Source organism: Ciconia boyciana, chromosome 21 (assembly GCF_034638445.1).
Source record: "Ciconia boyciana chromosome 21, ASM3463844v1, whole genome shotgun sequence".
NCBI lineage: Eukaryota > Metazoa > Chordata > Aves > Ciconiiformes > Ciconiidae > Ciconia > Ciconia boyciana.
Window position 1 is genome coordinate 6,991,760 of NC_132954.1, and position 273,864 is coordinate 7,265,623.

General features: G+C 52.8%; 12 protein-coding genes across 25 annotated transcripts; 8 read left to right on the forward strand and 4 right to left on the reverse strand.

Annotated features, from left to right (window-relative positions):
- Positions 1-5,232: 5,232 nt before the first annotated feature.
- On the reverse strand, positions 5,233-9,397 carry C21H1orf216 (chromosome 21 C1orf216 homolog). 2 transcript variants are annotated; one of them, XM_072885271.1, is made up of 2 exons: positions 9,265-9,397; positions 5,233-7,887 (listed from the first exon to the last, which is right to left on the reverse strand). In XM_072885271.1, exon 2 carries the CDS (start codon positions 7,869-7,871, stop codon positions 7,029-7,031), a length of 843 nt encoding a protein of 280 aa, XP_072741372.1. In that variant the 5' UTR covers positions 7,872-7,887; positions 9,265-9,397; the 3' UTR covers positions 5,233-7,028. The 2 variants fall into 2 exon arrangements, with proteins under 2 accessions (XP_072741372.1, XP_072741373.1); XM_072885272.1 differs by lacking the exon at positions 9,265-9,397 and adding an exon at positions 7,986-9,166.
- Positions 9,398-26,191: 16,794 nt separating this feature from the next.
- CLSPN (claspin) lies at positions 26,192-43,127 on the reverse strand. Of its 3 annotated transcripts, none has more exons than XM_072885219.1 (25): positions 43,018-43,127; positions 41,779-41,908; positions 40,759-41,213; positions 39,883-40,047; positions 39,428-39,517; positions 39,116-39,188; positions 38,463-38,571; positions 37,231-37,787; positions 36,018-36,209; positions 34,959-35,143; positions 34,206-34,408; positions 33,831-33,895; positions 33,221-33,426; positions 32,574-32,734; positions 32,250-32,476; positions 31,898-32,012; positions 31,097-31,178; positions 30,676-30,770; positions 30,084-30,248; positions 29,868-29,989; positions 29,497-29,624; positions 28,880-28,982; positions 28,132-28,214; positions 27,764-27,925; positions 26,192-27,553 (listed from the first exon to the last, which is right to left on the reverse strand). In XM_072885219.1, exons 1-25 carry the CDS (start codon positions 43,045-43,047, stop codon positions 27,440-27,442), a joined length of 4,017 nt encoding a protein of 1,338 aa, XP_072741320.1. In that variant the 5' UTR covers positions 43,048-43,127; the 3' UTR covers positions 26,192-27,439. The 3 variants fall into 3 exon arrangements, with proteins under 3 accessions (XP_072741320.1, XP_072741322.1, XP_072741319.1); XM_072885221.1 differs by having other exon boundaries at positions 31,898-32,009; positions 39,883-40,050; XM_072885218.1 differs by having other exon boundaries at positions 39,883-40,050.
- Positions 43,128-46,771: 3,644 nt separating this feature from the next.
- Positions 46,772-60,272, forward strand: AGO4 (argonaute RISC component 4). Of its 2 annotated transcripts, none has more exons than XM_072885260.1 (18): positions 46,772-47,184; positions 50,388-50,553; positions 51,256-51,376; positions 52,512-52,693; positions 53,097-53,233; positions 53,313-53,447; positions 53,623-53,710; positions 54,140-54,287; positions 54,368-54,487; positions 54,711-54,839; positions 55,002-55,135; positions 55,892-56,076; positions 56,352-56,511; positions 57,125-57,440; positions 57,683-57,817; positions 58,579-58,680; positions 58,904-59,103; positions 59,235-60,272. In XM_072885260.1, exons 1-18 carry the CDS (start codon positions 47,166-47,168, stop codon positions 59,341-59,343), a joined length of 2,586 nt encoding a protein of 861 aa, XP_072741361.1. In that variant the 5' UTR covers positions 46,772-47,165; the 3' UTR covers positions 59,344-60,272. The 2 variants fall into 2 exon arrangements, with proteins under 2 accessions (XP_072741361.1, XP_072741362.1); XM_072885261.1 differs by lacking the exon at positions 46,772-47,184 and adding an exon at positions 47,632-47,912.
- Positions 60,273-64,573: 4,301 nt separating this feature from the next.
- Positions 64,574-91,782, forward strand: AGO1 (argonaute RISC component 1). 3 transcript variants are annotated; one of them, XR_012045988.1, is made up of 20 exons: positions 64,574-64,726; positions 73,675-73,858; positions 74,616-74,736; positions 74,868-75,049; positions 75,371-75,507; positions 75,782-75,916; positions 76,210-76,297; positions 78,071-78,218; positions 78,556-78,675; positions 79,532-79,654; positions 80,131-80,264; positions 81,543-81,727; positions 81,895-82,054; positions 82,346-82,436; positions 84,629-84,823; positions 84,950-85,084; positions 85,975-86,076; positions 86,922-87,121; positions 87,568-88,050; positions 91,719-91,782. XR_012045988.1 is itself a non-coding variant. In XM_072885263.1 (19 exons), exons 1-19 carry the CDS (start codon positions 64,702-64,704, stop codon positions 87,674-87,676), a joined length of 2,574 nt encoding a protein of 857 aa, XP_072741364.1. In that variant the 5' UTR covers positions 64,574-64,701; the 3' UTR covers positions 87,677-91,782. The 3 variants fall into 3 exon arrangements, 2 of the variants coding, with proteins under 2 accessions (XP_072741364.1, XP_072741365.1); XM_072885263.1 differs by having other exon boundaries at positions 87,568-91,782; XM_072885264.1 differs by lacking the exon at positions 64,574-64,726 and having other exon boundaries at positions 73,701-73,863; positions 87,568-91,782.
- A 2,899-nt stretch (positions 91,783-94,681) lies between these two features.
- Positions 94,682-137,748, forward strand: AGO3 (argonaute RISC catalytic component 3). Of its 3 annotated transcripts, none has more exons than XR_012045989.1 (20): positions 94,682-94,995; positions 104,103-104,274; positions 108,771-108,891; positions 109,444-109,652; positions 110,918-111,054; positions 113,743-113,877; positions 116,142-116,229; positions 116,371-116,518; positions 116,815-116,934; positions 118,200-118,322; positions 118,521-118,654; positions 119,127-119,311; positions 119,593-119,752; positions 120,961-121,051; positions 121,894-122,088; positions 122,447-122,581; positions 123,203-123,304; positions 124,977-125,176; positions 125,808-125,977; positions 137,646-137,748. XR_012045989.1 is itself a non-coding variant. In XM_072885265.1 (19 exons), exons 1-19 carry the CDS (start codon positions 94,977-94,979, stop codon positions 125,914-125,916), a joined length of 2,583 nt encoding a protein of 860 aa, XP_072741366.1. In that variant the 5' UTR covers positions 94,682-94,976; the 3' UTR covers positions 125,917-137,393. The 3 variants fall into 3 exon arrangements, 1 of the variants encoding a protein (XP_072741366.1); XR_012045990.1 differs by lacking the exon at positions 137,646-137,748 and adding an exon at positions 137,467-137,484; XM_072885265.1 differs by lacking the exon at positions 137,646-137,748 and having other exon boundaries at positions 125,808-137,393.
- TEKT2 (tektin 2) lies at positions 137,734-145,137 on the forward strand. 3 transcript variants are annotated; one of them, XR_012045991.1, is made up of 11 exons: positions 137,734-137,849; positions 139,363-139,534; positions 139,923-140,048; positions 140,639-140,844; positions 141,390-141,533; positions 142,089-142,203; positions 142,616-142,723; positions 143,164-143,307; positions 143,567-143,646; positions 144,235-144,701; positions 145,010-145,137. XR_012045991.1 is itself a non-coding variant. In XM_072885267.1 (10 exons), exons 2-10 carry the CDS (start codon positions 139,379-139,381, stop codon positions 144,446-144,448), a joined length of 1,293 nt encoding a protein of 430 aa, XP_072741368.1. In that variant the 5' UTR covers positions 137,734-137,849; positions 139,363-139,378; the 3' UTR covers positions 144,449-145,137. The 3 variants fall into 3 exon arrangements, 2 of the variants coding, with proteins under 2 accessions (XP_072741368.1, XP_072741369.1); XM_072885267.1 differs by having other exon boundaries at positions 144,235-145,137; XM_072885268.1 differs by lacking the exon at positions 142,616-142,723 and having other exon boundaries at positions 144,235-145,137.
- A 267-nt stretch (positions 145,138-145,404) lies between these two features.
- ADPRS (ADP-ribosylserine hydrolase) lies at positions 145,405-152,240 on the forward strand. The gene is made up of 6 exons (XM_072885270.1): positions 145,405-145,654; positions 146,622-146,718; positions 147,564-147,771; positions 147,882-148,066; positions 148,167-148,267; positions 148,827-152,240. Exons 1-6 carry the CDS (start codon positions 145,420-145,422, stop codon positions 149,117-149,119), a joined length of 1,119 nt encoding a protein of 372 aa, XP_072741371.1. The 5' UTR covers positions 145,405-145,419; the 3' UTR covers positions 149,120-152,240.
- Positions 152,241-152,284: 44 nt separating this feature from the next.
- On the reverse strand, positions 152,285-187,998 carry COL8A2 (collagen type VIII alpha 2 chain). The gene is made up of 4 exons (XM_072885266.1): positions 187,719-187,998; positions 162,989-163,171; positions 155,175-157,263; positions 152,285-154,617 (listed from the first exon to the last, which is right to left on the reverse strand). The coding sequence occupies exons 2-3, from the start codon at positions 163,152-163,154 to the stop codon at positions 155,342-155,344; spliced, it is 2,088 nt and encodes a 695-aa protein (XP_072741367.1). The 5' UTR covers positions 163,155-163,171; positions 187,719-187,998; the 3' UTR covers positions 152,285-154,617; positions 155,175-155,341.
- A 17,653-nt stretch (positions 187,999-205,651) lies between these two features.
- Positions 205,652-212,234, reverse strand: TRAPPC3 (trafficking protein particle complex subunit 3). The gene is made up of 5 exons (XM_072884941.1): positions 212,083-212,234; positions 208,893-208,990; positions 208,564-208,663; positions 208,113-208,295; positions 205,652-207,420 (listed from the first exon to the last, which is right to left on the reverse strand). The coding sequence occupies exons 1-5, from the start codon at positions 212,122-212,124 to the stop codon at positions 207,301-207,303; spliced, it is 543 nt and encodes a 180-aa protein (XP_072741042.1). The 5' UTR covers positions 212,125-212,234; the 3' UTR covers positions 205,652-207,300.
- A 2,851-nt stretch (positions 212,235-215,085) lies between these two features.
- LOC140661987 (uncharacterized) lies at positions 215,086-219,100 on the forward strand. 2 transcript variants are annotated; one of them, XM_072884939.1, is made up of 14 exons: positions 215,086-215,319; positions 215,403-215,563; positions 215,640-215,799; positions 215,945-216,115; positions 216,189-216,280; positions 216,372-216,529; positions 216,610-216,713; positions 216,808-217,032; positions 217,188-217,273; positions 217,443-217,579; positions 217,769-217,858; positions 218,082-218,290; positions 218,425-218,631; positions 218,751-219,100. In XM_072884939.1, exons 1-14 carry the CDS (start codon positions 215,116-215,118, stop codon positions 219,036-219,038), a joined length of 2,292 nt encoding a protein of 763 aa, XP_072741040.1. In that variant the 5' UTR covers positions 215,086-215,115; the 3' UTR covers positions 219,039-219,100. The 2 variants fall into 2 exon arrangements, with proteins under 2 accessions (XP_072741040.1, XP_072741041.1); XM_072884940.1 differs by lacking the exon at positions 215,945-216,115.
- A 3,693-nt stretch (positions 219,101-222,793) lies between these two features.
- On the forward strand, positions 222,794-238,703 carry MAP7D1 (MAP7 domain containing 1). Its single transcript, XM_072885132.1, is given in 19 exon segments — positions 222,794-222,952; positions 229,777-230,125; positions 230,127-230,452; positions 230,594-230,662; positions 231,363-231,526; positions 231,851-231,965; positions 233,578-233,688; positions 235,179-235,301; positions 235,443-235,585; positions 235,715-235,848; positions 235,945-236,204; positions 236,281-236,455; positions 236,525-236,684; positions 236,970-237,074; positions 237,200-237,253; positions 237,365-237,422; positions 237,552-237,669; positions 237,742-237,947; positions 238,030-238,703. Coding segments are annotated over 19 exon segments (2,742 nt in total). The 5' UTR covers positions 222,794-222,891; the 3' UTR covers positions 238,041-238,703.
- A 791-nt stretch (positions 238,704-239,494) lies between these two features.
- On the forward strand, positions 239,495-273,114 carry THRAP3 (thyroid hormone receptor associated protein 3). Of its 3 annotated transcripts, none has more exons than XM_072885189.1 (13): positions 239,495-239,582; positions 244,820-244,885; positions 250,628-250,713; positions 257,480-257,641; positions 261,143-262,048; positions 263,511-264,251; positions 265,179-265,351; positions 265,795-265,906; positions 266,148-266,232; positions 268,620-268,804; positions 269,415-269,607; positions 270,249-270,395; positions 271,570-273,114. In XM_072885189.1, exons 4-13 carry the CDS (start codon positions 257,505-257,507, stop codon positions 271,789-271,791), a joined length of 2,901 nt encoding a protein of 966 aa, XP_072741290.1. In that variant the 5' UTR covers positions 239,495-239,582; positions 244,820-244,885; positions 250,628-250,713; positions 257,480-257,504; the 3' UTR covers positions 271,792-273,114. The 3 variants fall into 3 exon arrangements, with proteins under 3 accessions (XP_072741290.1, XP_072741288.1, XP_072741289.1); XM_072885187.1 differs by having other exon boundaries at positions 239,496-239,582; positions 270,246-270,395; XM_072885188.1 differs by lacking the exon at positions 250,628-250,713 and having other exon boundaries at positions 239,519-239,582; positions 270,246-270,395.
- The last annotated feature ends 750 nt before the right edge of the window (positions 273,115-273,864 follow it).

Consider the following 273,864-nt stretch of genomic DNA (forward strand, 5'->3'; position numbering starts at 1 on the left):
TCCCCGGGGCCGGTGCTTCCAGCCCGGCTGAGCCTGGCTCCCGGGGTCTGCAGCCCCGGGGGGTCGTGTCTGCAGAGGGTGGCAGCGGCAATGCCACGGTCCCACACACGTCACGGCTGAGCTGGAGCCCGTCCTCGGCAGCCCCCGGCCCCGTCCTCGTGTGCAGCAGCCCCCGGGGCATCGTCTCCCCCGTCCCAGCCAAAAGGAGCTAGCGGACCTGCGCAGCGAGCCCCGTTTGGGATTGCGTAGGTGTTTCTTGGCTGTCCAAGCAGAACCTTTGTTTTTAAGCCCTTAATCAAACGCTCATAGAAAGCCAGCTTGCGTGGCACTTGGATTATTAGCCCCTCGGAGGAATGAAGTGCAGCATCGAGGCTTCTGGGATTCAAACCGACGGTTCCAGGGCTCTGGATATTTCAGTGCTGATGCTTAAAACCAGGAAGGCATTCCCTCCAGCAAGACAGCCACTACATCATATGGGGAACGCACTATGAAATAATGATGTACAACTGGCCTTGAGGCACTCTTTGCAGCTTGATTGGCCTCAATGGCAGAAGAATAACCGAGAGTTTATTGCTTCTCTTCTAGTGATCTTTACTCCCAGCTGTTTTCTCGGGGAGGCCTGGATCCCTGTACCTCATCCGAAGAGCCATGGGCTGCTGGCGAGGTGCTGAGGGCGGCCGGTTCCCAGGATGGGGCTCTGCCATCGCGGGGTGGATCCCTGCGGGAAAATCCCCCCGACCTCTGCCCAAGGCAGGCGATGAGACCTGGGCATGTCTTGGACCCCTTTCCCCTCCTCCTGTGGGTGCTGCGAGCTCCTGGAGCAGCACCCAGCACCCTTGGCTCCAGCACCCAACCGTACCGAACACAGAGCACCCGGCTGCTCGCCCCTTCGCACCACGTCCCCTTCACCAGCACCCAATCCACCGGCGTGCCCACGCCTCGCTGCTGGCCTGGGCGAAGGCCCGGTGACTGTGGCGATGCCCAAGAGCTGATTTCTGCCCACTGAAATCCCTGCTGCCTGGGCAGGAAAGGGGGCAAAAAGCATTTTCACGCAGAAAGTTGTTGCCGATCCCCAGCTCCTGGTGCCGTTTGCAGAGGGCAAAGGTGAGATGGTTGCAGGTGATTTTTTTTCCCTTTTCTTTTGAGGAGCCGTGCTGCAAATAGCCTGATTTCTAAGATTTCTCTATCATTAAAATGTAAATGAAAACAGACACGAAAACAATCTGAATTTCCAGCCGAGTTGCTCTTGCTTAATATTCTACCCCGAAGGGGGATGTGCGGAAGCAACAACATTTCAAAGGGAATCATTAAAGAAGGCAGGCTCAAACTGCGTTTTCATCAGATACTGTGGCAGAGCCGAGCACTCGGGGTCTTGCCCATCCCGCCGCTGCTGGAAAGGACGAGTGGGAAACAGCTTTGGAAAAAAGAAATGTCCAAATCAGGGAGAGGAGGACCTGGACGCCGAGCCGGGGCTGTGCCGGAGCGTGCGACCGCCTGCCTGGCCGAGGAGGGCTGTGTCCCGGCGCGGTTCGGCTCCGGCTGCGGGCAGGCAGCGCGTGGGGCCGCGGGTGCTGCGGGTGCACGTATGCGGGTGCGTGGCTGCAGGGTGACCTGTGCGAGCCTGCGCGCTCGAGCTGGGCCAATGCCCGGGTTTTAACGCATCCTGAGGTTTTAGAAACGTCCCGGAAGGGCAGCGGGGTTTTGCGATGCGTCCTGACACGTTAGCGGTGCAGGCGGGGGGAAGACCCTGATACTTCCCAAACCTGCCCGCAGTCTCCATCCATCCCGAGCTCTCAGCATCGGCACTGCTTCGTTCTGTTTCAAGCAGGAGGCCAAGGTGACTGTATTTATACTGCCAATGTAATGCATTTAAAATTAAATACAAAATACCAGGGAGTGAGAATAGCCTGAAAAATCGTGTGAATCGTGGTTCAGCCACGCGCCGGAGCACCTGGGGTAGGGAAAGGGCTGAGCGGTTTTGGTTGAATCCCGAACACAGTACTTGCTGCTCGACTAAGCTGAAATGTCAGCAGCGCTCTGGCTCGGCTGGCATGGAATAGCTCAGCGTGCTGCTGGGTTTATATTTAGCTGCTGCAGAGGACACCGAGCAGCGGCTGCGCAGAGGCTCGCAGGGTGCAGCAGTGCCTCAACCAGTGCGGTGCAGGATGCGGCCCCGGTGACGGACCCGGCTCGTTGTCCGGCCAAGGGAGGAAAGGCGACGGCTCCCAGGCAGTGCTGGCGCAGGGCTGCAGGATGGCTTCAGCGTCGCTCTGGGACAGTCCCCAAACGCTGCAGGGAGAGGTCTGGCGACAGGGGGGGTCTGTCCCAGCGGATGCTGCTGGAAGAGGAGGGATGCACTGAGGCTCAGGGCCACGCACGAGCCCCCAGGATCTGCCTCCGGCCCTCGGGTGCCCGCTGCTCAGTGCCACTTACCCGAAGTCGAAAACGAAGCCTGGCTGGGCAAAGAGCATCTCTGCTAAGAGGCAAGAGCAGCAAAGGCATCCCACGCTCAGAGCTCTCTCCACGCTGCCTGTCTGGGCATCCCACGGGTGATGCTCGCCAGGCAGGGGCATCTGATCCCTGCCATGGACCTGGACCCCCTCCTTTTCCCCATCCATGGCTTCCCGGCCGTCTGGAAGGGGCTGCAGGATCCGTGCCGCCCCGTGCCAGATAAGGGGCTGCGTGGAAAAGGCTCTCAGCCGCCTGGCTCAGATGCCCGCAGGCGGGACGGCTGAGCCTGCCCAGGGTGCAGGGAGGACAGAGCCCCTCTGCTCCCCACCGCCCTCCCGGACCTCCCAGGCAGCGGCAGGTGCTCCCGGCATGGCGGCACATATGGATCCTATAAGGGCTGAGATCATCTCTCCGGGCAGCCTCGCTCCTCCGTGCACTGGGGAGCGGTGGGGAGGGATGGCGGCGGTGGGACCCCGGGGCTGCCCGGGGGCACGGAGCCCCTCGCCGTGCTGGGTGCCGCCAGGGTGCGGCGTTTGGGGCGAGGGGAGAGCCCCGGCTGGGCTCGCCCTGCCAGCCGCGAGCAAAGGAAAGCCTTTTCCCGCTGTAAACCGAACATGCGAGATCTGGAAGTCTCCGAGACACAATAAACAGGGGATCCCGGGATGCTTGAAGTATGTCCCAGTCTGGATCTCTGGATGTTAATGGCCCAAGATGATTAATTTTCTTTTGTACTTTCATGGCATCAGTTATCACATCATTTGATTTTATTTTTAAAGACTTTTTTTTAAGCCCACAAAATACTGTAAAGAGTTAGAATGGATTCAAATTACAAGGTAAAATATTTCCCTCCAAAGCTTCATAAATACTTGATTTTTTTTTTTTAATGCTATTATTTTAACTTTCAAAGAAAGGCAGCGTTTGCCAAATCTTGCTTTGTGCAGTAAAACCAGTCCAGTGTTACAGGGATTTAATATAATAATAACAATAAACTTTCAGAGGAGACCTTAAAAACAAAGGGCCCTGTCTGCCGTGCATGGAAATTCAAGCTCACATGCCCCGGGGTCCGTAGCTCGTTTTCCCCGCGTGCCGGGGAAGCGATCACGTGCGAGCCCCAGCCCCGACGTGGCTCCCCGCTTCTGCCCAGCCCCACACAATGGCCTGATCCAGACCCCGCTGGCATCGCTTGGGTCTTCCCACCGACCTGGGCAGGTTTTGAAGCCGGAGCAGCTCCTCCGAGCCCCCGAGCACCACGTTATCCATCCGCGAGCTGAGGATCCAGCCCCTGATTTACCGAAGCCTGGAAATCCCTGAGGATGGAGACGTCCCCGGCGAGGTCCTCGCTGTCCTCAGCCCCGAGCCGGTGCCTGCCCGTTGCACCCATCCTGCGCGGGGCCAGCTCCGCACGCGCAGAGGGAGCTGAGCGCTGGGCGCAGGGGGGTTGCAGGATCAAAGCCTGCGGGCGGGCGAGTGCCCGGGGAGCAGAGCGGGGTCCTGGCTCCCCCCAAGCTGGCACGGGCTCAGCCTTGCAGCTTTTTGTGTCTTTATTGTTTTTCCCCCTGCAGTTGGTTGCGTTTTTAATGAATTTACAAATCTCATTTGGGCACCGGAGCTGGGGGTGGAAAAAAAAACTCTTGTCTGAAGTTGATTTTGCAAATCAGCACTGGCCATCTCAAACCAGCTCTCGGGGCATAAGCATCGGGGCTCCCAATAACCGAGGAGGAAGCCTCTTGCTTGCAGAGCAGATCCACCACTTTGATGTGCTCCCGCAGTTATTCTTTCATTTCTTGAGCAAATAATCTGGATTTTCACAATATTTACCTTGGAAATAATTATTTGTGTAAAGCATTCGACCAAGATAAACAGCGAATCGCTGGGTCTCTCTACGGGGCTGGGAGTGCAGGCAGCCCAGGGTCTCATGTTCCCCAAAACCTGCCGGAGCGTGTGCTCCCCGGGCAGCGGCCGAGGTGGAAAATGGGCCTTAAAGCCGAGCACACACACGTCCTAACGAACCGGCCGAGGGCTGGGGACAACCCTCCTCGCAGCTCCGGCTGCAGGGCACGTATAAGGATAGAAAAATGCAGCCGCTCTGCCCTTCATGAATTGCCAACCCAGCCCCTGTGTCTGTAAAAGGGGCTGTTGCATCCCCGAATTCCCACAGATTCAGAGGCTGTAAAGGAGAAGCAGGAAGGGGGGGGGGAAGGTGAAGGAAGGTTCAAAGGCCTGCTACAGCTTCGGTTTTTCATCTCTAGTTAATCTCTGCAAGGCCTGAGGCAAAGTCACCTTTGGGTCAATACTCAGGTGTTTTTATCTGCCATCCCCATCTGCCCGGAGCTGCCTCCGCAGCCCTCCCGATCAGCCGGGCCGCAGGGCAGGGCGGTTGGGTGCCCGGGGAATCCGGTCCCCCCCGGTTCAAGCCAGGCGCTCCCCGGGCGGAGGGTAAATCCTGCACCCGCGCTGTGCCCCAGCGCCAGCTCCCTGCCACCCACCGCCCCACGGCCGCGGGGAGAGACGGGAGCGGGGTCGCACTTGAGTTTTTAAAAGCAACAAGGCTTTTAAATTGAGCATGCATTAGCTGCCGGCGGTGGTACAGCGCATCGCCGGCCGGCGCGTGCCCAGGGGTGCAGGGACGGGAGGAGGGTGCCAAGACCTGTGCCCTCGACCTGCTGCTCACCCACGCTCCTGCGGCGAGCACGGGGCGGCCGCTCCCAGCACGCACCCGCTGCGCGCCCAGCGGGCTGGTGAAGGGCAATAAAGGAACAAATCCACCCGGGGCTCAGCTCTTTCACCTCCGAGGCTTTTATTAAGGTGTGCAACATGCCCACGATCACACGTCTGGGATATGACACAGGCAGCAGGCGCTGGACAGAAGCGAGCAGGAGGGCGGCGAGGCAGCGCGAGCCTTGCAGGGATGCTGCCAGACTCCTCCGGCCCCCAGTGCCGGGTGCGGAGGCCGGCACAGGTTGCTTTGAGCCGAGTGTGCCCTTCACCACCGAAACGTCCTTTGCAGAAGCAGAGTTTTGCGGATCTCCTCGCTTTACCTATGGGCAGCAGCAGCCCTGGGTGGGAGCAGAGCCCGGCTGTGCCCCGCTGTGTCCGGGAGGAGGCTCGGTGCAGCCCCCGGCCCGTGGGCCGCTGGTGGGCTCAGCCGTGGGTATTTATTTGTAGTGCAGTAGCATCTAGCGGTCGGTGGAAGCCGGGATCTGCCCAGGCTGCCGGCTGTGTCCCGCTGGCCGGGCACTGCACCCCGGCACCAGAGCGGGGTCCCGGCGAAGTCACGGCCACCTCTCAGCTCCGCTCCTCTGACGGAGAGGAGTAGTTGGGCTGGGAGGATACAGCAACTCTGAAATCTCTCATCACCCTCCTTTTGCAGATGAGAAACTAAATTAATGCCTGGCTTTGCAAAGCAACTCCAGGCAGGACGGGAAGCATGGCTCCCTCTCGGCTGAGCTCTCGGCTTACAGCAAAACCGCCCCGCTGCTGCTCCTTCCACATCAGCAACTTGAACAGAATAGATGTCATATTAACACTTAGTAAAACACAGCAAACAAACACAGCGTCTCCTTTTTAATCTCTACTTAAGAAGACTGTTCTTTGCATTCTCTAGGCAGTCCTCACTGGATAAAATGTAGATTAGAAAAAAACACTCTCTTTGCTTTCAAATGATAAATTAATATAAACACCAACAGTACAACTTTGCAAGCAGCTTCCTGATCATGCACCGTGTTAAAGCATCTCCCGCGACAGCCAGATGTGCACATACACACACTGGCTGTAAGGAAAAATCTAAATGAATGCTTCTCTAATACTGAATCTAAAAAAAAATATATTGGATTTGAATCAGTTGACACTTAAATTTATTTTTAAGCATTCTGAGGTCACTTTTCAGAATACTTTTTTTCTCCCTCGACTCTCTGCATGAGTTTAGATCTTATCTGCAAAGCTTTTACACGTGCTTCATTAGGCGGCGCACCGGGGCGAGTCCCAAGGAACAGCTCAGGACACCTTGCTCGCACCGAAAGCACGAGCAACGTTTAACGGTGGCCGGGTTGTTTTCGTATGGGCGCACCGGTGTGGGTGCGATGTGGGGGTGAAGCGAGCTTGTGCTTGTGCCCGAGCACACGCTGAAGTGCTTTGCTCAGGAACGTTTAAAAGCTTCGCTGCCCTGAGGCCCTCGCTGCCAGGCAGCTCCCGCACGGGGAGCTCACCGTAGGGCCTGTCCTGGCACACGCGCGGCTCAGCCGGGCTCATGCAAAGGACCGTAAATTAGATGTAAAAGATGAGCCTCGTCACCCTGGGCTCAGAAAACCCCAAGGTCCTGAGGTCTACCCAGCCCGACACCCCACGGTCCCCAGACCAGTGGGACACAGTGCAGAAGAAAATTAATTCCCATGCAGAGAGAAAATTGAGATGAACGCTTCGGAGACCCTCAGCTATGTTGGAGAGAGATGGGAAGGACAGGGCAGGCACCCAGGCGCCCGGCGAACGCTCTGCACCGGCGTGTGGCACGGAGATGCTGCCAGCCAGCCCCGCGCCAGCCGGGAGGGCGAGGACTGGGACGGGGCAGTGCCGGCGGCACCTCAGGGGCTGGGGGCAGCCGCGCCGGCAGGGCACGCCGGGCCGCGCTGCATGCAGCGGATGAGCTCCTTGCGGTTATCCAGGATGGTGTCAAAACTCTCCTGCAGCCGGTTCTGCTGGTCCACGACTTTCTGCTGGAGGCCGTGGATCCAGCGCAGCAGGGCCAGGCGCCGGTACATCACCAGCTGGATGTGGTGCTTCTCCTTCTCCCGCTCCTTGAAGCGCTCCTTGTCCTGGAGGTGCTGCACGGCCTCTGCCAGCGCCGGGAAGAGGGTCCCTGGTCCGGGCTCGGCCACCCCCAGCTGGGGTGGGCTCCCGGGGAGGGGGGCAGCAGCCAGAGGGTCCCAGGTGCTCCCGCAGGCGCTGTCGGGGCTGTCGATGCTGAGGGAGCTGCTGGCGTAGCCGTTGTCCTCCACGGGGGAGCTCGGGGGCTTGCCGCATCCCCCAGCCGCCTCCTTGGCTGCAGCGTTTTGGCCCCCCGCCCCGCCGACCTCCGCTCCCTCGGGGGGGCTGCGCACCCCCCGCTCGGGGAGACACGGCCCCGTGGCGCCCAGGCTCGGGGCGGCATCCCTAAGCCGGCCCTGCACCATCTGTCTCTGCATTAATAACAGCAGATTATCAGACGGATTTGTCGTGTTTTCGCTCCGGCTGGAGCCCTCCTCTGGCGAGGACCCCGGCGCTGGCCGGCTCCAGTTCTCATTGCTGTCGCACACCTCTCCCACGAAGTTGGAGTTGGAGTCCTGCCCGCACCCGGCCCCCGGGACGGCCGTGCCCAGCGCCGGGCCCCCCCGGCCCTGCCGGAACGGGGCGTTCGCCGGGGCACCGGGCGGGCAGACGGCAAACATCTTGCCGGTCTCCTGCCTGCAAGAGAGATGCAGAGCTGTGAGGCGTCTGCAGGGTATGCGGGCTGGCACAATCAGAACTCTGATCAGCTACAGCGAGATAAAACATTCTCTTACTTCGTTTGCCTCTCCTTAAAACTGCTGAACCCCAGCCACGGGCCAGGCCAAAACCCAACGGCTCAAGGCAGAAGTGCTCGTCCTGTCCTGGCGTTTGGCTGCTGCTCTCGGTGTGTCCCCAGGCAACACCATCCAGGGGCAATTTCTCACCCGATGCAGAAGCTCGGGGCAGGCACCCTCCACCCATCTCTCCTCCCCGTGAGCTCCAGCCCAAAACCATGCTTCCGTGGCTTCCTGACTGTTGGAGGGCATCGCAGGGCGCAGGCACGCAGCCGGCACGCTCTGCTCCAGCAGCGTTTGTGCTTGTGGTAGATGCAATTAATTCAGTGCTGGTAGAGGTTTGCTTGGAAGGAGCTGCTTTTCTAACAGCAATAAAATTTATTTAAGCAGGTGAGGCTGCCTGGGCTCCTCTGCACCAAGTCTGCCGTCTCCCCTGGGCTGGGCTGTGGGTCAGGTCTGGTCTCCGCCAGCGCCCAAACCAGTAACCCCGCTGGGCTGCTTCCTCCTCTGCAGGGCCGCGAGCAGACAGGACCAGAACAGGAAAGGTTAACCCAGCATTTCTTGCCGGGTCATCGGCAGCGAGAGCCCATCTCCGAGCTCTCTCCCACCAAGGACACGCTCCCAAGAATCACATGAAGGAAAACCCATCGAGTGTCCCGGTTTCACCCCTGGAAAGCGGCACAGAGGCAGGACGGGTCTGGGGGGCGGCGTGCCCAGCCCGGGGCGCGGGGCACAGGCTGCAGCCGTAGCGGGGTCCCGGCCAGCAGCGGGGAAGGGCCGCGAAGATGCCCCGGGGCCCGGTACAACCCTGGTCCCGCCGCCTCGGCCCCGTGGCTGCTGCGCGATGCCCGGGGCAGGGGAAGGCGAGCTCAGCCCTAGAAGTGCTGCTCGCAAGGGCAAGGATGGCACCAGGGGGAGGCGGCCGGGGGCTCCCAAAGGCCTGGGGCCGCGCACCGTAGCCCCCCCGCCCCCGGCCCGCTGCCCTTTGCGCTGCCCAGGACCGGGGCACACCGCCACGGAACCGCTCCAGCCCGGGCGCTGGCGGGGCGCGGAGGCCGGGCCGTGGGAGGCTGCGGAGCCCAGGAGCAGCCCTGCCCCTGCAGACCCCCCCCCCCCCACCCCCGGGCCGGGGGGCGGCGGGGAGAGGCGGCACCGGGTCCCCCCGCCCGGCCGCGCCGCAGCCGCACTGCGCCGGGAAGGGGGGGGGGGGGGCTGCGACCCCCGAGCCCGGCCCAGCCCCGCCGCGCCCCGCTCCCCCGCCCCGGCAGCGAGCACTCACCGCCGCACCGCACCGCACCGCTCCGCTCCGCACCGCCCCGCGCTCCCTGCGCCGCCGCCGCCGCCGCGGGTGGGAGCGGAAGCGGCCCCGCGTGGGGAGGCGTCACGGCCGCACTTCCGCGGCCCCCGCGGCCCCGCCGGCCGCGCCCGGGGCTGCTGCGGGGGGAGGCCGGGGCTGCGCGGCCGGGGAGCGGCCGCTCTCGGGGCTGCCCGCCGCCTCTGCGTGCGCGCATACGTGTCTGCCTATATATACCTATAGGTGCCGTGCCTCTGCGTGCGGCCCGAGCATCCCACGGGAAATTCCTCCCCTGTCTGCCTGGCCTGAGGGGGAAAGCGAAAGATTCCCACCCGTGTCAGCCCGGCCAGGGAGAAGGGTGGGAGAGGCTCCGAGGGGACAGGGGGCCGTGGGCTGGAGACCCCGCCACGCACAGCCCCGGCGTGGGGTGGGAGCGGGGCCGAGCGCCGGGCTGGGTGCGTGCGGGTGCATCCCGCCACGGGCAGGGCGGCCGGGTTTCGGACACGCCGACTCCTTCCCAGCCCCTGTCCCGACGGTCCCGTGAGCCTCAGCAGGTCCCCACGGGGACGAGGGGGATGGCGGGACCCACGCTCTCAATGGGGCCTTTATTCCCCTCGCCCAGGGCCGAGGTGTCTGCGTGCTGGGAAAGGAAAAGGCTCAGCAACATCAAACGGCTCCCACGAGCGCCGGGCTGGCACAGGGGGTCACATGAAGCACCATGAGCGTTTCGGGAGATAAAGAGGCTTTGTGGGGCTGGGGGGGAGACGCACCGCGCGGCAGCGAGGCTGGTGGCCTGGGGCTGGGAGCCGGGGCGGGGGCAGCCGGGGTGCTGCAGACCGCCCGTTACCCGCAGAGCTGCCCCGAGCGAGGATGGTGTCATCTCCTGCTGGGTCCCCCTGACGTGGCCTTCACCAGCATCCGGTGGTAGCTCTGGGACAGACGTGGCATGAGCACAGAGCTGTCACCCCAAGGGCTCTGCAGCCCAAGCCCACCCTGACCAAAGTGAGTGTTGCCGGGGGCTCGGCAGCTCCCACCCGCCCCAGAGGAAGAGGAGGGAGGGATGAAGGTGCTTTCAGGGTGGACAAAGATCCTCTCCGAAGCTCTGGACTGTTGGAGGTGGGACGTGGGAGAGAAACGCCGAGAGCAGATGTTCCCCCATGACATTGCAGAGGTTCAGAATAACGCTAATAAGTGATAAATAAGTTATTTTAACTTCCCATCTGCCTGACAGGCCCCTAGGCAGCCTCTCCTGCTCCGGGCTGCTCCGGCCCCAAAGGCTTCGACACCTCCGTCAAGGAGAAATGGGTGGGATAGGACCGAGAGCTGTAACTGGGGCACTTGGGCTGCAGCACTCCTCCTAGGAAAGCCTGAGATTAAAGAAACAAAACCTTCCCGTCACACAGGAAAGGCAGAAACCGACTCAGATGCGTCTGTGAATGGGCAGGAAAGAAAAAAAGAGTTTGGGCAAACAATGGCCTCAGCTCCGCTCTGCTCTGCTCTGCCTTGAGCTGAGTGTTTGCTTGTTAGCGCTGGTTTGTGTTTCGCTCCCATTCGGGGCCTGAACTCAAAGCAAAGCAAAATATTCGTCACTGAGAGCAAAGAGGGAAGTTTCGTCCGTTTGGGGACCTTCTCCAGTTTTCTGAGAGGAGGGACACCTGAAACAGGCATTTTTCATCACCGGTTTAGACTTCAACAAGCAAAAGAAAAATGCAAGTTCAGCTGGCGTTTGGCTCGTGGGGCAGGAGCGGGGTTTGCTCCTCTCTCGGCTTTACTCGTCCCCACCCCAGGAATTCCTGCGGGGCCGGTGGGTGCCGACGTGCCGGAGCCTGCTGCAAACCTGCTGCGTGTCGGCTCCGGCTCCGCTGGCGCTGGCGGGAACCTCCCCACGTTTGGGGGGTTCCTCCCCCAAACGCCAGCCATGGCGGGAGCCGGGTCGGTGCGGGGTTGATGGAGGGGGCCGGGAGCAGCGGTTGCAGGGGTCTGTCTCGCCGGGGCTGGTTTTGCACTGGTGCAGCTCGGGTTCAGCCCAGCACCCCCAGCGCCGGGATTATCTGTGTCTGATGGAGACCAGAGGGGTTTGCTGCCTGCAATGAAAACGGCTCCGTTTCCCTGGGAGCCAGCCGTCCCCTCAGCCCCAGCTGCTCCTCGCCCCAAGGACACTGCCAGCGGGGACGGCTGCGGGGACCCCCAGCTCAGGACGTGGGAGAGAGGGGACATGGGGACACCGGGAGGGCTGGGCCGATCCCTTTGGGGCAGGGGGAAAGGGGAGGTTTGGAGGTGGAGGCGGCTTAGTGATGGATTTCAGAGTCGTCTTCCCCTCCCCTTCCCTCACTTTGTTCCAGAAATAAATTAAAAGCTCTCCCTCCAGGAAATTAAAAATCATTTAAGAAGACTGAGCACAGGACCTGATGCGCTGGGGTTTCAGAGCTAAGGGCAGTGCACTTTGGGGCTCAGAGGGGAGAAGGGTGCTGGGTGACCCCCCGGAGCCGCTCCAGAAGGCACTGGCACCAGATTCCTCCACCGAAGCAGGTCCCTGGGACCTGGATGCAGCACCCTTCCCCTGGGCTCAGCAGGGGTCCTGGCTGCAGGAGCCCCCTTGCACCCAGGGGATTTCCATGACCGCTGGGACCTTGCACCCAGCGCTGCCGCAGGGAAACACTGGAGACGGGAGCCCGGCACTGGCCATGGTGGAAATCGTCCTTCAAACCCAGCACCCGGCTCCCCGCTCCCTGCGCTCGCCCCGTGCGCAGGGCAGGCTGCCGTCTGCTTCTCATCTGCCGTGCGTCCCACTAACCGATGCAACGTGCCACGGGCTTTGAACAAAATTGGTCCCAGAAGGAGCCCTCGCGTTCGGCCCCGTGCCCACGTGACATCGGCCCCGTGTCGCAGACGTGGCGGTGGGTGCCCGACCTCTCTGCCAGGAAGGAGGCACCGGGGAGTTGAAAGCCGCCCAGTGCGGGATGGGTTAGGGGCTACAGCGCCCGCGGGGGACGGCCCCATGCACGGCCGTGTCCAGCCCCGCCAGCGGGGACCGGGGTGGCGGAGGCAGGGGAAGGGGTCTTTGGCATGAGACAGGGTCCCGAGGGCAGGGACCCCGCGGCCTTGCTGGGGAGCTGTGGGGTGCAGGAGCAGGCGAGTGCCAGCGTTGCTGCTGCCCAGGTTCTGCCTGCAGCCCCTCTGCTCAGCGTGCACGTGCAGCGCGTGCCCACGCGCACCCGCTGCGTGCCCACGTGCGTGCACCGCGCGCCCACGCTGTGCACACCGGCGCTCGGGCTGGGAGAGCAAGCGAGCGCTGGTGTGCGGGGAGGCTGCGTGCGGGGGGAGGCGTGTGGGCTGGAGGCTGCAGCGCTAGAAGGAAATGAAACATGGTTTTTTGGAGATTTCCACATTCTTCCTCTCCCCGGGCTGCCGTCAGTTCCCATCTCCCGCCCTGTCCTGCACGGGGCAGTGGCCAGGCTGCGCACGCTGCGGGCGATGGCCACGGTGCGGCCATGCTCAGCCGCGCAACGATGCTCAGATGGGCTCGGCCGGGCGCCTTCGTGGCCAAGAGCACCCAGGCACCAGCCCACCCAGGACACAGGTCACCCAGGAGCCACCGTCCCACCACTGGGCTCAGCCCAGAACCCCGGTGCTGAGACGGGGAACCCGTCCCGAAAGAGTTAAGAGTGAAACATTGCAAAAAAAGAAAAAGAAGAAATTACAAAAGAAAAAAGTGCCCTGAACCACATGCGACCTAACCTCCCCAGCGGCTCATCTGAGTTTAATAACGGAGGAGGGAAATCTCCCAAAAAGCTCTCAGAGAAATTAAAGTAAACAGCGTGCTGACCTCCAACCCTGCGCTGCCCCGCCACTGACTCAGCCCGGCTGCAGCGGCCACCGGTGCCTCGGCATTCGGTGTAATTGTAAACACATTCGGGTAAATAAGAGGGGGGGCGGTGGGGGGGTCCCAGGGGAGCCGGTGGCCGGGCGGGAGCAGCTCTCCCAGCACCTGGCAGAAACCGGGGCCGAGCGCTGGGTCAGCCAGGCAAAGACATGGCCACGGGGGATGCCACGGACCGAGGGCTCCAGGCTGCGCGGCCACGCCGCATCCCTGGCTGCGAGGGGCTTTGCACGGCCAAGGCTTCTGGACCGATGCTGCCGGTGGGGCCAGGAGCCACCAGGACCGTCACGCTGCCCCGAGACTGCGGGGCTGGGGCTGCAAAACCTAACGTCGGGAGCGCTGGCGGGTCCTGCCGATGGAGGGAGGAGGAGGATGCTATAAAGGGCTTGTCCTCTTGGCCTCACAAAATTCAAAAACGACGCTCTTATTTTCATAGATTCTGGTCATTTTTGTAGGCCGAGGGAGAGAAAAGCAACCCCAGGCTGTGCGAGTGCTGGCTCTCCTCTCCGGGGAGGGACCGGCAAAGCCACCGGCCTCCGAGAGGGGAAGCGGGAGCTGAGCATCGCGGCCAGCCTGGCCCCGTCCCTGGCCCTGCTCCATCTGCATCCCTGTCCCCATCTCCATGGCTGTCCCCATCCCCATCCCCACCCCTGTCCTGCGGTGCCCTCACACGCAGCGTCCCATCATCTGCGTTTCCCACGGGGTTTTCTGGGGAAAACACCACTCAAAGGCAGGGGAAGGGGGCAGCGGGGGCTGGATCCGGGCGAGCCCCGCTCCCCTGCCCCGCAGCCCCAGCACCCGGGCTGGTCCCCGCTGCCTGCCATCTACCTGTAAAACAAATTATGTTTCAATCAGAATCAAAGGCAGGGACAGATGCGCTGTATTTGGTGAAAAATGCCAGGAATCCGCAGCCAGATTGGATTTCAGAGGAGCTGGGAGTCCCGCGGAGGCCAGGCCATTTCCACGGGACTGGAGGTCAGAGCTCGCTCCCCCCAACAGCTCCCAGCCCCGAGGATCAGCCCTTGGGGTGCGTCGGGATACTGCGGAGAGGAGGAGGAAGAGGCGGAGGAAGGGGCCGTGGGGCCAGGGAGCCCAGCGGGGATGTGACCCTCCCACCGCAGGGACAAGCCATCGGTGATGGGGACCCAGCTCTGCCCCCGGGACACACAGCCCCGTGACCCGGCGGGGGGAGAGACCCCCCTTGCCAAACCGCCGGTGCCGGGGGAGAAGCCCCCTTCCTCTTTGCTTTCCTAACTGCCCAAATGGGTTTGTCCTGGTCTGGGGAGATGTGCTCTGCCAAGAGAACGAAGCTGGCGTCTCGCAGACGTTTCCGCTGGGGTTTATCCACTGCTAAGCTACAAAAGGGGAATATTGACGCCAGCTCCACCCCTTCCATCAGACCGGGACCCAAAAATCACCATTTCCTCTTGGCCTGTGAATCACTAATAAACTCCAGACAGAAAGGTCTGATTAGGAAATTGTTTGGGAAATGGAGAGGAAGGGGGAGGGACCGGTGCTTGCCACCTCGGCCAGTGGCCCTGGGCGGCTTTGCCCCTCGGCGTCACCTCCCTGTGCCGCGGGTCGGGTCCCTGCCCGGGGTCCCTGCGTCTGCTCCGGCCTCGGGCCGCATCCTGAGCCCAGCCCAGGGGCTCTCCGGGTCTGGCTACAACCAAAGTTCACCAGCGGATGGATTTGGCTGTCTGCGAGGATTTGGGGATGAAAATCCCTGTGTACATTTAAGCATACATTTTTTTCTTTGATCGCTGTCCATCGGCTGTGCCAGGGCAGCGGCGCTAAATGAAATCTTTCCATCATTTGATATCTGCGGCCGGGCACTCGCCAGCCTCTGAGCATGAGAGCCTCGGCTCGTGCCCGAGCACCGCGCGTCCCTGGGCTGTCTGCTGCCCACGCCAGACCCGGCCATCGGCTTCTCGCAGCCCGTGAAACGGGGACACTCCGGGCAGGGGGCTCCCAGCTTGCAAATAATATAATAAAGGCAGCAATGCCTGCGGGTTACGGTCTGAACATGTGGGACGTTTGGAAAAGCGCAGATCACCCTTGCGGGGCCGTGAGCGGCCGGGGGGGCTGCACAAAGCCCTGGCCGAGCCGGGGCGATGCTGGGGGCTGGTACCGGGGTCCGGCCGCGGTCTGGTGTGGCTGCGAGGGCAGCGTGGATCCCTGCGCCCTCCGCTCCGCTGCTCAACGTGTGTTTGGGAACGGCTGTGCTGTTGCCCTCACCAAACACTAAACATTTCCAGCCAAACAAGCCCCTGCAGTAGGGCTCCCCTTAGGAAGGGCTGGGGTAACGGGACCGATGCTGCAAACAGCCCGTGCCGGCGCTCGGGGCAGCACCGTCCCCGGCCCGTGCTGGTCCCTGACCCCCATGTCCGGCAGCGCAGACCTCTCGGCAGCGATGGGACCATCCCCTCCGTCCCGGCAGATGAAACGGTCCCGGCAGCGCAGCTCCCCGCACTCCTCCAACTGCTGCACACTTGTCCTGAAACAGAAAGGCTCAACATTTGGACTTCATAATGCAGAAAACTTCAGGATTTTGAAATTTCAGTCTTGGACACAAATCTGATACATTCCATAAATGCTTTAATTTATCCCTTTGTCACAATATTCGATAAAAGGTTTCATTTCAGCTGCCCTGCTTTGATTAAGAACTGTAACAGATCCTAACCTGAAGGAATCATCTTAATATTGCATTCATGGAAATTAAATGTTTGATTGCACATAGTCAGAATTTTCTGATGTGGAAACTGCTCCACTGGAGAACTTTGAACAGGCTCTAATCAAAAAACACTTTGGTTGTTGTTTTTTTTTTCTCAGCTTCCCCTTCACCTATAACAAGTCAAAACATCTGTTAAAATTCAATCAGAGCAAAACTGTCTGAAAAAATTAAAATTCAGAGTGTACAATTAAATGACCGTGCACATTGCAGCCAGGTGGGACGGCGGCACGTGGGTTCTGCACGCAGGGTGTTGGTCTGGCCAGCACAGGCTGCGAGGGAGCGGGGTCCCATGGGGGCTGTCCCACCGCGCCGTCCCCTCGGCACCGGCACCGGCCGGGTGCTGCCACGCTCGTCCCTGCATTGCTGTGAGCTGCACGGTCCCACCGGCACTGGCCGTGCCATCGCTGGGGTCGATGCTGACGGCCCGTCGAGGCAGCAGGGTGCAGCCCCGGTGTGGCGCGGGGAGCGCTCGGTGTGTGCCGGTGCTGGCCGGGTTCCCCCCAGCAGAAAAGGCCTTTGCGGCAGAAGGCGCCTTTTGAACCAAAAAGGACGTTTTCCTTATGGTTGACATCCTCTACTTTTTAATAAAAATAGAAATGCTGGAATTCCAGAGTTGGGTTCATTTTCCTTCCTCTTCCTTTTCCACGGCAGGGTGAGGGGTTTAAATTTCCCTAAGCCATGAGAAAAGGCAGAGGGATGGAAAGCAAGAGGGAAAACCAAAATCCCGTGGGCATTTGGGAACAGGAGCACTTTTCCGCAGGGACAGCGTGAGCGGGTGGGCAGCAGGCGCTGCTTTTCGGTGCTAATCCTGGCCGCGGCTGTGCTCGGCCGTGCCGCAGGTGCCCCCGTGCCGGATGGGGAGCGCTGGCACGTTTTTGAGGTCGGAAAGCAGAGTTTTCGGCAATTAGAGCAGCATGCCAAGATAAACCCCCGCTTCCTGGTGCGTCCGTTCCCATCAGCCTGTTTGGGTCCTGGCGAGGGGCTCTCCTGGCGGGAACAGCCCGGCAAATTCTCTCTGCATGGGTGAAATTCCCTCCGCTACCGAGGTTATTATCTCCGAACAGGAACCAACAATATCCTTTCATTTAGGCACTAATTTGAACAATGTGCGCCGGCTGGGGGAGGAAGGGCGCTCGCTGCTCCAGAGCCTTTGAAAAATCCAGGCGGGAGCCAAACCAGAGGGAAAACAAAACCCCACTATGATGTGAGCGGCTTGGCGGTGCAGGGATACGTGCCAATGCCAATGCCAATGCCAGTGCCAATGCCAACGCCAGCGCCGGTGCCGGTGCCGCAGGCTCTGCCCGTGACGCCTGTGTAAAGGGCAAAGCCACGTGCGCTTCCATGGACGCGCTGGAAAGAGCCGTGGTGCTGCCAGGCACAGGGACATCCCGGGTACGTCCCGTATCGGGGGAAAATGATCGTTCAGGCCGCCCTGGAGCCGAGAGCCCCGTCCATGCGGGGTGTTTTGCCCACTGGGAAAAATCGCCTCCTTTGCCTAACCAGCCTGTTCAGCCTCATAATTACAATTTCCATAGGGCTGGAGGGTGCAGTAAAACACTTTTTAAACTTGTTCTATCATAAAGCTCACACTAGGCACCAGAAAAAGTCGGAGTGTGTAATTGGTAACTATAAAAACATTTAAATTTCCATTTTTCAGACAAACACAGCAGGGGGAAGGGAGCACCCACCGACAGCACACACGTCCCCTGCAGCTCCCCGCACCACCGCGGCAGCGTCCGATGGGCTGCAGCCGCCTCGCCCCGCGTGCTTTGCAACGGGACCGGCGTGGTTTGCAATTGCTCCTCAACAGGGATCTCTGCTGGCACGTGGCCGGCGGCGGCAGCATCCCCATCCCCGTCCCCGTCCCCGTGCCCGGGGGATGCAGCAGCCCGTTCCCACTGGCTGCCCCAGTGCTGGTCCCTCCTGGGCAAAGCCCGCGGGGGCTGGCAGGGGGAGGTGGGGGGATTTCTACTGTGTTCACTCGCACAGTGCAGCCGTTCTGAATATCGACCCCCGCGTGGGGAGAGCAGGCGCGTTCCCCGACGGGGATATCAGTTGGAACGTCGTCTAATTGATTAGGTGGAAATTGCTCCTGGTGGAAAGGGAAGCCCTCGCCTCACTCTGGGTGAATTAATTTAGCTTGTGCCATTCTTCGCTGTGCTCAATTAATCTTGTTAAAGTGATATAATTTTAGCTCGCACTTCACACACAGGGGTACCGGGGAGGCCCTGGCTGGTAACGGCGGGAGGTTAGTTAATGAGGGGGCAACGGGGGCTCGGTCCCTTCGCGTGGGAGGGACGGTGGTAGGAGAGGGGCTCCTGCCCCGTGCTGCTGGCCCTGGCCCCAATGTGCAGGATCAGCCCCGGGACCGGTGGGACCCCGGGGCGCCGTCCCTGCCGGCGACGCCAGGGCCACCGGGATGCAGGATGCTGGGTGCCACGGCTGGGACGCGCGGTGGGTCGGGTGCCTGGGCTGTCCCCGGCTCCGCAATGAGACAAAGAGCGTCAGCTCCCGTGGTCCCCGGCAGCTGGCGCGGGGGGACGTAATCCCACAAAAGTCCTGCTCCGGGGGGATCAGCGGGAGAGGTGAGGGGCACGCCACCGAGCCCCCGCCATCGCTGCCCCTTTCTATCCCCGCTATTGACTGCCTAAACAGTTCTTTGGTGATTACAATGTAAATATAGCTTTTCATGGAGTAAAGGCCTTTTATGGGATCCACACACACTTAACCACTTAACCCCGGCGACAAAAAGAGCAGTGAATTAGCTGTTTAGAGGCTGCTCGTGCAGAAAAGCGGGCCCTGAATAGGATTTGGGGATCTCTGTGTATCAATTGCTATGCTTCAGGGGCCCTCAATGGGGCTTTCGGCGTTGGAGCATGTGCCAAAGGGCTCGCGTGGGTATGGATGGAGCGTCAAAAAAAAAAAAAGAAGAAGAAAAAAAGCAGCTGCTTCTCTTTAATAAAACAATGATTTATTCATAGCGACTTGGGGAAGGGGCGGGGTGACACGGGGAAGTGCCAAAGTGATGCTCGCCCTGCTCCGTGCCCGTGCCCGGGAGAGGCTCGGGAGCTGAGCTCGCCTGGGGAGCAGGAGGAACGGGGACCCCCGAAACAGCCCCTGGGGACCCCCGAAACGGCCCCTGGGGACCCCCGGAGCAGCCTGTGGGACCCCCAGAGCAGCCCAGGCGCAGAGCTGGGTCCCACTGCAACCCCCGCCAGGTGGCAAAGGGGTCCCTGTGGCTCTGCTCCCTCAGCCCCGGGCACCTTTTGGGGGGTGCACGAGCCAGGGACTGGGGGACACCCCCTCTGCTCTCCCCCTGCCCCACGGGCACCTCTGCAAAGCCGGGTGGCAGCTGGTGCCCCCCCGCCCCGGGCACAGCAGCGGGGCCATGCACAGGCACGGGTGCAGGGGCCAACACGGGGGTCGGTGTGTGGCCCCCCATGCCCAGGACGAGGCATTTTGGGACAGGCACGGAGGAAGGAAGGCCGCGCTTGGTGTCCCGGATTAAACGAGCCCAGGCTGCTGTGGCCGTCCCTGCCGAAGGATGCTGCAGCCGGGACAGGACCCCGGTCCCGCTGGGGTGGGCAGCCCGGGCTGGCGGGGGGTGGCCGAGCATCCCTGGGCCGGCAGCGGGCGGGTGCCGGGCCGGTGGACTCGCGGCGGGGGCACAGGGCTTGGCCACCCCCCCGGCAGCACCCGCCACCGAACAAGAGAAGCCTTCATGGAGCGGGGGCCGGGGGGGAAGCAAACTCAAAGCAGATCTGAAATGAATGGCCTGAAATGAGGAGAGGCGGCCGGACAAAGCTGGGGCTCGGCGTGGCAACGGGGACGGGGTAGGAGGGATGAAAAGGCGGCAGCGCGTGGCCGGGTGCATGGAGGGAGAGCAGCCGACACTGGCACCAGCCGGGCTCCTTCCCGGTGGGACGCGTGTGTCCCCACCACAGCGGCCGGGTGCGCAGGGCCAGGGCTCGGAGCAGGGAACAGCGCCCGTCTGTTCGCTCACGTGGAGCAAAAATCACGGGGTGCGGGGACCCCGGCACGGCTGCTCGGCATCACCGCTCTGCGGCAAGGAAGCGACACCGGAGGGGCACCAGCAGGTCCTGTCCCCTCCTCGCCGGGCCACAAATGGGATATCACTGAAGTCACGAAGGGCTGACGAGGAGCAGATCAAGTCAGGCTACAGCCCTATTTTTAGGCCCGTACAGATGGAAGGATGAAAGAGGAGGGGGGAGGCGGGGTAGGAATGGGAATGAAAGACAAACAAACGCCAAGCAGATGTTGGGAGCGGTGCTCTTCCCCTCGCAGGATGCCTGCGCAGCTCCCGGCAGCGCCGGCTCTGCCGGCCTCGACCCCCAGAACCCGGGGGGCTGCGGGGCCGGGGCAGAGCAGGGAGCAACATCCCCTCCTGCGCGTCCCCCATCGCCAGGGTTCACATCGGCACCCCGGGGCGGTGGCACCGCATCAGCCCCGCGCCCTCGTTAGCGGCCCCAGGCAGCATCCAGGGGGCACGACTGTAATGAGCGCCGGGGGAGGCAGTTGGGTGCCGGGCTCAGGGGGTGCCCCGGGGTGGGGGTGGGCACGCATCCCCCTCCACTCGCCGTCCTCGCCAGTGTCTGGCAGCCGCGGGCTCCGGGAGCTCCGCTGACGCTGCAACCACACGGTGGAGGCCGGCCACTGCTGCGGGATGATCGGGCAACGCCAGCGTGCCCGGTGAAGTTTGGGTGTGGATCTTGCTGTCCAGTTCCTGCACTTTAAATTACAAATACCCCGCGGTCAATGCGGCACAGCTCTAAGGATGAAGCCGTTGCTTTACAGAGCAGATCCAGTGCCCGGCTCGCCCCGGCTCACCCGCCAGCCTGTGGGCACCAGCCTTGGCTGTGCCAACCCCAGCGCGTCCCTGCTGCGCCCTTCTTTGATGCCTGATGGTTTCTCGAGGTCTTGCCAGACCGAGGTCACCACCAGGACCGCGATGGGGTTTGTTTTGACATCTCCAGTTTCCATTCAAGCTGGAGACACCAGCAGCATCGCTCACAGGCTTTTAGCAGGAGCCACGGACAAGACCCAGCCAGTGCATGGACAAACCCCAACCCCTCCAGACTTCAACAGGGTTTGGGGCCTCGGTGTTGGCTGTTGAGTATCAAATTCAGCTCCTCCAGCCCTGCTTTTGCCCCCTGCAGATGTTCGGGGGTCTTTGCCAACTGCGTTGACCCCGTCTAATGTTTTCTTCCTTCCTTTTCTTTTCCCTTTCCAACAGAAGGGGATGGGGACAGGGGTGACCGCGGTGGGTCGGGCCAGGGGCTGTCTGCAGCCCTGCAGCCGGGCAGCGACGCCTCGGGAGCTGTTATCATCCTTTGGGGCTCATGTCATCCCGTCTCCAAAGATCACACACGCTCAGCAAATCCGTAGGTGGAGAGAAGGCTTCCAAAATAAGGCCAGCTCTGCCTGTGAGATCATCCCCCCGGATGCCTTGCTCAGAGCTTTGTACCGAAAGCATCGCCCTCACGTCATGCAAAATAGGGAACACATGGCAGGTATAATTGCCTGTTGCTTTAATTATCTTCTTTACATCAATAGGCTGGCTGGTTTTGCATTACCTTTGGTCGGAGTGTCTGCAGCCGTGGCTGGCGGAGCCGGGATGCGCATCCTGCGGGAGATGCCGGCTGTGGTCGTGACCGCCCTGCTACCAGAGCCGGGATGGGATGGGAAACATCCTGGATGCCAAAACCTCTGCGTGGGTCCTTGACCAAGCTGCTGCTGCGGGGCGGCTCGCCGAGGCACCCCGAGCCCGGGCTCGGGGTGCCTCGGCGAGCCGCCCCGCAGAAGCTTCGAGCAGTGGCACTGTCCCACGCCGGCACCGCACCAGCCTGGAGCCGCGACCAGGAAAAAAGCCAGCTGAAGCGGCAGCACCCGTACGACACATCCTGAGGCAGGGACGGGGGCTGCACGAGGCAGGATCGGGCCCCTGCGCCCCATCCAGGCTGGGGAGCAGGAGGGAGGAAGAAAAAGCCATTTTTTTTCTAATCTGGTGTTTAATTGTGAAAAGTTGGGGATTTTCAAAGCCCTCCTTCAGGCTTCGTGTAAAATAGGAATGTGGAAATACCACCTCAGCATATCCTGAGCAGCCGGGGAGGTGGCGTTAGCACCTCGGTGGTTAATTATGCTTCGAGTCTCCATAAACCGTGGCGGCTGGAAATTAGGCAGTGCAGAAAGATGCTGCCGCACTGGCCCGTGCCGCCCTCCAGCTGGGACCTCGGGGCTGAGCATGGCATGGCACGGCACGGCGGCCACAACCAGCCATGCCAGGATGCAGCGGGATGCCCGGGCTCTGTGCAGCATCCCCCCATGGCAGAGGTGAGGGCTTGGGTGCCGCAGGCGGCTTTCAGGGTGCCGGGTGGGTGCAAGGAGACACGTGAACGCGTTCGCGTCTCACCCTCCGAAGGGAACACGCCTCTCAGATCCTGATCCTCCATCACCGCGTGCGCAAACATCATCAAATATTGAAAATCAATGGGCCACTGTAAGGGAAGCAGCAGAGAGCACGTTGCATGAAAACAGCCTTGAAGAGCAGAGAAAAAAATATTAGCTAAAAATAAAATTAATCTCTTGCAAAGCTGTAAGATTTGCTTCTCACCCCTCCCCCCTGCGCTGCAATCTTTTATGTCATTTTCTTTAATTACAGCTGGTTTAGATCTCTGCTGCCTGGAGAAGCATAGCTGGGGTTAGCCATAAATTGGGCTTCTGGATGATACAAGAGAAAATAATAACCCCCAAGGACTGAACATCTGTCCACACGGAGCACACACAATCTTATAATTAACGTGAATGACTAATAGTTAATATAGAATGGAACTTTTGCTTTATAGGTCACCTAATAAACCCAGCCCCGCTGCCACGCGGACAGAGCTGTTTTCCATGTCACGAGCTCAGCCGGACTCTGCGCAGCCAGGGACCCCCACGGCTCCGCTCCCGGCTGCCGGGCTCCAGCCCCGGGGGCAGCGGGGGGCCGGGGCGCAGGGAAGGCTGGTGAGGGGGGGCTGCTTCAGGCTCAGCTCTTGGTAATAAAGCAGCAACCGGGGCATCCCACCCCTGCACGGCCCCTCCCCGGCAGGTCCCGGGGAGGAAAGGTCTTTGCCAAGTTTCAATTTCCCATTTGATTTCAGATCATTAATTAAGCGAGGGCAGCCAAGGTGTGCTAGGGCTGGTCTCTCGCAAGAGGAACTTCATCAGGACCCCGGTGCTGGCCGAGATGGATGCGGCAGCCCCAAGCTCTGCCCCGGCAGGTTAATGCAGCGGGAGCAATGGTCACAGGGACGGGGCGAGGAGGAGACCCCGCACGGGGCCCGGCTGGCTGTCCTCCCCGCCAGCTCTGCCACCGCCGGCTCGCTCCTACCTGCACAAGGCAACACCTCTGCATCGTCAGTCCTGCAGGGTGGGGTTCGCCCCCACTGTTATCTTTTCCTTCCTAGTGAGGAAAGCACTCGCCTGTTAGTGATAGAGGGCTCTTGGTTCCTTTTACTATATTCTTACATTGTATTTCTTGCATTATCTACTCCATCTCAGTTAGACTATAGCCATTCCTGCCTGCTTCTGCTGCTCTCCGTCTTCTGCGTTTCCTTTTCTAATAATGGAGAACCCAAAGGAAAAGAAACAGATGCTGAAAACATCACCTGCTCCGTTCCAAAACCAAGCACACGCTAAAGACGTTCTCATGGGCCCCAAAACGCGCCCCATTCATCACTCCTGGAGAAAGGATGCACCTGCTAACGAGCAGGTTGAAAGCCAGAGAGGGTAAATAACTGTGACATGGCTGCTCTAGAAGACACCCTCCCGGTCTGCACTTGCTTGGGTGCCTGGGGGCCTTTTTGTCCTTTAACCCTCATATTGTTTCTGGGACAACTGATTAAAGGTCCAGGACAGACGAGGTGCGGAAGCTCATGTGATAAGCGCACACAGAACATGCAGCACGCTTCTTTTCATGTGTCCACTCTGACATAATTTTTCACATGTTGGAAATACAGATGATTTTAGCCTGGGTCCATCTAGTTTCCCAAATAACCTGTCTATTTGATAAATAACATAAATTAAATTAGACAAGACAAACAAATAGTTTTTTTTCTCTCCCCCTTTCAGTCTCTTGGCAAAAAGGAAAAAAAAAGGAAAAGAAAACATAATTCAGTGACTGCCTTGAGCCCCCGAGGAGCCGTGCGGTGGTGAAAGCTATGATTATAAACGTGTCTGCAATGTTAACCTTTAACATGGACGCAAGGCCCTTCCTTCCTCTGCTGGTAAGTTCTTTTTTAATTTCTTCACTATCATTTAGGTTCCTAAGAGCTCATTCTCTCTGCAAACTCAGCGGGTAATACTGCATACTTAGCAGCACCCCTCTCATAAGGCTCCCGCGGTGCAGTCTAGGATCAGGAGCTCAGATCCGAAAGGCTTTATTCCTCCTGTCCCTCATGCGGGTAAGGGAAACTGAGGCACAGAGACGTGTAGTTACTACAGCTGCCTAACTCGGATGAAAACCCTGATGTCCTACCAAGGTGCAACCACTTTTGCATCTCATGCAAAGCCAAAACCGAACATCACCAATCCCACCTCTCAGCTGTGACTGCTAGGAGTTAGCCCAAGATATGATTAGAGGGGAAAAGCAGCGAGCGAAGTGGAAGGAGCTCTTCCTTCAGCCCAGGACGGCCCCGCAGAGACCGCTTCTGTTGCGCAGGACCCTCCTTCCCCCCCCCGTCACCCCTCTCTGCCTCGCCCCTTAGTCAATCCCTCCTCCCCGGGTGCTCTGGCCAGCCCCACACCACTCTTGGCACTTCCAGCAGCAACAGGGGGGGATTTTTCTCCCCGTGGCAGGAGGGGTGAGCTGAATCGATACTTGAAAATGAGAAGCCAAAGCTGAGTTAACGTGCCAGACGGGAGGTGGGGTGGGGGGCAGCCCTGGAAGAGCCAGCCTGAGGGATGAGATGGATGAGAGCAGGTCAGCGGCGTGGGTGGGAGCACAGGCGAGGGTCAGGCCCAAACCCACAGCTCTCGTCCCTGGTGAAGATGGAGTCTGGCACAATAAGCAGCAGCAGCATCTCAGGATGTGCTTCAACCCCTCCAGCAATTGAGATTTCAGCTCCTACAGGACTCGCCCCACATCTCTTACCCCTGCCTGCCCAAAGCCCAGCATGGAATGCACTCCCATGCAAGGAATTTCTGGGGTGCAGCGTCGTGCTTACCAGCAGCAAACCCTGCACTCCTAAAGGTGGCTGTGGGGGAAACGTCTACTCTGAACAGCAGAAATCCTTCCATTCTATGTATCTCAACTTATAAGCTCTTCAGGCCCAACGCTGTGTTTCTACTCTCGGCTCTGGAACAAGCAAAACATATTTTGAAGGGAAAATTCTAAAACAGAAAGCAAAACAAATGCCATCATTGTGGCTAGCATATGCTGAGGATAGGCCAGTAAGACCCCCAGGACAAAGCCAACCCTCTAAAGGTGCTCTTCAAGCCACTACCTTCTAATGCAAAAATGTAGCAATTTTAGGTCTATATAAATTTAATCCTTTGCAATGCCATAGAGCATGGAAAACTGTAAGGATTTCCCCCTGAGTCAGAGTATAGTTTAAGCTTTAATCATTCTTCCTTCCCCTTTTGCTAGAGGAAGAGCATTCTCTTGCTGCTCTCTAGTGGCAGGCATTATTAGCAAAATTAAGAGGAGATGCTGAATTTTGCAGCTTCGAATGTTTTTGCCCGGTAAGCCTGTGCTGAATTAGTACAGCTTACAAACCCGTGCAAACACCGTGAGAGAGAATTAACTGGATATTCAGATATCTTCTTTCAGTCATGTTGTTCTTCAAGAAACATCTGATAAATGACCTTTCCTCCTTCATTCCCTTCCCTAAACCTCCCCTCCCAAATCCAGGTATACCAATTACTAGAATTGCTAGAATGAACTGAAATAGGCACGCCTCAAGCCAAGGATAAAGGAAGTTTTGTCTAGGAACTAACAAAACCAAAACTATTGAAGCAGTGAAAAGAAACATATTCTTAGGGCCAAGAATTTTATGTAAACTTAAGTGGAAGACTTGAGGACTTGAGAATTTACACTCCAGTAAACACAGGGGGGGTTGTTTTTGCTGTATTCCAATATTATTGCAGCTGTTCCTAGTGAAAGGCTTAGTTGTGGCTACAAAAGAAAAGCAGCAACAGAAAAAAAAAAAAAGAGAGATAGACAAATATTTTGGAAAAAACACCCCCGCATACACACAACTGAGTGAAATCCTGTAAATTAATTCCAACTGCCTCCAAAATTAAAAACATGTTTTATTGTAAAATTGCACTCCAATTAGTACCATAATTCTTTATAAACATAATATACAGTAAAATATTTTACATGTAGCACACCAGGCGTATGCTTATGATGTTACAAAATTTACAGTTCAGGATACTTCTCTGACAGAGTCGGCAAGCTAAGTATGTGCCATCAAGTCCTAGAAAGATGTTTAGTCTTACAGAGCAGGCCGCTGTCTTACCATTACCTGGTCTCTACTTTTACACATTCAACATGTAATCAGAAACATCAGAAATGCTGTATATTCTGTCTCAAGTTTCTTTCACACTATTTAAAATAGTTTTGTATGATGGTTCCTTATTATCTCATGACCTCATTCTAGAGAGGGCCTTTCATTGCTAGCTGTTCAGAAATGGATGATTTCTCTTGGATGAATGCAGCTTGCATGCAAACAACAGAATGGATGATTTAAGAGTCTTCCGTTGGGCAAAACAAACCAAACAACTTCCCCTCCCTCCCCCCCCCAAAGCAAATAAACCCCAACACACCTCCTTTTCCTCTCCCACATCTGTTATTCACGTTCTTCCCTCTCCACACACACACACATTCATACATATGTGTAAGAATATAAACAGTAATAAAAACTTGGAAAGAAATCCTTATCATACTGCCTCATAAAAGACTGGGACCTTTTTTAAAAGCATACATTCCAAATATAAATTAGAGCTTCTTAAAATGTCAAGCTAATAAATGCTTAACATTAAATAAAACATCGGAGGAAGCCATAGCTACCTTCGTACTGCAAGTGTAAACATCATGTGTCCTGCCATAGTTAAGACTGCCTTCTTCTTACCCAAAACTGCAGAAATACCTCCTTCATCTGTGCTTTAAGCAAACTGCAGCATTTCTGCGTCATACCTGTCACACGAATGGTATTTTCAGATGAAACTGATATTACTGAAACACGTGAGATTGTACGAGGACGGTTTACAGTAGTGTAAGTTTCCTTAATGCTTGGGAAAGACCAAGTTACCATTTCGTTCCAAACCAAGCATGGATTTTGTGCTCTCATTTGCCACGGAGCAGTGAGAAAAAACAAAGGGGAATAAACAAGACTATTGCCTGGAAATTACTGGACTTGTGAATTAAGCGGCAGCACCAGAATGTACAGCAATGTGTTTACCTCAGATGATTGCTGGCATATTTGCAAAACAAACCGCAACTGGCAAAAAGTCGAGATACAACCTCTGGCCCTAAACAGAAATATTCAGCTCTCCAAGTACTGGAATATGCTTCGGCTTTGGCTTGTTTCCTCTGTGCTCTCTACCCTGGGCCGTTTGGCCAGAGACGTTATTACTGCAGTAGGACCTCTCTTCTTCACCTACAGGGGAGTAGGATACATTAGAGTATACAAAAAACTCCAAAAAGTTTAAATTTTGAATTATGAGATAATTATTTGGTGTGAGAGCATATACTAAGAAATCACAGAGAATATTTAAAACAGCCATGCTCTTAACTACTTGGCAATGCTTAGTGTCTGCACATTTAAATAATCTACACAATTGGCAGCACATTCCACACAAATCTTTACCTGAGGTTTTGATTTCTCCTTTGCCTCTGCACTCTTGTCTGGGGAAAGTGTATGAAAGACAAAATTCCTTGAATTTCGAGGTGCGTTTGGATTAAGATCTGACATCGCTGCTAGTTTCTGAAGGACAGCTTTAGGTCTGTTCAAGAGAGACCCATTTTTTATCTGAAGAACAAAGAAATGCTGTGTTAAAGCACTCACACGAACAAGACAGCTCTTTTAGTAAGTTACTCTTAATAGAAAAGACTACTCCCTACTAAAATGTTACTCACTACCATACAAACCAGAAATGGCCAGGCTCTAGAGTCAGCCAACTTTGCCATGTTCTACACGTGCAGTTTGGAAATACCATTTTCAGAACCATTACCAACCTGGATGTCACCGGCAGGTCTGAATGTTTCAAACGGGTTCCTGGGTAATAGTGTTGTGTCTTGTACCACTGCTGCTGGGCTTGCTAGCAGAGACAGAGGAAAATGTCAGTTTCTGAATTTCATTTGAAAGAATATAATTTTATATCAAACTGAAGAACTTAGAATTGACAACAGACAGTAAATACTGTACGAAAAAAAAGTCTGTGTCAAATGATACATACAAGTGACAGATGACTGGCAATTAGTTCTATCAGTTAGAAGGGAAAATTTGGTTTTGAAACTGCTTTGCACATTTGGAGTTTGCCACAACCAAGGACAACTTAAATTTCTTTTCACTACATTACATAGTTTTCCCTTAAGTCACAGATATTTGGAGAAACTGCTAGGCTGAATGTCACTTACAGTCTTCTACTCTGTGACTTAAAGGCAAGCAACTGAAGAATAAAAGACTAAACAAAGATGTAGAGGAATTTATTTCCACTCTACAACATTTTTTTTCAAGAAGTAACATACTGTTTTATTAAGTAAATACACACAATTATCATCAACCTTGCAGTTGCATATTTTCAAAGCTTTTATACCTTTAGCCTTTCTAGTTCTGGAAGACATAAGCTCAGACTGGGGTAAGAAAACTAGACACTGGAGTTTTCTGATCTGTGGCGTGCTTCACTGGAGACCACCAGTGATGACTGGAATTTAAGCTTTCTTTCTCTTATTTGATTGTCACTTCAATAAAAAGTAAGCTTACCTTTCTTCTGTAGGGACTTAGCAGTTACTTTTTTTGCTAGTTTCATGAATTGGCTGTCTTCACCGATTTCTTCCTCCTCCTCCTGCTCTTTATTTTTTTCCTTCTGTAGCAGAGAGAAGACACTTTGTAAAACTGACAAAGTTATATTAAGAATGAACATTTAATTCAGTATTTTAAGTAGACCAAGTCCTTTCATTATGTAAGTTAATATAGTCTTTTGTTTACTTTCTACTGTAAAAGTTTACTGCAATTTCTTAGATACTTTATCATCCTCGTTCCATTAATGAACAGCAAACCTGTAGTATCACATTCAGCTGACAAAGCTGACCTAATACTGAAACTTCTAAACCTTGAAGTTGTGCTCCGAGCATAAGAGACTTATTCCAGCTTTGAAGCTGACTTGTTTCAGAACACAGTTGTTTTGCCTCTCCCTTCTGCATTAGTTTCTCTCTCTGTACGATACTTGAAGAGAAAGAGCAGAATTCATGGTGAAAAACAAAGATACATTTACAAACGCTATTTGTTCTAGAGTTCAGCTTGAGGAACTAGCAATTTCACATCCAGCAATGGTACAGAGAAAGGCTGAGCAAGATGCCTTTCTTGAAGCTAACTAATACCTGCTCACGAAGCCACTGTTCTCGTTCAAATCGCTCTTTCCTCCATTTTGCTTCTGTCTCATCAAACTGTTCATTTTCATCATCATTATCTGAATCTCTCTGAAACAAGTCAATCTGTGAAGCATAATCTAGACAAAGTAAAAAAAAATAGTTATCGATTTTAAAAGAGGCATAAAATATGCAGACTAGTAAAAAAACCCAAAAAACCCAACCCAACCAACCAAAACCCCCCCAAAACAGAACCCTCCCCAAGCCAATTTATTTCTGAAAGACTTTATTTACTTCTGAAGGACTACCGAGTGCTATTTCATACACACATGCTCTCTTTCCAATCTTTCACCCCATCTATTAACTATGGATCAGAAAGGCACCTATGTTTTTCCATCTGAATCTCCTCATTCTACCAGGGCCATCGCTATGCAGGTCACCATCAATGAGGTATCTCTCCTGGTACAAGCGTAGCTGACGCTTGTCATCATCAAGCATTGCCTTCCTATCAACACAGGAGAAAGGGAGGAGGTTAGTCCAGATTATATCCAAGAGCCATGACTTCACACACAAAAATACATACTAATACTGTCACTGACATGTGTAATTTCTGTATTTGATTTTCTAATTCCACTTCATTAGGAAGTTCCTCATCAATAATCTCTTCTTCATATTCGTTCAGGTCTTCACCATCATATTCATCCTCGCTTCCCACATCACTCCCTGACAGCTCTGCCTCATCTTCCATGAAATCCTGCAGTTTTCTATAAAGGAATGTTAAGAGTTCAGTTTGGTAGACCAATAATCATCACACAAATCTTCTGAAAGCAAGATTTATCTTTTGATGTAAAATTAACACATATCCTAAATGAGAAATTATGATTCATCTTTAATTTCTGAAAAGACTAAGTAATTTTGGTCAAAAAAATGTGGCATTGCTTTCATCGTGACCTTTAGATTTCCATCTATAATGGAAATTATAATGGAAATCCTCTATAGCCCACCAGCAACATAGTTAAACTCATGCAACATGACAGCACCAAAGCAAAAAAAAAACCAACACACAAACCAACCAGAGCCAATGCTATATAAACATTAGCTACTAATGCTGGAGAGGGAATAGACTAAACTTCTAGTGCTGTTAATATTCTATTCTGTCTGGCAGTTAAGATACAAAAAAGATGTACTTACAGTTTTTTCTTCAAGCCCTGTCTATGTCTCAGCAGTTGTTCTTCTTCATCACTAATTTCTGCTTCTTCAGGATCACTGTCTCCACTTTTTTCATCCTGTCAAAGAGAAAGTTTTCAGAAATTAAGGAATTTCTGAAAGCAGATTGCTTTGTAATGACAGCTTCTTCTGTTCTTCAATCCATAAACACAGACCAAAACACCAGATTTTTCAGAGGATTTGCTACGCTAAGATGCTTTATCCAGTATATTATAACATTAAGTGGACATTTTAAATGACCCAAACATTGGTCTTAGAAATGTTTCAGTAACTTGTTCTGGAAGTCACGACACTTTGCATTGATCGTTATATTAAAAAACTAAGTAGATAAATGGAGTTCTCGGTCAGAATGCTGTAGCAGTTGCTTTGCTCCATGAGTTCATACCTCTTCACTATCAAAGGCATTGTCATCTGTTAAAAGCTGAAAATCACCAAGCTCTTCTTGCTCCTCCTCATCTTCCTCTTCCCTAAGGGAAAAGTGAATGAAAGAAACGCATGTTTTCATTTCACCGCCAACGATGGCTTCACAGTAATTCAAGGCAAGATTTCAGCCATCACCTTAGCTGGTCTCAGGCAATTACCTGTGAGTGTTCAAAGAGCTACAGCCTCTCAACAGCATTTAGCTTTAGATGCCCAAAATCCCCATTAGCATTGACATTTTAAGACCTCAGGTCTTCACTTGCAGAAACCAATGGGGGAAGCGTTAAATCCTGCGTTTGTTTCCCTCTAAAATTCCTCTTGGATCTCCCTAACATTCCCATTTGTTAAGCCTCATTATCCTTTTCTCAGGCAGCCATACACCTTTCCAGTTTAACCAATGGAGAAAATGCTAGTATCCAACTTACATTTGGTTATGGTTCCTGTAGTTTGGCAACAGCCCAGAACAGAACCCAGGAGCCCTACATTCTAAGAATTTTTCCTCAGTTTGATGAAAGTTCTTCAACACATCTTTCACTATCAGTGAAAGACAAAGAAGAATTTCCCTTCACAGTAGCTCTGCGAAACAGTATATGCTGCTGATGTAGAGAGTGATTGCTGAGCAATCTGCAATATTCCTCCCCTCCACCTCCAAAACAGACCACGCTTTTGCTTACAGCGTTTTGAATTGATGTCGAACAAGAACACGTTAAGAGTGAAGCAGTTACCACTATAAGCTTTTGTAAATTTTAGGAAGAATAATGCTAACCTGTCTGTGGGAAAGGAGCCTGAACAAAGTGCTAGAGCTTCTGCCATTGGATCTTCTATGTCACTGTCTTTTTCTGCCTTGGAAGATACTGAAGATGCCCATGTTGGAGAACCTGCTACAAGAAGTAGTAAGATGGCAACTTATTAGACAGATACATTTCTACTCTTAAAATGTCAGAGAGCATCCTAGAAATGATAGTTAGCGTGCTCCCACAAAGGCAGCAAATTGTTAGAGCTCTCTGAAGTCTCAGAAGTTCCATGTTCTGCATTAGTGCCCAGAACTAAAGGGCACCTTTGTGTAAAGCTTATAAATCAAGTAACCAGCAAAGCTGAAAACAGAATTCAGGACATACTCTGAGACACGAATTTTCCTGAGCAAAGATTGAGCAATTCTTCCATATTCTGCTTTTTGTTGCTGCTGGTATTTGGCACATGTTCAGCTTGACTGCTAAACTGTCCAGAACACAAGTCCAGTAATTCATCCATATTGGCATCCATTGCATTCTCATCCATACTAGCCAGAGTCAGCTGATGCTTTGAGGACTGGTATTTATTCCTATGCTGTCCCACATTCAAGAACCTGAAAGAAAGTCTGTAGTTAGAAAAAATCTGGCTGTTCTGTATGTCCCATTTCTGTTAAAGGGCACAAAATGTCATCCTTTACACCTATTACTTACCCATCTGCATCAAGCAGCTGGCTCTGAGTGTCATCTTCCAGAGAAAATTGAAACTGTGACTCCCCAGCCCCTGGAAATAAACTCTTAGGCTCAGGAGAGGCATTATACAGGTCCTGGGAATCTTCTATGGGAAGAGAGGGCTCAGACGTCTTTCCTGAGCTCTAGTCAAAGGAATGTAAAAATATACAAGTTATTTGTTTTGCAATCCTAGAAGTCAAAAGCAAGAATGGCATAAAACATTTAAGGTATTTTAAAGGATTAACACCATGCAAGAGTCAAGTATGTCCACACTGCTCTGACAAGTCATAGGAGTTCACTGACATCAGATGTTGTGTAGCCCATGTAAGTACGCTTAAAAAAATATTTACGATGTATATATTTTAGATACCAAAAACAGATTATAGCATCTTTTCTTTGATGTTTCAGTATATAAGTTTTTGTAATGTCATTTTTATCCATTCCAGTGCGGAGACATTTTAAACTCCAGGGACAGTTTGCTTTTCTGAACTCTTACTCATATAAAAGCATTTCGCTAGATACCTTCTTCTGGTATTATTTTTTTTGATAGATATAACAGTCAGGATAAAACACATTTATTCACTACCCGTTGTGTTAATATACGATGGGAATAGGACCAAGAACCTTACCTTGGAAGCAGAGCTGATAAAGCTTGTTTTGAAAAACCCTGGGGAAGGTGACCTGAAACCTCCTGCCGCAGATAAAAAGTTCCCTCCACGTGACATCTGTTTGTTACAGGGCTGATACGATGGAATCATGGAGCCAATCAACTCAAAGCTGCTGTTATGGCTATTCTCTTTTGCTAGTGTTGGCAGAGAAAATGAATCATCGTCCTCTGAAAAGAAAATAAATATTTTAATACAGTGCTTAACTTTTTTTTTGTGATCCAGTAAAACCTCAAGACATTATTTTGCAACACCAACACCTTGCTAAAAATTCATTATTCTGTGGTCATGTCGGATTTCTTTCTTCATAGAGAATGCATATATTGCACTTTTTTACTGAATTTCATCTTGATTTCCAACTGTTTCAATATTTTTTCCAGTATAATTTTGAACTTTATTTTCCTCTCGTTTTTGCAAGCCCTCCCATTTTTTTCATCAGTCTAAACTTTTATAATCATACTGTGTAACTATACGGGTGATAAAATACCAAAGATATTGAATACCAATCCCAAAGAGAAACTTCTGCACGTGCCATGTGAAAAAAATGCTAGCTACAATAATAGTTCTACTTTACCTAACTTGGTAGGTCCTTTGTCTGCAGCTTCTTCCATTTCAAGTTTCTCATCAGGAAGAGAATATCTGCAATTCATTAAATAAAATGTATTTGCTAATATATACAAGATGAATTGCTATTGTCTGCAAACCTAACCGCAAAAAGCAAGGTAACACACAAAAATACATCTAGTACGCTTCGATTAAGAAACAGATTATTCCACTAAACAATTACAGTCATTGAGTTTTTTAAATAAAATATATATGAAGGCACATATAACTACTGGAACAAGACAGAAAAAAATTCCTATAAAAAGTACTTCAAATCAAAACATCTATGTGTGTTGATCAAATTTAAAATTGCTCAGGCACCATTTTTAAAGCTTGGTTTATCTACCCCATTTTGGAGGAGCTGTCCTTAAAAAGCATCAGTGTAGACTCTGTTGAAGGTGGTTTGGGAACAGAATCACAATGCACAGATTTCTCCAGCTTTTCTCCATCAATTGATTCTTTGTCGGTTTCTTTATCACCATCTTCAACTTGTTTCTCTTCTATATCTTCATTGTCTTCCTCTGCTTCGCAAAGCAGAAATTCCACGTTCTAAAAAAGCATCCCCAGACATAGCAGAGATATGGTGATTATTGCTTTGATCTGTCAACTTCCTTGCATACTTTTCAAGAAAAGGTTTTAAGGCATGGAGGGTGAAGCAGAGTGACATTCACAGTTCTTATATGCATCTATTCCACTCCAAGACAACTGATATAGAGGTGCTTGAAAGAGCCAAGCTATCCTGATCCTTTTTAAAAAGGAAAGGCCATGGCAAACCCCTACCCCACATCAGGCAGGCGACCCCAGTTTGTCCCCTGCTAGCAACGAGCCAAGGGTATATAAAAAGAGAAAATGGCACCAGAGTCTTTTATACACTTATATTTGATTTTAATACTGTTTAGACAAATAAAAGAAAATACTAATAAATTCCATTTTAGACAATCCAAACCCTGAATGTGGTAACTGTAGCAATTTTTTATCTTCTAGGAAGAATTCTTGGCAATTTCCCTAATATTAATAGCGTACAAAAGTCTCTGTTAGTTGGGGAGAGGCAGCAGAATTGAGAAGCTGACTAGGTTATGGAAAAGTGTTGCATACAGACCTCATGATCGCCTTCTTCCTCTTCCTCAGACTCATCTGTCATCTCTTCCTCCTCCTCCTCCTCCTCCTCCTCCAACATTTCCTCATTATCCAGTTTAAACAATGCTTGCCGCTTTTGGCGTTCCTCAGTCCTGCGGAGTTTCATGGCCTCCTGGAGTTTAGCCTTCAGCGCTTGTAGCTTTTCACCTGGATAGAAATGAATAAATTAATATATTAGATGTACTACAGTAAATCCTTAACTGCATTGCCTTCAAGCATCCAATCTAATGTAACTACACACATAAACAGGGAATTAAAAAAATTACTTGTTTTTAAATGTTTTTATGAATTGATCTGCCAGCTATAAGAGCTAGAGCAGTTAGTTTCAATGAGCTCAATATAGAGAGACCACACAATCTCATGAATTATCAAGATTCCTCATTATCCGTAAATGCCACCGGTGTAGCTCTCTGAATGAGAATAGGGTCTGTCTCTCCACTGCGTCTTTTGGGAACAGAGCATCCAATTGCCATGGGCAGATGTGCTATAGGACATGAAATAATTACGGGCAGCTAAAAATAACGTGTGCCCATAGAACCAGCCAAATAATCTATTTCTTTTAATAGATACTATGGGAGAGTCACATTCCACGCATATTTTTGTTTGCAAATACCTACAATTCTATTAGAAACTGCAGTATAGCAATAAGGAAGCATGAGAGAGCTACTAAATGGTAATAGTTCACAAGAAGTCTGAGAGCTACATTTAGAGGACTGATGGAAAACAACAGTGCAGATATAGGTTTATATAGATTTTGGTACAGACGGGGAGAAATCCAGAGAACCAGTTGTAAAGATCTGACTGAGGCTGTTCTACACTGGCCAGGGCTATTTAAGAGGCCTGTCAAGATTCTTTTTTAAAAACAGGGCTATCCATTAGAGGAAACGTACATATTAATTTTAGAGATGACGATCCCTTCATCTGTATTTTATGGGCCAGTGTTGGGAAAGGGGGAAATGAGAGAGAAAAAAGGCAAAGTGTTTTCCAATTCAACCATCATCACTTCTCCTCACAAACCGACCTGGCTTTGTGTGGACTGTTTCATCCAGGCTCTCTGTTGCTAATACTGCTGGTACCACGTCTGCTTTCAGTTCCTCTTTTCCTTCAGATGTAGTCTCCTTACGAATAATGTTCATGTTTATGGTCCGTTCAACTTTGGATTTTGATGTTCGAAGAGTGTGCTTCAAGAAACGTGCTTTCAAGGCTTCTAATTCTTTAAATACATATTAATTACATTTCAACATGCAAATTAAATTAATTTGATAGCATTTAAAAGCATTGAGTGTTAAAGTTATATCAAGAGTAGGTCTTGAGAAATTTTTTTTTTCCAAAGGAAGTTAGTTAAAAACTCTAAATCTTTAATATTAAAATATTTGCAAAACCATTCTATTTGACTAATAAAACAATAAACCATTACAGAATATTTTTGCTGTAACTTATACTTAATTGGTATTAGCTAATATTAAATTACCTTACCATTGACTATGATTTATCCACAAGACTTCAATTCACTTCCAGTCTAGCCTTCCAGCCACCAAAATTTCTGGTAACATATTATCTAAACCCAGACTGATGGCTGACAAAAACACAGTTTCTTGGCAGAGATCAGTTTCCTGCATGCACAGAAGTAGCATCCAATCCAGACATCCTCTTAATATCTTCTAATACACAACAGATTTAATGGAATTATAAAATTCCCTAATCTTTTGCAATCTTTCCCTGAAACAAGGTCAACTATTTAATATTGATGAATAAATGCTCAGATTCCAGTACCTAAAAGACATTCAAAACATTCTTGCTACAGAAGTAAATTTTTGCTTGCTATCCAGCCTTGCCTTTTAACAAAATCAGTGGTAAACACTGGAACACAGGCCAGTTTTGTTTCCAGACAATTACTGCATGCCTTGTTTTGAATCAACCTGAAAAAAGTGCTCCCATGTGCTTTAAGTGCCAACATAATTCACTACAGCAAAATGGAAATAAATAATTCATCATTAAATAGTTTTCACTGAGCATTCCTTCAGGCTTTCAAATATTAAGGGCTCAGAACTTCCCTCATAAACATCAGCTGAAAGAAAATGGATATCGACATTAAGCAAAGAGTCCGTACTCATAAGAGACCGTGCCTGACTGTTCTATCACCTAAATATTTCTCCGAGATTTTTCCAGTTAAAGTCAGATTAAATCTACTTACTTGGAGAGATCTGACAGGATTACAACAATGAAAGTGATACCTTTATTTGAATCAGATTCATCGAGGTTTATAAAGGATTCATTGCCAGAGCAGATTCTTGGCTTGATGGACAGGTCTATTCCCAGTTCACGAAGTTTATCCAACTTGGACTTCCGCACTTTTTCAGGTTGGGCCACCAATCCAGGCCCCACTTGTTGGTTGCTTTTTTCACATTCTACGTCTGGTGCTGTTTCATCTCTTTGCTCAAGGGCATCTCCTCCAACTGCCAGAGGAATTTCATCCTCTTTTTGTTCACTACAATCAGTGCTTAGGAAGTTGGAGTGCTGCGGTTCTCCTGTATTATTATCAGTTGTTACAGTCCTAATTGCATGAGAATCATCACTGTCCTGCCTGGGCTTTTCAGCACAGTCCTCTGTCAAGTTCTTCCCTACATCAGCAAGAGGCTTGTTCACAGTAGTATCAACATCTCCGCCAAGGCTTGCTTCTGGTTCATTAGCTGCTGATTGATCACCTTCGATTCGCCCATCTTTGCAATCCGTGTTCAAGTTCTCAGTGTCTGCAGATTCTTCATTTAGGGATAGCTGGTATTTAGCGGACCTAATGAAGGCAGAAAAGAAATACATCACCCACAGCTATTGCGAAAGGGGAGAAGAGGTTGAGAACAAACTCCAAGAGAGAGAAATCATTTTCTAATTATTGTCACTAATGTGTAGGAAGAGGTGAAGGACAGAAGGCTGCAAAACTTCGTTTTGAGGACATAAGGAAGTGTAGAGCAGTGTAAAGAGTTTGTACCAGTTAGTTACATTATCACAGTATAAAATTCCTGAGAGATTTTGTGACAACAGTAGCTGAAGTATTTTACTACACATTACTCAAAAGAAGAAATAGTCCAAGTAAAATGTTGGGGTCCAGTCTAAACCACATTAAAGTAACTTTGCACAAGCTCGTTACTTCATCTGGAGTTACTACTAGGCCCTGATTACTTCAATAGTAAAACTGTGTTAGAGTGCAGCATTGCCTTATGTTGACAGTGACATACTCCTAATTTCCAGCTGTTCACAGAATTAAAGGAGCCTAAGAAAGTTTCTTAATAAAACTTCCCAGGCAAAGCAACAGCTAAAATTAAACCAGAAAAAAAGCTGTGACTGTACACAGAGCAGGTGTGTACATCATACAATGCCTACAGCATGCAAAAGCCTGGTTATCCTCAAAAGCAAAGCTGGGATATCCTCAAAATTTATGAAAAATTATGAGGAAGGTTTAAGTCCTTACTTCAGCAATGCCATGGCATTTCCTTGACATACTGGTCGAGGTCTACGCTTGAAGAAGTCATGAATGCTTTTGGTCTCAGGCACGTGATACGGGAGAGACACAGACGATTCTACCAGAGAAAGGAGGTGAAACAAAATTTAAAACATCATCCGAGGCATTTATTTGATATCTCTGAAATTCAAAGAAGCTCAACACAAGCATTGTGCAGCAAAGACAGCTGACTGGGCACAAACACCACAGTTAAACTTGAATACAGCAAACGCCGCTGTTTGGGAAAGCGTTCCAATGGCAACAGTCCTTAAGACCAAATTTGCAACATGTCCATGCATTCATTAGGAAATGAACTGTGATGTTAATATCAGCATGGCAGGACCAGTTTCAGTTTTATTACATGCCTACCAAGCTCTCTAAATATTGCACTAACTTTACACAAGTTTACAGGCTCAAGTGTTTGCACAATGATTTTTTTTTTCATTAGTTACAAAGATATCTTTTAACAGTTCCTTGAATAAAAATGGTCTTGCACCCTTCAACCCTAAATAACTCATGCTAGGTGAAAGAAGGCTCTAACCTTCCAGGTAAACTCTTTCAATTTCTCCCCTGAATTTCTTAATAGTTTATACCCCTCTACATACAAAGAATTTAAGTTTTACCTCTAATAAGTCGTTGGGTCTCACTATGGAGTTGTTTAATGGCTTCTTTACTTAACCTTGCTGCTTTCCGCTCCTTAAGGAAAGAAAAGAAAGGTTTCTGAAATCAGAAATCAAAATATGGGACTCTTCATCTATACTTTCTAAATCGCTTATTTTTCCCTTTCAAACAGAAAGGAGTCAGAATAAAGCAGCCAGTTAAAAAAAAAAGATTAAAAATAGCAAATCAGCAAAAACATTGGACAGCATGCATACAAAAAACATTTGAGTCACTATGGCAAACAACAGAGAGCTTTAAAGAGAAGACGACTTCACCTTCCTTTTTGGTTCTTTTAATACAGGTTCCTCGTTCTCATCATCAAATACATGTTTGTAGCCTTCACCCTCAGAAAACTGTTCTTTGTTCTACAGTGCATAAAAAGAGATGCATTTATTTGTCTAAATACACAGGCACTACCAAGGGCAAACAAGTCAAAAGTGAAAAATAATTGTACAGAATCATCACTGGTCAGCAAAATCAGCAAGTGTTCTCATAAACCAACACAAATTCCACATAATACTTATGGTAGATTTCCAAAGCTCCTACTGTAGCATTATCTGTATAACTCTGCAGGACAACGTCCCTCCACCTTTAAGAACAAAAAGCAGAGGACTATTCTCTCCTCTGTCCTAGCAGTAGAAGTGCACCATTGTCAAGGATTTTTAATACATGCACAAGTACAATACTTCCCACTAATAACCAATAATTTCGTACCACTATCAAATATTACCTTATATTTTTTCATTTTGTTTTTCACTGCCGCTCGTATTGATTCTATCGACTCTTCATCCTCTGGGGGGTAATCGTTTTCCTCTTCTAAGCCATTATCAAAAAGTTCTTTGTCATCAAGAAGACATCCACTGTCATTGAAAGGATACCTCTCACTGCTGTCTACCTGCTTGCCATAAGAATAAAGTGTAATTCATCGTGTAATTCATTTCAGAAGGTCCCCCTCAGTTCTTTGACATTAAGATTACTGTCAAAAGGTCTTGATGGAAGAAGTTAGAAAAAGTACGTGCCATCTTTAATCTAGCATCTTGTGTGTCCTGTAAGCCAGTCATATTCACTTTATGGCACTGCAAAGCTGATTCATGGAGCAGTGTTCCCTACCTCTATGGTAAGTAGGGAATTTCAATAATTACTGAAGACCAAAATGGCTCAGAGAGAATAACTTAACACTTGAAATATGCATTTTATAAATAGCAACAATACACAACCCCGCAAGCAGCCTTTTATTTAGACCAGAATTACAATTTGAAAGTAGTGCAAAGCTTCCTCCAGAAACGAGCACAGCAATGTAGAGAAAAGCTGAAATACCAATCAAAGCCGTTTGTGCACGTAATGAACCCCCAACGAACCCAAAGAACTCAGAGACTTTCTGCCCGGCTTAACACGCACTGATGTTAAGTCATCAAGCGTTCGGGTTTGTACTTTGCAGATGAAACTGGCAGACTGACACGGCGTGCAGCGGATCCCTGTGGTTACCACTCCTGCTGTAGGAATGTGGACCCTAGCAATGCTGAAGCATTGAAACACAATAACCAAATGCAGTAATAAATTTAACTTAGTTGAGAAAATATCTGAGATTTTCTGCCAAAATACATACCTCTGCTCTGGGCTTCTTTTCTTTTTTCAGCTGTTTAGTGGACTCAATTCTTCTCTGCTTCTCCTTTCTTCTTCTTGATTTTCCAACAGCTTTTTTTGCTGTCTCTCCTTCAGAATCATGTTTATGTTTTCTGTACTTCTTCCCAGATTTTAGGGGTCTCTCCTCTTCCAGCTCATTCTCAGGCAAGCCAGACTTTCTGCTTGTTTCAAGGTTTCCAATCTGCAATTGGTCACCAGTGTCACTGTCATCGCTGTCTAGCGGACCTTGGCGAATCCGATGAGATTTCTTGTTCCTCTGGGCAGTAATGCTCTCTTTTTCCTCTCCATTTTCCTTGTCTCCACCCGGAGTATCGTTCTGCACAAAAGAGCCACCATCCTCTCCATCTTCGCTCTCACTCTCCTGAAGCAGCTTCTTGCTTTTTGCTTTTTTACGTACAAAAATCTCTTCCTCTGAATCTGATAAAAATATATTAAAGAAAAAGAAATGATGCACACTACGGAGAGGAAAATTGCACAAGTTAATTAACAATCAATCAGTTAAAGTTATACATGTGTTAAATTTCACACGTCAACATCTAGAGCAAATCGGCTTGAACTGTTTTCAAAACCCAGTTCTCCCTGCAGTACAGTATATAATTGACCCAAATTGATGTTATAGGTTTTTAACCTTTAAAAAAAGGTAAAGCTGAAAATCCTTCACTGATACATTAGTGACTTGCCTTGAGACAGTAATAAAACCCACAGTAAGTAACTAAATAAGTACATAGGTTAAGCAAATCATAAAAAGAAAGGAAATAAGCAATTAAGAAACTCGCATCCCATTTAGTATTTCCCTTTCTATACCTCAAAAAATGCTTTTCAGAGATTTACAGACACCTGCCCACATTCTGAGCAACAAAAAAGGCAGTTTGGATTCATACCGGTCAAGCAATGAAAACTTCCTAAAAAGGCATTTATAAAACAAAAAATGCACCGTTGAAGGCAACGACCACCAGGCAGAATTCATGGAAATATTACAGACCTCTGTCATCAAGAGACGCTATCCCCTTGCTGAAGTGACCGGGAGAGGCTGTCTCACAGCTGCCCTGTCCGCTGTCAGAGTCACTATCAAGGGTTTTCTGCAAGTCTGAATTCAAATCTTCTAATGGAAACTATGAAGCAAAATAAAATTGTCCTTACTATGATAAATGTTGTTTATGTAGTAACGACTTTTGGTGTCTAACTTCATTCCAAAACCTTGGCTGACCCCTTACATACAATTATATACACATACATTATCGTTACATTTTAAGAATTAATCAGTATTTACATGAAGGGAGATTACACTACATCAACTTTTATTAGTATTTAACTATGCTTAAGGTGAGCTTGCACAAAAAAAAAAAAAAGAGAGAATCAACATACTGGCTGATGTCCACTGATTATTATCCAAAACCATTAGAATGCAAAGCATAATGAGAAAGGTAAAACTTTATTCTCCCGCATCCGCACTTCACCGAAATTAATTAAATAGGGACCAGAAGACACCTGTGGGAATTCTTTAGGAAGGATCGCCCACGACAAGGTGCCCAGGCCTGGTGCGCAGTGCAGGCACGCTGCGGTAGCGGGGCCCCTCCCGTGTCCCAGGACCCCCCCTCAGGGCTGACGCCCCCGGGCCGCCACAGGCCGGGCGCCACAGCAGCGCTGCAGGGGCAGCAGGCCAGCACGGCCGCCAGGACGCGGCCCGGTGCCGCAGAGGTGGCCCATGGCGGGCGGGCGACCGGCCGGGGAGGGACCACGGACACCCGTGGCGGGCGGGCGACCGGCCGGGGGTCACGGACACCGTCCCCGAGGTACGGCCCCGGGCAGAGCACCCCTCCCAGCATGCACCGCGCCCGCCCGGGGCCGGCACCGCCTTCCCCGCATGCACCGCGCCCACGGCCGGTCCCCACACCCCCCAGCATGCACCGCGCCCACGGGGATAGGCCGAGTACGGCCTTCCCAGCGCGCACCGCGGGCGGCAAGGCGGAAGGGCGAGCCGCCGGCTATGCTGGGAAGTGTAGTCCGCCAAGAGAAGGGCGAGCGCGCTGAGGGCGCGGTGCCACCCGAGCTCAAAGGCAGCCGAGGAGACGCCGCCGCCACCACCACCTCGCTCGCTGCCCCTCCCAGCCTTCCACCGCGCCACAGCCAGAGGAGCTCCACAGACCGCTGGCAGGCCGCGGGCTGTCACCGCCACCAGCAGCAGCCAGCCGGTTGTGCAGAGCGGAGCGGCAGGACTCACCTCAGCGGGGGCCGCCGCCGCCGCCGCCATGGCCTCAGCCTGAGACAGCCCCAGCGCTCCCGCCGCACGGCCGCGTAGGAAACCGCTTCGAGTCTTCGCGCGCTGCCCCAGTCCCGCCCAGCGCCGGAAACAGCCAACAGTTGCCCAGAACTTCCCCGGAAGCCCCACCCCTCGCCGCTTTATTGGGCGTTTTCTCCGCGTAGCCCCGCCCTCTCCGTCTGGCCCAATCATTGCTCGCGCTTCGAGGCCACCCGCACGCCTTATAAGCCCGCCCTGTGGCGGCGCCGTCGCTGCGGGCGGGCGCAGCGCTGCGGTGGCGGCTGAGGGAGGCCTGGGGCGCCGGGCCTGTCTGCGGCCGAGCGCCCAGGGAGCTGGGCAGGTGCGCACGGCCCTCCCGGTGCGGCACTAGGCTGCGTGGGTGCCCCAGGGGTCTGCGGCCCCAGCCCGGCCCCCTGAGGTCGGGCCAGGCCGTGTCCCAGAAGGGGCGGTCACTGTGAGGGCAGCCCGGCCCTGTCTCCAGAGTCAGCGTGAGCTAACACCAGCCTCTGGTGCTGGGTCAGCGGGGGAGCCCGCAGGCCTGCTCCCGTGCATCTCGCAGGCGTTTGCTAGTCGGAGTGCAAAAGCCTTCCCCTTGTGATCGGGACCGGTGAGCACAGACAAGTCTGAGCAGAGATAACTCGCACCTCAACTCGTTCCTCTACGTCTGCTCCATCTAAAGTGCCACCGCCACGTAACGCCACCAAGCCTGCAGTGTGTAGGGCCCCAGTTCTGCCAAAGAGGGAAAGGATGGCAGGTTGGGCTCAGCCCTCATGGGCGAGAGGCTTTGCCAGATCTGTAGGAAGTAACGGAAAAACACAGAACGGTTTGATCTGGCTTAAGCGGCTGCGATGTGTGTCCCCTCTCTTTTCCCTCCCCAGAACTTGGAATTTCTAGGGGTGTTTGCAACCCGCTTCCTGCTGCTGACAGCTGGAGGGAGAGCAGCGAGCTGGGGCGAGCGTCGGCGACCTTGTTCTGGACTAGAGTGACGGAGTTTGGCACTTTTTCATCATGAGGTTTGTTCTGTAGAACACAGTGCTACAGTCATGTTTTCTTCTTCCAAGTCAAACAGCAGTCACCTGCTGTCACTGAAGGCAAGCCCAGAAAAAAAGTATGTGTTCTGGAGCGTTTGGTACCAGTCACAGCGTTGTGGGGGATACAGAGCAGGTGGACTCGTCGTTCCGCTCTAGCCGACAAGTCTGAGAATGGGGGAAGTGAGGAAAGCAAATGTCCACGAAACACACTGCAAACATCACAACGCAATCCTGGTTTCCTGTAGCTGCTACAGGAGCTACAGTAATTTAATAATTACTATTTAGTAACAGGAGAGACATGCTGGCTCTACAAAAACACCATTAATCCATATAATTAAGATATTGTCTCTAACCTACTAGATAGAGTCAGAGAAAAGAGAAAAAACAATCCTAAATTTTAGTAACAAATGAAATTACCTGCTTTTAAAAAAGGGTATTCGCTTTTGTGAATAAAGAAAACCTCGGAGTCGTTAGACCGCTGTGCCAACATAAACAAAACGTATTCAGCGAGTATTTCAGGCCGTCTGCCCTTTTTCTGCAGAACACTGCGTTCTTTGCTGAAGAAGCACTTAACTGTGCAGACCTTTGCTTCCTGACGCTGTTCTCCAACTGGTAGCTGGCAATGCGAAAAGGGCGGTGGCATCGCGCTATAAATTCCTGGAATTTGGGGACCTTTCTAGGTAGTCTGCCAGTAAAAAAAAAAAGCTAGCAAAGAGTTTATTGGACTTACTTAAGGCTGTAATCTTATTGCTATGTTAGGAATAGTTTTGAGAGGCAGGTGGCAAGAAAAAGGTGGCAAAAAGATTAGCGACTTGCCATACTGGGTTTTTTCTGACCAGAGTTCTGTTACTCGGACCTGGCACACAAAGGCAGTCTCAGGGAACAGGTAACTCCTGGTAGATGCTTGCTGTCAAGGAGATTCTAAACTAAATTCAAACTTTTTTTAGCACTTGAGAAGTATCATATTAAAACATTCATTTTTTTAAAATAAAAAGCCAGTTTATGAATCTCTTTTTTACAAAATAACATACTCCTTCCACAACTTCTGGCAGGTGAGGTGTTTAGAAGCAAATCTTCAGAACTACGCATTTCATAACTGTTGTCTGTCATAACCAAATTAGGTCTTCCCCCTGGAAACACGTACCTGTTTTCAATATATGGGAGGGCTAACGTATAGAAATAAGGTTCTGACCGCTTTGGCAGTCAGGATGCCTCCATGTGTACGTAATGTTTATCAAGTTAATTGCTCTGCTGACTTTTTTGAATGTAAAATGCATTAAGTATAGGCTTGAGTTGTCATACTCAGCATCTTACAGGACCAAGCCTTTGTATTGCAGATTTCTCGAGGCAGAGATTGTATCTTTGTTTTTTTTAAAGTACTATTTGCGTAGCCCTACATATATGTTTTTTTATACATAGATATGCTGAATAATAGCATGGAAATGTTGCCCAACATCATGGGGTTTTGTTACTGGTCTTGTAAAACTGGTGTTTCCCTTAAGTACTCATCAGCTGGTGTCAGGCAATTATATGAGAATCTCCGATTTAATTTCATTTTAAAATAGGTTTTTGATGTTTCAACTTGGCAAATATCAATCACGCAGGTTAAAAAAGGCAAATAAAATGGACTCAGCATTTATTATTTATAAAATGTTTTGACTTCTGCCCTTCTTGTGAGTCAGCTGAGAATTGTTGGCTAAACAGAACCCGAGGGGCGTGCAAGGGAGCAGCTCGCCAAAATAGCATAAGCTGCTTAAAAAGGCAAAAAGTCAGTACGCCCCTTATTTAAGGGCACTCAGCCTGAAACGTTGGCTTTTTTAAAAAAGGCAAATTTATTGTCTGTCAGCCCATTCCCTTGCCGGTGCTGGTTGAAACCCAGCCCAGGGGACCCTCTCTGACAAGAGGGGAACGAGGGGGAGCGACCGAAGCGGGCGCAGGGGCTGTGGCGAGGTGCGCCCCAAGAGCCAAATGCCCCGACCGGTGGGGCACCAGCCGGTTCCCTGCCGCCGGTGCTTTCCAGGCAGCTGGTGGGTGCTGTCCCACGATGGCTATCGATCTCCCTGCCACCTACCCGCTGCTGGGCGGTCAGCGATCGCTGCCCCTCGCAAGCCAGGCCCCGCTGCCTTGTGCCCGGGCTGCCTTGTGCCCACAGAACGTCTCAGGGGACGTGCTGGTCCTGGTTACGGCCCTGAGGTGTTCCATGTCCGCTGGTTCACCTGGCTTTTACAAATGCTGTTTTTTCAGGTGTTTTCAATCGCATTAGGGCTGTTTAGCTGGTACAGGAAGTCATTCAGGCTTTAATTAATTAAGCTGGGCAAGTTCCCCATTTCGGGGCGCTACCGAGGGTGGAAACTGGAGCGGCGTGGCTGCGGGCCGGCCCCGCGGCGGAAGGCGCCCGCGGAGCCGCTGTCTCGGAGCGTGCCCGAGCTTTCGGTCCCCGCTCGGTTAATTATTAAACCTGCGCAGAGATGCCGGGTTGTGGGAGGGGGGTAAAAAACGAGGGCCGCTCCCCCGGGCACGGGAACCGGGGCAGCCCCTCCCGCCGCCCCTGAGGCGGCTCCCTGAGGCGAGGGGCGGGGCGGGGCCGCGCGCGGGAAGCCGCTGCCGTCACCTGTTGCCGCCGCGGGGCCGCGCCGGCGTCGAAAGGGTGCGAGCGGCGTGCGCGCCCCCGCCGGTAGGGGGCGGCGCGCGTGCGCGAGCCGGCGGTGCCGGGCAGCGTGGAGGGGCCTCTTCCTCCTCCTCCTCCTCCTCCTCCTCGCCCGGGCGGCCGGGGGCGCGCGCGGGGGGAGGCGGCGCGTGCTGGCGGCGGCGGGGGCGCGCTCGGGCTCGGCGGCGGCGCAGCGGGGGGATTGTTTGCGCCGCCGCTCGGGGAAGCGGAGCGCGGGGACCGCTCCCCGCCGCGCCCCCCCCTCCTCCTCCTCCCCGCGCCCCGCCGCCGCCCCGGTTCCCGCGCCGGGCCCCCACCCCGGAGCCAATATTCCCGAGATCAAGCGTTACGCGGCGGCGGCGGGGCCGGCGGCGGGGCCCGGGGCGGTCGTCGGGGCCGGGGGGGACCGCAGCGAGGCCGCCGCCGCCGCCATGGAAGCGCTGGGACCCGGTGAGAGCCGCGGGGGCGCGGGGAGGGGGGGGCAGCCCGGGGCGCGGGGAGGAGGGGAGAGGGGGGGGCAGCCCGCGGCGCGGGGGCCCGACCGGCCGCGGCCTGGCGGGTGGCGGTCAGCGCCGGCCCTGTCAGGCGCGGGCCCGGCTCCGGGCGCGGTGGAGCCGTGTCAGCGGGGGGAGAGAGGCCGCGGGCCCGGCCCGGCCGCGGCGGGGGCTGCCCCCGCCGTCCTCGGGCGTTCGCGGCCGGGCCGGGCCGGCAGCCACCGCGGCCTGGGGCGGGCGGTCCGGTCTGTGCCGCAGGCCGGGCCCGGCGGGCCCCGGGGCCGCTGGTGACCCCGCAGCAGGCCTCCGGCGGCGGGCTGACACGCGAGCGGGCTCGGAGGCGTCTTGGCAGCCGCCGGGCGCTTTCCTTTAAAGAGGAACTGCAGCAGGGCGCTAAACTTTCCGAGGAGACTCGCGTGTGCCCTTGCAGGCCCTGCTGAACAGGGTGCTGACCGCGGTGGAAGTTTTCTGCCGGGGCTGTCGGGTGCCTTGACCCTCCCGAGAGGAAACAGGACATGGGCACGGCTGGGCTCTGGCTGGCGAGTGAACAGCGGTAGCGAGGCGATGGGGAAGCGGCCGTAGGGCTCTAGATGTGCCCGGGAATGTGCTCCCTGCACACGAGTCCTGTGAGCTGTACAGTAAGAAGTTGTATTTTTGACAAGAAGCCATTACTAAAAATTTAAGGTGATACTTTCTGAAAATACGGATGTTATTTATTTTTTTAACAAACTTCGGTTAAATATTAGTGGTATTTTGCAAGTGGCGTTTTCCTACTTGTGTCTTATTCTATGATTATTCTTCTGTCAAATGTCTGCAAGATGTATTTCTTGACTGAAGTGGTCTGCGCATCTTACCCATCAAGTTCCTGTTCAAACTATTGGTATAATCAAAGTAGCGTTAATTTTGGTGTGATAGGAAATGTTTATTGACGCAAAGGTGCAATTCCAGAAGAATCCAGATTTTAAGATAGGGGAGGACTGACTTGGAGAGCCTGCTGTATGTATATGTGATGTAGCGCGTCCTCTCTGACTTCCAACTGTAGAAGTAGATCCTCTTTTAGTTTTGTAAAACTGCTTCCTGTCTGAAGTAACTTGGCTGAGGGCGCTTAGTACGTGAGCGACACGGAGTAGAAGAAATTAAAAGACTAACAGCACATACAACCCGAGTCAGGCCGATCAGGTAAAAATCCTGATAAAATCAGTGTGACTTGCAGGGCAGCCTGGCTTCCACTGGGAAAACAGTTTTTAGCTTATTCTCTGCAATCCTTTGAGAAATAACTTTAGAAAGGAGAAGATAGAAGTTTTATCTCCTTTGATCAAAACCGACTGAGGTCAGCGTTGCCATGCCTCTTTACAAAACTTGTCAATACTGAGGGAGGAAAATGGGTAAATATAGTTGTCATTTAATCTCTTGAGGGAGGTCAGTGCCTGCACTTACTTCAGACTAATTAGCACGGGATTAATGGATCATCTCTAGTATCCAAATAAGCACAGCAAATTTTGATTGCCCTTGGTGATTCATGCTTGTCAAGACAGCTGTAGTTTTTTAAAGTACTAACTGTACCCCACAACCGGTTCAACTACGGCATTGCGAGCTCCTCCTGGACGCATCGCGATTAGTCAGGCGGGGGCAGAGCCAGCGATGTGTTGCGTGGGATGTCTGTGGCCCCGGCAGCCACCCTGCTACTGCAGCTTTGGGGAGCTGGTGTGTCAAGTGGGCTACAGCTGCTTACATGCTCAAAGTGTTACTTCTGCTTAAAAATATCCCGGGGTTAGTGTCCTCAGATTGGTGCTTTTAATTGGTAATGTAATAGCCATTGGATGGCTTATAAACCTGGTGTAGAAGGCTCCTTAGATTTGGTCCTGGGTTTAGGTTATGATTGTGTTAAAGTTTATTGCTGCACCCTGAAGTGTACCCAAGTATGAGCTTCATCCTCCCACAGCTTATCTACTTCTCTTACGTCCTGGTATAAACTGTGAGCCTTTGACTTAAATGGATGCTGGCAGGTTGACACAGTCTTATGATACTAAATTTGCCCGAAGTTTTACGATTGCTTTATTGTTGCGTTCTTGCATTGTAGTACTTTTCCCCCCCTCTCCTTTGCTACTCTACAACAGAGGGAAGAAACTCTGATCACACTAAGCACTGGCAGATATAGACAAAACCCATGAAAATACACCAATTCAATTTGCTTTATGTGTAGTGTCAACTGAGGCTGTGATAGATTTAAAAAAAAGTCTGTTTAATCTTGTTAACATGGTATCTCAGATCTTAACACTTTGAGGAAGTTAACTAAAGACTTAACTAGAGACTAGCTTGCATGTAAGTACTCTAATAATTTCCTCCTTAGAACTGTTCCTGGAGCTCTTAGTTTTGTCCAAGTAAATTATCTTCTCCACATCTGTTAGGAGTCTATACCTGTCTTTATGCTTTCTCCTTTACTCTTCTTCTTAGAAGAAAGCCTAAACCTTTTCTCATTCCTTTCTTCATGTTGGAATTTTAAATTGGCTGAGATTGTGCTCTAGGGGAAAAGTGTTTCACTATTAACAGAAGTGATGTGTTCGTGATGTAAAGGAAACGATTAAACTGTTTTAGCTTAGATCCAACACAGAAATATGTTTTTAGTTTAGTTTAGAATAAAAATATCCCTTACCCTTTTCCAGATAATAACAATTTTCAGATAAAAATTGGGGATGTATGTCCTAAGTTATGCCAAGAGTGACAATCATTAACATCTGAACTTTAAGCCTATAGTGCAAATAATGAGAAAGTGTGGCTTGTGTGGCTGTTGGCTAGTTCTAGAAATGGTGGTAGGAATGTATTTAACTTTACATTATATAAAAATACATAATAAGTAGATGGTTGCATTCCATCTCAGGACTCTGTCAAGTTCATCACCACAGTCATGAATAAATGTCACTACAACTTTGAGAAGGGATTGTGGCACTAACCTATATATGCTTTAGGGAATGCTTTTTTTACCTGGGAGTTCCGAGCAGCTGGAAGGCTGTGAGCCACTTGGAACACCTCCATTTGCAACCTCAGAAAGCTGCTTAAGATTTCTTTCTGCCCTGTCAGAAAGTCAGCTAAAGTACACCTGAAAGGCTACTGCGCTGAGTGATCAGTTACGTCTCATACATATTTATTTGACTTCCCTAGGGCCCCCGGCAAGCCTTTTCCAGCCACCCCGTCGCCCAGGCCTAGGAACTGTTGGGAAACCTATCCGCCTCCTAGCCAATCATTTTCAGGTTCAGATCCCCAAGATTGATGTTTATCACTATGATGTAGATATCAAACCAGAAAAACGCCCCCGAAGAGTGAACAGGTAAGAGTTGCTTAATAAAAAAAATTTAAAAGTGTATATGCCTCAATTTAAGGAAACTACATCCTAGAAATTCTTCATCTGCTAAAGGCCAGTGTATGTTTGTACTATGGTTAGCACTTGCTTTTCAGTGAACTATAATATAATATTCTCCTTATTTTTATTAAGATGTTTTGCAATTGGCCTGTACTCTGGAAGGCTCTAGGAAATGTACTAAGCATTAAACTACAGCTGTTTTTATTTTCCAGTCTACAAGTGAATGTCCCTGGTAATTGTTCCATAGTCTATATTACAAAGGTGTGTTAGCAGCCAAGGGGAGGGAATTCAGCTTGCAGACTGACACCAACGTTTTAGGGTCTGTGTGTGGATGCTTTGTCAGTAGAATCAATCCACAGAGCACCCCCACTCGCCCTAACGTAGATGCTTGCATTTGCTCCGGTGTTTGAACAGCTCTTCAGATTCTGCCGCCTGTTTTGGCTGTGTCTCTGCTGACAGTACGGATACCTGCCTTGTGTGTAGACACCTCTATGCTGAAACTTAGGTGTCTCAGTCTGGAGGTGACTTGGGTATACTCTGGTGCATTGTTGTTTCTCCTACCTTGCTCGCTTAAGAAAATGTGAAAAAGGAACTTTAAACTGTAATCCACTGTAAAATCCACTGCTGGATTTTCTGTTCTTCAACCTGACTCGATAAATCCATCTGTAGAGAGGTGGTGGATACTATGGTGAGACACTTCAAGATGCAGATATTTGGTGATCGGCAGCCTGGATACGATGGGAAACGGAACATGTATACTGCTCACCCATTACCTATTGGCCGGGATAGGGTAAGTGTACTATAAGCAGTTTTAAGTTTCAGTGGGACAACTGTTACAGTGTCATTTGAAACGTGTTCTTTTATTGACATAAACCCAAAATACTGTCTCACATATTAGTATAGTGTTGGAAATGACAGGCAGTGCTAGTCAGGGATCTCTAGGAATTTATTGGTATTTTACTGAAGTTTGTCTTCTCTGGGTTTCTAATTCCCAGCTCTTTAGTTGGAGAATTTGTCAGTGATGGTGTGAATTAGTATGTTGTGCCCTTTCAGCTGCAAGTAGTTGTTTTTTTTTTTCCCCACCCTGATAGAAACTTCCTTTTTCTCTGTTCTAACCCTTGTTCTGTTGCTAAATGATAAAGTAGTTGTAGATGACAAATACACTGTTTTGGTTTGGCTGCATTGTTGAGATACGTCCTCCTGTTCCGTAAGAACGTGTGGCACGAGTACTGTCAACAACTGGATCAGCTGCACTGGCCCGTTGCGTCCTGGGCCGTGCTCACCAGCACCCTGGCTCTAACAAATTGCCATCTCTATTAACCAGTCCTGATACAAAACGTAACCCCTGTCTACTCTTCTCCCCAGGGACCTGGTTATTGCTGGTACAGTGCCATGAGGAATATGTAAAATGAGTTCACATTTATGCTTTGGACTGATGGTGTGTGAGAATAATCATAGAATCATAGAATAGTTTGGGTTGGAACGGACCTTTAAAGGTCACCTAGTCCAACCCCCCTGCAATGATCTCAAGTACCGTGCTAGACCTCTGAGATTTGTGTTTCCCAGTGAGTCTTCTTTTTGACCAAAAGGGGTTTTTTTGCCATCCTGTTTGATTCACAAGACATCTTGCTATTAATTGGCTGACAAAAAAAAACCTCTCAGTTTTCCAGAGCTTTGATGTCACCATACTAATTACTACTTAAAATTTAGACTTAAAGATACCTCACACTAGTTTCTCAGATGAATAAATTACAAGCTTTCAAAATCCTAGGGAAACCAATTGTAGTATTTTAAGAGAATTACTCAAACTAATCGTCAAAAATATAGATTCAAAGGATACCTAGGAGAAAAATGTAACGTTGCTCAGTGTTGTGATAGTCTGCAATCCATAACAAAAGTGTGTGCTTAATTCTCTTCTGTGCCAGGTGGATATGGAGGTGACACTTCCAGGAGAGGGGAAGGACCAGACATTTAAAGTATCCATTCAGTGGGTGTCAGTCGTCAGCCTTCAGTTGCTGCTGGAAGCTCTGGCAGGGCACTTGAATGAAGTTCCCGAAGATTCTGTACAGGCACTTGATGTAATCACACGGCACCTTCCCTCCATGAGGTGGGTACTTTCGGTGCCTTCCTGACTGGCTTAATCTTGTATCTGTCTTCACGTTTATATTAGTTATTACTTGCTGCTATTCTACTGCTATTACACTTGCCTATGGTAGAAGGGATGAGGGATGCAGTTGTGTAATTCAATGCCTGCCTTACAAATTTGCACTAGAATAGGGAAATCCGATCCGAACTGAGGACTTGTATCTGCTGGTCATGTTTCTAACAGGAATTTGCTATAGCCTTTCCAACTGCACTGTTGGTAAAGGCTTTGTATGCTTGCCATAAGTTAGCTCTAACAGTTCTAACGTACTGTAGAAATTTACTGTACTTTTAAACACTATAAGCATGAATGTAAAAAGGTGCATCAGAAAGGAATGATCAAAGTATTAATTTTTTATTTTCTTCAGGTACACTCCTGTGGGTCGCTCCTTTTTCTCCCCCCCTGAAGGCTATTACCACCCCCTGGGAGGCGGCAGGGAGGTCTGGTTCGGTTTCCACCAGTCGGTCAGGCCTGCCATGTGGAACATGATGCTCAACATTGATGGTACGGAGGAAATTCTGTCTCACTAATGAAACGGAGTTCTGGCTGCTTCTAAATTAAATGTCCTAATTTTTTATCTTAGTGTCAGCAACTGCTTTCTATCGTGCCCAGCCTATCATTGAGTTCATGTGCGAGGTCTTGGACATTCAGAACATCAACGAACAAACCAAGCCTCTTACGGACTCCCAGCGTGTCAAATTTACCAAAGAAATCAGAGGTAAAGGCTTGTTCTAGAGCTGCTGCAACAAAATATGGAAACCTGCTCATATTACGTTGTAATGAAAATGTGCAAGGCACTTGGGAAGCTGGCCTGTTCCTTTTTGCCCTCATCTTTCTCAAAGGTGACTCCTATGTCTGAATTTATTTAGATGACTTTTGTGTTGGGTTTTCAGGTCTAAAAGTAGAGGTTACCCATTGTGGCCAGATGAAGAGAAAATACCGAGTTTGCAATGTTACTCGGCGACCAGCCAGTCATCAGACGTATGTATACAAGCACTTTCTGACAATTTTTAGAATCTTGAACCTATTAGATATACTAGCTGTATTGTTTATGCAAGAATAGTTGAATCTGGAGGTGAAGCAGCTGTGTGGCTTTACAAGACTGTTTAGTCTTAGTGGAGTAGAGGACTAGTGCGGGTTTAGACCACTGCTTTATTTCCTTCAACACAGGAAAATGGAAGCTGTAGCCTGACTTTTAAATATAGTTATCAAAGGCTATAATTTTTAAAATAGCTATGAAAAATTCAGTATATAGTCTATAAAATCTTTCCATAAAGAAGAGATCCAGTAGCTAAGGAAAATAAATGTTTCCAGAATTTCTAGTCTGGAATAGATTTTTCCATACCATTTTTTCCTTTTTAAAAAAAAAAAATCTTGAAAAGTCTAACCAGAACAAATGTCCTTTTATAGGTTTCCTCTGCAGCTGGAAAATGGGCAGGCTATGGAGTGTACAGTAGCTCAGTATTTTAAGCAGAAGTACAGTCTGCAGCTAAAATATCCTCACCTTCCCTGTCTCCAAGTAGGACAGGAACAGAAACACACATACTTACCGCTTGAGGTAAGAATCTAACTTTCTCTTGAATTGCGGCACATCCTCTGTTAAACGGTGTCACGCCACCTCCCGCTGTTCCTGTGTAGGTGTGTAACATAGTGGCAGGCCAGAGATGTATAAAGAAGCTAACAGACAATCAGACGTCGACTATGATAAAAGCAACTGCAAGATCTGCACCAGACCGACAGGAAGAAATCAGCAGATTAGTAAGTGTTTTTTCCAGCTAAACAGTCTGCGTTTGTCACTTCTTACGGCTCTTCCAGAGGCATTGTAGCATATGTAATATCTGCAGTTCTTGGTCATTCTGCTTAAGTTAAATCCGACTTCTTTAAAACAAATCCTTTTAAACAGAAAACCTATTCATGGCAAAGAGGACAGAGCCACCTGAAGCATTAGGTGTAGTTGCATAAATACTTTTTTTGTCACCAGGTGAAAAGTAACAGTATGGTTGGTGGACCTGATCCATATCTGAAGGAGTTTGGTATTGTTGTCCATAATGAAATGACAGAGTTGACAGGCAGAGTTTTGCCAGCACCAATGCTGCAATATGGAGGCAGGGTGAGTTTTCCACATCTTGTAAAATACCTTGTCCTGAGGTTATTTAAATGCATTAAGTGTTCCCTGTGTCTTCTCATAAGGCTTCCTTTGTATGAGCACTGTTTGGCTATGGTCAAAACAAAGCAGCATTTTATTTTTAATTTGCTTTTGGTTTTTACCTAGAACAAGACTGTGGCCACGCCAAACCAAGGTGTGTGGGACATGAGAGGGAAACAGTTCTATGCTGGCATTGAGATTAAAGTTTGGGCTGTTGCCTGTTTTGCTCCTCAAAAACAATGCAGGGAAGACTTACTAAAGTAAGTATAGTCAGGATACTTATTTAAAGGGTTTTTTTCCTCATATTTCTGAAAGGTGATATGCCATATAAGTTGATTTTAACGCATCTAATAGTAAAAAGAGGAAATGACAGTTCTGCAGTGTCTTAAATATTTACGGTTTGGGAGGAGGCTGTGACAAAGTTCATAACCTAATTGGCCAGCTAGGAAAAGCATTAATTCCCTTACCGCTGAGGCTGTGTTTCCTGCTCTGGAGACTGCATTCCGCTTGTGTTCTGTTGTTTTTACAAATAACTGATGGTGGTTGTTCATTCTAAAGCCTGAACTGTTTTTTTTTCTGAAGCTTTACTGCCTCCCAGGCAACATAACGCCACATTTTTTCCCCTGTCCTTCAAATTACTCTACAGAATCCTAAAGGTAGAGGTTGAAACGTTTGGCAAAAATCATGGCTGCAATAATGCTCAGATAAGTTTGGTGGATGAGTAAGAATCTACCAGAGCATCAGTATTAGTATGGGAATCTGCCTTAGAATGTTCAACTCAAATATATGTTTGTTTCCCCAAGACTTCTAAAATTACAGAAACAGAGGCTTATGAAATGTCCTCAAATAGGATTAGAATCCTATTAGTTTCTTGTAGTGATAGAATTGCTAAAAAAGAATTACTGTAGTGCCAAATTGGAAGTGCTGTGAAATAGCTGCAATAGCTTAGATCTTGTTGATAAAATTAACGGCAAAGTGAAACAGCCAGGACAAATCCATTTATATTTCATTTACAGGAGTTTTACAGATCAGCTGCGCAAGATCTCCAAGGATGCGGGGATGCCGATCCAAGGCCAGCCCTGTTTCTGCAAATACGCCCAGGGTGCAGACAGTGTGGAGCCCATGTTTAAACACTTAAAACTGACTTATGTTGGTCTGCAGCTGATCGTGGTGATTCTACCCGGAAAGACGCCTGTGTACGGTATGGAGAAGAGGCTGTAAAGCATTAATTAGTTGTACGGCAAGTGGGCATCTTATTGTGCGCTTCAGTGGTAGGAAGGAGACAGAGCAGGCAGTATCTTCCATTTAAAAGGTGGTTTTGGAGATGGGTTTATCAGGCCTGATTAGAGTACTTGTGTATGATCAAAGAGCAAACTGAATTAGGATAACATTTGGGAAAAAAAAAAAAAAGAGAAAGCAGATGGAACTACTGACTGGTCAGGTAATTGGAACCACTAACTTATTTTTCTGTCACAGCTGAAGTAAAGCGGGTTGGTGACACTCTTCTAGGAATGGCCACTCAGTGTGTTCAGGTAAAGAATGTGGTAAAAACCTCACCACAAACGCTGTCCAACCTGTGTCTGAAGATAAATGCAAAGCTTGGAGGAATCAACAATGTGCTTGTACCTCATCAAAGGTGAGATTAAATCTAAAGCTCTCCTTGAAGTCTGGATTGTCAAGCAAAACGACGTCATTTTGTTTTGTTTGCTAAAATGATACTTTTCAAAATATTACATGCTTTAGAGATACCCACAGTCTGAAGTGGACAGAGAAGGATGCTTCTGCTTTCAGAATCTGCCTAGTAAGCCCTGTGCCGAGGATCTTCTCTAGTGTTAGAGCCATCCAGCAGTGTGTGTGAAAACAAGCTCACAAAGGCTTTTTTTCCTCCCCATGTCTCTTTTTCCTGCCTTTGGGTTTGCTCAGTCTACCTTTTCCTCTTGCCACCTCCTTAAGCATACTGTATTTCCTTCCAAATTGAAAGAAAAGGAGTGAGGACGAGTGACTTGTGATAAATGCTTGTACCTTTGTCTGCCTTTGGTCCTTTCCTTTTCACTTTCTGTTCTCTCTGGACTGTAAGAGCTTGAGGCAGAGAACTTCATCCTTAAAGATTCTGACAGGGTTTTAGTCCTGTTGAATGGTTTGGATATACCTTCCTCAGTTGTAATGTGTTGGGTTTTTTTTCCCTCCTCACCCCCCTTCTTTGTACTGTTATTATTTATTATTTAATAAACCTTAATCGTATTAAACAGGCCCTCGGTGTTCCAGCAGCCAGTGATCTTTTTGGGAGCAGATGTCACTCACCCTCCTGCTGGGGATGGAAAGAAGCCTTCCATAGCTGCTGTGGTAGGCAGCATGGATGGCCATCCTAGCCGCTACTGTGCTACGGTGCGCGTGCAGACCTCCCGTCAGGAGACCTCCCAGGAGCTGCTGTACAGTCAGGAGGTGATACAGGACCTGACCAATATGGTGCGAGAACTATTGATCCAATTTTACAAATCCACTCGTTTCAAGCCCACAAGGATCATTTACTACAGAGGGGGAGTATCAGAAGGACAGATGAAGCAGGTATTGTCTAATGATTTCTTGTGGCTTGTGAAAAGGGATTGGCCCTTGAAAATATATGTATTTATGTGGATTGCATTTGTTAAGGGGACGATTAATAGTTTCTTTGAGTTTTTGTGGGCAAGCGCAATGTACGGTTACCCTGTCTGATCAGGTTCCTTACGAAGTGGCATTTGTACATGAAAAAAATGAAAATATTATAGGTACTGAATTCAGCACCTAATAGTTAAATCTTCTACTTCTAGGTAGCTTGGCCAGAACTGATAGCAATCCGGAAGGCCTGTATTAGTTTGGAAGAAGATTATAGACCAGGAATAACCTACATTGTTGTGCAGAAAAGGCATCACACCAGACTATTCTGTGCTGACAAAACTGAAAGGGCAAGTAATGTTGACTACATAAGAAGGCGGTGATGGCAGCAGGAAAGTAAGATTGTTTGGTTAGGTGGGGTGGTATCCATCTTGCCCACTAAAACTGAATTAATCTGTACGAGCAGTAGCAGTTCTGTGCAGTAGCATGCTTTCTCTACCAAAATAACCAGTTCCTCCCCTTTTTTATTGCTCTAGGAACAGCTTGTTCCCAGCCCCTTTTGCAGTAGGCGTACTCTATATCCCTGTATTTGTGTATCTGGAGCTATAGTCTGGGATTCCTGACTATAAACTGAACTAGTTGTTCAGTTTGTTGCCTGTTCTGTCTCTAGATGCATCTGTGAGATTTGCCTATGGCACAAATCCACAAGCCAGCTAAGGAACCTTCTTTAGGAAAGTCCTTGATGTCAGGTTTGCTTGAAAAATACAGATCTCTGGGGTGTGAGTGCAAACAAGGGTGTGAAAGAAATCTATTTCAGCAAACCTGCGTTTTCAGATCCGGAATGACTTGTGTAGGCTTGATCCCACTCTGCAATTTTAATGCTACTGGCAAGTATTTTATTTGTCTCTGACACACCAGTTGGATTTGGTGAAATTTCTAAAAATGAACTCACAGAGAACATTTTCATTCCTCCTGTGTAAATGACCTGAGTATTTTTCCACCTTTTTGAGCAGTAAATTCCCAAACAGCTTTGAGTAGAACCTACCTTAGGAGGTATTTTTGGGTCACTTCCAACAAAACCCATGGGCTAATAATAAACTTTCCTCAATAGGTGGGTAAGAGCGGCAACGTACCAGCAGGCACTACTGTGGACAGCACGATCACACATCCTTCTGAATTTGACTTTTACCTCTGTAGCCATGCAGGAATTCAGGTAACGTTTCAGCTCTGCTGTGCTCAGGCTACGGGACTGAATCCTTACAGTTGTCCTGATGAGTAATGTCGCTTCTATTTATAGCTTGGCAGACTTAGAGTTGCGTCAGTTCAGTGCCCGTTTGGCACTTACCTTCTATCAGTGCATTGAGGAGTACAGCCTTCGGGTACCACCTCTGTTTTTGTTGATGCTCTCCAGCTGACTGCTCATCTGTTCTCCACAGGGAACCAGCCGGCCCTCCCACTATCAGGTCTTGTGGGACGACAACTGTTTTACTGCAGACGAACTACAGCTGTTGACGTATCAGCTGTGTCACACGTATGTCCGGTGTACGCGATCTGTCTCTATTCCAGCTCCTGCATACTATGCCAGGCTGGTGGCGTTTAGGGCCAGATACCATCTTGTGGACAAGGATCATGACAGGTAAGGAACTGTGCCTCGTCGTCTTCGTAACCAGATAACGGACCTGAATGATACGCTGCTTGGCCCAATCGTTCATGGTTCTCTGCATGGTTCTGCACCGTGGTTCACGGTATGTGTCTGCGTTTTTACAGTGCTGAAGGCAGCCATGTGTCAGGACAGAGCAATGGCCGCGATCCTCAGGCGCTGGCAAAGGCGGTGCAGATCCACCACGATACTCAGCATACGATGTATTTTGCTTGAGAGCATCTGGGAAGATGAGGCAAAACCAACAACCCATGCAGTCCTGAAATGTTTTGAATGCCTACTGCTATGGCTAGGGCCCAGTTTATTTCAGACTGCCCACTACCAGCAGCTCTGAACAGTCGCACTGAATCTGTACTTCACAGCAATGTCTGATGCACCAACACAATTGAGCCATTTGTTTCATTATTTTATGTAATAGAAATTCATAGACTGTCTTTTCTGATGCATTGGACTGAATTTTTACCTCAAAGCGCAAAAGGCTGATCATCCTGAAATTTTTAAAGGACTTGGCATGAAAGGTTTCTATTGAATCTTTTGCTAGCTATCATTTTTAAGTTATCTTCTCATCCCATTAGTTTATCATGACGACTGATTCCCTGTCTTCATGCACTGCTTAGTGAGTATGCATATTATGGCAAAATGTTTTACTCCAGTTAAATGTAATTGTTCTATTGTGTGGGGCCATAGATTTTTTAATGGAGATTTTAGACTTCACTACTGTAAATGCCTTTTAACAAACATAACTTTCACAGGTATTGCAGTTTTTTGTCAGTTTTACTAATTATCTTTTTAATCTCTGCAGACTTCGGCTGCAAAGCAATTGCACTATACTGCGAGTTCAATAGGTGGTTCTTGTTCTGTGAATGTGTAATATAACCAGATAGTGATGCCTGTCAGTAGATTTTAATTGTAATGGTTACAAATAATACTGCCATGGTATCGTAACAAGTACTGAACCATCATTTCCCCCCTCTAAAAATGATAAAAACAAAAAAAAAAATTAGCTTTTAGGTATTTTGCAAACTTTTACAAAAGTGCCCACTTTATGCTGCTGTGTGGTTTGATAAATCTAAGTGATTTTAAAACTTTTTTCTCATAGAAGGTTTAACTTTGGCAATAAATATTTGTTTTTTAAGCCCCCCTAACAGTGTAATTTTCTAGCTGAGGATTGTGCATGAGTTTAACCAACATTCTCGTGTCGTTTTCTGAACACACAATTTGGCAGTTTCTGAAACGAATTAGAAAAGACGCACTTCCATGCTTTTTTTAAGGATTATTTTTAACTGTTTTATATTCACTGTTGGTGTCCTGTCTACAACATTTTTTATAAGCTCGGAAACTGGGCGTTACGTGTAGGAAAGGCTTGCCAATCTGTACAGTCTAAATGTATTGTGTGACAGGCAACCTAAGGACTTGTACCAGCATTTTAAACTTTTTTTCCCTGGGAATCTAGGTTGCGCACACAACTGCATTCAACAGCACGTTTAACCAATGTAAGTCTCATACTCTGATTCTGTCCCAGCCTAGAAATTAGGGTTTTTTAACCTGCTTGGCTTTTTTCAGCTGCAACCTGTAATAAGGAAGAGGGGCTTGGTTTCACTGCTTACTCTTGGAATCCGCAACCATAGTACGTTACGACTAGATTCCTCTTGGTGTTAACATGAGTTAGCGCAGATTAAAAGCTTATTCCTAAACTGAGTAAAGCCAACACCACTACTTTGATAACAGAAGTTTGAGAAGCCCAACGATTGCACTGTGGTCTCTGATACTCGTGTGGGGTTTGCTGCTAAGTTGTCTGCTGTTCCAAAGCTTAGGAACCAGCCCCCTCCACATTTCAGCAATATGAAATGCTGTTTCCTTCAGTCTTTAAGCTTGTAAATAAATTAAAGTTTACATTTCTAAATGCTGTTTTTTTCAGTTGTACCAGAGTACGCTGAACTTAGTCTTCAAACAGTTTTATAACCTTCTTTCAAGTAGTACGTCTCATTAAATTAGGTTTAAACTTTTTTCATTTCTGTTGAAAATGGGGCTGAAGCGAACTCTGCTCCTGGCACGTACAGTGTGCAGGTTTAGATTGAAAAGAAAAAAAAAAAGATTCTTTTTAGTTTTTTAAATTTTTTTTTAAAGAATACCTCACTTGTGTAATAAAATCAGGACATGTGGGTGGGAGACTGACCGCTGCTTCAGCTAGATGGCTGCTTTTCTCAGTACTCGTTCAGGGAGAATACAAAAACCCCTTTTTAGAATGAACTCTGACTGACCCAACACAGATGGAGAACCTTGGCACCTTGAAAACAAACGGAGCACCCTTCTTAGGTTATAGGATCAAAGATCGCTATTTTGAGTTTGTGCACTAGGCAAGAATGTGACCGGTTTAATCAAGGGTGCATAAGAAATACTTAATTTTATCACCAGTTAGTTAGTTGTCCAGTGCCAAGCACTCCTAGTTCAGATTGAGTGAAGTGAGAGCCTCTCCTTTGTTTGCCTGTGACTGGACTGAATATTTAACCTCAGACTACGCGGATTGTTAGACCTCGGCTAGCCCTGGGACGCAGGGCGAGAACCTTAACTCAGTCTCGTGCTGAAGCACCACTGTAGAGAAACACCGCTAAGGGTGCAGTGCTGTCGCTTGGGAGAAGAGCGCTGACGTTCGGGGCCGTTGCGTGGCGGTAACGGTAAGATCCAAGTTTCGGCAATGCTGTCCTACACAGGTCTGAGTCCAAGTCTGGAGGTTGGGCTTGACGATCTGGATTAACCCCTTGGGACTGTCTGAATCGTTATGCATGTGTCAATCAATGGGAAGATGTGCATTCTGTAGCTGTAGTTCTTAGGGTGTTTTGTTTTGGTTTTGGGTTTTTTTTTTTTTTATAAATAAAGCCTGTTGGCCACTGTTTAGCTATGTGGTGTGAAAGATTTTAAATGTAGCAAAGTTTAAAGAGTTGGGGAAGGGGGTGGTTGACATTTCAAAACAAAACGGGGGCAGAAATCCCATTTTCAAACCAGTTCTGCTTGCTTTGTGAACGGCTGAATTCTGAACAAGCTCTGGCAATCACTAGTTAGCCTGTCTCCAGCGTCTGAACAGCCTGGCTTACTTATTCTTGTTGTGAGTACCACAGTTCAGTGTAGTGCCCGTAGCCGCATCCAAGGGGCGTCGGAGGTGGCGATGTACAGGCAAACCTGCTTCCCGCAGTCCGTCTCTCGTCCCAGACACAAGCGTCGGAGCGATTTAACCTCTGCCAACAGCTTTGCTCTCCCGATGGGGAAGGGCACCTTTGTTCAGATCCCGTGTTTAACAAAACCTACCCCCCAAACTACCTTCGTGGATGTGCTGTAGGATTTTTCTTGCTCAATAGCAAGGGAGTAACTCTGCTTTCATTTTAAGAAAGCAGGGTTTGGAGGGCATTGTATCAATACTGTTTCAACTACAAGGTTTTTTCCTTGTGCATTGGAGGAAAGATCTTGTAATATCACTTACAGATTTTCTTATACCTTGCTATTGACATTTTCATATTTCTATGTCTAGAGGCTGAAACTTCAATGTAAAATGTTTGCATTTGTTCATTTTGACTTATGATGTAATTTTTGTTTCTATATTGTTAGACTTGTAATGTTTAAAACTGTATTTTATTAAATTTGGACTGGATGTATGTCTATAGCAATACGAGGTACTCTTTCTAAACTGTTATGGGTGGGTTAGCAGCCCCATGTTGCGGTAAGATGCTGGTCGTGTACAACTTGCAATGTATTTTTTTTTTTTTTAGCCTGCAGGGATATTTTGTGTTCATGTGTCCAAAAATAATAATAATAAAAAAAATTGGCATTCTTGTGCCAAATGTTCTGTTTTTCCTTGTTGATGTCTAATAAATGCAATGTACAGAGTGAGCAACCGACACTGTTGCCTGTAAACAAATGTCTTAAATTATTTAACTTTTAATTAAAACTTGTACACAATGTGTAACCTGTGGAACTCATTGCCACAACATATTTATTGCTGATGTGCTAGGATTTAGAAAGCGATAGAGATATACCTGGGTAACATCTTTAGTGATACTAAAAGGAGGGCTTGGATTCCCTGTGTTCCCGAGCCTGTGCTAGCCACAGGGGCGATGGTGACAACGGGCGTTATTTTTTTAATGTTCTCGGAAATGCTGTAGCAATGTCTAGAGAAAATATGGTGTCAATAGACTCTGTATCTGCCTGGAGAAGTGATTCTATATTAGAGAGTCGCAAATTAATAAATGAAAGAGCTGTTTGCTTATTCATCTTCTCTATTTCAGGTGAGGGTTTGTTGTTTCTTCAGATAACTGTACTTGACTAAAAATACTATGGTAAAGACAGAAAAAGCTTTTGGACGAGGCCAAAACATGACGGCTATAAATGAACTCGGGACGCATGACTGCTTAAAATAACCTGTGTCTTCAGCAAACCCCTGCTTCTGGGTTTTAATATTTTTTTTTTTTTTGCAGTGGAGATCCTGTGGGTTTGGGAACTGAGATTGTTCAGCCTCAGGCACGCCTGAGGAGCCTGAAAGCAAAGGATGACGTTATCCTGATGTAAAGGTCACTCGGATCGAACCTTGGAACGTGGGGCCGGAGCTGCACAATGCCTTCCAGTGCTCCTGCGCTCGGCTGCGTGCGGCCCGGGCAGCTTTCGGCCTCAAAAAAACCAACCCCCCCCCTTGTCTTTGCTCCAGCGCTGTCCCTCGGGACACCGGGAGCGCCTCGTGCTCGCTCCCGTGCGCGGCCGCGACGACACGGCGCAGCGAGAAGGGCGAACGCTTGGTTGTTCAAAATAGTTGGAATTTCTGTGGTTTGGTTCCGTAACCTCACCCCATCCAGGCTGGGATTAAAAGCCTGGTCTCGCTTAGCGTTGTCGTGAACCAGCGCTCCTGGGGCTTCTGACTTTATCGTCAAAGCCGTGCCACGGAGTGGGCGTTCTCGCTCCCGAGCGCTCTTTGGGGAGGGGAACTCCAACCAATATGGTGAAAAACGGGGCCTTTCTGCCCAGTTTTGCCGGGTTTTGGTGGAGCGGGGCCACGGGGGGCTCCTGGCCGGCGAGGCCCGGAGCACCGGAGGAGTAACGCGAAAGCCGCCAACACAAGAACCGGTTCCCCCGCCGCTTCCTGCTCCGCCTGGCACCACAAAATGCGTCGAAACAAGGGAAAAAAACCGAACAAATGTCTCTGGCGCCGGAGCGGCGGGCAGGCCCGAGCGCGGCGGCCGGTGCTGCGCCGCTGCCGGCTCCCGGGCGGCCCCGCGGCACCGGCTCGGGCACGGGCTCGGGGCCGCCCCCCGGGGCCGCCCGGTTCCCGCTCGCCGCTGCCCCTCGCCCGCCGGGAGCGGCCCCGGGGCGGCCGCGCAGCCTCGCGCGGGCCCAAGATGGCGGCGGGGCCGCCGGGCGCCGCCTTTGTTGGGCGCGGGGCCGGGCGGCGGCGGCGGCGCGTGCGCGCTGGGGCGCGGCGAGAGGCGGCTGCGGCGGGCGGCGGTGAAGCACCGGCCCCGGCCCTGCCCGGCCCTGCCCGGCCCCGGCCCCTGCCCGCGGCCCCCGGCTCGGAGCGGCGCCCGCGTGGATGGGATGGAAGCGGGACCCTCGGGAGCAGGTACCGGCGGCCTGCGGGGGCCCGGGGCGCTGCGCCCCGGGGGGGGCGAGGAGCGTGCAACGGGGGCGAGGAGCGTGCGGCGGGGAGTGAGCTCCGTGCCACGGGGAGGCTGCAGCGGGTGATGAGGGCGCGGCGGGGGCTGCACGACGGGGGCCGGGGAGCCCCGCTGTGGGGGTCTGTCACGGCGGGGCTACAGAGCTGGGGGCGCGGGGGCGCAGGGCGGGGCCGCGCAACGGAGGGATGTGCGGCGGGGACCCCGCAGTGGGGGGCGAGAGGGATGTGCAACGGCGGGCCGCGCCGTGGAACGCAGGGGGCCCTGCCGTGGGGTATCGGGGTGCGCGGGGGGGCTGAGCAGCGGTGGGTGAGGGGCGGGCGGGGCGGGGGGTGCAGGGGCCGCTCCTGTCTGGGCCTGCAGCCCGCCCGGGGGGGCTGGGGGTGCGGGGGGGGCTGCAGGGCCGCCCCGCTCCGGGGGGAGCGCAGCGAGGGGCCTCGGGCCTGTGCCCGGGTGCCCTGGGGAGCAGCAGCGGTGCGAGGGGACGGGGCGGCGGAGGGGCCCGTGCGGGACAGAGCACCGCAGGATTGGGGTGCGGGGTCGGGGGGACCTGTCTGGCAGCAGGGCTGGGAGCGTGGGGGCCCCCCCAAAGCGCGGTGCGAGCCCTGCGCAAAAGGGCCTGTTTTGCAGGGAGCGGCAGCGGCGGCCCCCCGGCTCCCCGGCCCCCTGGTTGCGGTGTTTCGGGGAGCGGGGCGCAGGCTGGGAGCTGGCGCGAAGCCGGCGATGCTGCGCGCCGTGACAGCACGAAGCGGCTCCTCGCCCCACGGCGGGGCATGCGCGGAGCCGGGGCTGTGCACGGCCGGCCGCTGGCGAGGGGCCGTGGGGACTGAGCTCCAGAGTCACCCCCGTGTCCCCCCACCCCTACCTCCGCACACCCGGCTGGGGACGGGAGCAGCTGGCGGTGCTTTCGGTCCCGGCCCCTTCGCCCCGGGCTGCTCCGTGGGGGTTTGGAGAGCCGTTCCCCAAAACTCGCCCGCCCGGCCGTCGCATCGGCAGACACTCGCTCCCGCGCCCAGCGTGAGCATCGCGAACTTGTGCTGCTCTAATTTGCACAATTTTGGTGCCTCAAATAAGGCAGGGTGAGAGGAGGGAGCGATGGGCACCACTGGCCTTTTGTGGGTCTCGTGCCGGCAAGTTTGCTGCCCGCTGTAATGCGGTGGCGTGGCGAGATTTTGACATAAAACTGCTGCACGTTTACAATCAAACTTTGGTCCTTCCTGACGGTATTTAATTTTAAGTGTGGCACGGACATCTCTTCATGTCTGCGTTACCTTCTGGCTGCTGGCGCTTTGTGTTTGGGGCTGATTTATTGGCCTCTGGAAGCCGTGATTTGGCGGCTGCGCAGGGGCGTCATGGGCTTTGCCGGCGCCTTGGGGCGATAGCGGTGCTGCGGCCTCGGGGCGACACAGATAATGCTGCCGGCAAGCCTGCACCCTCCTACCGCCAGCCTTAACTAGTTCTGTTAAGGTGCTTTAAAAGAATCTCTTGGATGGGATGGGGCCACGCTCAGGGGGGGACAGGTTTGGGTTTGGGTCCCGCTGACGGCACAGGGGTCCCCGGCGAGGTGGGGGCTGCGCTGGGAGCAGGGCTCTGATGCTGCGCTCTTGGGAGTTTCCCCTTTTCTCCCCAAATCTGGCTGGGGGGCGTCTGCTCCAGCCTGGGTCACCCTGCGTGCAGGGGAGACATTCACCCACGTCGCAGGAGCCACCGCAGATCCCACCCTGCTTTAGCATCCCTTTGCCTGCCGACAGACCCCAGGCACGGCTGAGCCTCGCGTACGAGCCTTGACGATGCCGGGCTGCGACCTGTCAGGGTAATAAAGCAGAAACCCGGCGCGTGCCTGGATGTGCCCAACGTGAAGGCGCCTGGAAAGGCGGCGGGGGATCCTGGAACATCTTCTGACCTGCAGGCGCTGCTCGGGGAGGCACACGCGCACTAGTGTTAAAAACTGAAGTCGGTTTCCCCCCAACTTTTAGTTTTCTTTATCCCTCACAAACTTCCTAAATGCTGTTAATCTTAACTGTTGTCTTCCTGTGCAAAAAACCCCAAAGCTGTTCCATCTGTTGGATCTCTTTATCTTCAGGAAACATGAAATCACACGTGCCTGTTTCAGGGACGGGATTATATCAAGAAACAAAGCTGGGAGAAGCACCTAGCCTGGAGTCACGGGACGTATGATTTATCTCTAACCACTTTCTGCAGCCTCTCTCTAAACCCAGGGAAGAACAAAACAAGAGACAAGTTATTAAGATGGCAGACATTAAAAGGAAGCCAAATCAGGCAGAAAAGCGCCGCTCTTTCGGCAGGGTGATCTGTGGCGGAGCTGCGTGCAGGTTTTAACCTCCTCACCGGCAGCCCCCGGCCAACGGCTCTGCGGGGTGCCCGTGGGGCGGCGCACCCAGCGCGGGGCCGCGGTGGGATGCGGAGAGGAGCCGGCGTCGCCTTTGTCCTGTCCCCTCCGGCGCTGGGGGCTGCCTTTGTCTGCTGCTCCCAGCTCTGCACATCCCTGGCTGCTGCCTGGAAAGTCTGCGGGAGCGGCAGGAGACCCTGCGGGGCAGGCAGGAGGGGGTTCGGCCTTTGCCCGGTCCAGGTGCCGTGAGCGGGGAGCCCGGGCTCGCAGTGCGGGGTCACGCGGTCCGGACGAGCCACCCCATGCGCTCAGGTGGTGGCACTCACGGTGCCGGGTGCTCCTCACGCCCCGTCAGGGGGACCAAAAAGGGGGACGTGGAGCCGCTGGGCAGCCAGGGCTGGCTCAGCAAGACCCTCGCGGGTCGGCTCATGCCACCGCGGCTCAAGCCGCGTCCGTGCCGCTGGCACCGCCGCGCCGCTCTCCCTGGAGCCAAAGCAGCTGGTTTGCAATCCCTGTGAACGGGTGCGATGGAGGTGGTGATGCTCTTGCTGCTGTCTGTTATGCTCCATCGTAGTGTCTGCAGGTTCGCTCTCTGGCCCAGCCCGGACTGCGGGACTGCGCGCGCCAGGGTGCGGGGGCACCGGCCTCGGCGAGGCAGATTTTAACTTAACACCTTCGAGTTCGTCGCCTGTGATTTCCAAGTGGAAAGCTCAGGTTTGACACAGCACAACAATGCCCTTTGCAACGCTTGGTGCTCAGTATTGAGGATACAAAGAACTAAACTGCTTTCAGAAGTAAATACCGTAGTAAAACAGATTAGAGCCTGTTTTGGCACATTTCTTGGCCACAGCCACCACAACGCGGGGCAGGAGCAGTGCTTGGGCAGCTCAGACTTTCCCTCGGAAGACGGGCTCTGGTCCACGGGATGGGTTTAATGCTGCGCATCGACGGCTGCAGCCGGAGCCCTCTGCCCCGCGTGGGCATGATCTACTTAAACTCAGTTTAGTGTCAAACCGAAAAGCGCCTGCAATTGCGTGAACCTGGTTGCGGTCACGGCGACTCAGGAAGGAGCAGGCGGTGGGTGCGATGTCTGGGTTGGCAGAGATAAGACGGTGCTTTTTGAAGTCTGGGCTTTGTGGGACAGCGTCGGTCGCTGCTTAGAGCCAGCGGTTTTGAAGACGTTGAGCCTGGAGATTGGGAAAGCCAATTGCTCGCCCCTCCAGCAGTTGCCTTTCCTGCTGGTTCTGCCGCTTGCTTTGCCTCCCGATGGGTGGGTTTCACTTCCCCGAGGGGTTTCTGGGGCGGGTTTAGGGTGGGAGATGGCTCAGGGCGAGGATGGGCCGTGCTGCGTGCCCGGCCGTGTTTGGTGTGCCGTGGCCCCGCTTGCCCCTCTCCGATTCCCGGCTGTATTTTGGCGGGGCTGGGTGTGCGGGGAGGGGGCTGTCACGGACCCGCCGCCGCCGCAATAAAACTCCCTTTTGTCTCGGCCCCGTTCCCGTGGCCCCTCGGCTGAATGCGGCGCTGGAGAGGATTTAAATGACATGGTAATTTCATGCCGTCCCACCGGCGGCTTTGCCCGGGTGCAGGCAGCTGTTGGGCAGCGGGTCGTGTTCCCCAGCTGTTACAATAAATAACAGAAACAAAGCATATTCCAGCGCTAATTACCCCAAACGGACTTTCACCTTGGTGGCGCTGCCCTCGCCGCCCGTCTCTGCCCGCCGGTGCTTCACGCGCACCCGGTGAAGCGGCGGCAGTGACGGCGATGCTCCCGGTGACGGCGATGCTCCCACCACCGGCGCGTCCCCGGGGCACGGCTTTTGTGTGCGAAAGTCTGTGATTCCTCCCGGGCCGCTGAATTTATAATGGCAGGCGGATTTCATCCCGCTCACTGGCCGCATTGTGCTGCAGGAACAACACTCGCCCTCCAGCCCCCGGCCCCGGGCGCTCACATTTACATGACAAAGTGGGAGCCTGGGCAGCTTCACCATGGAGAGTCGAGGTATGCAGAAGCCCCCCTGTCTTGGGGCGGTTTGGGGAGCTTTTTAACGAGGCTCCTACCGAAGGGGGACCGGCACGTTTCGCCGCTGGCCCCTTTTCTGCTGCTCCAAGCTGCAGCCGGGGGCTGCGGGCACGAGCTGCCCTGGGATGCCACGTCGTGCTGCCCGGGGTTCCCTGGCACAGCGTCCTCCAAGCCAGGTGGAGGGCGGCTTTCGGGAGGATTTGCGCCAAGGCAAAGCGGGGGAGGACCCTGAGTGGTGCGGGAAGGGGTGAGCCCAGCCTGTGTGTTCACCAAAGGGCTTCGGGGTCTCTCCCACCTGGGCCGAAGCAGCCGAGGCCAGGCGAGAGCCCATCTCGCACGCCGGAGGTGCTGGATGTTGCCGCTGTTATAAATAGCCACATCCCAGGTAGGCACCGCTGTGCCAGGCCGCGCACAGGCACTGAGTGATAATGGCTTTTAAAAAATCTTTGGATCTCAAAGTAATTTAGAAAGGAAAAGTCATTATCACTCCCCTCTTTGCTGGGCGAGCTCCGGGTGGGTGGCACGACCCCTGCAGCCTGGGGCTGGGCTGCCAGGGCGGCTGCTCTGGCTCGTTGTGTTCGAGGACCATGTGTTTGCGGTCACCAAAATAAAACCCTCTGAGTCGGCCCAGGGGTGAATTTTCCCATCCTCAGTGCTTGTGTCCTGCCCTGGTCTCTGCAGAGCACCTCCCTGCCGTCACGGTACTGCTCCCTCCAGCCGGGCTGCCTGGTTACGTTATCTTGTGTTTGCAGTATCTCGTGGCTCGTATCAAGTCCTGAGCCAACTTTTGTGTTGCTGGAGGCTGAATCCTTCATCTGTGATTCATGATCTTAATTGCAAAGGTTCGCATTCATAAAGCATCTGGTGATCCTCCGGCGAGAGGGTTTGTACAGCAAAGCGTTATTTTTGGGCCGGCTGGTGCAGCGCCAGGGTTGTGGGATGGGTGCGGGACCGTTTGGTCGCCCCTCTGCAGCACAGCTCCTGCCTACCCCAAACCTGCTTCAGCTCCTCTCCGGCACCGAAGTGCTGCCGGGCGGCTGCCGAGCTGTGGCTGCTGCCCTGCGTCCCCTGCGTCTGCGGGGACGCCGTGGGGACGTGGAGATGCTGTCCTGCTCACGCACAGCTGCTGGGATCGTCTCGGGGGTGAGAAGGTCCAGAAGAGGAGAAACTGCGGGTGCTGGCCTTGATGTGGTTGCAGGGAAGGCAGCGGAGAGCTGCTGTCCTCCGGCAGGTCTTACAAGTGGGCTGAGTGGTTTCTTGCTCGAAAGGCAAAGCAGGGACCGGAGGCTCCAGCAGCGCTGGCAAATACCTCTTTGATTGCAAACCATGATTTAAAAATGCATCAGCTTGCAGCCAGGGAGCTGGTGATTGCCAAGAAATGTTCGTCATGTGGAGACATGAATTACACCACGAGTAGCTCATCTGAAAATCAGTTTCTTAAAAGGAGCTGCTCCTGGAGCACGGCGCAGCCATTTGTCTCGGGGGTGCTGGTGGCCGCCCTGCCCCAGAGCAGCTGCGAGTGCCTGCGGGGGTCCGAGCCCCGCATCGGCCTCGGAGATCCCCGTCTTGCTCACCGGACTGCTTAGTCCCATGCTGCCTCGCCTGAGGAGGCACTAGGGCTGGGTTAGCCCCAGGCTTGGGGCTCCGGGCAGATTTTGGAGCTCCCAGGCTCCTGCCGCAGGGCAGAAGCAAGAGCAGAGGTTGGCTTTGCAGAAGTTAACGCCGCAGTTTGGTCCCTGGACGCTCGCAAGGGTTGTCCTGTCCCCTCGGTGTCCTGCGGTGCTGCGGCCTTCCGTCGGCAGGAAAAGTCTTGCGGAGATCAGGCGCGAAACTGAACGGCAAATCTGAAGTTTGCTGGTCTTCTATTTTTCTGCTTCTGATATTTTTAGCCTGGAATTGAAATTCAGATTTAAAAAGAAAGGGAATGGGAGCAAGGGGTGCTGAGAGCACCATGTGTTCAGGAGCCGAAATTGGAGCCGGGATGCTGTTTGGGGGCTGACTTGGACAGTTGGCCACCCAGATGGAGCGCTCCGAATATCCACGCGCTGCGCGCCCCGCACCCGGCCCAGCTGGGCGAGACCTCGCGGGGTCTGAGAAACAGATAGAAGATGCAAACTGGGATAGGTAGAGATGGGCAAAGTGGGAACGGGGCAGGAAGGGCAGATCTCGCCTTGGAGAGCAGCGGTGTTGAATGCTTCTTTGGCAATATTTTAAGATACCTTTGAGTCCAAGGGTGCTGTCAGTTTAGAAACGCAGTTCGGTGCTGTGGTACCCATCCCTCCATCTCCAGAACTTCACTAGTAAGTCTGTGTAATGGGCTTTGTGGAAAAACTGGTACTTCCTTCTTTACGATTTTGGGGCCCAGGCTGCCTGAAGTGGGGATTTGGGATTGAATTTTTTCACTACCTCCCATAATTCATAGGAGGTCTTCATCAAACTGTTTTTAATTTTCTCTGGTTTTTATCAGCAACTTCCCTGGACTTAGCCTTCCTCATTGATACGACTTTTTTTTGCTGAACAGCAGTTGAGAATTACATTGTGGAGGGGTTAAGGATAAAAGAAAAGTTCAGATACTGGGACTTGAGTTATTCTGCGACCTGGAGTTTGAAACGCAATCATTAATAACCGGTATAAAACCAAAATGAGCTGTTATCCTGCGAAATCTAGCAGTTAAATAATCGTGTAGTGCAGATGCAATAACATGTTTCCTGTTTCTTGTGGCATCCTCCCTCCGGCAGTGAGTCGGAATTTGCTGGAGGATGGAGGGGAAAACACGTGTGTCTGCGGGTCCCCGCCGGCAGAGTCTCCGGGGAATTGCATCCCCCTGGGGAGGTTGCAGACCTGCAGCTCTGCGCCAGTGGAGCCGGTGCTGCTCTCCCATCGGAGGCGGCAGATGCCGTCACCTGCGCCAGCAGCCCCGGCTACGCCACGCAAGCCAGCGGGGAGGGAGGCGGTGAGGCCGCTGCCGGCTCCTCGGCCCCTCGCTTTGCCTCCTGGGCGTCCCAGCGGGGCCGTATTTCTCTCCCCGGCGCAGATGCGGTCCCTCGCCTCCTCCCGCCGGGCAGAGCCTCCCCATTGTGCCGGCGCTGGCTTGTAAATCAGCGGGGCAGGGGCTGGCCTGGCTGCGGGACAAAGGCTGCCTGCGCTGCTGGGGCATCCTGGCTGAGCTCCCCACGGCAGGACCACCCCAGCCCCGGCACGGGGCAGAGGGTGCCTGCAAACCCCTTCCCTGCTGGAACCGACCCCGAGCGTTCCATGGGTGATGTATTTGGAGGAAAATGCCTGGAGGCAGTGGTAGAGTGTATCCACCAGCCACAACCGGCAGATGGAACTGGGCGAGACCACTCTGTTCGTGGCAAAGCCCCTTGGCAGCATTAGATGGGTGCTTTCTTCTTTGGGGTTTGAAACAGTGTCCCGTTTCTCCTCACCCCGCAACCCAGCAAGTCCGGTGCCGCCTCCCGCTCGGCGCTGGGGAGCTGTCAGACCTGGGCTATTTTTGGAGCTGCCCTTACAACAAAGCGCTCTGTGCGCTGGAGCCCAGCGTGGGTCGGCTTTGATGTCGCCGTCGCTGCTGTGCGGCAGGGCAGGCGATGCTTGGCCCTCTCTGCGCTTGTTGGTTGGCAAACGCCGTCCTGCGGGATGGGACGCTGGGGATGCCTGGAGAGGTGCCACGGAGAGGGATTCCTCCCACAGGAGCTGGGGAAGGGACGGGCAATAAAAGCACGCCACAGCCCTGGGAGGACTGGCCTTGGTCTAAGTATATCTTCACTAATTCAATGTGCCAATGTCTCCCAGACCCTTCAGGCGAAGGTTGCTGCTGCTGCTGCAGACCCGTGGCAAGCTCTCGGCACAGATACGAGGCTCTACTTGCTTTTTAAAGCCAGGGCTGGAGAGTTTCTTGCCGCTGTTCTGGTTGTTTGCATATTGTGACATTTCTTGCACGAAACAGAAGTTGAAGTGCAGCTTGGAGGCGGCGTACTGGGTGCTTTCAAAGTTCTTTTAATGTGAACATTCGGTACAACCTGTCCTTCGGTGTCAGAAAAAGTGAACGTGGCCTTCTGTCCCTGCATCTGGTCAGGGAATTGAGTTACTGGTATCGTGGTGTATGCCAGGACGCGGGTGTGCCCGTGGTCAGGACGGGCAATTGGGAGTTCCACGGTCTGTGCTGCTGCCACGCATGGCCCCAGATGAGTTCCTTTCCCTAAGGCAAAGCAGGGATTATTTATCTGCTGGTGGGTGGTTTGACATCTGCACAGCTGGTGGCGGCACAGCAGGGCGGAGGGCTCGGCACTGGCCTTTGATGGCTCGGCTGGCGCCGGCGCTTGCTGGACGGTGCCCGGGGAAGCTGCTTCCAGCTGTGCTGCTCTGAATTCTGCCACCGCCATCTCCTGCCAGGAGCGTGAGTAGTGGGATACCTCCCGGTTCGGGATGTGGTGACGGGGAGTGCCGTGGCTCTGTGTTGTCTGTCTGTCTGTCTGGGCATGGGGTTTCTCCCAGCCCTCCTGACCCGTTTTCTCTCCCCGCAGCTGCAGGCGCATACCTGCCACCATTGCAGCAGGTATTTCAAGCGCCGCGTCGGCCCGGGATAGGAACCGTTGGGAAGCCCATCAAGCTCTTGGCCAACTACTTTGAAGTGGACATTCCCAAGATTGATGTGTATCATTATGAAGTGGATATCAAGCCCGACAAATGTCCACGCAGAGTCAACAGGTAAGGCAAGTATTAGAGGTTTTGGCGCTTGTTCCCCGCTTCCAGTTTCCTTGTGGAGGCTCTGTAAGTGCCTGTCTCCAGCTTCACCGGTGGAAGCCATCAGGGTGACATTGTGACAGGGGTCACAGTGCAGCCCAGCGCCCACGGGTGGCTGGACCCACCAGCTGTGTTTGTGCAGCAGCACTGGTTCCTGCCCCTCACAGCCTCGGAGGTCCTGAACCCCAGCACAGTCCCCTGCTTCTTCAAAGCAGCTGTGCTATTTTGGCAACAATCCCGTATTTAAAAATAGCAAGCCCCAGACCTTGGGCCATTGCGTACTTTTCTGTGTTTTTCTTTTTGGCATCCTACTCGCTGCCCGTCCCCTCCTGCCCCGGCAGCCTGGGTAGCTCTGCACCCTGATGGCCGTTGAGCAGATGCTGCAGATGCTCCCGGCGGCCGCAGGCAGCGAGTCGCTCCCTCTCGCCCTCCCGGCACGTGTGGTGGGTTTGCAGCCAGCTTCGGTGGGTAAACCGTGTAAACTCGTTCTGCCGAAGCTGATGTACCGAGCTGCAGGGCGAGTGGCTGTTTGTCCGGGGACCCTCCTGCCCGGGAGGGACTCGGCCCTGCTCTCTGGTGCCCTGCGGCTCGGAAGTGCCCCGGGTAGGGAGGCTGGGGACCAGGCAGGTCGCAGAAGGTGTCAGGCTGTAAAGAAACCGGCAAAATGAACTTTGCCCTTCTCTCCCCCTGCCCCTCTTTCTTGCCCCGCTCACCTGCGTAGGGAAGTCGTGGAGTACATGGTACAGCACTTCAAACCGCAGATCTTCGGTGACCGAAAGCCAGTCTATGATGGGAAGAAGAACATCTACACTGTCACGGCCTTGCCCATTGGAAACGAGCGGGTAAGAGGGGGCGGCGAGCCCCGTGCAGGCACTGTGAGCTGCCTCCTGCCGGGGAAGGCCCAGCTAAAAACGACCTCCTCCCTTTGCGCCTACGGGGATGCCATGATTGCTTCCCTCCCTTCTGCACCCAGGTTGACTTTGAGGTGACGATCCCAGGGGAAGGCAAGGACAGGATATTTAAGGTCTCCATCAAATGGATGGCCATCGTGAGCTGGCGCATGCTGCACGAGGCCCTGGTCAGCGGGCAGATCCCCGTCCCCTTGGAGTCCGTCCAGGCGCTGGATGTTGCCATGAGGCACCTGGCTTCCATGAGGTACCTGCGCCAAGGGGCGGCCTGGCGGGTGGGTGCCGGGGGCGGCAGGGACCGTGCCGCGAGCACCGAGCGTGCCGGGGAGGGGACTGGCTGTCCTTGGCAGGCTGTTGTGGCTGGGGCTGGCCTTGATGGTCTTTGGGAGGAGGCAGCCGTGCCTGCCGCACGGCTTGGTGCTATCGCTCTGGATGCTACTGCAATAGAAATAAATGGGGTGACGCAGCCGGTGGGGCGAGCGACGGCTCGGAGGGGCTGAGGGTGCTTCACGGGCGCTGCCAGTGGGGCTGGCGTGTGCTGTTTGACACGGTTTGCCCTGGTTTGTAGGTACACTCCCGTCGGCCGCTCCTTCTTCTCCCCCCCCGAAGGCTACTACCACCCCCTGGGAGGCGGCAGGGAGGTCTGGTTCGGTTTCCACCAGTCGGTCAGGCCTGCCATGTGGAAGATGATGCTCAACATTGATGGTGATGTATTTTTTTATGCTGGCAAAACCACTTTGCTCTCCAGCATGCCCAGCGCAGCACGGTCCCACTCACTCACGGCGAGGTCCCAGCACTGTGCTTCGGGCTGGGGGCTTTGTGCACGGGGTCTGGCCACCCAGCGCTGGTTGCAGTGGGGTGGGAGTCTGCAGTGGGGAACTGCAGCAGTGGGGCTGGGCGTGTTTGGATCCGACCAGCTCTTGGGCCAGGTCCGTCTTCTGGGAGAGAGCAGAGACACATCATGGTATCTGTCCCGCAGTGTCGGCCACCGCCTTCTACAAAGCCCAGCCCGTAATCGAGTTCATGTGCGAGGTGCTGGACATACGGAACATCGACGAGCAGCCGAAGCCCCTGACGGACTCGCAGAGAGTGCGTTTCACCAAGGAAATCAAAGGTAGAGCCCCCGGGGAGCGCTGGGGACCTGTCCCCAGCCGGGTGCTACCCCGGACACCGTGGCTCATCTGCTGCCCAGTCCCTGCAGCGAGGTGGGGGTGCAGGGGGGATGCACATTTAAAATGTCTCCTGGGGCACCGTTGCCTCCCTCGTGCACTTCACAGGGCATCTGCAAGCGTACTTGCTCTGCAAATGGCTAATTATTTAAGGCGGGTGTTGGCGGTGTCCTGGGGAAATTGGGCGAAGGGGAATCCCTCCTGCCTTTACCGGTGACTCTGCTGTGTCTTGCATCAGGTCTGAAAGTCGAGGTTACCCACTGCGGGCAGATGAAGAGGAAATACCGTGTCTGTAACGTTACCAGGCGGCCGGCCAGCCACCAGACGTAAGGCGGGTGGGAAGATGCCCTTGGAAAAATCTGAGCTGTTCTCCATTTTAGCAGCTGCTGGTGTCATTAGGGAGAGCTGGACGGGAAACTCCAGCCTGCGATGGCAAAAGGAGATGTGTTCGGTGCTCTGCAGCGGTTTTGGGCGCAGCAGCTCGCGCAGCTCCGTGTCGTGCACGGTGAAGACGAGCGGGATGCAGGGGAGGGTGGGAGTGCAGAGGATGCTTTGTCTGGCAGGCGGCGCGCTGCAGCGGGCGGGAGCTAACATGCCAGGAATTGTCCTAGTTTTTACCTCCGAGTTTGGTTTTCTTCTTTCTTAAAATAGACACTGCCAAAGCAGAAGTTTTGTCAGGGGATAAAGTGATTCCCTGCCTTGAAATTATTTGCATGTGCCTGGGAGCAGGCTGGGCCTGGGCACCCCTCCGTGCCAGGGGGCTGCCCTCCTCCCCGCAGCCCCTCATGGATGGGGACGGCAGCACCACAGAGTGCCCTCAGCGCCAAGCTGTCGGGTGCCACAGCCCACGGGTGTTTCCAGGGCTCATCACTGGGGTTTGCCCTGGGAATTGCCCCTGGAAAGGCTTGGAAGCAAAACAGGGTTCGAGGCAGAGGCTGGAGGGAAGGGCAGGCGGACCCTCCAGACCTCCCCGTCAGGCAGCGGTGGGGACAGTGCTGGGGCAGGAGGGGCTGTACTTGTGCTCTCTGCTGGGTGCTCGCTGAGTGGAGCTGGAGGGTAGGGGGGGATGTTTTTCAGGCTGTCCGCCCCCCAGGTTTCTGCAATTTTTCCAGAAATTTTGCCAACAGTAAAAAAAAAAAAAAAAAACCACAAGAAGTTTTGGCTGTACAAACCCAAGCGCTGGCAGAAAACCTCTCCTCCCCGTTCTTGCCCGATACCAAACCAGCAGTGCCCGCTCAGGCTGGCGCTGTCAGGCTTCAGAGCCCCTGCCGAGGGGGGCACCTCCCTCGCCACAGCCGTGCTTCCTCCTCGCACAACCCCGTCTCCGGGTGCACCTCGCTGGGGCTCACGCGCCTGTCACCGTGTACACCCCGCTGCCCCTCTGCTCCAGCATCCTTGGGTCCCAGCCCTCGGCCTTGGCGAGTGCAGGAGGAATGCGACGCCTCGCCAGGGCATTCGGGCTGGCTCGCCTGTCTAATTTTGGCTCCATAAAGAATATCGGCTCAATGCTTCATTTTCACACAGCTCTTTATGGAGCCAGGAACAGCTGGTGCTGGGTGAGGCTGGGGTATCATGCGCTCCGGCTATGGACGGTGCGGCACCCCTCAGCCCTGCCACCTGGAAATTTGATATTTTTTTTTTCCCCCCTGTGGTTTTGAAGGGAGATGCACCCCTCCTGCCCCCCATGCTCTGCCCACCCCAGAGCCGCTGCCCCATACTGGGAGAGGCCGGATAACCTTTGCCTGGAGCTCAGCTCGGCTCCCAGGGTGGGCACCAAGCACAGAAGTCCTCCTGAGTGCCAGCGTGCTGTATTTCTGTACCTGACAGTGGCATGCGTGGCATGTCCTGCAGTAAACATTTGCCCTGATTAGCTGGATTAGTGAGGGAGAGCTTTATTTAGGGACCTCAGTCCCACACTGGGATCAGAGTATTCCTGACTCGATTTCTGAAAATACCACTGTTGTGCTTTTTATTTTCTTTTATGGTAGCTTGGAGTGGGAGCCTGCCAGTTCCCTCTCTTCCCAGCCAGAGTAAGTAGTGGTGAGGTCTGGAAGTGTCTGTTTTGAGTAGGTGCATCCTTCGTGTCCTGCCTCTGCCAGGTTTCCCCTGCAGCTGGAGAGCGGTCAGACAGTGGAGTGCACAGTGGCTCAGTACTTTAAGCAGAAATACAACCTGCAGCTGAAATACCCCCACCTGCCCTGTCTCCAGGTTGGCCAGGAGCAGAAGCACACGTACCTGCCCTTGGAGGTGAGTGCCGGCTCTGCACCGTTGGGCGCCCCGGCTTTTGGGCACCGTGCAAAGCAAAGCCGAGTGGCCTTTGCTGGCAGATGCATGCCAATATTCTGCAGCTGATGTGTCGTGGGCACTAGTTGCCTCAATGTTGACCTGGCAAGAGCCACTTCTAGTAAGTGAGGGAGGAGACCATGCTGTAAAAATGCCATTTTCCTGCAGCTGCAGGCTCGGCACCTCTGATTTGGGGCTGGCTGCGGGGCCCGAGTGCCGTACCCGCAGGGCAGCTCAGCCGTGGTCTCCCGTGTCTCGCCTGTCCCTAACGCGTGGCTGCTGTCTCTCCTCTGCCGTGCAGGTGTGCAACATCGTGGCAGGCCAGCGGTGCATCAAGAAGCTCACAGACAATCAAACGTCAACCATGATAAAAGCAACAGCCAGGTCTGCCCCAGACAGGCAGGAGGAAATTAGTCGCCTGGTACGTGGCGCGAGTCCCTGCGAGGGATGGTGTCGGGGCCGGGGCTCTGATGGCAGGCTACGGTGTCATGTCCGTGATGAACCTTGTTGTGGTCCTGCTCCTCAGCTGCTCTGCGCTGGAGAGCTGTGACCCGCTCAGAAGATGCTGGTGGGGTTAATGGCTTGGTTTTATCCCCTTCTTCTCACTGAATCCCTGGTCAGAGATGCCTGCATGTGTGTAATGGACACTTGCATAGAGGAGCCCAGCTCAGAGTGACTGTGGAAACTCGTGTGCAGTAAATTCCGGTCCTCGCACTGATGGAACCTGACCCAAAGGGAGCTGGAACTAAAAATAGGAAAACAAATTAGAGAAATGACCCCGGCTCTGGGTGTACATGGGGACTGTGCGTTGTGGGGCTGCGGTACGGGTACTCTGACTGCAGGTCAGCCTGGGGCAAGCCAGGGGAACGGCAAACGTGGCTCTGGCAGCGGCCGGGCAGGAGCTGGTTAAAGATGCTGTTGTTACCCAAACCGATGTCTCTGGGCTTTCGAAGCTGGGGACATTTGATATTCCTTCTGGGACTCTTGATAACAGTCTCTTGCCAGTCTGAATCTTCCTGCTGGAGCCTTAGATCTCAGGAGCAGGCTCTGCTCTTGCTTGCATTGGTCAGTGCATTCAAAAACCAGGTCCCCCGTGGGTCAGTTTGGAGGACAGGGTTTGGCCCTTTGTGTTAAACCGCTTGCCCTCCCCTTACAGAGGGGACTTCAGCTCTGTAGAGAACATGACCTTAGGTGCCCGTGTTTCCTGGCCAGCTGAAGCTGTGTGGGATGCAGCAGTTGGTCTCGCTCCCTCCCATGGCTCTTCCTTCCCTCTGCAGATGAAGAACGCCAGCTACAACCTGGATCCGTACATTCAGGAGTTTGGGATCAAGGTGAAAGATGACATGACGGAGGTGACGGGGAGGGTCCTGCCGGCGCCCATCCTGCAGTACGGAGGCAGGGTAAGCAGGGCTGCACTGCCCGGGTGTTGGGCTGTGTTGTGCAGAGCGATGCTTTCACACCAGAAAAAGCTGTTTCTGAGCAAAACTTGTGCTGCCTTCAGGTTTGTAGGTTAGAGCTGGAATTTTTTTATCAGGGCACCTTGGGTTTGGGTTTTTTTGGTTTTTTTGCGATATAATTGTTCTGAAAGTGTAGCCAGGGGTCATTCAGAGACAAAAGAGTGAGCTGAAGGGGAGAGGGATGCTCAGGGTAAGGCAGCTCGGGTGAATTTTCCATCACCTTTGAGGAGCTGAGATTCTGAATTGCCCATCGCCACGCGCCGCGGCAGACCTTGGCAGTGCAGGGAGCTGGCTCCGGCGAGTGTGTCTGGCTTTGTGATGGGGAGCACAACCACGGCACGTGCGGGCGCTCCCCAGGGGCTGCCGGCGTGGGGCCGGGCAGGACACGGCAGCGCTCTGACTGTCTGTTTGCCTTGCAGAACCGGGCCATTGCAACTCCCAACCAAGGCGTGTGGGACATGCGAGGGAAGCAGTTCTACAACGGCATTGAGATAAAAGTCTGGGCGATTGCTTGCTTTGCCCCGCAGAAGCAGTGTCGAGAGGAGGTGCTGAAGTAAGGAAAGGGGCAGCCCGCGCGGGTGGGATGACGTGGGGGAGCCGTGGCTCGTGGTGCGGCCACCCTGCTGCTCCCAGCCTGGGTCTGCACATCCTTCGTCATTAACACCGGATCTGAATTGCTCATGGTACAAATTTGATCTGGGTTCAGACTGGGTGTTCAGTCTTGTTTCTGTTAGTTTATCCAGAGTGCCTGACTGTTTATCCTGGCTGCAAACAGTCCCTGAGCCATCGCAAAACCTGCCAGGTTGGAGTGAGCGCATCAGCACTCCAGCACACGTGAGCTGAAAGTCAGGCTCTCCTCCATCTGCTCTTTGCATCAGGTAGCTGCAGTGTTGTGATCTGATACTGTCAGCCCTAAAGCTGTACTGAACTCTTCTCAGCTGAATCTCCTCAGAGAGATGGGCTTGTGAGGATATTTAATTAAAAGTTTCCGCAATACCCTTTCTGAAATAATACAATTCGTGTAGGAAGCATCCTAACTTGCCATGGGTTTTTATTACAGAGAAGTCTTAGGCTTTCTGAAAAGCTTTGGTAGCTTAGAGATTCTCTGCTTGGGTAGCAAAGTGACACAGAGCAGGGACAGTTTATTTGATTTAGGGAAATGGTCACCTTGGTTTTGGATTCTGCTGGGGACTCAGGTTCCTCCTGACCGAGGATGGATGCATCGAGGCGAGCATTTTGTGTGCCTCTTCTGGGTGTTTGGCACAGTTAACGTTTGGGATGGTTTGGAGCAGCTCAAAGTCTCTACGTCTGCAGTAACTGGGTGGAGGTGGGAGTGACACCGCACTCCTCTTGTGACCCCTCTGCGGCAGAGCTGGGAGCCCCGCGCTCTCTCTGGCTCTCCCTGCATCAAATTTATCCTTGGCAATCCAAAAATCCACAGTGCGGCCGAGGTGCTTTGTCTGGTTTGGTAAGTGAAGGCTTGCATCAGCTTTGCAAATCATCTGGAAATCAAGCAGGTCTCCCCCCCTCTTCTCCAGCTTTCTAACAGAGAATCGCTCACAGCTCCATCACTCTTCAGGAAGAGTCAGTACCTGGGTAAGAGAGTACCAAGAGGGGATGGTTCAGCTCTAACACGTGCTGGTCTTGTGTTTCCCGTGCCGTGCACTTGCTGGATGCTGTAAAACCACAGACGTGGTGATGTGATGTCTCCATCTCTGTCCTGTGCTGCAGCACTCCAGCCGCGGGTCCCTTCTCGCTCGGTGGCCGGGACGCGCGGCGGAGCTGCCGTGCAGAAGGGCTCAGGGCTGAATGCTTCTCCTCCCGGGCACAGGAACTTTACGGACCAGCTGCGCAAGATCTCCAAAGATGCAGGGATGCCGATCCAAGGCCAGCCCTGTTTCTGTAAATACGCCCAGGGTGCAGACAGTGTGGAGCCCATGTTTCGACACCTCAAGAACACCTATTCGGGGCTTCAGCTCATCATTGTCATCCTGCCAGGGAAAACTCCAGTGTATGGTGCGTCTGGGGCAGGGGTGAGCGGGGAGAGGAGAGGGGCTTTGCTCTCACTCAGCAGGGCTGGCTCTGCTCCTCCTGCGGTGGTTTCTCTTCCCATTTCCGAGGACGCTGCTGGAAGCAGTGCGTTGCTGATTGCCTGTCTGTTCACTTGCTTCCTCTGCCCGCAGCCGAGGTGAAGCGCGTTGGGGACACCCTCCTGGGAATGGCCACGCAGTGTGTCCAGGTCAAGAACGTGGTGAAAACCTCCCCACAGACCCTTTCCAACCTCTGCCTCAAGATCAACGTCAAGCTTGGCGGGATCAACAACATCCTTGTGCCTCACCAACGGTTTGTACGGCTCCTGCCTCTCGTGTTTTTGGGGGTTTCCCAAGTTCCTCGTGGTGCTGCCTGCCTGGCTTTACCTGGGGAAGAGGGGGCCTGTGGGCGGCTGCATAAAGTAACTGTTTGAAATGGGGGTTTGCAACCTGTCTCGCCTTGTAATGAGCTGTTGATGTGCCCAGGCCAGAGCCCGGAGGTCAGGAGATGTCCTCTGTGTGATCTGCTCGCCTCCGTTGGGCTGTGCATCACCCTGCGATGGCCCCGAAAGGCTGACTGCTGCTTTCTCTTCTCTCCCACCAGCTCTGCCGTCTTTCAGCAGCCGGTGATCTTCCTCGGGGCCGATGTCACTCACCCGCCGGCAGGAGATGGGAAGAAACCCTCCATAACGGCTGTAAGTTCCCTTTCCAGGGCCAGGCTTGGTGCCCGAGAGTCCTGCAGGGATGCAGGAGCTGGAACAGGACTCGTGTGTCCATAAAGGGGCTGTGTCACTACTGTCCCCATAGTGACACTTCTCAGGGTGGCCGCATGCCCTATCGGGTGTTTCAGTCCCACTCCCGGGGTGGTGGGTCCCCAGTCCCCTCCTGCCTCTCCGCAGAGGAGCTGCAGTTTTGGGGAGCCACGGGGAGAGCTGGCAGGGGCCAGGAGAGCTGGCCGCTGCCAGCAGATGGGGCTCGTGATGTGCTGGAACCCACGAGTGCTGTCGGACAGGGTGCGCGGGGAGCTCGGCGCGGCCGCTGTGCTCGCCGCAGTCCTCGCCGGGCGTCCCGGCCCTGCAGTGCAGCCCTAGGAGGGCCCTTCCCCAGGCGGGAGAGCTGGGGAGAACTGGGGTGATGGGGCTGCTTCAGAGCCTTTTGGGGAGGAGGATTTCCCTTCACCCCAAATGAATAATGAGCATCCATCGAGTGAGGTGCCGCTCGCACGCTGGCGAGGCTGGGTGGCAGCTCGCGCCCTTCGTGGGGCTCTGAGACGTTGCCTTGTGCTCGTTGCACCGAAGGAGAGTGTCAGGTTCTTGTAGCATCTGTTTTAATTAAGCACGTCAGCATTTTCCTATTAAGTTCTTAACTTTCCAGGACTCATAGCTCAGGTTTTCCTTGGCATGCAGATGCATCTTTGGAGGAGTGTTTTTTTTCTTAATTAGAAGGGGTTGGGAAGTGCTTTTGGCTGTTTGCTGTAGGTGTGGGTGGGACAGAATAGTCTGTTTCCTGGCGGCGGCGCTTCCACTCCAAAAACATTTTCTGTGTTTTTTTGTACAGGACCACTGTGGGTTTTGGTGTTTTGGTTTTTTTTTAATTTTTATAAAAGCTTTTTTGAAGCTGCAGGGGAGGAGAAAGGTCGAGCCTTCAGATGGCCTTGATCTTGTCCTTGGTCCGTCGTTAATTAGACAATAGAAGGGGGTCCATGGCTGAGGCCAAAGGAAACATTCCTGTTGAGCACATCGGCTCCGCTGGTGCAGCCCAGACCCTAGAGCTCCCTTTGCGAAGCAAAAGTGAAACCGACACTGAGGGCAGGGGCAGCTGCTCGACGCTGCTGAGGATGTGGGGTCTGCGGTGCCTTCCCTCCGCTCGGGGGGACATGGACCGCGTGGTGCAGCGAAGCAGCCGGGCGTTTGTCTCCCAGCATGGGCCAGCACTTGCTTTGACGCCCGTGACTCACGCTGCACCCCCAGCCCTGCGTCACGGCCGAGCCCGGCTGCTCTCGGCATCTTTGCCCTGACGTCTTTGAGGTCTCCCCTCCAGAGCACTCGGCTGCGATGGGAACTCCCTGCTCGACGGCTGCTGTGCAGTGATTCAACCCTGCTGTGTCCTCAGGAGGCGGCAGCACCGGCGGGGCAGATCGTGGCTGTCTGGGGCAGCTCCGCTGCCTGCGGCTGAGCGAGGGCAGGCGCAGGGATGTGGTGCCGGCAGATGGTCTGTGCAAACATTGACCTGATTCAGTCGCCTTTTGGGCAGAGGGTCTCTGGGCAGCCCGGGGCGGGCAGGGCAGTTGTGCAGCAGTCAGAAGGGTGAGGACCGGCCGATAGCAGAGCTCCCTGGTGTTGCTGTGATATAGACCTCACCTGCTGTGATACAGAGCATTGCAGGGAGGGGTTTGTACTCTGGGGGTGTCATTGCCCTGGTGAAACAGCAGAGCAGAGTTTGGGGTCACACAGTCCTTCATGGAAGCCAGAAACCTCTGGAGTGAGGGACAGAGGGAGAAGGGCTTAGGCAGGTGTAAAGGGCAGCCCCACTCCCCCCTCGCCCTCCACTTTTGGGCAGGACGGGGTGAAGCTGGGGCAGAGCAGCAACAGCCCCCACAGCCATGTCGCTCAGGGACACCAGCAGAGTTGTCTCGCTGGAAATTCCCGTAAACACCACAAAGGGCATGGCAGAATGTGAAACCAGGACGTGGCCACGACTAGGGATGTCCTTTTTGGACACTAGTTGCCTGCACAGTATTTGCTGTCCCATCTCCTGATCTGTGAGCTCAGGTGCTCTGCCCGCTGCCAGCTGTGGGTGCTGGAAGCAGGTAGAGGCTGGGACTGTCCCACGTCCCCTCCATCCTTCCGTTGTAACGCGTGGGCCTGGCCTGTCTCTGTTGCTGCAGGTTGTGGGCAGCATGGATGCCCACCCCAGCCGGTACTGTGCCACGGTGCGCGTGCAGCGTCCTCGCCAGGAAATCATCGAGGACTTGTCCTACATGGTGAGGGAGCTCCTCATCCAGTTCTACAAATCCACCCGCTTCAAACCCACCAGGATCATCTTCTACCGCGACGGCGTTCCCGAGGGGCAGCTCCCACAGGTGAGGACCCCTCGGATGCCCGTCGGCCAGCGGGGCTGCACCAGCTCCCGCGGGGTTCCCTAAGGGTGCACAGGGATGGCTGGGTGCCGGCGTGTCCCCTCACTCTGCATGAGCTTGTCTCTCCAGATCCTTCACTATGAGCTCCTAGCGATCCGAGACGCCTGCATCAAACTGGAAAAGGATTACCAGCCTGGCATCACCTACATCGTCGTCCAGAAAAGGCATCACACCCGTCTCTTTTGTGCAGACAAGAACGAGAGGGTGAGCGCCACGGGGTACCGGGGCCGGAGGCGGCTGATTCATCCCCGGCCTTTGGGAAAAGCCAGCCCTGACTTTGCCAAGGGGAAAGCTCACCGCTGGCAGGCAGAGAGCTCGCTCTTGAATGAAACGTGCTGCTTGGTTGACTCCCGCATCCATGCGGATTAGGCTGCTTCTAGAAACCCAGACAGCTGTTTGCCGTTATTATGAGTTACTGGGTGCTGATGATCCTGGTGACTCTCTTGAAATAGCCTCTGTCAGCTTGAAAACATCTGTTGTTTTGGTGATAGCTGTAGCCGCTGACGTGACAGGATGAATAACCCCTTGCTTGCTCGCAGCTTGTTCATGTGTGCTGTGCAGTAACATTGATTGCTGTAGCTTTTCCTAGATTTGATATAAATGTAGAGGTTAGATCTAATCTAACCAGGCTCTGGATCTACCTGAGCATGAAGATTTAATCTTGGGAACTGAGGACAGTTTTTGATCAGGGTGCAGAAGTCCCAGTATCTTGTGGCAGAGAGTCTAGCTTACACTCTCCACAGAGATCCCTGGAGTTTTGCTCACTTAATCCTCATTTCTGCAGTAGGATGGGCCAGTGCCCAGCCCTCACCCTGCCTGCTTTCCTTCTGATGCCGTTTGCTCTATCTCCATGTCATGCCTGGTGTTGATGCTAGCAGAAAATGCCAGCAAGCGTGTTCAGGCAGAGAGCAGAGCGGGATGAGCTGCTTCTGTCCCCCCTTAATGGGCACCTGGGGAGCAGCTCTGCACGGTGCTCTCAAACTCAGACGCTGAACTGGAGACCCTGCGCAGGGCAGGTGTGTTACAGACGGTGCTCTGAGCAGCTGGAAGTAACCAAACTGCAGTGTTTGGGTCTCTCTTTCTATTCCCTGTAGATTGGGAAGAGCGGGAACATCCCAGCAGGAACAACAGTGGATACAAATATCACCCACCCCTTTGAGTTCGACTTCTACCTGTGCAGTCATGCAGGCATTCAGGTACTGCGCTGCAGAGCTGGCTGTTGTGATGCTGCTGGTTTTCTTCGGCTGTTGTTGCAGGTTGCACTCTCGTACATCCAACCCAGCCCTGTCACAGCCTCCCTCCGGCACCGGGGACGTGGGCAGTTCGGTCCAAGCTGCCGTTGTGGTGGTTTGGCAAGCAGGTGCTGGGACGGCACTGCTGCTGCGTTATGTGGCACGTACTCGATTTCTCTCCTGGAGCCAAGGATCTGTCCTATGAGATTTTTCCTCCTTCAGAGTGGCCAATTCAGCAGCTTGTCAGCTGGCGTCTGAGCATGCCAGGCTCGCTGGGGTGCCTGGTCGTCAGCAGGGACCTGTTGTCTGGCCGTGGGCGGGAGAGCTGGGGCCAGCTGTCCCTGGAGCAGGCGGCTTGATTTGCAGCTGCCTTTCTTCAGGCAGCCAAGATTAGTCAGAAACTGTACTGAAAAAATTGCACTCATTTAATCTACAGCTGCTTCTGCAAGGGAGGTTTTTTGGCTTCCTCTCCCCCCGCAAGGACAGCGGGGAGCTGGCCCGGTTTGGCGGGGAGCTGGTGCGATACGGGCTGTGCAGCATCAGTAGCTGGGGGCGGCAGCGCAGAAGCACCGGCAGTGCCTGGGCACGGCGCAGCTGCGTTAATGGTTTGCACCTCGGTGCTAAGGGCTTTCCTGCCTCATGGTGCCTGTGCACGTGTGTGGTTCTCAAATTAGGGAAGCACGGGCATCTCTCCTGGCCAGGCTGTCTGCCGAGTTGTTTTGATCAGGGAGGGGGTGATGAGGATGCGAGGCAGCTGCCTGTGTCCGGGTGCAGGCAGCACCTCTCACACTTCCCCCTCTCCTTCCCAGGGTACGAGCCGGCCATCCCATTACTACGTACTCTGGGATGACAACCGGTTCACCGCGGATGAGCTGCAGATCCTCACGTACCAGCTGTGCCATACCTATGTGCGCTGCACCCGCTCGGTCTCCATCCCGGCCCCGGCGTACTACGCTCGACTGGTGGCGTTCAGAGCGCGGTACCATCTCGTGGACAAGGAGCACGACAGGTGAGGGGGCTCTGCCCGCGGTCCCGGGAGGGCAGACCCCGGGGATGGGCAGGGGGCGTGAGCACCCTGCCTCGGGGTTTGAAAGTGCCGCTGTCAGAGCAGTGCTGCAGCAGACCCGTTTTGGGGGGGAGATCCACACGTAGCTGCATCCTCTTAGGTCCCAGCCTAGGAGGAGCTGGGGGTAAAGGAGGATTAAATCCCATCCTGGGCTCATCCCGGGCCTGGAGGAGCATCCCTGGGGTGTCTGATTGTTACCAGCCACCTCGAGGTGCCAGAATCTCCGCGGTGCCAGGCACGATCACCGGCACGCACAGCATCCCCGTACGCTGCGGTGAGATGCTGTCCTGTGCTGCCAGCGCTCATGAACTCTGATCTCCAAGGGGGTTTCTCAGTGTTCCTGGGAGGGAAATATGAAATAATTATGCAGTGATTTCCTTGATTTTCAGTGGCGAGGGCAGCCATATATCTGGACAGAGCAACGGCAGAGACCCCCAGGCCTTGGCAAAGGCTGTGCAGGTTCATCAGGACACTTTACGTACCATGTACTTTGCTTGAAAGCCTAACTTTTGTTACCTCACTCAAGAAAGCTTTCAGATTTGTAGGAGCCATACAAAAAAGGAAGCATTGGGACACCTTGTTTTTTTTCCAATGAGAAATCACTGCAGGGCAGGCAGCGTCGATTCGAGGCAGGAGACCAGCACCACGGGACAGAAAGATCCAACACCTTTGTAGGATTGGAAGAGACCGATGATTATTTTTTTAATTTTTCTGGCTTTGCAAAATTTTGACCTGACCAAACACATGAAGGCATTCAAGGAAGGGATAAAACTCCCAGGAGGCGGAAGCAGGTTTTCATTTTTAAGATGCAATACTATAGACTCCTGACTGTGAAATGGCGGATTTGGTCCTCCGTTGCCCACCAGGCGCTGGTAGGTATTTTTTGTGGGGGTTGGGGGGAGGGGATTTTTAGAGCCTTAAAACAGAAGACTAGATTTATAAAACTAATATTTTAGAATATGAGATGCTTTAATGGGTTAAGGGGAAAAACAACTAGTTTATAGGAGAATTCTAACACTAACAGTTCCCCACCCCCGAATAATTCCCCCCATATAATGTAAGGCACCCTAGCACTTAGCTCAGAACTGAAAACTGTCTTCCTTGTGTTAAAAGCTAGTTAGCTGCTGCCATTTGAAGCAACAGTCACAGACTTTTCCATGGGTGAGTGCCTTACTATGATGCTGCAAAATTTCAATGTTTTTAATCTTGTAAGGAAAATAGTAATCTTGTCTTGATGGTGGTCCATATTTCCATCGGAAGGAGTTAATTTCTATGGTCCTAAGTTGCAGTTTGTGTTAGATCACGACCTCATGGTGGTTAAACTCCATTGAAAGATGTGCACTTTCATATAGGACACGTTTGATGGCTGCTGACCCATTTTTGTTTCCAGTGTACTACTTGTTATTTAAAACTGTTTCTGACAAATGGGGGCATCTTCATCCCATGAGGACAGAAATCGCTATCGATTTTTTTCTTTTTTTTTCCTGAATTTTTATGATGGACACCGGGATTTTTTTACTAAACATTATTTTTATATGATACCGAGTCTGTTGCCAAAATACACAAGTCATTAACATTCTCAGAGTTTACATCACCGCACTTCCTTGAGGCTGTGCGCTCACGCCAGAGTTTTCTAACGTTTCCTGTCCGATGAGTGTTACCAACTGCAGTCCGTGCAGCGCCGGGTACTCCTCAGCGCCCGTCTCCCGTGTGCGTTCGGCACACGTCTGCCCGGGTCGGCTGCTTTCTGAAGTACCGCGTACCCCAACTCCAGCACCTCCAAACTGTCACCCTCTCTGCTGCTAGGTTTTGCTGCTCTTTGTGTCATGGTATCACTGATCTCATGCACAGGGTTTTTTATTCTGAAAGCACACCAGATTTTGTTCCTTAGTCAGAATGATGAAATCCTTGTTATTGTCATGGGGGAAACTCCTACTGATTTGTGTTTGTAACAGGAAAAAAGCCTTTTTCCCAACAGTAACGTAGTGACTGCTTTTCAGACTCATTTTGCTGCACAGAATGACCGTTATGCACAGCGGGGCAGTAGTAGCAACTCATTACCAGTATCATGTGGGCAGATTATCTGGGATTTTTTATTTATATGAAAGTGTGCACAGCGCTTCCTTCAAGAGAAAAAATGGCACGCACACTCCTACCAAGCTCTTAAAGGGAAGAGCTCTGTTGTCATTTCACTGCCAAACATGAACGCGTTTCCAAGGCAGACCCACCAAAAGCACTGCCCCTTGTCCGTACGCGTGGACAGAAGCACACCTTTTTGTTTTGTACTTTCTGACATTTAAACTTGCCTTGCCTTCATGAAAACCACATTGGTCATGTTGGCCCATTGATCTGTCCTAACACCAGGAATTCACTCTACCCGTTTTCTTTTTGGGCAACGTGTTTGTGAAAAACGAAGACATCAATATGCTATGCAAACTAAGTGCTGAGCCCACTGATGTCATGTTTTGTGAAGATCCTACGTTTAGCACAGTCCTATTTTTCCTCAAGACTACAGTATTTGGTTCATATTCTCCTTTGCACCTTGTGTCAACCTCCACTGCTGTATATCTGCAAGGTGACAGGGAGGAGACCAGGAACTATTCATGGTCAGTAGGGTAGTGAACTCTTAGGAAGGCTTTTAGAGAGTAGGGAATGCAACACTAAGTGTCAACATGAGAAGCCTACATTCCTATACACAAGTGCCTGCATAGTGACACAAATTCAGCACCTCTCCATCTCATCCTCAGAACTCTGGCTTGTGTTCATTGAAAGCAAAATGATCTCAGAGGGGCTGTACCCGCTCACCTTGTGTTAGAAAGCCCCTCGTTAAGAATAAAATCGGGTTAAGGTCAAGGTTCTCTCTGCAAATCAGTTTGTTCACCAGCATTACAACGGAAAGCGCCTGGCTGCTGTTCTGCAGCGAGGGGCAAAGGTATTTTGGTTTCTAGTTTTTATTTTAGTGTTTTAGTTGGGTCTAGAATTCTGAAATGTCTTTTAGTAGCTGTGGCATGGCACGTGCCATTTTTAACCATTTGAAAAGAGATAGTGTGGGCATTTACAGAAACAGCTTGTTGCTCTGTAACAATTTTTTTTAACCTTGAGACTTGAAATGTAAAATGGACCTTTAAGATTTGCACTCATTTGTAAGGTGGCTGTTCATAGAAAACTATGAATGAAGACTTGCTGATGTAGCACCTACTTTTAACAGCAATTTTAACTACACAAAAGCTTCACAGCTTCTGAAACTCTCAGCTGTTGACTTGCAGATCGTGTTCTGCCCTTATTTCACCCTCTGCGTTGGGTTTTCATGGTTTTGAATAAATAAAAAAGCCAAACTCAGTAGCTGCTGTGCCCTTTAAACCCTATTTCCATTTTGAAGAAATTTAGAAGGGGTTTGAGTTACCCGCATGTTTTGTATAATGGACTATGCACTGTACCTTCTACGCGGCTCCAGCATTCAGCATTTCTACCCTTTTCTTGTCCAAGATGCAAACGAGTAACTGCATGTTGAGGTGCTGTGCATTTTGCTACCCATAGCGGATAGGTGTTAACCCAGATACATATCGGGATTTGTAGTTAGCCACAAACCCCACACGGACATCCCGAATGGCTCCCGAGTCTCTGCCTTCTCCATGCGCACGTGTTCCTTCTGCAACTGGAAACATCGCCAGGTGCATGCAGTTTTGTGGGAAGAGGAGTAACTTTCATTTACCTGTCAGTTGTTGAATGCTGTTTGTTTCTCTTATCTCATACCTGAGCAAAACGGGGGCGAGAGGGCAGAGCAGCCCTCTCCCCAGAGCTTCCAGGGGCGGTCGGGGTGTTCTGGTATTCGCAAGCGTACGACCTGATGTCTTAGTGTCAAAGAGCCCAAGCATTCAACGTTGCCTCGCGGAAGGTTTTCTTCTTGGAAAATTAGTGTGAAACAAAAGAATGTGATCCTTTCAGGAAGGGGAAGCCAGACAGCAGGACAGCAATAAACAAGTGAAATTCATATCTTGCCTGAGTGATTTGCACTTCAATAGTTGTGAAAGAAAATTTACGGGACTCCAGTGCTTTTGTGTTCAATTTCTAGCCCCTTTCGTACCTCCTTTATATGAGCAAGTGTTGAACTGTACATAGGGTGTTTACAAGACACTCTGTTTGGGTTGTTATTTTTCTTGTGGGTTTTTTTTTTTGCTTTAGCTTGAACTCTGTATGGTCCATTTGTTAAATAGACGTGAACAGTTGATGTACAGTGCTTACTAAACAAGCAGCAGCACAAAACTTATTTTATTAAGAAAATATGGCTTATATTTTAAAGGTTGAATATCAATTTTTTTTTGTATGCGTGGAATTAAGACTGGTAAAGAGTAACAAAATCCTTGGATTAGGCCAAAAGAAGATACTGTAAGATCATAACCACCTCTTTATTAAAGAAAACGGTATGATTAAAGAGCTCCAGAACATTGTATTTATATTTGATTTGATTTGATTGCCTTTGTGGATTTTTTTTTTTTTTTTGCCTTGGTCCTGATTTTTGCTTGCAACTTTGACTTTGCAGTCCCAAGTGTCTGTTACCCTGTAACTGTTGGCAGAAGACCTAAATAAAAGCAATGTGAATATGTTGGGGTGACACTCCTGAGTCAGATTGCGTGGGGAAGGTACATGCGCAGTCCTGGCCCTTCACTCGAGAAGGGCTTGGGGACAGCCACTGAAGTGCTGACTGTAGCTGAATGGCATCAGATCCTGTGGAAGATCCAATAACCCCTCGCTTTCCAGATTTCAATTTAATGAAACGTTTCAGCAAACAAGTATGTGCTTAAAACTTCTTGGAATATGGTAGCCAATTCCACTTTTTATTAAATGGCATCCGTCTGAGAACTGACGTCATTTGAGCTCCTTGGGTTATTAGATATGAGAAGTGTACGTCAGAATACGCTGCTTCTCCAGCTACGTTGTGTGCTTTGGGGGCTGTAAAAGGCCGTTGGCTCCAAGGTGCTTTAAGGACAGATTTTGGACTCCTTTTGGATCGGGGTTAAACTTGATCCTCTGGATTCCTGTACTGCGTCATGTTTTACATTTCCCAGCTTTGGAATTCCTTGTAAACGTCCTAGTCCTCTCCAACGCCAACAGCTTATGGTTGTGTCTTAGGGTCCAACGCTGGAGGTTGTCTGCCGTCCTCTGAATTCTTTGGATCTGCTTGTGCTTTACCTTGCAAACGTGTATTGACATACCTTTAGACGATGAATTATTTAGCGGTCGAGCTGTAACTGTGGGTTTTTGAATAATGCTAAGCAGTTTTAAGGAAGCGCTTGCTAATGGCATGCACGTACTCACTAGCTAATTTACTTGAACCGTAGCATGCAGAATGTATTATACTGAAGTGAGCACCTGTACAGATTCTGCGCACGTCCTCCTGCTGGTTTTCATGTTATATCACCTTTCCTTTAAATCCTACTATATAATAGAAATCTTTTGCCGTTTCAAGGGGACTGTTTCTGTGAGAGAGGTATAACAGAAAATTGTGCCTTGTGCAGCTGGGTCTGAAGTCCTGGAAAACAGATCCGACTCCTCGGTTTCAAATGTTAGATTGGCATTTGAGCCCTGGCCCTTGGTTCTGATTACAGCGTCCTAAGCTGCCGAAACAGAAGTGCTTGCGTGCCTCTAAAGGATGTGCATTTTGCAGAGATGTCTCCCTCCACCATATCCGCTTGATCTTGGTGATCACATTTCCCCTTCACTCTCAGGATTTCAGTTAAGGAAGTATTCTAGTACTTGACTTTTAATTTGCATGGTTTTACAATCCTTACTGTGTAGCTTACCTGACAACTAAATTTACACTTTTAAAGACTAATTTAGCTGGCAGTCTCCAGGATGGTTGCTTTTAACGATGGTTCTGAAATCTGGATTGTGAATCTCAAATTGGATGTGAGATTCTGTGAATGTGAGATTCAAATTGGATGTGAATCTCTTCTGCTGGCCCAAAGTTCCAGTTCTTCAATACCTCCCCAGTTGCTTAGCTGGGGAAGTGCCTCTCTCACCACCAGGAAAGGTGACATCGTTTTTTTGTAACGACTAGCAGGTTCAAACCTGCTGGGACAAGTCTCAATATACTGTTCTTGCCAAAAAACGGTCTTTTGGGGGAAGAGGAAATAGAGATAAGGGTGCCACTGCCTGACCCAGCGCCGAGCCTGGTACATCTGCATCGCTTCCCCACGTGCACACAGTTGCTTTGCTCGTTTCACCCCCTGCTTGTTTGGTGACGGTTTGTGTACCCAATCTATAACAAAGTGATACTAAACGTTGTTAAAAACACTGCCAAAAAGTGAAAAAAGGGCAGACGTATGCCCTGAATTTATGCTGATCTAGTGAATCAGTCTTTATTCTTCTCATCAACCCTAGTTACTTAAGAGTCTCATAGTTCCTCTGCAAATTGGAAAAATAAACAGAAGCCCGATGTCAATCCTTTGGTTGTTATGGGAATATCAAAGGATAATGCGCATTTATCAGGCTTTTTAGTCAGTTGAGCGTACGCTTGTCAGATGTCTTTACACCTCACTCCCTGAGAAGGCTGTTTTAAAGCCTTGCGGGAAGAAGGCTGTGTATTCACACGTGCGCCCTCGTTATCCGCAGCAGCGTTTAATATCTTAGCCTTGCCTACAGTTGCCTCGCTTTGTGCTTCGCCCTCCCAGGCCTCCCGTCAGCCCAGTCTGCAGCTCTCCCCCCACGTCCTCGCAGTGCTGTTTCGCAGGATCCCCTCCAGTCCTCGCAGCACCGCAGTCACCCACGATACGCCTATTAACAGGTTTTTCAGCACAGGGAAAAAAGTCAGCGTTCCTGGCGGCGCGTGCGGAACGTGCCAGCAGCCGTCAGCTCCCGTCCAGCGCGTTGCTGCGTCCCATGAACAGGGCAATGCTCGGCGTGCTACATTCTTGAGCGTGACTAAGGCCGAGGCGTGGGTTTTCTTCTGGTAGATTTAGCGAGGATTAAACAAACAGCAAGGTAATTCATTTGGAACTGGGCTGGAAGTCCTACAAGCCGTTGTACGCTGCAACCGCCGCGGCGCCTGTTCGGTAGGGTGGAAGGAAGAGAGAGAACGCTGCGGTTCGGTCGCGGTTTGTAGCTGTAGTTTAAAATCCTCCTCTCTGAGGTAACGGGACAAACGCCCACCCCGCGTTTCCACGTGTGACTCCTGAGGACGCCCACGTTCAGCCCCAACGCTGAGGAGCGCGGGTGCGGGCCCGCTGCGGGGCTGGGGCACGGCCAGCCCCGCGTCTTCCCGCACGGACCCGCTCCGCGGGAGCCGTCGGCGACGGGCGGGCTGGCCGCGCTCCTCGGCCCGGCCCTGAGGCGGCCCCGGCCGCTCCCGCCGCCTTTCCCGCCCCCCGCTCCGTTGCCGAGCGACCGCGCCGGCTCCCGCCTTCGCCGCGCGGCACCGGCCGCTTCCGGCCCCGCCTCCCTCCCGCGCGCGCCCGGAAGCACCGCCCCCGGAAGGGCGCGCGGCCCGGCGCGCGGGGGCGGGATTTCCGGCGGTTGGGGCGCGCGCGGCGGGGCCAGAGCGGCAGCGCGAGCCGGGGCTGCGGGCGGCCACGCAACTTCCGCCCGGGGGTCTCCGGTCGCCGCGCGCCGCCACCGCCTGAGGGGACGGGAGCTCCGGGCGGCCGAGGCGACGCGCCGGGCCGCGGCCTTGTGGGGAGCGGAGCGGGGCGGGCCGCCGCCCAGCGCAGCCCAGCGCAGCCCAGCGCAGCCCCGAGCCGGCCGCCGGGCCCGGCTCAGCGGCGGAGCCCGCAGCCCCGAGCGGCTGCGCCCAGCTCCATGAATGGAAATCGGCAGCGCAGGTGAGCGCGGGCGGCGGCGGGGCGGCCTGGCGGGGCTCGGCCGCGGGCCCTGCGGCGGGGTGGGGGGAACGGGCACCGGCCCTGCCCCGCGCCGCCGCCGCCGCTTGGCCGGGGCCGGGGTGGGGGGGGGCACCGCGCGTTTCACCCCCCGGTTCCCGCCCCAGCGGCGGCGGAGCGGCGCGTGCTGAAGGGCAGGAGCGTGGCTGGGCTGCGTGCGGGAGCGGTGGGTCCGGGCCGTGCGGGTTTCGCCTCGTGGGTGAACCGGGCGGGGAGGAGTTCTGCCCCGCCGGCCGGGCGGGGGGAGCCGCGGAAGCCCTTGCGGTGCAGCTCCGGTAACCGGGGAGAGCCGGGCACCGTGTCCTGCTCTGCTGCCCCTTTTCCTGTGCCGAAGACAGCGGAGAATTAATTTTTTTGTATTTCATAACGAGTGTTTCCCAGGCAGCGGCTGTAGGCCAGCTTGCATAATCTCGTAACTGTGCTGATGTCGTTGAGATCCCGCCTGGAGAACTGCAGCTTTACCTGCGGAACGGACGGTTCCCGTCAGCGCTCGCTTCAGCGTCTTCTGCCAGGCAGCGTATGATTTAGCCGTTGTGCAGCTAGTCGCTGGACCCCAGAAATTTAAGGCTGCTTGCGTGTGCCTTTGGGAGTGCTGCTACACAGCAGCCAAGCCAGGATCTGTACGGTTTTGCCTTCAGTCATTTCATCCTTTTATATTGGAAGTACGCGCTTAGTATTTGTAAAGTGTGCGTTTAAAGTGTATTTTGAGAGTTGGAGAAGGAAGTTCTACTTCAAAAGAATTTATCTTCTGGCAGAAAAGTAGAAAGAGGGTTCAGATTTGGGCTGTGTTTAATTCGTGATGTAGCTGGGTGGCAAAGGGAATGGCAAAACTACTTGGAGTTCCCTTTCTGTCACTTCAAGAGGTGCCACAGCTGGGGAAAATGAGTGTGAGGCTGAAGGTGTCAATGCAAAATGTGCGTTTTCATCTCTTCATGCGTAGATACCTTTGTAACTTATATGCAGAGGTAAGTTAATGGTGGATTTGGCTGGAAAAACTTGCTACCTAAGCTATGCCCTTGCTTAACGAGGTATGTGGTGGAGTCAAAACCATTTTGGGAAGATGCTGGATTTTAGCAATCTGGTAGAATTCAGATGGTATGCTCATAATCTGTATGTGTTAAATAACCTTTAATTATAACCTATTATAATTCTGGTTGTCTCATAATAAGAAATGGATTTGCAAGAGTAGCATGTAAACCTTTGGTATGAGTTTACCTGTTGTTAGGCTGTAGTACGTTAGGTTTCAGCAACGCGTGCCATGAGACAGTGCTCCTGATGGGCTCAGCCCACTACGCGCTGTGTTCAGCACGATGGATGTCTCTTTCCACATCTGCTGTGTAACGAGGGAAATGTTACAAGTGATACTAATGTTCCGTGTTTCAGAGAACCTTCTGGCCGTCAGACACCAGTATTGGTGCAGGAGGACACAAACCATCCTTGGCAGAGCAAATAAGGGTTAAAGTTCTGTTGTAAAAGGGAGAAGGACGTCAAGATGTGCTTCCTTTTCTGTGTGCAAAGGGAAAATACGGGATAGAACGAGCAGAGTCTCCGACATAAAGCAGGGAAACAAAGATAGGATTGTGAATATACCTGGAGTAAAGGATGGAAGCGTGTGCCAGGACGATTTAGGTGAAGCAGTGCTGTAGGTGTCTTCCTATTTGTGTGATAAGCTTAGCCTGTGAAACCTAGCAAGTATGCCTCTTCTAGTCCAAATAATTTGAACAGTCTAAAGTAGAAGGATGTGGAGCTGGCTGTTCGGGGTGCAGGTTATGGTGAAATCAAGTAAACTGAGGAATAGCAATAAAATGCTCACTGTAAAAAGGTGAAGCAAAGTAAAAGCAGCCCTTGGTAAAAGACCGAATTCTGTGTCGAGCGTCCATCATGCTTCCACCAGGAGAGTGTTAAGTAAACTTCCAAAAGGCAGGTATATTAAAATAGTGCTACCGAGGATGCTCTGTGGTATAACTGAGTCAAATCAGTGTGCCGTGTATGTCTTCATTTACATTTCATAAATTGTTCCTTCAGAGTTCACAGCTTTTTGTGTTAAGTGTCCAGTTGGGTTTTCTTGACTCTAGCATGGTGGTTTTTTAATGGAGCACTACAGACATCTAGAATCTTCTGTTCGCTTTCCTATACAAACTTTGGGCAGATAAGATTCTGAGAATTTGCTTTTCTCTTTCTGTGTTGGGAGTGGTGATTTGGGAGGACCATGAAAAGTTACATTTTTGTGGGTGGGGTAGAGAGGGAAGGGGAATGAATCATAAGTGCCTTCAAAAGTTATTCTATTCCAGAACATGTGTGATGGGAGTGACAGGGGGACTTTTCCTCTGGAGTTGCAATGGAAGATGTTTGACTCACAATATGTACTTTACAAATTGTTTCATCCTCATAGCTTTACTTCCTCGGTGGTAAAGGTGTCGGATATTTCCTGAGCTAATTTCCAGTAGAAATTTAAAGAAATGACGGGAATATACAGCTTATAGGCCTTTCGACACATCTAGTATGCGTTTAAACAATATGCTACTCAAAGCACAGTCTCCCACTGTATCTAGCTCCAACCGATTCCTCCAGCGAAGAGCTGGGAGTCAGCCTGCAATTGATGTTGTGCAGTCTTACTGGAGAGTCTGAAAATTCAGCTGATAGTCCTGAGACTTGTGTTGAATTTGGAGTGAGAAGTAGCAGCAAACAGGGTGACTTGCCAAGTGATCAGGGATACCTTGATAACTGAAGTAATTCTTCTCTCTCATTAGACTAGACTGTATCACCGAGCTGTCATGCAAAGTGTTTACCTCTTAATTAAAGAACAGGCTATAGCTGGCTACAAGGCGGTTTTGTTCTTAATGATCTTCAGTCATAGTTTCTCATTTCTTTGTGCTCTAATGCATTTTTCTGAAAACGATGACATGCATCAAATTCATTGCTTTTAATTTTGTTCACGTGCAAACTTGTTAGGATGTAAAGTAAATTTTAGTATTATGTTTAGAGAACTTTTGTTTAGTTACTGTTAAAACTGTATTTTATTTTGCAAGGGGCTTTCTGATATCATTGTCCTAAATTGAGTAATATGACCGTGTGTCTCATATCTTACTGTTCTGCACTTAGATATTTTTCAGGCAGTAAATTGGAAAAAGGGGAGCTGCTTGCATCTTAATTGTGAAACCTAAACAGCAGTAGACGGACAGCACATTTCACTCTCTCCATAACAGCAATTCAAAGTCAGTGAGTTTAAGGGGGAAGAATTCTGTAGTTTTCAAAACAGTTAATATGAAACCCAGAAAACAAAAATGAGGGCATTAAGAATTGCTTATTTTCTTACAAAGTGGGTTTTTTAGCATAAATGCAAGTACATGTTGGTAAAGGTTTCTTTTTGTGGCAAAACGTGGTATACCTACACTCAACAAGAAAGATTGTGTCAGTTTACCTTCCTGATTTTGGTCTGGGGAAATACCTTCAAGGGAAAAGTATAGCTGTGTTTGTGTGGGTTGTCACGTTCTCGTCTCCTAGAGTAGTTAGGTATTAACTTTACAATGTGCATATAAGCTACTTTTTTGAGCTTAAAGCTCTTTATTATTAGATTTTTTTAATGGTTCAGAAGCATTTATTATCTTGTAAATGCTTCCAAAATGCTTCACTGTATTTTCTGTAACTTCGTTAGGGTAGAACAAGTTAGCATACTAGTATTTACTTGTGCAGTTGGCTGTCACTGAGCATGGCATCAAAACGTTGGCTTTTGATGAGTTTTAACATGACTTATTATCTGAAATCTTTTTTAAAAAAAAAAAAGGCCTAAATTGAGAGTAGGAATGTTTAGAAAATGTGGATTGCATTACTCATAAATAATGTAATGCCACCCAGCGAGGCTGCGGCTACAGAAATAAGGCAATTCATGATTTCTGGCATAAGGAGCTCGATTATTGAAACCAACATTCAAATATAGTCTTCCCTATCTATTTTTTTTTTAACTAGAATTAACTTATTTTTCAGTAGTGATAGGATTTTCTTTGAGCTCCACAGGCTGGGCCTCTGAGTCCAAGCAGAGGCCAGGGGCCCTCTGAAAGGGAATCTTTTTTTATCCCTCCATCCTCTCCCCCTCCATGGAGAGCTTTCTCCCGTGTGCAGGCTCCAGCCTGAGGATAGGATCTGTTAGACAAATCTGCCTTGTGTTACTGAGCCAGAGTTTAAATAATATTTTACCTGTTAAGCCCTCCATCGTGTGTCTAAGGCTGTTCAGTCACCCATTCAATTAGAGATTTAGAACTGTCTTATAAACAAAAATGACACTCTTAAGTAATCATCTGTTAATATTTTTTTGGTTTTATCATGCTGAAGCCACAGTAGGAAAGAGGATGATTTTTTGCTGGAAGCTTGGTACTGATGTCTCTTTCTGTAAGGAAAGGATCGTGTAAGGAAATCTGTATTTTCTATTAGCATCTTGCTAGAAATCAGTATTTTGCTTCGTGCTGTAAAACTGTCTTGCGTGCCAAAAGCTTCAGTTTGCCATAAAATGGTTTGTTGAAAGTATTTGCAGGTTTCTGTGCTTGTGCTCTTTCTGTTCAGGCTTTATTCCGATTAGGGCTTCGCTTGGTTGCTAGGTAGACTCAAGCCTGTGTTTTGGATGCACGCCAGATGTGTTCTATACTGCTGGCTGTATTGCCATAGAAATTACAGTCAATTTTTGTTGTGTTTAATCTTTATTATAACATCTATAATTCCCCAGAAGAAAAGATTCTGATTCAGAGCTCGTTTAAACCATTAGAGGGACTTCCATATTGGCCTGGAGTATGATCTGACTTCAATGGGAATTTTCGGATTGTGGATCTGAATATACTGACAACTGCCAATTTCCACTCTTTTCAAGTTCTGTTGGAGTAAATGGTTCTGTTGGCGGAGGTGCCACATAATTGCACTTGAAATTAATTTCATTGTCCATGTATTTTTAATGTTACTCCAAACTTCAGCTTTTTGAAAAGGTAGTATTGGTATGAGTTTTTTCTTCAGAATGTATTTCATAAACAATACACTTATTCAATTTTAGAATTTTTTAAAAAATGTTTTAAAATATTAGTTTCCTCATTAAGCCCTCTAAAAGTGACAGTTCCTTTTTCATCTTTTTTGGGGTTTTATTGAAATATTGGATTAAATATCAGCAAAGCTCTTCAAAATACTGTCCATCAGTGAGCTACATGTTAAGGGACGTAGGTTACGTGACCTGTTACCCAGCCGAGCACGGCAGGCACAGATAACCACCTTACGTTCCTGTGCCCCTTGGGCTGGAACAGTAATGGCCCCATATGCCCCTGGAAAACAGCGGTGTAAATCCCCTGTGAAATGCAACGGGGATGCAAGATACCTTCTTCTAAACGTGGCGGTGGTGGTAGGGAGCAAACCACGGGCTCTGGGCACTGCTGGTGACCTTTCCTGGTTTAGCATTTGCCTGTTTTGCAGGTATATTGTCAGGGCTTCTGCCTCTACTTGTTTTATTGAGCATCCACTTGTGAGAAAAAAAGTCTTTCGACATTGCTGAAGGATATTCATATAAAGACTTCAGCAAATGCTACGATTGGTACTTTATAAATCGATATACCTTTAGGTCCTGAAGAGGATTTTATTTTCTAGCTTGTGTTATTGCTGATTTAAATGCATAGTTAAATATTTTCTCTGCAGATTTTTCCTGTATGTTTTCTAATGAGTAACCATACGTTCAGAAGGTCCAAGTTATTTGGTGGTGGACCTTAGACCTTCTTGAAACGTACTCCCTTGCCGTATAAAAGCCTTCCAAGAACCTGTCTGAAGCGTCAGTTTTAGTTCCTATCTGTGTATGCATTGTTCCATGTTATAAATCAGTTGGCTGTCAATGTTGGGGACTTTCCTTAACTGGTTTTATGAATTGAGTACTACTCTGGCACGCGCAACAGACTTGATTTATGTTTTTTCTTGGATTTTTAAGGGCATACTAGGCACATGTACATATCTGATGCTCTGATGGCAGAGTAGTAATAGTTTCTTAAATGCAGAGAAGTTTCTCCTCTAAAACTTCTCTTGTGGGCAACTGAATAGTGCAGAGTTCTCCTCTTCTGGAGGCACTGACAGACTGCACGTTCCTCCATCTGCTGCAGTCAGGCTGTGCTGCAGTAATGCTTTTGCAAAGATTTTTGAAACTTTAACAACTTTGTTTTCACGGTGGTTAAATAACGTGAAGGAATCGGTCTGACAATCATAGTCATTCTGTGCTATTTAGAATAATACTACTTTTAGTATTTTTGGTTTGTATGTTTGTTTCCATTAGCTTGACACAGGACTTAGGCATGAGGTTGCGTGAGTCATTGATGTGATACGGGAGCAGTAGCTGTCCTCAGAGAGCGTCGCTTGTTATTTATGTTTTATTGGGTTTTGAGTCACAGGTTTGAAGCCAGTGACACAGACTTTCACAACATGCAATCTGGCAATTTAGTGTATTTTGAAAGCAGGATATTCTGAGTGAGTGCTAGTGTATTTGGACAGTGATAGCAGAATTGAATTACAACCTGCTCGTGTTTTCAAGTTAACTTGTCCAAGGAGCATGTGTATCGCACAAAATGATAGCAAAAGCAGCTGAGCTTCTTAAAATGATTCCTGAATAGTGTGTAGACCTGCGATTCTTATTCATTTGTTGGTTACTTAATTCCTCTTTGCCAAAATCTGGGTTCTAACTTCTTCCAGGGTGAGCTTTTTCCTGAGGAGCCGTGTGTGTGCAGCTGAACAAGTGAGGCTAAAGAAAGCCTTTGTCTAACAACTGGTATTTTCTTGTTTTGTTCACCACTGTTTTCCAAGGAGCAGAGGTTGGAGGCCTGCTTGCATACTTGGCATTGGGTAGAGCATTTCTTTTATGACCCAGGATTTTGAAGTGCACCCTGCCTCATATTAGTAACTGAATAGCGTTTCTCTGTTTCAGTTTTTTTGCCCCTGTGCAGTTGATCACCAGGATTCTGTTAATCTAAGCGAAGGGCTAAACAACAGGATAGCGTTCCCATAAAGGGGTTTGTCTCTTCTCCAGCATTCTCCAGCAGCTGAGTGCTCAGTTAAAAAGTTCAGCTTAGTGCAACTTCCAGAGGAGATGGTGACAAAGATTTCAGCCATACTGTATTTCCCTGTTCCATGTGCTTCAACTTCTTCACCTAACCTTCATGAAGATTGTCTGCACACTGGCTGTTTGTTCTGTGCTTACAGATTTTATCAACTGTTTTTACATGTTACATGATTTTAACAAATGGGGTGGGAGGAGACAGGGCAGACCAGACTATAACAAACTTTTAAATGTTGTCTTTATTTCAGCAGTTATTTTAACATCTTTATTTCATTTCCTACAGATATGAGCTAATTATAAACTATGGCATAGATGTCTTCGTAATATTAAAATAAGCTACTGAGTCACTTATGTCACTCAAATGTTTAGTAGTAACTTTTTGCATATGCTTATATTCTGAAAATATATCTGGAGTAAATTGTCGAGCTGCTTTTATTCGTGTGACAGTATTAAAACGAAGAAAAAGTTGAAGAGAACAGATGCTTGGAACGAGTTTTGCATAAGCATAGTCTGTGAGGGTGTTTTAAATGATGCTTCTTGTTTTATGTTTTTGTTTTATCTTATGGCTTGAAGCCAAGCTCACTCAGAATTTATTGGTAGGTTTCTGGGTAAAGCCAGACAAATGTTACAGTGGAACTTAGCTTTGATGTTCACCTATTCTCAGTACAGGGTTTCCTTCAAGATAATGCGATTTTTTTCCAGGAATGGTGGAGATTAATCAAAAGGCAAATAAGACATTTTTACCAGCACTTGACATTTTAACTCTTCTATGAAAATGAGTGGGCTGGAATTGCTATCTGTGTCACTGAGTAGGAGTAGAGGGGAGAACTTTTAACTAACTTAATCGAATGCTCTGTAAATCATGACATTTGTACGATGAGTAATTTTTAAAACTTGGGCTACAAAGCATGTTGGTTTCTTTGTTGTTTCTTGACTGGAAAGAGGTATTTTTAAGTGGAAATACCAGTAGAAATTCTTGAAAGTGGACTGTGTTTCCTACTGTGTTTGGTTTTGTAAGGCATGAGTAACCCAGATCTTGAGCTGAGGGTTCTCATCTAAATGATGCAAAGTGAATTAAATAGATAACCAGATGAGAATGTAACATATATTACTAGACAGGCATTTTTAGCTGACTTTCAAAATACCCATCTCTTATTGCAGATTTTGATGGTTTCTCTGAGCAGCTATGGGTATTCTTCTCTAATGTATAAGTAATTGAGAGTTTTACAATCCTGTGTCTTAAAGCCGATGGGCCAGAATAGGAAAGACTCAGATTATCGGTGCCGTTAGGCAGGAGGTAATGGTTTTACTCTTCATCCATTTTCAGCCAGCAAAGGTCAAGAATAATCTGTCTTCCAAGACTAAGCTAATAATGGCAATGAAATTATGAGTTTATCGCAAACAACGTACATCAGTTCAGAAGTGCTTCCATATTTTTGTATTCTCCGGCGACTTTGTTATTACTAGGGTGTTCAGAAAAGACTTGTAAAACTCTTTGTGTTTTAATGGCAGACAGGCTTTCCACAATAGTAAAGTGTTACAAGGAAAAGCACACTTTGTTTGTTTGTTTGTTTAGGAAATCTCCTGATTTTATTCATGCTAATCACAGAAGCTGGAACTCATCAGTAAGAAAATAGTCTAGATGTGGGTGGAGGCTCATGGAGGAAAAATGGGCAACTGTTCGTTTGGGACTTAATAGGCTATCATGCTGTTTGATGTGTGCTGTTTGATACAGCTAATTTTCCCTTCTTGTAGTCTGCTGGCTCTGGTACTGCCTGGTTGTCCTACGAGTTGGTTTGGGTAATTGCCTAAGACTGGAAAAGGGGAGTGCATTAGTAAGTCTCAATGGGAGACAAGTATGCATACCTGCAAATGCAAGGAGCCTTATGTGTTTTTAAACTGCTGAAACATAAGCCAGTAGTACCTTTGTGACACAGCTTGTCTGCTGTGCTTGTCTTCTAATCTGTGATATTTTTTCCTTTCGCAGGACCCGTCGGGGCACAGCCCCTACTCATGGTGCCCAGACGTCCTGGCTATGGCACCATGGGCAAACCCATTAAACTGCTGGCCAACTGCTTCCAAGTTGAAATCCCAAAGATTGATGTCTACCTCTATGAGGTGGATATCAAACCAGATAAGTGTCCTCGGAGAGTGAACAGGTAAGAAGGTGAAATTTGTCTCATACGTTATACTGATAGTGCAATTTTTAAGCAACAGCGGGACCTACTGAAGTAAATATAGTCTCTATGTAGCTTAAAATCTGAGCATTGTGCTATGGAGACCTGTGTGCAAGTTCTCTTAAACATCCGTGAGATGGGTATAAAGCCTTTTCCAGGTTCTCTTCAGTTTGGTTGTGTCCAGATGCTATGAAGTGGGCCAGCCATTAGTGGTCATAGTACTTTGAGAGCTGTTTGGCAGCAACCCCTGTTCTTCAGGGCAGCATAAATGTGGTATAGCTGTAGGCAGTTACCTTTTTGGTTGCAATACTGGCTGTTGAATCATTTGAGTTAGCAGGAATCTGCTCCTATGGGTGTTTTTATCCTCAGTTGATACTGAGATACATTGCGGCATTGGTTTATCTGAAAGGTTCCCCAACCTAATTCACTTGGGTACTGTGATCAGAAGCTAGTGACTAAAAGCCATCGCTGTAGGTACAGGAGGAGACAGCCTTCAGCTGGAAAGCTTCCATTAGGAGTAGTGGTATGAAAGCACTGCAAACAAACTAGTTTTCCCCTTGTTAATAGATACTTCATGCAATCAGCTTAGTGTATTTGAAATGGTCAGATTTGGTCTGAGCTCCACCTGTGTCCTTTCTCTCTTGTTACAGCATTTTGTATAGGACATTGTATCTCATCTTATTTTCATGTCTGCTATGTATTAGGGTCAGTTAAATCCCTTGCTAGGCTACTTTATTTCTAGATTGCTGGTTAAATGGAGAGAATATTTTCATATTCTGTTATCCCTGTTCATTTGGTGATCCAACAAACTGTACATACTGAGTGCTGGATTCTTCAGCTTTAACAGATTGCCGGTACAGCTTTTTATATATGGTCTTTGTGTACTTTGTCCTAAACCTCTGGAATTTTGGGAGCCAGCAAAGCCTCCTCAGAAAGAGTAGTTAATTGAAAACCTGACATTAGAGCTACAATAATTTTTGCTTTTTAAAGATTACAGCATTTCGTATTTCCTGTATTTCTTCTCTGCATTGAATAATTTTTTTAGGAGGACTGACTTGTTAGTCTCTTGTGAAATCTGTTTCATCAGTTAAAGTTCAGGGTGGCTGAAAAGCAATTTCTTCCCCTTTCATCTGCAACTCTGTTTTTTTACGTTTTAACAATAACATATTGCTAGGGCCTGATTCTGGCTGGTGATGTTTTCCCCTGCTAGTTGCATACTGCAGTTCTGAAGGCTATGTAAATACCTATGTTAAGTATTAGTTAAAAGGAAACTAATAAATTGCTAAAATTGGGATGCAATAGTTCTGTATGAATTAATATTTAATATAATCTTACTGTTAGAAAGGTTAGTTTACTACCATATTGTTAAATGAAGAATGCTTGTGAAGCCGTGCTCGTAGGGATACAAGGAGAATATAAACTGCTCTAAACTGACCTACTGTTCTATATGTCTGATTCTTTTCTACTGTGATCTTGTAATGAAGATAAATGTCATTTTACTTAAAATCTGTTGACTAAAAATGCTTTTTTTGTCTGTTGTATGGCAGTGCTTGATTAAAATAGACTAAGGGAGACAAAGCTGTAAGAGCTCTGGTTGCTCCAGCAATTGCAATCTGTGATTCTGTGTAGTTAGTTGTTTCCATAACAGTGGGAGAAACTACAGATGTTTGAAAATAGTGCATTTGAAATAAGTTGCTTTAAAATAGCAACTAAATTTTATTTAAAATTTAAAAGAAAAAAAAAAATCCCTTTCGTGGTCCTGTTGGTAGGGTAATTTCAAGCCTGCTTCCAAAGCCAAAATCGATGTTTGTCACAGCTTGTTTCAGTTGGTTGTGCCTTAGAGAAATGCTGTGTCTTCTGAAGCTTTCAGTTCATGTGGAGAGAGGCAAAAGTATTTGGTTTGAGTTTCTAAAGTAACTTTGTGAAATTGTCAATATTTTTGCTTACCTAAATAATGATTTGCTGAAGAGTGTATTTGCAGCTGATAGAACTTTGCATACCTTTGCGAGTCTCAGATTGAGTATCTAAGTGTTGCTTCTGACCTTTGTTAGGTTGTGTGAGGGCTGGTTGTTTCCCAGAAGTGCTTTTTGTAGACTGGAGTTAACTTTAAATGCTTTTGGAGGTTTCTCATTCATAAATTCAGTTGTGGTATAGGTGTAGTTCAGATGCATGTGTAACTTTGCCCAGAAGCTTGTCAACTCTATTCTACCGGTAAAGGCACTGTCTTGCTTTTCCTTCTTTGTGTTACCAACTGGTAGAAGCAGTTGTCTGGTTTTTGTCAAGGTAAACTGAGAAGACTAATTGAACACAGGCAGCAAACCTAACGAGTTGCTTTAATAGTAATATATTTTCAAATCAGAGACCATATTTGTTTTCAAGTTTGACAGCAAATACAGGTTGTAAATTATGAATCCTAATATAAGCTGTAGTTTAGAATCTGAAAGCTGAGGGTGAATCTTGCATGCATATTGGTTTTTTCAAAGTAAGGAACCGTGAAATTGGTTATTTAAAATTACTACTGCTTTACCAGCTTTCATGGGTGTAAAAATGTGGCAGATGTTAGTTAAAAACTGCAAGAGCTTGTATAAATGAGCCCAATAAAAGAATATAGTATCTGCTGAATAAATGACTTTGGATAGTGTGCTGTGGATTACGCAGAGAAGAATGGCTTTCATTAGCCTAAGTTGAAATCAGTATACTGAAATACCCGCTTTGAAGAATTTTCCTTAGAAATATATTTTTCCCTTTCTCCTGCATGCTGTGACAGTTATTTCTAAGAAGTCACTGGATTTGCATAGACTCAGCTATTCTGAAATAGTTTCTGACTAACATCCTGTCTGCATGCTTGCATTTGGAATAAATAGGGTTTTTAGTTCCTGAATAGTTGCTAAGTTTTTTTTAAATTCACCTGCACCTTTATTAGCCTTTAGCTGTAGGGAGGCTTTAAAATCTAGACTGTCTTCTGTTTCCTTTTCACTTTCCCTTATAGGGTTTCTGCTGTGTTGTGAACTGGAAGGCGGATGGTAAATAACGCTGTGCTTTGAAGCGGGCTGTAGGTGTGAGATCAGTAGCAGAGCTACAGCTGAGAACTGTTTTGTTTTACAGAGCCTCTTGCTTGCTCCCTCCTGCTCCTACTCTTCATTGCTAACTTTTATCCCTCTGCTTTTGTCACAGGTTATGTGACAATAAGCTGGCACTTCAGGAAATAGGGTTTTTTGGACGCTTATCCCTGTGCATAGTGTTAGAGGGAGCAGTGTACCACTGCAGAATGGGGTTTTCAGATAAGATGGACTTGTGCAGGAGCACAGTTGGGTACTAAGTAGATGTTTTGAAGTTGCTTAAGTATATTGATGTGCTTTTAGCCAGTGAGAGAATTCGGATTCTGAGAGTTTAGTAACATAAAGAACTGTGAAATGGAGAATTTCTCTTCCCTTTCCCCAAGTCCCAGCTGAGAGGTGAAAGTACTGCTACTCATTTTGCTTGAAGAGGAAGTCAGTATTTATCGTCTTCCTGAGGTGCTGTAGGTTAATGTTGCCTGGTCAGGAAATGGTATACTAGTAAGCTGCTGCTGTGCAAGAATGCTAGTTTGCATATGCTTAAGTAAAGTGTTTAATTTCTCTAGAATAAGGGAGTTATGTTGTATCAAATAAGATACAGTTGTTGTGCCACTGAAACACAAAGAATCCCCAAAGAATTCAAATCCTGAAGGCATGTTTCAGTTAGAGGTATTGCAAAAGTCTCTTTGGACCTGATATATCTCCTGCTTGTATCAAGAAGCCTTCTTTTATATAAGATTAAAATTTTATGGTGGTTTTTAAAGTGTAATTTCAGTGCTTGTATCAGGTTACTATTTTCTTTATTGCTATCAACTCATAATAAAGTTAGGATAATCTATAATTGTGTGCAAATTCCATCAGGCTTTTACTTGATTTTATTGTAAAAACTCAGATTATTAAGGACTTAAAGCTAAGACTTTTTTGTTAGGGTACCTCATTTTCATATACAATTTAGGCAGAATTCCAAACTCTTGTTAATTGAAGAGCAGATGAAGGTTACTAGGTAGACAGTACAATTAACTACTGCTTCCATGAGCTAGCATAGCTTTCGCTTGTGAGTTTGTACTAGTTTTTCGTAATACTGGCTTGTGGGTTTCTTCCAAGGTAAGTGTGTCCTTGCTTTGTATAATAAAGGTTATACAAAGACCTTGGTCATTTCTGGGACTTTCTGATATTATTTCAGTAACAATATTTTCCAGTATTTGAGCATTTGCGTTGATTCTGATTTTATTCTTTAGTGTTTATCTGTTATTTTAGTTGAAGTATGTGAAGCACCTTTTTGGAATATCAGTGGGTGTTCTATAATTCACTTGACTAATACGTTTGTTGAAACTGCTTCAGCAAAACACAGGGTGTGTGGGAGCCAGTTCCAGTCTGATACTTCTTTGAAAACATCTTCAATGTAAATATCAACTTTTCTAGGGAGGTGGTGGACTCAATGGTGCAGCATTTTAAAGTGACAATATTTGGGGACCGTAGACCAGTTTATGATGGGAAAAGAAGCCTCTATACAGCCAATCCGCTTCCTGTGGCCACTACTGGGGTAAGATAACTGGGAAAAAAATGATGTTTGTAACAGCTTCTTGGGAAAGAAAAAGAAACAAGCCCAACTTCTAATATTGCTGAGTTCAGAAAAACTGGAAGTACCTTACAGGGTCTGTATTGAAGTGGAATCCTTCTAATGTATTTTCTGCAAATTCCAATGTACATAAATGTGTGTGTAATAGTTGCATTCAGAACCTCCCCTAGAATTTAGTAGCCTCTTTCTACAGCAAAATCTATTAAATACTCAGTTCTACAGACTGTAATACATTATCTTATAATGAAGTACTATTAAAAAATCAAACCACAGTTTCTCTGGAATGAAGAGTTTTCTGATTCAAGATGACAAGAGTTACATGATCCTCTTCTACTTGGTGAGGACCCAGTTCTCTGTTTTGTGCATTTGATAATGTACTTTTATCAAATGTGCTGTGTCCTAAATATCTGAGTTTTTGAGTCTCTGGCCCAGTTATGGGAAGGAGTGAAAACTCAAGGCTACCAGACTTGAGATTAAACAGCTACTTTTTTTATTTTTTCCTCCTCCCCCACCCAGGTGGATTTGGATGTGACATTACCAGGAGAAGGTGGAAAAGATCGTCCCTTCAAAGTGTCAATAAAGTTTGTTTCTCGGGTGAGCTGGCACTTGCTGCATGAAGTTTTGACAGGAAGAACCTTGCCTGAGCCTCTGGAACTAGACAAACCTATCAGCACTAACCCTGTTCATGCTGTCGATGTGGTGCTACGACACCTACCCTCCATGAAGTAGGTTCACTGTCTTCCTGCAGTCTGTCTTTACCTGAAGTATCCCCATTGGGAGACCTTCATCCCTGTGTCTTCCCAGGTGAAAAGAAAAAATGATCGTTCCCCTTATGCAGCACAGCTGGTTAGCTGAACTGGGGAGATTGGAGCTAATTATATAGAAGTGTGTATTTCTGTAGACATTTAAACTCAGAGCAGGTGATGTATTTGTTTGAAAAGATCAAGAAACAGCAGACATGTATAATAGGCCTTAATTGAAATAATACTGAGAGATTACAGTATGCTGTAGCACTGCTTTCATGTTTTCTGCTCAAGTTGAGCCGTGTATCGTGCACTTGATGGCGGTGACTGTCTAAAAGCACGAGTCTTTTTAATTCATTGATATACCCATCAGTGATGCATGCTTCTCACGTTTTAAATACACAGTTGAGAGTAGATACCTGTCCTAACAAAGTCTGTTATTATTTATCTCAGAACCCTGAAACATTAGAGAAGGCCAAATTAATTTTGCTTTATTTGGTCAATGAAAGTTACTTTTCAAGTTTGATTGCTGGGTTAGGCAGTAGGATGGCTTTGCACTGGTGTTTTTTGTTGGGTGTAACTGACTCTTTAAAAAAAAAAAAAACAAACCAAACAACTTTTGGTTTTATGGAAACCGGTGTTCCTTAGCTACCCTGGATCCTAAGGAAACATGAAAGATGTTAACTGCTGTACCGATGTCTGTCCATTACAAATGTGAGGAGGTGTGGAGGTTTGTGAACGGCTGTTTTCTACCTCAGAGAGAAACTTGAGTTTCTCTAGTTCTTTGTTTCCACCATAGCCATTCCACCTCTCGGTGTAGATGGTATTCAGATGTTCCCTAGTAAAACATGCAAAATTATCTTTGAGGGTCAGTCCAGTATATACGATGCTGTTGTACAGAATCTGCTGTGATGGAGATTATACTTTCTTGAAGTGGAAGATCAGAAAGGGTAAATTAACTTAGTCCTTGATTTGTAGTAAAAACTGAAAGTGGTTGTGCATTGCTAAAACTGGTAAATGTTTTGTCTAAATTTAAAATGGGAACTGCATGGGAACACTGCAATGGGAACAGAAGCATTCAGAGTGTATTGTTTAAACCCGATTCTAGGCACAGATTCCTGGTGCGCAAAATTCCAAAAAACAATAATGCTGTGTGTTATAATCTTGATTATAGAGTTCTTATTTGGAAAGCAATATTTTATATTTGGAAAACAATAGCATAAACATGCAGTCATCTTTTTCACTAGGTATACGCCTGTGGGCCGCTCCTTTTTCTCAGCTCCAGAAGGGTATGATCACCCCTTGGGTGGAGGTAGGGAGGTCTGGTTTGGATTCCATCAGTCTGTTCGGCCTGCCATGTGGAAGATGATGCTCAATATTGATGGTAAGTTGGGACTGAGGGTTAAGAATAAAGGTAGTAGTGAAAATGCCTCAAAGAATAAAAATGACCTTGCCGTTCCATCATTTTACTGTCACGTGCTTGAGTTTGTGGTACCACATTTCTGTGTGATAATAACTTGGTGCCATCTGTGCAGAGGGATTTAGTAACCAGAAGCCATCTTCTACATTGATTTCTTAATTCATATTGTAAATATAAAGACTTAAAGTAGCTTGGGGTATTTTGCTAGAATTTATATCAGAATAAGAAAACTTTAAAACTTGAAGTGCTTTATAGACAAGGGGTTTTCACCTGAAAAATACTTGGGTCTCATTGCTCGGTTTGAAGATTTAGTAGTTGTCTCTTGTAACACCCTTATGAAACACATTAGTTGTGAAGTCAGCCTACTGCAGAAGTTGTAATGATAATAGTACAGTGAGATTGTGATACTGTATATAATAATGTATATATGCATACATTAGCTTCCTGTTCAGCCAGTTCAGACCAGACCTGTATGGCAAAGGCTACCTAGAAATCCTAGTCTTTTTTCTGGGTTTGTCATAATGCCAGTGTTTTGGCAGAAATTTACCTGCCATGTTAAAAAAAAAAAAAATCCTATATAGGAAGGAAAAGCCTAGCATAGCTTGTTTTCCTACTTAATCTCTGTACTAATATATCCACAGTAATACAGGCAAATTACTTAAGATGTGTCTCCGTGCAGCTGTCCACAGTAGGTGTTGTTCAATACTTCCACAAAAACTCTGTAAGATATATCACAAACACTTCTGTGAATAGGGCTAATTGGGATGGGCTTTCTTATGCAAAATCAGATCTGCTTTGCACCACTTTATTAAGTCCCAGATGAATGCATCTGAGATCAACTGGTGCATGTGTCAGACTCCTTGGTGCTGTAAGCACTCTGAGTCTATTTAGTTGTTAAACCCCTATTGAAAAATGTCAGTGTTTGAGATGCAGGTGCTGCCTAAAGTTTTCTCTAATTCACATTCTGTTCTCACTGTGTTTGAAATGCTTTATAAAACCAAGGTAAATAGCCTGTCTTTTTTGCACTAGGTTGAGCACTCTAAGTCAGGTTGTGCTTAGTGTCTGTCTTGGAGCATAATAAAATGTTGCAGGTGATACTGAGCTTTCACGATGAAAATTTGCAAGTCCATGTGTTCTGGTTTACCTAAATTGTGGATGATACTGATGTGACTTTGGATGGGTTTGTTCTTGTAAAATTGCCTTTCAAACAGCAGCCATGGTGTAGCTGTTTGAAAAATGAATGTAAAAATCTTACCAGTCTGAGAAATAACCAATACTGGTATCTACATGCTAGGTACCAAGATAATACTCTTGTCCTACCTGAATTGTAGTTAATTTCCACCAATTTATGATGTACTGCACTATTACTTTCTGTGAAGCAAGCTTTTCTTATCAGCTTTAGAAAGCGTAGTAGTTACTCTTGCAGTAGAAATTTTTCAGTCCTTTCTGTGAATGAGAAACTGAAGAACTTTGTAAGCTGCAGTTTATGGGGCCATCACTTTATGTTGTGGTTTGAGGCTGCGAAGATTACTTTCAAATCCCATCGCTTGATTTTGGTTTAGTTGTTTAACTTGTACGAGGTTCTCTGCAAAATCTGTTTCTCTCTGTGTCGCCTGTGTTGCTGTGGGAGACAAACCGCATGCTGCCAGTCGCTGGGGGTGTAAGCTATTTGTGTTCATTCAGTAATCGACATCCGGAGGTGTTGGCCGGAGTGCGTCATGTGAAGTTGGCAGCCTCCTAAAGTGACGCATGTCTGAAGAATGTTTCGTTGCATTAGCACAGAGATGTGGTGGGTTTGGTACACGAGATCTGGAAAACTAATGAAATGCTTGCCAAGTATTTATTTTCTGTTGTTGCCCTTTAAAGTTTTAAATTTATGGAGTACTTTGCTTGTGTTTGACCTGTATCTAGTGCCACCTTGCCTTTCTTACTAAAAGGTATTGTTTCAATTGCTTATAACTTTGTCAAGCAGATTGTTTATGGTCTTCTTTCCATGGAATGAGTCAACTGTCCTGTTTAAAAACAGTATATTGTCACTTAATGTGATTGTGTCATTAGTATGCAGGGAGGGTAAGAGATTTTGGTAAATCGAGGGTTGCTCTCACCACTACACTAACATAATTTGTGTACAGTCAAAATAGCGCTCATATTTCTACGAAATATTGTTTCAGTAATTGAGCAGATCGTATCATTGACAAAATTATATTGCATGTTGAATAATATTATATTGCATGTTATATGGCAAAATTATATTGCATGTTGAATAATTTAGCTTTTCATGTTAAAAAGTCTTCAGTAGAGAGATATCAATACTGTCTCTGCTTGCAGCTCCATACAGAGTCGAAAGAGAATGTCTCTCTGGGACATTACCGCTCTCTAGAAATAAATGTTATCTGGGGAAAAACCCTTTCAAAACCCTGAAAAGCAAGGTAGTTGCAGGATGACTGTGCTGGAGACTGACGTGTCACTGTGGGCCCTACACTGGCTTTTGTGTACTTAGTTGTTGCAAGGCTTGCTAATCTGTTTTTAAAAATGTGTGCTGCACAACATTTACTTGAGGGTTACGTGGAATTTTAAAAAGCATTCATTTATGTACTGCTTCAAAACATTCTGCCTTGGGTTTTTTTACACTTAATATTTTGCTCTTTTTAGTTTCTGCCACTGCCTTCTACAAAGCACAACCTGTAATTCAGTTTATGTGTGAAGTTCTTGACATTCATAATATTGATGAACAACCAAGACCTCTGACTGATTCTCATCGGGTAAAATTCACCAAAGAGATAAAGGGTAAGTGGAAATGTATCTGTTCTGCCCCAGGTAACACAATCAAGCTAATTCTAAGGGACTTGTTTTAACTGAAAACCTCCTGGTTAACGTGCATGAGAAGGGCCCTGGAGCTGCCAAGAGAATTGCAGTATGCAATTGTAGTTTGTAGTTCTAGTCCTGAATAAAACAATGCAGCTCTACAGAAATGAAAGATGAAAAATGAGGCATGTTCCTAGTGGCTTAAAGATGGAAAGTGTGTTGTTTATTGCCTGGATAGAGGTAAGTGGCTGTTGCCTTGCTGGATAGCTAAGCTTTTATAAGCAAGGGTCACGGAGGCCATAGTGGTATTGTGCTGTAGGTCTCCAGCTGTTTAAATGCTGAGGCAAAGTGAAAATTGATTTCAAAGCTAACATCATTGATTCTTTGAAAGTGTGCTGTTGCAGTGACTTCTAATAACTGATTGCCTTATGGAAAAACAAGTACCACTTGCTAACTTGCAGCTGAAGGCCAAATTCCATTCCAAAGGAATTGCATAAGCTGCTGGTTTGAGTGGTTTCACTCCATATATGCTACTTTGCTTTGCATTTTCCCATATCCTTTTATTCCAGTTTAATTTGCAGAGAGAGAAGCCTTGAAAGAGCTTAGCTCTTCAAAGCTCTGCTCTTAAACGCTTGTGTTACTTGATGCAAGATTAGACTCTGAAATACTCTGAAAGACTCTGAAATACAGCAAAAAAGTAAACTTGAACTATAGTCGTAAGCTGATGTGTTCATAGAATAATCATTAGTGGGAAAAAAACTTAAAGGAATTATTTTGTAGTAGTCCTAACATGCCTCCTTTTTACATCTACCTATCTGTCTTCGTTCTGGAAGACTGGTAACTGGAGAATGAGAGCTGTCTCTGCTTGATCTTGGATGCCTCAGAGACTTTGTTACTATAGTTGGAAAATATTGAAAGGTTACCTTTCCTGTCAATATTTGTTTTTACTACTGTAGTATCTGGGAACTCCAGCCAAGATGCGATCGTGTATAGTGAAACAAACCCTGCGTTAAAGAATTGGCAGTCTGTGAGCAGCTCTGTAGGAGGGTAGTGCCTGCTGTAGTGTCACAGCAGATTAATGACAAAGCAGTGAATGGGTTCCAGATACCTCTGTATTCACAACCCTTTTCTGCTTGGCCACAGTGCTTCATGGTTTCTTTTTTGTATTTTCTCTTAATGCTATATCAGGGCAGTGGTAGTTTATTTTTGATTATGCCATCCTCTAAGTAATGCTGATGTTAAGGTTGCAATTAGTGTTGTCAGGAATCAATGAAGTACAGTTGTTACTTCTTTGGGATGTCTGTGTCCCTAGTAAACTATACACGGTATCTGCTATCTGGTACTAAGGGACCTGATTTGATGTGAGGTATTCAGTCTGTGGTCCACAATCCACATGAGCCTCAACAGGAGAAGTCATCCAACTGCTTTCTCAAAAGGCTTTCCTGGAGGTTGAATCTTTTGGGTAACAAGGCTCTGTTTTCAACTGCCTTCTTTTCCATGGGGCTGGGGAAAGACATAACAGCATGTCGATGCTATGCAGCACTTGTGTGATAAGCTCAGTACTTCCAGCAGATGTTGAGTCTACTCTCTGTGTACAGTACAGACAGTGCATGCACAGTTAACAGAAATAGCCACTGAAAGGCTCTGGAAGCTGCTGTTGTTGCTGTCATTATTACTGTGGATAGAGAGTCAAGTCTAGTGAGCCTCTGGTGTGTAGGCTGCGTGCTTTTAGACAGGATCTTCAGCTGCTCAAAATCTAAAGTTAAATTTGGTCAGTGAAATTAAAGAAAATTACAGGCTGAATGTGGACACAAAGCTAGGGGGGAAAATGAACAATAAGGTAGAAATCTGGTTTTGCCCTTTTAAATATCAGTTATATTGGAACTGTTAGTTTTAAGAGGTATACAGGATTGAGAATGAGAACAAAAGAAAATGGTGAAAACAGCCGTCTGTGTCTGAGATTAGTCACATGCCTGTTAAATGAAACTGCTACAAGAAATTCAGATGACACTGAACATTAAATATTATACATTATGATTTGTTTTTGAGGATAATGCCTGATTAGTCAGAAATCAAATTATAATGAAAGCAGAATGTTTAGAGAACAATAATTTCTTGTGTTGTGCTGTCTGATGCTGACCATCAAAGCTGTTGGATTAGAACATGTTCTATTATATGAAACCTTGTGTCTCCTGTGCAAATTTTTGCGTAGCTATGGCATCAATTGTTTTGGTACTTTTGTGCAGGTCTAAAGGTAGAAGTGACTCACTGTGGAACGATGAGAAGGAAATACCGTGTTTGCAACGTAACAAGAAGGCCTGCAAGTCATCAAACGTAAGATGCTTTTTGTCGGAGCGTGAGATGTGTGATAGCTTAACACTGTGTAACAGGACCTAATATTTTACTAGTTTTGGGGGTGCTGATACTTGCCAACTAAGATTTCTGTACGTTTTATTAAAATGTATGTCTTTTCAGCTTTCCTTTACAGTTAGAAAATGGCCAGACTGTGGAGAGAACAGTAGCACAGTATTTCAGAGAGAAATACAACCTCCAGCTGAAATACCCTCATCTTCCTTGCCTACAAGTGGGACAAGAACAGAAACACACCTACCTGCCTTTAGAAGTAATGAACTCGTTCTGATAAATCAGCTTGTTCTTGGCAGACATTTTGGAAAACGTTTAGTAGTGCGCTTTGCAGTACCAGCATGTTTACATATTTACGTGTTTGTTGTTCTTTTATTTCACTAAAGACTATCTACATTTTAAAAAGTGCTTTAAAGTTTAGAACTACGAGAAGTATGCAGTTGCTTCAACACATTGGGGGTGTGTTTTGTAGTGATAGCACAGTATTGTGTACGTACGGTATGTTGGGATCTAAGTGCTCCTATTGTGTATTGACGCTTCTGATTTTCCTTTAAGGTATGTAACATTGTAGCTGGCCAGCGGTGTATCAAGAAGCTAACGGACAATCAGACATCAACTATGATAAAGGCCACAGCGAGATCTGCTCCAGATAGGCAAGAGGAAATAAGCAGATTGGTTAGTTCTTTAATTTCAGTTTGGTGTGATACTACTCACTGAATGATGCTGGACTAGATTACATTAATGCAAAAACTTCTTACATGACCAGCCTTGTCTTTTCATTCCTTCCTTCTAGCCTGTTAACTTAATAGATTTTAACTACTGTTTTTAATAGGATTTATTTAAAATAGCTTGCAACAATAGCATGAGTCTAGCAGTATAGGCTCTTGTGTTCTAATCTTTACAATTACTCCCAAGTGGGTATTGGAACTACTCAGGACTAATAGTTCAGTGTTTTGCTGTATTTGGCCCTCAGGGTTTTTGAACAAAGTTGTGAAATGGACTTGGGTTTTAGTACCCAAACTCATGAAAGTAAGATTTTGTTCTAGGTACCTTTCTTTTCCTGATTCCTGCTGATATTTGAACACCATACTTTTTTTGGTTGGTATAGGATGCTTATATTTGTAGCGGTGCTAAATACTTGTAAAATCATGAGCTGGACTCTGAAGACTTGGGTCTTGAGAATTTCCCTTTTTTTTTCTGTTAGTAGTTTGAAGATGGTAGCATCACTCTAACACTACTTAATTTTAATAGGCACTGAAAACAAACTGGAGCAGCTTGATTTGTCCAGAATCATACAAGGAATCTGTAACAGGGTAGAAAAATGATTCTAGGTCTCCTGAACCTCAGTCTTGTTATTGAGGTGTTTGACTGCTTTCCTTAGTACACACTGAATGTTTCCACCTGATAACTCCGGTATCTTTTCTTGGTGCTGAATCCAGACACTCTAAACATCACTGTTTTTTCTGACTTGAAATATTATAAAACTTGAATATTTTTAGTTGAATGTTCTTATAAACAGATAGCTCTTATTTGAAACTGGGTTTTGAGCTGACAAGTTAGCCAAAATTTTTAAATTAAAATAAGGCTGGTCTGGAAAATACAGAAGACATGTACGTGCAGTAATAAAATGAATTAATTTGTTTAATCTTGGGTGTGCATGTCTCTAAAGGAGAATGCTTTTTGATCTATCCTGTGAGTAAATAAAATGCTATTAAACAAGCATACTACAAATGAACGCTTGAGTAACTAAGGGAACAAAAGAGATCTCAGCCAATATTTTCACTGGGGATAGGCTGATAGTGTTGAGCAGTTAAATCTGAGCCTTTTTCAATGACAAGGGGAATTGTTGTAGAACACTTTGCAGCATTCCTGTTAGTCTTTTGTTTGTTATATGAATTATAATTAGATACTTCTGTAATATGGAAAAACTCTTCTCCTAGGTGAGAAGTGCAAATTATGATGCAGATCCATTTGTTCAAGAGTTCCAATTCAAAGTCCGGGATGAGATGGCCCACGTGACGGGGCGCGTGCTCCCAGCTCCAATGTTGCAGTATGGAGGACGGGTGAGCTTTTTGCTTTTTCTTTTGTTTCTCTTTTAAAGAGTGATTTCCTGCACACGTCTACTATTTCAGTCAGTTCAGTTGCATTGTGCAATACAGGGATTGGAGTTTGAATGGTAAACTTTTTTTGTTATCTTGAAACTGTAAATAGCATAGACTTTTTCTTTTGCTTGAATATCTGTGTTGGTTTTGTTTCCACAGAATCGAACAGTGGCAACCCCAAGCCATGGAGTATGGGACATGCGAGGGAAGCAGTTTCACACTGGTGTTGAGATCAAAATGTGGGCTATAGCTTGCTTTGCAACACAGAGACAATGCAGAGAAGAAATACTGAAGTAAGGCATGTCATGGTTCAGGCTTTGGACTGTTCTCTTAATGAAGCATCTTAGTGAAAACATGAACACAGGACTTCTAATGAGCGTTTTAACTGGTTTTAATTATCTAAGATGTTAGGGAGAGAATCCAAGCTGTTGTGCTTCCTTGCTGGAAGCTACAGTCAAAACACTGTACCTGGGTTACACCGTGGGGTTTTGGTCCTGTAACACTGCTGCTTTGTATATAGTTCCTTCTGGCATCTTGAATGAAGTACTAAAGGTGTCTAAACTTGTTTGTTGGGGTTTTTTTTCCATTTTGGCCTATGGTGTTTCAAAGCTGTACGGCCTCCACATAATGAACGTTTTCAAAATACTGCTTTAAAAGCTATTTGGAATTGTCTTTGTTTGAGTAACACACTTCTTCTGTCCCCCTTCTGCTTTGGTTGCTGTTGCTATTGCTACTATGAAAATTCAAAAAACTTCTCATCTTTAGGGGTTTTACAGATCAGCTGCGCAAGATCTCCAAAGATGCGGGGATGCCGATCCAAGGCCAGCCCTGTTTCTGTAAATACGCCCAGGGTGCAGACAGTGTGGAGCCCATGTTTCGACACCTCAAGAACACCTATTCGGGGCTTCAGCTCATCATTGTCATCCTGCCAGGGAAAACTCCAGTGTATGGTAAGGGAATACTTCTGTCTTTACCTGTTTGGTCAAGTATTGTTCTGAGAAATTTGCTGCCCAGCATACGTTAGAAAATTCTTCAGGACCATTCTTTAGACATTAGAAACCAATGTTTTGTCTGAAGTTGAAATGAATTGGAAGCAGGTCTGAGCATGCAGGTAAGTTGGAAGTTATTTTGCAGAGTGCATATATTTTAAATTGTTGTGACTTAAGCCAAGATCAAAACATAGCAATAACTTCAAATGGACTCAAGTTGTAATCTAATATTTGCTTCTCAGCGGAGGTGAAGCGTGTGGGAGATACGCTGTTGGGAATGGCCACACAGTGTGTTCAAGTCAAGAACGTCATTAAAACATCTCCACAGACCTTATCAAATCTGTGCCTGAAGATTAATGTTAAACTAGGAGGAATCAACAACATCCTTGTACCTCATCAACGGTAAGGATCTTTGTGGAGGCTGGTTTGGGTTTTGTTTTAACAGATGTGGTTAAGTTTGATACTTAGCACCCAAAATTTAAATGCGGCCAAGTTTTCAGTTGAAATATTCTTCTGGTTATAGTATGTGATATTTGAGGTAGAATTACATTTCTTATAGCATGGGCTCTGAGTGGTTGTTGGCCCGTGAGTTAGGTCTCAAGGCAAGGTTCTTTCCAAATGTTTCATCAGTATCAAAACATTTGAAGAGAAACTGCAGATCTAGAGATTTTGAAATATTAATATAATCAGAATTTTTCTGCAGGTTTAGGAGCACACAACACATCACAGAAGAATGTAACTCTTGGTTAACCTATTGATGTGCTGTTAATAAGGGTAGAAGAATACTGGAGACATCTTACTTCTCTCACTTTTATAAGCTGGGTAATTCAGCTCACGCTTGTTCTTTGCGTGGCTATTCTCCATGTTCTATTTCTGTGCGTGTTCCAATTGCTTTGATGCCTTCAGTGAGAAGGTTTGACAAGTCCAACCCATGTGTGCTCCCATCTTTCTGGAGAAGCACAAGTCTTTCAGTCCTGAAGACTAGAAATTCTGGTTGGCTCTAACCTTTAGTAGAGCATACCTATTCTTTGAGTGGAAATATGCATAATGCAAGGTAGCAAGCCAGAAAAACTTTTGGAGTGCAAATCTTAAGAATTCTTTCCTGAGACTTCCTGAGAGCTTGGAATCAAAGTTTGAATGTGAAACAATGGCGTGTGGAAGAGTATTTTGAAGGCACTGGGAGACCATCCTGCTGCTTAAATCCTGAAAGCCAGAATAATCTGTGTGGTACTGTGCTCAGCCATTTGTCGCATGGCTGGTGCAGTACCAAAGTGGTGCTTAGCTGACCTCCAAGCACTGGTGTAATCAACCTGTAGAATGATAGCTTCTGTAAGAAGCTGTCTGTACTGTTCAGGTGTAGTTCAACAGCTTTTCTCCACTAGAATCATGCCACGGTTAAATGGCAGTGTATTTTGGAATGACTCCTATGGTGGTTTTGAAGTTCACATCTTGTGCACAAAGATTGCATTGTTTAGGTTTGGCCAGAGTACCTGATAAGAAGGCTTCTCTGTGCAGCTTAGCTGAAATAGGAACAAAGCCCCATATTGAGCAATAACCTTGCGCCGACTGTTCATCTGCAAGTGTGACTTAGCACTTTTTTCTTTTTGAAGACCTTCTGTGTTCCAGCAGCCAGTGATCTTTTTGGGAGCCGATGTCACTCACCCTCCTGCTGGAGATGGAAAGAAGCCTTCCATAGCTGCTGTAAGTTTTATTAAATCAGCGTTGTTTTTTTCATCTTAGGTAAATGTTAGAATTGTAAATGCAACTCATGGACTATGTCTATGTCAAGTATCTTTCAGGGCTCATGCCAGTTCTTTTTACACATTTCCAATGTTATTAAAAATAATGTCTTTAAAAGAAAAACACTGCTCGATACTTCAAACTGTTTTCTTAGCTTATTAATTTTTAAATCAAGGTAAAACGGCAATCACATTAATATATTTCTGCAAAAATATTCAAAAGGAAATAATGCAGCTTTGTGATGTTAGTTAATAACATTTTTGTATTTTTAAAGGAGAAAAATGTACCTAAAGGCCTGGTTTGGCAGGAATGTTTTTGATACTTCTTGCCTTTTGTGTTGGTACAGTCCAGGAGATCAAGGTGGTGGTTGGATGCTTGGTCAGTCCCTTCCTATTTTGTCCCCTTGGTATTTTACTTGCATTCATTGCAGTTATGGAAGCTGCGTCCTTGTTTAAAGTAACTAAGGCCAGCTGAAGTGTTTCTCTGTGTAAAAGGTGAGAAAACTTCAAAGGAAAAAAAGTCTGTGTCTGGATTATAAGAATATGCATTAGTGTGCTGTCAACAGAGGGGAAGACTCCAATCCTGCAGATGCATTTTGGCATGCTTGGAGGGCAAGTTTTATACCCCTTTTCAAAAGGTGTTAAACTTGTACCTAGTACAAGTTCTGGTTAATGTTACTGTGGTGGTTGTTTTAACGTAAGCATCTTCTACATGAAAAGTGGTCTTGGCTTTTTTGCTATTTTAATTTTTTTTTTGTATAGATCTGATCTTGAAGCCTTTACTCATGTAATCTTCCCCTGAAGGTTGTAGGTAGTATGGATGCTCATCCAAGCCGGTACTGTGCCACAGTGAGAGTTCAGCGGCCCCGGCAGGAAATCATCCAAGATTTAGCCTCCATGGTGAGAGAGCTTCTCATCCAGTTCTACAAGTCAACACGGTTCAAGCCCACACGTATCATCTTCTATAGGGACGGGGTCTCTGAAGGACAGTTTCGACAGGTTGGTTCATTTGTGAGTTTCTTGAAGGACTGTGTTACTACATAATAACTCCAGTTCTCATATTTGAATAGCTGTACTGTTTGAGTTGCTTACATTTACGCCAAGAAACCACAAAATAATTGAGACTTTTAAGGAGAGAATTTCTTAAGTGTGTTGGGTAAGAAAAGTTGCAACTTCTTTCCTGTCTGGGAAGGAGAGGTCTTAGAACTTGGGAAACAATATATTTCTAAGTACTTCCTAAGATTACTAATTGTGTGGCAAAGTTGCACTTAGCATTAACTACAAACCATTTGTTAGGTGTTGTGTGTAGAATACAATGGAAGGAAAACCTAAACTATTCTTCTTCTTGTGCTTGTAGGTTTTGTATTATGAACTGCTAGCCATTAGAGAAGCCTGCATCAGTTTGGAGAAAGATTACCAGCCTGGAATAACCTATATTGTGGTGCAGAAGCGACATCATACACGATTGTTCTGTGCTGACAGAACAGAAAGGGTAATCATTGCCCTCTCTCACCGTAGCCTCATGCGAAAAACTTGATGTCAAGCACTTACGCTGCTGGAGAAAATATTAGCATGGGCTTCTATGTCAATCTGATTGTCTTTGCATTCAGGGAAGATGTTGAATTGATAGGCACAAAATGTGTCCCCAAATTGAAAAAATCCCCATCAGGCTTTGTCATGTTGCACATTGGCACTAGTCTGTGTCAGTGAACTATAGCTAATATTCGTGTAACTAACTAGAACCAAGTCTACGGCAGTCGTAATAGAAGAAAATACAAAATGATGGAACCCTTAACTTTTCTGTCCTTCTGAGTGAGTCCATCCAAACTCAAGCTGACAATTCTAAATACAAATGTACATGCAGCTCTTCTGGCTTTCTGAGGTTGAAAGTTCTGAAGTGCTGTGGGTGCAGTGTTCTGTTTTGAGATGGTAGGGAGCCATTCGGTGTCTGTGTCAAACATCCTAGGCTGCTGTATTGACAGCTTCCAAATGGTACTGAGGCAGTTCATTCACTGAAACCTTGCATGTGTTGAATAGAAACCTGTATTTTTAATTACAGTTGAGATGCATAAACAGTCTTTAGCTGCACTTTTTAACAAAACCTTTTCTCTAGGTTGGACGAAGTGGCAATATTCCAGCTGGAACAACTGTAGATACAGACATTACACATCCATATGAGTTTGATTTTTACCTCTGTAGCCATGCTGGAATACAGGTACGATTGTTTCTTTGTAAGTAAATGTGAATTTAGAACATGTTGTCTTTCTCCTTTTTGTGATGCTTGTGTTTACAAACAGTTATTTAGTAGGGAAATATCATTTAGCTCAGTTTTATCTGAGATAGCACGTTATTGTGGGACTAATAGTATTATTTGCTTAAGAGGTGGCCTCTGCTACACCTTTAAAACTTGCATTGATGGTAAGTCATGCTTTTTTAAGTTTATTTTAAAGAGGTCACTGTATTTTGTAACTTTGTTATTTCTGAAAATAAAACTTGCTAGTTTTATGATTTATAGCCACAATGAAATGAACATTGAATCAAGTTTTCAAATGTAAACAGTTTGAAAGGCTGAAGGCAATGTTTGATTATTTGCTGACTAAATGCAGACTAGTGAATTACAGGCTGTGGAAATTAAATCCAACGATGTGGTGGTATTGCCAGCAATATGGTGGAGAGTCAACTTAATGACAAAAATTGTGTCAGGATATTGCTTAAAAATGGAAAAAAATTAACTCTTGAAATTTTTATCATGTGAGTCTGACTGCATTGTCCTAAGTTTTGTTTGGGGTGGGTAGGCATGTTTTCTTTTCCAGTTTTGAATCATTGCAATGTGTTTTATTCAGGAGTTCAGCACTTCTGCTTTTCTCCACTTACGTGTCTGTCTATATGCTAGGTCTGGGCAAGCTAGTTTTTGGCCCCTTGGAAAAAAAAAAATAGTATCAGTCTAAGTTGAAGCAGAAATGCCAGATGTAGTTGCAGCTCATTGTTTTTAATATAGCAAGCCACAAAGAAGTCTCAACTACATTGATATTTTATATATATTTTTTTTTTAAAAAAGAGAGACTTCTATCCTGGCTAAAATACAGCTATTGTCCTAATTCAGTTCCACTGTAAGATTTAACTCTAGCGTATCACACCCTTTGTGGGGGGAAGCAGAAGGGGAGAGGAGTGTTCACTCCAAAAGTGTCTTTCAAAGTAAGTGCAAGTCAATTAATAGAGAACTTCTGAGAGTTCCTAAGAACCGTACTCAGTATTTGGTACTTGTTAGTCGTCTATAAGGAAACGTTAAAGTACTGATGGTGAAAGCATCTATCTGGGGGGAACCTTGACACATGACTGACATGTAAAAATCTGATTCAGCATAATGCCAAAGAGCAACGCAACTCTGGAACCTGTTGGAAAGGTGACATTGTGTGGAAGTAAGGAAGTGTATGTTTTTGTGTAGAACTCTATAGGTAACTTCTGAAATACTGGAGCGGTTTCTAGTGTTTGTACTTTAAGGTAGGGTGCTAAGGAATTGGAAGGAGTTAAAAGCAGCAGTTGTTTCTCTGGAAAATGTGTCTTGGTGAGAAACAGTTTTAATTGAAGGTAGTTAGGAGGTGGTATAATCATGCTTCAGTCATGTTTGGAGCAGGTTTTGATCATTGAGGGTTATCTAGAAGGCATGTGGGTTTTTTTCCAAGCAAGAATAATTAGAGTAACATAATCATGTAAATGGTAGACCTCTTATTCATCTTTAAATACATTTAGGGCTGACATAAGACTGAATTTGCTTTGGCTGCTGTTACATAGGAGTTTAGACTAGGTAGTCTGGCCCTTTCTGAACTTAATCTGACTTGATTGTATGGAAAAGCCAGATAAGTGAATTGATGTTCCCTTCTTCTTAGGGTACCAGCCGTCCCTCACACTATCATGTTTTGTGGGATGATAACTGTTTTACTGCAGATGAACTTCAGCTGCTGACTTACCAGCTCTGCCACACATACGTGCGCTGTACACGATCGGTTTCTATACCTGCACCAGCGTATTATGCTCACCTGGTAGCATTCAGAGCACGATACCATCTTGTGGACAAAGAACATGACAGGTAAATGAAAATGTGCGCTTAAGTTTTTGTCCCCATTGGTCTTTGCTCCATTGTCAGGCATAAAGCCATCTGACTGTAGATAATTACTGCTCATTTTGCAGCTAATTTTTGTTACCTCTGGGACTAGTCTTAAGATAATCATTCCTGACAGCTGCTGCTCAGTTTCAGACAAGAGTGGGTTGGTGGATTCTACTGCATAACACTCAGATTAAAAGAATTAAATTTAGTTTAATAAAGTATTCTGTTATTACTTTGATGTGGTCTGAGGGAATCAAGCCACACATTTAGTTTTTTGCATTAGAATTAGAGTAGTCATGAATGAAGCAAATGTTAAGTGCCTTCCACTTACCTAACTCTGCTTTGTATGTCAGAAGTATTTTGTAACCTTCAAGCCATCAATATATTTGTAACAGGCTTATTTTTAGATGAACAAACTGAGCAGCTAAGGTAAAGGGATTTGTCAAAAGCCTTGAGGTTGCTGGGTGAACAGACAAGTAGATTTTTCTCCGTATCCAGTTCTATTACTGTTGCCATGTTGCTCTCCTAAATGTTGAAGAGATGCGAAGGTGGCTTTTTGATCCGAATTCATATGATTTACAGCCCTGCTTGCCTTTTTCTCGTCTTCTTGCAGTGCTGAAGGAAGCCATGTTTCAGGACAAAGCAATGGGAGAGATCCACAGGCCCTCGCGAAGGCTGTACAAATTCACCAAGACACCTTACGCACGATGTACTTCGCTTAAGTCAATAAAATGGGAGCATACTCACTGAAAGGAAGAACTGAAAAATTAAGCCACATACAATGTATGTTTCCAGTGGGGTTGGTTTATGGGGTGTGCCTCTGATCATGCTGAAGTTGACACTGTGCAGGGGCGAGAGGCTAACCCTTAAATTGACACAAGGAAGATTGTTTACTTCATCGAGGAACACAGCACTATTATGCAATATGAAACCAGCCAACTGCTTTTTTGGCGCGGTCTCCTGTAGGAAGCACCGCCATCATTTTTTTTTTTTAATTTCTCGTAGTTTAACCCTCTTATGCCTTTACCTCAAGTTGCTCGGCAGCACAACTATCTTTGCAAAAAAAATAATAATAAAATAAAAAAATTAATGGTGTAATTTAAAAAAAAAGCAAACCACCTTTATAGGAACAATCACAATGATTGTTTGGGGGAGGGAAGTGTGCAAAAAAAAGAAAAAATTAAGTTTTTTACCCCACTGCATTGAGGAATCTTTCTCTCAATATTGCCATCAAGCATTCGAATGTGAACATATCCAAGTACATTTGAATGTACAGCACTAACTCAAAAAAAATTGAGGGGGGAAGATGTTTTGCACACTAATCCAATAATTTGAACATAATTTAGCCAACTGCTGCCTTTGTGTCTTTCTTCACAGCTTTGGAGTTCTCAGCTCCAATAGTTCCCTTTTAAAAAGCAAAGAAGCTAGTGGTATTATGTGCAGGCAGTAGTGATCCAAACTCTTCTTGCTCCCTGGTGAATTTACTAAAGCTGCTGTTTTACCTAGTCCAAAAGTTTCAATTATTTTCTATCTGGCAAGTCAAATATGTCGAAGCTTCACGTGAGATCAGATGTCCCAAGTTTTATGGGATTACATATAGTAAACACCAGAACTGAAACTTTAGAGCTAAGGTCTTTTTGGAAAAAAGAAAAATGCTAGTTTACTTGCTGCCTCTCACACCTTAATGTGATTTCATATGTATGTGTTTTTGAAGTTTAGCTTCCTTTTGTTTCTTTTATATTTATTAGAGTAATAATAATGCTTTAATTTAATTATTACAGAACATATGGTCAACATCAACTTTTATTTTTTAGAAATGTAACCATGTTTATTTTTAAAAAAACTGACAACTTGTTTTGCTATCTTTTAGTGCAATAAGCGTTCTAAAGGAAAACTGTGTCCATTGAGCTGTGCTAAAGCAGTGTTTGTACCACTAACTGTGGAAGAATGGACACCTCCATGATTTTAAAAGGACAAAGTAAAAGCCTTAATTTTGAAAGGAAAGTTTTATAGTCAGAAGGAATCTTGAATTTTCCTTTTTTAAATCAAAAAATAGCAAAAATGCTTCTAGAATTCTGCAAGCTTTACTCGTCACTGCAGTATTTTGATTTAACAAAGGAATTGGCCATATTTTTGGCTTTGAAATGTGGAGGATATTTGAATTAAACGGAAAGGGTTTTTTATTAAGATCTAAGTTTTTACATGCTTAGTTAAATCTATTTGACATCAGTAAAATGTCTGGAATTAATAAAAGTTTTTAGGCTTTTTTCCTCTTTGATAATGACTTTCCTTTTAAAATTAAGTTATTGGTAACTTCATTTCACTTTGCAAATAAAGAGGGCTGGGATAGTTCTAACATGTTAAATCACTGAAATGTGAAACAAATTAATGGGACTCTTTCATTCCACTTTAAAGGTAAAACAATATTTAAGATGTCAGAGACGAGCATTTATTCAATGAGGGGACTGGGGAGTTTTGCACTTTGTAAACTCGTGAACTGCATTTTTGACTGTTTTTATTTGCACTGGTTCATAGTATATATACTGCAGATCGTTTGTATGGGCATTGCTGTTATCCCAGCCCTTCTGAACTCCACCTGCTCTCCACATGAAAACCAGTGGGTTGGTATAAGTAGCTTATCTCCTGTCATTCTCATGAAATCCGCTGTTTGCCAATATACTGTATTTTGAGCCTAAAATCTGAGCCCGTTTTGCTTCAACAGGCATGAATCTCCCCCATTTTTTCTGCCAGAAAACAAAGTACTGTATTTTGTGCATTTGTATATTGTATTGAAATGTATGTAGTGCTGTTCACAACACTGTCTCCAAGAGCTTTACTAAACAGTTAGTGTATATACCTATTTTATCTCCCAATATCAAGGAAGATAATGTAAAAGGACTAACTCTGCAAAGTTAAAATTGCACTGGAACTAGTTGTGACGGTGGGCAGTTGGCTAGTGGCTTGGGGGTCCCCGGAGAGGAGGTGGGAGGGTGACGAAGGGAGGCTCGGCAGACCCGGACGTGTCGGAGAGTCTCTGGGGTCCCGGGAGCCGCGTGCCTTCGTCAGCTGCACCCGCAGAGCCGGGACCGGCCCAGCCACGCTCTTTGACTTCTTAATGCACTTACCTTTCAGCGCCTTCAAATAAACCTGCTGCAGGGAGGTTGGTGTAACTACATAATCTGAGTGAGATGGTTTCCGAATAAGTATCTCAAATGTTTTTCTTGGTCTGTGACCTGACAGGTTTCTCTCAGAAGCACTCTAGCTAGTAGTTCTGTTTATAAAAGGTTCAGGTTAGGCTTTTTACAGAAAATTGTTTTAAAATAGAGAATTTTTTTAAAAATAAATATTTTACAAAGACTTCTCATGGATTTCTGGCGTTTAGATGAAAATTGCTTTTTAAAAAAGTCTTTTAACACTCCTTTCAGAGACGCTGTACGCTTCTCATCCTGCCCACGCTCAGTGACTATGATTTGAGAAGCTTTTTTGCTTGCTACTTTCACCAAAATAAATTAAAGAAACTTCATTGGGAAAGTGACTTAAATTACTTGTCGAGCTAGCATTTTACCTGGTTTTCATGTGAAGAGTATTTGGAAGTTTTAATCTCTATTCTTGGTTTTGCAAATATCTACGTAAAGTGCCGATACCTATTTGTATTACAATATCAAGTTACTGGCGTTGTGAGGGCCACACATTTATGATGCTGTAGCTGCTATATTTATTTAAATGGAGATGGACAATTACTGCACTAAGGAATGAGGAGATAAGCAAGGAATCAAGGTTAGTTAGATATCTTGTTTTTTTCAAAAGAGAATTAATGGTGTGAAATATCAAGTGTAACAAAGGGTGCTGTCATTTTAACTGAGATTAAATAGCCAGATATTCTTCCTTTGTTTAAAAACATATATATTTTGATGTTTGCAGTTTGGGGGTGGGGGGTCGGGATAAATGGTACCTCATCTGTGGTGGCAGTTTCCAGTATATTTTCAGAGTATATGGATTTCTTTTATTTTTGTACCTGCTCTCCTTTAAAAAGAAAAAAAATCTCAAATTTTATGTGCTGTTTGGGGAAATCTTGAGTGGCATACCAGATCCCCTCTCTTGCTGGGAGCTGTCTGTATATAGTCCAAAGAGGGACGTGGGCAAAGGCTGACGGTTCTACTTACTTTGCAGACATACTGGCCTCGTTCATACGCCTATCTAGAAAAATGGTTCCTGTCTCCTACGACACTGTACCAGTTGACTGCACCGAGACCTCGCTTGTACTTAACAAGTGCCACTAATTGCTTCCGTGGTGGGAGCACGCACAAGGGCCCCAGCGCTGGGCTGGGGAAGGAGCAGCCTTAGGGTATCGGCCACACGAACCTGCGGCTGCAGCGCTGGTACAGTGCCAACAGCGGGAACCGCTCCCCGGGGCTGGCGGCAGCGCTTCTCCTAAGCTAGCAGAAAGCCTTGCCGAAACCTGCGGTCTAGCGACTGGTAGACCCGGATTTGGAGAGAAGTGGAGTGTTTTGTAGTTGAGGCGCTAAACTTGCAACATCTGCTAACAGAATGACTGACTCCACTGTAAGTAGCTTTTTTTTTTGTAGGGCACTTCAGCTGTGGCCATTTTACTCAGGATCGCTGTATTACTGTTCGGTGTGTAATCTGGTTAAACACGTCCAAAAGCTATTTTTATAGGGTTCATTCTGGCATCCTTTTGGAAGTTTGTTTGGCCACAGAAATGGTTTTCAGGAGTAAAATGGGTTTCTGGAAGTTGTCAGTCAAGTTATTTCAAGATGCTGTTGGTCCTAAACTATTTTCACTTTTTCACGTACGAATTTTTGTCCTATAAAATGCTTAACATAAGATACCAGATAGTCATCTTCTGTACAAATTCCAGCTACGAATACTGGTTTTCTACTAGTCTTGAAGTCCACTCTGGTGAAATTCCAAGCTCAGCCTACACTTAAAGCTTGAGGCCTTTTTTTTTTTTTACACTTTCTTCATATCTTGTCCTCTTTTGATATTTTCCCCGTTTTTGTGAACTGAGGGTTTAGAACCTTACTCAAAGCACTTTTATAACCAAGGACTCAAAAGCTCAGATGATGTACATTGAAACTATAAATCCAGTTTTCAGAGATCGTTATTTCTAAATGGCCATCTTGGTCTCTGGGCACGCCAGGCAGATACTCTGACCCTTGCAGTGCTGTGGAGTTTCGTGGCTGCTCCTGGCAGGTTGATTGGATCCAGTGAAAAAATCCATAGGGATGTCAAAGGGAAAGATTCCTGTCTTTTCTACCCAAAGATGGTACTTTGGATCGATGTGGGGTATTAGGATATAATTTTTCTTTCGGCACATGTTTAAATAAAACTTCACTTAGCCATTTCACTTAGTGATTTTTGTAAACCTGAAAAAATAGTGGTTAGAGCTTGAGCTAATTGATGCTTTCTGCTAGTAGAAGACTTTGTACTTTCAGTAGTTGAGGTATGAACGAGATGGGTACAGGATCCTACGCTTTACCTCCCTAGCAGAGTCTCAAGAATCCTGATCTCTAGAACACTAAAACAAAACCGAATTGTTGTCCCCGAGTAGGCAAAGGTGCGTATGGAGGGGAAGGAATCGCAAGGGAGAGGCTCGTGAGGGAAAATACCGAAGCATCAGTTTTACAGAAACAAGGGTGTTGATGGAGAGGCTCCATCCGCTCTCCATCCCACGTGCCCTGGCCTTCTCAAATCTGTCTGAGGTACCCCTCACCTAACACGGGTAGTTACCGTAGGGTCCTTTTAAAACAAAGCAGTTCCGCTGTTTAAAACTCGAAGTGATTTTTATTTTTTTTAAGCAAGACAGTCCTCAGAAAGTGCCTTTTTAGAAGATGGTGCTGTAGATTTTTATTTTCCAGTTGTACGTGGCTGAAAAATTAAGATAAATTATTGAAAATGCCAAGTGTTTGATGGTATCTTTTAGGTACTTTCAAGCATCAGCTTCTCTGAGTCAGGACCAAGAATAACCAGGAAGGTGTTTTCATTTGGAGGGAGAGGCATTGAGGAGCGATCACCAAATTCGGCTGGTAGGCTAGGATCGGTTTTGATTTAGTCAATGCAATTTACCTCTTCACATTGAGGGGGTGTGGGGTGGGGGGGGTGGTGTAGGAGGAGCAACAGCATGGGACTCTTGGGGCGATGTAATTAGTGCTGGAAGGGAATCCATAGCTATTGAAGGATGTTGTCTCTTAGATGTAGCAAGCTCCCAAAGATGAAGTAGACAAAGCAAGCTGTCTGAAGACTTAGGAGATGGTCAGTCCTGCTGCGAGCAGGCCTCACGCGGCGTGTGTGTTTGAAGGAGCGGTGTGCGTGTACCAGCGGGCTTCTAGCTGGGAGTTTGGATACTCTGGATGAGAACAGCCTGGGGGGGTGATGCTGCCCCGCTCCAAGGGGGGAAGAGGGTGTGGGTCCATGGTGAGTTTGGTGAGCATTCCTCCCGTCGGGAAAAGCTGTAGACTAGACTATTAAACACTGCACCTCAGTAACCTTGTAATGCTGCATAAAGTAATAATAATAGCAAAGTTCTGCTTTGATTACACTACAATGTGCTTGCACATGCCTGCAAAAAATACACACTTAACTTTCATTTTTGTAATGGTCTTAATAGCAGTTATCAGACTTTTTCTTTTATGATTAACCTTGTCCTTTATTGTGGTGTTCCTGTATATTTATTGGTAATCTGTGTGCAGCTCATAGGTCTGTGTGTCTGGCCTGTATGTTGCTTTTAACGCTTATTTTTAGGTGGGAGAAGTTCCTGAATGTTTTGGTTTTCTTCTCCGAAGTCAGCTTAACTAGTCACGTTTGAGAGGAGACTTAATAAAACAGCTTGACAGACAGACTACTTTAATTGGTACCTTGTTTCTTTAAGTTTAAAACTAAAATGACTTTGTGTTCATTTTATTACTGTTCATACAGTATTGGGCATTTCAGATGTAGAATAACTTGATGTCAGGATATTTTTGAATATCAGGAGCTTAAGCGCAAAACTCCCACTTTAATCGCAAGTGGTATCTTTGCAGGAATATGTTCGTGTCCAGCCTTTTTCTAGGAGTAAGCAGAGCTTTTCGACATCTATTAATTTGGACACGATCAACGAAATATTTAGGGTGTACAGTCCCAGAGCGGGGCGGTGACCCCTGTTTGGAGCTGCCCGCACCTCTTTGTCGGAAGGGACGGTCAGATGGATGCGCAATATAGCACTCCCGCTTACGCTAACCCACGGAGACTATGAATCAAGGATCTTTTTGCTGTGTAGATTTCTTCTGATTCAAGTTAGAGAAATGAACTGATGTTTCTTGTAGTTTGTTACCAACTTTTTTTTGTCTTACTACAGTGCCCAATGCCACTTTGCTGGTATTGAAGCTTGCAATGATGTTAAATTATTTTGTATTCCCAATTTCTTAATGTTATTAGGGTAGGATTTAGAAAGCATTTTTTTCAGTCTAAATTCTGAGCCAAAACTGTGTCTTCTATCCCTTTTAGTAGTAGGCGTTTTTATCTTTTAGACTAAAAAGGGCCAAAAATCTTGCACCATCAGCTTGTTTGCAGCAATACTCTCCATCTCTTCTCTTGCCTATCAACCAGCTTATTTTCTATCTGCATTTAGCTCGTACTGAAGCTGTTGACATTTAGAAGGAAGTTGCTGCCTCTTTCTGTCAAAAGAAATTAAATGGACTTGCATCTGACGATGCTGGTTTCTGTTGGGCACAGATCTCTTCCTAGAAGTCTCGCCTTGGGGATGATGAAGCGTAGCACACATGGGTTTAATTACAGTAGAAATGTTCTGTATGTTTCTGTTGCATTCATTGGAGGGTGCGTGACGTTTTAAAGTATCCAATTTAAATACAAGCTAATAAGCCGCTGAAGATGTAGACACTCTAAAATACTTCAAATCTAAAAAAAAAAACCAAAACAAACCAAACAGGAAAAAAAAAAAACAACAAAAAACCAAACAAGAAAACCAAACCAAAAAAACCCAACAACCTAGTGTGCATGGATAGCTTTAATTCATCCTCCTTCCTGGCAAAGTTTGAGACTGAGGATTTGCTGTAATTGATGCTACTCGTAGTAAATTGTGCTGGGATTAATCCTAAAACTGAACTGACTCAGCTATATGTTTTATGAAGAGAAGTGGTAGTGGTGACTGTGCCATTAAACTGGTAGTAGAAAGCTCTCAAAAATGCAAGGAGGAAACTTGTCTTCATATTGAAAAAGCTGAATATACTGAAACAAATCTTATGCTGCTAGAGCCTTGTGAACCTGTATCTCTGCATCCACAGTTGACCCAAAAAGACCCCACATGACTGCTTCAAAAACTAATACCTGAGGGGAAAAGCATTTTCCTGTATTTTTTAAGAGTGCCTGTTCACCTCCTAAAGGGACTGTGCTGAGAAGCAGGTGGCAGTGCCTGTAACAGCTCTGTAGTTACATCAGACTAACCGTGTTTTGTATCTAAACCTTGAAGCTACCTGCCTTGGTTCAACACAGATACAAGTTCCAGTAGATCGGTGCTATTTGAAACAACGGAGCCAAGGGGTTTTGCGAGCAATATCCGACCCCTCCATAAAACATAGATGCTCTGATAGATTTCTGGTTGCAGTTTTCACGCAGTTCACGCTGAAGTGTGCCTGGCTACCAAGAAAAACAGCTGGAGGCAGTTGTAGAGTTAATTTTGCTGTAGCACTACAGTTGCTCTGCTCTTCCTCACTCTTACCTACCTCCCTGTTCCCTTACGCAGGATCACTCTCCCTCCACTGCCTATATAGAATTAGCCGTGTCGAGGACGCTGTAGCTGGAAGGTGAATCGGCTCTGGACGTGAGGGGTGGTGGTAGCGTGACGGCGATGAAAGCAGCTGCCTGTAGAAATAAAGCACTGGGTAGGAGCTGGGTGATGTCAGGAGAGCTGTGGTCAGCTCGAGCCCTTCAGGGAGATGGATGGGAACGTCAAACATTAGCTTAGGTGTCCTGAACTGTCTGTGTGGGACTTGAACTCATTGACAGCAAGCATGTGCCTTTTTCTGATCGAGAATAGAAGCTGGAAAAACTTGTGTTTGCATTGGTAGTATGGTTAGCATTTTTCTTGAACTGTTTTTAAAGCTTGAAGTCCTTGGTCAGAATGGAGTTGGTTTTGCATTGAGTTACTTAATCAGCGAGCCCTGAATTATTTGTGAATCGGAACTACCCAGAGAGGAGAAGCTTTTAAAAGAAGTGGTTTCTGGAGAGTAATGTCATCAAATAAACATACTTCCTGGTAGACTTGCAATTTTTTAAATAAAATTTAACCTTGATATGTTTCTCTATCTAATGAGAATCATTAATTCTGCCTTTATTTGAATGTTGCCTGTCCAGTAATGTCTTCACTCTTCACTGTGCTCCTGCAGCTTCCCACACGCTCCATTGCTTCTTCCCCCTTACCCCCTTTGGTGGCTGTAAGGATATGAAGAATGTGTCCAGTGAATGTCGGGGAGCAGTGCAGAGGTCTGATTAAGTGGGAACGTGGAGGTGAGGATTAAACATCACAGGTAGTCCTTCAAGAACCAGTTTGCCAGCAGCTGAGGGTAGCGATGTCTACGTACAAAATCGTGTGGTCTCTTGGGTATGGAGTGAGTTAGCAAAGTGGAACGAGGGGAGAAAAGATCCCCCTTCCTCTGATGCCGAGGTACTCGTGGAGGGAGGGCTGTTGTAGACAGTGTGCTGCGCAATAGTAGGCGCCTGTGTCCTTAGATGCTAGTTTGGGCTTAAAGCTGCTAAAAAACTGGATTTTCAGACCGAAATGAAGAGCTTTTCTGATAGGTTATATTTGATGGAGTTTTGAGATATTGATGAGTTATCCAGCCAGGAGCTCTGGTATCAGCGCTGGCTCTGACATGGGTTCCCCCTCTGACCTTGGGTAAATGATTCTGCCTCACTTTTCACCCTATCTAGAAAACGATGATGATTCACATCGCCTTACGAGCGCTAACTATTAGGTGTTCTGAGGATGAACCATGTTGTGGAAGTGCTGAATTCTTGATACAAACCTGTGCACCTTCTTGTAAGTTTGCATCTTCAATTAATACAGCTCTGTTTGGAGTCTGTGCGACGGGAGCCGGTGCTCTTTACGTACATCTCATCGCAGCTCTGCCCGAGGAAGGCCGTTGGCATTGGTCCCGCGATGTTTACCTGTTGCTTTCTTTTAAGATCATCCATTTGTTGCAAAACAGACTGTCAGAGGGCAAGTTTATTTAAATGAAAGGTTTTTTTCATTGCTGAGAATTATATATAGGTCTTTCAAACACATTTGGCGGGTGGAAAATTAATACCTACTGTAATACTATCTAGCAACACAGAAAAATATGACTATATGTTGAGTTTAGGGCTATGCTAGCCCATAAATCGTAGGTCCACAACCCATTTTGAGTACAGGTGTGCAAAAATTAGCTATTACAATAGTTACTAATAAACTTTCATTATGCTTACACTTGCAAATCTCTTACATGTATTCAAGACCAGTTTCTTTGATAGAAAATCCATGCCTTGCCGGTTAGTGTTCGCTCAGACACATTAGCAAAGTAATACCCACTGGAGCAATGCTACGTGTAAAGAACCTTTTGAAGTTTTTGAACCTGATGGTGTGCCAGCAAAGTGGAAACTTGAGTAGTGCTCTTCAGCTGGTGAGGAGAATTGAACGCCAAGAAAACTTGGTGAGAGGAAGACTGCTAGAGATGAAGTTTGTCTTCGGACTTCTGGCAACTTTGCAGTGAAGAAGGGCTTCTTCTGGGTACTCGGTTTTGTAAATCACTTTCCTCCTGTGGCTATAGTTTTTAGTTTTCTTTGGACTTGATTTCTATTCATCGAAATGTTCTCATTTCTGCAGTTTTCAGTGTTGAATCTAGCCTTGAGACAACTTAATGTTGATTTCCTGTAGAAAAACCTGCTTCTAGAAAGTTGCATTTTGTGTCTGTTTTGCAGGCAGTTTTGAAAAGCTAGCCTCGGCACAGCAATAGAGTTGGCAGGACGCATTTTTGGTCCGAAATGTTGATTTTACAGGCTCGTTGCCCAGCCCCTATTGCCATGGCCAGCGACACTGGTGTACAGACCTGCGTTTCACGGGTTAGGTGACACGCTTTGGGCTCGCAGGGTACAGATCCTCCTGTCTGTTATATTCCTGTTTCTTCCCTCGGTGTAAGCAGTTAAGCTTCCCCAGGTAGCCTATTGGTGGATAAATAGTGTTGTCGCTTGTCATGGGGAAAAACTAGGCTGTTGACGTGTCCTGGAGGCGTCTGATCGTAGATAAGAACATTGTCTATCAGCAGGTGTTACTTCAAAGCTTTCACGGTAATTGGTAGCATTCGGTTATGAGCCGATATGGGTATTAAAGTATCTTCAGGAGAATGTGGCTCAGGTGGCATAGTGTGTGCCATAAACATTGCTAGTGATCAAGCTGTATTTGTTTAGGAGACTGCTGGAAGCAATGTCATGCATATAAATTTGCGTATTTAATACCATATGTTTAAATTGAAAAAAAAATATTGTGCTGTTTGGGATTCCTTTTCAGAATAAAATTCTAATAAACCAGTCCGGTGGATTGAGATTCCCTTCTATGTGTACGTCTTGCTCTTTCTCATATGCTGGTAACTGCTCCCCTCTCGTTTCGGTGTTACCATTGCTTAAGCAGGAACGGGAATGTGTTCCCACCGTGAAGGTACTGGGGGTTTTCAAAGCAAGAGGGAATTGTTTCAAGAATAAAGTAGAGCTGTGACTTGAGACATTGCACAAATAGATTGTAGACGGATGGCAAACAAACTGGTAAAAGCCTTTATTTTTACTTAACCATCTTGACCATGTGTGCCTATTTGTATCGCGGATGTGGGCTGCAACCATGTGGGGTGGGAGGGAAACCATGTGTCGGCGTGTTTTGAGATGTACTTGCTAAGCAGAAGCGGTGTCCTCTGCCCGTTCTCCCTTTCCGGACGAACTGTTCTTGCCAAAATTTTCTACCTGTTGCAAGAGTTGCTTTCTTTCCAGCACAGTAAAATGTCAACTTCTTTCACTGTTCCTTCCCTCTCGTAGGCATCTGTAACCTCTGTACGACTGTGTATAGTACACACAACAGTCATCAGATCTCTGCTGGCTTTAGATACCATCAAGTTGGGTGTATTGTAAACGAACCGTATTCATTTGAAAAATAAATTTTTTTGAAATGCATGTGATGCTTTTAATTTTTTCTTTTTTTTTTTTTATACTTGCATCATTTTAATTCATTCACAAAGCCGTCTCCGCAGGAGTGGGTAGAGACAGAGGCGTTGATCCGAGCTGCGGTGTCAGGAGCCGGGTGGCATCTGGAGGGAGGTACCGGGCACGGCTGCCAGCCCTTTGCCAGAAAACAATTTTACTTTCAGCCTTTTCTGTTTGATTTCATTAATGCCATTTAATTTTTTTAAAAAAACAGGGAAGAACTCCTTGAAGCGCTCAGATCAGCACTGTAAATCCTCCTGCCCTCCGCAGCACTAGAGCTGTCGTGGGAACACGATGGCCTCTGCGGGCTAGGCCGTGTCACGCCATGTCACGCCGTGTCACGCCGTGTCGGGGCTGGGGGGTTGCGGTACTGCTGTTGTGATGGGGTTGGACCCCCCAGCCTGCCCTGTCTGCTCGGGTGCGTTGGTTTATTTTCTTGGGGTTTTTTTAAATAACAACAACACTAATAACAGTAACAACAACAACTGCGTCTGCTGTCGCTTTGCAGTGTAACTCCCGCTAATAGCCGCAATAGAAAGCGACAAGCTGTGCCGCAGCCCCGCTGGCCCCGTCACCCGCCCGGACCCGGGCACCCCCCCCCCGCTGCCGCCGCCTCGCAACGGGCCCGCGCGTGCCTGGCAACCGGCCCGGCGGCGGGACCGGGACCGGGGCCTGAGGCGGGGACGGGAGCGGGACCGGGCCCCGGGGCCTGAGGCGGGGACGGGAGCGGGACCGGGGCTTGCGGCCTGAGGCGGGGACGGGAGCGGGACCGGGGCTTGCGGCCTGAGGCGGGGACGGGAGCGGGAGCGGGGCTTGGGGCCTGAGGCGGGGACGGGAGCGGGAGCGGGGCTTGGGGCCTGAGGCGGGGAGGGGAGCGGCGGGACCGGCCCTGAGGCGGGGAGGGGAGCGGCGGGACCGGCCCTGAGGCGGGGACGGGAGCGGGGCTTGGGGCCTGAGGCAGGGAGGGGAGCGGGGCCGGGGCGGGCGGGGAGGGGACCCGGAGCAGGGTCGGGCCCGTGATGGGCCCCGAGGGAGCAGCAGGGCGGGGCTGGGGCACCCTGCTCAGGGCTGCCAGCGCCCAGCCAGGCTGAGGGCCCCTCCTAGCTGGGGGCTGAGCCCCGTCCCTGTTTCCACCTGGGGGGTCGAGCCTTCCCCTCTGCCCGGCAGCGCTTTGTGCCTTCTCTCCCGCTGGCTCTGCAGCCCCGGTGCCTGCCCGCAGGGCCTCCTTCCCCGTGGCAGTTCCCCCGCGGCCTCTGGTGCAGGTGGCTGTGCTCAAGGGGCTCTGTCCCTTGCAGGTGGCTGTGCTCAAGGGGCTCTGTCCCAACTACCTGTGCTCAAGAGGACTGGGGGACCGGCACGGGGTGTACCGGAGCCTGGGAAACTGCCTGCCCCAGAACTCCACCTGACTGTGGGTTTTTTTGTAACCTGCAGTCTCCTCAGGAGCTGCTCTGATCTGTTGAGTGGTCTCTCTGATTCCTGCTGTTTTTGCTGGGATGTGGTAGGTAGCAAGGAAGATGGCTGCAAACTAAACCGTTCCTGCAAAGCCTTCGAGTCCCCTGGGACTGCAACCCTGGGCTGAGCCTCTGCAGCTGTAACAAAGGCAGAATCAGTAACGTGATCAGCCATTTTGTCCAAGCTCAATGAATACCATGTGGGAGATGGTGCTGTGAGCGGCTCCTTGTCTCTCTGCAAATAGCGCCGTTCTCCAGGGAGAGACAGGTGGACAGGGCTTTCCCCCGGCCCAGGGGCAGAGGGTGGCTCCGATCGCCCCTTCTAGTGCTTCCCCTAAGACATGTGCGTCTGCATTAGGCAAGATGCCAGGTCAGAGCTTGCTGCTGCTTTTCTCTTGAAGAGCTTTCCAATTTGTGGATGCGTCTCCATTTCTGGTGTATTTCCATGAATAAACACAAAAATCTTCCGCTCCCTTTTAGTCACCTGTTTAGCGAGATGGCCATGCTGAGCGTAAAGCGAGGACAGCGGTTCACCTTGCCGGACTGGCACACCAACTCCCATCTCATCTCGGCTGATGCTGAACGCCAGCGTTCTGCTTCCCACCAAGTCCGGCAGGAAGCCCGAGCTCTCCGCAACGAAACCACCAACCAGGTGGGCCTTCTGGCAGCTGGGCTGCTCCCGGGTTTGTCAGAATAGCGAGCTGAGGCGTATGGGAGAGTGTCTAGATCTGGTGTATGGACGAGGGAATAGGAGAAGGCTTTATCTCTACAGAACCTGCTAAATATGTACATCTACTTCCTGTAAACCCATGTGCAATGACGCGTGCGTACTGTCATGAAAACCCTGGGTGCGATTCTCGTGTCCTTTGCAACTTGTATTGTTTTCTGTGCTCTCCGTTTGTGTAGACGACTATTAGACCAAATGGCAACATGTTGTACTCCTGTGAGGGGTCAGTCAATCCTGAAAACAGGGAAAGGCTTCAGCAAGATTCACAATTGCAATTTAAAAAAGAGTAATGGCATTTCTCCTCTAATTCCAGACGAAATGGGATGAGCATGACAACCGCACCCGCCTGGCTGAACGTATCAGCAGCGTGAACAGATGGAAAGAGACCCTGGACAAATGCCTTGCAGACATAGATGCGGAAATCGATGCCTTAGCCAAAGTATGTTGGGAAGACAGATGGCTGGAAATCAGCTTACACTCTCAACATGGGATGTTAAATAATTGAGGCTTGTCTTCTGCAATGGGCAAGCCCATATGGAGTTTAAGGGGGGCTTATCACAGGTATACTGAGATCCATACCTGACGAAATGACTTCCTGGAAGGCAAGCCACTGTGTTCTTGGCTGAGCCCATGCTCACATTTGGGTTTGGGGTTGTGTTTTTTGTGGTTTTTTTAAAGCTCTGAAGGATAATGAGAAATATGTTAACACTATCATTCAAAAATGTTTGATTTTAAATAGAGAATAGCAGTGGGACATCTCTCTGGTTCTTTTAGTTCTAAACCCAGAGGCTGCTGCTCCTGGAGTTGTTAGCCCCCAGCAAGGTCTGATTCCCAATGCAAATAGCAGATGTAGAGGACTAATGTGTTTGGCTCTCACAATTTTCATTCCAGCCTTGTTAAAAGGTTTCAGAACTGCAAAGACAGGCAGTGCGAGGCCCTCTTAATGAGGGTATCAGTGGGTTCCCCTTCCTTTCTTCCTCCCATCCCTGAAGGATACCCCACACACACCCAGCTGGCTTCTTCCTCCAGGTGAAGGAAGCAGCAGAATGTGCCCTCCAGGCAAAGAACTTGCCTTTGGACGTTTCCATTGAGTGCCTGACGCTCCGCGAGAGCCGCTGCGCCATCGATGTGGTGAGGGACCCTGTGGAGGAGGAGCTGCACAAGGAGGTGAAGGTGATAGACAAAGCCAAGAGAGAACTGCAGCAGAGAGTGAACGAAGCCTTCGAACAGCTCTGGTGAGGCGAATGACACAGCTTTTGACCGGACTCTGCCCTCCTTGCTTGGCCCCAGCAGTTTAACGTGCCTCTGATGCCATGCTGAGATGGGCAAGCAGGCCAGGCGTAGTCGCCCTGGGAGAGCGAGCCACGCAGAGGAGCCTTTGATGATTATTGTCAAGGTCTATGGAGTCGGGGGGTTGGCAGCGGAGAGCATGCCAAGGGAGACTTCATGAGCATCCTTGGAAAATTGTGGCCTGAGCAGATATCTTGTGCCACCTGCCTTGGTTCATGAACCAGTGACCTGGAAGTGTTAAAGCTGCCAGGCCCTAATCCCTTGTGGGTCACTGCCCCGCTGCGGGAGGGCGGGCAGCTGAGTTCGCCAGGGCCAGGCAGGCAGCAAAGCAGGCGTGCTGCTTTACCACGTTGGGCCCAGTTCACTGGGAGGGCAGGGGCTCATCACTCGTTTTAAAAAGATGACTGAGGTGGTGATGAAAGCTTTGGAAGTTGTGAGCTGCCTCTCCCGTCTGCGTGCTGCCTGCTTACTCCAGCCCTGCTTTCTGCAGCCTCTTGCAGGAAGCTCGGCAGCAGCTGAGCTGCGACCACCGGCGCAAGATGGAAGCATTGGAAATAGATCGCGTGTGCTTATCCCTCAACGTGAGCTCTCCCAACATCTCCTTCAAGGTCAACCCAACACGGGTCCCAGACGGGTAAGGAAAGAGCCTGCCCTTGTGTGGCCAAATCCATGCTGGTGCCCTGGGGTGCTTTTTCCTCCCATGCCGTATCCTGGCTTGATGGGTGCAGTCACAGAGAGAGCTCAGAACAGGAGGCGGCTGCTGGGATTTCTTGTGGCTGTTGAATTGTAAAGCCACAGACTTTTGGGAGTTACCTAAATTGTCACCGCAAAAACAGTGGAGGTAGCTGCCCTGCCTCCCTGGTGCTTGGCCATAGGTGACGCTCAGTAAGTAGTGCGGTATCAGCCTTTGGCACAGCTTACGGGGGAGCTGCTGCACGTTTTCACTTGCTTGGCATTTCATAGCATGGTTTGGATGCGTCCCCGGTTTGCGCAGATGTTGGGTTTGGTGCAAGAGCCATGGGGTAGCGATCTCCAGCTGGTGCAGTGAAGAGATCAGACAGGATGTGACCTCCAGAATTCCTGAATCATTTTGCACTGCACAAAGCCTTCTTGGCCTGCAGCAGGTGGTTCCTTTTGAACTGTCTTGCAAACACGCAACTTATTTTCATAACTGCTGATTTGTTCACAGATCAACTGCACTTGATGAGTGGGAACAGAATAGCCAACGTAACAAGGAGCATGCCGAGGCAGAAATGAAAGCCTCAGCTGAGCTCCGAGAAGCAACAGTGCTTGCCATTGCACAGGTAAATCAGTCCCTCGGCTGTGAATCGGTGGGGCAGAAGTTGTGGATCCAGTGTGGGAGAATGGGCTGGCATGCGCTGCGGCCAGGGGAAGGGAGTCTTTGAAAAGACAGCACTGGCCCAGCTCTGTGCCAGCAGCTGCCCTCCTGGTTTAAAAGGGGAGCTTGGTTGCGCTGCGGAGCTTGCGGCAGTCTCGGCAACCTGGAGGACATGTACCTGCCCATCGTTCCCTGCCTTTTGGCTACAGGGGGGTGCACGACCTGCACACGCATGGCAGCTGCCAGAACCCAGCTGGTTTTGCTCATAGGCTTGTCCCAGCCTCACAGGAGGTCGTCTCAAGTGATGGTTGTAGTGGCAGCTGCTGGGAGGGAGGCACCTCCTAGACGTGTGTGACTGGAGCCTGTTCTCTCTTCAGACAAACAACGAGCTGGAGGCTCAGCGTGTAGCTGCAGAGTTTGCCTTGCGCAAGAGGATTAGAGACCTGGAAAGAGCCTATGATGAGCTGAAATGGCAGGAGCAGAATGTAAATGTTGCTGCTTTGGTTATCAAACGCAACCTTGGGTGGGAATTGAATCCAAAAGGATGTTTGTTATGTGGAAAGCTGCTTGGCCTGAGCATGGTTTCCACATGAGAGCTGTTAAGTGGCACATGTATGATCCCTGCAACGTCCTACCTCCTTCTACCATCACAGTTGCTGCTCTGGCATTTCCCAGCAGCAGTGCCAGGTTTTGGCCTTTTTATTTCACCCCTGCTCTCAACTGCTGGGGCCATAGAACACCAGCAGCACCATGCCTGCTCTGTGTGAAAAGCCCGATCTATGAGCAGAGGGGGTCAGTACTCAGAAGCCCACCAGCCCCTGTTTAAAAATCCATTCCCAGCACAGTAAAATCCCAGGACGCATGGGTGCTTTTTTCCAGTCTGTATCCCTGGCTGTCCCTCATGATATGTGTCTTTTATCCGTAGACCTTGGAGGAAATTGCTGAGATGGAGGAGGACATCCGACGCTTGGAGGAAGATCTTCGAAGGAAAACGCAAGATCTGAAAGTGGCACACACCCGCCTGGAGACCCGCACGTATCGGCCCAATATGGAGCGCTGTCGGGATCAGGTACCAGCCTCGCCTGGCACGGTCCCTGCCAGGGGGACTGGGGGGAAGCGGCCAGGATGGGGGCTTGCGTGGGTCTGAAGAACGTGGATGCACTTTGGAGAAAACTACAGAGGGGCTGAGCAATGGATCCTACAGTCACATAGCAAAGCAAGGAAATAAATGTCATAGCTGGGCTAGAACGGGAATGAGAGCGCCGTGGCCTTTGTAAAACAACACTTCAGCCCCGTTAACTGCCGTCACCTCCCTCCCCACCTCACAGGTCCAGTACGGGCTAACAGATGAGGTCCACCAGCTGGAGGGGACGATCCGTGCGCTCAGACAGAAGCTAGCAGAGTCACGGTAAGTCTCCTGCTCTGGGGCAGAGCAGTGGCCCAGCATTGCCGGTGCGAGGGACGTGGCTATGTGCAGCCCTGGGCCTGGCACACTTCCAGAAGCTGCATTTTGGAGCTCGTGTCTGCTCAGATCAGGAGTGGAAATAGTCTTTGGGCTTCATGGGGAGCTGGACCCGGCAGCAGGGTGCAGGCAAGGTATGAGAGGTCTGTGCAGTGGGAGGGTGAGTGGGGTTCCCACGGTCCCTGCTTGACTCTGACTTCAACCAGGCACAGACAGTTCTAAAAGGGGGAAAAAAAAAAAAAAGGGTGAAAAGCAAAGGAAGAAACAGAAGTGCTGCTCTGGGCTGGCGTGGGCTCCAGGGTGCACATCTCTGCGCTGCGCTCCAGGAGCAGCATGTGGGCTTGCTATTCACAGACCCAAACAATGCTGCTGCTGTGCCCCAAGAAATATCTGCTGCATTCGTTCTTCGCACAAAGGCAAATGCTGCGCAGATATTTCTGCTGCCAGAAAGTGGGAAGTTAGGTGTTTCCTGTCCAACTTGGGAAGTGAATGCAGTGCTTGAACCCAACTCCTGTCACTTCTGCTTGTTCCCAGGGATGCCTTGGATGCTCTTTACCGACAACTTCACCGCATTCAGACGGATACTGGCTACAAAGCCAATTCCCTGGTGCTGGACAACAAGTGCATGGACAGCCGGAGAAAGCTCATGGTCCCTGCCGAGAAATTCGTGCCAGAGGTCGACGCTTTCAACCGGACCACGAACCCTGCGCTCTCCCTGCTGAAGAACGGGCAGCTGGAGTTGGCGTAGTGCACCGGGGAGTGTTGTGCAACGAGCCGCACCGAGGAGAAAGCTACCAGTGACTCAGTTCCGTAGCAAGGAAAGCAGACATCTGTGTCGTGTTAGGATAATGCAATTCTCCTCCCTCCTCCTAGTTTGTTATATAACTGTCTGTCCCCTTCTATGATGTTTATCGCCTCTTGCACTCCACGGAGCATTATGAACAATAAAGAGTCTGTCCCCAAGAGCAGTTGTCATCCGACAGCGTTGGAAGCATTGCGTGGTGATTGAATCCATCTGGGCTCTTTAGTGTTTTAAGTCCTTTAAAGTGCAAGGCTGCCCTCTGAAAAGGGACTCTGTAATGGTGGCAGCGTGCCAGATCTGCGCTGTGGGTGTACTGACTCAAATCTGCTCGCTTTAATGATTAAAGTAAAGTTTGGGTTGGGATTTCCCCTTGCCTGCTAGCCCTGCGGAGCTAACGCAGCTACAAAAGCAAGAGCTGGAGTCCGTTCTGGCTCTTGTGGCCACAGACTTGTTAAAATTGAATTGCAGCGCTTGCGTTCTGCCGTGAGTTTATTGTTTCTATTCCAGGCACGCTCCCAACGTGCTGAGGACTGCACGCTCTCCCTGGGAGACGGCGTCCTTGCAAACCCGGATTATTGCATCTGCAACGGGACCAGAACTTGGCCTGCTCTTCCTCCCGGAGGTGGGAGACGATGCTCGGTAAGCGCCCCGGTGGAAAGCAAGCTTGGATTTGACTCCTGGCTCTCCGACTAAATTTTGATAATGAGAAATTGAGGGGAAAAAAAATAATAATAAAAAAAAAATCAACGCTTTCCCTTCCTGGAAGTAGGGAAATGGGGCGACAACCTCCCAGCAGCTTTTTCCTGCCCCCGCCGCCGCCGCTGTCCTCCGGGCCGCCAGGGGGCGGTGTCCGCGGCGGCTGCCGCGGACACCGCCCCCTGGCGGCCCGGAGGACAGCGGCAGCGGCGCTGGAGAAGATGGCGGCGGCGGCGGGTTCGGGCTCAGGCAGCGGGCGGGCGGCGGTGCGGCCTCGGCCGGGAGCCGCCCGGTTCCGGGGCTGCTTGGCCGGGGCGTTGTTGGGTGACTGCCTGGGCGCCGTCTTCGAAGGCAGGAGCGTCGTGAAGCTGCCCGACCTGCTACGTTTCCTCCGAGGCCTGGAACCGGCGCCCGGGCTGCCTGAGGCGGGGGAGCCGGCCGGCAGCGCCCGCAGAGGTGGGCGGGAACCCCGGGAGCGGAACGGGCGTCGGGCCCGGAGCACATCCCCTTCCCCGTACCCACCGGCTCGGGCCCGGCCCCCAACACCCCCAGGATCGGGCTTTGGGGTGCGTTCGCCCCCTGTCCTCGCACCCCCAGGCCCACTGCCCCGCCGAAGCGTGGGTGCTCCCTGTCCTGCCCCTCGCCTCAGCCGTGGCTGTCCCCAGCCCTGCTTTGGCGTGTGTCCCCGGCGCTGTGGGGTTTGGGCCCCCCGGGGTGAGGGTGACCTTGCTGGGGCAGGTCCCCCAGGGCAGGTCCTGGTCCCTTAAGCACATGGCCGGTGTGGAGGGATGTGTGGTTTGCTGTGCTCAGCCGGTGCTGCTCGTACCAGAGCGAAGCTGGGGTGTGTAGCGTGCTGGGAACCGGAGTATCGCAGCGCAGGGGTGTCAGCAAGGAACAGATATACCAAAAATAGATAAGGAGTAGTGTAAGAGAAGCACAAGAAGGGTTATTTAACTCTTAGCAAGTGATGATGGATTTGTGTTGTGGTTCTGAGCAGCGTGGCAAGCCCTGTAAACCCGTCCAGTGGGATCTTAAAGGCACCTGATTTTGTTGTGGTCTTGTCCAGAAATGCAGCTGTGCTTGCTCTTCTCTGCTTGTCAGCGTACGCTGTAAACTCCTTGAGAAAGAGGCTTGTCTCTCGCTTGTCCATGTGCACTTCTGGATAGCAAACATTTTTTCTTGGCTCTTATTAATCTTGAAACGCTTTCTGTCTCACTTTTGCTGTGGATGCATCTCTCTGTGCCTTTTTGCTCTGATGACCATGGCTAGTGATGAGCTCAAAGTGCTGGGGAACGTCTGGTGATGCATTAACTCCAGCTATACAGATAATTAGTCCCTGGAGAGTAGGAAAGTGCTGAGAGTTGAGGACAGGAGGAGAATTTGTCCCTGGATGGTCACGTTATGTTTTGACCTTCTGTTTTAGAGACGCTTTCGTACACGGACGACACGGCCATGAGCAGGTCGGTGGTGCAGTCCCTGCTAGCCAAGCGAGAGTTTGATGAAGTTGATATGGCCAAGAGGTAAGGACTGCAGCCAGCTTCGGAGGCCAGGGCGTTGACATTTACTAGTGAAGACAAAACTTTCTTAAGATTTAGCAATCACTGTAATTTTCTGTGAAAGGGGACAGGGGCGACAGCAAAGTGGTTGTTAATTTGTGGAGGAAAAAAATTAGAAAAGCGATGGCTAATCCTGTGATTTATTGTGTGCTTTGCACTGTCCTGGAACATGCAGCAGCGTTAGCTTTAGCGTGGGTTCAGAGCCTGCTTTAAAATGAAGCAGGATGGGACATGCTGTATTGCAGCCACGTATGGATATTCACCTTTGTGGAAGACAATGCTTAGAAATTCCAGAAGCATTTCCTTTTGTGTGTGTTTGTTGCTATTTATGTTTGTACTTCCCTTAATTTAGTTGGTGAATATTAGTGAGGTCAGCTTCAGTTTATTTATGATCCATTTCCCTTTTGAATCCACACCCCTGGTAGCATTTGGTTCCACTTAAGGGAGAACATTTATTTGTTTAGAAAACTCTTCCATTGAACTCGAACAAAAGACTTTCTTTGTGGTTGTGACCCACGGAAATGTTTCCAGTTTGCTTCTATTTCAAGGCAAAGCTGAGAGGGAAACAAATGGGCTGTGAAAGGTGATGTTTATACACCCTTTCCTCCTTTCACACCAGTTTTTGGGAATCGGATTCTTTCCCTACAGAACTGAATCACTTGAACCCTGACTGTCACTGAATTATCCATGTGCTATTAATTCACTTATCAAGTGGCTTTATACAACCTCTTTACAAACTTCACTAACAGACCAAATATCCCATGTATTTTTTCTCACCTGCATAACTGCTGCTCTCTTGCCCACACCAGGTTTGCTGAGGAGTACAAGAAGGAACCCAACAGGGGCTATGGGATGGCTGTTGTCAATGTCTTCAAGAAGCTCCTGAGCCCCAAGTGTAATGATGTGTTTGAACCAGCGAGAGCCCAGTTTAATGGGAAAGGCTCCTATGGCAATGGCGGTGCCATGAGGGTGGCAGGCATCTCGCTCGTGTATTCTGATGTCCAGGATGTTAAGAAGGTACCGTTCTTGGCTCCCTTGGGCACCTCGGCTCTGGGAGTCCCTGCTGTCAGGCAGGTCTCACTGTCATCTCTCAGGTAGGTTTGCTAACGATGTGTTTTCATTTGCAGTTTGCGAAGCTGAGTGCTGAGTTAACCCATGCCAACTCCCTGGGCTACAACGGGGCCATCCTGCAGGCCCTGGCCGTGCATCTCGCCCTGCAGGGAGAACTCAGCAAGGAGACCTTCCTGGAGCAGCTCATTAGCCACATGGAAGATGTAGAGGCAGATGACAAGTCTCTTACTGACGCCCGAGCGTAAGTAGCTGTGAGGAGCACTAACTCTGCTGTGTACGGTTTATTCTGGCTCTTTGCATTCTCTCTTCTTCATTGTACTCTCTTTCCCCCCCCCCCTCAGGCTGGGATTTGAGGATTTGCCATTTTCAAGGCGTCTAAAGAAAATAAAGGAATTTTTGGAGCTCAGCAGTGTTCCCAAAGCAGATGTATTGTTTGAATTAGGTAAGTACCTTTCTTACTACAAGCATTAGGAAAGAGCTGGAAGCAGGACTAACTCAGCAAGCCTAGTTCATGTGTCCTCCCCCAGATTGCCACTTCGGCCTCTGCTGCCTGTCAGGCACAGAATGTGCTGGAAAGGCTGCCTGTGCTCGCCAGTCAGTAATTCTCTGAGTCTTGACCCAGTGACTCCCTCTCTGTATTGGTGGGAAAAAAATGTCTTTCTAAGAAAAGCTTGTAACGAATAACGTTTCTTAATATTCTAAGACCTCTTGTCTTAATGGCTATCAGATCTTCATGTTGGGTGGGAACGGGTAGATGAGTATTGCCAGACTATACTGGTGTGGCTGGGAGCTGGTCTCCAGGATGTGAGTAGTGCTGGGGAACTATGGGGAGATTTCTCTTCTGAGACGCAAACTTTTGCACCTTGTCATGATGAAATCAGTGATACTGGTATTGAAAGTAACTGGCAATGGGGAGTTGCAGTTAGAAGGGAAAAGGTACTTCTGCGGGAAGCAAGAAACAAGTGTTCTGCAGCACTGAAGATGATTGGTTTTGTTAACAGGCAATGGCATTGCCGCTTTGCGGTCTGTCCCTACTGCAATTTACTCCTTCTTGCGCTGCATGGAAGCTGACCCAGATATTCCTGATCACTACAGCAACCTGCAGAGGACCATCATCTACTGTATCTCTCTGGGTGGAGACACAGACACCATTGCTACCATGGCAGGAGCCATTGCAGGGGCTTATTACGGGGAGGAACAGATACCCCCAAGTTGGGAGCAGAGCTGTGAAGCTTTTCAAGAGACACAGAAGCTGGCAAATAGCTTGTATGAACTCTACTGCCAGCGGCTCTGAGCTCCAAGGGGAGCATGTTTTCTGAAGGCAAGGCAGGTGGTCACCTCTGCTTTTCTGGTCAGAAATCTGGTGGTGGGTCCGTGCCATCTGCAGACGCCAGTGAGCCTCCACCTGAGAAAGACGCCTGCTGCTGTGAGTTGAGAGCTGGAAGCACGAGCTGGTTTGGAAGAGAGGGGACATACCCTCCAGTTACGGTTCAGCTGGGAAGTGGCTGCATGTGGCGCCTTGGACAGTGGGTGCATCTCCTCTGAAGTATACAGGGGCGTTTAGTTTTTCATAAGGTTTCTGCTTCTTGCTTTGTCCCACGCTTATGCCATTACTTTGTCATTACAGTTACTAGGTGGGTGTCTGAATCCACTTACTTTCTTGCTGTGTTCCTCTGCTCCTGCGTGCCGTGGCCTTTGTTTCAGTTGTTAGTGACCTGTCCTGCAGTGTCTTTGGTAGGCTCCACACCCCAGTTCACACTCAGCTGACCACCTAAAGGATGTCGATGGGAGTCATCAGAGAGGCGCGTCCCTGGAGAGCCTGGAGGGTGTCCTGCGTGGTGGCAGGGGTTACCACCTGCGTGTGGAGCGAGGATGCTGGAGGGTAGACATCCCGGGAGGTTCACTTCCGTAAAGGCAGAATGAAAAGTGCCAGAGATTGGGGAAGGGATTTCTTTCTTTGCATTGCTAGTGGCACTGTGACAAATGCCTTTGGTGCATGCAGACAGAATCCCCGTTGGCTCATTGTTACTGCTGGGAGAGGGCGTAACTAATTACTGCTCCTTTGGTGTCCTTTGCTCTGCGATCCACCTGGCACCATCCTGATCTATTGCATTTTGTGTTCCCTTACGTAGCTGGCTTTGGCATTGCTGCAGATACGCAGCAACAAAGGAAATGGCTAGAGTTTTTTGCACCCTGCGTTTTTAATCCTGTCCTACGTATGTCCAGAGCACCAAGTGAGATTGCTGCTTAAATCTGTGAGTGGAGATGGTTGTGACACCTAGTGTTACACAAGGATTGAAGTCCTGGTTCTGCTGCAGTCAGTGACAAAAAATGACTTCAGCTGGAAGCAAGAGTTACTTCTCACAGTTTTAAAACTCTGTACTTGGTAAGAATCATCTGGAAATAAAGGGAAAGGTAGGTTAATTGGGGGAGAATTTATGAGAGTTTAAAAGAATTTGTGCATTTGAAGCTGGTGCTGCTGGCCAAGAATATTCTAGCAAAGCTGTGTTGTTCCAGAGTTTCATGTTTGAAACCTTTCTCCAATGGAGCTGGTCAAAAAGGAAGTAACAGCTTGGGTATGGCATGTCTAAAAAGGGTTAAAAGCTTTTTAATAGTTGAAAACAAAAAGAGAGAGCAAGGCAAGCAGTCATCATATAGAAATGTTTATAAATTTGAATGTGACGATGTTATTCTCTATAATCTCTAGTATTTCTTGCGGCACCGGGAAGTGACGGTTCTGCTGAGAGCTCACTCCCTGTTGGTATCAGCACGTGGTGGTTGTGTGTGTCAGGCTGCATGCACACATGGAAAACCTGGCTGCGATGGGTCGCTCCAGTTTTTCCTGTACTCTCCTTCCTTCAAGTGCCAGTCTTCTGTGTGATGCTTTAATGGGTTTTCCTTGTATAAATGGATTCCTGTCCTGAGAACATGTGGAATTTTGGTCTATTGTATATTTATTACGTATTGTGCTGCAGATCTGAGATGTAAAATGTCAGGTTTTTCACATTATTCTGCCAGAGGTGTGAAACACATTCACGGAATTATTTAAAATATATTTTCCGTTTAAAGGAGATTTATAATTTTAAATGTTTGGAACTCATGAAGAGCAGAAAAGCTCCTGTTTAAAAAATATAGCTCATTTTAGGCCAGAATTTAAATGTGCACTGAAACATTTAGCTCTGACTTCCTTGGAAAGAAATAAAATCACTTAGTTATCTTTGTTAATTAGCCACTGCTCCTGTCTTTTCATTCAAGTCACAAAGTTGTGCTTCCATACTAAATGACGAGGAGTTGTATGAAAACCTCTGGGCTATTTCTCCCCACCCCATACTTCCCTTTAAGACTCAACCTGAAACTACTTTGTTACGGCTTCTTGAAATCTTTCTGTAGAAAGCAGAATGGAAGTTGATCGGTGCTGGTTAGAGACATCTTGCGTGTAGCCAAGACTTGTGCGTCATTTGGGGTGAGTTTTAGCACTGGAAATCTGCTGTAAAAACTACTTTCAGGCGGCCGCTCTTGCCTGTGAGCGGTACGGGCTAGCTGAAGTGTGTAAAAGCCCAGGAGCAGTGGTTCTTGTTAACAGCAGGGTGAGTCGGCAGCATCGATCATGTGCGTTGCAGGGAGGTTTGCTGGAGAGGCCCTTTTCCTCTGCTGGCTGCGGCTTGTAGGCTGTGTTTGCAGTGAGGAGCAGTGCGTGGAAGGAGTTCACTGCTGGAGTCCAGCATGCGGTGAGCGTGCCGAGACCAGGGAGTGTGCTGGGTCCCCCCGTGACTTGTGGCAGGAGAATCGCTTGTTCTTCATAGTCAGCTTTTGAAGGAGTCTGCCCGTGTGGCAGCCTGGCTTCTCTGGAAGTGTTTCACCTGTAACAAGTAACGTCTCCTCTTCCAGGTAAGAGATCAGGTGGGAAAACATATTTTCTTCCCTTTATTCTTTGTACTTTTAGCCTCCGAAAGTGATTTGCTTGCAGATGATTCACCATTTCTGTGTGCTGCTGAACTGACTGCTTCTGCTGCTCGGGATGCGGAGGCTGGCTGTAGATGAGGTTGTGTAACGTAGCAAAAAAAAGTGTCGTGAAAAAAACACAGAAGGGAAAGGGAATCCCCAACACTTTGACTTAAATGCCTGAAATTAAAAATTGCCAGTCTGGAAGGGGCTGGATTTCATGCTTTTGTAAAAATGAACTTCTGGAGACAGGAATCTTTCCCTTAATCGCAAGAAACACGCAATACCTTCTTACATAAGAATATTCATTAGCAAGCAGATCTGCTGGACTGCTGGGAACGAGTGAGCTGGATTTGAGAAGGAAACACAGCACCAGAGGTCTGCGTGAATGGTCTTACTATCGAGGCTGAGCAAGCCCATTAATAGCAGGACAAAGGCACAGCTGAGCCCACCTTTTATACAATAAGTTTTATTGATGTTTTGTCAATACAATCAAGTACTGTAGTTCTAGTTCTGAAGAGAAGGCCAGTTTCTGATCACAAAAAGAGTGCATTTTAAACCAACTTTTACTATGACAGACAGTGCATGTAATAAGTATTTACAAAACTAAAAACCTCTATATACTAGGTTAGAAATTAAGATACTAGAGGCAAATTTAAAAAAAATAGTAAGAATTTGTATATAAAAATGCACATTGTAATGCAGTTTTCATAATTAAAAATAGACATACTTCATCCAACCCAACCTTTTTTATTATTGTGATTGAAACCAAAATCCCATGCGCTCACACACACGACAGAAAATAATCCTTTCTGCTGGCGAATATCACGTACTCAGTACTCCAGAAAAAAAATTCTTCCTGACAGTGTCCGGTTTGGTGAACAGCCTCCCTCATCCTGTGCATCATTGTTTTCCTAGCCTAACTCTATGTGTGTGTAATATCTTAGCCTTTCCATTACTGTGTAAATGTAACAGGTTATATAGCTGCAGAAGGTTGATTATGGTTTATGCTCTGCACATGAAGGGAAAGTGAAATTGCAAAACAGTATCTACAGCACTGAACGAGTTAATGTCTCGGTGCGGTTATAGTGAGTATTGTCATCATCGCTCTTTGCCAGCTAGAACAAGAAGTTTCGAATGAAGCAAAACAGATCAAAAAGAGATGGAATGTAGGTTAGGACACAGTATAAATAAGTCGCTTTGTTGAGTAACGGGATGAAGCTTCCACCCCGGTGCGTGGCTGGGGCGCAAGAAGCTCCTGGCCCCGCTGCAGGTAGCGTGCACACGTTGCCGGCAGTGCCGGCGGTGGAAGGAGCCAGACCCCACTGCTGGCCGGGGCTTTGCGTGGCACCAGCTCGAGTTCATTGCTGCTCTCCACAGGAAAGACGCTTCAGTAAAGGAGACACGGGCCCCATCCTAGCACCCTCCTCCCAAGCCTGGGCTTGAGGAAAACATCTGAGCTTCCACTTTTAATTTTAGGGACTCTTTTTGTATGGCTCCTGCTGGGAAGTAACCTGTTCCGATGAAAACCCAAATTGTCCTGACACCCCCCTGCCTTCAGGAGTTAAAAATGTCCAGCGGGATCAGACACTGGGGCAGCCTTTCAGCTTGAGAAGGTTCATCTTTACCTGAAACTCGCAGCTTTATGTGGAGTAAAACCCCCGGGAGGGGGACAGGCCAGCCCCAGCCGGGCAGGAGCTGAAGCGCTGGCCTTTCAACTGTAATTTCCTTTTTGTGTTTCTTAATTTCAGGGATAGGTGTGTTGTAAAAAGGAAGCCCTGGATAGCAAGAGGCAGAAACACAGGACAGGCTTAAGGAGAAAAACAAACCAACCAGAAATAGAAAAAGAAAAGTTGTTTAAATATCTTGTACAGTCCATCTGGAGAACAATCCCAAGTCCCATTCTTCCCACATTTCTTTTCTTTGGCCATAGAACAGGCTTTAGGAAAATTTAAGGGTAATAGTCGCTCAGCTGGTGACCAAATTGTTGCTGTTTTCTCTGGGATGTGCCTTTGCAGAGGGACATGCAGCGTAACGCATGTGGATTAACTTCAGCAGCGTGCTACTTGCCTGGGATGAGCAGAATCGCTTTACTGTAAGTCAAGTGGCAGTGACTATTCTACCGTGAGAAAATCTGCAAAGCAACAGGGTTCAGTTGCTCCCTTTAGCAAAGGACAGAGCAGCCAAGTGGTCAGTATCCGTGCATACCTTTCCCAGAACCTTGTAGTTCATATTCAGGTCGGTAACATTTCAAGCATTAGTAAGACAAAGTGGTAACAACAGACAAATGTGGTTTTTTGTTTTTTTTTTTTAACCTAAGTCACAGACTGGCACCTGGAATGGTGCACTTTTACAGGTACATATTGCACTAGACTTGTCAATAACATTGTTAAGTAGATAATAGCACCGTGGTAAAATGACTGAATGGAAAGTTAGAACGAACACTATTTTTTCGTAATTAAAAGGTCCCCAGAGAAAGGGGGGATATCAATGCAAAAGTTTACACATCCCGAAATAGTGAGACAGTAAAAGCAAGTTGTCCGTAAGTGGCACTTTCAAGAAAGCATAACTAAACCTTCTGTCAAACCAGGCTAGAAGCACCGTAAGCCGGGCTTGCAGCGCCATCCTTGTGTTGTCAAGGAGTAAGATGCTCACAAGGCCAAGCAAGTCTTTGGGCTGCAAAGAAGCAGACAGGACAGAACCAGCCCTCGGACTTGCCGAGTGGATGAATTAACGAGAGGGAGGATCGTTGTTCGTCACAGGGGTCCCAGCTTCCCTCAACGGCTTTGGAATAGGTCGTCTGTCATCCTCCCAGATACCGATGCCTGGACGTTTTTATTCCTAAAGGTGCTGGGGGGAGGGTTAAAAATAATATTTACTTCTTACAAGAAGGTGCTTATGCAAAGTGTTCCACTTTTTGTGATTATAAATCCAACCACACTGAATCCGGAGTGAATCAGAGAGACTGCCTCAAAGCACAGTCTGACAAAATAGGCATCAGCGAGACTGAAACTTGGGCGTCTGATGGTTTGGGAAGGAACTTTCTCAATCCATCATGGATCTCTGCTGCTGTAGAGGTTTGTGTTAAGTGCCTAGGACCCCTGTGCTGGTTAGCAAATACACCATCCATGACAACAGCTGTATTCATTTAACTAGTACTCAAAATGGGAAAGAAGGGCGCTTGATTACAGACCAGAAGGGTCTGGTCTTCCAGACGACCTCTCTGGATCACAGAGCAGATAACTGCAGCGCCAGATCCTTGCCATCCCAAGCACGTTCTTGTGTTGGATGTACAGTCACTAGGGTAAAATTGATTCCAGATATGCTTTGCTGAGGAAGTCACTCCCCTCCCTCCCTTCTCCCTCCCCCCAAAAAGAAAGATAGATAGATGCCTCCTTTCCGATTACCCTCTTGACTCATGGATCAAACAGCGTGAAGCAAGGTCCCACGACAACGGCTTGCGCGTTCTTCCCAGTGATTTTTCTTTTTTGTATTAATTTTTTAAAACTTTTTTATCAAAAAAAAAAAAAGTTTATGGCTAAAGTGGGTGAAAAGGAAACGTGCCCAACAGCCGTTATGTGGGGCAAAGCAGGAACCCGGAGAAGGAGGAGTGGATGTATTCCGTGGAGTACAACCCGTTGGCCTGGTCCGAGGGCATTTGTACCCAGACTTGGTCATTCTCCTTGAGTTCAAGCACGGCACTGCCCGAGGCCTGGTCCAGGTAGCCCTTTTTGTACTCGTCGTAGGTGTAGGTGGCGGGCACGTTGTTCTTATAAAGCGCCACCCAAACGTTAGTCCCTTTGACATGCACATGGTAGGCAAAATAGTAGATGCCAGATACGGGGCAGGTGAATATCCCGGTGACCGGGTTGTAGCCGTTGTGCCCGTTATACAAAGTCCGGTCAAACTTAACCGGCATGCCCGACGCCGGGAAGGGGGAGGTGAGGATGGCGGTGAAGGCTGGTGCGATCCGGGCGGAGAGCTCTCCTCGGCCGTACTGCGGCTTCCCCGGCTTGCCGTTCCCCAGCACGGCTCCCTCCACGCCTCCGTCGGGCAGGTGCAGCCCCGCGATGCCCGTCTCGTCGAACACCCCGGGCGCTCCTGGCGGCCCAGGCGGCCCCGGTGGGCCCGGCGGTCCGTTCAGCCCTGGCGTTCCCGGCATTCCCGGGGGACCGATGGGTCCAGCCATGCCGGGCTCACCGGTCTTCCCCTCACCGGGAACTCCAGGGAGCCCGGGCTCCCCTTTCAGCCCCGGTAACCCCTGAGGCCCCATGGGACCTGCAGGTCCTTGCAAGCCCGGGATGCCAGAGGGGCCCCTCAGCCCTGGCTGCCCCGGGATCCCGCCATCCCCTTTCGGCCCGGGGCCGCCCGTTAATCCTGGCACCCCTGGGAGGCCGATGAACCCTGGTTCTCCTTTGGGGCCCGTTGGGCCGGGGGGTCCCTGTGACCCGGGCAGGCCCCTTTCCCCTGGCACCCCTGGCTTCCCCGCGAAGCCGTTCGGGCCCTGGTCGCCGCGCATCCCCGGCATTCCTGGGGGCCCACTCGGCCCCACATCACCTTTGGAGCCGGGCAGCCCGTGCTTGCCTGGCAGGCCCATGGACCCTGGTGGACCTGGCGGCCCGATGATGCCGGGAGGGCCCGGCTCACCCGGCTCCCCGTCAACGCCAGGTTCCCCCTTATCGCCGATGGCTCCCGGCACCCCGGGCTGCCCACGGTCTCCTTTTAGGCCAGGCAAGCCCGGCTTCCCATAGCCCGTCGGGCCCGGCAAGCCAGGGAGGCCGCGGATCCCAGGCTCTCCCTTCGGTCCCATGGGGCCCTGTATCCCCGGCACCCCCGCGGCACCCGGGACGCCGATCCCGTCGATGCCGGGGGGGCCCCGGGGCCCCATGGGGCCAGGCTCCCCATTGATGCCAGGCCCGCCCGGAGGGCCCATGTCGCCCTTCTCCCCCGGCGCGCCTGGCAGGCCGTCGAGGCCGGGTTTTCCAATGCCAGCAGGCCCTGGGGGCCCCGCGGGGCCAGGAGGGCCCCCATTGCCCCGGGGCCCCGGTAACCCTGGCTTCCCCACGCCGTTTTCACCCTTCATCCCTCGCTCTCCACGGGGACCTGGCTCTCCTTTTGGGCCAGGCTCACCCCGAAACCCGGGCAGGCCGGGGCCACCCTGGGGGCCTGGCTTCCCGTTGACCGAGATGCCGGCCGGCCCCGGCAGCCCCGGGGGGCCGGGCAGTCCTCTTGGCCCTTGCTCTCCTCGCATGCCGGGCTCGCCCTTGGCTCCGGGCATCCCTTTCATACCCGCCTTTCCAGGGAGTCCTGGGATGCCGGGTTTCCCAATGCCCGAGAAGCCGGGGGGCCCAGCAGGCCCGGGCTGGCCGTGCATTCCCGGCTTCCCTGTGCCCGGCTTTCCGGGGTAGCCGGGCGGCCCCGGGGGTCCGCGTGGGCCGGGCTTCCCTGGCGGTCCTGGCTCCCCTTTGAGGTCCATCGGCAGCAGCGGCGGCATGTCTGTGGAGAGAGCAGACACGGAGCTTTACCGGGGCCGGCGGTGGGCGGAGGAGCGTGCCTGGTGCGTGATGCCCTCAGGGTGTCGAAGCCAGGGGCTTCAGCGCTGCCTGGGTCTGTACTTGCAAGAGTGCCCTTCTCTAGAAATGGTTTTATTTAAGCATGGCCACAGTGGCTTCCTGGGCCACCACATCAGCAGGACTGTCTTGAGGCAAGACCTTGGCCAGAGCCCAGGGTGCTAATTCAAGCCTTACTCCATCCATCCCTCCACAGAGGGTGTCAATAAGCCCAGCAGTCGCCGTCGGCTCTGGCAGTGTCGTTTTGTGATGACCTACTGTGGGGTTTTTTTTAGGAGCTGGATTCAAACCTCCTGCTGCCTCGCTTCCCAGCGGCCTTGAAAGCACCGTGGGATTCAGTCGCTCCTGCCTGGGCTCAGCCGAGAGGATGGCGAGAGAGCGAGCCAAGGCTGAGGATAATCCCTCCGCCCCATCCCTCAAGTCCAGGGCCTCGGGAGACCTTTAATCCTTTTGGATTAAAAAGAAAACTCTTGGACATGTACTTGAGAGACCGAAGAGGTGATTCATGTATGGGTTAAGACATGCCCGTGGTGCTCACTGGCTCAGCTCCCGTGTCCAGCAAGGCAGAGAAAAACTCACCAAAAAGAAAAAAAAGCGCTGAGGATGGAGGAAAAGCCAATAGCTGCAAGGGAAACGCAACCTCGGTTACATCCAAATGAGTCAGCCCAGCTGGGAATAGGCCGTAACCACTTGACATTTAAAGAATTTATAGAGGTCTTTTGCAAACGGATATAAGAAAGAAACTAATGGGCTGAGAGACTACAAAGCTGAGGAGAGCCAGATTACATGCCCACCGCAGCTCGGTACTTAAAGCACAGACGTGAGCATAAATAACTCCTTGAGGCCGGCCCAGGCAGGCTGTCACTCCCCACGTGACACCGGGAATGGGTGAGAAAGAATAAAGCTGACAAACTCTTTTTTTTTTGTGGGGGGGGGGAAGCTTGAAATGAAGGAAATAAATACTTGGCAGTCACACGTACATGGGACTATGATGAGAAATGCGAAGGGCAGAGGAAAGGGCCTTGACACCTTGGGCAAATTTTAACCAAATCTGCCCGAAGTTGCACATTCCAGTCAGGAACAGGTCTGTACGGGCAAGTTCCCGGGATGGGTGGATCCCGTCTGGGACGGGAGCAGAACTGGCCATGGCGCGAGGCTGTGTGCCCCGGCAGGCGCTGAGGGGGGGTCCCCGAGGCCTGGGCAGTCAGCGAGCTGAGCCGGGCCCTGGGAGCACGGACACCCGTAGCACCAGGATCTGCCAACACAAGAGATTTTCTCAGTCAACGGGAAAAGATTAGGGGAGATTTGAGACATGTGAAAGGAATAACTTCGGCAGCAGCAGGCACGGTTCCCGGTGCATCGGGGCAGCTTTACCTTTCCTAAGCACAGCAATTAGCTCTGGCCATTTCCAAGCCTGGTGCCTGCTTGTATTTCTTTTGGTAATGGAAACATTTTCAGAGCTTATCTACATATCAAAGCCTGGCCCACATCCTAGGCTGTAACAGAGGTCACTTGGCTGTGGAAATTAAGGAAATACTTGTCTGTCATGACATTGCCACTGGATTTCTGCAAACCTCCTGCTCCTCACCCCAGAAAATGGTGTGGGAAAGAAGGCAAGGGAGATGTGAAGTGTTGCACTAAAGCAGATTTCTGGGGTTTGAATTCTGGAAAAATTTTTCTCCAGAAAATTATTTCAATGTGTTTTCTCCCCCCCCCCCCCCTTTTTTTTTTCTTCTTGCGATGGTTTGAAAAGAATTAGTTTTCTAGGTCATTTTGCATGGAATCAGAACAAGGATCTACAGCTGAGCCCACGAAGGAAGGAAAAAGCACACACACACTCTCACACAAGGCAGCGAAGAGAAACGCCAGGCAAGAGCTGCCAACTTGCAGGCGGCCAAAAAAGCAGACAGGAAAACCAAACCGGGGACGTTAGCGGAGAGAAACTGGGACATTGCAGCCCCAGTGATATCCAATTTCAAAAGACCATGTCTTACCACAGACGCATGTCTCGGAGCTCTGCATTTCACAGCAGCAGCATGGGGTTATGCGTTCCCCTCGAAGCATGAACAAAGCTGCCATGAATGCTAATGCAAAGAGCCAGCTGGGGGCAGCGGGAAGGGGAAGGAGCAGGCACGGCCCCTGCGAGCTCTCGCCTGGGCACCACAGAGCTTTTCACCTCCTGAGGGGCATGGACACGTCCAGGCGGATCCTGCAGCCCCTCTGGAGCTGCCTTCGTCCCGGTAAGGACCCCTGCACGCCTGGAAGAGGGACCCAGCAGCGCGGGCTGGCCGGCAGAGGAATGATCCAGCAAGATGGGAAGTGGTTCCCAGCCACGAGCAGTCAGCAGCGGGTCTGGCCAGCGCGGCCAGATGACACTGCAGGAAGGAGAGGTTGGCTGCTCCATGGCAGAGCCCGGCCGAGCTCATTCCAGCACTGCTGCCAAGCCCTGTCTTGTGAGAGCGAGTTTCACAGGCTCATGCGGACATTGCATGGGACCAGTGTTACTGCGTCTCTCATCCCATCTTCCATTGCAGCGGGTGCCCCGAGCCGCGCGGGGAGGCTCAGCGCAGGAGGGGCTCGAGGACACAGCCACAGCCCTCGCAGATGGAGCTGCCGTGCCAGGGGATGGCAGTGAGATGAGAGCAGACTGCAGAAAGAAGCATGGAAGTGGCAAGTGAAGTTTCCCCATTAGCAGGAGCTAAGGGGCCTGGAGGCCTCTTGGCCACGTGCAGCAAGCAGCAGCTCCACGGCGATCGCAGGGCTCTCTAAAAGTGGCAGGGGACACTGCTCTGGGGACGCTGGGCAGCAGCAGCCCAGGCACTGCCCAGCACCTGCCTGCTCCCACCTCCTGCGCAGCGCAGCCCCGACGGCAGAGCTTGGGCCTTGGCTCCCCGCTGAGTTGCCCAAGCCTGGGGAGGTGAAAAGCGCTCCTTTGACTCGGCAGCGGAGGCTGCTGCCCCGGCGTGAACCCTCCGTACGGTCGCTGGAGGGGAACTCCCCTGCTTGCCTGGCACAAACCGCCGCCCCGGGCATCGCCTGTGCCTTATCGGTGCCCGGAGCTGGGGTGCCGCTGGCTTGGCTCCCCGCGTGCACAGGGCAGTGCTGAGCTCCCTGAGCCCCGGCCAGCACCCAGCGGCAGTTTTACCCGTCTGCAAGCTGCCCAGACGTGGTTTTAACCAAGCCAAAACAAAACCCAACTGTGCAAACAGCTGCTTAAATGCATTTAGCATTTAGCAGCATCTCCTGCCCAGAGCTGCCTCTGTGCTCCTGGGGAGTTTATTTTTGGGTCAGAAAAGGTGTCTGGCACCCTGGGGAAACCAGCCCTGTCTCTCTAGATGGCACCCGCAGGCCGGCGAGAGCCCCCGGGGCCTGGCCTGGCCCCTCAGGCGGGGGTCCCAGCCCCAGGGCCAGGCTGGGGCAGCACGGGGGAGGCCCCGCACAGCTCCCCGCCGCCCCGGGGGTAACCTGCAGGGGCACGGCACGGCCCTGTGCCGTCGCGGCGAGTCAGCTGAGCTCCCCGAGCAGGGCAGAAGGCCAGCAGGGATTTTCCTTGCCAAATTAGAGGTTAAGCAGAGATGGGAGCTCGGTGGGATCCAGGAGGCACCAGCTTCCCCAGCTGCCTCTGTGCGGCCCCAGAGCTGGTGGCTCAGGCTGCAGCTGCCCCCCTGCCCGCATCCCCCTGCCCACATCCCCCTGCCCGCATCCCCCTGCTCATCTTCTCTTTCGCAGGGGTTTTTAGGAGAGTAATGTCCAGGGGACCCCTGTACTCTGCCCTGCCTCGGTGTCTCCTCTAATCCATGCTGGGTGTAACCTGGAAAACCTCGCACCCAAACCGCACCTTGCAAAGAGCCCGGCACGCTCACTCCTCTCTCCGCCACGCTTAGCAGGCAGCGCTGCTCAGAGGCAGTGCAAGCCACTCTGATGCATAGGAAGAAGGGAAAAAAGAAGGAAAAACAGCAGGGAGATATTTGAATCCAGTCCCACCAGCAGCTGAAACGTTCCTGTGCTACGCTGGAAGGTTTTGTCTCTGGCTGGGATTCAGGGAGCAGCTTTAGAACAGCTGGGAAGAGGGCAGGGAGGTGGGGGGGCTTGTAGCACAATTTGGCTCCAGGTTTTGCTGTGTGTTTTCTGACATATGTGCTGAGCTGAACTCCTGATAAGCCATTCAGCCCAGCAGTAAATCAGCCACCGGCAGCCGAGCCTTCTCCAGTTTCTCCTCCCAGAGCCAAGACTTCGGCTCCCCGGAGGGTCCAGGTCTGCGCAAACCCACGGGGAGGGCTCCGGCGGCTCTCCTCTCCTCCCGAGGGCCAAGAACCGACCCGGCGGGTCCGGGCACCCGAGCCCCAGCACTGCCCCGTCCCGCAGTGCTGCCAGCAGCGGCTGACTCTGGGAAGAGCACTGGGGACCACTGTGTTTGGTCCCAAGGAAAGGGCTCAGACCCTCCCCTCCCTCCTCTCTTGAGCTGAAGACACTGTGCTGCTGCTGCTGCTGCTGCTGCTGCTGCTGCTACCCTGGGTGCAGCCATGGTCGCCTGCCCCTTGGGGAGGTGCTGGGGGCTCGCTTGGCAGGGGATGCCCTGAGGAGCCAAGAGGTGCCGGAGAAACTCAGTCACGCTCAACTCGCTGTTTGCAAAGACCCCAAGTTCCTGAGCAGTTCCCCAGGGTGTGTGTGATTACCACACGCTAATAACGCCCCGGTGGGGGACGGATGGACCCTCCTGTGCCTTCCAACCTGCGGCACCCACGGCCAGGGCTGGGCATAAAAGGAGCCCTGGGCAGGCACTGGGGGCCTCCAGCAAGGGCAGGGGCTGGCGCGCGGGCAGGGGATGGTGCATGGGCAGGGGGATAGTGTGGGGCAGGGGATGGCGTGTGGGCAGGGCAGTGTGGGGCAGGCGGTCACGAAAGGCTGGGGCTGGGCTGGAAGCGGTGCAGGAGGCCTGGCTGCACGGAGCAACGACCTCAGCACCTCTGCCCCTCCGCACGGCACACGTCGCTCAGTGGGGAGTGATTTAACGCGTGTGGAGTTTCTGGTCGCTGCTTTCCGAGGGAGGAAATGTCTCTCTCCTGCTCTCCCCTCACTAGGCTGAGTCTCAGCTCCGGCCTTGGCCCTCTTTCCTTTCCCAGCTGGTGTAAAATGCAGACAGGGAAAACGGAATAGGTGGAGGAGTGGAAAAAGCCTCGCGGGGACGGCTCAGGTTTAACAGCAGCGAGAGGGAGAGATGGCGAGCGCCAGGGCTCCTGGGGCTGAGCCTCAAAGCTACCAGGAAATGCGCGGGGAGGAGGAGGAGGAGGGGAGCGAAGGGCTCGTGGGTCCCCTTTGTGCACCAGCTCCCAGATGAGCACCCGAGGGTGCTCACCCAGCCTGAGCAAAGGGCTCTGCTTCTCTGCTGAGCCTCTCTGTGCCCGTCCTTTTCTTTCTGCAATGGGTTAAGGAGACCTAAACAGCCCCTCTGTGCTTGGCCGAAGATGCTTTGGACAGCAGCACCCTTGGCCGCGCCAGGCTGCTCCCCGGGAGCACCGACCCCAAGGGTGAGGGGACGATGAGTGCCTGACGGCTGCAGGATGCTACAGCCCCTTCCCACCATGCCAGCAGGTCTCCCGGGCAGCCGTGGCCCCGTGTCCTCCCACACCCCCGCAGAGCGCATCCCTTACCCAGGTACTGCCCTTTGCCTTCACGGAAGGGGGGTCCCAGGGGTCCCTTCACCATGGGCTGCATGTACTTCACTTGGGCATAGCCCGCCGCGCCTCCTCCCGCTGCCGAGCGAAGGCCGACCACCATCACCACCACCACCAGCAGCGCCACGGCGTCCGGCAGCATCCTGGTCCCCACTGCTCCTGCGGACAAAGCGACAGTGAGAGCGGGCACCCACGACCCCCACCTGCACCCTCCGTCCCGCGAGGATCAGCTGGGGACTCGGGAAGGATCCCGCTGGGAGTGGGACTCCCTCAAATTTGCCTTTTTCTGGACCACGGTTGCCCTGAACACGTTATCCTTCCCAACACGCACCGGCTGGGAGATGCACAATAAATACACGGTTTATGAGCAATAACTAACCAGGGGCACCCTGCAGAGCCTTTCAGAGGCTGCCCCAGTACCTCTTTGTCTGGAGTTATGCCTACGTCAGGCTTCCCTTATATATTTTTAACATATCTAAGAAGAGGGGGAAAAAAAAGGCAGGATGAAAACCACAGCCTGCCGAGCCGAGTGCTGCTGTCGCATCTCTCAAGCGAGCAGGGTCTCCTCGAACCAAAGCCGTGTGTGCTCTGGCCGTGGCTCCCGCAGGTGGCCCGGGCTGCCACCGCCGAGCCCTGCCTGCCCCAGGAGCGGCTGGGTGGGTGCTGCGTCTCCCGGTGGGTGCTGGACCAAAATCACGATGTTGAAGCCCGAGACTCGCTGCATTTGTGGCTCAACTGCGGCGCTTTGTGAGCAGAGACGGGAGCTCGCTCGGAGGGCGCAGGGCGGGAGCCCTCGGCCGGGAAAGCCCAGGGGAGGGCTGCGGCACTTGGGAGCAGCAGCCTCTGCCTTAAGTGCCTGTTTATTTCAAATAAACACCCTCTATAAATATACCTTTCCTCTAGCAACTTCTTCTGTGCCAGCTCCACATGCAGAGCTGCAAACAGATTGATTTGCAAAGAACATTTATTTTCGGAAGCTTAAATAACACGTGATGCCAAAGAGCTTTCCTAGTTTTCCTCCTTCTCGCAATAATTGACCCGTGGTGGTTATTAATGAGAATTAAGCTCTCTGCCTCTCCGGCCGGGGAGCAGGGGCAGGGCTGCTGCGTGCTGGGATTTGATTGGAATTTCCTGAATCGCTTTTGCTGAAGCAGCAGTGAAAAAAAAAAAGCTGCAGCCTGAAGAAAAAACAACCCCAAAAAGCCCCCAAATTAAAACAAAATTAAAGCAAACGAAGTAAAAGGAGGGGGGAGCCCTGCCATGGGATTGTTCCTGACGCTACAAGCGCTTGGCAGGCTGTCGGAGGTCTCCGGTGACGAGGCAGCCTTGACCGCGGCTCTCCTGCCCGGTAAATGCCCACCGAGCCGGGCCCCTTCTGCTCCCCGCGCCGGGCTGTGCTCGGGGCTGTGCATGAGCTCGCCGGCCCTGGCTGCAGCCCCAGGCTGGAGGGGACCGAGACGGCTCTGCTGCCAGCGGCACGACGGAACCCGGACCCTGTGAGGATGCAGGCGGCCGTGGCAGACACTGGGAGAGGAGCTCTGCTCTGCCCATCGCACCGGAGCTGGCGGTACCGGCGCTGTGCCGTACCCACCACGGCACCCGCAGGGAGGCCGCGGCCAGGCTCCTGCCGCACAGCCGGGGACACGGGCGGCAGCCGCTATCAGCCTCCTCGGCGGCACGGAGAGGGCCTTGCCGGCATTATTGTTTTTCTGTCTTCGGGGTCGAGAAGAGGAACGCTTATTTTTATGAAGCATTATTTTACAAGGATTTGTTTAAGGGAAAAAGAATCCCATTTTAAGGGATTGCAGCTGTAAAAATATGGTTTCTGCTAAATAAAAGAGGAGAACAAACCCCTGAATCAGCTATTTATTTGTTTTCCTTACCTGGAATGACCCCTGTGCCTCCATCGCTAACTCCCTCCATTCCCAGCTCTCTTTTCTCCCACCTGGGCTTCATTCACCCCCGCTCCTCCCCTCGACGGGGTCGTTTTCATGGGATGCTGCTCATTGCTCCAACAAGCCCATGGCACAGGAGCAGCGCCCTGGGGTGGCTCAGCCCCTCGCTGCTGGGCGCTGCTGCGGAGCATTTGCAAATGTCCCCCCGTCCTTCTGCGAGACCTCAGCCCTTGGAGAGACACGGGACTGGGGGGAAACCAGAGCCAGAGGGAAGGGAGAGGGAGGACAAGGTGATCCCTCTGCTTTGGCTCCGGCCGCCGTTTTGCTATGGCCGGATGCGAAATCGAGTCCCCCGGCTCTGCGCCGAGGTGGCCGTCTGTAACCCGGCGTCTCCAGAGAGGGGCTTAGCTCCCGCAGGTTCTGCCTTGGTCCGGACGGGTCGCTCCATCTGCCCCCGCTCTCCCAGGGGAGTCTGGCTGAGACCCCCAGGCACACGTCTCCGTCCCTTGAGGAAAAGGGGTCTCTGGTGCTTCGCTGTCCGCCGCGGCACTGCCTGGCACCGGGGCAGGAGGCCTCACGTTACCCAGGCTCTCCAGGCGGTGATTTAATAAGAATAAAATGGAAACATCTGGAGTCTCATATGATGGATAAAGTGTGCACAACGTGTCTGTGAAGAGGCTCTTTCATGCCTGAAATCTCCTGAGTTATGAAATGATAAGTAATCACAAGAAGCAGCCGTGCAACGTTCTCGTCTCCCAGGGCAGGTTGCAAACACCAGCCGGTTCATGGCACAGGCAGGGCCGCTGCGCCCGTGACGGCTACGGCCCGGTGCCGCCTGCCCATCCTCCCGCGAGCTGCTCCGGTAGGGCCAGCTGAAATCCCACGAGGAGACGCTTTTTTCCTGCCCGGAGCGGGGAAGATGCTCTGGGGGCTCCCGAGCGCAGCCCCTCCTGCCCCCAGCCCTGCGGGACGGGGCTCGTCCCGCTCTGCCGCCTGGGCACCGCGCCGGCTCCTGGGCACGGCGACGCAACTCTGGGACGGGCACTGCGGCCAGCCGGGCTGCCGTCCTTCGGGTGCACCTCCAGCCCCCCCGGCACGGTACGGAGTGCGACCACAGCCGCTCCTTGCAGAAAAGCCAAGCTGTCGTGGTTTAACCCCAGCCGGCAGCTCAGCCCCCCCAGCCGCTCGCTCACCCCCCCCCCAGTGGGATGGAGGAGAGAATCGGAAGGGTAAAAGGGAGAAAACTCGTGGGTTGAGATAAAGACAGTTTAATAATAAAGCAAAAGCCACGTGCGTAAGCAAAGCAAACCAAGGCATTCCTGCACTCCTTCCCATGGCAGGCAGGCATTCAGCCATCGCCAGGACAGCAGGGCTCCAGCACGCGTAACGGTGACTTGGGCAGACAAACGCCATCGCTCCCAACGTCCCCCCCTTCCCTCTCCTTCCCCAGCTTTACATGCTGAGCATGACGCCATATGGGGTGGAATGTCCCTTTGGGCAGCTGGGGTCAGCTGTCCCAGCCCTGTCCCCTCCCAACCCCTTGTGCCCCCCCAGCCCCCTCGCTGCTGGGGGGGTGAGAGGCAGAACAGGCCTTGACTGGGTGTCAGCACTGCTCAGCAGTGACGAAAACATCCCTGGGTTATCAACGCTGTTTCCAGCACAAATCCAAAACACAGCCCCATACCAGCGACTATGAAGAAAATTAACTGTACCCCAGCCAAAACCAGCACACAAGCCCAGCAGGAGCAGCTGGGCCAGGAGAGGTCATACAGGGGGAGCGCTCGAGGGGTCCGGTGACACGGTGCCGTTCCCCCGAGGTGCTGGAGCGGGGACAGGGCTCGGCAGCACCACGCTTCTCGGCTCCGGGGGGAGCGGGGGCCCGACCTGGCTGCAGCCGGTGCGGCGGCACAGCACGGAGACCGCTGGCACGGCTTCAAAGCGCGGCCGCCGCCGCGCAAACTGTGCAAGTGTCTGCTCCCCTGGCAGTCGGTGAGCAGACGTGTTAAAAACCCCTGGCACGCAATGAAAGCTCCGGGAAAAGGAAAAAAAATCTCACACTTAAAGCATGAGAAAGGAGACAAGAAATGTCACCTTGTTCTCGCAGGAGTGCGGGGGCTCAGGCAGCCGGAGCCCGTGCCGCCCCCGTCGCTCCAGAAACAGTCTGTGGTTTGTGCCGGTCGGCCTGGCAAGCTCCCGGCACGCTCCAGGCGCGTTCCCGGCTCGCAGCTCCCGGTCGTTCCCAGCGGAAGGGGGCTGCTGCCACCCCGCACTGTCCCCCTCTCCCCACAGCATCCATGTCAACGCTCCAGGCACGGCCCTGCCCGCAGACTGGGCGACTTCCCTGCGAGCAACACAGCCACGCGCTTCCCCCATGCACACAACTGGGGGCTTGTTCACTGAGCTGCAGCTGATTTATGGCCCCTGTTATTTAAATATTAATTATGGGCCTGGCAGGCAGGCACCGCGCCTGCTCCCTTCAAGGCTAATTATTTTTTAAGTCAATATATGTGATCCACGGGGGATCTGCGACTGCGGTTGAAGGTCAGTAAAATGGAGAACTTGTTTAAACCCAGCAGTAAAAGCACGATCAGCGCGGGGTGCGGCGTGCCGCTTGCTGGCCCTCGCCCCGGCTCCGTCCCCGCATCAAACCCGGGGCCACGCCAGCCCCCGCGGAGGTTTGCTGGGGCATGGGGATGAGCCAGGATGGGGCCCTCGATGCGCTTCAACCGCACGCCCAGGCTCACTGGCGTGGCCCCATTCCGGTCCCCGTCCCCATGCCGCACACCGGGAGCACGGGGCACGGGCACCACCTCTGCAAACTGCGGCAGAAGCCGGCCCCGGGCCGCTGGCGAGCAGCGGTGAGCACCTCGTGCGCTCGCCCGACCCGGGTGGACGCTGCAAAGAGAAAGCACCGAGACAGCAGCCGGCGCGTGTGGGTGGGCTGGAGCGGCGCAGGTTTGGACGCCGCTGTGTCCCATCGAGCCACTCCATCCTCCGGTCATTTACAATAAAAAATAAAGCAGGGAGGTTTTCCAAGCCCAACACGGGGCTGGACTGACTCCAGCGGGAGGTAGATGATTTGGTTTGTGCTACACATGCTTTAAAAATAATAATAAAACCAGTCAAAAACGAAAAGTGAGCTATTGAAACGGAGAGTGAGCACGTTGTTTCCGTAGGCCAGGCTGCGAAAGCCAAAGGCATCAGGCAGCAGCTCAGCCGAGAACGCCGGAGCGCACGGGGAGAGTCTTGGCACGAGCCGGTCCTTAAATGTATGACACCTGATCCGATCCAAAAGCTGCTCTACGCGCCGCACGGACCCGGAGCCTCGCCCGTCCGTCAGCAGAGGGAACAAGAAAACATTTTCCTTGACAAAAGAAAAACACCCCACCCCATCTGCAGGCAGCCTCCTGCCACCCCTGCAGCGCCCGTGCCTGGCCCCCGCGCAGAGCGGGCTGGGCACGGCACGGCATGGCACGGCACGGCACGGCATGGCACAGCATGGCACACCATGGCACAGCATAGCACGGCACAGCATGGCATGGCATGGCACGGCATGGCATGGCACAGCATGGCACGGCACAGCATGGCATGGCATGGCACGGCATGGCACGGCATGGCACGGCACAGCATGGCACGGCACAGCATGGCACAGCGTGGTGCGTTGCCCTGCGGCACAGCCCCGCGGTGCCTTCAGCCTGGCTTGCTGCGGGCGGTGGCTGCGTCCATCTGTATTGCTCCGGTCCAGGCAGGAGCTGCAGCCAAATTCACTCCAAGCTGGAGGGCTGAAGGAAAGGCCACGGGCCGAGCCGCCCTTGGTAGCCACAGGCCAGCCAGCGTGCGTGCAGCTCGGGGCGGCCGTGCCGGGGCGCAGGAGAGGAGCCGGTGCTGGGGGGACTGCGGCGGGGCGGCTGCTGCGGCGGGAGGAGCCTGGGGACGGGTGTGCAACACGAGGCGGTGGGACGCCAGGCTCTGCTCGCTCCGCCGGTCGTAAAACAGCTGGCTCGCAGGCAGCTGCTAAAGAGCTTGCTGCAAAACCGACCTGGGTATTTCTCCCTGTCTTGACTCGCCTCCCGACACGCCTGAGCCATCTGCGATGTGTGGGGAGCACGCGGGAACTGCAGCCTGCCCCACCGCGCCGGCCGGGCGATGCCCTGCATGGGTGCCAGGCTGGTGCTTGGCCATGGAGGGGGCCTACGCGGTGCACGCTGCCCATGGTGCATGCTCCCTATGGTGCACGCTGCCTATGGTGCATACTGCCCATGGTGCGTGCTGCCCGTGGTGCACGCTGCCCGCGGTGCACGCTGCCCGTGGTGCACGCTGCCCGGAACTGAGGAGCCCGGGGTCCGGTGGTGGCACTGACAACAAGGTCGGTGCCGCTGCTTGATCCCGCAGCCGCCGGGTCAGGGATCAGCTAAGGCGGATTAATGACCCTCTGCGTGTGTGTGCCGGGAGCGCAGCAAGGCGTGAGCCTGCCGCAGGTCACAGCTCAGGGCTTAATCCCTCACCTCCAGCTGTCAAAACTCCTCCGCTGAGCACGGGAGAGCCCCGGGCTGATCGCTGCCGACGCACCCGGCCGTGGCCGGAGCCGAGGGTGACCACGGGGGCGAAGCCATCCCCAGGGAACAGCGAGCACCGCGGCGTTTGGGGACGTGGACAGAGACCTCTGGGTCTGCACTGGTTTGGACCCGGGTCTGGGTGGAAAACCCTGGCCCGAAGCAGCAGAAACGCCAGGTTTCTGCCCCGGACACGGGGCTCAGCTGGCTCACCGATCCCCAGGGCACCGTGGTCCCCTCGCCGAAACACAGTTGGGCTGTCTCCCCCAGGCGCACACGGAGGCGAGCGAGACCCAAGGGACATGTTCCGCCCCTCGCCCCAGCCCCGACGGAGGGTTTCTGCGCCCCGAACTCCCCGGTCCCGTCCTCCTCCCCCCGCCAGCCTCGGCTCCACCGAAATACCAGACTGTGCGCAGCATTAATAGCAGGGTTGCCTGCCAGGTGCATAGTTTGACCAGTCGGATCATACATGCCAAACCACAGGTATTTTATGAGACGTTTCCTGTTATGAAGACATTTTTGTGGGGATTCATTTTTTTCTTCCCCTCTTCTTCCCCTCTCCTCCTCCTCCTCCTCCTCCCGGTGGGACAGTGGCCTGCCTGGGGGGCAGCGGCAATGCCGTCCCTGATAGCCAAAAGATGGAGCAGAGGTGGAGGGCCAGAGCTGGAGCGTACGGCGAGGATGGCAGTGCCGGAGAGTCCCGTCCCCTTCACCACCCCGGCAGCCGCCAGGCAGGGTCTGGACCCCTCTCCTGGGGTCTGTGCAGGCGCAGCGGCAGGGGTCCGAATTGCCGCCTGAGCCCCGGCCTGTGCCACGACCTGAGCGCAGCCTCTCAGTCCTGGTGCGGGGTGCGGAGCATCTGCCCAGACACCCTGGGGAGGGACGCGGGCTGCGAGCCCCAGCAAGCTGCAGCAGCTTCAGGGCATCGCTCCCCACGGGACGCGTGTCGGCTCCGTCAGCCAAAGCAGCCCTGCCCCAGGGACGCATCAGCTCTGGTGGGAAGCGGACGGTGTTTGCCCGGGGTCCGTGGGTCAGACGCCGCTTTGCCCTCGCAGCTCCTGCGCAGAAACAACGTTTTCTAATGCAATGGGTATTTTGCAAAGAAATCTGCTAAGCCGGGAGGGACCCGCAGAGAGCGATTCCCATCTCAGGGAATTTGCAGGCAAGTGGCCATCAACCGCAGACATTTAAACTTCCAGCCTCGTGCTGGGGTCACCGGCTTAATTATAATGAGCTGTGGTCCAGGCCAGAGCCTTCTGGGGCAGGGGTGCTCAGAGGGGCTGGGGCAGCTCGCCTGGGGGGCTGCTGCCCGTGCCGCGGGCCGGGACGTGTGGGGCAGGGATGCCCCAGAGACCTCCCGGGTCCCCATCCACGCTGTCCCCGCCGAGAGCCGGGGCGACGGCGCAGCACAGAGCAGCCTGGCGCTGCTGGAGCCCGTTGCACCCGCGCCAGCACCACGGGGGATGCGATTCCTGCGCCCGAGTGAAGGCAGCGGCACTACGGCTGCTCCAGCCCCGGTCCACGCGCCCCGTGGGAAGGGAACCCCCGTGAAGGGGGCTGTGGGCAATCGAGGAGCAGTGGGAGCCCATAACAGCATTAGGGGAGCCGCTGCCGTGGGGAGCCGCTGGCGGGGCCAGGAGCCCTGCGGTGGCTTCAAAGCTCGCTTGGGAGGACCTTGCCCTAAGCCGGGCATCTCTTCCCTTCTTTCCAAGGCACCCATGGCAAGTGCAGCAGCATTTTCAGCCACTTCCTCGGCACCTAACGAACCACCATCGGAGAGAAATTTGGGGAAGGGGATGGAGTGGGCCAGAAATGCCTGAGCTGCCGAGAGCGAACAGGGGGAGAGGTCTGAACCCGGGGACGTTCATGCCTCAGTGGATTAGGTTTTAAGCGGCGAGCGGCCGCTCTGCAGGACCGATCCATGTGACCGTGTCCAGGAGCTTCTCCTGCCCCAGACCCCAACGCCACCGTCCCAGCCCCTCCGTTCATCAGCCCCGACGCCCGGCCCTCCTCTCGCCACCTGCAAGAACCCCCACAGCAGCTCCGGTCACAACAAGGAGCCTCGACGGCAGCGCCTGCCCTCCCGCAGGACGGACACGCTTCGTCCATCGTGGCCTCGTGCCACAGGCTCCTGAGCAGCGGGAGCGTGCGGGTTCAGCAGCTCCCAAGCTGGCTCCCGGTGTCCCCGGGAGAGCTGGTGCCGCTGGTCGGCAGCTCGTTCCCCGGCACAGCGTTACCACCGCAGCGTCCCCTGCACCGTTGTTTTCCCGGGCTGAGCACCGCTGCTCCTCACCAGCGCCGCCCTCCGCCGCTCTCCCAGCTGCCCAGATACGACGGCAAATTTGTGAGCTGCCACGAAAACTTCTCGTGTGCGAAACGCCAAGGAACATAACCCCGGCCTCCGCCCCCGCCAGCGAGCCTGGCTGCCCGGGATGGGAAACTGCCTTGCAGTGTTTATCCTAACAGTCATTTTATTTTAATGTCAGGGGTTGAAATCCTGTCTCCCTGGTTTTGCTGGGTCCTTTGATCTCCGTTTCCTCTCCTCTTCCAGCTTTTTAGCAACACCCCCAGGTGAGCCTGCGTGCGCCCGGCTGGTGCCCGCGCTCCCACTCGCCCTCGCTGTGCACGTCCTCCGCAAAACCCCTCTGCGACAACGCGCCTGTGAAACCAGCTTCGCCCGCAGAGCAGCATTTCCTTGGGGTTTCAGCATTTGGGGGGCAACCCCAGAGGCCGGTTCCCGGCCCTCAACAGGGCAAGACGCCGGAGGGGGCACCCCTGGCTGCACCAGCCTCCCCCCCATCCCCTGCAAACCCTCCCGGCGTGACCGCTCCTCGGCCGCCACCGCTCCCCATCCCAGCAGGTCGGTCCCAGCCCTTGGGGACCGGGTCGCCCGCGTGCCTCTGCACAACGTGGCCGCAGGTGACGGGGACCTGCCCGGCCCCGCCTGCCAACGGTCAACCCGGGCAGGTACGGTGCTGCCAGTGGGGTCCGGGCACAGGGTCCCCGCACCGCCGCGTCCCCGAGCTGGCTGCTGCGCCGCTTCTGGGGTTAGCAGGGGGAGAATATTGTTTGTGCTTCTCTAATATCTGCCTTCTGTTTTGCATTTGCTGTTTCTTCAAAGATAGGGAGCCGCCTCTGCCAAGATTCCTGAGGAGATATCCTCAGCAATGCTGACCATGCTCCCCACCGCACTCAAAGAAAACAAATGTCAGGCCAAGGATTGATATGAAATAGTTTAAAAATGAGAAAAAGCTGCCTTAGAGCTAGGTTTACATTAAAATAAATTTCAGGAGCGGGAGCCTCGGCTGCATCCCTCCCCGGCGGGCGGGTGGTGCGGGGGGATAGGGTTACCTGCCAGGGCGGTGCCGCGGCCCTGCCCGCTCCGAAAGCTGCCCTCGCCTCGGCGGCATGCGGCCCGGCACCGGCTGCTGCCTGCCTGCGCCACGGGGGCTCGCTGGGGCGAGATGTCGCTCCCCGGGCACAGCGGGGCGGCACAGGGGTCCCGGTCCCCGGTGCTTCCCACCGACACCCCTTCGGGCAGCGCGGGCACCGTGACCCTCCTCCCCCCATTTGCTCAGCAAATCCCCCCCACAGGGTGGTCGCTAGCCCCCGTGCCATCCCCCACCTTGCCTGGGTCCCTTCCCGGGGTCTCCCCGGCGCAGTGCCCAGGGCAGAGCATCCCACCGGGGACCGGTACCTGCTGGGCACGGGTGCAGCGTCAGGGCGGGCAGCAGCAGAACCAGGCGAGCTGGCGTGGCACAGCGGGAGGAGGCCTGGGGGCTGCACCCCTCTAGCTGGTGGGGCCCCTGGCCCGCCCTGCCCTTGCCGTGCCCCAGGAGGTGGCTGACAAGCCCAGCCTTGGCTCGGGGCTCTCAGGGGGTTAAAGCGTGTGACTTCGCTGCGCTCTCAATTAAGCCAGTAAAGAAAATGAGCGGCAGCTTCTCTCTGGACAGTGGGGGCTCCCGGCAGGACCCGCATCCCCAGCTGCTGCAGCCTGAACCTTCTCCATCCGCTGCCCCAAGCACCCCATCCCTGTCCCCGTCCCCGTCCCCATCCCATCCCATCCCTGTCCCTGTCCCTGTCCCCGTCCCCATCCTGTCCCATCCCATCCCATCCCATCCCATCCCACCCCATCCCCATCCCCATCCCCTGCTGCCCCTGGGGCCATGCACCATAAAGGAGCTTTTTCTGGCACGGCAGCATATTCACACCCCGGCGAGGGGACGGAGCATGCGCTTTTCAGGCAGTATTTATGTTATTTTATTTAATTTAATTTATGTGAGCTGATGCGAGATCCCTGCAAGCCTGAGGTGTTCAGTGGAAACTCTGACAAGACGCTACCATAAGCTGTGCTCCTGCCGCCCGGCCAGCGCTGGCCCCGCACTGCCGGCTTGGATTTCAGATTTTCCTCCGCGCTCTGTAATGACCGTTTCGGCGGGGCCGGCACAACGGTGGGTGCAGAGCCTCTGCAGGCTGCGCTCCCGGGGCTCTGCAGCACCCCGAGGCTCCACGCACCGATCCCAGCGCCGCTCCGGCTGTGGGCAGCCCCCACGCCGCCCCCCAGCACGTGCCTCTCCCTCAGGATGGACATGGGTTGTGTAAAATCAGGCTGATTTTTTCCCAGAATTTTGTTTGGAAAAAATTTGTCCAACGCTGTCACAAGATGTTTCAACATCGCTGAATCAGCTGCTTTGATTTTTCAATTTGAAATTTTTATTTTTTTTTTTAGTTCCCACATTTCCTTTGTCTTGGAGCCGAAAGCCTCACAGGGAACTCTAGCGGCCCCGTTTTCCTGGGGATTATGCCAAAACCCCCGTTCCCCACCAAGCCCCGTGGCCGAGGCGGCAGCAAGTCCCATGGGGCAGCCCCGCTCCCCTCCTCGCCCAGGGTTCCCAGGGCTCGGCCAGCCGGGTGCCGTGTCCCGGGGGACACGGGGCCGCTCACCGTTCCCACGTCCACCATCTGTATTTGCCATAAACAATGAGCTTTCAACCTCAAGTAATGCCAATGTGCCGCTACCCCAAGCCACAATCTTATTACCAGGCTCCTAATTTCTAGTGCAATCGAGTATCTCGTTTAAGCTGCTTTAAAGGGTTCCAGATCCCCCCTGCCTGCTCCTGGCTGGACCCCTGCACCCACAAACATGTTCGCCTCCTGCTGCCTCTGCTTCTCCTGACGCGGCACCATCCAGCAGAGCTGCCCTGCCCGGGGGCACACGGTGCCCTGCGGAGCAGCCGGAGGTGGCTGGACCCGGACTGCACCGAGGCACCTGCCTGGAGGAAAATGGGATGGATTTCGGGTGCCCCAGACCGTCCCAGGGGAAAAACCGCTTCTGGACCCCGGTCAGGGGAAGGAGCGGCAGGAGCAGCCGGGACAGCACCGGGAGCGAGCCGGCTGGGAAAGGCACCGAGGAGCCAGTGACCTTCGCAGGCCCCGGGGCTCGGGAGCACCAGGGCCAGCCCTGCGTCCCCGCAGGGCGCAGAGCACTTGCCTGGGGTCTCTCTGTCACCATCGGCCCTTTGCCAAGCAAAACTGGGGACCTGGAGTTCAAGCACCAGTGGAAATCAGTGCAGAATATACAGAATACCTTCTGAGTGCAACTTATTTATTTCTGTTAGAGATGCCAGCCCTCAGACAGACACGCAGCCGGAGGCGCTCCAGGCTGTCCCCGCGTCCCCGTGTCCCTGCAGTCTCCTGGGGACACGTTTTGCTGGAGGAAGGGACGGAGCCTGCAGTGGTGACGGTGCAAGGGCCGTGCCCCACGGCCCCGTCCCGGGAGCACCGGGGTGCGAAGCCGGGGACCGACTCGGGGGGGACGGGGAGGGCTGTGCCAGCCACCACGGCTGGCCGAGCTGGGTGCCGAGCCAAGGCCAGGGGACGCACTTATTACAAAATCTTTTGTTTAGGCTTCAAGCTGGAAAAACCTCCAGCTCCTCTTTTCCAGGCAGTTTTCCTCCAGGCTGGGTCATGTGGGAACCCACCTCCATCCCTGCTCGGGACCCGCCGCCCGAAGAGGGGCTCATCCTGCCCGAGGCCACGTGGGCCAGCGGCGGCACGGTGCTGAGCCTGGCAAGGAACCCCCCGCCTCTGCATGGGGGCACCCGCTCGTTTGGGCAGCGGCGCCGGGAGGCTGCCGTGGCACTCGGGAGGGGACTGGTTCCCAAGGGACCCCAGTGCCGATCCCGATTGTCCCCCGCGCCAGGGAGCAGACCCAGACCCGGGGAGCAGATCCCAAGCAGGGGAGCAGATCCCAAGCAGGGGAGCAGCCCTGACCCGGGGCAGGCGGGGGCACGTTGCTGCCTTCTAGGAAATGGTGGGCGCGTGGCAGCCCCGGCTCGGGCGAGCGCTGGGCGTCTGCTGCGGGTGCCGTGCTGCCACGCTCGCCTGGCATTTATGAGCGATGAAACATGGGGAAAAAATTAAATCGACCTATTCATCCCATTTTTCTAGAGCACAATTATTAAAAAAAAAAAAACAAACAACAAAAAGAGAAAAAAAACCCAAGAAACTCTTCAGCCTTCAACCCGGGAGCTATTGTGTGGGAACGGAGCAGGGAAAGGCTCTTGGAGGTGCTGGCCGGGCTGGGGCCAGCGCAGGGACGGAAGCGGGTAATGCCCCCCGATCCCTGCCCAGGGAGGGGTGACAGCCCCCCGGCCATGCCCACCGCGGGGGGCTCAGGGTGCACCCCAAATCTGCGCACCGAGAGGCTGGCAGGACCCACCCCGGGGACAGGCAGCACCAGCCTCGCTGCTGCAACGGAAATCACTGGAGCAAGCAGAGCTGGCTTGCAACCGCATGGAAGTCCTGGAGAGGCACGGGGCTCCGGAGGATCCCACCCCATCCCCAGCCGCCTGGCCAGGGCTCAGCCAGCCCCCGGCACGCCTACGGCGTGGCCGGGCTCCCGGGAGCCTTCCTGCACAAGCCCACGGACATTTTCCACCTCATTTACAGCAAAAGCATTAAAATGCTGTTTTCCGAAGGCACGGCACATTGAAATGCCAGGCCCTGGGTGGAATTTGGCAGGGGCCCAGTGGGATGACGGCTCCGGCCGCGGCTGGGTGCCGGGAACCCCCCAGTCCATGCTGGCCCTTGGCACGCCGCAGCCGGACCCCGAGGGAGGCACCGGGGTCTGCAAGGCCACTGCCGCCTCCGTCCGTCCCGGCACCCTGCGGGCAGGGCAGGCAGCGTCGAGCGGAGGCGGCTGGCGCGAGGAGCCCCGGACGGGGCCCTGCCCCTGCTCCTGGCTCCCGGCGCCGTCTCCTGCCCGCGCCGGGCTCCTTTTGTCGGGATGTTACGGCTGCTCCCTCCCACGGCCCCCGCTGGGCTCTGCCAGGGTCAGACCACGGCCCCGGCGAGCCGGGCTTCCTCCGCCAGCAGAAAGCAAACACCGCGCAAGGCCAACGTCCCACGGCCTCCAACCATCCCAGCCCGGGCCGGGCCAGCGCCGCTGTGAAAATGCGGCGTGCGGCCAGGCAGCACCGGGCACAGGGGATGAAGCTGTAAAGCCGGCGCTCTCCTCCCAGCTCTTCTCCATCAACTGGAGCCGGCCAAGGGGATGTTTTGCCACAGGCGATGTCCCCTCCGTGCAGTGCCCGGCACACGCCGTGCCCCGAGGCCGCTCCGCTCCTCTCGCAGGAGCGCGGCATCAGGTCCCCACCAGCGCTGGACCCCCTTCTCCACGACACACCGCATGCCTGCGCTGCCAGGGAGGTTTCCGCAGGCAAACCCAGCCCCGGGCGCAGCTGGTGCTGGCTCCTGGGGCATCCCTCCTCGCTGGGGGACGGCCAGTCCTGGGGCACACGTCCCACGGGGAGGCTGGTGGGAGCGGGGACACAGCCCGGCTGGCTGGGGCAGCCCGTCCCGGTGCTGCAGGAGCGGGGGGTGCCCGCCTGGCCACGGAGAGAGGCCCAGGGGCTGCTGTGCGAGGGCGGCCGGGATGGGAGTCGGGGAGAGGGGGAGCCCCGCTCCCACACCCAGCCCCAGGGCTGCCCCAGCGGACATCCCGGCCACGCGCGCCTTGGCGGGGCGGCAAGGCTATTTTGGGAGCTTTCAGCACCACCCAGAGAGGTGTCCGATGCTTTTATTTATAAACCCACTGGCTCCTGCCCAGCTCCAGCCAGCTCGCATGCAGGAAAAAGCCCAACGGAGCCAAGACAAACAGAGCCAGCAGCATCCCCGCATGGTAGGAGGTAACGCCGAGCGGGCCAAGGATGCTCCGGCTGAACCGCCCGGCCTCGGGCTGCCCGGCGGGACGGACATGCCTTGGCACCGCAGCCCCAGGGACGGGCTTCAACAGGGCCAAGGCTGCAGCTACGTCTGCGCAGCCGCCCTGGGCAGACCCGGATGGGCCAGGGCTGCCGTGGAGCAGGCGGGAGGCTGCCGGCAGGACCCCCACGTGCTGCCGCCAGCACAGGTCCTGGTCTCAGTGCCAGGGACCCGCGTGTGGGGCACAGAAGCGCCCATGCCCCACTCAGGGTGCTGCAGAGCTGCCGTGGGTGACTGCAGAACTGCAGCCGCCGTGGGACCCCTGATGCTGCGGCTGCCCCCTGCTTCCCCCCCTGCTCCCCAGGCACTTCGCCGGGACAGTCGGCCCCGCTCGCAGTCAGCGCTGAGGGATGCGGGGGGGAAGTACCTTAAATAGCGGCTGGGGCTGGGGCCAGAGCCCTCCTGCCCAAGGGCAGAGAGGGATGCAAGCTCCTGCAGCTCCCGCCAAGCTGCCGAGCTCCGGTGGCCGGAGGTGAGGGTAAGGGTCCAGGCCCGTCTGAGGGGGAAAAGGGGCTGCCCACGGATGGGGTCCCCCCGGCACTGGCTCCCCTGGCAGCGCAGCAACAGTCAGGTTATTGTCAGCATGCCGCCGGGGACACGAATGTGCCGGGAATTCAACAAACCCGGCGCTTTCTGCCTGTCCCACTGGCTTTCCCAGCCCAGGCTAATCCCGTAAGATGCCCTGTCAGCACAGCCGCAGCCCCGCAGCCTGCAAGGAGGGATGGCGGCTCCCGGCCCCCCCATCTCCCCCGGGCACGGTCCAGGGACAAAGGCGCTGCGGTGACACGGCCCCAGCGGCTCCCATCGGGCCCAAGGTGGGCGCAGACAAAGGCGCCGCGAGCGCCAGCTCCTGCCGCTTCAGCGACTTGGCTAATGGGGTCCATTTGCTGGGTAGTTCTTGGAATAACAAATTGTATCATCCAAAAAAGCAAAACCACAAAAGAGGATCGGCTTGCAGCCCAGCTCACAAAAGCCCCTTGTCTGGAGGCCCCCCGCGCCCCCCAATCTCCCGGAGAAAACTCGATTTAACCAAAATAAACAGCGCGCCCGGCCCTGCGCTCTCACGCTCTCCCCAGCAAACCGCGAGCGACACCGGTTCAACCTGATACCACGGCTGGCAAATTCGATTGCCCGGCTCACCGGGCACCGGGGCATCCCTGCCGGCCCCGGCTGTTCGGCTGTGCCATGCCATGCAGTGCCGGAGAGCTGCTGACCTCTCCTTCGCAGGTGCTTCATCTCGCCAGCACAAATGTACGGCTCAAAGCTGGATGGCTCCGGGGGGGCTCTGGGCACGGTGCAGACCGTCTGCCGCAGCCCGGGGGGCCGTCAGCTCCCCCTGCACTGTTGCAAACCCCATCTCCCGCTCCCTCCAGGTCAGCGGCAAACACGAAGAAGGAAAGGGCAGCCCTGGCTCCGGCATGGCTTGCGCAGGAGCAGGGAAGAGCGAGCCACGGACTGGCCTGCGGTGGGATGAAAGATGAGGCTTGACACCTGCTAAACCCTCTAATCCTCCTCTTGTTCACCACTATCGGCTCTCCAGCAGGCTTGGAGCCCACCAGCCGGGTGGGAGGCAGAGATTTATAGCAAGCGAGCCTCTCCGGAAGCGCCGGGGAGTGCGGCAGGGAGCGATCCCAGCCCGGCAGCAGGACCAGCAGGACAGACCCATTGGCTGCCTCCAGTTTCTAACTCCCGTGGGCCACGTCCCACGCCCGCACTCACGGCCGGACCCCGAGGTTGCCGGGGAAGCGTGCCCAGGGTCACAAGTGCCCGTTTGCATCCTAAGAGGACACGTTACAGGAGGTGCCCATCTGGGTCCTGTCCTGGGAGGCTGCGAGAGGGGGAAATGGCTGAAGGGAGGAGAGTTAAACCCCTTCCCAGTGGGGCTGCCCTCCAGATGGGATTTGGGGCTGTTCCACCAATTGGGATCAGACCCCAGGGAGCAAACCCCATCCCATGCCAAGAGCCCCCATGGCAGCCGGCCCCGCAGGGGTCTTGCTGTTGGACAGGTGCCCCCTGCCATGCCTCCAGCAGCCCCGCAACGAGGCGGACAGAGGTTTGCTTCTCCCACAGCCCTGGTCTTCACACCTTCACGTGCAGGGCAGGAGCACCGGCTGCCAGCCCCTGTCCAGGAGCTCCGCTCCAGCCCTGGCCTCCAGTGCTGGTCAGGTACCCCCAGCCCCAAAACTCACATGAATTATTTGCAACCTGTCACCTGAGCAAGTCTGCTTGGGTTTCAGGCCAGGTTTCACCCCTGAACCAGCTGCCACCAGCCAGGGGACTCAAACAGACGATTTGTGCCGCCCCATCCCACCCGTGCAGGATGCCACAGCCCACAGGCGCTGGGCTGGGAAACAGCCCGGCTGGCATTTGCCTGACCTTTGGGGATAAACACGCCTGAACTCCCACGGCCCCTGGGACTATCGGAGTCCCGTACCCAGCTGCGTCCAAGACGGTCGCTCCAGCATCTCCCTTCTTCCCAGCCGGATGCCCGGAGAAAGCCGAGGCCAGCAAGCTCTGGACCACGGGCGACCCCGCTGTCACGGCTCATCTGCCGCGGGTAATTCGCTGCCTGCCCGGCAGCGCTCTCGCTGCATTCCTGCCCTAAGTACCGCGGATTTGCTGCGCTTTATGAAAAACAAAAAGAATGTTTTAAATGAAATTAATTCTTACCAACCCAAGATTTCATAAAAGCGCTGCCCGGGCACGGTTTGGCACGGGCCCGCTCTTGTTCACTGTATTGGCCTTCCCCTGGGGGGGAGGAAAATACCAGACTTGGTATAAAATAATTACAAACTCATTGTATAGCTCTGCTTCTAACTGCTCGGAGGAGCTCTGGGGTCTCATCCTAGCTCATAGTTTATGTTCGGCAATAACATCACACGTGGTCTTTAAGAAAGAGCTATAGGAGAACACGTAATGGAAAAAAGCATCAGCGGACGTGCTGAGCAGCACCAAACGTGCCCCGGCTGGAGGAGCGGTGCCGGACACGTGAGCATCTCACATCGGGGCCGTGCCATCTGAGCCAGCACTTCCTAGCTGGCGTGGCACGGCACGGCACAGTGTTTGGCACGGACAAGGTCTGGTTGTGGCGCAGACGTTTCTGTGCCAGCGGTGGGAAGGGGCGAGCAGAGGTTTGGGAAGCGGGCACGGAGCCGCTGGTGCTCACTGCGGCCCCACCAGCTTCGTTTGGAGGCAGACGGGGGAACTGATGTGACGCTGCCTGGCTCTCTCTTTCATCTTTACTTTAAAAAGCCACTAAATTAAAACCACAAAGCCACCCAAGCCCCGAAGCAACTCTCTGCTGTCCCGCCGGCCCCCGCGCCGGGGATGCTCAGCAAGACGCAGCACTCACTCATGGCCAGAGCAGCTCGCAGCCGCCCTGACCTTGTTATTTATGTAACATAAAGCACTATTTTCATCTGTTCATGCATCGTCCACGAGCCGGCAGCCAAGACTCCCAACGTGACTCTCAGAGGTCCGTGGGCACGCAGCAGTCACTGGGCTCCAGGACCCTCGTGCCACCGTGGCGAGGGGGACACCCCAGCCCCAGCCCCAGCTGCACCCGAGGTGCCCGGGCACGGCCCTGCATCGCTCACGCTGGCCTGGTTCGTGGTCTGCTCTCAGTGCCCGGGCTGCTCACCCCGGGGGCTGCGGGCTCTGCCCGCCCGGCTGCAGCGGCTGGGTTTATCAGCCTGACCCCTTCGGGGCCCAAGGGACCTGAAATTAAAGGCAAAGAAAAGAGGAAAGTATCGCCGCTGTAATCCAAACCCAGGACCTTTGGGGATCTGCCTGTGGGTTGTGAGCGCCAGACTGGCAATATCAGGAAATATGAAGAAATAGCAATAAAAGTAGGCTTGTTTCTCTCCGCTGGCTGGCTGGCTTACAGGACACTGGAGCAGCTGAGAAATACCTTTCTGCAGTCATTGACAATGCATGTTTGAGGCTGAAAATATGCTTCTCTGGCAAAAGCCCACATATTTAACCCCGGTGGGCACCAGCAGCTCACCCCGCGGGTCCGGGACCAGGGCACCGAGGAGAGCAGCGGGATTTCACAACCTCCCTGGGCACGCCGGGGGACGTTGCTCTCGGCCGCTGACATCGAGCCGCTGAACAGTGAGCAGGATGCAAGGGCGATAAGCGGCAAGTGTTGAAATTAAAGCCACGCTGAAAGCAAAGGAACTGTTGCAGCTCCCCTCCGTGCCAAGCCTCCCACTGCCTTATCAGTGCTTCCCTGAAAAAGATGGCTGTGTTGTCCTGACATTAAATATTCTCTTTGCAGTGATCCATATCTCCTCCATTTCACTTGCAGCACCCAAATGCTCCAGCCCCGATGCACACCCTGGATTCACACTCTCGCCCCTCGGAGCTGAGCCTGGAGCAAAGCCAAAATCTCCAAAGAAAAAATGCAGCCAGAGCTTCCAAGTTTCGTGGTAAAACCACATGATTTTGATGGGAAGCCATAAATCAGTCCCAGGCTCTCTCAGCCTCCGGTAACTTCTTAAAACAAACCTGGGCTAAATTTTAGGGCTTGTAATGAAATCTGAAAGCAGGTGAATTGGCCGCAGGCTTTAAGCATCGCTGTAAGCGTTGTGCACAGAGCAGACTCAGCAGCTCTGGACGGCCCCGATCCTTGGCTGAATGGGCTCAGCTCTCCCTTAAAGACCAAAGCAACTTCCACCTTCTGCAGGTGTGAGGTTCACGTCTCTTTGCCTGAGAGCAGAAGAGCCCCGAGCACTGCTCCATCCCTGCAGCAGCACGGAGACCTGCCCGGCCCCACAGACGACACCCCGAGAGCGGGAGCAGGAAAGGAAACAGCCTCATAATGCAACGGGCAGGACCCATCTGCCCTGCCCTGCCCGCAACTCAGGCGCAGGGGATTTTGCAGCGAAAGGGGTAAATCCTCGCATGGCTGCAGGGATGAGGGCAGCTACGTGAGGTGGTCTGGCCACAGGGTCTTGGGTTTCGGTACAAAACAAAGAGAAGGCTCTTACTTGGCTAATGTGCCTCTGAAGAAAGGCTGTATCCTTGTTTGTTCCCACTGCTGCATTGTCTGCGGATAAAGACAGGGGACAGATCTCATCTGATACCAGCAATATCATCTCATCCATCTGGACAGGGCTCTTTACAAGACCCTGCTTTAGAATTTAGATCCCTGGGAACTTGGAAGGCAGCAGTGAAACAAAACCCTCCGCAAGAACAATAAAGAGGCTCTCGGCGACAGCCAGAGAGATCTGCAGGGCAGGCACAGGCAGCGCTGCGAGATCCCAGGGGTCCGGCATTGCTGGGCCGCTTGGGTTTGCCGCAGGTTTGCAGAACTCTGCTGGTTTGGGGGATTCCTGAGGCCGCATCCCATGCAGGGAAGGCAGAGCTTGTGCTGGGAGCACAGCACTTCAATGCCAAGAAACAGGGACTCAGTTTTTTGGTGCAAAGTATCCAAGCTGGGAAAACCCTCGCCTCCGCTTCTCTGCATCCACAGCAGGTGGACACCGAGACCATCGCCTTCCTCCCTGGCTGCTCCTCGCCAAGCCCTGTCCTGGACCGAGGCGCCTGGAAGAGCCTCTGAGGACAACCATCTCCAGATGGGCCAGAGGGACGGGCCCGGCCCCAGGGAAGGTCGCGGAGATGGGACCCGGCTGCTCTGCAGATTTTGGCTGCAGTTTCTGCCTGTGATCTGCAGCTTTGCTCCATGAACTCGGCTGACACCGGGACCGGGGGCCATAGGAGCGCTCCGCATTAACAGGCTGAGGGTACAGTAGAAACCCTCACGTAGCCGCCTTCGGCTCCTTTTTCCTCCCACCTCATTTTTAATGGCACCCATCTCCCACCTGCAGCACCGGGGCCAAGCTCGGGAGCTCTGCAGGGAGGCAGCAGCCAGCGGGGGCTGCGGAGTCCCCGGTGGGATGCTCCTGCGAGGACAGGGGGTACAGGGCAGAAGGTGGCCCTGGCAAAGGGTCTGGCTCCTGCAGCTCCTTGGGAGCAGCTGAGCGATGCCCGTGGGTGAGCCGGGCTTTGCAGAGCAGAGCAGAGCATCCCACCCCGCCGGCCGCGCCGGCCCCTGCGCCCCCCCGACCCCGCGCAGATGTTTCCCGGTGCGCTGCCAGCCAGCCAGCCAGGAGGGCCCTTCTCGGCCGGACTGGATCTCATCGCTTTGAAGTTCAGAGCCGACGCGCGGGGTTACACAGCCAGCCCAGACAGCCCTGGGGAAGAGGCCAGGCGGCCAGGGATGTGACTCAGGAACGGCTCCGGCGACAAGGGGAAAAGGAAAACTGGTTTATTATGTCTGTGCCGGCATCCAAGTCGCCACGCAAGGGAAGCAGTGTGCGGCTAAGCCCTGACCGAGAGCCCGGGAGAGGCCGGGGCAGCCAGCGGCGTGGGGTGTCACCCCGGCTTCGCCTGCTGCTCCCGCGGGCTCCGCTCCCACGGGATTGCGGCAGGACGCAGCCAAGTTTCCAGCAGCACCCAGCCCCTCTCCCCAAAATGTCCAGGACAGAGAGCAATGGTAGAGGCACGGGGAACCCCTGGGTGCAAAGGAGGGAGTGGGTGCAAGTCAATGCCCCCCTCCACCTTTGTTAAGGCAGTTAATTTGCCTCTCTAATTAGCCGGTGGCTGAGCGCAGGGGGGAGTGGGGAGGCTCAGAGCCCTGCCTGTGCCCAACAGAGCCGACAGCCTGCACCCCCTCCCAGAGGGAAGGAGCTGGGAGGGAGAAACTGGGGGAAGACAAATGCAATTCAGCGTCTTTTTATCCCTCCCCCTCCTGAACTATTAGGTTTTATTGTCACAGACGTTTTCTTTAGCACCGGGGAATGGAAACTCTGCTGCTTCCCAGGCTGCGGACAAGCTGAAACAAGAGAGAATGACAGAGGGAGTGTGTGCGGATGGGAAGGGACCGGCCCCACGTGCCCTCTCCACCGGGGTTAATGCCTTTTGCAGGTGCCGTTGCCCAAATCCCCTCGATCTAGCATTCCCCCGGCTCGCAAGGAGCCCGGCTGCTGCACGGGCAGAGGGGAGACGCGTGGGGCCCGGGGCCCACGGAGGCAGTTTTATTGCTCACATCTCAGATCCCAAGAGGAGACAGAACATTAAAACCAGGCGTTTTTATCTAAACTTCACAGGAAAGGCTGTGCTGCCCGCCAGCAGCCGAGCGCTCGGATGCACCACACAGCGCCTGCGTCCCGTGATGGATCAGCTCTGAAAACAACACCCTGCTAATCTTCCTCCCCAGCAGCCATAAAACTGTCTTCCCAGTTCCTTCGGAGAGGATTTACAGCGGCTCAAAGCATCCCGGAGCGGCTGGCAGAGGCGAGAGCCCCCCACGGGTGCTGGCCCCACACCTGAGGTGCATCCTGGCAGCGGGGCGATGCCCCCGTGCCTCTCGGCTGCCGGCTGCTCCGCCTTATTTCCCCCCAAACTAACGCTCCCCAGCAGGGACTTGGCAGCCCCCCCACAGCACGTCAGTGCCCCCAGGGCCATGCCTGGCCCCCGGAGCCTCTCGCCAGGGTCCCAGCCCGGCTGCCCCGGGCAGCACCCTCCAAAAGGCCCAGGAGGGGAAGGGGTTTCTCGGCGCTGAAACAGGCACAGCCGCTGCGGAGCAGCTGATGGAGGGGCACCCGCTGGTGCCAGGCACGTGAAGTCTTCCCGCAGCTCCTGCGAGGCAGGGATGCTCGCACGGCCCGTCCCTTCGCTGGGCTGGCGTGCGGCCCCCGTGATGGGGAGCGGACGGGGCAGGGCTCTGCCCCGAAAGGCACAGCCTGCAGTTTTGGTCACAGCCTTGGTGACCGTCCCACGAGCGGTGAAACGCGAGGGGCAGCATCTCACCCAGCCACGGGCTCCTTGAGACGGGGCTGCTTCCAGCCCCAGGGGCTTTCTGGGCGCATGACCCACGGGGGTCCAAACCCCTGTGGGGCCAAGCGCTGGGGGCCACCCCGCGACCCCCGGGCACAGCCCGCGCCGGGCCCCTCCGGCCGCTGAGAAAACACCGAGCAACGCTTACAGCGCTGGGCAGTGGGAGCGAGAGGGCTGCCCCCGCGCTCCCCCCGCACTGTATCCGAGTGGGAAACCAAAAACCCGACACAAGGCGAGCTGTGCTGAGCCCCTGCCAAGAGCCATGGACAGAAATATCCTTGATTTCACCAAGGTGTGAATAACTTTTGACACTTCTAGGGCTTATTGCCTTAAAAAAATCCCCCAGCAGTCCCCATTCACACTCCACAGGACTGTGTTTCATATGAATGGAATATATGAATCACTGTAAAGAATTTAAATGCTTCCCCGTACAAAGAAAAGCTCTCTCCCCGCCTCTGCTATTGCGGCCGGGCTCCGCGCAGCCTAAAACAAAGGCATGGCAGGAGATGGGGACAAATCCCTATCACCAAACCGCTGCTTCTGCAGGGCAGCTCGGCGGCCAGGGACAGACTGGGCTTTTGGTTCGAGCCAGGCAGCGGGGGCAGAGCCGGGTGCCCTCCACCACTTCAACCCCTAACCAACTCCTGTGGCTACAGCACTCGTGTTTTCCGAAATCCCAATGGGCTCCTGACAGCTCCCGGGTTCACGTCTTCCGTGCACCTTTCACGTTTTGGCTCAGCACCCACCCTGAAACCCCAACTTTCAGATTGGAACAAATAAAGAAAATCGCTTTATTTCCATTCCTCTGCCCAAACACGCCGGAGCAATCCGCTGTCCCGCTGTCAGGGGGGATCGGGTCAGCCTGGCTGATGGAAACCGGGTGATTCCTCCTGCGAGAATCTCTCCTGTTTTTTTAGCAGTTTGGTTTTTGCTGCTTCTTTTCCCCCCTGGGCAACGGGGCGAGGAGGAAAAATGTAATTCAAAGCCTGGCGCAGCCTCGCTGGGTTTCCAGCTGTGATGTTTCCCCTGGCATCGCTGCCTCAGCTCTGTGCACGCGGTCGCGTCCGCAGCCCCGGCAGCGCGAGGGAAGCCAAGACGGGGCTCCAGGCACCCGGTTTGTGTTCGGTCCCTCAAAGAGCAGAGACAGAGGCAGAAAACCCAAGCGTGGCCAGGGACAGCCCCGGGAGCCCCCAACTCCCACCGCCCACCGCGGCACTGCCCCTGCCCGGGGGCTCACAGCCACCGGCCTCGCCGCCAGCTCAGTGTCCTAAATTCGTAGGATCCGGCTCTGAAAGGAGCAGCTTTGTTTCCCAGTGTCCCTCACAGACGGATCAGAACTGCATTTTTACAGAAGCAATAAAAATCCCAGGAATTCACCGGCCTTATGATTTATTAAACATGTTCCTTATAGCAAAGCTGCCCATAGATGAGAAAATATCTCCGGTAGGTTATTGCCTCGCCTGGGGCTACCGTACAGGGGGGATCTTTCCTGGCTTATTGGGAACGTTCAAAGCTGGGGAACCTGGTAGATCAGGAGCCAATTAACAGCAACGCTCTTAAAAAAAACAAATAAAATAAGCACCTTGTATTTCCCAAGGTGTTTGTGGAAGGAGCCGCGGCGACCTGCCCTGATCCTGCCGGTACCCGGGAACCGGTGGGTGCAGATGTTTGCAGCCGCGGGAGGGGACAACCTCCCAGCGGGACCAGGGCGTCGAGCTGCGCCGACGTGCCAGCAGCAGCGATCCCAAAGGTCACGGCACTGTCCCCAAAACACTTTTGTTCTCACAACCGTATTTTGTAACAGCAGAAAGAAAGGTCTGAATGTTAGGAGACGGCTCAGCCTGATTCCCGAACGCGGCAAAGCCTCTGGGTACGACTCACTGGAAAAGGCGCGGGATTAAAGTGGGTCAGGGGAAAAAGAGGGGATGACAAAAGGGAAAAAGAAATAAAGACAAGCATGCGGGCGAGGACCTCGCCTGGAGAGAGGCGTGTGGAAGCGTCCTTGCCGGACTCCTCTCTGCACGGGGAAAAGCAATCGGCACCGCAGGGACTCCCGGCTGGACGTTAAAGCGGTTTCCTCCCGTCCCAGCCCGGCGCGACCCGCGCGGTTCGCCCAGGGGAGCGGGGAGCGGGGGCCCGCGGAGCCCTTACCTCGGCGGAGCGCGGGCAGGCGGCCGGGGCTGGCGCCGGCGGGCAGCGGGCGAGGCGGGACGGGACGGGCCGGGCCGGGCCGGGCCGGGACGGGCCGGGCACCCCCGCGGCGGGGCGGAGCGGGCGGGCGGGCCGGTGCGGGGCGGAGCGGAGCGGAGCGGAGCCGGGAGGTGCGGAGCGGAGCGGAGCGGAGCGGAGCGGGGCGGGCAGCGCGGGGCCGGGCCGGGTCCCGCTGGCTGCTGCGATTTCTTCCTTTTCCCTCTTTTTTTTTTTTTTTTTCCCCTTGTTTTCTCCCCCCCCCGCCCCTCGGAGGTCGCAGCCCGGCAGCGCTTCTCCGCTTCTCCGCGCAGGAGGGAGACTGCCCGCAAAATGAATCAATGCAAGCGCGGCCCCCCGGCAGCGAGGGGGGAGCAGGGGGCCCCCTCCTCGCCAGCCCCGGGACCCGCTCTGCCCTCGCCTGGCGCAGGGATGCCCGGAGCCCTGGGGATGCCGATCGCAGCGAGAGCGGTCGCAGCGGTGGGAAAAGGGGCCCCTTCATGGCAAAGCACCCGGGGACCCTGCCTGCCCCTGCCTGGGAGCTGCCTGCCCCGACACTGCCCTGGGGTGGGGCAGGTTGGGGTTCAGTCCCTGTGACACTGCCCTGGGGTGGGGCAGGTTGGGGTTCAGTCCCTGTGACACTGCCCTGGGATGGGGCAGGTTGGGGTTCAGTCCCTGTGACACTGCCCTGGGATGGGGCAGGTTGGGGTTCAGCCCCTGTGACACTGCCCTGGGGTGGGGCAGGTTGGGGTTCAGCTCTCATTCCCCCTCTTTACCTGTCTGCCAGCCCCACACTTACTCCCACGCTCCCCCAAACCCACCGCCCGTTCCCTTTGCGGGCACAGGGCCAGTGCGAGCCAGAGGTGCTCCCCCCACTTTGCTGTGGCAGGGGGACTTCACCACCCCAAAAATCCTGCTGCCCTGAGTGGAAAAGTAGGGAAATGTGGTGCGGGTGCTGCCAGGTCCTGCTGCCTCTTGGTTCGGCAGTTTCAAATCATGCACCGGGACAGAGGTGCCCCGATCCTGGGGGAGCGGGGTGCCCGCAGCCCCCGCCTCCAGCCTTTCCCAGCCACCGTGTGCTGCCCGTTCCCGAGGCGGAGGAGTCATGGCGTCCCGCTGGCAGCCGCGTGCCAGGCACAGCCGGGACACCGCCGGCACTGCCGCAGCTGCTGGGGTGCACGGGCCCAGGGGGTGCGGGGCCCCGGTGTGCCCCGGGAGGCAGATTAGGGTTGCTCAGGCAACGGGCACAGAGAAAGCCCGTCTGGATCGAGGCCGCCCGGGCGCACAAGGGTGTTTGTTTTCTGTATTAAGCGCCTGAGCAAGGGGGGGCATCAGACGGCTAATCCCCCCTCAATGCCTTCCCCCGGCGAGCGGCCGCCGCGGGGCCAGACCCTGCTCCCAGGAATGCTGATGTGCTCTGCCCCGCGTGGGCGGCTGGGGCTGGGGCTGGGCTGGGGGTCCCCTCCGTGCCCCGAGCAGGCAGGGCTGGGGGTCCACTCAGAGCTGGTCCCTACCGCAGGCTGTGGCGAGCAGCTTAGAGCAGCCCCGAGGCTGCTCCTGGCCACGGCAGAGCCCGGCTGACCCACGGTGCACCATCACCTGCTGCTCGGGGAGCGCAGCCCCAGCGGGACGGCTGCCGGCAGAAACTGCTCTGCTGCCGTCTTGGCCCCGCGGCTGCCGTGCCCTGGCAGTGCCGGCTCTCCTGCCCTCGCCCTCGTCCCACCTGCAGCCCCCAGTGCCGGGGAGCTCGGGTGCAAGGCAGAGCACGGAGGGGCCTCTGCCGGCGCGGCAGCTCCCGCAGAAACGGACCAGGCTTGTTTAACCGGAGCTCTCACTGGCAAAGCATTTCCTCTGCACGCAGACTCATTAGCCAGCACAGACATTCCTCTGTCCCACAGAGCAAACTATCGGCTGCAGCCTCGCTCTGTGCCGGCCTCTCCCACCTGTCATCGCCCCCACGCCGGCTCGCTCCTCCACGGCCCCCACGCCTGCCCCTTCACCAGGACGGAGCCTGGGGTGCAGCCGTGCCACCCTGGCAGTGCCGCCCTGGCTACCATGCCCCACCTGGCCAATGCACCGGCTCCTTCCCTCTGCCCGGCTGCGCCGGCGCACTGGGGCACTCGCTCCATGCTTAGCGGTGTCCCCACGGTGCCATCCCAAATGGTGCATGTGGGGCACCAAGGACAAGCGTGTCTGCAAGGGCACGCACAGCCACGGCTGCTGGCGGCACTGCCGCCCTGGACGTGGCTCATCCCCGGACACGGCTCATCCTGGGACACGGCTCAGCCTGGGCGCAGCAGCGCGGGGCCGGGTGCCGGCTGTGCCGAGCGGCTGCTGAAGGCTCTCCTTCCCGGCGGGAGAGGGAAGCCGGGCTTAGCGCAGGATTTAGCGGCTCTGCTGCCTCTAACCTCTGGCAGCTCCGCACCCGCTTGCTGTGCCAGGGCTCCGTGGTGGCCCCAGCCTCCCAGGGGGGCAAGAGACGCCGCCTCGAAGACCGGCATTGAGCTTGCCGTGCCAGCGGCTGTGAGCGAGCCGGTGAGGGCACCGGCACTGAGGCCTGGGTGCGCGGGCACTGCTGCACCCAGGGGCCGCTCACGGGGTCCTGGGTTTGCTCCCCCCCAAAGCCCCGTCCCAGCCATCCTCCTGCTCTGCACAGGAGGAACGGAAGAGAGGGAGGAGAAATAATTCAATCTAGGGCTGAAAAATGCCTTAACTTCATTTTGGTGGGTCACGGATGTAATCAAATCAGCCCTGCGCATTGGAATATCGTTTCCATGTTTCCACAAGACGGATAATTGTGCTCTGAAAACCAGCCCTTGGTGCTCAGCAGGAAAATCTGCCGTGGGGGTGGGAGGGGGCCAGGGGCTGGGCTGGCAGCCGGGGGCCTGTAGCACTTCTGGTGCTGGTGGCCACGCACCGCGGTGTCCCCATGGCAGGGGATGCTGAGCCCCGCTGTCGGCGCGTGCCGGGGTGCACTGCCGTGCTCGCTTGGCTTGCTGGCAGGGCTGCACCGGGCTGCGCCGAGGGCAGGGCCGGGGGCCCGGGGCGCATGGCCCCAGCTTTGCAGGCGGTGACAAGCAGGTGAGAGATGCCCCGGGCGGGAGGAGGCCGGGCAGCGAGCGGCTGTGCCGGCACAGCGCGGGGTGAGCCGCGGCTCCGTGTGGAGCGCGGTGCCAGATCCCAGCCTTTGGGAACATTCAGTGATGGATTAAATGCAATCTGACTACCACTGTGGGAGGTTGGAGAGAATTACTTCATACAAATGCACTTCGGAAAGTATTTAGAGTCAAATTTTCAAAAGCCCCTGAACGATTTAAGGGCCAAAATCCCATTTTCCAAAGTCACTTAAATTAGCAAGAAAAGATCAGTAAAGAAAACACGCCGGCCAGCCGGGGCCTGGCGGGGAGCGGCTGCAGCAGCCGCGGGCGCAGCACCTCAGAGCAGCCGCTCTGCCGGCGAGTCGCGAGGCGCCGGTTCGAGCAGCAGCAGCAATTGGCCACCGCAGCCTTCGCCCTGGGAGACACAAGGATGCATCGGCCCCCGAAAACATCCCCTGCATTTCTGCCCTGGGGGTTCAGCCTGGGCTGGGGATGGTTCCAGCAGGTCGGCTTGCAGGGGACGGTCCTGTCGGGCTCGGGGACAGCGCCTGGCTCTGCACCCACAGCAGCCGTGGGGACGCTGTGGCCGCAGCTGCCACCGCCAGCTCCGAGCACAGACCCCGCCGGGGCAGGAAGGGTCCCCGGCTGTAACGGGAGAAGGCAGGGCTGCAGCTGGGAACCGCATGGCTCCTTCCCTTACCCCATAACCGCTGCAGCCTCCTAAAAGCATCTCTCGTTCCCTGTTCAGCATCCTAATGAACCGCAAGGGCAGCTGGGACCCTCTGAGGCAGCAACCACGGAGACTCGACCCCCCCAAAGAGTAAATCCCAAAGCAATTAGCTTTGCAAGCTTCGGCTGGGCTGGTGGAGGTTCCACATTCCTCGGTGGCTATAAAGCTCTTTACTGGGATTGTTTTTCTGTGTAAGCCCTGCCCGGGGTACACATGGCCATGGCTCCAGCTCCCAGCGCCTTTGGTGCATGTCATAAAAAAAAAAACACTCTCAGCACGTTGACTTTGCTACAGCTAAAAAGAAGCGGGTTTATATGCTTCCCCCGATAGAAAGCATAAAGGATCTGAGACAGAATTCTTGCTCCAGGATCCTTTACAATTCCTGGAGGACATTTTTGGAAAGGGAAGGGTTGTATTTACTTTGGCAGCTGACTCCGCTCCTATATACATATGCATGGAAAAACTGCACTCACCTAACATTTCCACGGCTCCCTTTTCTGCAGAGAGCCAGCCCAGGTGGGAGCTGGCGGCCCGAGACCTCTGTTTGGAAATGGGACGTTGAATTGAAAGCCACAGAGGAGCTGAAGGTTCAATCTCTCCCCTCGGCGGCCCCGGAGGCTGCTGGCCCTTCCCGGGCAAGTGCTTGCCCAGAGCCAGCGGGCAGGCACGGCCGAGCCCTGAACAGAGTGGTGGGGAAAATGCTGCTGCAGTTTAGGGGGGGAGGAGAAGGAAGAGGAGGAGGAGGAAGGCTGCAGGGCACCGCTGGTGGAGGGGGAGCAGGAGCAGGAGCAGGAGCAGGAGCAGGAGCAAGTGATGTCTCCAGCCCCATGCTGCCACGGGGGTCACAGGGAGAGGAGGGCCGTGGCCCCAGCGCCAGCACCGGGGCACCCCTGGGCTCGGCCGTGCCCCGGCTCGCACAGGCAGCTGGCGCGGGGCAGCACCTTGCTTGCCGAGGCGTCGGGATGGGAGCGAGGGGTGAAGTGACCCACGTCGCTGTTAAACACAGCAAATGCAAAACAGACACGCAAACGCTGCCGCAGGGTCTTGCTTGAAATAGCTCAGCACGGGCCCAGAGACACGGCGTTCGCGCGAACAGCGGCGGCATCTGCTCCTGCGCTGGCTGCTCTCGTCCCTCGCCCACCGCGACAGCAGCTGAGGGCAATGGGGAAACCTGCCCGCCGTCCCTGCAGCGGCGCGCTCGGCCCTGCCAGCGGTGCTGGGGTAGCAACCGGGGAGATTCCCGGTGAATAACACCCCGGGCAGTATTTTTCCTGCACACATTAATTCTCAGCTGCCTTCCGGGGGAGGTGTTGCAGCACTGCACTCCTCGCCCGTGGCCGTGGTCCCCCGAGGGCAGCTGGGAGCCGCGGCGAGAGCAGCCCTACTGCTGGATGCCCTCTTACATCGGGCTCCGTGTCCATTCGGGGCAGGTGGGGAGGAGGCAAAACGCGGCTCCCTGGGGACCAGCAGCGTTGGCGCGAGTGTGAAATCAGCTGGAAAACGGGCTCCTCTCCTGTCTTCTCCAGCTTCACCTAACCCAAACCAGCTCCCCCAGACGGCAGCTCGGCAGGAGCGCTGGAGGGGACGCGGCAGCCCTGGAGCTCGCCACGGCTCAAGGCGATGGGGCTGGCACCGTCCCCACGATGCCCCGTGCCCGATGTGCCCCATGTGCCCTCTGCCGCCCTCCTCTCCGGGCGCCTCTCCCCGCCCTGCGCCTCCAGCCTTTCCGTGGCTGCTGTGATTAATTCACTGACAGTGGGGTAGGAATAAATCCACTCGTTGGCACGTTGTAAATTCATCACGTGCTGGGGGCGCGCATTCCAGCCCACCATAAACACCCCTGGATACGAGCTAGTAAATCTGCCTCCAGAGCCGGCGGGGGAACAGAGTCCCAGGGTCCCAGGGGCTGTTCCATCCCGGGGCCGGGTGACGCCGCAGCACCCAGCCGTCCCTGGAGGGGGGGGCTCAGGAGCGGAGCTGTCAGGAGCAGACTCACCCAGCTGCTGTCACCCTCCCGGTTTGCATCCCTCCTCCCCACGCCATTCCTGCACCAGTGACCGGGGTGGGTGCTGCCATCTGCACGCTGTTCCCATCTGCACGCTGCTCCCATGGGTGCTGGGGACCCATCCCACGGGACGAGGGCAGGGTCCTGCAGCCCATCCAGGAGCTGCCTTGGGGGTCCCGCGACCCACCTGGAGCACGCAGCAGCATGAGAGGAGGTTTGCTGCTCCCGGTGCTCTGCTGTGCTGCTGAAACGTTTATGCAGTAAACTAGTTGTAAAAGAGAAAAAAAAAAAAAAGTTTTATTATCCACCAAACAGCTGCTGCTTCGTTTTATGGGGGTCATTCTCCGAGGAGGTCCAGCCGGCAGAAGCACAGGCACAAGGCCCAGGTCCTGGTGGGCTCCAGGCTCCTGGCACTCCCCGGCTTGTCCCCCCCGTCCCCCACCCACCCCGCAGCACCAGGCTGGGCACTCAGGGACGGGCAGCCACGGCGGGGCACGGCCCGGGGAAGTGCACTTGTTGCTTTATGATTTTTATCAGCCGGGCTATTGTTGGGGCTGTCAGCAGGTCGCCTTGGGGAAGCAGCGCGGGGACCCTGCTCAATGGGCGCTGGCGCGGGGCTGCGTCCTGCAGCACCCGGAGAGGTGGCTGCGAGGCCAGACGGTGCGTGGGCAGCTCCGGAAGGCAGGGCAGGGGAGCGGGGGCCTGGGCTGGTTCCCATCGCCTTCCTCGGGAGAGGAAGCTGGGGCACAGCACAGCCTCCCGTTCCCAGGGGAAGCCGAGTGCTCGGGGAGCTGGCATCGCCGGTGCCCAGAGCCACCGGGCAGGGCTGCAGGATGCAGATGCCAGCCCGGCATGCCAGGGGCCAGGGCTGCCGCAGCCCCCAGCACTGCATGAACCCTGTACCCCCCCGGGGGAGTCGGCTGCGGGGCTGGGGGTCCCTGGGCATTGCCAGGGGATGGGGTCCCCGTGGGGGTTGAGCATCAACGGGGACAGGCAACTGTGGGGACATGTCAGCCCTTGCCCCTGGTGCTCCCCTTCCTCCTTCTCCATCACTTGTGTCCCCTTTGCCCGTGCTGGTGGGAGCCATGCGGGCACGGCTTGGGCGGCCCTGGGCCACAGCTTGTGCCAGCACCGGGGAGGGGGCACGGGGGGCTGTGCCCCTTGTGCCGGCGCTGCACCGCGGCTGGCCCGAGAGCTCCTGGCAGCTCCAGCCCTCTATGAAATAATTTGTTATTTTAGTTGTAAAACAGTAAGTGGCCCCTTTCCAGGCAGCGCAAGGGAAAAGCCAAACGAGCCCCACTCCTGTTAATGACTGAACCATTCAGTCAGCACCGGCAGGGACTGGCAGAGGAGCGGGTGCCCGCCTCCTCCTTGCCCCCTCTGCCACCCCAGCCGTGAGGACGGAGGTAATGATTAATTACTGGGGCTGACACCTCTCTGAGCAGCTTTTGTGCAGAAGCGAGCATGCCAGGGCCGTGCATACGTGTGGAGGGCAGTGCCAGCGTGTCCGGGTGCTGGGACTGGCACCTTTGCCGTGCCTGGCGTGCCAAGGGGACCCATGTGGCTCAGCGCACGCCGGCACGGCACTGCTCCAACCGAGCCGGCTGCTCTCGCTGCCCACCCAGACCATGTCCGGCTTGGCCAGTATGAGAGCAGCCAGACCCAAGCCCAGTGCCACGGTGCTGCGGTGCCATGCTGCTGCAGTGCCACGGTGCCACGGTGCCACGGTGCCACGGTGCCCGGTGCAGGGCTGGCTGCTGCTGGAAGGTCAGACTGGGAATGCGCAGCACCACGGGCAATCCCAGAGGGGAGCACTGGGCACCCCACTGGGGAGGAAGAGGAGGAGGTTTAACCCTTGCCACGCCCAGGGATAAAATCTCCCTCCCCTACATTCGGTGCATGAAGTCTGGTATCGGGGCCGGGTGGGCAGCAGGGCTACGTGCCGGGTGAGGTGGGAAGGCTCCCGCGGTGCAGCGCTGCCCGGCCAGGGCAGGGTGCGGGCAGGGCTAGCCCCAGCTGGGCAGCGGGACGGGCACACCTGGGGCTGATGACCCCCAGGTGGGGGCTGCCTGCCCAGGCCCTATATAAGGGGCCAAAAGCCCAGCCTAGAGCTGGCTGTGTGGCTGGGGCTGCTGGGTTTGGGCTGCTCTCTCTGGGTAAGGTGGGGGCATTGCTGCTGGGGGCTCTCCTTGGGCTGGTGGGGGCTTCTTCGCCTCTTTCTCCACAGGGCTTTTGTGAAGCTACCTTCTAGCCCAGCTCAGAGCCGGTGGCCTGCGCAGGAGCAGCCCCCAGGCTCTTCTGGGCAGATGGGGCTGAGCCTGGGCTGGGTGGCTCTGCTGATGGCTGGGGACCCAGCCTGCTGGAAAACCCTCGGGGGCCATCTCCCCACAGGGATAAGAGGTCACAACTTGTGCATCAGCAGAGCAGTGCACATGGCACCTGCCCTGCTGTAGCCCCAGCTTGGCTGTGCTCGCCCGGTGGTGGGTGCGGAGGTGGCCGGAGCGAGCACTGGGGTGGGGAGCAGCCAGCACGGAGCTGGGACAGGCACTGCCCGGGGGAGTGTTTGGGTGGAGACCACAGCTGGGTGCCAGGCTGCTGAGAAGGACTAGCTGGGCTCCTGGGTGTGGGGTTCCACCTGATCCCTCTAAAGCACAGCCCAGGGCAGGAGCTGAGGACCCTCCCTTGCAGGGAGCTGTGCCCAGGCAGGGATAAAGCCCAGTGCTGCCTGCCCCCAGATGCCCCAGTCCTGGCCATGCAGCACCCACCACCCAGTTCACAAACATGGGTGACCTTCCCGAGCACCAGCCTTGAGTGGGGCAGCTCGACAGCCAGCGTAGCTTGACTTTTATCACAGCCTAAAATCAACATGGAGACTTTTCTGCAGACACTTGGGGCTGAGTGGGGGAGCTGTGGGGTGGAGAAGGGTCTTTTCCTTGGTCTGCTCTTACAATAATAAAGTTGAGAGCCTGCTGGCTTGTTTGGGCGTAGGCTGCGGTGAGCAGTGCACCCGTGCCGGCTGGGGCTCAGCTACGTGCGGCTGCCTGTGCCTGGTGTGGGATGTGCCTAGCTGAGCCTTGCTCAATTAATATGGGTCGGTAACGACCTTCTGCTGATACAGGTGTAAGGTTCTTTTGCAGCCGGCACCCTGATGTGTGTCTTTTCTTCTTCCTGGTGCAGATGCAGGGACATGGCTGCTGCAGCCCTCGGCCCCGGTGCTGGATGTACCCCACGGACACAGGTGGGTGCCTATGGCGGCTCCTGGGTGTGTTTGCTTTGTCCTCCCTTTGCTGAGAGGGGCTGGGGGGGACCGGAGCAGCTGGAAACTTCAGGCCAGGGTGAGTTGGAACTACCCGAGATGCAGGGATGGGCGAACGGCTCTGTGGGAGCAGGGCCGGGACCAGGCGCAGCCTGGGCGGGATCCAGCTGTGCCACGGGGTGCCTGAAGCCCAGATGTCCAAACCTCAGCACTCGCCAGTGCAGGCGGAGGTGGCACGCGGCCAGTAAATCAGCGTTGCTTTGCCTCCGTGCCGGGATAACCTCCTCCCAGCCAGGCAGGGCTGCGCGGGTGCTGGGACACGTTTCCCCCAGCTGAGCTTCAAAGGGGGTTAGCAGCCCTGGGAGGGAGGTGCGGCTGTTGGGAGCAGGGGCTTTGCTGGGGGCAGGCGTGGGTGTTGACTGCTTCTTGGCGTCTTCCCTGGCCTTACGGATGGGGAGACCTGATGTGCCTCCTCCTGTCGCTGCGAGTGGGAGCCCCACGGGTGCCGCAGGTCTCAGCAGGGCCCTGCTCGGGGATCTTGACCCCCTAGCAGAAACGGTGCTGGCTCCACATGCCGGTACGGACAAAGGGCCCAGCAGAGCATTTCCTCGGGATCGTTCCCCGGGATCCCGTGGGGTCTTGCGGCGATGCCAGGGCAGCCCAGCAGTCACTCCCGGAGTCTGGCAGCGCCATGCCAAGTGCTCCTGGGCTGTGCAGGCAACACCCCTCCCCGCTGTCAGGTTTTAGACTCGAGTCCTCAAAAATGCAAAAAATTCAATGGGAATCAAGGTTGGCCTGAAGATTTTTGATCTTTTTGCAATTGCTGCAGTATTGCTGTAAGTACATCCAGATGGCTGCAGACCACACAGAGGCAGTGCGCCCTGCCGGCACGGCCACCTTCGGGCCACCCAGTCCCACCTCGGCTGTGATGCTCGGGGACCTCGGGGGCCTTTGGGACGCACCAAGGGGCAGCGCTCGAGGATGCAGCAGGCTGAGCTGTGTGTCATTAAGGTTAATCCTAATGGGTGGCTGCAGGGTGACCTGTCCCCGGGGCTGGTGGCTTGTCACATGGCTCTGAGGGATGCTGCGGCAGAGCCATCACCCCAGCTTGTACCTGGGGCAAGGATACGACCTCCGGCAAAGCCTTGCTAAATGTAACGGGGAGTTGAGCATCGTGTAGCTGAAACCACAGATCAGCTGCTGAGAAGTGATGCTAAACTGTGTCTCCAAACTGCTGGCTCCGTCCCCTTGGCTCCCTGGCGTGATCCCTGCCGCTGGCTGCGATGGGCTCCTCGGTACGACAAGTCGCTGCCTGGCTCGGTGAGCTAGTTCACTATTTATTTAGCCTGAGTGTTGCTGTTGCTGAAACTTCAAACGGGAGGGAGAATGGTTGGTGTAATTTATTACAGGTTAGCTGCTGCGTCTGCAGAAAGCCGGGGCAGGGCAGACCTGGGCTTGTTTTGGTGCTTTTACTGTGGCTCGGAACTGAGGGAGGAGGGGAGGGAGGCAATGGCTGCCCCCCAGCATGTGCCCAGGAGGCTGGCGGATGCCCCGGCCTCGGGGTGCTCTCCCGAGGGGTGCCCAGGGATCCTTTGGATCCCATGCCCGGGGTCCTTTGCTTCCTGCCTGGGGCAGCGCAGTGGGGCACGGCAGAGCCGTGCTCGGTGCATGTCCTGGCCCCACTGCAGGCGCTGCTGCCTGTCCTCCCCTCCCGGCTCCCCGAGACCTGATGGGCAAGTGATGCTAAATTAGCTGGGAGGCTGGTGTTAACCCACCACTCGCTTCACCCGTGCTCAGAGCCGTGGTGGGAGCGGAGCTGGCAGGAAAGTGCGGGTGCCCGGAGCTGGCCGGGGGTGCCGGAGCAGGCAGAGGGGCAAGGGCAGGGCTGGGGGTCCCTCCCGCCCACGTGGGCTCCTCCGGAGCACCCGGGCGCTGCCAGTTCTGACTCCCGGTCTCGTTCCTCGCAGGAGTGGGAACGTGTTTACCCAAAGCTTGCTCCTCGGAACAAACCCATGGTGGCTTTTGTCGAAAAGCAAGAGCATTTCTAGGGAGATCACAATTTCCTTTTCTGAAAGCCAGTTCCCATTAAGGAAAACGTGTTTTGACCAAAAACTGACACCCAGTTCTCTTCTCTGTGGTCTAGCCAAGAGCAGAAGATAAAGTGACGGTGGGGTGAGGTGGGTGCCTTGCCCGGCTCTGGTTCTCCCTGGCAGCAGCCGTGCAGACCAGGGTCCCCTGGTGCAGGGGGGCGAGGGGCTGCCCCCGCCTGCCAGCCCAGCTGCTGGCATGGGGCTCACGTGGTACCCGGCGGGGATGCTCCCAGCACCTGACATGTTCCTCCTGCTCATCTCCCATCACCCAGGGGAAGGTCCTCGTCCTGTCCCTGCTCACCTCCGGTCTTGGCCGAGCACCCGCAGGCCGGTGGCCGTGCTCTCCCTCCCCTCCACTGCCCACCAAACTGAGGAAGTTGCAACCGCAGAGCTCTTGAAAGCATTTTTTTGGTGGAGACCACCGGTACTGAGAGATTAAAATTGCTGTTGTTTCTTCCATTACTCAGCTTTCCTGAATTATGGGGTGTAATACTCAGGGAGTGGGAATAATTAGGGGAGAACAATGGCAGGCTTGAAGGCTTAAATATGCCTGTGTGGTACTCCCAGCCAGTCCAGCCTGCTGTCACATTTCTCTAGGCCTCCATTTTCCACAGCCCGTGCCAAGCCGTTTCCACTACGGGTACCCGCTCCTCAGCTTCCTCATTCCTTGGGCTCTGCTCCCCAGCCCGGCTGCCCTGGTTAACGCTCTGCTCCCCAGCTCCCGGCCAGCCAGCACCCATGGCATGGCTCCCTGCACCCTGCCGGGATGCGGGAGCCCAGGGCAGCCCCTGTTGCCTCTTTGCTCCCTCCAGGCTCCTCTGCACCGGGCAGGCAGAGGTCCCGCCGGGTTGTTTCGCTGCTCCGTGCTCGAGGAAGCCGCTGGGTTTCTCCCCTCTGTGGGGGTTGCCCCTCCGGCTCCTCGGTCGCATCTTGCTCAAGGACCTTCCCAGCAATGGCTCGCTGCTCCAAGACCTGGGGGAGCAATAATGGCTGTGGCCAGGGAGCTTGGGCAAGAGGCCACGATGCCAGCACCGGCCCCAGGGCAAGTCACCAGCTCCAGCCGGGGCAGGGGGTGGCTGTGGGGAGCTCCTGCCCGCAGGGGGATGGGGATGTGGAGCCGCAGCCTGGGGCAGAGCCGGCAACTTCTCCTCAAGCTCTTGGATGTCAGCGCTAGCACTAACTGAAAGAAAATCAATATTTTTTTGCTGGAAAAAGAGACGTTCTGGCGAGCACTTTCCCCAAGTGAGCTGCCATGTCTCGGCTGGCTGCGCGTGATGGGCAGGGAGAAGCCAACGGCATCCCAGGGCCGAGATGAAAGTCTGGAGCTTTGCTTTGTTCGGGGAGGGGATTGGCTTTAAATTTTCAAAACATTTTGCTCCTCTCTCTAACTTAACCGCTTGGAAGCTTTGACCACAGCCTGTTGCCTGCCGTCCAGGCATCTGGTCTGGTCCTGCTCGTGGCGAGCAGCTCGCCACGGTGGGGATGGGATGGGGGTGGGCTGTGTCCTGGGGGGCTCCTGCGTGGCCCCCAATCGGTGCCGTCTGTGCCGCTGCAGTGCCGGTGGTGGCAGGGCTGGTGCGGGGGCTGGCACAAAGTCCTTTAAAAACAACCCCCAAAACCCAGCGGTGCCAGGCTCCGCAGGGCTCGGGGAAGGTCACCTGCAGGCGGCGGGACTCAAGCAGGGGTGAGAAGCTGAGCACGCGCCTGCGTGATGTGCTGACCCCGTGCCGGCGGTTGAGCAACCTTTAGCATCCCACAGCCCGGAGCCAGGGCTGCCTGGGCGCTGGGGGCTTCAGCAAACCCTGCAAGGGCAGCCAGCGGCCGTGCCGGGCAGTACCCGTGCCGGAGGACCGGGGAGGCAGGAGAGAAGCGGGTCCCCAGGGCTGCCCCTCACAACCTGTCCTTAGGAGCAGCCAAGGGGACATCCCAAGTGTGTCCTCCGAGAGCTGTGCCCCTGCACGTGCCTGCCCCCAGCTGCCGCCCAGATGTGCAGGAGCAGGAGGTGGCTTCTGCAGCCGGCTGGCACCCCGGCACACGCTGGCAGGGCCCAGGCTGGCCACTGGATGAACGGATGGACTACTGACAACCAGGAGAGGAGGGCCGGGCAACTGAGCCGCTCTCCCCGGGCACTGCTGCAGGGCAGGACATCGCAGGTTTGAACTGCTGCAGGGAAGATTTAATCTAGGAAGAGGCAGCTGAGCAGGGTGGGGTTGCCTGCGGCAAGGAGGGAAGCCCGTCGTTGGTTCATAAGCCTGGGTCAGCCCAAGCGCAGCGGGGATGGGCTGAGAGCAGCTCCTGCCCTGGGATGGGTTAGACACCCTTTGAAAACCCAGCTTGCTGCAGCTTGGGGAAACATGGACCGTTTCAGCAGCTCCCTCCCTTGGAAGCCACAATTAAAACTATTTTAAAAGAAAACAAACATTTCTCATCAAAATGCCTGTCTGTTCCTGGCCTGCAGCTGAAGGTCTTGTCACAGGCCAAGGCTGCTCAGCGCCAGCAGCTTCCTGAGCCGCCTTTGGGCAAGTCCACCCGAGCTGGACTCTCGGAGTTTCGGTTGCGTTTGGTAATCGGCCCTTGGAAATTTTGCACCTTTTGCAGACAGTTGGAAAGGCTGGAGCGGTGCTCCCCTGCTCTCCCCAGGGTCTTTGTTTCTGGGGTGGCAGCGAGCTTCTGGCTTCGGTGTTTGTTGTGCAAAACGACTGCATGGGCTGTACCCCATGCGGTGTCCTGTGGGTGCTCCTGCACCTTTTTCGGATGCAGCCCGGTCCCGCGGGGCCAGGGTGCTGTTCCCCCATGCCGCATCCTGCACCGCCGGGTGGCGGAGGACAGCTTCCGGAGGGGAATGGTGCTGCTGCCAGCAGGACAATAGCGGCTGTGGTTTTAATTATTGGGGTTTAGTTGTGTGGAGTGGAACGAGAAACTGAGAGCAGTGAAACCGCAGGAAGAAAGGATGGTCTTTGGCCGGCTGCCTCATGGGAGGCGTGGTGGGGGTGGCTGGACCATCCCGCGACTGGGAGAGCACCGGCGTCCTCGCTGCGTCGCGGCACGAGGGCAGGAAAGGCGGCACGGCTCAGCTGATGTCAATATGTTTCCCTGCGACTGTCACGCCGTCACCCGAGGCTGTCCCTTCCCATCATAGCTTGGCACGAGCTGCCGCTGCCTAAACTGCCGCATACGGGAACAAAGCACTGCGCGGTGACTTGGGAGCACGGACCCGACTGGGTGCAGGGGGAAGGGGGACGCTGAGACAAATCAAGTCCCTGCCCCGGGTGCCCCTCATCCCTGCATGTGCTGCTGGTGCCAGTCCGTGCCTGGGAGCGGGCACGTTTCTCACTGTGTTTCTGTTCGCCCAGCACTTTAACGGACGCCTTTGCTGCAGTGTTGACTTTCAAAGGGCTGGACCAGCTCTGCAGCCGGGCAGAGCGTGGGAGGAGGGTGCCTGTCCCGCTTAGGAAACACAAAACAATACAAGAGGAACAATGGAGCCTCCTTCCCTTCACCCGAAATACCAAACGCCACCAAACTGTGGCAGAGCTCCGCGCGGTGCTGCTGGGGTGGCTCTCGCATCCCCTGGCCCGAGGGGAGCTCAAGGCAGGGAGCGGCGGACGCCTCCTCCTATTCCTCAGCCCTGGCAAGGGATGCTGCAGGAGGACGGGTGCCAAGGAGCATCGCCCAAGGGCTGCTCTGACCCGGCGCTGCTGCCGGTGGGCATTCCCAGCTTTGGAAGCTGTGTTTGGGCCAGGGCAGTGGTTTTGCAGCATGGCTGTGCCTTGGGGAAGGGTTTTGCAAGCTGCCTGGGTCAGCGGAACATGCTTTGCAGCCAGCACAGGGACCGGGGAAGGCTTATAAAAGCATCCACGTACCCAAACTTGTCAGATTGTTACCAGGCAGAGAACACGTTCATGAGGTGCCGAGCATGGGGAGATGCTCAGCCGGGGCGGCCGGAGAGTCCTGGGGTGGGGACAGCTCCGTGCCCCAGCAGGAACCTGCACCCGAGCATCCTCTCGCCTGGCCCTGGTGCTGCCAGCGGCCAACAGTTCTTCAACGCGTGGCTGCAGGGTGCTTGGGGACGCGGGGCTGGAGCACCCGGGGGGCTGGGGCACCCGGGGGGCTGGGGCTGAGCATCCTGCGCGTGTGGGGCTCAAGGGGGCCATTTGTTGAGCTGTGAGCGGATGGTGCCAGCCCATCCCCGCCGGCACTGCCCGCACCTTGGCTGCCTGGGGCTGCCGGTACTGTGCCAGCCCTGTCGAGGAGCTGCTGTCCCCAGCGCACAAGCCCTTGCGGGTGAAATATCCTTTGCACGGCCCCAGCGAGCACCCAGCACCCCGGCCAAGCACATCTGGCTGAAAGCTGTGGGAGCTGCCCCAGCAATGAGGACACCAGTCCGGAAACGCTTCCCTCCCAGAGAGATTCCCCCGTCCCATCCAGGCTCCTCTCCCAGCACCATCCCTGCCCCACAGCAGGTGCTGGGTCGTGGGGTCTGCAAAGGGACAGTGGCCCCGGCTGCTGCCCACCCCGGTTTAGGCGGCAGGAGCGGGGCTGGGAGCTCTGCTTCCCACCAGTGAGGGGACAAGGGACCGCCCGGCTCCAGGCCGGCGTGAGGGTGGGATGAAGGTGCTGTCGGCACGAGGCGGCGTGGAGCGTGGCTGGGCTTGCCGCCAGCTCCACTGCCCCGTACCATGCAGCCAGAGCAGGGCGGCAGCAAACAGCCCTCCCCGGCTGCTTGCAGAAAAGCAGGCGACAAACCCCAGGCAAGCTGGGAGCGGTAGCCGGGGTGTCCCCACGCTGGGGAGGTGAACTGGTTTAAGCTCTCAAGCTAGACCCTGGTAAGTCACACACAGGACTTCAGCTCCCGCCAGTGTGCACCGTCAGGACGCCAGCCAAAGTCCCACTTGCCCGCGGGAGGAAACAGTGCTGGAGGAGGGCAAGGGCTGGAAAAGCTCCTTCCGTCGCAACTAAAGCTCCTGTAACCCACCGCTCTGGGAGCCCAGGCCTGGGGTGGGGGTGGGACGCGGCACTGTGGCTGGGACCCGGGGTCTGGGCGATGCAGAGTCCGTCTGCTGCCATCACGGGGTGGCCAGGCGGGGGCCGGGCACGCCTGGGGGGCTCACCCCACGCACCGCCATCCACCGGCATCCTGCAGCATCGCTCTCCGGCAGCGCTCCCGCCGCGTGTCCCGCGTCCCCCCCTCAGCTTGTTGCTATTGTCATCTCTAATACCATGCAGAGATATGAAAGGCTGAAAGTTGCCTCTTTTCCTGCCAGGTTAAATTGTTCACCAGGAATGTCTATTATTCCCACAAGTCAACTTTCCCCTTTGCGGTACGTGTCCAGGGGTCAGGCCTGGCACTACATGAAAGTGAAGGGTATTCAATAACCTAGAGCCGTGGAAAGGCTTTAGTCCAACTCCAACCATCTTCAGGGTTTTATTGATGCAGCATGCCTTTCCCCATTTGTTTCCTATAAACAGCACATGGTAATATTTAGTAGGTTTCAAACAGAGCTTTTTGCATATTCTCCCTTGTCTACAATGAGCTACTCGGTAGTAGACAGTTTTAATTTACTTAATGCAATTTTTGCTTTTTGTTCTTCCAGAGGGTCTGGGCTGGTTTTGACCCAGTCGCCCCAGCAAATTACTGCACAACTCTGTAATTCCCAGGGGACCGGCAATGGGACCCCAGGACCCGCTCCCTGCGGGGGCAAGCACGTTCCCTTGCTTGCCGAAGGAGGGAAAAGGACACGGCACAACCTCGCTGTTGCAAAATAACCCCCCTTTTAGCTACGACGTCAGCAAGGACACGGGGCCTCCCTCCCTCCGGACCCCCAAGGACACAGTCCCCGGAGGCAGCCGCTGCTCAGAGGTTATTTTAGGAGCTGGGTGCGTGTCGGGGCTGTTTGGGGCCGTTCTGGCTGGCGAGGCTTGGCTCTTGCTGCCAGCCGGGCAGGCGACACGTGATGCTTGCCAGCTCCAGCCAAAGAGAAAAGCCACTTCATTGCAAAAGCTGCCGCTTTCCTGTCCTCAGGGCTGCCAGCGGCTGGGTGAAGTTCCTTCACCAGCGGCTGGGGTGCAGCCCCGGGTGCCCGGGGCCAAGCGAGGCTGCAGGGTGGTCCCCGGAGCAGGGGTGATGCCCGCTGGCACGCTGCGGGGCAGCTCCCTCACGCCACAGGCTCTTGGGGAGCCTTTACACAGTTTATACCAGCAAGGAGGGCACGAATTCCTGCTCCTGGAGAGCCAGCAGTTGCTATTCCTCGCCCGCATGCTCCCGGCCGCAGGACCGCACGGCCAACGGCAGCCGTGGAGCAGCCCCTGCGCGGAGCTGGCACGGGGGGGGCACAGATGCCTCCCGAGGTGATTTTTTTGCCACTATGAACGACCGCAAACAGCATGTCTCAGCTCTCAGCACAGCGGGCTGCCTTGGGCCGGCAGGAACGCGCAGGTATTCACGGGGCAGGAAAAGGCCAGTCCTCAAACAAGCAAACATTGACCGTCTGGTTTCCCAGCGCTGCCCGTCAGCCCCCGAGTCCCAGCCCCAGCCGCAATCCCTCCGTGCGCTGAATATTGGGCAGGATTCCTTCAGGCAGCAGCTTTCACATGCCCCGGCAGCCAGACATTCTTGGTGCGGCGCTGCCGTCACCCTGCCAGCCCCACACAGCCGCTGCTCCACACCGGCACCCACGTCACCAAAAAAAAAAAAAAAAGGCAAGAGGAAACCAAAGAGTTGACACCGGGATTCTTTTAATGCAATTGCTTTTAAAATGCAGCCTTAAAATGACTTCTAATGGTCAACGATGAGAAATGACGCATCTTTTTCATCTCTGCAACATGACTGGGCAGCACCTCTGCCTCCAAAACCCACCAGCCACTGCTGCTCCTCGATGTCATTCTCCGACTGCTTTTACAGCGACTCACTGCCCCTTCGCAGGGCACACGTCACACGGGGCACCCAAACCCTCCCACCAAAGGGACTCGCTTGGGAAGAAAAAGGGATGGGGTGAACCGTCCAGAGTCCAGCAACCCAACGTTCATCCGGAGAACCTAACCGAACGGCAGCAGAAGCGGCAGCTTTCTCTCTCTCACCTTACACTCAGGCATAAACCTACAAAGGTATTTGAGCCGCCAGCTCCTGCGGAAGTGAGTAAGAGCTATCAACTTTAAGTTCCTAATTATCTCTGTGGCTCTGTGCCTTCATGCTACGTAAAGTGATTTGAGAACTGAACGTCTGACTGCATTTTTCTGGCTGAACGGGATGGCAGAGAAAGTTGATTTTCCAATATCTTGCTTTTTGAGATAGAACGCTACTTTGTGTATTTATTTTACAGAACAGCAGGTGCTACAGACTGCCAAAGCTTGCCAATTTAACTAACAGGGGAAATTCTGTTGTAGCCTAAACATCTGTGAGAATATACCCCAGCACCACCTCCACGCTGCGCAGTGTTTATAGACTGTAACAGGAGAACAGACTCTACGTGCTGAAATGCATTTAATACCTCCCAGGCGTTAGCCTGAGTTTTGTTTTTCGTTCCGTGGACTTGCCCCGCGGCCCCTGGGCTGTACGCACTGTAGAACAACCGATGGCCTTTTAGCCACTCTTTCCTCTTCTCCATTTAAACATTTCACTGCTGCTCCGTTGCAATTTAATGGTTCTCCCCTTCCAAAAGGGGAGTCATGAGTGCTGGGGGAGAGAAACTGCAGAAGGGCCCAGGCCACACGGACCCCCCGAATCTGCCGGTGCTGCCTGATGCCACTGCTCTCCAAGAAAAGCAGCCTCCCCGACCGGGTGCCAGCACTCAAACGGCTTCTCCCAAATCACCCCTTTGTATCAAGCTTGCATTTTACTAATAACTTCAGAATCAAATGCAGGAAGCCAGTGTCATCTACAGAAATACTATGCGCTCATCTCCGAATGAATTTTAAACACCTCTTTTTAAGGACAGCATTTAACTAAATCAGTGGGCTCTCATAGCTTGGTCTCCAATTCTGGCAACAAAACACAGATTCAGATTTGAACAGACTGGAGCTCTCCTAGAGTTTGAGCAGTAGTTCTCGTGCAACCGAATGTCACAATTAGAAACTGAGTGTAGAAAGGGTCCCCAGGGGAATACAAAAAAGACATCACCTTATGAAAAAGCTTCAGAATGAACCTGTGAAATAAACAGCAACCAGACAATCGTCTTCTACAGAAGATGGAAGTAACAGTAGAAGAATATAACAACATCTTAAGTAGTCAGTGAGTCAGTCTGAATGTACAGGGGCACTAGATCCCTACAGATCTGTGATGAAAGCGCTATATCCCTACAGATCTGTGACGAAAGCTAATGGCCGAAACCAGCTGGTCCCCTCCAGTCCCAAAGGAGACTGGGTTGCGATTCACTCTTCACCAGCTGGAAGATTGTCTTCAATCCGCCTGATGAACTTCATTCTTATTTCTGTGACGCTGTCACCCTTCAGCGTGTCCTGGACAAATTTTACATCTACGGCCATCTGAACCTAGGTGATGGAAGAGGAAAAAGAAGAGCTGTTATCTCCCTTAAAACAGCAGCTTCTCGAGGAACCGTCTGATCACGAAGTGCCAGCTTAAGGGCTCTGAGGGCGTGACATGCAATGCAGAGCTCTAGGGAAGCACTCGTTATTTTTCAAGATCACATCCTCCTTGACAATTGCGGGCTACATGGTGGACAGTGGGCACCATACCTCGGCAAATGTACTTCCTACAGCGTAACGGGGACTCCCTGCAGAGATCAGAGCCCACTTAACCCTGTCGCTCAGGGCTACACGTCCTGCTGCTCCATGTATGTTCCTCAAAAATTTCAGCTAAGCAAGATAATCAAGCCTAAATACAGACTGCTAAATTTGAGACAGCTGCTCTCTTGTTCCAGCCAATTCCCAACTAGGGCTCATAGCAGTTCCAAAGTGAGGATTTTGAAGCTTCATAAAAATTCAAGGAGATACTAGTGCTTGTACTTGGGTCATCAGATGAAGGGGCTCGGTCAGCACCTCTGGGACTCAGCTGCCACACGCAACGGCAGCCGAGCGCTCCTGCAGCTCTGCGCTTCTCCTGGGAATGAATTTCAAGTCCAAAGCCAACACAGAAGTCACAAACACAGACCAGACACTAAACTATCTGCTGATACCTTGGTTATTCATATACCTATCTCACCGGAAGAGAGACATTGGCTCACCATTTCCAGGGCACCTCGCAGCACTCCACACAACAGGTTGGAATAGATGAGTGATGAGTGGTTGTCAGGGAGCTCAACAAAGTCCACCAAGGGGTTATTTTCCAAGATCAGGGAGAACTCATCGCCTCCAGGACTCCAGTTGGTGATGCTCGGAGTGATGCCCAGGTACATTTTAAATGCTATCTGTTGTGTCAAACAGGGTATGAACAAGAAGGTGTCCCATGAAGCAACAGCACAGCTTTGATCTTTGCCAAATTACTAAAGGGTTTTGAAAACACCACGCCTTTCTCTCAATTCCCACCAGTCAGCAGCAGTCAGGGATCTAATTATCTCTTTTCCCCCCCCCAAAATCTCAGTCAAACTCTCAGAACAGTCCCGTGAGTAGCAAATACTCTATCCTCACATGCAAAACCATGACAAAAACCTGATGAAGCTGTGCTTTGACAATCACCTTCGCAATAACATCTGCAGTTTCACGGAAATCATGGCATCTTCCGACATTGGACCGGGCCAGAAAGTCTTCTATTAGCCGAACACCTATGTTGTAACCCCTGTGAATGTACCAAAGAGCAACAGCTACGGAGTGGGAAGAGCGCAGCTTTAGAAAGACAGCCAACGTTTATAAAAGAAGGTAGCAGAGGAAAAAAAAATTAAATCTGAGAAGTATTAGTTATTAAATAAAACTCAGTCTGCCAGGCTTTTATTCTTAGTGCAGCACACAGACGTGCCATACTGTGAACCCGAGCTCCTACAAGGCTCCGCTGCAGCAGATCTGCTTACATTTTGTCAAGCTGCTTGTTGACATCCTCGTCATTCTCGTAGTCCTTGCACAGCTGGGTGACCAGGGCGCCGTACGTCAGCGTGAAGAGCTCCGAGTTCTAGACAGAGGCAAAAGGGATTTAGCAGAAGCCAAAGAGAAAACTGACTGAGCACTGCTGCATCTGTGTCCAGCGCTGCTTCCGTTGGCCCGGAGAGGGAGAACAGAAACCTGCTGTCTCAAAGGAATCTGCTGCTTAATAAGGAGAGAACCCAGTTCATGTTTTGGCAAGGCAACTTCAGTCTCCTTGGAAAGAAAAATCCTCTTTGACTAGGAACGACCGAGCACTTTCTTTCTCTCCCTCTCTCCACACACGCAGCCCTTCCCATTAAGGTGTCCTGAATCTGACCTGAAGAGGCAAGCCAGGAGGCTGCTCACACTCTCTGTAGCCATTCTCAGCAGCTCTCGTCAGCTGCCAATTAGCATCTCTCTCTGCTTTAACGAGCACATCCCCAGATAACTGGAATGACACCTCCAGGTCATTTCGTGTGCTGCTGGCCACCTCCTGGATGGTTAAACTTGCAGTGGCCAGGGACCTGAATTTATTTCAACCACTGACCCAGAGGTGAAAACTGGCTCAAACTGCCGTCTGTTATCTGTGTTTCATGAAGGTGCTGCACATGGGCAACACTCGTTAAGCTCCCTTTCTGGTCCTTTCAACAGGACAAAAAATGCTCGTCCATTCACAGATTTATTACCCTGTGCTACCAAGAGAAAGCAATACTCATCTGGTCCCTAAAAAGTTATCTAGGCACATAATTTGCTTCGTACATTAAAATCAGCTCCTCAGACCCAGAGGAGGAACAGCAAGGACAATTTCAGGTCAGCTCAGCAGATCTGTGTTGTGCACATCCGCTTTCTGTGCCTGGCTAGAATCAAAGTTACTCGGGCTTTCTTTGCACAGTTGCCAGATTTGCAGAAAACACCACGGGAAGAGCTCTCCTCTCCCAGCCACCACCGCCACCGACCCTCAACCAGAAGCAACTGTGTCAAAGTGCATTTTCTTGGGAGCCGTTAAGCCGGACCAGTGATTGCACGGTCATTAAAGGCTGCAAAACAAAAAGCTACAATAGGCTTTAGCTTTTCACAGAACCTGAAGGAAGTGTTTTCAGGAACAAATAAACCACCGTAATTTATTTCTGCTTTCAGTTTTAGCATTCAGAAACATTACAGAGAGTCTAATCTCAGATTAAAAGCCTATCACCTACCATGAGATGCATAGATGCAGAAGGTGAAATGAATGGCAAATACCAATACTACAGAATGAAAGCAGCAGGCAGGCAGAAAGGAAGGGAAAAGAGACAACATCAGAGTTAAGTGACAACACTGATCGCACTTCGTTCTCAACAGGTTTACACAAAGCCAAGACAAACAGAAGGAGGAATCACTCCCAAACGGCAACATTCAACAAATAGAAATTGGGTTTGTTAGAAGACACAGGGAATTCCACCTTGTCATTGTAAATCACGAGGTCAACAGCCACGAGCTGCCAAAAGGCTTTAAGCACGTGAAAAGAACCAGTCAGGCCCCTTGGAAGACTTTTGCCCAATTTTAGATCTAAAGAATTGATGCATTCTTTGGGTTTTTGCTCACAATTCTGCTTTTGTCTTGGAAAGATAAAGGTTGCGCAGGTTCGCATCACTCAAGAGCGACCAACAAGGTGGAAGTCTCCTTCAGCTCAACCGGCAGAGTCAGACATTTGGCAGAGAATTTAACAAACATGCAAAAGAGGTTACGCTGTTTTTAAGGATTTCAGTAATTTTAGTAAAGACAGGGCTTGGCAGCTGGAGAGAGGAGGGGGTGAATGGATGGAGGAAATCCAGCTGTTACCAGTCCAAGACGCTGTCGTTTACTGCGTAAAGCCATGAAGCCGTCACCCACTGTTATCAGCCCCAAAGTGTGCGAACCCAGTGCCGGTCATGGTTATCGCCTGCAACGCTGCCATTCAGGTAACTTCAAAGTGTTATAACAAGGCAAACTTCTGAATTCATATTTGTAAACGAACTCTTCATTTTCAGTCCATCTCATGGAATTAAAGTGCTTAATACTTTTTCCATTATTTATATTTTTTGGTATTGCAGACTAGCATATAGTCTCAACACTATAAACCGTTCTGTGGCTATAAAAATGTCAGAATCCAAATGACGTAGCTCCAATTCCTTAAATAAAACCCATTGTATTTAAGGAGTTGAATCCCTAGAAGACAATCCCTCGTGGTGCGGAGGGGACAGGAGCGGGCAGCTGCCTGGCCTCCGCTGAGCCTGAGCCAGCCGTCAGCACGGCCAAAGAGGGAGAAAAAACAGATTTCGTTTTTATTACTTGTTTTCAAATACTGACTTTGATTTAAAATTAATGAATTCCGTCTGTTTTGACCCAGAATGGGACCTTGGCTCTGTAGCTTTGTTCGCCATCTCCTCGCTCCTCGGCGCAGCGGGACTGGTAACACGGGCTGGGGTTAGAGAGGAGGGAAGCGGCTGCGCTCTGACTGCCCCGTTAACGACAGCGTTTCCGTCACCAGCGGTGTCCCGCTCCTGTCCCACCTCCCATCCCGACACGGCACTCGGCTCTCCGGCTCCGCAGCACCGGACGCTCCCTGCCCTGCGGTGCAGGTGACAGGAGCCCCCGTTACGAACGGCTGCGGGTACCGGACGCTTCAGGCCGAGCCCGTTCAAGGGCCGTGCCGGGCTCCCGAGCTCCCGCGGCGCGGGTCGCGCAGCGCCCTCCGCTCCGCTCCGCTGAGGAGCGCCTCGGGCCTCCGGGGCGGGCGGGAAAGGCGGAGGAAGGGGGCAGCCGGTGCCCGCCCTGCAGCCGCCCGCCCGCCCGCAGGCGGCGGCCCGGAGAGGGGCGGGCGGTGCTGGCGGAGGGGCAGGTCCCGCCGAGCCCACCCCGCGAACCGAGGCGGGCAGCGCGGCCCAGCGGCGGGCGGGCAGAGCCGGGCCCTGCCGCGGGCCCTCGACCTGACGGCCGGGCCGGGCCGGGCCTCCGCCTCCTCCGCCACCCCCCTGCCCCGGGCCCGCGCCCTGCGATCGCCGCCGGCGAGGCGCCCCGCGGCCGACCCGCCCCGGGCCCGCCGGGCCTGACCCCGCGGGCGGGCGGCGGCGGGGGCCCGCCGGGGCCCGCCCGGCCCCTCAGGCGCCGCGGCCCCGCCGTTACCATTTTCTTGCTCTCGGTGCCGCGGCCGGCCTGGCGCGACATCCTGCCCGGCCCGCTGCGTCCCCGGCCCGGCCCGGCCCGGCCGCCTCCCGCACAGCACCGCGCCGCGCCGCGGGGCACGACGGGACTCGCAGTCCCCGCCGCGCTGCCGGCCCGGCCACGCCCGCGCCGCCGAACTACGAGCCCCAGAGTGCAACGCGGCCGGCCCGTGCGCATGCGTGCCAGCCCTGCGGACGGAGGCGGGGCTACCCTTCCCGGCGTGCCCTGGCTCACGTGACGGAGAGGCGCCTACAAATCCCGGCAGGCTCTAGGGTGGGCGAGGTGCCTCCGCGCCGCCAGGGGGCGCTTTCGCGGGCCGGGGCCGGGGCCGGGGCCGGGGCCGGGGCCGGGGCCGGGGCCGGGGCCGGGGCCGGGGCCGGGGCCGGGGCCGGGGCCGGGGCCGGGGCGAGCGTTTCACCCGGCCGTCGGTTCCGTGGGTGTCTGCCGGGAGCGGGTGACCCCTGCCCGGCGGGGAGGGTGGGGCGGTGGCTGCGGTGCTGCTCCCTGCGAGCCGTCCCAGGTGAAGGCGGGATGGCGGCCCTCCGCTCCCCGGCCCCCGGCAGGGCCCGCGGGTGCCTGGCGGCCCTGCGGAGGGTCCCCAGCCCCGCTGAGGGCAGCGAGGGTTTTTGCTGGACGAGTGACCCCTCACGGAATGGGCCGTCCGCACAGCAAGGGCCCGTCCAGGGCAGAGGCCCCCTGGGCCGGCGGGTCCTGCCGTCGCTTCGCCCCTGCCCCCGGCCCTGCCCTGTCTTGGCAGAAACCGGTTCCTGGGCGAGGGCAGCCGGCGTCCCCGGGGATGGACGGAGCGAGCCCTGGGCTGGCGGGGCAGGGCCAGCTGGGAGCCTCGGGCTGTGGCTCGGTGTGGGAACGGGAGCTGCTCGGCGCAGGGTTTCCACACCTCACAGGCGTGCGAAACAAATACGGCCGTGCGGAAATGCGGCAGAGGATGGGGGTGTCACAGAAAGCAGCCTGGCTTGGGGCTCCGTGCAACTGCAGTAAATATTTACCGGGACAACCGAGCTCCCCCGACCCTCCCCAGCCAGCACGGCCGCCCGAGCACCGGCCTCTGCTCCCAGATGGATGCTGCCTGGTGGTTATTTATCTGTTCGGGTATGTCTCTAGACACGTCGCTGAGCAAGTGCTGATTGCTGACCCGTGCTCAAGGGTGGCTTGAGCCGGGGCGGTGCGATGGAGGCTGCGTGCCGGGTGGGAGGATGTGCTCTGGGCGCAGAGGGAGCCGTTAGCAGGACCTCCCCGCCGGCTGCTCAGGAATCCGGCAGCTGGGTGATCGCCCGCTGTCACCGCCGAGCAGCAGAGCTCGGAGCGCGGGGACGGGCTGGCCTGTTGCTGGCTGCAGCTGACCTGCTGGCGTTGCCTTACATGGCTACGTCCTCAGGACGGCGCAGCCCGTGCTCGCTCGGCTGCTGGCGGGCTGCGAGCCTCTAGGCCCGACACCAGCTCTTGGTGTGGGAACTGCCAGCGTCGCCTCCATCCCTGGCAGGAGCGGGACGCGGTGCCAGCGAGACCATGAGATGTCTGTGCTCCCCCATCCCTAAAGCGCAGGGGAGCAGCCTGTGAGTGCGGCTCCCCTCCTGCTCCCCGTCCCGTCCCAGCACCGGTGGGCAGATGGCCATTTTGTGCTCTCCTCGCACCCCCTGTGCATCTCCCCTACATCCAGGGGAGCGCACACGTGGAGGCAGCGGAGGCCCCGTGGCACACGGTGCACACCACGGCCGCAATGCTGGAGGTGGGCACGAGCCCCCTGAGCCAGGTGGCCACCAAGCTCACCCACACGGAGACGCAGGTCTCCATGGGCCTGGGCTGCCCGGTGCCAAGCCAAACCCCAGCTGTCACCGTGCTGTTTGTCTTGTGGGAGCGGCCGCGTGAGAAAGCCCCAGAGCAAACATCGCCGTGTGCCTGGCGGCTGCCCGAGCCGTGCGTGCTGCTCCGGGTCACGCAGCGCTGGCCCTCGCTGGCTGGGGAGTCACCTGGCCGGGCCCTGGGGCACGTACCAAGCCCGGCCACAGCCCTGCCGGCATGCTCACACCTGAGCCACCGCCCAGCCCCGCACTGTGTCCCCAGGCTGCGCGTGTGGGACTGGGGCAGCGCGGCCAGGAGGACCAGCAGCCTCGGCCCCAGGGCACTGAGAGCGCGACCACGGCCGCCGCAGCTGCTCCTGTGCGTGGGTGCCCACCGGAGGTTCAGTGTCCCTGGTCACCGCGTGGGTCCCTGGCAGCGTCCCGCCGTGCTGAGCTGGCCGGGCACCGGGGGCCACACAAGGGACCGGTGCTGGCATGACGCTCCGTGGCTCTCGTTAAAGCGCAGCGTGCTAACGAAGGCCCTTCTCCTTATTGCCCCGGGTCCCAGGTCTGGGACAGGAGCAGCGGTGGGGCAACATCTGCCCCCAGCCCCAGCAGGGACCCAGCCCTGCCAGCTCCGCTGCCGGCAGCGCCGGAGCCGCGGGCAGCCCCGCTGCAGCCGGGGTGCCCCCGGGAGCCGGTTCGGCGGTGCCGGGCGGCTCTGCCGGTTGCCGCTCGCAGACGTGCCCGCGCCGGGCGGTGCTCGGGGGGGTGGGAACCGAAACGCCGCGACCTGCCACGGCGGCGGAGCCAGGGGACGGGAGCCAGGGCCCGGCCGCACGTTGCTTGGTGCTCCGGTGCCGCCGGCCGGGCCTCGCCGCCCCCCCCCCCCAAGTACAGACCCCGGTGCACGGACCCCCCGCGCCGGGCCCGGTTGCTCGTTCGGGGGGAGGCGGCCGGGGCTCCTCCGGCGCCGCCGCTTTCTGATGCCTCCCCGGGCAGGGCGGAGCGCGGCAGGGACCGGGGGACCGGGCGACCGGGCAGGTCCCTCGCACCGGGACCCCGCCCCGCTCCGCCCCGTCCGGCGGGCGCAGGGCCGGGCTGCAGCGCGCCCCGCCCCGCCCCGCCGCGCCCATCGCCCGTGGCCTCGCAGCGCCGGGCCGGGCCGGGCCGACCCCGGGAGCCGCGCCGCGCCATGCCGCGCCGAGCCGCCCCCGCGCCCGCCGTGCCGGGGCTCCGGGCCGCCGCCGTGCTGCTGTGCGCGGCGCTGGGCGCCGGGCCGGGGCGGGCGCTGCCCGTGCCCTTCCCCGCCTTCCCCTTCCAGGACCCGGCGCTGCCCTGGCACCGCCGCCTCGACGACCTGCTGGGCCGGCTGAGCCCCGCCGAGCTGGTGCTGCAGGTGAGGGCGCGGCGGGCGGCGGCGGGGGCGGCCCCGGGATCCCCCCCGCCCCCCCCCCCCCGCTCAGCGCCGCCGGCCCGCAGGTGGCGAGGGGGGGCGCGATGGGCAACGGCCCCGCGCCCCCCGTCCCGCGGCTGGGCATCGGGCCCTACAACTGGAACACGGAGTGTCTGCGGGGCGACGCGGAGGCCCCCGGCTGGGCCACGGCTTTCCCCCAGGCGCTGGGGCTCGCCGCCGCCTTCAGGTACCGGCACCGGGGACGGGACGTGGCCCCGTGAGCCGCCCCGCCCCGCCCCGACACCCCCGCGCTCTCCCCGCAGCCCTGAGCTCGTCTACCGGGTGGCCAACGCCACCGCCACCGAGGTGAGAGCCAAGCACAACGGCTTCGTCGCCGCCGGCCGCTACGGTGACCACACGGGGCTCAGCTGCTTCAGCCCCGTCCTGAACATCATGAGGCACCCGCTGTGGGGCAGGAACCAGGTGCCAGCGCGGGGGCGGCTGGCCTCGGGCTGGGGTCGGGCCACGCGGGGCTGGGGCTGACCCGCTGGAGGCTGGCCGCAGCTCCCGGGGCGCTGGGGGTGTGGGGCTGGGGGCCCCGGCCGTGACCCGCCTGCGCCTCGGCCAGGAGACCTACGGGGAGGACCCGTTCCTGAGCGGGGAGCTGGCCCGCGGCTTCGTGCAGGGGCTGCAGGGCCAGCACCCCCGCTACATCAAGGCCAGCGCCGGCTGCAAGCACTTCAGCGTGCATGGGGGCCCCGAGAACATCCCCGTCTCCAGGCTCAGCTTCGACGCCAAGGCGAGCACAGTGGGACCGCGGGACGGTGGGCGCTCCCCCAGGCGCTGACCCCTCTCTGCCGCGGCGCTTGCAGGTGCTGGAGCGGGACTGGCGCACCACCTTCCTGCCCCAGTTCCAGGCGTGCGTGCGTGCTGGCTCCTACAGCTTCATGTGCAGTTACAACAGGTACCGAGCGCGGTGGGGGCTGCGCGGGCTGGGCTGTCCGCTGGGCGGCCGGTGCCCGGCCATCCGGGCTGCCCCATCCCCTCTCCGACAGGATCAACGGCGTTCCCGCCTGCGCCAACAAGAAGCTGCTGACGGACATCCTGCGCGGCGAGTGGGGGTTCGATGGCTACGTGGTGAGCGACGAGGGAGCCCTGGAGCTCATCATGCTGGGGCACCACTACACACGCACCTTCCTGGAGACGGCGGTCGGTGAGCTTGCGGGACAGGCGCGGGGTCCCTGGGCATCACGCAGCCGTGACGGACGGTTTCCCTTCTCACTGGCACGGCAGCCTCAATGAACGCTGGCTGCAACCTGGAGCTCTCCTACGGCATGAGGAACAACGTCTTCATGCACATCCCCCAGGCTCTGGCCATGGGCAACATCACACTGCAGGTGAGCCGGGGGGAGTGGGGCTGGGGGCGCGGGCAGGGAGCCAGGGCCGCCTCCGCCAAGCACGGCCGAGGTTTTGGTGTCGGGGTCTTTGCAGATGCTGCGCGACCGGGTCCGGCCCCTCTTCTACACACGGATGCGGCTGGGGGAGTTCGACCCTCCGGCCATGAACCCCTACAGCTCCCTGGACCTGAGCACCGTGCAGAGCCCCGAGCACCGCAACCTCTCGCTGGAAGCTGCTGTCAAGAGCTTCGTACTGCTGAAGAACGTGCGGGGGACGCTGCCTCTCCGGGCCCGGGACCTGCCCGGCAAGCGCCTCGCGGTGAGCACCGCGCACGGAGGCTGGCGGGGGGACACGGTGACCCAGGTGGTGCTGGCTCCGTACCCCGGGCACGCAGGTGTCCCCTCCTTTGGAGAGCCACAGGCTGCGTGGCACAGGGCTGCTGGTGCCCACCGTCACCCCTCCGCCCTCCGCAGGTGGTGGGTCCCTTCGCCGACAACCCCCGGGTGCTGTTTGGGGACTACGCGCCGGTGCCGGAGCCGCGGTACATCTACACTCCCCGGTGAGACAGTGCAGTGCTGCCGTCCGTCCCCTGGTCCTGGGCGCTGCCCGGGGCTGCTGCTGGAGCCACTCGACCCTTCGCTGGGGGCCGGGGCAAGGGGGGGCATCCCCAAGGTGCCCCGACTCTGGGGCACAGCAGCCCCCGCGCCCTCTGCTCTTCCCTGGTGCAGGAGAGGGCTGGAGATGCTGCCGGCCAACGTCAGCTTCGCGGCAGGCTGCCGCGAGCCGCGGTGCCAGCAGTACTCGAGGGCGGAGGTGGTGGGTGCGGCGGAGGCAGCCGACGCGGTGGTGGTCTGCCTGGGGACAGGTAGGTGGGAGCGGGGAGGGCGCTGGGTGGGCACTGCCTGGGGAGGGGGAGCGTCCCAGAGCCGGGGTGGCTGTGGGACAGGAACGGGTCCCCATCGGCCCCCCGAGGCAGTCAGCACCCCTCTGCCCTCTCCGTCCGCGGTGCCCCGGGCGGAGTGCAAGGGGCTGTCCCTTTGCTGTCCCCACACAGGGACGGATGTGGAGACGGAGGCGAAGGACCGGAGGGACCTGTCCCTGCCGGGCCACCAGCTGGAGCTGCTGCAGGACGCCGTGCAGGCGGGTAGGGGCTCTGCGGGGCTCAGCTCCCGGCCGGGGCAGCGTGCCGGCACCTGGGGACTGGCTGGTGTCCCGGGGGTCGGGGCCAGCCCGGAGGGGGTGGTGGTGGGCTGGGGCACAGTGAGGGGGACCACAACGCCCCCAGGCATTCCCCATCCACGGGGCACCCCCGGAGCCGTCCAAGCAGCGCCGGCATGGGGCTCCTGTTGACGGCCGTCTCCCTGTAGCCGCCGGGCGCCCCGTCGTCCTGCTGCTGTTCAACGCGGGGCCCCTGGACGTGAGCTGGGCACAGGCGCACGAGGGCGTGGGGGCCATCCTGGCGTGCTTCTTCCCTGCCCAGGCCACTGGCCTAGCCATCGCCAAGGTCCTGCTGGGCGAGGCAGGGGCCAGCCCGGCTGGCAGGCTGCCGGCCACATGGCCCGCGGGCATGCACCAGGTAAGGCCAGGGCAGCCGGCGACACCCGTAGCCCTTCCCTGCCTCGGTGGCTGGGGGAGCCGCGGGATGCAGGGCTGATGCTTGACTGTGCCCGCCCAAGCCCTGCCCTGCTCCACCGGCCCCCTGTCCCGCAGGTGCCACCGATGGAGAACTACACCATGGAGGGGCGGACGTACCGGTACTACGGGCAGGGGGCCCCGCTCTACCCCTTTGGCTACGGGCTGTCCTACACCACCTTCCAGTACCGGGACCTGGTGCTGAGCCCCCCAGCGCTGCCTGCCTGCGCCAACCTCTCCGTGTCCGTGGTGCTGGAGAACACGGGGCAGCGGGACGGCGAGGAGGTGAGCACGGCTGCTCCGTGCTGGTGCAGCCATAGGGGGTACAGATGTGGCCGGGGTCCCCCCTGCCAGGGAGGCACCTGGGGGGTCCCGTTGGCGCTGACTCCCGTCCCTCGGGGCAGGTGGTGCAGCTGTACCTGCGGTGGGAGCAGTCGTCCGTGCCGGTGCCCCGCTGGCAGCTGGTGGCTTTCCGCCGCGTGGCCGTGCCAGCCGGCCGGGAGACCAAGCTGTCCTTCCAGGTGGCGGCCGAGCAGCGCGCCGTCTGGGCACAGGACTGGCGTCTCGAGCCTGGCACCTTCACCCTCTTTGCCGGTGGGCAGCAGCCGGGCCAGCAGACGCGGGCACCCTCGGAGGTGCTGAGCGCACGGTTCACCGTCACCGGCGCAGCCCGGCCCCTGCGCGGGTGCTAGAGGTGGGGGGTGCCGCGGGGCGCGCGGTTGTCTGCCTTGCAATAAAGTGCTGGGTGCTGCTCCGCGACGGCTGTGTGGGGCCTCCCCTCCCGTCCCCCTGGCACAGGGCTGGGTGCGTCCCTGCAGCAGGACAGCAGTGCCCCTGCCCTGCCCGGGGCTTTCACCCTCCTCCCTGTTCCCGTCCCGCCTTGGGGTGCCGCTGCAGCCCCGCACCCTGCCCGTGCCCCACGCCGGCTGAGGGGCAGCGGCCACCCAGACCCACGTGCACGCCGGCCGGCGCATGCCTGCGCTTCCCACTCTATTTATAGCTGCTAGGGCTGCTCCGGCGCATTCCCCGTGCCAAGGGGCCGGGGGACTGACAGCGCTGCCTTCATTCCCAGCCTGGGGGGCTCGCGAGGGCAGGGGCTGGCCCCTCTCCTGCCCAGGCAGGATGCGTCCCCAGGAGGGTGGCAGCCGTGCAGCCAGCCAGCAGGACCAGCACGGCGAGGAGTGGGCAGGATGCTGGCAGCGGGCAGGGGGGAGCAGAGATGCAGCAGTGAGAGCGGCCGAGCCCTGCACTGGCCGGAGGGGCTGGATCCAGCCCTACAGCAGCTCGGGTGCTGCGGGACAGGGACGGGATGGGGGTCCAGCAGCGACGCTGGCGGGGAGCACGGGTAGCCAGAGCTGGGCAGGAGCTCCTCAGGACGGTGTTGGACGGCCGGGATCTGCTTCAGCCCCAGGGCTGGAGGCCAAGGTGGGGCTGCCCAGGCCTGACACCGTGACATCAGGGCACTAATTACAGATGCGGCCTGGGATAATTACAGAGCGGGCGAGGGCTGCAGCAGGGCAGGGCAGGGCTCAGCCCATTGCTGGCCCATTTGTCACCTGCACCCACAGGGGATTGTCCTGCAGCAGTGGGGCTTTGCTGCGATGCCGGCCCTGTGGCGACATGCTCGGGGGCTGGTGGCTGCCCCAGCACGCTGCCGGCAACGGGCTGGTACCTGGTACCGCACCCGTCCGCTCCGGGGCAGGACGCAGGGACAGACCATCGCCCTCGGGTTCCTGCTGGGTCACTGCCCCATAGCTAGTGGGGGTCAGCAGGAGCATTTTGGGGGCAGGGGTTCAGATCAGCCCTTGTGGCCCCGAAACTGCCCCATGCAGAGCAGCAGGGTGGGAGCAGCCTGGGGGCTGGGGCAAAGTCCTGGGGCTGGAGGAGGGAAGTGTGGGGCAGAGGGGTGGGGAGCGGTGTGGGAGCGGGTGGGATGAGGTGTCCCGTGCGGTACTTTGCCCGGAGATGCCGGCGGGGTTTGTTTGCTGTCCTCATCCCTGTTTGCACCCAGCCTCCCGCAGTGTCAGCTCGCACTGGCAGGGCAGTGGCCGAGCCATGGCTGTAATTGTCCTTTTGGGGTGCTTGGCACCCCGTTGGCTCCCCGCAGGCAGTGTCAGGGTGAGGCACTGGGCACGCTGCGGGGGCTAGAGCCGTGGCCGGGCCCCAGCCCACTGGGTGCAGCCCCCTCCCCAGGCCTGCCCGAGGGAGCCGTGGCAGCGTTGTACCCCACGCCGAGGGGCTGAGGAGCACGGGGAGCTCTGGGGCATGCAGCTGCTGGGGCCGGGCGGCATGCTCGTCATGAGCTCATCGGATTTTCCATCAGCACGAGGAGGGCGGCTGTTCCCAGCACCACAGGAACAGGGGGGCTGGACCCAGGAACCCCGACACAGCAGGGCTCTGCCTGCAGCAGAGCAATCGATAAATGCTCTGCTTGTATAAGCCCATCGACTCGGGCTGGCACGGCAGCCAGGAGCCCTCTGCATCATTGCCCACACCGGGAGCACCAGCGGAGCATGGCCGCAGGTCCTGTACGCCTGCGGTTGCCCCTTCCTCACCGTGCTTCCTGCTCCAGGCTGGCCCCGTGGTGGGGAGAAGAACCCTGGGCATGGCTGGACCTGGTGCCAGCCTGTCCTGGAGCCCCGGGTTGCTCATCCGCTCTGGGCGATGCTCTGCTGGCCCCCCTGCCCCCTCCGCTGGGACCTACAGGGCTGTGGCCCTGCCAGGCAAAGGGACTGTGGAAGCCGCCCACCAGCACCCATGGAGCAGGTCATGGGGTGGCCCTGGCCCCGCTCTGCTGGATCCCTTGTGTGCCATGGAAATAAGGGGTTGTGGGGCTGCCGCAGCCCCCTCGGAGGCTTGGCCATGCAGGTGTGCGAGCGGGGCTGTTCCCCTTCCGTGTCCCGAGGTGTCCCCTGTGTTTGTTGGTTCACTGGGACACGCTCCTGCGCCACGTGCACTCCTGTTCCCCGCCATCCCCCTGGGGCTGCACAGCTCCCAGAGCCGTGGCTCGGCCGCGCAGCATTCCCCGGCAGGGAGTCAGCCGGCGGGTGAGGCTGCTGGGAGTTTCGGGGAAGCCTCTGCTCTGGCTGAGCCGGGCGAGCAGCCGGCGGGCGGCGCGGCCAGGGGCTGTGGGGAGATGGCTCAGCCGCGGGATGGGGCTCTGGGGTGTTTGGGGCGTACAGCCACCCCTCCAGTGACACAGAGTGGGGCCGCCCTGTCTGCCGAGGAGCCCTCCTGCCCGCTCCCTGTCCCCTGAGTCAGAGGAATCAGCTTCCGGAGGAGAGGGCTGGGATTTCGGGAAACTTGTTTACCTGGTAGGTGAGGGAGGATGGGTGGCAGGGGATCTCCTGGCCCTGCAGTGACATCATCCCCAAAATAGGCATCTCTGACGGGGCGCTGCCTGCAGAAAAATGAATCTGTTCATCAACACGTCCCTGAGAACCCAGAGATGGGGGCTTTGCAGGATGCCTGGACTGGGCCAGCTGCGTGGTGAACAGCAACACGTCCCTGGCTCCTGCTGCCCCTGCAATGCCCTAAGCAGCATTTCCCCCCCAGCTGCTGCGGCTGCCCACATCTCCCATGCCCTTGGATGTGCCACTGCAGCAGGCAGGCACCCATGCCTGGTTGCTCCGGGGTGCTGCATGGGGCAGGGACCGGGGCAGCGCTCCAGGCCCACCCCTGCTCCTTGCAAGGCCAAGAGGAGTTTCACCCCTGAGCGGGGCTGAGCCGAGGCCTCTGCTCCTGCCCAGGGAGCAGGGGAGGCCTCTTGTTACCTTCCTGTTATGGAGGCAGGGTGGGATGTGTGGTGGCGAAGCCCTCGCCCCCGGGAGTGGGGGGCGGCTGCTGGCGGTGACTAAGGCTCACGTGCGACGGGTGGGTGGTGGGGGAAGCAGCTGCGAGGCCTCATGAGCAGCCGAGGTGGGGCTCCGGGACGGGAAATCAATGTCTTTTTGGGGTGCCTGGAAATCGGACAGCTGATCCGAGCGGTGCTGGCCGTGGCTGCGGCCGCAGGGGGGTCAGGGGGTGTCTGCTGCAGGGCCAGCGCTTGGCAGGTGACCGGAGCATCGTCAAATGTGGGGAGTGGGAAGGGTGGGTGCAAGCCCCAAAATCTGGGAGAGGAGGGGCCGGAGATGGGCGAGTGCCCAAGCAAGCCTGCGCGTGTGTGTGTGTGGGGGGGATGCTGGGCACGGCAGGGACAGGCAGCAGGGCAGGCCTGAGGCCGGGGTGACGGGCGTGGGGTCCCAGCCCTGGCTGCGGGAGGGCGGCCAAGACCCCGGGAGTGGGAGCCCTGCGGAGAGGCGCGGTGCCGGGCCGGGGCCGCGGGGCCGCGTTGGGGCAGAGGAGAGGCGAGCCCGGGCAGAGCATCCCCTGCCTGCCCGCTCCCCCCAGCCCGGGGCCGCGGGGCCGGGCGGGATGCGCGGCCGGGGCCGGGGCGGGGAGCGCCGTGCGTCCTCCCCCGCCGGGCCGGGGGGAGCGGGGCGGCGCGGCTCGGCACGGCTCGGCTCGGCACGGCTGGGCCAGCCCTCTGCGCCTGCCCGCCACGCCATGGAGAGGAGCCGCGCCGGGCGGGAGCCGCAGCCCCAGCCCCAGCCCCAGCCGGCCCAGGGTAAGGCTCCGCGGCGGGGACGGGGACCGGGACCGGCTCCGGCTCCGGCAGCGGCAGCGGCAGCGGCAGCGGCGGGCGCCCAGGCCCCTTCCCGCACCGCGGGGCCGCGCCGGAGTCGGGGTGCGGGATGCGGCCATGGGGGAGGCGGGAGCCGGGCCGCGGCGGGGAGCGGGATCCGGCCGTGGGGGAGCGGGATCCGGCCGTGGGGGATGCCGGCGGGGATGCCGCGGCGGCCGGGCCCGGAGGATGCGGCGGGGCCTCCCGCGGAGCCGCTGGGGCGGCAGAGCGGGGCGGGGGCCCGGGGGAGGCGGTGGAGGAGCCGGGGTACGCGGGGCCGGGGCGGGGGTTGGGGGGGTGTCTTCCCGGGAGGGACAAAGCCCGGGCACGGCCCCTCCATCTTGGGGTGGGACGGAGCCGGCGCCGGCGGGGTGCAGGGGAGCTGCCCTTGGGGAGCCCTCCCGGGGGCGGCCCCGCCATGGCGGGCGGGGGGGTCCGGGGCGTCGGCGTCTGCCCCTGCCCGGGCTCTTCCCCGGCAGCCGGTGGGCGATGCCGGCGTGGCCCCGAGCCCCCCCAGGTGCTGCTGCCGGGGGTCCCGGCGGCAGGGCCCCGCTGCCGCAAGTGGTGCCGGCTGCCCGCCGCCCTGCCCCGGCTGCCTGCTCTGCGGCGCGGCCGGGGGGGCCCGCCCGCCCGGGCAGCCCCACTCCTGCTGTGGGGCGTGGGCGGCCCGGGGGTCCCCGCCGCGGCCCGTCCCGCAGCAGGGCGCACGTCCCGGGGGGCAAGGCGAGGTGCGGGCAGGGGCCGCTGCCGGCGGGTCGAGGGGTGCGGGCGTTGCCCCCCGGGCCGGCTGCGCTCGCCCCCGCCGCGGGGCCGCGGGGGCCCGGCCCGGCCCGGCGCTGCCCCTGGATGAACTCTGCCGCCCGTCCCCGGCCCGGCGAACTGGCGGGGGCAGCGGCCGGCGGGGCCGAGCCCCGGGGCGAGGGCTGGTTTTGGCTCTTCCCCGCAGGGCTCCAGCCAAGCGCTCGTCGGCCCCGCCGGGCTGCTCGCTCCCGGCGCGGGGCCGTGACTAAGCAAGGGCTCCGCGGCAGAGCTGTTCCCACCGACGGAGGAAGAGGAGAGGCGGCTCCCCTCCCCCTCGGCCCCGGTGCCCGCCGCCGTGCCGTGATTCATCGGCCGCGGCCGCCTGGGCCCCGCGGGCGGGGCGGGATGGCTGCCGGCTCCCGGCGCTGCTGAAATGCCGCTCGCCCTTTATCAGTGGCTCCCCACCAAACCGGCCGCGGATCCCCGGCTGCGCTGCCCAAGCGGCGCGTCCTGCGCCGCGGACATGTTGTCTGCGTCCCGCTCCTCGCCTCCGCAGCCGGCCCGGCCGCCTTCCTTCCCTCCCGGTGCCGTCGCTGCCCGCGGAGGGCGATGGCCGCTCCCGGCCTCGCTGGCCTCTCCCGCGGCCGGCCGGGCCCCCCGGGCCGTTCGGTCCCCCGGGCCGTTCGGTCCCCCGGCGCGGGGAGGCCCTTGCCGCTCTGCCGCGAGTGGAGGACGGCGGCAGCGCCGGGGGCTCCGCAGCGTGTCCTGCGCCGGGGAGCGTCCCCGATCCTTCTCGTCTGGGCCACCCGCGTGGCCAGGCAGCCCGGGCTGCTCCCTCTCTCGCCGCCCAGCACGGGTCGGAGCCCCCGGCCCCCCCAGGGTGCCACGTCCGGGGACTCCCGGGTGCACTGCAGGGACTGGGACCCACTGCGGTGTGGGGCAGCCGGTAGTGCTGGGGGGGCAGGAGCTCGCAGAGGGCGGACGGGGCAGGGCGCGGCCCCGTGGAGCCGCCCGGGTGGGATGCCGCCCCACGGGTGGGCAGAGAGCGGGGACCGGGGCAGGGAGCAGGCAGGGGTTCGTTCTTATTCGGGTGCCCCCTGATTTCTCCAGCCCTTCTCCCTCTGGCGCGGCGGAGAGGGAGGGTGCAGGGCGAGCTGGTTGCCCGCCAGCGCCTGTGTTTGGGAGCAGGCAGCTCGGGAGCTCTCCCAGCGCAGGGACGCCAGCAGAGCCGCTGCTGCGAAACCGTCAGAGCAACGTGATGCGACGTGCGGAGCCGTGATGTGACAGTCCCGTGGTGCCATGTCCAAAATAGTTAGCGCAGCTCTCGCTCGTTGGAGGGCTCCGAGCAGGGACGGGTGGCAGCACAGGCAGCCTGCTGGGAGCGGAGCCGGATCCTGCACGGCCCCAGCCCTGGTAGGTGCCCCCATCCGCGTCGTGAAGCTCAGGACCTATTTTTCGGAGGTGCTGGGCACCTGCTCCCCGAGAGCCCGGGTCCCGGCAGGCGCGGAGCCCTGTGCCCTGCCTTCAAGCCAGGTTTCTGTTTTCCCAGGATGATGCTAGCAGACAGGTTTTTGGGAGCGCGGCTGGGCCGGCCGCCCTTGGCGTTGGCGGCTCCGCGCGGGTCGCCCCAAGGACGAGGGCACCTCCTGTCGCTGCTGCCGGCGCTGCCCAGATGGATGGCAGGCAGGTGCTGCCTGCCCCTGCCCTCGGCCTGTTGGGGCTGTGCCGTGACCGCAGCCAAACGGAAAGTTTGCCGTGGGGGTGCCGGGGTGCAGCAGCAGCTCGGGCTCTTTCCTCCGCGTGTATTTTAAACCCTGGAAACCCCCCGGCTCTGGCCCCGCTCTGGCCACGAGATCCCGTCTCCCAAGTTCCCCTTGTTGCTCTCTGGCTTGGCACGTCACCGCCGGCTGAGTGCTGAGCCGCAGGAGCTCGCCGGCCTCTGCCGGGGGCTGGCACGGTTTTCCCATGGCTGCCCCCACGCTCCCCCATCCCAGTGCCTCGAGGGGGTGCAGAGCCCGGGAAGGGGGGCTGGTCCTCCGTGCTGCGGGGGCTGGGCAGTGGGTGCAGCCCCCTCCCAAACCAGCCCTTCCAGGAGCGGGTGCAAAGGCAGCATGGCCCCAGCCGGGTGGGCAATGCCCTGCCGTGCCCCTTCCTCCTGCCCGGCACCCACTGCAGGCATCCAGCTGCACCATCCCTCCTGCCCTGCTGCCTGCACCCCTCCTGCCCTGCTCCTGCCTGGCCCTGGAGGCCTGTCCCCGAAGCAGGGCTGCGGGCAGCGTGTGGGGCACCGTGGGATGATGCCTGACCTGCCCTGGTGCTGCCGGCTGCGTTTTGCTGGGTCTGAGCCAGCAGGGAGAGGAGCCAGCCTCGGGCTACAGCACCCGTGCTGCCCGGGGCCAGGGCGCGGGTGGCTGTGGGCAGCAGCACCACGGGACACCCCCATGGGGGACGGGGTGTCATTGCTGTTGGCGGCTGCCAGGGTGGCACTGGCCACCCCTGCGGTGCGGGGCTGCTGGTGCTTGTGGCTGCTGCTGCTCTCCCTGCCCATGCATGCGAGCTGGGGCCGAGGGTGTGCGTCAGCGCTGCGCCCGCAGCTGGGACGTGCCGGGGACATGTCAGGGACGCTTGCGCACTGTCCCTGTCATCCAGGTGTGAGGGGAATCCCGGGAGCAGGGTGGGACAGGGCAGGGCTCGGCTCCAAAGCACATCTGAGACGTGGCGAGGCGGGGTGGGATCGGGGGCAGCACCAGGGCTCTGAGCACCCCTGGGGCTTTGTGCACCCCACGGCACTCCAGGGGCCTCGGGCAGCCACTCTCCCTGCCGGACACCAACACCCGCAGAGCAACCCCCGGCTGCCTCCTCACTCAGCACCAGGACCTGTTGGCAACGAGGAGAGGCCCCAGGGACGCATCCTTCCCCTTCCTCTGGCACGGCCACCGGGCTGCCGTCAAGGCCAGGGGAGATCGCTGGAAACCAGCTGCACGGGGAAGGGCCCGAGGGCGCACTGGGCGCACGGGTGTCCCCACGGGCTGCGGGGAGCAGCTCTGCAGAGCCGGCGGTGGCTCTCGGGGCTGGGGTTCCCCTCGGGACCTTGTCCCTGGGCATCGCAGGGACTTGTGCAATGGCCAGGGTGGCCGGAGTCTGCCGGCCCGGTGCCGTGACACCCGCCCCTCTGGGTGGCTTTGCAGCGGCCACTGATGGGCCCCTGCTGCACCCACCAGCCCTGCTCTCCTCTCCTCCTGGGGCAGGGGTGGGCCCCGTCCGATGCCCCCGGCCCTGGGCAGGTACGGCACGCGGAGCAGCCCGTGGCGGGCCCCGGCCGTGCCGCAGAGCAGGAACATGAGGATACGGCAGATGGGGGGATCTGAGGTTAAAGCAGGCGGGTGTCCCCCCGCCCTTGTGGGAAGCGCCCTGCAGGGATGTGCGGCGGATGGTTAATGAGGGCTGCTCGCCTTCCGACCGGAGCACCCCCGGGGCCTTGATGTGCTCTCGCTTCACGGCACCGGCAATTTGCCTCTGCCTGGCTGAGCATCCCCAGCCATGTGCTGGCCACGGAGCAGCGCTGCACCAGGCAGTGCCGGGCTGGAGGTGCCGGTGGTGCTCGGTGGCACGGGCACTGATGCCACATGGACCCACGGGAGGAGCTGGGATGGGCTGGGTGACACGGCGTCGAGGGGCAGCACCTCACCCCAGGGCTGTGGCCCATGGCTGGGTGCGGCACCGTCCTGGTGCCAGCAGTGGGGCCAGTGCTGTGCCGGCTCACCGGGGCTGGGGGCTGCAGGGGAGCCGTGCCTGCATGTCTGGGAGCCAGGGAGCTAATCCCCTGCGGAATGCCCCGGCCGGGGGAGAGGGGACGCCCGCGCCGCCTGGGCGCAGGCAGCGTTGGGTTTCAGGGCAGCTGCTGCGCTGGAGCAGCGACAGAGACAGATGGCAGCAGGGCTGGCCCCAGCCGCACGCAGGGGTTTTGGCCGTGCCCAGCAGCCCTGCCCTGGCCACGGGTGCTGCCATCCCTCTGGCCGGCGGGGCAGGATGGATCCTGCCCAGGGCTGCGCCGGGGGCTCTGTGCCCGGTGGCATGGGGTGGCAGGAGGCACCCGCCATCCCCCGGCACTGCTCCCCGCACGTCTGGGGTCCCGGGAGGTATTTCCATCTGCTCGGGGGCGTCAGCCTGGCCTTGAAGCTTTCACTCAGCTGGCGGCTCCGCGGGCAGCACCCGGCTGTGCCACCGCAGCACTCCCGGGGGTCACTGCTCCCGGCCGGGACACATGTGGTGCCACCGCGGGTATTGTCCTCAGAGCTGGCACCTGGGGGCTGCCAAGTCCCCCTGCCTGTGGGTGCCAATCTGGGGCAGCTCTGGGGGAACGGGGCGGGGGAGCCCCCAGCTGCAGCCCCGGCACCTTCCCGGCCACGCAACAGACTCATGGCCGCCTCGCGGGGCACAGCGACAGGGACGTGGGATGTGCAGGATCAGGGCCAGGGGATGGGCCGGCTTCCTGCGGCGGAAAATACCCGGAAGGCTGCGCGGGTCTGCGGGGCGGCCAGGGCTGGCTGTGTCCCCCACGGAGCCTGGGGTGGGTGAACCCTGCTGGCACGAGCCCTGGCCTGCTGGGGGGCCTCAGCAGGACCCCCAGCCCCTCCCTGGGCAGGCAGGTGCTGCTGTGGGTGCTGCGCCCCGGTGTGGGTGCCGGGAGACCATGGGACCTGGGGTGCACCCATGCCTGCGGCGCAGAGGGGGCTGGCGGCACCTTCCCTGGCTGCCTGGGGCTGCCCCTGGGCTGGGCGGGCTCCGGCGTGGGGTGGAGGAGCGGCGCCGGCCCGTGTTTGCAGAGCCCACACTTTGCCCCTCACCAAAGATTGTGGAGAGCTCTGCAAACACGGCCAAGCCCGGTGCACGATATCACCCTGCCGCGAGAGCTGCTCGCCGGGGCCGGCGGGTGCCGGTCACCGGTGTCCTCGCCGTCCCACGCCGCCGGAGCTGGGGCCACGCGCTGCGGTGGTGCCCATGGTGCTGGAGCCAGGTGCCCGCGGCCCTGGGGTGGGTCGGGCATCGTTCCTGGGCAGGAGCGAGGGTGCTGCCCGCTGGGTGGGGGTCGGGGCTGTGATCCCGGCACGCGCCCCGAAGATGCGTTTGCAAAGGGTTGGTTAACCGGGGCGGGGGGGGACCACCGCTGCTGGTCACCACGGGTGGTCCCGGCACATCCACCGTGTGCAGAGGGCACGTGCTGCGGCTTTGCAGGGCGGCTGGCACCGTGTCTCCGTCCCCAGCGCGGGTGCATGCAGCAGGGTCCCCCAGCGTCCCCGGCTGCCGGGCTCCCCTGGGGCTGGCTGAGTCAGGGGGCGATTCCCCGGGCTGCTCCCCTCGGGGCGCACAGAGCAGGCACCGTGCCCCCCGCCTGCCCCACGGCAGGGCAGCGAGCAGCCGGGCCCCGTGTGGGGAGGGGGCTGTTTTCTGGCGGCGGTGGCAGCGGCCTCGTGTGCATTCCTGGGCCATGAGTTCATGGCTGCGCGCGGCTGGCCGCGGCATGGCGCGGCGCTGGGGGACATGGGCCAGAGCGGTGACGTCAGGCCGCGGGGCCCGCGCCCATCCTGCCTCCGGCCATGCTGCGAGCGCTGGCGGAAGCGGCCCCGCATCCTCTGGGGAGAGCGGCGGGGAAGCGCGTGGGTCCCCGTGCCTGCGTGGGGTCTCCGTCCCCGCGTCCCCCTGTGGTGGGGCCGGGGCGGCAGCTGCTGGGGGAAGAAGGGCGGCTTTGTGGCGGCGGTGCCTGGCAGAGCCCCGGCCGGTCCCTCTGTGCATTGTGCACCCAGTGCCTGGCACCCGGCGTGGGGCGGCGTGGGTGCCCCCCGAGACGGGGGCAGCAGCAGGGCTTGGGTGGGGGTCCCGCTGCTTTCCCTGGGGGAGCCTGGGGACTGTCCCCAGCCCCTGCGGCCGGGGACAGCCTTGCTCCTGAGGGCTGTGTTCGGGGGGGAGGGGGCTGCCCCGGGCTCCCCCACTGAGTGACCGTTTGCTCTGCTCTGCCTGTGTTGCAGGGAAGCCACCGTCCCCAATGGGAGACAGCGTGCCCCCCCGCACCTCGCCACCCCCCTCGCCCGGGGACGCCCTGCAGGGAGAGCGCACCCCCCCGCAGCGGGACCAACCCGTCCCTCCAGCCGTCATCCCCTGCGGACAGCCCGTCTCGCCCGTCCTTCCAGCCATCACCCCCTCCGAAAAGACCGTCTCGCCCGTCCCTGCAGCCGTGACCCCCTCCAGGCAGCCCGTCTGCCCCCCAGCCGTGACGCCTGCCCCCGAGAGCAGCACCCTGCAGTGTGACCGACCCGTCCCTCCAGCCGCGACGCCGTCAGGACAGCCCGTCTCCCCCATCCCTACTGCCGTGGCCCCCAGCAGAGACCGTCCCCCCATGGTGTGACAGGTCCCCCCCTGGGCCTCCCCGGCCCCCTGTGACGGAGCACCCCAAAGAAGAGGCATCTCCCCACGCTGCCGGCCAGCCGGTCCCCATCCCTGCTGCCGCCGCCCCTTGCCCGGCAGAGACGCTGCCCCGTGGGAGCGATCCCCCGGCCCCGGCTGCCGGCGAAGGGGCCCCCTCCGATGCCAAGAGCCCTCTGGGTGGCGTGGCCGGGCCCTCGAAGGACGTGCCCCCCAGGAACGACCGCCCCGCCCCGGCTGCAGCCTCGCCGGCTCCTGCTGCCAGCCCCAGGCCCAAGCAAGGTGGGTGCCTGGGGGGGCCAGGGTGCTCCGGGGATGCTGGCACCCCGCGGGTGCTGCTCGCTGCCTCCATGCCCGGCTGGTGCCCGCACAGCGCTGCGGCTGGAGGTCCGGGTGCTGCTCTGACGGTATCTCCCGGTGCAGATGCCCAGAAAGCCCAGGCGAGGCACAAGCAGGCGAAGGAGCGACGCGAGGAGCGGGCCAAGTACCTGGGTATGGGGCGGGGAGAGCGGGGGGGACGCAGGGCTGGCGAGCCCCCAGGCGCGTGCCGGGAGGGAAAGTGGATGCGGGGGGGGGGGAGGCAGGAGCTAAGGAGCTTTGCTGGGTCACGGGCAATCCCATTAGCTGCGATGAGCTGAGCCCGGGCAGGAGCTGCTGTGCCGGCGGCTCTGTCCCCCCGGCATGCTGCTGACCCTGGCACGCCGCGGCCCCCACTGCCACGCTCCCCAGCTGCCCCCTGCGGTCCGGCTGCCCCCGGGTGCATGGGTGCTCCCCGGTCTGTGTGGGTGCCACCAGCTGCATGGGTGCCCATCTCTCTCCCTTGTGCAGGCAGCAGCAGGCAGCTGCAGGCAGCCCCGCAGCGGCTTGGGGCAGCAGGCGAGCGGGGCCCCCACACCGTGCATGGGGCCTCCTTGTCCCCGCGCTCTTTCCACCCTCATTCCCCCATTGTTCGCCGACGCGGCGCAGCTCGGCGGGCTCCTGGCCTCCCTTTTGTCCTCGCCCAAACCCCTCCCTCGCCGGCCGGCCACGATGCCGCCTGCCCTGCGCGCCCGGGGAGCCCAACCGTGTGCCCCGGCCGGAGCCAGCCCTCGGCCCCACGCTGCCGGCACGGACACGCGTCCCGACCGCGGGGCTCACCAGGGCTGGGGCTGTGCCTTGGGTGCGACCCTGCTGCCCCGGCTCCCTCCCGCAGCCGCCAAGCGGGTGCTGTGGCTGGAGAAGGAGGAGAAGGCCAGGCTGCTGCGGGAGAAGCAGCTGGAGGAGCGCCGCAAGCGCCTGGAGGAGCAGCGGCTGAAGGCAGAGAAGCGCCGGGCTGTCCTGGAGGAGCGGCAGCGGCAGAAGCTGGAGAAGAACAAGGTAGGGATGGGGGATCACGGGCACAGCGGGCGGGGGCCGGGGCGGCACAGCGGGGCTGCGCTCCCTGGGGAGACCTTGTGGCTCCAGCAGCACTTCGGGAGCTGCCTACCGTGCCCGTCCTCCACGGTGCACATCCTTTATGGTGCGGAACCTTTGTGGTGCCCAGCTCCTTGGGCACTTGTGCCCTGGCCAGGGCGGGCATCACTGCCCCGTGTCCCTCCAAGCATCCCCATCGCTGCGGTATCCTCATGCTGGGCAGCTCTGGCTGGTCCCAGCCCCGTTCCCCCAGCCCCCAGCCTCACCCCGTCCCTCCCCCTCGGGCAGGAGCGCTACGAGGCGGCGATCCAGCGGTCAGCCAAGAAGACGTGGGCAGAGATCCGGCAGCAGCGGTGGTCCTGGGCTGGGGCCCTGCACCACGGCTCCCCTGCGCACAAGGACGGTGAGTGCCGGGCTGGGCGAGGGCACCCAGGGCCCCGCGGCTCTGCTGGCAGCGGGGGTGGCTGGGCACGGCTCTGTGGTGCTCTGTGCAAGGAGGGCGAGACCCCCCGAACCCAGCTCGGCCCCACTCTGCTGTGGGGTTGCGCTGCCGTCACCCCGGGCTGTGCCGGGCTGTGCCAGGGCCTGATGGGGTCCCTTGGCTTTTCCCCACTCTCGTGGCACCGTGTCCCTCGGGCTGGGCGTAAGCTGGAGGTTGTGCGTCACGGTCACCGTTCTGCGCAGGGACGTGCTTGGGGACAGCCCTGGCTGCCCGCGGGGATGCCGCGGCCACGCTGCCCGCGTCTCTGGCAGCTGGGCATGGGTTGTGGAGCCGTAAAAGGCCGTTGCCGTCTCTCGTTGGGGTCTGTGCTGCGCTGCGTCCCCTCGTCCCCCGGCTGGGTGGGGGCAGCGCTTGGTGCCTCCAGCCCCAACGTGGGGGTGACCGTGGCTGTGTGTGCTCCTGGGTGTCCGTGGCCGTGCCGTGCCCCTGCGGCGGCTGCTGCAGGCTAAGCCGTGCCCACTGCCCCACAGCGGGAGCACTGAGCCCAGCTGGCCCGGCGGATCATCTTCGTGGCCCTCCTCTGGACTCGCTCCAACAGGTCCACGTCCTTCTTCTGTTGGGGGCCCCAGAGCTGAACGCAGTACTCTTGTGCCGTGGGGCGGCTGCGGCAGCCCCGGTGCGTGGCTGGGCTGCGTGTACCGGCACCATGTGCCCGGCTGTACCTGTTGGGGCTGTGCGTACCGGTGTTGTGTGCCTGGCTGTGCCCGGCACCACATGTGTACAGGCAACGTGTGGCCGGCTGTGCCTGGCCAGGCCGTGCGTACAGGTGTTGTGTGGCCAGCTGTGCCCAGGCGGGTTGTGCGTACGGGCACCGTGTGCCCGGCTGTGGATTGTGGCACGTTCAGGGACGGACCCGTGTGTCTGCGGTGCAGCACCCAGCAGGGTCCAGCAAGGGGACACCTTCCCCTGCAACTTCCCATGTGGGACGCGCTGCCGGAGCTGCTGCTGGCACTCCTGCTTGCCGATCTCCTGGCTGCCGCCTCTGCCAGGAGCAATCTCCTCTGGCCATTCTCTCCAGAGGAGCCCGGCCGGGGCGGAGGGGTCCCGGCACCCTGTGGAGGCACTGCCAGCCACCAGCACCTGCCTGGCACTGCCGTAGGGACCCGGCACCGGTGTGAGCGTTGTCCCATGTCTGTCTGGACCTGCTGCCCTCAACCTGCTCCCCTGGGCTGGCTGCTCGCCCGGTGCTGCCGAGGTCCCTGGCCACCCGGGTCCCGGTTCCGAGGACTGCTTTTGGGGAGACTGGCGTGGCGGGGCCCAGGAGCCGCCCTGGCTCCCTGAGGATGAGATCCCTGCATGATCCCAGCATGACCCCCGGGGCTCGGGCACTGTCCTGTGCCGGATGCCAGTGCCGTGCGTCGTGTCCCTGGACATAGCATCTCCCGGCCCCACTCTCTGTGCCGCGTCCTCCTGCTCCTGCCCCAGTGCCCCGGCACGGCCGTGCATGCTGCATGCGGGGGGGCTGACCCCAGCCCCGGGACCTTAATGCCCTTGTGTCTTTTCCCTCCTCCAGGTGCGAGCCGGTGCTCGGTGTCCGCTGTAAACCTCCCCAAACACGTCGACTCTATAATCAACAAGCGGCTCTCCAAATCCTCCGCCACCCTCTGGAACTCTCCCAGTAGAAGTAAGAGCCCTTTGCGTTTGCCCCAGCGCAGGGGGCACAGCCTGGCCCCCGCCCAGCGCTGGGGACCCCCGAGGCCAGGGTCCCCCGTCCCCAGGCCCTGCCTTGCAGCACGGTGCCCGCGGAGAGAGGAGAAGCCGTTTGCTGTTTGCAGGAGGAGGCTGGAGCCAGCCGGCGGCTCCTTGAGGCTGCGTGCAGGCTGGGAGGAGGAGGAGGAGCGGCTGGGTGGTGGCAGCCCCGTGGGGTGCCAGGACAGGGACCGGGAGCCCTGGCTCCCTGCCCCAGGGCAGCTCCGATGGGTGCAGATGCAGCCGCAGGGCAGGGCTGCCTGTCACCGGACCCTCCTTGGGGCTGGGCACGGTGCCGGTGCCCGCCGCCATGACGCCTGTCCTCACAGGCACCCGGGGCCGGGTGCCATGAAGCGCTGCGGGCACGGTGTTGCATCGGGTGCTGCGAGGTCGTCCTGGCCCTGGGCGAGCTGCCCGAGGTTGCCGTCCGCGTCGGAGGGATGCGTCCAGCGCCGGGGCTGCTGTTGTGTTTCGGGGTTGCCTGGCGATGGGTGCGCGCCTTCCCGGCCGGGTATAAATAGCCGGAGCAGCTGACGCGGGCGGCTGCAGGCAGTGGTGACGCAGGCGGCTCCCGCCAGCCCCGTGCTGGGGGCTCAGCCTGGGGAGAGGCACCCAGGGCTGCCGGCACCGCCCGGGTGGGAGCGGCATCTCCTGGGACCTGGACCTGGCACCCTGTCTCCCCATGGCTCTGTTTTCTCCCCGCCTGGCAGCGGGTTCTGCTCCCGGCTTGACTGGGGGCCCCGGTGGAGAGGGGCAGAGGGGTCCCGTCTCTGTGGGTGCTTCCCGTGCGCCTGTGGGGTGTTTGGTGCCGGCGACGTGCACTGGAGGGCAGCCAGTGGCAGCCCAGTGCCCAGCGGAGCCGGCAGCGTGCCTTTCCTTGGGTGCCATCAGCCTGGCCTGGCTCCCGCGGCATGCCCGGTGACTTCGGCACAGCTCCCTCGGGGTGAGGGCGCTCTGCGGTGTCGCTGCGGCAGCTGCAGCATGCTGAGGGCTCGGTCCCATCGGTACAGGGACGCGGGGAGGGTGCACACCGGCGCTGGATGTGAGGAGGGGGCCGGGCTGGAAGGGGCTGCTGTCAGCAGGACTGCACCCTGGCGCTGCGGATGCCGCCCGCTCTGGGTACACCGCAGCTGGGGTGTCTGCGGGGCACGGGGACAGTGTTGTCATCGTGCCTCATTGCCATCCTGTGGGCGCCCACTGCCCACCCACGCCTGCACCCGCACAACCCTTTGTCCTGCCTCAGCCGGCCACGCAGGGCAGCGGGGAGCCCTCCCCAGTGCGGCCGAGCTTCGGGCACTCCCGGGGCCACGCACGTGCCCCGGCCTCGGTGCAAGGCTGCTCCGTCCCAGAGGGCGGCCGCGGGGCTGGGGCCAGGGCTGGTGCCTGGGGCTCACGGGCGCGCTAAGGGCCCCTCTCCCTCCCCAGACCGGAGCTTGCAGCTGAGCCCGTGGGAGAGCAGCATCGTGGACCGGCTGATGACGCCCACCCTGTCCTTCCTTGCGCGCAGCCGGAGTGCCGTAACGCTGGCTGGGAACGGCAAGGAGCAGGGTGAGCACCCGGGGCAGGCACGGGGCCACACGGGTCCTGGCACAGGCGGGGGACTGGGACAAAGGAGCCCGAAGCCAGCGGAGAGCTGGTGCCAGTGCCGTGCCGGCTCTGTCCTGACGGTGTGGTCACTCCTACCCCCAGTGCCCGTGTGCCCCCGCTCGGCCTCCGCCAGCCCCCTCAGCCCCTGCCACAACCACCGCCTGCAGCACCGCTGCTGGGAGAGGCGGAAGGGGACCGCCGGCAGCCCCGACGTGACGCCGCGCCGCAGGACCGAGTCCTTGCCCGTGAGTGCCACCTCCCGTGGGGACCCCTTGGGGCCAGGGCAGCCGCGGGGCATAGCGTGGCTCCCGGCTGAGCCAGAGCACCCGGTGCTGACGCTTGACGCTCTCTCTGTCTCTCCCCGGACGGAGCAGAAGAAGAAGGAGAAGAAGGAGAAGGAGCGGGAGAATGCCAAGGAGCGCAGCGCCCTGTCCCGCGAGCGCAGCCTCAAGAAGCGGCAGTCGCTGCCAGCGGCACAGCCCCGGCTCCTGCCCGCAGCGGACAGCAGGTAGGGACCCGCCGCTGCGGGGGCTGCCCGGCCCCCCGCCCTGCCGCCACGGGGGTGCCCCAGCCCCGCTAACGCCGTCTCTTGCTCCATTTGCAGCCCCGGCCCCAAGAACCGTCCCTCGTCCCCTGCCGTCCCCAAAGCCCGTCCGGCGTCCCCCAGCCCGGCCCTCGGCTCTCCCCACAAGCCGCCCCTGCCCCGCAGCGCCCACTCCTCTCCCAAGGTGCGGGCCAGGGCCCGGGAGGAGCGGGGGGAGCAGGAGGGCCAGGCGAAGGCGCGCGAGAGGAAGGAGGAGGAGCGGGGCCCGGCCCCTCCGGCCCTCCCTGAGCCCCCCAAGGTGCCCGCAGAGCCAACAGCAGGTGGGTACAGGGCGGCTGGGGGGGCAGCGGGGCTGGGGGCAGCAGGAGCAGCACTGACGCCGCGTGCGCCCCGCAGCTTCCCCGGCCCCTGCAGCCCCCGGCCCCGTGCCAGCCACCCCCCCGGGCAGACCCCCAGCTGGCACCACAGACCGGGAGGAGGCTGCCCGGCTGCTGGCAGAGAAGCGGCGCCAGGCCCGCGAGCAGCGGGAGCGCGAGGAGCGGGAGCGCCGGGAGCAGGAGGAGCGGGAGAGGTGGGTGCTGCCCCCCCCCCCGGCCCCCGGCCCCGGCCCCCCACCTTGCTGAGGGCCCCCTCCCCACAGGCGGCTGCAGGAGGAGCGGGCACAGCAGGCGGCGGAGGAGCAGACCCGCAGGGAGGCCCTGGCGCGCCAACGGGAGGAGGAACGGCGGCTGCAGGAGGAACGCGAGGCCCGGGAGAGGGCACGGGCCGAGCGGGAGGAGACCGAGCGTCTGCAGAGACAGGTCTGGGGTGGTGGGGTGTGGGGGCAAGGGGCTGCAGGGCAGGCGGGGTGGAGGGGACGGGGGAGGAAGAGGTGGGACGGGGGATGAAGGCAGGGATGGAGGGGGAAGGCAGGGATGCTCTCCTGTGGTTCCCACCACAGCGGGATGCAGGGGTGAGGAGCGGCCCCTCGGTGCCCAGGGCGGCAGGAGGGGACATGGGGCAGGGCTGTGCTGAGCCGCCTGAGCAGCCTGTCCCCACTGTCCCTGCCCCATCCCATCCGTCCCTGCCGCCCCGCTGTGCCACAGAGGGAAGAGGCTGAAGCGAGGGCGCGCGAAGAGGCTGAGCGGCAGCGCCTGGAGCGGGAGAAGCACTTCCAGCGTGAGGAGCAGGAGCGGCTGGAGAGGAAGAAGGTGAGGGCTGGGGACACCCCTGGGTGTGTGACACAGCGGAGGGGAGCCCTGGAGGGGTTCTGCCCAGCACCCCGGGGCAGGCACCGCTGGTGAGGGCTGTACACGAGCCCCTCTCTGCCCCGCAGCGCCTGGAGGAGATCATGAAGAGGACGCGCAAGTCGGATGCAGCGGATGCCAAGGTGGGTGTCCGTCCTGGTCCCGAGGTGCCTGGGGACATGGGGGACTCTGCAGAGCCCTCCCGCCCCTGCCCGGAGCCGCCCCTGCCCCTCACAGCTCTCCTCTCCCTGCAGAAGAAGGAGGACAAGAAGGTGGTGAATGGGAAAGCAGCCGAGCAGGAGGATGCCCCAGGTACGTGGCCCCTTCCCACAGCCTGCTGCACCTCCGGGGATCTGCAGAGCCACGACCCTGCCCTGCTCCCCCCCAGCCCGGCTGCTGCCCGGGGCCGTGGCTGAGTGGGGGCTCTGCTGATGTCCCCAGGCCGTGAGAAGCGCGGGGGGCTGATGCCGAAGGAGGAGGAACTCCCCGAGACGGAGACGCCAAGTGCGGGGATGCCGGGCGGGCCGAAGGGTCTGGTGGGCGAGGGGCTGCAGCCAAGGTGAGCGCGGGGGCGGCTGGGGGGCCGGGGGGCGGCAGGGCTCTGGCTGACCCCGGCTGTCCCGCCCCACAGCTCCCCGGCCAAGGAGGTGGTGTCCCCGGCGTCCCTGGTGAACGGCGTACAGCCCGGCAAGCACGAGAACGGCTTCTCGGGCACGGAGGGGTCGCAGGAACTGCTGGAGCTCTCCCACCACGGCAGCAGCCCCGGCAGCATCATCCCCTTCGGTGACAAGGAGCCCTTCCTCAGGCAGGCCGTGGTCAAGCCCCCCCAGGTCACAGGTAAGAGACGGGGGGCACACAGGGGGCCAGGGCGATGCCATGGCTGCCCGGTCTCACCACCCTGTCCTCCCTCCTCCCGCAGAGGTGCTGTGAGGGCCAAGCCCTGGCAGACGTCCCCGCGGGGCCACCGCACACGTCCCCACTCCGGACGCCCGCGCAGAACCGTAGCTGTTGTCAGAAGAAAAACCTCGCTGCTCCCCCCTGCCCACTGCGTGCACCCGGCCCTGCCGCGGGGGGCCCGGGCGCTGTGGGACCCCGGCGAGGCGGCTGCCAGCCCCCTGCCTGCTGTGGGGACGTCTGGTTTCTCTCTTTGTTCTTGTTTTTATTTCGTTTTGGTTTTTTTTTTTTTTTTAAATATGCACCTTATCAGACTGACACCCCCACCCTAGCAGCCTGCCAGAGCTGCCCCAGACGTGTGGTGTAATAATGTAGTTATTTAACTTGCTGGGTACAATGTATGTGAATACTGTAAATAGAGCTCGGCCCGACATTGGGGACGCTCACCCGGCCCGGCCCTGCGCAGGGTGGGAGGATTCGGGGCTGCCCGGGGCCCGCAGGGAGGAGGGCCGCAGCCCGGCCGGGGCAAGGTTGCTCCCCATCCCCGCGTCCCCACGCACGTCTGCGTGTGCACCGGGTGTCCCCGTGCCACCCGAGCGCACGCCCGGGGCCCGGCCGGCACCGCGCTGCTCTCAGTGCCGTTGTGACAGTGTTATGCATCCGGACAACCTTTGCGAACAATAAAAGTGGACAACTGCCCTCGCCTCGCTGCGTCCCTGGGCGACAGGAGCCGCGCTGCCTGGGCTGGGCTGGGCTGGGCTGGCAGCTCTCCTGGCTCCCCGGCAGCGGCGGGGGGAATTCACCCCGGTGTCAGGGCTCGCCCCTGCAGACGCCCGGACCGTTGGCTCTGCCAGCTCCCCGCTCCCCTCCCGGGGACGCGGCAGGCTCACCCCGGCTGCCCTCGCCGCGCACCAGCAGGCCCCTGCCCGAGAGCTGCACCCTCCCTGGCCCGGCCTCTGAGCCGGGGGCCGGCAGCTGGGCCCTCGGGAGCTGCGACCGGGGAAAACAGGCAGGCGCCGCCAGGCGCGGGGAGCCCGGGGCCTCCGGCTACTGAGGGCCGCGGCCTGCGCCGCCATACACGGCCCCAGGCTGCCGGCGAGCGCCCGCAGGGCCCTCCAGCGCCCGGCTGCTCTGCGCCCTCGCTCCCCTCCAGGGCGGGGGAAGCACCGGGCAGACGGGCGGTGCGGGAGCAGGCTCGGCCCACACCGGGGAGGGACGGCGGGCGGGCGGGCGGCCTGCGCCATCGCCACCGCCCAGCGAAGGGCCCAGCCTCCCCCGCCGCCATTTCCCGGCCGGCCCCCCCCCCCGTCGCCCCGCCCCTCCCCGCCGGAAGCCTCGCCCTCCCCGTGGCGCCAGGGGCGGGCTGAGGAGGGGGCGGAAATAACGTAAACCCCCGCGCCGAGCCCCCTGGGAGTTGTAGTCCGCCTGGCGCTGCCAGCCAATGAGCGCGGCGGGGGGCCGGACTGCGGTTCCCGGCAGCCCCCGCGGGCGGGCAGCGGGCGGGCGCGAAGCGGAAGTGCGTGAGGAGGAGGTGGAGGCGCCTGGCTGCTGAGGAGGCCGCGGGCGGAGCGGGGCCCGGTGAGTGCGGGTAGGCCCGGCGCGGCGGGGCCCGGCCCGGCCCTCCGCTACCGGGCTCTCCTCTTCCTCTTCCCCTTCCCTCTTCCCGCCTCGCACCGAGGGCCTTCCGCGGCCGCGCCGCCCACCCCGGCCAGGCCTTGCTCCCCCTCCCCGGTCCTTAGCGCGGCGCTGCCCCCCGCCCCCCAGCGGCCGCCACGTGCCGGGCGCGGCCCCGCGGCCCCCCCCCGGCGGGGCTCGAATGCGGCGCGGGGCGCTCCCGGGGCCGCCCTGGGCTCGGCCCGAGCGGGGCCTCGTGGCTGGGTCGGGCCAGGCCTCGCGCCGCCTCCTCGCGTCCCCGTGGCCGGTCGGGGCCGGCCCGGGCCTGTCCCCGAGGACTCATCCCCCTGTCCCGGCCCAGCCCGTTCCTGGGGATTCCCGTCCTTCGCCCGGGTCTCTGGGCCCCGTCCCCGGAGGTTCCTCCCCCGCTTCGGGCCTTCGGCCTGTCCCCGGAGGTTTTCTCCCTTCGCTGGGTCACGGCCTGTGTCCGGGGCTCCCGCATGCCCGCTGCGGCCCGGGAGGCGCTGCCGGTGTTCCCGAGGGAGGCGGTCGGGGGCGCTGGGCCCGCGGGGCTGGGGGGAGCGGCAGCTTGCAGCGGTGGCAGCTTGTGCAGGCCGCGGCCGTGACCCCGTGAGCTGGGGCTGAGGGCCCGATGGTGTGTAGCTCCCACAGGGCTCACGCACCGGCGCTCAGCACCGTGCGCTTCTCGGTGCGGCAGGATGGATTTGTTCAATCCCGTTCCCCGCTCTGCATTTTTTTGTTTAAAAGTGAAGTTTGGTAGGACCTCAGGTGATGCAGCGGAATGGGCTTTGCGGTGGCACAGAGGCATGTGTGAGCCCTGAATCTTCATTTTCACCAGGCTGACGAGGGCTTGTTTCCCTAACTCTGGTTGTTTTGGGGAGATTAATGTGTTTGAGGTTTCTATAAATGTATGTCAAAGTCTCCACAAGGTAATTGTCACTGTAATTGCCTCATGAATGGCTTTTTGAGTGTGTTTATGTGCCAGAAGGTGACGTGATGAGTTTGGAATAAGCAGTACTCCGTGTAGCAGCCTTAGGAGGCGCAGGTTCACTTCTGTTTGCTCGTGTGTGAGGACTCGTAGCCGTGGAGTGGGTGGTGGTGTGCATGCAGCAGCATTTCCTCAGGACTTGTTGGAGGTGGGGTACTCGTTCTTGTTTTTTAAGTATACAGTGATGTGTCTGATGCTGTGGCATAAGAACAGATTTGTTCATTGAAATAAACAATATGTAAAACCGTTTGGAAAACGTTATAGGTTGTCTTATAGCTGATGGGTGGAAGGAGAAGAACCTTTATCTGCTGCTTCTGCGGCAGTGTCAGCACAGAGCGCGTGTGTAAGAGGCTGCAGGGTCACATCAGCAAATGGACATTTTCAGGATGCTCTTTCCAAAGAGCACAGACAATTAAATCATCCAGTTACTCTCTGCAAAGGACTCTTGCAGTATTCCTTCCCGCTAGTAGCAAAGGCAGGTAGTTATGTCAATGTTTATGGTACAGCCAACGTGACATTTTAGGTGTGTTTTTAATGTGCCTTTTGTGTGGACGCTGCCCTCAAGTGCTGTGGCTGAAGAGGAGATCTGTTCTTTGGGTTTGTATTGCATAACCTGATTTCCATTCCTTTAAAAAAATATGTTTTGAAGCTTAGCCTCTCAGGCTGCCTTTAAGGAAATATATTGTAGAGACAGAAAAAATGAGTATTTAGACACAACAGTGCCTTCCCCTGGAGCGTTCAGTAGTTTGTCTGTGTACTTGCTCTGGCACTTTGCAGGTGCCCAGCACAGAGTGAGGAAATGGCTGACTTTGTGAACTGCATTATTAGTTACACAATCTGACAGCAGGTAAGAGGATAAAATAAGGCAGTTACTGTAGAGAGCGGTCTAAAATGCACCTTCTTGTGACGTAGGATCCTCTGTAGGGCCTTGTGATTATGTCTCAATTTTCTTTGGATCCTGCTTTATATTTTTGTTTCACATCCTCCCTGCTGTGAATGAGCTGTTTGTACTTTAGCAGGAACAGGGAGGGGCATGTATAAGAAGTCAATTTTAAGAGTTACCTCTGAAGTCCTTAAGAAGCTGTCATTGCTGGTTAAAAATGCTGCTCCCGAGGCAGTGTTCCAGCAGATAGGCCTTAGTGTCCCAAGATGTTCTTTCAAAATCAGTGTTAATTACACGTGAGAGAGTGTGGTCTGTAAATGACGCGATCTCAGCACAGGGGGCTTGCAGAGTTCTGGAGTCTGAACGGGTGGCTGCAGCATTGCACCGTTCCCCTTCAGCTGGGGCTCCTGCCCGTGGGGAGGAGGAAGGTGCAGGGCAGCGCGCCGTTGCCGGCAAGGGTGTGGGAGGCCTTGCTGCCTGCTAACTCAAATGCCTGCATTTTTACATCCTTTTTTATCCGGGGATCAAAAGGTGAAAGCTTTTACCTGCTAATTTACTGTAAAGAAACAACCTGGCCATGGTAGGGAGGCATCCATAGCAATGTCCACCTGGTATCTTTTTGAGGTGCTTGCTATAAATACATTAGAGTAGTGGCAGATCTCGCTGCCCTGCAGCGTGTCCGTACAGACTGTGTGTTGGCGGTGGCAGGTGCGTGTTGCGATGAATCCATGCCCACATTCTGCGTGTAATTCTTTGTCTGCAGAAGTTGCGCTTGTGCTTCTGCTGAGTTATGCTCTGGTGTGTTCCTGCTTTTTTCCTTCCTTGCTAATTCCATGTCTCTCTGCGAGCTCTGTATCTCTGGAAAACACAGTTCTGCTCTTAGTGCTTCAGTAAGTGCTGTCCGGAAAGAGGTTTCCCTCTATGCTGGGATTTCAGAGCAGCCGTGTGCCCCTGATCTTAACTTCTTCTAATTCTGTTTTGATGAAAGTAAAGTTTTGTCATGTGTATTGTAAATTAAATGAGTGTTCTGCTGTTAGGTTTATGATAATATAATTTAGCTGGTTTCTGCTGGTTTCTCCAGCATATTTAAGCCAGAAAGCATTGTAAACTATTTAAGAAAATAATCATTTGGGTCAAGCCAGGCCTGTGCCCTGTGGGTTCACGGGTGAGGTGTTTGAGATTGGTATGCTGCAGAAAAGCTGGTGAACACCTTCTAACATGGTTGTTGCTATTAGAAAACAAAAACATTACATGTATAAAACACCAGGATGTAAAATAGGTGACAATCCATGCAAGTCAGCAGATGTAATTTTTTGTTTTTACCTGCTCCCACTTTCTCTACTGTAAAAGGAATCTTGCTTTGAGAGGCCTAGGAAGTACTGAGCTGGACTGTTTAAGCCTCAGGATGCTTTTCATTCTAAAACTGTGGTGTTCCCCTTGTAGTTGTATCACTAGCTCTCTCTAAAAGAATAGTGCACTTTTGCCAGAAGCTTGATTGTTTTTTTTCTTTTTTTTTTAGCTCACTTGGCTTTGTCTTTGCAAAATGACAGTTTGCCCTGTCTGAACTTGTTAATTGTTTAAGCAGCTATGTAGCCCTTGAACTTTTTTCCATATCTGGAAAAGTTTACAATATACTGAGCTGTGTTTAATGGCTGCATGTGCCAGTACAATAACGTGGTTTTTGGGTCGTATGGTTTCCTCTGAATTACGATAGTACAGAGAGTTCCTCTGTGTGGCAGGATTCCTGCTGTATATTTAGCCATATAGTTTAAGGCACGGGCATTGAAAGAGAGAGGAATAGTGTTGTTCATTGCAAAAGCTGTTCTGGCTCCCTGGGGAGCTTGTGCAAGGTAATCCTGCTAGGCTGTATAAACAGCTAATGATAGGCATTGGGGTTGTGCCGGCTTACCTTGTGCTTAGCCTATCTCTTACTTGTGCTTTGAACTGACCCCTGTTCCGGTACTGGTAGACTGTTGTTCAGCAAACACTCACTGCTGGGCGAGCCGGAGAACGTGGCTTAAAGCTGCTTTGTGGGTTTCTGTAATGGGTCCCAAGATGAGGAGAAGGTGTTAGATTTGGCACAAGAGCTCACCTTGTCTCCTCTGTTCCTGCTGGAGTCACGCCAAGGCGGTGCCTGTGAACAAGTGGGTGCCATTTTGTTTCTGGGTGACAGGCTGGGTTTGTAGGTCTGGAGTCTTTCTTACCATAAAGGAAAATATCCGTCTCCTCTTCACAGTGAAATAGAGCATTAGCAGAGGCAAAATGATGGAGGTAGTCACTGCTATTAGGTTTGAGAAGGTTAAGAGTTCCTGCTTAATTTAGCTTTATCATGTCAGAGCTATGAATAGTAAAATCATGGGATTACATTTCATGCCAGCTGAGAATTGTGTTTGCGCTGTTTCATTCCATGGTAACCGGAAGCTGTCGCATCCATAAAAAAAAAAATAATGGCTCACAGAGATGACACCCAGCCTCGCTGCAGGAACGCTGGAGTGCTGGGTCCTTGGGTGAGGGTGTCGTTTCCTACCCAAGGAAGAGTTTTCTGTCAGTGCCCTTTTTTCCTGTCACATATCAAAATACTTTGTACGTTTCTCCCCGTTGTATGAGAATGAGGCCTCTTTGCAAAGCCCTGCTCATAGCTATTGCTCCTTTGATACAAGAGCGAATGGACTGCTCATGATTTTGTCTCTAAATTTGTCATCTGGCCATTTTTAGCCTGTCGTGATTTATAGCGTAAGGTAGCTGTACAAAATCCAAAAAAGCCCACGCTGTAATGCAAGGGGTGCTGTAGCTTGCACAGCTACCCAGTGTATGTCCTCTCCACTGCTGCCTGCATTTCACTTTTACCTTTGGTTGAGTGAAAGGAAGAAAGGAAAGCTTGGCAGGTAACCCCAGAGGTTTCTCTGCTCTGAGAGCAAAAAAAGGGTGATGGCGTGGGGGGTGTTAAGCTGAAATTCTGTTCTCAAGGGAATTAGGCTCAGTATTAATGATGTTAACTTGTGCCTTAACAGAGGGCTGTACATATGATCTCTTGTGGGGGTTGTGTACCTGATTATTTCAGGCTCTGTGTATCTGTGTAATTTATAACAGTTGATTGCTCCTATAGGGCTGCAGATGAGATCGGCTTCCTGAGTTAAGGATCTGTGTATGCACTGTCCGATTAGATTAAGTAATTTTGGCTGCCTTTTTTTATTGGGAAGCGGTGCTGGGATGAATGGCTAAAATCAGAATCCTTTCCTGTGCTTGTAAAATGTGAGGATTTGCCACTATCTTGATTGGTTTAAATTTGATTTTCCCTTTTTTACTTAGGTGAGAGTTCAATCGCTTCCAATAAAGCAGTATTCAGAAACATAATTGATGGGAGACTTATACAAGGTATGTAAACACAGCACTGAAAACTGTCTGTTCGAATAAGCTTATTCCATACATAGAAGATTTCTGTGGACAAGCATCTACCTTTGTTTCGTAGCCTAGCAGAGTGTAGGGATAGCCTGTTCTGATGGCTTGTGCTTACAATAACTTCATGATTTTTTTATTTTTTTAAATAACTTTTCATGTTATACCAAGTCATGGAAATCCTTTTCCTTGAATCTCGTTACCTCACGGGAAAACAAGTTAAAGTAGAGATAAATCAAGTGGTGGCTTGAGAATAAATATGTGAATGTGTTTTTTTTTTTTGCAGCTTACAAATGAAAGTTGCTGGAGCTTGTATTTTCATAAGTTAAATGTGTGAAGCGTAGTAATCCTTTAGGACAGATTCAGTTTTGTCTGTAACTGTACTGTGTGTTTCAGAAGATATTCCGAAGAGCCCCAGATTCAATTGTTATTTACATTACTTGCTGTTTCTTTGGAAGCATAACTTCCACATTTTTGTAAGCTCATTGTGGTCACTCTAACGAAGGAAATACTGGTGTGCAGAGTCTGCTGGTTTCCAGACTGCAGTGAACTGAGAGGGTTGAAAACTTCACTGGAGGTCACAGTTTTTTCTTCCGTTGTTGCATGGGGAGTAGCACAATAACTTCAAATATGCACAAGTTTGAATTCTTTTGATTAACTGATTTGTGAATAGTTTTCTTACGTGAAGTAAATTGGACCGTTTCTTGCGTCTCTTGGGGGTCCTGAAAGTACAGGCACAAGGATTCACAGACCCCCAACAGTTTTGACAAGGGTTCAGTTCACATCCAAAAACTGCTCAAAATAGTAGGGTTGCACTGTGAGGAAGCCATTGGTTTTGAGAAAGATGTGATTTTTATGCTTGTCTGTTCCCAGGTTGTGTAGATTTGGAAGCAAAAAGCTGATGAAATAGGTTTCCCCTGCCCCCATTTTTTTTTTTTACTATGGATGTTTTTCTTCCGCATTTAACAGAAAATCCAGCTGCCTGACTTTTGTAACAAAAACATCCAGATTTCTAATCAGCTTTTTCTTGGATTTGTTTTCTTTGAGCTCCCTGTCACTAAACTGTGTGAATAACAACATAAGACTTTTTAAGCTCAAAGATACATAAAATAGTTTTTAGCCAAGTAACTCATGTCAGAATTAAAGTCACCAATTGGTGTTTATAGCTGCTCAAATTATTTGGAAAGGGATTGTTCAGCACTGCAATCTGCAGAATCGGTCCTTTTTGGAAGAACCTGTAAATAGTCTTGCAGCCATTCTATAGAACCTGCTTCTAATTATCCAAAACCAAGGCTGGAGCTCAATATTAAACTTCTTTAGGGATTAATTTAAAAGTGTGAAAACCCAAACATGCTTGAAGGAAAATCTTAATTTTGAAAGTATATAGACTAGAGAGAAATTGGAACTGCTATTGACAAACTACTGCTTCTCTTGCCATGGCAGAATAATCTGAACTTTTTTTCCCCCAAAGCGTGTTTGGCATGTGTTAAAGTAGAACACACTGTTTTGGTTTGGGGTTTTTGTTCTTGTTTTTAGCAGTCTTTGTCCAAGAAAATTTTTGTTGAGGAGGTTGGTAGGTGTAGTTGTAGGCTTTAGTTTAACTTGTGTCATTAATCTCCTGAAAACATACGCTGGATACTTCATTTAGAGGAATTGTTCTGCTTTTTTGTTACCCTAATGAAATTTGAACTGGATGATTAGAAATAGCATTTGAATTTGCAGTCCACCAGGCTGGCAGTGGGAGCTATGCAGGTGGCTCTTTTTTCTTCCCCTTAAGTGTTCTGTTATCAAGAGCATATTTAATTTTTGGTGTAAGACCAAACCTTAGCTGGAAAAGGAAGAATCAAGTAGCAAGTGGGATTATTAGACTTTGATTTCTGAACTAGCAACGCCAGTGTGTGCTTTCTGTATTCTGTACGTTACTGCTGGCACTTCCAGTGTGCTCTGACATGTAGATAGCTGCAACTTTTTTCCACTTCGAGTCAGTTCTGCAGCTGCACGAGATTTTGCTGTGTACAAAGCTTGCTGGGGAATGGATTTTACATAGCTGTTGTGCATAGCAAGGTTAATCTGTCATGCTTCTGGACTGCTTTTTTAGAACAGGACCTTTAGTTCACTTTAGTATATTGATGGTTGTCAAACTTAACTGATTTAGGAATGTTATTTTCAACTTTTAATCTAATGGAGGAATTTGTGACAGTCAAACTGCTATGGGCATTATTTTGATTTGCTCTTTGATAAAACACAGATCTGGGAGCTGCAAGGGAAGAGCAGGTGTCGTGTGTCTTCCTGCTAACCATGGCTGGGTTGAAGGGAGGGGGGTTTCGGGGTGTTCTCTGGCTGTGTCCCGCTGCATGAGCTGCCAGTGTGCTGCGATCCCCGCAGCAGCCGCAACAGGTGCAAGTGTGAAGTGCTGCGTGGACTGCAGATCTTTCCAGGGAATTAATGGCCGGTATGAAAAATAGCCTTTTGGGGCACTTGCTGCAGGAAAAAAAATAGCTCTTCTATTCTTTGCCAGGTACCTGTCTAGTAAATAAAGATTGCTCTGATTTGATACTGGTGTCAGGCTGCTTTTAGTAAGCGTATTGAGCCTGAGTGTGAGAGGAAATACTAAGGACCAAATTTATTACAGTTCTACATGTGTTTTTACATTGGTCCCGAAGCTCATGTTTGGCTTATTTAACCAATTTTTTCATATCACTGTTATTCGGTGTTCCAGTAGCAATTTGGTATTGGACATAGTGCAACTCTTATTCTGTAGGTAGATAGTTAAATCGAAACAAGATCATACTGAAATTAATTTTAAAAGATGCTGACAGTTGTTAGTTACTGTTGTGTTTTGTTTGACACTTTTTCCTATTTTATTTTGTTGTTGTATCTTAACTAATACTTCGCAGTTCTTAACAGTGGTATTCTTACCCAAGTCGTCTGACATACCTACAGATGCCACTTACCTCCTCTGCTTCTCTGGGAGGCAGGGGAATTAAAATGCACAGAACTGGTGATTTTTACAGGGTTGTGAGTTACCAGATCATGTATAGGACTGGATTTTTAATTGCTTGATCAGATTTTCTGCCTCTGTTAGGCCTGGATTTAGGTGATTACTATTGTTTAAGTTTATAAATAGCTACTTTCTTATTTTCAATGCTTTCAAAAAGAACACAGTGCTGACATTTCTGTTCATGTCAGCATTTTCCAGTATCTTCGATATCTTTGTAGAGTACAAATTGGGATATGGCAATAAATAAATCAGTGATAAATAATTTTTATCTTCTGGGTTTTTAAGTTGTAAAGAGGCAGTTTCTTGGCTAGGACAAAGGCTGCCACAGTTTAAATTGATGTAAGCCTTTCAGGTATTATATCCAAATGTTGAAATCTTGTTTTATGGGAAACGAAACTGGTTTTTTACTATGTAGTTCTGTTTTCATAGTGATTGCTGTTGCCTTATACAGAGTACACTTTGTAAGGCATTTTGTAGGTTTTGATTTTTTTAGAATTAACTTATCTTGTTTGGGTTTTGGAGCTCAGGATTATGAATTGTAGAGCTGGCTGAAGGAGAATTAATTTTTTTTGTTCCCTGATAACGAAGGCTGTTGTGAGCAAATAAAGTAGCAGTTCAGCTGTTTTTCCCAAACTGAATGTTTGTGCTAGCAAACACTCAATGGATGACAAGACGCCCAGGCAGGAATGTTTTCTCTAATGAGGTGCTATCTTGTTTGCTTTGGGTCTTAGAGCAAAATAAACTGTAACAGTTTCATTAAATGCTGGCCAGAAAGGAACAAGTAAATTTTTGTTTTCCTACCACAATTATATAGAGCTTTCTACAAATGCTTTTACAAAATATTTAATACTTGCAAGTTAATGTTTTGTAAACACTGTGTAATAAACTGAAACTACTGTAACGAGTTTTGCAGCACTGTGCACACTTCTAAGGTATGTACAAAGCCATTTCACGTGTTTCCAAATGTTCTTAGTGTTTATGCTCAGTGTAATATAGACGGATATGAAGACAAATAAACTGCTTCTTTTGGTAGGGACATATCTGCTGTGTTTTTCTCTCTAAGCTGGCAAATTGTGGTGCTACGTGGTATAGCAATCTTTGATGACATGCTTGAGATGGAGTAATTTCAGCTGTAACATTTTGTTAGATGACTTTTCTGTACAGCGCCATGGTGGTTCTGTTCTGCTTTAACATCTGTGAAAGGTCTGAAATAATGATGAGTACTGCTTAAAAGACTTCAGAGAAAGGAGCAGAAGATGGAAAGAGACAGTCATAAAGTAATACAGGCCAGTTGGAAATAGGAAACAAATTCCTGGAAAAAGGCATTGTGAAAACTAGAAATGTTCTTCATTTGACCCATGTCTTGGCATATAGAAATGTTCTTTACAGTGTTCTGGAATAAGAAACTCCTGGACTATGATTTCTGCTTCAGCAGAGAGCGTTGAGCACGTTTCCTACTTTGCTTTCCATATCTGGAAGAAAGGTTAGCTGTTCTTGCTTGTTGTGTGTTGTCTTGGTTCATTTTTTTGTAGTAGTGCTCTAAATATGAAAACTATTCTTTTACGAAAGATAATTCAGCCAACTTTGAATCTGTGTGCAGTGGATTGTACCAAAAGTTTGTGGTAATGTTGGTGTTTGGGGAGTAGGTGAAAAAAACAAACAAAACCCAAGTGTTTTATCACAAAGCAAGAAAAAATGGTTATGGCAATTTTTTTTTCTGGTAGCCACCGTGAAAGGCTGAATGTCAAAGATCTTTGTAAGGTAAAAGGCAAGATTTCTCTCTTTCATGGACATTTAGATGGATGGACATGACAACAGTAAAAATAAAAAAAGTCTGTGGTGTTCTTTATTTGGCTTTTTTCAAAAATTGGTAAGCATGATTTAGAAATCACTAAGCCTTGCAATACAACCTTCCCTTTTGGGTGAGAATAGGACTTCATTGCCATTTCAGAGAAAGTCTAATCTTCAAGTAGCCTTGAAACTTTTTTTCAATGAAGTAAACAGAAGAAATGAATAGCTTTAAACAAGTTTATTTTATGGTTGAACACAGAGTAAATGACATTCCTGCTGTTAGATCAGAGGTTTAATAACACGGACTAATTTATGAGGTTGTATTTACTGTTGTTTTCTTTTTAAAAACTTACACCCCTCTCGCAGTGCATGGAAGGATACTGAAATGTAATTGTAGACCTGTCAAAACAGCTCACAGTGGACTGGTGGCACCCTTTGAAGACGGCGATATGCTGATGGATGAATTTGTCAGGAAAACAATTTTCTCTTGGCTTGTGGATTCTCTTTAACAATATGGGAAAATACTTAGTCCTGAATCCAGTAAGACCGTACAAATGAGCTGAGAGAAATTACTGCAATATGGCTGTACCGATGTAATGACAGCGATTAGTATGTATGTAACAGGAGATGGGATGGGGGGCAGGGGAGGTGGAGGAAGGAAGGAATAAGTAGACTTAAAATTTTGAAAGCAGGAATAACCATTCTAGAAACTACGTTCCTCATAAAAGTACATGAAAGAATTCATGGTGAAGTGGGCGATGAACTCTTGCAACGTATGCGCTCTGTTGAAATACTTAAGACATGATGAATGTTTTGGGTACAGCACTGGATGATAGCTTAAGTAAGCTAGGCTCCTGTGGATCATTGGTGGCAGTAAGTACAACAATGTACGTACAAAGATGTTTCAGTGCATTTTCTTCTCATTTCAGGTTTGCTTCCTGATTTCATAGTTGACAAAGCTGAGACAGTGAAACCTGACTGTTGAAGGGTGCAGGGTGTGAACCTGCTTGAGCAGGTAGGCACACAGTAGAAAATAAAATCTTCAAAAGTGGTAAAACTGACAGTCTTGGGATTTGGAATATACCTTCTTGTATCCCCTCTATCCTGGGCATACTGCAAGTTAAACTGTATTGGTTGAATTCTTTTTTCATTGTTAATGTTGCTGTGCTAAAAGGACTATACAGGTTTTGAAGAAAAAACTCAGCCTCATGTCTTGGAATGTATTGGCTTGTCTTACAGAATTGTTCTATTTTACCCTTATATGAAATAATCTTGGATGTCCTGGAAGAAGTAGTACCTACTTTTTTTTTTTAATGCCACGTTGAGTGATTTTTGGTTTTACACCCTGGTGGCTTTTGGGAGAAAAGGAGTGCTTCCCCCTATATACCTTAATTGCCCAGATTATTAAATGTCATACGGATCTAAATTAAACCCCCATATTCTCCTCCCCCCTCACGCCCCCATTTGTTCCTTTGCTGAAGCATTGCAGTGATTTCAGTCAGGGGCCATAAAAGTTCTCCTTAACTATTCTGAATAATTAAATTCTGAAGCTTTGGTAGCTAGCAGAAGTGTACAGCAGTAAGAGACTCTTGACAGTGAGTTTTTTTCATTGCTGTGGAGCAGAGCTGAGCTGTTCTTTGGGGTTCTGCCAGGAGACTTAAAACAGGTAAAACATTAACTTTCCTGACACTGTTTCATGACAAAAGTTTGTCTTCTGGGTAAAGTCCATTGTGGTGGCTTAGTGGGAGCATTTGCTCTTCCATTGTTTTCACCGCTTTGAGTGGTATGATGGATTGCCATGAGGATTTAGAAATGGAGAAGGCAAACTTTGTTTCTTGAAATACCCTCCAAATTTTAAGAAACGCTTATTTTGAGAGTTGAGAGGCTTCCAGGCTGTTGGTTCTCCATCTCAAAACCCTCCTTTATTTGTCAGTAGGGCTCATGTGAACGGGGTTACAGAATTGGTCTGCATTAAAAATATTATTGTAAAACAGAACATTTGTAACCTCTGTCATGACAGAGATTAAGTTTAGAATGTAGATGAACAATTCATTGTATTGACAGGATGTGAACTTTCTACATGGGCCTTGTTGCTAAGGTCAAACTGCACATCAACAGAAATACCCTCAGTCGGAGGCACCTGTGTTAGTTTTTGTTCTAGTTCTTTAAGAAGTAGAAGCGGATCTCTGCAGAATACTGTCCACAAAGGTTACTATTAAACATCAAAGAGGGTTGACTCTGGCCTTTGTTGTCAATTGGTAGATGACTTGAGTTGCCTACAATTCACAGTATGGGTCTGATTTGGATAAAATCCTCACAAACCAAGCTTTTATTGCTTTTTCTTTGTAGATGTTAAAGATTCACAACAGTTTTGTAAAGGCAGAAGTCTTGTAGTTCTTGACCAGAACTCATTCTCTACTGCGTTAGCCTTCTTTGTAAGAGTCTTCCCTTTCCGAATGGCACTGTTTCTAGTGTGGCAAAAAAAAAGTTATCTTAAAGCAGCTCAAGAACTTCCAGAATGAAGTAGCTTGTATAAATATTACTAAAGCTATATGCAGAACTGATCAGCCTGTGTTGCCTGCTTTCCTTCACAAGAAACGGGTGTGAAGAGTTCCAGGCGTATGCCTTTGGGGTCAGGGTGGGAAATCTTTGATGCCAAGAAGGGGGTATAAGTACTATCGCAATGTTCTCCTGTGAGAAATCAAATTCACTTGAGTTACTGATTGCTGTCAAAGGCTTTCACAGCTCAAGCAAACCCTCTGCCTTTACTTTCCATAAACTATGGAAGAAGGATTCAAAACAGTGTACTCCAGTAAGAGATGTTTGCCAGTTTGAATCTTACCGTTCAATGAAGCTTTGGCTGTTGCTCATTTTCAAACAAGACTGAACTTTACACCTTTGAGTTGGTGGTACTCACAGCACTTGGGAATCTACAGATTTTCATGTTTTCTGCAGAAATGTACATGTTTCTTACAAGAAGAATCTAAAAAAAAATGTATAATGCTTAATGATTTGCATTGGCAATGTACTTTCAGGAGACTAAACAGCTAGCTGTTAATTATGTCCTTCACTGATCAACCTCAGTGATTTCAGCTCTGGCTTGCATAATTTTAAATGTGTGGTATGAGTTAATTTAGCAAACTAATTTGAAATACAAATTGTTTCTTCAGACTTGGTGTGTGTTGAATTATGAGGTATGTTATACAGTGTAGTTTTATGGCAGATAAACAGGCTGTGAAGTGTCTGTTTTCCAATAGGGTAATACCTTACCAGAACTTTTAAACTCAGCACACTCAGGATCAGTGCCGATATTTTTGGATGTGAGTCTGTGCTACTTGGGAAGATCTGCTGGACAGCCTACAACTGGGTCTTCAGAAAAGACAAACCAAAAAAACAATTTTGAAAATTCCTGGCAATGTTTCCAGGAGCACATGCCCTCCAGATGTGTGCAGTCACGCTTGTCTCTGCTGGGAGGTGAGACCTGGCTCAGGAAGCAGGGATCACCCGTGTCCCTTTCAAGGTAGAGGTGGAGCCAGCGTCATGGGAAGGCAATTCTGTAGCTGTGAGCAGGAAGGAAACGTGACCTCTGGCAGAGCAGACTGCCAACGACAAGTCTCCATAGCACTGTGTAAATGCCTCTAGTGCAGTCCCCACTCAGGACCAGGCAGGTTTTGCCTTCCAGTGTTTTGAAAAGCAGCATCCCCCGTGAGCTCCGTGAGGCTGTATGCATGTGTGTGCTTTGGGGGCACAGCAGCGTGTTCAGTGGGAAAATCCAAATGGTAAGTGAGCAGCCACCGCTGCTTTCACAGTTTGCCTTTGCTTCATTTACAGGTGTCTCTAAAATCGGAGTAATCCTTCGGATGTTTTATAAGAATAGATTCTTTCAGAACAGTTTTTTTTTTTGCTTACCAGCTGAACACATTTTATCTGAGTTAGTCATTAATTCTTAGAACAACTAAATGTATATCACAATAAGTTTACAAGTGCAGTTTTAACACAGGGGAGCTGAAATGACTCCAGTGTTTAGTTTGTTTAACTTTTTGAGTGCTGATAGAGCATAGCAACTCAGTTTCTATTCTAGTAGGAGTTACCTCTCATGTTAGGAATGAATCAACTTTAAAAATATTGACAAAGATAAACTTTCTAAGACCAGAACTTTTGGCACACATCACACATACCAAACTAATGTTTGGCTAGTAAGTGCTGTGGATCAAAGTAAAATACAATGGCTCTTAAACAGCTTAAAGCAAGTGATACTTTTAAAATCTGTTTTGGAGCTGTCTCAGGACTTGCTGAGAGTTACTGCCACACTTACTCTGCTTGGCCAGTCAGCTCTAACCATGTGCTTTTTGGAAAATGATTTATTTCAGAAGAGGCGCAACACAGAAGAACTGTGGAGAAAGCTGTTTTAATTATATTAGTCTATTAAAATATTTCAAGCAGTATGGAGTTCAGTGTAAATAAAGATAACTTACAGATGACAATATGTTGAAGTGTAGTTTGTTCTTGAACTACAGGGTTGTCATTTAGTAGAGAGCTATCCTGAAATTACACAGTTGATTGGATATATTTGTAATCTCCTTACAGAATGTAGCTTTTTTCTGATTTTATTGTATCAAAGCCCCTCAGGATTCAGTTGGGAGCAGCTCTCTGATTCTGAGAGGCAATTTAGATAATCTTCTTATATCTTCTAGTAGTTCCTGTTACCATTTGTTTCTTCTGCTTCTCTTCCATGTTTTGGTTTACTGTGCTAAACTTTTGATTGTTTTGGCCAACAGACTAGGAAATGTTGCTGTTTCAACAGATGTATTTAGTAAATTAAAAGGTAGTATTTATAAATGGTCCTTTCACACATTATTTCCCTGAAAAATGACCATGCATGAGAATGAACTTTGCTTCTTCAGTGGTAGCGCTTTTTGATTTTTTTCAACCCTGGTGCGATTTATTTTTTCCTAATAAAACAGGAAACATTAAATTTTTTTTTTCTTTTTTCCCTGACATACTTTCTAGTGTGGAATATATTAAAATACGTCAGTTGAATTGATATAGCAACTTCACATGTTCCCATTCTTCCCTTTCACTACACTAATATGATATTTTAAATAAAAGCCAACTTCCTGTTTCTGGAAAGCGCCAGCTCTCATGATGAACAACAACCCACTTTCCCAGCAGTTGCTCCTGTGACAGGCGTGGTGCTGTTCCTGAAAGTGCCCTGGCAGTAGCTGGAGTATTTGGTAACCATATATGTAATTTGGCTTTGGAGAGTGACTGAAAGCGAAGACATTGCAAGTCAGTCCACTGGAGTTTGCTTAAAATGGATACAGCAGCAGAAGTACTGGATCAGTTGTGTTTATATACCCAAATGTCTCTATTTTTAATCAGTAGGTGAAAGAAAGGATAAAGTTGTACTAATATAGTTCCTTTTTTCTTTCTGGCTCTTATTCATTAGTCACTTTTGCTGAAAAGCTTGTTGATAACTTTTATGCAATACTTAGTTAATGCAAATTTTGTCTTTACAATCCTTTTCCTAATTCCCAGAGCAATCTTGGTTTTTCCCCTCTTCTAGAATGTGGGCAGTGAACATTGTAGAGCGTTTGTTTCGCAGATGCTCAGGTTTTGTTCTTTGTTCATTTCATGATTGGAGATGCTTTTTAGCCATTGAAATAAAAAATTAAACTGTCTTACAGTATGTAATCTCTGGACCATCACAACAATTATTGATGCTCAGTTTTCTCGGACTCCATGATCTCATGTACTTGCACAGTGTTTATTTTGTTCTCTCCTAGGGCAGCAACCTATTTCTGCTTACTTAAACAGAGCAGATTGTTAAGGGGTCACAGGCATTTGTGGACTGCTGTGTATGTTAAAAACATTGATTAGATTTTTACTATATGGTCCTTTGTGGCGCTCAGATATTTTGAGCTTCTGTAAGTAACGTGAGAGATATGCAATATCTTACTAACTTTGAGGGGACAAAATGTAATTTCTTGTAGAAATTCCTAAAGAATTCTGTTAAATGCTAAATAAATTGCTTCTGATGTTGTGAATGACATTTATGGATTGTTTAAAGAGAGTAGGTTTTCTTCTCAGTTTTGTCAGCTGCCTCCTGGAATTGCGGAGTTCAAATCTTGATACCAACTGCTAATGTGGAATACTTGACAATCCAAACACTTAACTCAAACTAGCCCTTAGTCCCTTTTCCAGCCCACTACCGAAACCTCCAGTTTCTAGGAATGGAAATAAAGGAGACTGGGAATTTAATGTGAGGAGCAAGAGAGCGGAGTCCCCTTCCTCCTTGCCAAGTCAGGGGCCAAAGCATTTTCCATTTAACCTAAAGAACTGTACTGGAACCAACAGGGATTCTTTTGAATTCTTTTGAATCCCTGTTGGTTCAAAATATTTTGCTGCAAAATATGCTCCAGCATATTTTGCAGCATGATCAGATTTTAAATTGTAAGGAATTTTGTTTATGGCTGGATACCGTGATTAAATAGGTCAACAGTTACTGCAGTTGGGAAGCACTGTAATGGCTGGGCAGAAAAGGCAGTAGAGCTCTTCCCGTCTCTGGTGCGCTGGGTTTGCTTCCACAGCCCTTCGTGGAAGGGAGGTCACAAAAGGAGGTTGTTGGTAGCATGAAGGGGAAAGTTTGTGAAAGTCCCTGTCGGAAGCTGCAAAACCGTGTGTCATGCATTTGACTTTTTTGGATACTGACAGGAAAGTCTGACCAGCTGAAAGAAATACAGCATTTTGAATTTTATCAAAATTTGCACCAGCCTTCAAATGTAAACAATATGATGCTCACCCCTCTTAAATTAATAGTCCTGAACATTTTTATTTCCCTGGAGGTAAGAGATGATGAAAATCCTTTAGAAAATCTTGCTTGTTGATATAAAGTTGATGTTTACAAGGGAACAGATCAGGTAGGGTGTAACTGAAACAATTATGTGGTCAAACTGTATTCCTTGAAACATCTTTTAAGGGGCTCTTTAACCTTTACCTGCATACGTGCCTGAAAATAGCCCAGGTAATTCATAATTACAGCTATTTCAAGTCATTTAATGCTACAGTGTAATCTCTTCTGCTCAGTGAATATTTGGAAGGATGACTATGTTATTCTGGCTGCAACAGAACTCCTCACTGGATGATACATGCTTGTAACTGATCATAGCAACTGCATAAACTGCACAAGCAGACAGGTCACGTAGGTCCAGGATTTAACCTGAGTGTTCATAGCGAGGCAGATCTGTGCAAATAGGGTCATGTTCCTCTATCTTGGATTATCGTTTTTGTTCGTGATTCCTTCTGAAAATTTAGAGAGGACTTTGGGGGGTGGGGTTTTTGGTTTTTTGATGGTAAGCCTTTTTATTTCTTTGTTCTTTAAACCAGTGACAGCTGGCTGTGTTGATAGTGATGTGACTGAAATGAAATGGTTTGTCTCTTTAAAGGTATTCTTGCTTAAGCTAGCGGCATGGCCTCTGCCTGTTCCTGGGTTTTGCATTAACTTGCTGCTTTCAACTGCAGCACTCAAATTTGTAATTACTTGGGGTTGAAAACCTTTTATTCTTTTTGCAGATTTCCTCCTTAGACTGAAATAAACCTTCTATTCTGAGCCCAACGCCATTCATCTGTTATTAGGCAGCCACTTCAAACATTCATATTGCCAGTCTTATCAAGCTTCATGTCACTCTGTAGTTTGTCAGGTTGCCAGATGTTGCCTGTTCTCTCAAATCTGCTGCGTGGCTTCATTTTTTCAAATACTTCTATTTCCCTGTTTCCTTCAGGTACAACTGACAGGTGCTTGCAAAGATGTCTAAAACTAACAAATCAAAATCTGGATCCCGTTCTTCCCGTTCGAGGTCTGGATCAAGATCACGCTCACGCTCCTTCTCCAAGTCTCGCTCCCGTTCTCGTTCGGTCTCACGGTCAAGAAAACGCAGACTTAGGTAAGTGCATGCAGCTCTGAAGCCAAAGGGTGTAACTGTGTTTTTCCTCTCTGTCCTGTTCAGATGGTTTGTCACTTAATTCTTTTCCAGGGAAAGACTGATTAGATTCTAGGACAGATAGTGTCCTGTCTTAGGTTGTTTCCTGCCAACCTGTACTGTTTTGAATTGTAACTGTTTCTCAGCATTGCCAAGATACTTCTTTTGAGCTCTTAATCTGGTCTCTGTAGCATGTTTTTGGTGAACAATAATTTTCTTTTTCTGTGCAGGTCTTTTTCCCCTAATATAGAGTACTAACAGGTACTCTAATGTACAGTTAAATCAGAAGGTGTTTTTGTTAGTACAGTTCACTTTGTCAGGGATACAGTCCACAGTGGAATATTACAAGTACTCATGGTTAATGATGGTGGTTGAAATTGCCAAAGCAGGACAAAGTGCAAAAAATCATAGCTTTTTATCCTGACCTGAGATTGTTTTGAGATGCTTTTGATCAGACATTTGCTTTACTGCTGTGAGAGAGTTTAAGTGCGTGTTCTGTAGTTAGAGTGGGGAAGAAGAGTTGGGAAGGTCCATAGCAAAATGTGCTCCTTTTATTTTGTTTATGTGTTTATGTTAAATAAAAATTCTTTTTATTATGTTATCTTTGGCTTTTTTTAAGCTTTTAATTTAATCAGTCCCAGACTTGAGGGGCCTTTGTAGACGTTGCATGCTTTCCTCCTCTTTCTAAAAATGAATTGAAATGAGTTGTAATGTCAGTTTAACTTACTGCTATGAAAGGTAGGGGCAATTTTTGTTGTTGTTTCCCTGCCCCTCCCCTCAATATACAGGAATCAGTTAACAGAAATTATAATTCTGGATTGATAAAGTAGATAAAGCTAATTTCACTGCAGTTAATTTTGAGAAATCATTAATGTGCATAATAGTTGTTCTTACCTCCCTGAATTGCTTCTGGTCAGGCCAGTGAAAGGCTCATCTCTTCCTTGGATATCAGGATATCTGTTTTTTCCTTTTCTTTTGGCTAAGCATTTTGTATCTGACAAAGACATTCCAGTTGGATTGGGTATAATGATGTTCAGTTGCTTTTTCACTAATCTTAAATTAATAACACATATTTTGAAAATCATTAGGCTGTAAACACATGCAACTGTTAACAATTAAAGAGATTTTTAAAATGCAGAGGCTCTAACATATGTACAGTTGGAGAGAGAAGGACATGACAAAACTAAATTAGAGGCGGAGACTTGAGTCAAACAGAGTTCTTTGCAGAAGGAAGCTGGAATGCTGGAAGATACGTGGTCATTTGGGAATATCTGCCTGGCTATGAAGGAACTTTGACAGTTGAAAACAAAGGCACCCTGTGCAAACATGATTGTTTCCTCTGTGCTGCTGCTGAATCTACTTATGCTTTGTAAATAACTCATTTTTTTAAAAAAAAGAATCAAAATGGAGGGGGTTAGTACAGGCAAGTCATCTTGTATGGCGTTAGGATATTCTCTGAGGTAGGTCTCGTGGTATCTTGGCATAAAAGTCCATTATTGTGTACTTCAGCATACACCACAAATTGTTTTACTCTTCATTTGGTAGATTTACTGTTTGTTCTAAGTTGTATTGCCATGTTGGAGTCTGACTAATATTTCTTGTTTTCTTTATGACTTTATTTTTTGTTTTTACCTATTGTAAAATGGTAGATGCTTTAGAACTGGAGCAGTGTGTATTAGCTGGCTAGCTTCAGGGGCTGTCAGAGTTGGCAGATTTGTTACTGGCAGTGTTTCTTTTGCATAACGTTTACTGTGTTTTTCTAAAAAGATTTCTTGTAAATAATCTCTGCAACTTTTGGAGTGAAATTTTCCTGCTGCAAGCCTCTCTAAAATGATAGAACAGATTTTGGAAGCCTTGTACGACAGGTCCCTTGCTGGTAATTGATCACAAATGCAGCAGTTGTCTGAAAGTGGGAGCATATGTGTTCTTAGTGCTTTTGACTCGGGCTTGTTATAATTGGTTCTTGCCATCTGCCTCTGTGCTTTTCTGTCTCATCGTTGTTCGAATGAGGAAGTGTCTCAGATAAGTTGCGTGGGTTTTTTGGTTGTTTGAAGTAAAGGATGAAGCATATGTTAAAATTATCATTAAACTGTTTGCTAGCAATGACTATAGTATGAGTAAACTGTTTCCTGCTAAACTAATGTATTTAATAGGTGGAAAAAATAAAAACAAAACTGAAGTTTGTCTCTGCATGGGTGTACGCTAATCTTGTAGGAATTCTAACGGCAGCGTTGTACTCCCTTACGGTATGGGAGTTTGGGGTGTGAGTGGAGAGGGGGCAGCAGTGAGTTGCGTATTGCCAGTCTGTAAAAGAAGTACATGTCTATTGGAGTATGACCCGTCAGAGTTTTAGAGCTGACTGGTGCTCTCTTAATGTCAGAAGGGACTGTGGGAATGGTTTCAATGAATATTATTTACTAACATGCCATTTGGAAAAATCTCTTTTCTATTTAAACTTAGTAGTTTGGACACTTTCTCTGCTTTACTAACGTAAAGTTGCTAAAATATCAGACTTAGCAGAAGTTTGTGTTTTTCCAACAGCTGTGAAACACTTACTGTAAAGCTGGCATTTAACCCTGAGCTACAGTGAGGCTTTTAAACAGTTACACAACTGCAGCTCCAAAAACTTAGTGGAAGAGACTGTTGGAACAATTGGCCCTTAATGTTTTGCCACTTAAATCTGTATTCTTACAGGCTTTGTGCTTGTCTTGGATTCAGTCCTGTATGAATGTTCTTGCATGGTGTGGAGGCGAGCAGAGGGACACTGAACAGTGCCATCTCGCGGCATCAGGCTGGAGAGCGAGCGCATCCCTCTGCTGTCCCGCTTGTTTGGAGCTCCAGCTTCTGAATTGTGGCAAAGGGTGCACGTTTTGAAACTTAAAACCATAGAGCAGTGTGCTGTTTGCTCCAGTACTGCTCTTCTCGTGTTGAGGTGTAGCAATTTATTTAACTCACCTGGCAAAGAAGTGGGGTTTCATCTTGATTATCAGAATTTCAAAAGCACATGAGATAACTGAGGGACACAACAGGAAGATTTTGGATCTGTTCCAGTAATGGTAGCATGACATGCATAAAGAAATACTTCTTTGTGGAGGAGGTCTAAGGTGAGGTATAACTTTGACCTTGAGTTGTAAAGGGCTGGAAGTCTGGGATATGTTACTTTTTCTGAAGCTGGATAGCAGCCATGTTCATCCTAGAAAAATGAAGAGCAACATGTACTCATCATGGTCTCTGCAGTGATCCTGAAGTTAAATATTTGTTTGGCAGTATCACAGATACAAGTTATTTCCACTGCAATTTATTGAGGGCAAAGTGTAACAACAACTGGATGAGGGTAGACCAAAGAAATTACTTTTAAAAGCTTAGAATGAATTTTTCAAATTCTTTTTTATAAGGTTTTGAATAAAAAGTTGTGACAGAAGAATAAACTTTAAAATGTTTGTGTAATTTTTTTTCTTTTATCAGTTCTAGGTCCCGTTCAAGATCATATTCTCCATCTCATAACAGAGAAAGGAACCATCCGAGAGTCTATCAGAACCGGGATTTCAGAGGTCATAATAGAGGATACAGGAGACCGTATTATTTTCGTGGCCGAAATCGAGGGTTTTATCCATGGGGCCAGTATAACCGAGGAGGATATGGGAATTACAGGTCAAACTGGCAAAATTATCGCCAAGCGTATAGCCCTCGTAGAGGGAGGTCACGCTCTCGTTCACCCAAGAGAAGGTCTCCTTCACCAAGGTCTAGAAGTCATTCTAGAAATTCTGATAAGTCATCTTCTGATCGGTCAAGGAGGTCTTCCTCTTCCCGGTCTTCCTCAAATCATAGCCGAGTTGAGTCTTCCAAGCGTAAATCTGGAAAGGAGAAAAAGTCATCTTCCAAGGATGCCCGGTCATCTCAGGCTGCAGGAGATAATCAAGCTGATGAGTCTAAGGAGCAGCCATTTTCAGGAGCAGTGGCTCAAGATGTCAAGGCATCTGAGGGATCAAAACCATGGCAAGATGTGACCACCTATGGTACAAGTTCAGCGTCAAGAGCTTCTGTGTCTGAACTTAGCCCAAGGGAACGCAGTCCTGCATTAAAAAGCCCTCTCCAGTCAGTTGTGGTGAGGCGTCGTTCTCCTCGGCCAAGTCCATTGCAGAAGTCGAGCCCTCCACTGTCCAACCCATCACAGATGAGCTCTGCTTTACAAAGCAGCAGCACCTCCTTTCAGGCAGGCTCTCATCAGAGTCCATTTGACCATGGCTCGGCAGGTTTGAGCCCAACAAGGAAGAGCCCTGTGTGCAAAAGTCCAACGCCAATCAGTTCGATTTACAGTACATCTCAGAAGGAGGAAACCACAGCTCCTGGAGGAGGAGCCTTCTCAAAAAGGCAAGTGATGCATTTCCTTGTGCTGCAGTATTTTTTGACAAGCCAGCTTGCATGTGTAGGGCTCTCTGTGAGCACTGTGAGGGTTCTCGGTGTGTGTGCAGGCTCCAGCTAGAATGAGGCCCCAGTGTGTGCAGGGTGCCATGCTAGCAAGCTGCCAGCTGTTTAGGCTGTGTGCTGTCTAAAGTATAGAACAAAATACAGACCTGGCCCTGTGTTGTAGGAAGTTGGAGTTAGTTTTCTGACTTGGATAGTTCTAAAGATTGCGTAGGTTCCCTGCAAAAATGCTCATAGCTTGTGAACACTTGAAGTGAAGATGTGCCCGATGAGATTTTCTAGCAACCTAACACTGCACACTGGAAGCTTGCATTGCTAAGTTATTTACTTTTCAGTTAAAGGCATTTTTTTAGTATTGCATTCTTGAATTGCATAAGATATTATAAATGAGCAAAATTTAATTAAATCTTACTGCATGTCCTGCTGCAAGCAGCCTAAGGCAGGTGTAGGTGCGATGCTTGTGCCTGTGTATGTGGGTAGTACAAGAAACAAAAGCACCAAGATCATCACTAAAATGAAGACATCCTTCCATACAAAAGGCTTCAACTTACCATGTTTCTGTTTGCTTGGTTAGTCCACTGCAGATTTGTGCCTGAAGGTGACACTTTGTTTTAAAAGACACAGTAGCATTCACAAGTTTTTAAATCTTTTATTATTTTTAAAGTTATTTTGAACTGATTCTCTGTCAAGGATGTCTGAAATTTAAAAAGAAGAAAAAAAAAAAGCTGTAACTTGCTTGGGCTTTCCAAAGCACTGAACTAATGTCCTTGGGCTTTACTGCTGTTTCCTCAAAGCTAGGGTTTTGCTTAATGAATGCTTTAAAACATAGTTCTGATGCTTTAAACTAGCTAAATGGTTGTTCTCACTAGAAGTGTTTTGTCTTCTCCCAGCAAAATAAGTATTCTCCTCTGTTAACCTTTTTGCTTTTATTTGTATTTACAGTCTGTCATGAAATATTTAGCTTACCTATGAAACTTGCATCCAAAATTTGAAGTAGCTTTTGAGGCTTTTATTTCCAGTGTGTTGTTTAAAGCAGAACAGCCCAGTTTGAAAGTTTTGATGTGTTGTTCTCCTGAACCAGGTTTGTAAGTAAATAAACCGATTGGGTAAGATGTTACTATTTTCCTTAAAATGAATCTGTGGGTAAGCTGTTTTTTATTTGTTCTTAAGCCTCATTTCATCAGTTCTGCATATCCATTTTCTTCTACATTTGCTGAATTTATTGAGAACTGAAAGTCTAAATGCAGGCTGAGTAATCTGCTTTGCATTTTAACTATTTTAGGGCCTAGAGACAGCTTTCTGTACATGCATAGCTTGGTGTTCTCTAAAATTTGACTGCTTTCAACTGAAGTATTAACCTCTTTGATTTTTAATAAGAGAACTACTGTAATGTCTGTTTTATGAACAGGTATCTGGAAGAGCAGAAGACTGAGAATGGGAAAGACAAAGAACAGAAAGTAACAAATGTTGAAAAAGAAAAAACTAAAGAAAAAGGGAATTTCTCTGAGTTGGGATCAACAGACGGAAAGGCAAAATCTGACTCCTATGCATCCAAAGCAGACTCCGAGAAGGGATACCGCGGCAGCCAGTCGCCCAAGCGGTACAAGTTCCGGGATGACTTTGACAAGCTAAAGGTCCCGGAGTTCCACAAGGAAAGTCATTATGGCAAAGAGGAAACAGATGAGCAGGAGAAGAAAGACAAGGCAAAGGGCCGAAAAGATTCAGAATTTGATGATGAGCCCAAATTTATGTCTAAAGTCGTAGCAACTTCAAGTAAAAGTCAAGAGGAGGATAGGCCAGGAAAATGGGAAGGCGTGGTGTTCTTGCCACCCGGAAAAGAGAAGCAAAGGAAACCTGATGAAATGGAGGAGGAAAGCTATTCTGAAAGATCAAAAAAAGAAGAGAGACCAGCATCCAAGAGAGCTGAACCAGGTCACAGGGGTTTTGTTCCTGAAAAGAATTTTAGAGTGACCACTTACAAATCAAGCCAGGAAAAAAGTTCTTCCCCCCCACCAAGGAAGGCTTCTGAGGTAAAGGAGAAACCAGGCACCAAAGTAGAGGGGCTGGCTCCTGGCAAATCCTCCTTTTCCATTACTCGTGAGGCCCAGGTCAATATTCGAATGGATTCCTTTGATGAAGATCTTGCACGGTAAGTACTTGCTATGTTTTAAGAAGTCTAAATAGTGGGTTTTTTCCTGTTTCTCTTCCTGAGATTCTCATATGCTTACCAAGTGTGAGGAAGGCTAAATAATATTGCATCACAATCTGCATTTTTTGGAGATAGAGGTTAATTTTTTTCTGGCATTATAATACTCGTGTGACCCTTTTTTTGTGGTGGGAGGTTAGAGGGGTTACCAGTTTGCAGATGGTGAAAGTATAGCATGAACGTTAAACAATGTTTCCTAGTCTTTTCTGACTAGATGTAAGATTAGTTCAGAATGTAAATGCTTCTGCATCAAGTTCCATGCTACACTGCGCTCTGGAAAGAGTTAGGTACTCGGTGGCTTCTTGCTGCTAGAAGCTTGGTGGTACGGTAATGTTACAGTGCCGCTTAAACAGCATTTGATTCTCTGGAGTGTGTTTAACTACTCTTACTCTTGACATAGCATTACTGAAACTCTAGGAACCTCTGAGAGCCACTTCAGCAGTGCTTCAAGAAATTTTAAGACAGGGAAAAGTTATTCCAGAAAATACATTTGTACAGCAGTAGCCAGTAAGTGTTAATATGCTCTGTGGGATGTTAGAGGTTAATCTAGAATTCAGGAACAGTAGCGAAAGATCACAGCCAGCTAGTGGTGTAAGAATGGGCTCATGTTTCACAGGATGTCAGGGTTTAATACCTGCACAGCCCTCCAAATACAGAATAACAAGTGACCTGAATTACTACAGTAACCTAGATCAGTGTGTTTTAGAGATGTTTAAATAAGCGTCCTGCTCATGCTATTGAATGTTCTTAGGTGCCTTCATAGTACTACATAAAAAATGTAATCAGCTTCCAACTTCTGAAACATTAGTCATCTTAAACTGCTTCCCTTTACCCTGTTCTTCTATTTCACATGCTCTGTTCTTTTTCTAGTCCAAGTGGCATATTGGCTCAGGAACGCAAGCTATGTCGTGACCTTGTGCACAGCAACAAAAAAGAGCAAGAATTTCGTTCGATTTTCCATCATATTCAGTCTGCTCAGTCTCAACGAAGTCCTTCTGAACTGTTTGCTCAACATATAGTGACTATCGTCCATCATGTAAGAGGTAGGTCAGAAGTCCATGTATCCTCAGATGAAGGTTCACTCCTCCCTTGCCCAAATAAGTGGGTTTCATGTACTCTAGTTAATGCTGAAAGAGTTGTTTTCCAGCAGATATGCCATAGATGAGAATAGCAGCCTGACTGGGAGTCGTCTTTATTTACAGAAATGACTTTTCTTCTGGAAAGGCAGAAGAGGCATTCTTGTTTTTACTTGAGCAGTATTCGGAGAGACTGTGACTTAGAATTTGTGTATTCTAGTGAATTTGTGACTCGCTTGAATAAATGGTTAAGTTCAAGATTGAAATTTGTCAGTAGCATTAGTTAGAGCTGTTCACCAGCGTGCACGTGTCCTCCATCTGAATTTGACCAAGCTGTAGGACTGATGCGCTTTGTCTTTTTACAAAAAAGGTATTAATATTTTGGCATTGTTTACTCAAACCCCCAACAGAGCATCACTTTGGGTCTTCAGGAATGACACTGAATGAACGCTTTACCAAATATCTAAAGAAAGGAATGGAACAAGATGCAGCTAAAAACAAAAAGAGCCCTGAAATCCACAGGTTGGTGCCATTAGACACTGTCTAACACTTCAGGGGTATTTCAGATTTCCTTCTCTTAAACTCTGGAATGATTCTGGAATAATTCAAGTATATCTATAACTAGCTTCAGCAAAAAAATGGAAAAATATGGAGAGTTTTGAGTACCTTTGGAAAAAATTGCTCTGCTCTAAATGACATTTGATTTAAAAACTTCAGATTCTTCTTATGAGCAAGATGATATCTATACTTTCTTTACTTTTAGGAGGATAGATATATCTCCCAGTACTTTTAGAAAACATGGATTCTCTCAAGAGGAAACGAAAAGTTCCAGAGACCCTGGCTTCAAGGTGAACTGTTACTCTGATTAGTTTAATTCAACAAAATGAGTGCATTGGGCATGAACTTAACAGTGATGTTTTTGTTTAAATTACTCTCTACTTAAGTTTGTGTTTTTCTTTTAAGGATGGGCATAATTCTAAAAATGAACTACAAAGGGTTAATTTTTATTAAAAATGTATCAACAACCTTTGTGAAGTGGTTAGACTATGGTAAATGACCCCAAAGTCAATTGAGGTGAGCTTGAGAAAAAAGAGAGGATTTTTGGAACAAGTGCCCATGATGAGAGAAGAGACTTTTTGTGATATTTTTCTGCTTGTAAGTATTATTAAATCAATTGTATACATGCAATATTTCCAACCATGTTTTCAAAAAGACATGCATGTCAAAAAGAGGAAAGTAAAACTAAATACTTATCTAAAACAAATACACTATTAAGCAGATTATAAATTTTGTTCTAACAACTTACTGTACCATTTCTGTTGATTGCTGTTACTTTAACATTCAGCACTTGTTTTAGTAGATCCAGACCATTTGGAATTTAGTATATTAGCTTTTCTGAGTAGATGAATGTTAAGCCATTGCACTCACTGTAAACAATCATAAAAATGGCTTAACGTAAAATGTTTGGGATTTTAACCTTTGTTTATTCACCTTCATACATATTTACGTTGAACGTTGAAGAGATTTTAAACAGTCCTGCTGAAACCTTACTTGTTTCATATTTGTTTTCGATTTTTTCCAAACACACTTGTGGCTTGACATGGACGATGGTGAGATGGATTTGATGGGCCTGAACTCTGAGCATCAGCTTGGCAGAGTGTATTATAAACGTGGTTTCCAAACAGCTCGCCAGCCTTCCGTGAAACAGACGTGCCCTCACAAACCCAAATAGGTGTTTGCTGTACCACATAAGGGAGCTGCTGCTGATTTTGTCACTTATCTGTCATCCATCGTGTTGGGAGCAGTTTTATTCTCAGAGTAGAAATTAAAGCTCTTTGCCTGGGGAAAGTAGAAGAGCAAAATACCAAAACAAAACGCCTGCTCTCACTCCTGCGTTATATGACATATTTATTTAAACAAAAAAGTGTTTAGAAACTCATGTAAGTAAAAAATTTAATAGCTAGAGAATTACTAATCCTTTTGTATTTAATTCAAGACGATTAATATGATGTATGTTGCATATCAAGTCATACAGTTCCCAAGATTAGTATTGTGTAAATAAAGTAGCAATCGCTGAGCACAGCCGTGGAGGCTGTATGTTGTTGCTAGCAACATCGTGTACAGGCTTCCCACAGACGTACTGCTACTTGGTTAAATGTTTGTCAGAACCACAGCCACTGTCAATTTGCTGCTCCTGTATGTGCAGTCAGCAGAATCTCATCCAGGTACCACTGGTCTTAAAGTATACGCAGGTAACACAACTCATTTTCCAAAGAAACTATCTTAATCCATTATTTAAGCAGCAATTTAAATAGATCTCAAAGCAAGCGTTACCAGATTTTTTAAAATTAACAATGAAAAAAACCCAAAACAACCTAGTTGTTGACTGTTTTTCATACAGCTGGTTGGTTTTTGCTTTGTGAAACACCAGGGGTAGCTTGCATTAGTAGACTTGCTAGGATTATGTGGAGAAACGGATACTTCTGTCTGTGGTGACTTCTTGGCACCTTTCACGTGGCGCCTTCCAGTCGAAGGGGAAGGAGTGCTACAGGTGACGTCTGCCACAGAGTAAATCTTCTTGACAGACGTGTTAAAGGCTACGTATCAGTGGGATGTTGGCATTCTCCCAGATGCACTTGGTTGCTGCATTTCGGTGGCCTCCATCTCTTACCACTTTGATCAGTAATCACTGTCTTGGGTATCTCCAAGCAGCAAACAGCTTTTGCTTCTGCTTAAGTACTGTTTCCAGACCTGGTGATTAAAATTCCTTCCGCCCTGCTAGATGATGTCTGTCAGCAGGATAGCGAGCATGCTGCTGTTCAGTGACAAACGTCCACGGGCTGTTAGACATTTTTGACATGCTGTAGTTCTGATACGTAATCAGTTGGATTGGGTTTCCAAGTTGTTCTCATCTCTCACTGGCTGTGGTGTACAATAAGTGTCAGCTTCTGTGTTTCTCCCTCCCCTATTACCAGGCTATTCTAATGCTGTTTAAAAGAGGAGAATAAAAGTTAAAAAGCAGTGATCTTAAAAAGCAGTAGGAAAATTGAAGTCTGACTAATTAAAAACTTATTTTAATAGTGCATTATTTTACATCTTAAAATGGATTATTGATTAGTATTCAGATAAACTCCTGTTCTCCAGAAGTCTGTGCAGTCAATAGCAAAGTAATGGTGCTGAACTCATGCACTGTAGACCTTTGTATTAAACTTTCCCCTCTTCCCTGCATTTGTAGGCTGAAGGGAAATATAAGGACGACCCTGTTGACCTGCGCCTTGATATTGAACGCCGTAAAAAACATAAGGAAAGAGATCTTAAACGCGATAAATCCAGAGAATCGGTGGACTCAAGAGATTCAAGTCACTCAAGGGAAAGATCAACTGAGAAAACGGAGAAAAGTCACAAAGGCTCAAAGAAAAAGTATGTAGGAAACCTAATAGCCATTTCCTTCTGCCTTTCGTATTTCTGCTATTAAGGTTGGAGACGACATCGTGTACATACCGTTGTATACCTTTTGACATAAGCTCCTCCAGTGGCGTGAATTATTCCTCTGCGTATCTTCTTGATATCATTATATCTATCTGAAACACTAAATAATTGTTAAAGGTAAATGAGAAGGCTCCATGTGTCAGAATGGGTGAGTCACTTTTCCTTCTTGTTCCTGTTGTGTTATAGAGAACAGCTATGTTTAAATGACTTTGCTTTAATGTTAATTTAATCCTTTTCTATTAGATTAATTTTCTGTTTGACTAAAACTCTGTAGATGCATGCTTATCTCATAGTAGATGGTGTAAACACCTGAGAAAGAAGCAACAAGTTCTTTCTGGAGAAGACTTGGGCCCTGTGTTAGATCTGCGTGTTGTAGCTGATCCTGAGCTCTTACTATGGCTCTTCCTTTTCGTAGTAGGAAAAGGAGAGCGTTGCATTGATAGGGGAGTGATCAAGAAATGGTTCTGTAGCAAACAAGTCACGACTGAGTTATTAATCCCCTTGGTGTCCCCCTGACCTCCGTTTCCTATCACTGAAACAGGAAACACCGACGGGTACGTGAGAGATCCAGATCCAGTTCGTCATCTTCACGGTCCTCTCATTCAGTCAAAGCGGAGGAATATCCTGAGGAGACTGAGGAGAGGGAGGAAAGCACCACAGGCTTTGACAAGTCCCGACTTGGGACTAAAGAATTCACTGGTCCAAATGAGAGAGGAAGAGCCAGAGGGACCTTTGTAAGTGTTCTCCACCCCCCCCGCCCCGAGTATCAATTCCCAAAGCAGTCAAAAAGTGGCCACTGTGTATTGCTCTTTCACAGTTGACACATTGGCTGGTTGTGGATGATGAGCCAGAACATGATTGCTCCGGGTCTAGAGCATAAACTAGGGTGCTGAGAATATAGTCTGGGCAGTTGAACTCAAGGTGTATGGAGCAGAATCAAGCCTGGAAGCTTTTGTGCATTAGTCATTGCTGAGCAACCCCGATGGGCAGCATGACGTGCATCAGTCAGTTTGGGTTAGGCTACCAAAGTGACTCATCTGGCCATAACCACACTTGCTGTTTGCAATTCTTGTGCCTTAGCTACACAGATGTCTTACGTGCGTATTGTGTTTGTCTTGGGTGCTTTCTCTTGGGTGCTCTGGAAGTGCCTCTACGTGATCTTAAACAGCTTTGTAGAAACTGTGATACATTGTGTGATCAGATGAGCTAGAAAACCCTAAAAATGTACTCTTATTTTCATGATGGGTTAAAGGTGTTCTTGGATGGTAGAGAAGTGATGTTGTATCTCTTGGTAGCCCTGGAAGCTGTCTGGGGGTGGGAGGGCACTGCTGCCACAATAGTTTTATTTTTCTTCCATGTTTTGCTGTTGCAGCAGTTCAGAGCAAGAGGGAGAGGATGGGGCAGAGGCAACTTCTCGGGCAACAATAACAGCAACAGTGGTGGCAACAACGACTTCCAGAAGCGAAACAGAGATGAGGAGTGGGATCCAGAGTACACACCTAAGAGCAAGAAGTACTACTTGGTATGTGTCTGAAGTACTGAAACACATATATACACTCCAGGTACATCTGGTCTTAAATGCTCTAGAGGTGAAAGCGCCAGCTGTCATTAAACTACCTAATCCACCAGGTTAAGGCTTCATGTGGCACTTCTTCGTAAGAAGCTTCTGGCTCATGGCTAAAGAGGACTTGTTTCTGTTCATTGTAGAGTGGTTTGCCATTAAGTGAAATCCTAAAGGCCAGTTAAAGAGCACATGTTTCACAGTATTGTGGAAAACACAGCTGAAATCTGTTAGTCTGTGGTGCAGATGGCCTACATTTCTTGGTTCTTCTATCCCCATAAAGCGTCCAGCTTCCTGGATGGGTTAGCACTGTTCCTTTTTATTTCTGGTGATAGCAGCCTGCCGTACTAACAGGCGTTAATCTAGGAGAAGCCTGTCTGACTGTGTCCTTTGAAAAAGGGGCAGTTTTAAACAGACGCTAACTCATTTTTTTCTCTTCCTGATTTGGGGTACTTGAGACCCCGATCTTCTCATTAAATAATGCAGTGCTTCAGTCTTGTACCTCAAACAAGAAAGCCTTGATTTTATTACTGCATTTTTCTCTGATGTTCTTGAAGGCAGAATTGTAATTTTTGGGGGTATCCAGTCCCTACACTGCACTTTAAGTACAGAAATGGATCAGTCTGAGCCCAGTGACATGGTCCATGTCAGCTTGTGCCAACTGCATCTGCCTTAGCTCACACAAAGCATTCCTGGAAGCGGCACGTGTTATTAAACTCCCCGAGTACTCGGCAATAAGGACTGAAGCTGCTGAAGTGGTTTGATTGGCAAGAAAATAAAGGAGAAATGTGTAGAATATCTAAATTGTGGCGTTGCAGAACCAGCAGTGGTACCCCGGGCCTAGACACCCCTCCCCTGCCCACCTCTGAATATTCTATAGAGACCTTCCTGTTGCCAAGGACAGATTGCCATGCACAAAGAGCCTGTGTAGTGATTGTGCACTCCTGCCTTCACCTGCTGTTTTTCTTCCCCAAAACAAGCCAGTATTTCTCTTTAGATGGCAGTATTCACTGTGGCATAAACATGGCAGTCTGGTTCGCGCTGCAGGGTTGCGTATCACAAGCCAGAGTTTTCCCGCTCTTATACTGAGTAGTCAGTCTGTTTCAGCTGGTGTCTTTGGCTTCCTCCTCTGCAGCACGATGACCGGGAAGGCGAAGGTGCGGACAAGTGGGTGAACAGAGGCCGTGGTCGGGGTGCTTTCCCCCGAGGAAGGGGTCGCTTCATGTTTCGGAAGTCGAGCACCAGTCCCAAGTGGGCTCATGACAAATTCAGTGGAGAAGAAGGAGAAATTGAAGATGATGAAAGCGGAACAGAAAACAGAGAGGAAAAGGACACCTTACAGACGACGGCTGAATAGCCGCAGTGTCTGCGTGTTTCCGAGAGCCCTGGCAGGAGGGAAGGGGTTCAGCACAATGCTAGTGCTGGAGATCGTCAGGGCGATCCCAAAGTGCTGAGCAGAGCCCCGGAGAGGAGCTCTGAAACAATCCCGAAGTTAACTGCATTTCCAGAGTTCAGCCTCCCTAAGTGTGGACTAGAACTGATAAATCATTTATGCTTGGATCCACTCGTGGAGTATATCTTCCCAAAGACTTACCTGCTGGACTGAATAAGGTCAAGTACTGGGTGAGATCCTAGATTTTCTCTCGTCTGTGACCTTATTGAATGGTCGGTTATTTTTTTGGTAACAGGCTTTGAAGACAATGTGGATTTTGGTTTGTGCCCATCTTAACCCAGTAGTCTTGACATTTTTGTTTCTCTTTTATAATTTGAAATAGTAAAGGTCGGGATTAACTCTCCAGTTCAAATTTTTCTCCCCTACTGTGTATTCAATTTTTTTAAATTCATACTCTACTTATTTTAGGCCTTTATGTATGTAGTAACATCAATTAAATGATAATTTTGGAAACTATTTTTGGTTCTTATAAATAAGAAAACAATGAAGCATGTGAATAAACATCTAAATGTTAACTTGTTGGGACCAAACTGCTATGATTTTTTTTAAAACTTTTTTTTATGTAACAGTTGAGTTTAGGGCCTTTTAAAAATTATTGTTTTCCTTTTATGTTGAAAGTTAACAAAATTAGCATGGTTTAAAAAAAAGAAAAAAAAAAAAAAGACACCCTACTTTTCACCACTGTTTGTGTACACTGTTAGGCCTGGTGTGTGCTGGAGTCCCAAACTGCTTGTAGGCATTTTGTGTATTCTCTTTGCAGCTGGTTGTGAACTTGAGTGCTCTTTCCAAGGTAACATAGTTTTCTAAGAAACTTCAGAATTCTACTAGGTTAAAAATATAAAAGGAGATGAGAATTTTTCAATATTTTTTATTAATCTTTTTATAAAAACAAAAGGCAAATCCCTCCTGTGCTGGTTAAGGACGGCCGTTACGATGTATTTCTTTTTATCTTCTACTTAAAAATATTCTGAAGAAGTTTGCGACTAGTTCCCTGGCTGAGTCAGTGAGCCTTCTTAGGAGAGGCATGTCCACGCACCCACGCTGAGTGTGCACGTGCTGTAAAGACACCGCTCTCCCTCTCCTCTCCATCTCTGCCTTCCCTTCCCCAGGATTGCTGTGCTGTTTCCCCACACACACCAACTAGAGTTTGGTTTGTTTTGACTTGAACAGTTCCTGTTTAGCAAAGCCCTGAAGTTTGTTTATGCAAATAAAATACAATAAAATAAGTAGTAGGTGTAACTCTGCTTTGTTTTGTGTTCTGAGTCGGGGGCTCCTGTCGCCAGACGCTTGCCTTCTGAATTAATTGGTGAGGCCAGAAGAACCAAGGCCGTGGCCAGCCCCAGGCGGAGCTGCGAAGAGTTGCTGAGAAGGGAAGCTGTAGAGCAAGGATGGGCCTGAAAGGGAAACTGGGCCGGGCAGCAGGCGTGCAAGGGGAAGCTCAGCCTGGGGCTGCCCCCGCTGTTCAAAAGCAGCAACTGCAAGCGGTTACCTTCCTGGGGCAACGCACAGGAGGTTCCTGTCTTAGGTGGCTCTTCAGGTGGGGAACGCTGCGCTGGAAGCAAGTAGAAGAACTGCCAGCGCAAGGCAAGGGCCTGCGGGAGCCGAGTCCTGCGGGAGCGAGTCCTGCAGTTCCCCTCCAGGAGCTGCACGGGTGGGGTTTTCTTGAGTTACATATTGCCGATGCGAGAGCCAGGCAGCATGTGGGTATTTGTTTTACCGTTAGCCCGACACGCTCTCCAAGTTGGTTGCTAAAAGCAACTGCTGTTTTTTAGGTGGTTAATAGACCTTTTAGCTCCTTTGCCTTGGTAGTAATTGCAAGGGGGGAAGAGGGGGTGACACAGCCACAGCCACACTTCAGACCTGCTGCCAGTAGGGATTGTGCCACCTGTGAACAGGAGGAGCGGCTCCATCCATGCTCTAAAACCAAACTCCTCGATGAGGATACGGCTCCAGGCAGCCCCGTTTTACCCCAAGGCT

Bases quoted from the DNA above. Each gene is read 5' to 3' on its own strand.
- C21H1orf216 (XM_072885271.1), bottom strand. From the start codon at position 7,871: ATGTTTGCCGTCTGCCCGCCCGGTGCCCCGGCGAACGCCCCGTTCCGG.
- CLSPN (XM_072885218.1), bottom strand. From the start codon at position 43,047: ATGGCGGCGGCGGCGGCGGCCCCCGCTGAG. The intron at 39,518-39,882 runs GTAATATTTGAT...TATGCACTGTAG, and splicing joins ACAAAATGAAAAAATATAAG to AACAAAGAACAGTTTTCTGA. The intron at 33,427-33,830 runs GTAAAGTAGAAC...TTTTCTTTTCAG, and splicing joins CAAAGGACCTACCAAGTTAG to AGGACGATGATTCATTTTCT.
- AGO4 (XM_072885260.1), top strand. The intron at 53,711-54,139 runs GTATGTATACAA...GTCCTTTTATAG, and splicing joins CGACCAGCCAGTCATCAGAC to GTTTCCTCTGCAGCTGGAAA. The intron at 54,288-54,367 runs GTAAGAATCTAA...GTTCCTGTGTAG, and splicing joins ACACATACTTACCGCTTGAG to GTGTGTAACATAGTGGCAGG.
- AGO1 (XM_072885263.1), top strand. From the start codon at position 64,702: ATGGAAGCGGGACCCTCGGGAGCAG. The intron at 85,085-85,974 runs GTGAGCGCCACG...TATTCCCTGTAG, and splicing joins GTGCAGACAAGAACGAGAGG to ATTGGGAAGAGCGGGAACAT. The intron at 87,122-87,567 runs GTGAGGGGGCTC...CTTGATTTTCAG, and splicing joins GTGGACAAGGAGCACGACAG to TGGCGAGGGCAGCCATATAT.
- AGO3 (XM_072885265.1), top strand. The intron at 109,653-110,917 runs GTAGGTTCACTG...CTTTTTCACTAG, and splicing joins CGACACCTACCCTCCATGAA to GTATACGCCTGTGGGCCGCT. The intron at 121,052-121,893 runs GTAAGTTTTATT...CTTCCCCTGAAG, and splicing joins AGAAGCCTTCCATAGCTGCT to GTTGTAGGTAGTATGGATGC.
- TEKT2 (XM_072885267.1), top strand. From the start codon at position 139,379: ATGGCCATGCTGAGCGTAAAGCGAGGACAGCGGTTCACCTTGCCGGAC. The intron at 141,534-142,088 runs GTAAGGAAAGAG...ATTTGTTCACAG, and splicing joins CCAACACGGGTCCCAGACGG to ATCAACTGCACTTGATGAGT. The intron at 142,204-142,615 runs GTAAATCAGTCC...TTCTCTCTTCAG, and splicing joins CAGTGCTTGCCATTGCACAG to ACAAACAACGAGCTGGAGGC.
- ADPRS (XM_072885270.1), top strand. From the start codon at position 145,420: ATGGCGGCGGCGGCGGGTTCGGGCTCAGGCAGCGGGCGGGCGGCGGTG. The intron at 146,719-147,563 runs GTAAGGACTGCA...TGCCCACACCAG, and splicing joins GAAGTTGATATGGCCAAGAG to GTTTGCTGAGGAGTACAAGA. The intron at 148,067-148,166 runs GTAAGTAGCTGT...CCCCCCCCTCAG, and splicing joins TCTCTTACTGACGCCCGAGC to GCTGGGATTTGAGGATTTGC.
- COL8A2 (XM_072885266.1), bottom strand. From the start codon at position 163,154: ATGCTGCCGGACGCCGTGGCGCTGCTGGTGGTGGTGGTGATGGTGGTC. The intron at 157,264-162,988 runs GTAAGGGATGCG...CTCTCTCCACAG, and splicing joins AGGCAAAGGGCAGTACCTGG to ACATGCCGCCGCTGCTGCCG.
- TRAPPC3 (XM_072884941.1), bottom strand. From the start codon at position 212,124: ATGTCGCGCCAGGCCGGCCGCGGCACCGAGAGCAAGAAAATG. The intron at 208,991-212,082 runs GTAACGGCGGGG...GCCTCTGTCTAG, and splicing joins GCACCGAGAGCAAGAAAATG to AACTCGGAGCTCTTCACGCT. The intron at 208,296-208,563 runs GTGATTGTCAAA...TTGACACAACAG, and splicing joins CTGCAGATGTTATTGCGAAG to ATAGCATTTAAAATGTACCT.
- LOC140661987 (XM_072884939.1), top strand. From the start codon at position 215,116: ATGCCGCGCCGAGCCGCCCCCGCGCCCGCCGTGCCGGGGCTCCGGGCC. The intron at 215,564-215,639 runs GTACCGGCACCG...CTCTCCCCGCAG, and splicing joins GGGCTCGCCGCCGCCTTCAG to CCCTGAGCTCGTCTACCGGG. The intron at 216,714-216,807 runs GTGAGCCGGGGG...GGGTCTTTGCAG, and splicing joins TGGGCAACATCACACTGCAG to ATGCTGCGCGACCGGGTCCG.
- THRAP3 (XM_072885187.1), top strand. From the start codon at position 257,505: ATGTCTAAAACTAACAAATCAAAATCTGGATCCCGTTCTTCCCGTTCG. The intron at 266,233-268,619 runs GTGAACTGTTAC...CTGCATTTGTAG, and splicing joins CCAGAGACCCTGGCTTCAAG to GCTGAAGGGAAATATAAGGA. The intron at 268,805-269,414 runs GTATGTAGGAAA...TCACTGAAACAG, and splicing joins CACAAAGGCTCAAAGAAAAA to GAAACACCGACGGGTACGTG.